The sequence below is a fragment of the Scleropages formosus genome, chromosome 3 (genome assembly GCF_900964775.1).
Source record: "Scleropages formosus chromosome 3, fSclFor1.1, whole genome shotgun sequence".
In the NCBI taxonomy this organism is placed as follows: Eukaryota; Metazoa; Chordata; class Actinopteri; order Osteoglossiformes; family Osteoglossidae; genus Scleropages; species Scleropages formosus.
The window spans coordinates 5063081-5351438 of NC_041808.1; the positions used below are offsets into that span (position 1 = coordinate 5063081).

The 288358-nt window shown below is 48.1% G+C and overlaps 4 protein-coding genes across 26 annotated transcripts in view; 1 reads left to right on the top strand and 3 right to left on the bottom strand.

Moving 5' to 3' along the window:
* Nucleotides 1-34886: 34886 nt before the first annotated feature.
* On the bottom strand, nucleotides 34887-148999 carry LOC108940442 (neurexin-1a). 20 transcript variants are annotated; one of them, XM_018762610.2, is made up of 22 exons: nucleotides 148628-148999; nucleotides 144457-145736; nucleotides 135237-135254; nucleotides 133082-133111; nucleotides 132277-132288; nucleotides 98244-98545; nucleotides 95469-95630; nucleotides 92261-92699; nucleotides 90467-90850; nucleotides 85230-85433; nucleotides 83323-83349; nucleotides 77973-78095; nucleotides 77220-77601; nucleotides 76899-77089; nucleotides 76630-76803; nucleotides 75850-75969; nucleotides 66863-67044; nucleotides 54837-55008; nucleotides 51871-51960; nucleotides 49824-50137; nucleotides 39938-40019; nucleotides 34887-36580 (listed from the first exon to the last, which is right to left on the bottom strand). In XM_018762610.2, the coding sequence occupies exons 2-22, from the start codon at nucleotides 145151-145153 to the stop codon at nucleotides 36273-36275; spliced, it is 4413 nt and encodes a 1470-aa protein (XP_018618126.1). In that variant the 5' UTR covers nucleotides 145154-145736; nucleotides 148628-148999; the 3' UTR covers nucleotides 34887-36272. The 20 variants fall into 20 exon arrangements, with proteins under 20 accessions (XP_018618126.1, XP_018618125.1, XP_018618120.1 ...); XM_018762609.2 differs by having other exon boundaries at nucleotides 39929-40019; XM_018762604.2 differs by having other exon boundaries at nucleotides 77973-78140.
* A 76090-nt stretch (nucleotides 149000-225089) lies between these two features.
* asb3 (ankyrin repeat and SOCS box containing 3) lies at nucleotides 225090-230550 on the bottom strand. 2 transcript variants are annotated; one of them, XM_018762570.2, is made up of 10 exons: nucleotides 230474-230550; nucleotides 229707-229919; nucleotides 229451-229621; nucleotides 229212-229324; nucleotides 228166-228298; nucleotides 227904-228081; nucleotides 227554-227760; nucleotides 226381-226659; nucleotides 226149-226282; nucleotides 225090-225703 (listed from the first exon to the last, which is right to left on the bottom strand). In XM_018762570.2, exons 2-10 carry the CDS (start codon nucleotides 229900-229902, stop codon nucleotides 225486-225488), a joined length of 1629 nt encoding a protein of 542 aa, XP_018618086.2. In that variant the 5' UTR covers nucleotides 229903-229919; nucleotides 230474-230550; the 3' UTR covers nucleotides 225090-225485. The 2 variants fall into 2 exon arrangements, with proteins under 2 accessions (XP_018618086.2, XP_018618085.2); XM_018762569.2 differs by having other exon boundaries at nucleotides 229707-229941; nucleotides 230474-230533.
* A 576-nt stretch (nucleotides 230551-231126) lies between these two features.
* LOC108940460 (proteasome activator complex subunit 4B-like) lies at nucleotides 231127-248020 on the bottom strand. Of its 3 annotated transcripts, none has more exons than XM_029250482.1 (47): nucleotides 247167-248020; nucleotides 245830-245970; nucleotides 245612-245728; nucleotides 244622-244666; nucleotides 244337-244486; nucleotides 244066-244129; nucleotides 243633-243707; nucleotides 243277-243399; nucleotides 242873-242965; nucleotides 241665-241930; nucleotides 241157-241343; nucleotides 240976-241065; nucleotides 240832-240896; nucleotides 240448-240598; nucleotides 240228-240326; nucleotides 240059-240128; nucleotides 239878-239945; nucleotides 239519-239734; nucleotides 239158-239315; nucleotides 238954-239049; nucleotides 238814-238869; nucleotides 238630-238686; nucleotides 238406-238461; nucleotides 238209-238307; nucleotides 237855-237917; nucleotides 237681-237776; nucleotides 237325-237456; nucleotides 237024-237233; nucleotides 236749-236885; nucleotides 236531-236584; nucleotides 236325-236454; nucleotides 236157-236238; nucleotides 235817-235970; nucleotides 235558-235624; nucleotides 235291-235416; nucleotides 234856-235008; nucleotides 234655-234759; nucleotides 234466-234557; nucleotides 234234-234365; nucleotides 233874-234082; nucleotides 233649-233734; nucleotides 233311-233439; nucleotides 233041-233196; nucleotides 232772-232934; nucleotides 232496-232629; nucleotides 232263-232408; nucleotides 231127-231810 (listed from the first exon to the last, which is right to left on the bottom strand). In XM_029250482.1, exons 1-46 carry the CDS (start codon nucleotides 247370-247372, stop codon nucleotides 232274-232276), a joined length of 5493 nt encoding a protein of 1830 aa, XP_029106315.1. In that variant the 5' UTR covers nucleotides 247373-248020; the 3' UTR covers nucleotides 231127-231810; nucleotides 232263-232273. The 3 variants fall into 3 exon arrangements, with proteins under 3 accessions (XP_029106315.1, XP_029106316.1, XP_018618183.2); XM_029250483.1 differs by lacking the exon at nucleotides 231127-231810 and adding an exon at nucleotides 231818-231932; XM_018762667.2 differs by lacking the exon at nucleotides 231127-231810 and having other exon boundaries at nucleotides 231941-232408.
* A 30191-nt stretch (nucleotides 248021-278211) lies between these two features.
* The window catches only part of thbs2b (thrombospondin 2b), a 17423-nt gene continuing 7276 nt past the window's right edge, over nucleotides 278212-288358 (top strand). The window contains exons 1-14 of the mRNA XM_018762671.2: nucleotides 278212-278633; nucleotides 279232-279303; nucleotides 279463-280019; nucleotides 280133-280217; nucleotides 282693-282931; nucleotides 283706-283843; nucleotides 283954-284047; nucleotides 284918-285094; nucleotides 285917-286093; nucleotides 286840-287013; nucleotides 287212-287339; nucleotides 287462-287614; nucleotides 287717-287935; nucleotides 288039-288146. Coding sequence (XP_018618187.1) covers nucleotides 279237-279303; nucleotides 279463-280019; nucleotides 280133-280217; nucleotides 282693-282931; nucleotides 283706-283843; nucleotides 283954-284047; nucleotides 284918-285094; nucleotides 285917-286093; nucleotides 286840-287013; nucleotides 287212-287339; nucleotides 287462-287614; nucleotides 287717-287935; nucleotides 288039-288146 — 2316 coding nt within the window. The 5' untranslated portion in view covers nucleotides 278212-278633; nucleotides 279232-279236. The remainder of the gene's footprint in view (nucleotides 278634-279231; nucleotides 279304-279462; nucleotides 280020-280132; nucleotides 280218-282692; nucleotides 282932-283705; nucleotides 283844-283953; nucleotides 284048-284917; nucleotides 285095-285916; nucleotides 286094-286839; nucleotides 287014-287211; nucleotides 287340-287461; nucleotides 287615-287716; nucleotides 287936-288038; nucleotides 288147-288358) is intronic.

Below are 288358 nucleotides of genomic sequence, written 5' to 3' on the forward strand. Positions count from 1 at the left end.
CCCCTACTCTCAAATGGAGGGGTTCTGTATGGGTGTCTACATAACCCTCCCCAAAGGCTGTCCATCCAATGCGATCACCTTCACCTGATTTCTACACGGGAGATAAGGAAAGCGATGAGTCCTTGCAAAACCAATATCCATAAAACAGCCAGCTGCCCCAGAGTCCACCATAGCTGGGGTCTGAACTGAGTATGGTCCCCAGGAGACAACCGCAGGTACGGTGAGGCGATTGCAGCTGAGTGTTCCACTCACCTGGGGGTCAGGGCGAATAGGGTATCAGGCCAGGAGATGCCCTGGTTCTCCACAATAGAGGCAAAGTCATTGTTGTAAGCGGCGCTGTCGTTCACTGGTGGTGAGACAACCCTGGTTGAGGTGAAGAGGGTGGATCCCCTTGGAAGGGGAGAGTTGTTTTCCTGGTACAGGTGGAGTGCGAGACTCCCTTTCCCTGGTAGGGTTATCCAGCGCGACAGCAGCCGCAATGTACTAATCAAGGGTCCAAGTCTCCCCTCGGAACACCAGTTCTTTGTGCAGCCTGGGGTTCAGCCTGAGCCCTAAAACGAGCGAGCCGGGAGTTCTGATCCCAGCCACCCTTCTCAGCAAGGATCCTGAATGCCATCACATAATCAGATGCAGGGTGATCACCTTGGATTAGCTCCAAGAGGTGTTCCCTGGCCATCGGGTCCGTGTAGGGGAGCCCAAACACAGCCTGAAAATGGTCTTTGAATTCTTCATATGAGAGTTGGGAGCAGCGCCCCATGCGGTGGTGGCCCAGTCCAGTGCTCGGCCTGTCAGGAGGGAAATTATGTAAATTATGCGGCTTAAATCGGAGTGGTAAACATGGGGAGTACTAGAAAAGATGAGCTCTCAATGTAACATAAAGCCAGCACAGAAAGCAAGCATACCATCAAAACAGTTCGGGGGGGAACAAGTGAACATTGTGGGGTATAGGTGACGTTGTGTTTGGCGGGCTAGGCACTGCAGGAGTGGTTGCGTGCGTCGGGGTGGGGGACGTGGATTTAACCGGTGTCTTCAGCGTGCTTACCACTACATTGTAGGCAGTGCTGAGGCTGGAAAGCGTCTGTTCCATCCCCGCCAGGCGAGCGTCTAACACCGCCAATACATGGTTCAGCTTCGCTGGGACCGAGGTACGGGCAAAACCTTCTGTCACGATGCTTCCCCAGAGCGGGTGCGTCGGAACCAAGTGCGGAGCACAGGAAACTTTTTCAAGGGGCAATCCAGAAGACGTGGTCGAGGAGACAGGCAAGGTTAACCGATGTGCGAACATAGTCCGAAGGGAGAATCCGAGAACTGTAATCCAGAAGACATACGAGGAGTCGTGACAAACCAGAAGGAGCAGTATGAGGAACAGTACGAGGAGCAGAACGAGGAGCAGAACGAGGAGCAGGACGAGGAGCGAATGCTAGGAGTGCAAGTGAGTAATGAGGCTGAAGCAAGGTTCCGCATTTTCCTATGGTCCGGGCTGTCCTTTTATGTGCCCGGACCCTGATCAGTCGCCGATGTTGCGTGTTATCGAGGCGGAGGGTGTGACACATACAAGCATCTCCAAAACATATAAAATTCTTCTAAAAGCCAATGTAAAATATTACCAAATGCTCTAAAACATAAGATAAAACTAATAATCTCAACACAAAAAACACATACATATATAATAAATAATAATCATCAATATGAAAAACCAGTTACAGGTGTGGAACGTAACAAGGTAAAACAAAGGCTACTAAAAATCTGTCAATAAAATCCCACATGCACCCAATCCTTTGCTGCCAGTTGTTCTTCTTTCATACTCATCCCCTCCTCTCTTCTGCTCTTCTTGTAACCTTTTGGAGTGATGCCTTTCCTCCTCTTCCTCTTTGTGTCCTTTGGGGTACCTTGGGCTTTGGTGAGCAAGGTCACTGGTGTAGCAAACAATTTCCGGTGTTCCTTCACTCTTGGCTTTGCATGCAGGATGCACCTGCTCCTTGACGACATTGGGTTGAAAAAACACCCCCTCCTTCCTATCGCCAGACACCCGGCTCCCTGACACCGTGTCAGCATAGGAGGGTTTCCTCTGAAAGCAGGTGCGGGCGAGATAGTCTTCTGCCCCACAGATGTTACTGCCACGCCCACACCTTCGGACCAACACGGAACACCTGTGACCCAACGCAGACCGCAGCATAAAAGGCTGCGTCGGACAAGCAGCTGATGCGGAACCTTGATCTGCCTCCTCGTTAGCGACCTTCTCCAGCCATTTCCTGTTCCTGAACGCCTTCCCCGAACCCGTCCCTTGTTCCCGCGATCTACTGCCTCCTTCGGATTATCGACCTCTTGCCTGCACACTGACCTCGCTTTTTGGATCCTCCCTGTTATGACGTTCGCACCTCGAAGACCCTTTGCCCGTCCTCTGACCTCCTCTCTTGGATTTCCCCGAAGACACCACGATTACCGCTCCGCACTTGGGTCCACCGCTTCCCTCTGACGCGACCATGACAGAAGGTTCCGCCAGTTATACGGATCCAGCGGAGCTGAACCATCTCCAAGCGGAGTTGGACTCGCGTGAAGCACGCTTGGCAGGTATGGAACAGACGCTGCACAACCTCATCGCCTCTTACAAGCAGGTGGTAAGCGTGCTGAATACGTCGCGTGCGCCCACACAACCCATTGAGAAACGCGCAGCCGGTCCTGCAGCGCCTGACTCGTCGAACGCCACTCCTTCTCCTTCACGCGGTTTCCACTTGTCTCCCCCGACCCGCTTTGACGGGACCCCAGCACAATGTGAAGGCTTCTTGCTTCTATGTGAGCTCGTTTTTTCCAGTATGCCCCCAGTTTACAGCACAGAACAAAGCCGGATCGCCTACGTTCTCTCTCTGCTCACGGGCAAAGCACTTGAGTGGGCGACAGCAGTCTGGACAAATGGCCTCCCCAGCACTTATGCGCAGTTCAAGAGCCGGTTCCTCGCCGATTTCGGACTGGTTCAACCGGAGGAACAGCTAAGTGAAAGACTCCTGAATCTACAGCAAGGTAACCAACCCGTGGCAGATGACGCCCTAGAATTTCGTGTTCTCGCAGCACGCAGCGATTGGGGAGAGAAAGCCTTGTTGGCTAGTTTTCGCCGTGGTCTAAACCCACGCATCCGTGGTGAAATGGTGTTCCGAAGGGAAAGATGGACCCTTGATCGGTTCATAGAAACCGCGATAACCTTAGATAATCAGATCAGAACCCAGGGACCAGCCTCAGAACCGGCTCCAGAAAGATGCGGTCCCAAACAGGAGGAAGCAAAGCCGATGCAGCTGGGGCTGGGGCGCCTGCCCCTCCCCGAACGACAGCGAAGACTACAAAATCGCCTCTGTCTTTACTGTGGTGACCCTAGTCACTTCTGTCTCCAGTGCCCGGTCCGCCCTGAGATCAAGGTGAGTGGCACCCTCTGTTGTAACCGCCTCGCGGTACCTGCAATGTTATCCTGGGGAGCAGGACAGGTACAGACGCAAGCACTGGTGGATTCGGGAGCAGCAGGGTGCTTCATGGACATTGGGTTTGCTCGGTCTCATAGCATTCCCTCCAAACCCATTGGGGGGCATCTTAAAGTGACCGCCCTAGATGGCCAGCCCCTCGGTAAGGGTTTTGTGGACCACCAGACAGCCCCTGTAACTGTGAGAGTAGGTGTATGTCACCAGGAAATGTTGAGTTTTTATTTGATTTCGTCTCCGGAGTTGCCCCTGATTCTCGGGTTCCCTTGGCTCTCCAAGCATGACCCAGTGTTTCAGTGGAGTACTGGGGAGTTGGTGGCTTGGGGACCCCAATGTGAGAGAACCTGCTTACAGCTACCCTGTCGAGCTACGTCTATAGAAGGCTCAGAATCGGCACTGCAGGTGCCAGTTCCTCCCGAGTATCAGGATCTAGCGGAGGTTTTTAGCAAGAAACGCGCATCCGAGCTCCCACCTCATTGCCTGTGGGACTGTGCAATTGATCTCTTGCCGGGTACCACGCCTCCGCGTAGTCGCATTTACCCGTTGTCCAGACCCGAACAATCCGCCCTCCAGACTTATATCACCGAAGCCTTAAAGACAGGAATTATTCGACCATCCACGTCCCCCACGTCTGCCGGGTTTTTTTTCATCGAGAAAAAGGATGGGGGGTTACGCCCCTGTATTGACTATCGGGGGTTGAATAATATTTGTGTGAAATATCCACATCCTCTGCCCTTGATCTCAGCCGCGCTTGAGAACATTCAGCAGGCGCAATGGTTCACAAAGCTAGACCTGAGAAGTGCGTACAATCTAGTCCGTATCCGGCAGGGTGATGAATGGAAGACTGCTTTCAGTACCACCCTGGGTCATTACGAATACCTGGTTATGCCTTTTGGTCTTGCGAACGCACCCAGTGTATTCCAGGCGTTTGTGAATCATGTGCTCGAGGACATGATCCACAAAGGCGTCCTGGTATATCTTGACGATATCCTGATTTATTCTGATACGTTGGCCAAGCATGTATTGACTGTCCGACAGGTGCTCCAGAGACTGTTGCAGAACAGATTATATGTGAAGTTGGAGAAATGTGAATTCCACAAGCAGAAGGTCTCCTTCTTGGGGTTCATACTTACCCGAGACGGCATTGCTATGGATCCGGGTAAGGTCCAGACCATCCAGCAATGGCCTCGCCCAACCACCACTAAGGCTCTCCAGCGATTTTTGGGGTTCTCCAATTTTTACCGCCGATTCATCAGGAACTTCAGCACGATCGTCGCACCATTGACAGCACTTACAGCGAGTAAAACCCCTCGTCTCCCGTAGAACCCAGAAGCCCAACGAGCCTTCGAGAACCTCAAATCCAAGTTCTCTACAGCCCCCATTCTGCATCAACCCGACCCTGAGTTTCCATTAGTGGTGGAGGTTGACGCCTCTGAGTCAGGGGTAGGCGCTGTCCTTTCTCAGAGGCAAGGTAAGCCCGTGAAATTATACCCTTGCGCATTCTTTTCCAGGAAAATGTCTGCGGCTGAACGAAACTACAACATAGGAGATAGAGAGCTCCTGGCAATTAAGTTAGCCCTAGAAGAGTGGAGGCATTGGCTAGAAGGGGCACAACACCCTTTTTTGGTATTCACGGATCATAAGAATTTACAATATCTGCAGACAGCCCGGCGCCTCAACGCGCGTCAGGCCAAGTGGGCGCTGTTCTTTTCTCGGTTCAACTTTACTGTCACTTACAGACCAGGTCCCAAGAACATCAAAGCGGACGCCCTTTCCCGGCTGCATGACGAAACGCAGGAGGTAACGGAAGCGGATTACATCCTGCCCAGGTCCTGCTTTGTAGCACCCGTTCAGTGGGACTTCACCCAGGACCTGGCCCAAGCCCAACAAGGGGACCCCGAACCACCAGGTAAACCTTCTGGAAAACAATATGTTCCACCAGGTCTGAGGACGACTCTCCTACAATGGGCCCATGACCATCCAGCGGCAGGGCACCCAGGGTTTGGGAAGACTCAGGCTAGGATCCAGCAGCTCTACTGGTGGCCGTCCCTCCGGGAGGACGTACAGGACTACATCCGGGCGTGTCCAGTCTGTGCTCAGTCCAAGGCTTCAAATCAGAGTCCAGCCGGGCTCCTGGAACCCCTGCCGGTACCCAACCGTCCCTGGACGCACCTAGCGTTAGATTTCTTAGTGGACCTCCCACTGTCAGATGGTAAGACCACCATCTTGACCGTGATCGATCGTTTTTCCAAGGGCTGTCGCTTGATTCCTTTGCCCAAGCTCCCCTCTGCCTTGGAGACAGCAGAGTTGCTGTTTCAGCATGTATTCCGGCTCTACGGTATACCCGAAGACATAGTGTCCGACAGGGGTCCTCAGTTCACATCGCGTGTGTGGAGGGCCTTTTGGAAGAAACTCGGGGTCACAGTGAGTATGACATCGGGGTACCACCCTCAAGCCAATGGGCAGGTTGAACGGCTACAGCAAGACATCGGTCGGTACCTCAGAAGCTATTGTCTTGAACATCCAACTCACTGGGTTCGATACCTTCCGTGGGTAGAGTACGCCCACAATACGCTCACCCATACCTCTACAGGTGTCTCTCCTTTTCAGTGCATCTTGGGGTACCAGCCACCATTGTTCCCATGGCAACTGGGATCCAGCGATGTGCCGGCTGTGGACTCTTGGTACCGAACCAGCGGCGAGGTATGGGCAGCTGTCAGACGACATCTCCAAGAATCACAAACCCGTATCAAACATCAAGCCGATCGACATCGGCGGCACCTCTCCCTTGCACCCGGACAGAGGGTGTGGCTGTCAACCCGGGGTCTCCAAGGACCGTATATGTCTAAGAAACTCAGCCCAAGGTACATAGGACCCTTTAAGATTATCCGCAGAGTTACCCCGGTCTCTTATCGCCTGCAACTGCCCCAACACCTACGCACACACCCGACGTTCCACGTATCCTTCCTCAAACCCTTGGCCACCTCCCTACACCAGCCCGACGCCTCCAGACCCAATTCTCCTGCCTGACGGTGGTGCACCAGCTTATGCGGTACGGGCGCTCCTGGATTCCCGCCGTCGTGGAGGGGTACTCCAGTATCTGGTGGATTGGGAAGGATACGGACCTGAGGAACGGTGCTGGGTAGCGGCACGAGACATCCTTGATCCAAGCCTCATTGCCGACTTCCACAGCAGTCATCCGGATCGGCCCACACCTCGGCCTCGAGGCCGTCCCCCTGGTCGCCCTCGAGTGTTCGGGACCGATCCTCGAGGGGGGGGGTACTGCCACGCCCACACCTTCGGACCAACACGGAACACCTGTGACCCAACGCAGACCGCAGCATAAAAGGCTGCGTCGGACAACCAGCTGATGCGGAACCTTGATCTGCCTCCTCGTTAGCGACCTTCTCCAGCCATTTCCTGTTCCTGAACGCCTTCCCCGAACCCGTCCCTTGTTCCCCCGATCTACTGCCTCCTTCGGATTATCGACCTCTTGCCTGCACACTGACCTCGCCTTTTGGATCCTCCCTGTTACGACGTTCGCACCTCTAAGACCCTTTGCCCGTCCTCTGACCTCCTCTCTTGGATTTCCCCGAAGACACCACGATTACCGCTCCGCACTTGGGTCCGCCGCTTCCCTCTGACGCGACCATGACAGTTATACCTTTGAGGACCTTTACACTCTTGGCCGTGTGTCCTCTCTCCAAACAGTTGTTGCACTGCATGTTGGTACACTCAGCCCCTGTATGCCCAAACCCCTGACACACTCCACAGAAAGGTGGTTGGTTAGAATACGGAAGATAGCCCTTGCTTGACCCCAAATTAAAAGTAGCGGGAAGGAGACAATGGGGGATGCGGTGATGCAGTGAGTTTGACCGGGTCCTGCTCTCCAGTGGGGTGTCTTGCGACAGATTGGTGTCCCGTCCTGGGTGTGTCTCCTCCCCCTCTGGCCTTGCGCCCTGTGTTGCAGGGTTTGGCTCTGGCTCCCCACGACCCCATATGGGACGAGCGGTTTCAGATGATTCTCCTGGGTAACTTCAACCTGCATGTTGATGACATTCATGCAAGAGGCCTTCTATTGCTCCAACAGTCCTTTGATCTCTCCCTGTCCCAATCCCCAGCTACTCACAAAGCGAGCAACTGTCTTGACCTTGTATTTTCCCGCAACTGTGGCTGTCCCATTCTCTCTGTCACGCTGCTGCATATCTCTGACCACTTCTTCATTTCCTTTCAACCCTCCCTAACACTAACACTTTCCTCTCTGCCTTATCTTCCTCCTTTGACTCTCTCTGTCCTCTGTCTTCTAGACCAGCACGCCCCATTGCTACCCCATGGCTGTCTGATACATTACGTTTTAACAGGACCAAATTGCGGGCTGCAGAGTGAAGATGGCATAAATCCAAAACTCCATCAGACCTGGATGCTTACCAGTCACTCTTAGCTGCTTTTCAGTCTGCTGTCTCTTCAGCTAAAATCTCCTTCTTCCACAACAAAATACAGTCTGCATCCAAAAAACCACACAGACTCTTTGCCACCTTCTCATCCCTTCTGTGTCCCCCACCACCTCCTCTTCCCTCTTCTCTCATTGCTGAAGACTTTGCTTTGTTTTTCAGAGACAAAGTCAAAGCGATCACTGATAAATTCTCTCCATCAACCTGCCTAGTTCGCGCTGGACCTCCCTGCAAAGCTATCCTCTCCAACTTCAAGCCGCTCTCTGAATCTGAAGTCGCTGACCTCCTGATATTGCACAGCGCCACCACCTGCTCGCTTTTTCCGATCCCATCATCACTCCTTCAGAACATTTCCCCGCAACTCTCCTCCTTCATCTCTTCTATCATCAACTCCTCACTCTCCTCTGGCTGTTTCCCAGCTGCCTTCAAAACTGCTCTAATTTCACCTCTGTTAAAAAAATCCTCCCTGGACCCCAATCTGGTTGAAAATTACAGACTGGTCTCTCTCCTTTCCTTCCTGTCCAAAACCCTTGAGCGAGCAGCCTGTGATCAACTGTCCGATTTCCTCACCCAAAACCATCTACTTGATGGTTATCAGTCTGATTTCAAAGTTGGTCACCCCATTGAGACCGCCCTTCTGGCGGTATCTGACGCTCTCCAAGCTGCTAGAGCTGCATCCCTTTCCTCGGTCCTCATCCTCCTTGATCTGTCTACAGCATTTGACACTGTAAATCACCGGATTCTACTCTCCTCTCTTAACCAGCTTGGGATCAAAGGTGTAGCACTAAGATGGTTTGAGCCATACCTCTCTGACAGATCCTATCAAGTGGTCTGGCAGAGCTCTCGTTCTTCTCCTCTGCTTCTCTCAACCGGTGTTCCACAGGGCTCGGTATTGGGTCCTCTTCTTTTCTCCATCTACACCTCCTCCCTCGGTCCGGTCAAAGCCTCCCATGGATTCAAATACCACTGCTATGCTGATGATACACAGCTCTTCCTCTCCTTTCCACCTGGTGCATCAGACATCTCCGCATGCATTGCTGCCTGCCTGTCGGACATCTCTTCATGTATGTATGATCACCACCTCCAACTCAACCTCTCCAAAACAGAGATTCTTTACCTCCCAGCTGGCCTGTCCTCCTGTCACGACCTCTCGATCAAACTGAACAACTCACTCATTTTCCCTGGCTCCTTTGCTAAGACTCTAGGAGTAATGATTGATGCGAGTCTGTCATTCTCTCAACATATTGAAGCCACAACCCAGTCCTGCAGATACATCCTGCATAATATTCATAGGATCTCGTCCCTACCTCATTACTGACTCCGCCCAACTACTTGTCCAGGCCATGGTGACTTCCCGTCTGGACTACTGCAACTCTCTTCTGAGTGGACTTCCTGCTAATGCCATCAAACCTCTGCAGCTTCTACAGAATGCTGCTGCATGAGTTGTGTTTGATCTGCCAAAGCGCTCCCAAGTATCTCCTCTACTCATCTCTCTGCACTGGCTTCCTATAGCTGCCCGAATCAAATTCAAAACCCTGGTTACTGTGTACAGATGCATCAATAGAACTGCTCCCAGCTATTTACAGGATTTGATTAACCAGTACACCCCAGCTAGGCCCCTTTGCTCATCTACTTCTGCTCGCTTGGTGGTCCTGTGCATGAAAGGCAAAGCTCGGAGGTTCTCGGTTCTGGGTCCGTTGTGGTGGAATGACCTTTCTCTGTCACTCAGAACTGTGGAAACTCTGTCTGTTTTCAAGAAGGGTCTGAAAACTCATCTTTTCCAGATCCACTTCGCCCAAAATCTCTCCAGCTCATCTATGGTGTAACTGTTCACGCATTGTAACTCCAGAAGCATCTCCAGATACAACCTTTATTCAGCCATTATTCTGCTATTGTACTGCTCATTTGTGTATCTTATATTATTTAATAAAAAAAAAAAATTGGTGTGGGTATCGGGATTTGTCTATCCTGTGTCTTATGCACCTACTTGAACAATGAACCTCGGTGCAGCAAGTGGTAGGGAACAAACTAGGTTTGCTTGAGACTTTCATGTCTGCAGCTATGTCTCCTTCTCTCAATGTAATACATAAATTCTACTTTTGCTGAGATGTATGTCGCTTTGGACAAAAGCATCTGGTAAACGAATAAATGTAAATGTAATGTATGTGCGTGCGTGCGTGGGAGAGAGTGGCAAAAACCCATCAAATCCCTGTGAATCAGGGTGCAAATGGATCCGGAACTGTCTTTTCCCTATTCCAGAACCCAAGTTCGTCCCTCATGTCCTCGTGACCAAGCAAAACTTCAATCTATCTTTCTAAAAAATTTCACACCGACTCAGCCACAATGAAAGGGTTAAAAACATGCACAGTCACTATGCACTGATTATTAACCCAACAGTTCTTGACATCATAGTTTCAAATCAGGATGATCAACTAATCTGTAGTTCTATAGATCTATAATTCTCAATCATCGTTTTAAAGCACAATTCTGTGGCTACAGTGACATCAAAAAACCTCTGCGGATTGTTTCATTGGTTACAAATGACATCCTCCACAGTAAGACCAAGGAGACTCAAAATTATCTTTTTCATGAATATAAGTCAGTCATGGAAGACTTTGTCTTCCTCCTGAGGTCTCAAATAAAAGCGGGCTGTGTTTTTCAGCGGTCCTCCGTCCGCTGTCCGCATTCTATTTGGCGCAAAAGTGCTGCCAGTGTCTATCGTTTTTGCCAGTTCATCTGCGTTCTTTGGTGTAGTGTCCATTGAAGCCTCCTTCCCTGCAAATGGAGTTCTTGTTGGCGAAATCTTCATGGATGTACCAATCTAAAACTAATAAAGCCTTATAAAAAATAAAATCTCCGGATCACCCCGCGACAGCATGATGCCACCTACTAGACACGCATTAGGATCCTCGGGCTATTGAAAGAAAATAAAATCCTTCCAGGGAATAGGAAATAGAAGATCACCCCGTGCCAACAGCGGGCAAGCCACCTACTGGTCACACCTTAGGATCACCTCTGTCCCTTCTAAGCTCTGCGACAGGACCTAGTGGCCAGAAAGTACAATACGATCTTAGCCAAAAGGCCGAGAAGTGACTTCTAGTGTCAGTAACACCGTTACACTGCACCGATTTACCCATATACACAGCTGGGAAATTTGTACAGCATCAGTCCAGGGTACGTACCTCGATCAAGGGTATAATGGCAAAAGTTGGGATTTAAACCTAGGCCCTTCAGTTGGAGGGAGACAGTTCTAACAGTGGTCCTCTTTCCTTTCGGCAAGCTAATCTTGTACCCATTTCCCACAGTAATGTTTCGCTACAGGGGTAAAAGTGCAGTGAAATGTGGTTTCTGTGATTTCCGCGCTGCCGCCCCATCCCTCCGTTTCTCTACAGCATTTAATGTGCATTTTAAACCCCGAGAGCCGCAGTGCAGGGAGCGTTTCCATCTCGCTTGATGTGCCTCCGCATGGACGTTTATGTTTCAAGGCCACCGTGAATGTAAATGTGTGAAATGAGGACAGGCCTCAACAGCACGGCCATGGCAAAGGATTCTGGGTAAAAATGTTTTTATCAAGGAGAAAAGTGGTTTTCTCCCATGTGGTAAACACACTGGTTGTACTTGTACTGGCAGAATCAGTGTTCAGCGTGTTGTAAAATGTGGTGTAAAACATCGAGATATTTGATTTTTTTGTCCGCTGCACATCGGAAGGGTGTTTGCTATCCTGCTGTGCTTTGGGTTACAGGGTTCAGTTATTGAGGAGTGTGGTAGATGAGCTGTAAATGCAACAGGGTGAAGATGCTGAAAAGCAGGAAGAAACAAAGTGCAGGAAAGCCAGGGACTATACAAGCCCATTGAGGAGATGTCATGAAACAGCTTTATGAAATCTCCATGTCCACCACGAGGTTGTCCCGATGACATCGGCTTAGTGGCACCAACCGCCATTGTCAATACTGTCCACAGGCCTGCTCTGGACTTCACACTTTCCAACTGTCATCTGGATGCGGTTGAATACTCACAGACTTGTTAACATGTGCGATTTGCTCTGCTGATTTTTTTCTTTCTTGCTGCTTGGACCGTCCCTCCTGGTCGGTCATCGTGGGACTGATGTGCTTTAGTGCTGCTCAACCTGGCATGAGAACAATTAGCTGTCTGCTGAAGGTCCCATAATCCTATTCTGCCACAAACAGCACAGTGGCTCCCAGGGAGCCCGAGGGGCTCTTTGTTTCTCGGTACAGGGCTTCAAGATATGGAAACCTTGGAAGGTGGGGCAAAGGGGAGTGACCACTGAGTCAAGGGGGAGAATTTATTAACCAGGGTTTTGGAGTGAGGGGTGTGGTGAATTGGCTGTTGAATCTTGGAATTGGGTGTGGCTTCTAATTTGAAGCAGTAGTTTTGGGGCAGGGGGTGTGTATCTGAGAATTAGGATGTAGTCTGCAAAAAAAGGGAGGAGTTTACTCTCTAGGGATGTGCTCTATAAATGGAAGAGTTTCCAAAATGGGTTGGTGAACCTCAGTGCAGCAAGTGCTAGGTAACGAACTAGGTTTGCTTGAGACTTTCATGTCGGCAGCTATGTCTCCTTCCCTCAATGTAATGCATAAATTGTACTTTTGCTGAGATGTACGTTGCTTTGGACAAAAGCGTCTGCTAAATGAATAAATGTAAATGTAAATGTGTATTTGGGAATGGGGTATGGTGTGTAAGCAGAGGGAGGAGTTTCCAGACTGGTGGGTGTGAATTTGGGAAAAGGGGTGTGATTTGCAAAAAGGGGGTGGGGTTTCTTCTCTGGGGGTGTGGTCTAAAAACAGAGGGAGGAGTTTCCAGACTGGGTGGGTGTATTTCGGTTTTAGGGGCGTGGTCTGTAGATGGCAATAGAAGGTTAGTTCGACAGTCTGGTGGCACATTGACTTCCTGGCAGTGACTTGATGAATGGCCGTCAGGCTAAACTGACTTTTGTGTGCTTCGGTCGATTCCATCTGAACTTATTTCATCTCACGGTTCCATAAATGTACTTTGATATACTCCAAAGTGAAAATCATTACTGTGTGTAATGTCTCTTTGTTACTCTAGCCAAGCCCATCCTTTCACCGCACTCTCATATCTGCTGTGATCAATTTGTTCCCAAAGTGCTGCTGCTCAGGAGGAGCTGCTCTTCTAATGGCTGCTGAGCTCCACTGCAATAAAAGGAGTCGCTGTAGAGCTGCGTTCAAATATTTATGTCTCCTGTACGGTTTTCAGGACCGCGGCGGCAGTCTCACCTGATGAGTCATTAAATCAGTTCTCCTGTTTACTGTAAACGGCGAGGACGTTACCAAGCCGCCCACATCTGGGTGGACACGCCGAGTCCCTACCACATTTCTACCGTGGTGCAGATCATGGGCCGTATGCGAACACAACCAGATCCAGAGAGCATTAAAAATATGGGAAAAAATAGAAGACAACATCACAAGTAAATATAGACATGCTATGTGATTTACAGTGATTTTGATTGTTTGTTAACTGTCGGAAAGGTTAGTTTGCATTTTTAATGCTATATGATGAGTGTTGAATTTGGAGTTGTGTTTGGAATGTGGATTTTTCAATTTTTCTTTCTTGGATTTATGATAGCAGAAGGTAATGTGTCTAATGTTTGTTACGTGTTAAAGGTGACAAAATTGTCAATAAATATTGCTGAATGGCTGCATTTTGAGTTTTTTTCTTTGGTTTGGGGTATAAGATTTATAGACGTAGCGGGAGGCCGTTGTCCGTACTGTTTCTACTGCTGTTTACATGAGTGATTTTGTGAATGAGATTTGTTTTAAATTTGTTTTGTGCTTTTAGAGATGAAGTATGAATAAGTAAGTGTTGTGTCAACAGAACAGAATGTGCCCTTTATAGCAGATCATTTAATTTCAAGATTGGATATGTTTAACCAATTTTGGAATGTGTCTTTCTGGCCATTTTTAATCATAGCTGGATTTTAATAATGTTATTTGATAAAGTAAAAGAAAAATAAAAATAGCCCATTTATCAAGGAGGTGTTTCAGGGCTGATTCAACTATTCCTCTGGGACAACACTCATCTTCTCCAGATGTTCCTGGAATGGTCAGTTGGGGAGGAGGTGACCCTCCTCTTTGTTTGAAGGTAACTTCATTCATGTCCGCATTACATTTACATAGCAGACACTTTTCTTCACAGCAACTTCCAATGAACTCTATGTAGTGTTATCAGCCCACACACCTTACCTTATTCACCGTGGTGACTTACAGTGCTAGAGACACTACTTACACTGGGTCGCTCATCCATACATCAGTGGAACACACACACTCTCTCTCTGTCACTCACACACTATGGGGGGAACCTGAACAGCATGTATTTGGACTGTGTGAGGAAACCAGAGCACCTGGAAGAAACCCACACAGACACAGGGAGAACATGTAAACTCAACACAGACCGGGCGGGGATCAAACCCACATCCTCTTGCACCACCCAGACACCGCAAGACAGCAGCGCTACTCGCTGTGCCACCATGTCACCCCACCATCCTACTTTTCTGAAACTAATGAACAAAGAACCAAAACTAAACAAAACAGAGCATCGAAAAAAGAATCAATGCGTCCGTATTTCATACGATACACAGACACTGGAATTTATGTGAGTCAGTGTAACTGAGCCGTACGAGTGTTTTTCCTTCATTAATGCCCCATATTAATTGATCTGGTTCAGGTTCTTGGTTACGGCGACACGGGGACCGTCCTTACCCAGTGGAGCGTTGCAGCGCAGCCTTGCATCTCACCAAACCATAATTAATTCTTTCATCATCCAGGAAGGAACACGAATTTGCACGGATCCTGACTCACACATCACATTCATTATTTGCTACCGCCAAGGTGGGACCCGGCCGTGAGCGCGTCTTATGTTCACATTTATTAATTTAACTGACTCTTCCTCTGAAGCGACATCCTATTATTTACCCATTTATACAGCTGGGCAGTTTTTCTTGCAATACACAACAAAATACGTATAAAATAAAAAAAAAAATTTAAAAAAATAATAATAATAATAAGAAGAAGAAGAATAAACAACTGAAATGAAGAACAGTATTAGACAAAATGTTTAATCAAAAAGAGTTCTGCCACCTAATGGACACCAGTGTCCAACCAACCGTTACACCCACCGGTCATTTGTCCAGTAATCTTTGTCGTCGGTAATCATGGTCACATGACTCAGTGATACGTTTGCTACTTATCTGTCTATTGTATGATTTTTGGCTGCGCTGAGGAAGGCCTACGGCTGAAGCGAAAACTTCTGTGTTTACAATTGATACACAGATATAATGGCTACGGGGGGCGCGGTGCCGCAGTGGGTTGGACCGGGTCCTGCTCTCCGGTGGATCTGGGGTTCGAGTCCAGCTTGCGGTGCCTTGCGACAGACTGGCGTCCCGTCCTCGGTGTGTCCACTCCCCCTCCGGCCTTATGCCCTGTGTTGCTGAGTTAGACTCCGGCTCCCTGTGACCCTGAATGGGACAAGCAGTTCAGAAAATGTGTGTGTGTGTGTATAATGGCTACTTTAAGTTCGGGCCTTCTTATACTTCGTTTTTCCTGGGGCAGTTTTAGGGTAAGTACCTTTCCGAGAGGAACAACCGCAGAAGGGATTCAAACCTGCAACGCTTGGGCGCAAAGGCAGCAACTCTATCCAGCATGGTATCAGTTGCCTGTGTTCCGTTGGCGTGTCCCGCATTCGTTCGCAGGTTTTGCTCGCACGAGCATAGAGCCATGTTTTGGACAGCCCTTAAGAACACGTTTTATCGACGAGCTGATGACAGACACCCTGCAGAAACACCTCTGTGTTCGTGAGTGTGTGTGTGCGTGCGTGTGACTTGACCCTCACGTCTCCATCTCCTCTGTCTCTCGAGCGCTCAGAAAGGTAATTTAGGAAAGGTGACTGCGGTCCCATGGCGGCTGTCACCGGGGGGGGTGTCGTTTACTGCCGTGAGGAGAAGGAGGACACCACGCACCTTCGCAAACACACTCCACATCATTCATGGACAAACGTGCGAGACAAAGGAGGGGCTTTCGGAGAGAAAGTGCTTTGCGATTCATCGCGGAGAAACGCTTTCCTCTCAATGGCACGGTGTGTATCCCGTGCTCTCATCTACTGTGACCTACAAACAGACCCCCTGCGGGGTTCCGGGCCATCAAACGCACAGCCTCCAAGCTCCCGGAGACGCAACAGACACGTACTTTCAATCAGGTCCTCATCCAACAGCGCGCTGCCTGTTGATGTGCAACTAGCTCACACAAATATCGTTAAAAATTAATACGCACACAGATGCGCTTGAGGACGTGCATGGACACACACGTGCGTTTGCATGCATGCAGAGATACGCACACGTGCAGAGACATGCATGTGTGCGGAAACATGTGCGTTTAGCCCGGGCGCTAACATGCGGCGAAGTGTACACACAGGTACGCAATTAGAGCCATAAGCAGCAGGGAGAACAAACACGACCGCACTTGATCGATGAGGCAACGCTCTGCAATTCCAGCCCGGCGCACAAACACACTGAAACGTTATTAATCCTTTTTACTTCATTTCCATTCTCTTCATACCTCATAGGATTTGTTAGACACAACGCAGCGTTTGGAGGGAAAACAGGCTCCGAAAGAGGAACCGTTAACAAGCACCGCTGCACTGCGCGGTGGGACCGCAGAGGAGGCTGAGGGACGGGTGACGCTCCGCGAGGGGCTTCGCTGAGCACCCCTCGTTGATGACATCATCCGAATTCTGTCAGGTCCACCTGGGGCTCGTTCTAACCCGACACCTTCATTTGTTCCATACGGAGCTGAGTGATGGTCCAGTTGAGCCATTCTCCTTCCTCCTCCTCCGTTTCTGCTCCAGTCCAGACAGTCAGCAGGCACAGATCAGTCGCCCTTTGGTTTAACACAGTTTTACAGCACAACGCGAAGGTAAAGTGTTAGTGTCGTGTGAATACAGTGTTTTCTCTCATTGCAGTACCTTGTTTCCCTCACCCTCTCATCCAGACTCGGTCCCTCACCGCATCACCAAACTCTGATCGCTCACTCCATGCCAATAACACCACCGTGCCGCTGCACCTCTGATCTCCTGGTGGGGCCACTGAAAAGAGGTCCAACATGAGAAGCCGGAAGGTTCTCCGTTTTGGTTCCAATGTGTTAGAATGAGGTCCCTTTGAGTTGCTGAATCCCTTCTGACACTCAAAATCCAACACTCAGAGGAACCATCTTCAAAAGCACGATTCGGAAAACCATCCATCGCTCTTTTAATAAAATCGGCCTTTGAGTTACGTGGAGACACCTGGTGCGCATGTGCTCTCAGTGGTGCGACTCAGTCCAGGCAACGGGGTGCTTTGAGTTCTTGAAATAGGTGACGGATGGAGATGCGTGGCTGTGGTTAGAAAACAACCCCAGATTGCCCTCGTTTGAGTTTCTGAACACGGTATCTTTTGAGATCAACCCCCCCACCCTGATACACCCAAACATGTTCACTGCTTTGCAGGTGTAACAGGAAACCTGTACTCCATCCATCGTCAACAGCTGCTTGTCCCAAGTGGGGTCGAGGCGAGCCGGAGCCTTATCTGGCAACACAAGGCAGGAGGCCAAAAGAGGAGGGGACACACCCTGGACAGGATGCCAGTCCATCGCAAAGCACCCCAAGCAGGGCTCGAACCCCAGACCCGCCACGCAGCGGGCACCAGCTGAACCTGCCACGCCACCGTTCCTCCCTGAAAAGCTGTACTGTCACTGCAGATGTGAACTCTGAACCTTGTCCATAATCTGGACACCTTTAACCACTCCAGTGACTGGGTCAAAGGGTGTCGGAAGGTCTTCACTGCTCTTGGTCCCCAGATGGAGAGGGTGATGAGCGCCAGTGTGCCGTAACGCTGCCCAAACAGCTCAGGTGTTCTATCACCTGCCACCACCAGGAGGCACAAAGAGCCTCGACGTACCTTGACAAAGTCCTTGTGAGCTCACTGCACTGCGTGTGTGTGCGTGTGTGTGCGCGTGTGTGTGCATGCGCGCACAGCGCAGAAAAGCCCCTGGGGGTGAAGGAATGCAATATTCCACTGGTAGTTATTTAGCAGACGGCTCTATTGCTCCATTACAGGACGAATCCCACGTCAGACCAATAAAACAGCATGAGCCACCGGCCCCATCTGCGGAGATGCCACAGCCTGCCATCGCCATGGAAACCGAGGACCGACAACACGGTCAAAATGGGGGGGTGATAAACGGCAGCGAGAAACCCCAGAACCACATGTTTTCTAGGCATCGCTGCCGCATTTGGGAAAATTGCGAGCGTGAGCACGTCTGCGAGAGAGCAGGGGAGCGGAAACGCCAAACACGATGGGATTGGGACCGTAACGGTCATTCAGACGGCAAATGCTTCCGAACAAGGACTCGTTTTTGCCGGGCGGCCCTCGCAGAGCTGGGAGCACGTGAGCGCACAGCCCACACGCCAAAAGCACGTCGAAGGGCAGCGTGGTCAGGGAGTCCCGCTGGGCCGATCGCCACCAATCGATGGCCAAATTAGGCAGCCAAACCTTCGCTCTCTGAGGAAACAAGCGGTTACATCGATTCCTAATTCCCCTCTTTACTCAAGACCACAGTCGATAGTGGGTGCGAGACGCCGGACCTCGGGGGGAGGGGTTCCAGGACCAGCAGTCTCAGGACATGAGCACAATTACTATTGTTCCCCTGCAGGTTTTCAGGTGAAGCACAGCGCCTTGCTGCAGGATAACACACACGCTGTGTGTGTGTGTGTGGTTGCACACACTTCGTTAAAACCATTCTAGTGTGTCACGGTGACTAATGGAGGTTCTGTGATTTGCTGGAATGAAGCAGCGAAGGAGCTCCGTGTTTCTTCTTCAGTGCTGAAACACCACAAACGTGCAGATGCAGGAGCTGAGCAGGAGAGGGAGCTGCGATTAAGGTCCCCGCCTTCCGAATGGAGGACCGCGGCCTAAAACGTCAGTTAAAAATCGGGGTTAAACGGGTTTTTAAGAAACCCGCTGAAGGGAATCTCGTGGACTGGAGCACTTCAGAAAGGCTTCTGTCCACATGCCGCACACAAGCGGCTATGTCCTCGATGGAGGATGTGGCTCGTTCCTGTGCTGACGGCTCTGCCTCCGGCAAATTCACCGCGTGTGAGTCTGGGTCTAATGGTCCTGTTGACCACAGCCAGAGTTCAGGAAGCACAACAATTAGAGATGTCGCCACCTACTGGCCTCCAGTATGAACTGTGAGACAGTGACTCCATCTCCCTCCACCTCCTCTCTCTCTTTCTCTCTCTCTCTCTCTCTCTCTCTCTCTCTCTCACATACACACACACACACACACACACACACACAAACACACACACACACACACATTACACACACTCTCTCTGGCCCCTGGTTCTCCATCCCAACTCCATCTGTCCAACACCCCCCATCTTTCTGTCATCACAGCTCCTTCCTCCTCGTCTCCTCCCCCTGTTTCTCACCTTCGTCTTCTCCCTCCTCCTCTTCTCTGCAGTCTGAGTCCCGCTGGCCCTCGGCCTCCTCCGCTCTGGGAAACAAGGGGGCCCCTGGATACCTGGGTAGATGACTCTGGGGAGGGTGGAGCACGGGGGAAATAATGAACTTTCTCCAAGTCTGCTGGGCCTGAAGGTCATGGGGACCTTCAGCCTGTCTCAGCTGTGTCGTCCTCAGTGCCCTTCCAGCACAACATTTTTCAAAATTATTTCTGCCATCTCATTTGTGCATGTCTACATACCTTGTTTTCACTTTGTTTTAGGTCTGATTCGGTAAACCGCCAGAGTTGACTCGCCAAAGGCCAAGCTCAGCTGTTCAACGAACTTTCAGAGACAGAGTAACACACGTTACCGCAGCGTTCAGAGGATGCCGTTGAGGTCGTGAAGGAGTGAGGATGGCGACTGAGCAGCCGAGTGTATGAACGTCCGACTGAATGGCTGAAATCAGGGGCTTTGTCCACCTGTGCTGTCGAAGACTGATCCCAGACCCACTGGACTGCGAGTCCAGGTATCCCATGGCAACAGCCTCCTGCATCCTCTGTATCCTCTATCCCAGCTCCTTAAGGCTTCCCCAAGAAAATGGAAGCACAAGGAAAGGCTGCACAAACCGGTGGGTGAAACATATTCCTGCTTGGTTTGGTCTCAGGACCATAGAAGACGAGGAAAAAATAATATTATTAATAATATTAATAACAAATAATACATGTCATTGCTGCAAAGAATGGGCCTCGGAAACAATAAAAGGGTTAAACTGATTCAGTTGCGATGTTCAGTCCCCAACAATCTGAACAGACCTAAATGATATCCATAAAACACAGCGATACTTTCAGAGAGAGACAAAGAGAGAGCGGAGGGGGGATTGAGCTGCAGAGAGAAGCAGTGAGCCTCCACATGCCCCCTAGAGGCAGAGCGGAGAGGTCAAGGGTCAGCGCCGGTGACCCCCGTAGGAACAGGACGCCTTCACGGGTCCATCGACCCACTGGCGAAGAGCCAGACGAGTCCACGCATTTCACTCCCCACGAGCATCAGCAGCGAGAGGTTACCATGGGAACAGTTTCACACCCATCGCAGAACCGTCTCCGTGGGAACAGAGCTGCGGTACTTGGCTTCGCTCTGCTCCGGGTACAAGTCTGGTTTGGCGTGGCAAGCCCCGCTGTGACACGTTACCGAGTGTCCAGCGCACCGGGGGGGGCTGGGGGGGGTGGGACTAGTGTGAGTTCTACTACAAAGCGTCCATTTACACCGTGCGCCGGGAGCACGGAGCACGTTTCTCACTCTGAGAAGGAGTATTTTGTCTCAGACAGCCAGTAAATGAAAGGATTTCACCCTTTTTTCAGGAAGGGAAGATAAAGATGTGATTTCACGGCGACACTAATTCATCTCCCGCCTTCCAGGTCAGGAGCAAAATCCCAAATCCAATTTTGGTACAAAAGCAAACAGGATTAGTGTAAATGAGCGGGAAGGTGAGGGATGCTCGCTCACTCGCTCGGCGCCAGGGCCGCGGGCATCAGCCGCTCCGCTCGGCGATACACATCGGCACTCCTCCTTCCGAGAGGAAACCGAGTCGGCAGATAAGCGGCAACATGATGCCGCAGATAAAGAGTCCCAGATGAGGGAGTCGCGCCCCTCACCGTTTCGTTCTGTTGTACCTCCTCCGATAAGATCGCGAGCAGCGCGGCTGTAGTAAAGCTACGGTAGAGCTATGGTAAAACGCCTCTTTCCAGCAGATTCTGCACTCAACCATCACAGCGAGCGTGAGAGATACCGAGATGCGCATATATCCTCGGTTAGTGGAGTGTTTAAGGAGCGCAGGCGCTTCGGAGCGACGTTCCCCGGGACCCGCTGGATCCCGGTACGAGAGACTGCAGTAGAGTTGCCCGCACCCTGGGCTCATCGTGAGAGAAGCGCATGAATTACCGATGGTCGCCAAGTTTGTGTGGAACCAGTCGCTTTGCATCGTTTTGGGGCCTCCGACATGACCCGCGCCCCTCTAGATCTACGAGGACAAAGGGCCGCGAGTTTGGTACGTGACAGGGCCGTGACCTCTTGGTGAATTCCATCACATCGGGGCTCAAAGGAAGCGAGCGGTTCTGCTTTTTGTGTTTGTTTTGCTTCCTGGGTGAGAAAGATGCAACTTCTCCACTCCGGTATGGGTTCGGTTCACATTCGGTCAGGACCTCACAGTTTACAGGCTTCTGCTTCCTCAGCAGCTTTAACCTCCATCTTTTCCCTCTTTATCACTCAGTTGTGCTGACTTCACCGCTCCTCGCGGAAGCGCAGTGTGTTCCCTTTCTCGACACGCCAGAGAGTGCAAAGTGCTCAGACTGCAGAGTCTCTCTCTCACACCCGCTTTCAGACAGAACAAGCACTCTTTCTTTGTGCTACGGAGACTTTGGAGCGCTTTGGAGAACTGACAGCGGGGAAGTGTCAGAGCGGCATTCCAGCAGCTTCTGCTAAGACAGGATCAATGCCACAGGTGATTGGCAGGCACGGTTTCCACGGCAACAGGCCGAAAGCTCTCCTCCGACGGGACGTGATGGATCCCTGTTTGAAACACCGATCAGCCTTGGCAGCGTGATGTCACCAAGCAGGAGTGCGTGATGCCACTGAGCCGGAGTATAAGCAGTGGTGCAGCGGAGCAGCGGTGTGCGACATTAGCGATCGGGAGTGTGTGTCCTGCTCATTTGCCTGTTCAAACTCCTTCTTGTGTGGAAAAAATCGCCATTCTGGGCACAACACAGAGCATCCATCTGTCTGACACATTGATGTCTGAGACGACGACGTCCTGCCCTCTTCCGTCCGAACCCCCCCGCTGGAACCTGTCCATCAGTCCCCAGGAGGGCCCCGGAAAGCCGCCTTCATCTCGCTGGAAAATTGCTTAATTGATCGAATTAATTGAACAGAGAAACATTTAATTAGGGCCGCTGTGCCGTTCCTTCCCCAATTAGCCGCCAGTTTGTCCTAGAGACACGTTGCGGTCCGAGCTCTTAACGAACAGAATCGGCTCGGAAACATTCCCCAGTTTCCAACGTGAGAAGGGTGTCAGCAGCAAAGTGCTGAATATTTATGGGAGCCCTGATGGAGGCGCGGGGTCTGCAGAGACGTGCGGAAGGCGCGCCGAAGGGGTCGGGAAGCGGGCGGGGGGGATCGGATCGTGATACCCGTTGAAATCCCAGGAGGAAACGGCTTCCACGTGTTCGGGATCGATACCCATTCAAAGCATCTCTGTGGATACCTGCACAGTGGGAAGAGCAGCGTGCATTTACGATGGTGCAGTGATATTAGTAAAAATCAAAGTCCCTGATCAGTCATCATTGCGTCCTAAACCAGAAAGTAGGGATAACTACTCTCCAATCGCGGTAAATCCAATAGCCATTTAATCTCGTTTTCTTTGGCCTGAGTGAGACTAATCAGTGCTGGGTAATAACAGCAAACGGCGCATTGATTCATTCAACACGTCGGGCCAAACAGATCGTCTCGTCCCCGGGGTGATGCTCAAATCCTGACAGCGGCCTCTGTAATCAATCTCATTTTACGGCATCGCTGGCGGCGCAGAATTAGTTCCGAATCGTAAAGCTTCACTCACAGGGAGGAGAAGGACGTGTAAAAAAAAAAAAAAAACGTCCTTATTTCCTCCAAGGTAAAGCGGGGGGTTTGGGGGGCGGGGGTATAGTCGATGTGGCTCGTTGCATCACCCTTTCATCTCATCGCCGATTTGCAGGAACATATTTTAAATACGCGTCTGGTGGCCTCCGACCAGGTGATCGTGTTCATGCAACAGCGCAGGGTCACGGACTGTTGTGCAAAAAGCACTAATTAGTCTCCACAACGGGGGCCGTGATTCGGGCCCGTACAGGTCCCTCCTGTTTTACATGCAACATGGATTGGATGATTTCCATGCGCGTGCGTGCGTGCCTGCAACCTCGCTTCTCCTCCGGGCCTCTGGGAGCGGATGACTCCATGCCCTCCAGGAGCCGAGGGCCTGGACCACAGCCATCGTTTCCGTGACATTTCTGTCCGGGGTCGGGGACAGATTACACGGCTGGACGGGTCTCCTCCTCAGCGGAGGATGGGCTCTGAGTCACAGGCAGCTGTCAGAAGGATGTGCAGAAGGTTTGGATGGCAGCAGCCTGGGGATGATCGCTTTATCAGCGAGAGGAGCTCTGGGCTCCAGCGCGGATCGCTGTGTCCTGCAAACTGCTGCAGTAAACCCTGCGTTACTCAGCGATGGCCCTGAGCGCCACCAAACACCAGCGACTGCCTCGGCACGTGATTTAATCCAAAGCAGCTTGCAAAGTTCACACCACTTAATGTTTACTGACTCCCTTAGAAGTACCGAACGCAAAGGTATCCAAGCTCTGCCCTGGAATTTGAACCTATAACCTCGCGGTTACATGTCCAGGAGTGCAGCTGCAGTAGGTCCCGGTAACGGAGAAGAGCTCTGCTCAGAGCTCGTTGACCTTCCTGTCTGCTCTTCTTCTTCTCCTTCATCCCTGGCAGCGCTGCGGCGGTGAAGCTCAGCCTCCATCATTTGCCGTCTCGACTCGAATCCATCGTTTCACCGGCCCCAAACGAACCCTCCGCTCTCCCACCCTGTATCGCTGCACAGTTCCTCTGCATCACGGCTCTGAAGGGACCGTCTGTCCAAATGGGGTCAGAAGTAGTACGACCCGCGATTGTTTCATCCCAGCAGCCCTTTTTATTATGCTCCGCTCGGCAGGGGGGATTCTGGGGGATGTGACCCCTGGATCCCCTAGGCATGTCGGTGCGTTGCTTCCCCTTGCGCTGGGTTAGTCCCATCCTGTTTGTCCTTGAAGGTAATCATGTCTCATCTGCCTCCCGATTCTCGTCCTCTAATTTCAGCTCAGCGACAGAAACGCGGCGTCCTCTACTTCTGTACCTTCTTCCATTTCAGTGCTCGTGTGGAGAATCACTCATGGCATTCTAATCGAATTCACAATCATATGCACGATCGCGTCGTTCACACGCACTGCATCAAGTAGCGCTGTCACCTCCCACTGCTCGGGTGGTGCGAGAGAACATGGGTTCGATCCCCGCCCGGTATCTGTGGAGTTCGCATGTTCTGCACGGGCTTTTTCTATAGTACGTGAATGGCTAAGCGAGTGTGTGTAGCTACCGTGTGATGGACTTCTTTTCAGGGTGAACCCAGCCTTGTAAACTTATTTATTTAGCTGATGCTTTTCTCCAAAATTACACTGTTAAGTTACTTACCCATTTCTACAGCTGGATAATTTTACTGATGCAATTTGGGGCAAGTACCAAGCTCAAAGGTACTAAAACCGGTGGGGGGATTTGAACCGGTAACCAATACACTAACAGCCGTTCCCATCCTCGTAGGCAATGCTTCTGATGTAGGCTCCGGTTCGCAACAACCGTGCTCAGGACAAGTGTTTTTTGAAACTGGATGGATGGTGTCATTCATGATCAGAAGTCTGAAATTAAGCTGACTGCTCTGAGATGAACCTCAGAGGTGTTTCAACTTTGAACGTGACATTGACGCTGGGCACCGCAGCCTTGACCCAGGTCAAACGGCATTACCATCAATTCCCCCATTGTCACGTTACCATAACCAGTAAGTGAAAATGACACTGAAGTTCATCCATGTGTGACCAGACCTCAGGTTGTACTGCCATGGCCAGACAATCCAGTGACTCACAATACACACACATTTTCTGAACCGCTTGTCCCATACGGGGTCGCGGGGAACCGGAGCCTACCCGGCAACACAGGGCGTAAGGCCGGAGGGGGAGGGGACACACGCAGCACGGGATGCCAGCCCATCTCAAGGCACCCCAAGCAGGACTTGAACCCCAGACCCACTGGAGAGCAGGACCCGGTCCAACCCACTGCGTCACTGCGCCACCGCACCCCCCACTGACTCACAATATTAATTTTTAAATACATTTTCCACAATTTTCAGCATAAAAGGGGAAAAAAAGTAGCAGAGTAGAATGAAAAAAAATCACAGTTTTCAGTGTTCCAATTGATTTTCCCACATAAAACTTTTAATAATGAAACTTAAAACTTTTACTATGCATACTTGGTAATGCAATGTAAACACTGCCCTATCTTCCAACATGGCATTATGATCATTTATAACTTTGCGCTTGAGTGGTCTGTTTAATCGACAAAATGAAACAAGTTTTTAAATGTAATTTAAATATTTAAAGTGATTTCCCTGCATACAGCTCTCAACATGTTAAATAAAACATGTTACGTCTAACAAGATTAGTATCATGTCAAAATAATTTTGAAAAACTGCATTTATGATATATTGGAGTGACTGGTTACTTGTGTGAATGGACCCCCCCATCCCCCTATTAGTCTCATCCCATGAAAATGAACTGTATGATGAACTGAATGGGTGCATTTCATTAGCGGTACTTGGATCTTATTATTGTTTTAATTTATGAAAGGAGTGGGGGTGCACTTAATTTTCCTCATTATGTACATTTTGAAAAAGACACCAGAAAAGGCAGAATGGTGGCGCATCTAGTAGTGCTGCTGTCTTATAGTACCTGGGTGGTGTGAGAGGATGTGGGTCTGATCCCCGCTCAGCCTGCATGGAGCATGTTCTACTCGGGTGTGTGTGCGGGTTTCCTCCAGGTACTCTGGTTTCCTCCCACAGTCCAAAGATATGCTGTTCAGGTAGATCGGTGTCTCTAAGTCACCCATAGTGTGTGAGTGACAGAGGGAATGTTTTTCACTGATTCATGAGTAACTCGTTGTAAGTAGTGTATATAGCAGCGTAAGTCACCCTGGGTAAATACAGTGTGGGCTGGTAACACCACATAAAGTTCGCTGGAAGTCGCTTTGGAGAAAAGCGTCTGCTAAATGAAGTAAATGTAGAAGTTACCCGTGCCATGCTATCGGAATTTTCCCCAAGAAGACTTGCTTGAGTTTCCAAGCAGAAAGCCCTCTAAACGGAGAGACCAGGCAAACATAGGCTGGTAGCCAAGGTTCACTCATGCCAAAAAAACATACATTTACCATGTTTTAGCCACCGAAACAAGCTGTGAGTGAGTTGCTCCCTGGAAGGCTATCGCTCGACTCTACGCTATTCCCACCCGCATGCACACCACGAGCCAATGGGAGCCGAACATCTGGTTCTTCTCCAATGATCCCTGATGCTGCATCGCGGTCACTTGGAGCTGAAGGTGTTCTCCTCTTCTTCACTGCCCTCCTTCCTTCCCCCATCGCTTGGTCTCCCGCTAACAGATGTCGCTCCGCCCAGGGGCGTCGGCTCAGCTGCGGCATCGCATTCGCTCATGAAAATTTCATATCTTGCCTCATTTGCACAGCATTTATTCATTATGCAGACACTCTCATCCAGAGGGAGACACATGGGTGCTAAGGTGAAGTGACGGTCATTGAGTAAATGGATTTGTAAGGGAATCGGCAGAGCAGAGCATTGTGTGGGCATTGTGGTGACACATTGATATGGTCCATGTCAGCAGCTCCATGGAGGCACAGCTGTGCTCTTGGTTTCCAGTTGGAGAAAATGTCAAATTGACTGATGTCTGAAAAGGAGGACTCCACTAAAGGGAGAGAGCAAGCAAATAGGGTAAACGCCAAACTGGGACAACATGGACTCTAATACTAATGGCCCAGGACTGGTTACCAAGACGTAGCAGGATCAAGTCCCACAAGGGGGCCTAGAACATGTGAGGGCAGCTCATGGATATCTTTAGCGTGTGTATGTGTATGGGTGGCATGGTGGCACAGCGGCACAGCGAGTAGCACTGCTCTCTCACAGTGCCTGGGTGGTGCAAGAGGATGTGGGTCTGATCCCCACTCGGTCTGTGCGGAGTTTGCATGTTCTCCCTGTGTCTGTGTGGGTTTCCTCTAGGTGCTCTGGTTTCCTCCCACAGTCCAAAGACATGCTATTCATGTTCACCCATAGTGTGTGTGTGTGTGTGTGTGTGTGTTTGTTTGTTTGTTCAACTGATGTATGGATGAGTGACCCAGTGTAAGTAGTGTATCTAGCAGTGTAAGTCACCAAGGGTGTACCCTGCCTTACATAATGTGCGAAGTGATCTGAGTTGGCACAACGCTACCTGACTGTATGGTCACCTTTGCTCAAAACAGTTGTGTTACTGATTGAGAATATATAAAATGGATATTTGCAGAGCATGTGTTGACCACAGATCACAACGTTCACCCTGTACTTTTGTGGAGGACTGCAGCCCTGAGCATCTTTTTTTTTCCCCTTGCAATTTTTCAAATAATTTTTCCCTGCTTTTTGTTACGACGGTTGCACTTTATTATCCCTCTGACAAATCGACTTTGGCCGGTGTTAAATCAAAGGTGACGTTTGGTTTTGCCTGTCGTTAGACAAGCGAGATTAAAAAGAGCCCGTCTGCGCGGAGCGGTTATTACCGTACACAATCGCATCGCTCTTCTTGCCGAGCGCTCGGCAGATTTGATTTGGCCCTGTTGTACACGACAGTTTCCAATAAAAGAAAGTGATTTCGGAGACGTCCCTTCCTGCTTAATATTTAACAGATCCGGATGCAATCAGTCTTTGCTCGATCAGAGTGAAAGAGACCGCGGGTACGAGTGGAGCAAAGACGATCCCTTTTATCGCATCAGGGTAAAGTGACAGTTCCGCATACCGGCATGCGCTTGGTTTTAGACGGCACGCTAATGCTAAACACGTCACGTTAAAACGGAGCTGTGATAAATACACGTCATGAATTAGAGCGATCCATTGGACGATGCTCTCAATTGACTATCAAGGTAATTAATATTAACTGGCAGTTGCTGGAAAGAGCCTGATTAACAAGGTATTTTACTGTATAAATGTGCGAAAGCGTTAGCCGTGTTTAGGCGTCCGCGGAGCTAATAAATATCGCGCTATTTCTGTCCCTCCTGGATGTTTGGCAGGAAAAGGACGTCTGCACTGTGCTGTGTAAAACGGGGCTCGTCACCGCTCGGGGGTCTGGCTCGCTGCGCATCCCATCACCACCTGGGAGCGCGAATAACAATGAGATGCGAGGAGACAGGCCTTCGTGGCGAAAGTACGCAGCCCCGACTCGCATGTCGATTCTTCCGGACCATCTGCTCGTGTTCAGAACAACTTTGCATCAGTTCCACCTCCTCTCCTCTTGCTGAGGCACGTCTCCGAAACCATGGCAACGCCCAAACTCCGAGCTGGGGGGTGCGCTGGCTACTGGAAAACCTGCCAAGGTATAGTGCAGAGACTGGGTTGGTGAGCATAGTGTGGTGGAAGAGCTCTTGGAACGTTATGAACCTGCTGCTGCCTTAAGCCAAAGTGTTTGTCTTGCAATAAGAGTCAACTTGATGGCCCTGGGAGCAGCAGGAGTCCTCCCCCAGCAAAGAGGGACCTCCGGACACCCTTCCGTCCCCGTTTGCATTCGTAACAGCTTCTCTGTTTGTCACTATGTTCCTTCAGCAAGGCTTGATGAGAACATCCTGCACGCCCCGACATAACCCGAGGCGACTCTTCCGCCTTGCACACGTTCCATCTCAGGACCGAATCGTGGGGAAATCTGAAGGTCCCAGTGCACGCATTCCGCTTGTGGAACTTCACGGGGACGTCACGGATGGGTTTTCAGTCCTAAAAAAGCAACACGGCAGGAAATGCTCGACAGGAAGTCCCCAGGAAAAACTCCGTGTGGACATCTTTCACCTCGGCTCTGTTACGGAGAAGCGATGAGAGCAGGCAGAGGCGCGCTGGCTCTACGCCCCAGCGGGTCCTACCTTCTCTGCAAGGGGGCTGAGAAGACCGAGGAACAAAGCAGTGAGGAAGGCGGGGTGCTGTCCATGTCGCTCAGCTCCATCCAGGGAGAGTGGGTGGTGCTGAATGTCAGACAGGCTGGGTCCAGGATGGGTTACCCCTGGAGTGACAGCTCTGTCTGCTCGTTTCCTCAACTGCCCTCTTATTTGTGTCTGACGAATATGTCTCCTGTTCAAATGTATGCCAGGAACCCAATTCTGAACCTTTACATGTGTGGCACCAGCTGGATTTAGAGGAACATGGTGAAAAGCTGCCTGCTCCTGCAGTTGGGACACTTACCAACTCCCTTAGACCCCAGAGGCAGCTGTCAGGGGTGGCGAGTTTTACCAAAGAGTGGGCATTTATTTCTGGGAAAAGGCCAATTGATCCAGGTGCCAGAATCAGTCAAGATCAGGAAGCGACCCATCGTCAGCATCCCAAGGATCCAAATGGTCCAAATGGAGACTTTCTGTGACGAAATATATGAACCTCACCTAATGAGGAAGTGTGAGAAAAAACACCTGATGCATAAACAGAAAATAGCAATGCACTTTGGCAAAAAAAAAAAAAAAACGAAAAGGAAGCGCAGGACGTCTTCAAAGCGCTCGAGCCGCGAAGGGACAGAGGACCGGTGGTGACATGTGAGAGAAGCGTTGGAGACGTGTTGCCGCTTCGATAAGTGCAAGGACAGCTCTTCGGACCGGGCAAAACCTACACGCAAAACCACCCTCCTTCTTCCAGGCATGTGGTGCTCCAGAGGTGCGTGTCGCTTCAGGTTGTTTCTGAGCAACATCCATCCGAAAAGCCCAGCAAGGATGACGCCGATGTATGTGCCGCGTGCTGCATACGTCAATGTGCGCGAGGGCCCATGGCGAAATGAATAAAATGTAAAGCGAAATGCAGCCGTGATGCATGTGTGCGCACGCAGTCCACAGCAGGACGTCCTCCCCCCCGCATGGGCCACGAAGCCCATCCAGCGCACTGCTGACTCATCATTTTGCTCAGGGATTATGTAAAGTGTGTATGCGTGTGTGTGTGTGTGTGTGTGTGTGTGTGTGTGTGTGTGTGTGAGTGCTTAACTTGAGTTCAGTGTCATTTGGTATGTGAAAAGGTCTGACTCACACACAGCTGTTCCTGGTCTGATGGTTACATCAGCAGGCGGTGGAGGTTGATCGCATGGCGAAGAACTGCAGTTTGTTGGTCAGAAGCAGGTTCGTGCGACTTGTGCACCTTACGCTGGTACACTCTTACTGGAACCAAGTGGACCTGCTTCTGGCATTCAGATGCCTCTGTCATGACCCTAGGTTTGAACCTGCATGTGCTGGTCACATGTTCACTCCATGCTCAGGCTACAGCCCTGAAGCAGAGGGATGCAATAGCTGGGGGCAGAGGTTGAGTTTAAGGAGATTAAAGACCATTTTGGACCAGCTGTGTGGTTGGGGTCCACAGTCACTGAGCACCTTGTCTAGAGAGGAGTTGAACTGGATTAGTCCAGCCGGGAAAGCGGAGGCATCTCCATCACTGCACGTCGGAATGACGGAACTCAAGGGCTCTCTGTTTTTAAAGAATGTGGTCCACTTTCCGCCACTGTCAACTGATAAATGATGCACAGATGATGAATCACGGCCAGAAATGGTCAATAAAAGAATAACTTAAGACGATGTCTGTTTCATGGGCGTCGTCAGAGTCAAGGAAGGACTATGACTTGAAAACATGTTTTACTGGCAGCCCCTCAGTGCTGGAGATACAAAAAACCAGAAACTTGTCATCTCATCTTAAGACAAACAAAAATAACCCCCCAAAAAATGCGGCAGAATGTTAAAGGAAGTGGAGAAGACTCTCGGGTTTTCTGGGATGAGAAGATCAACAGCACTTCTTACTGCACACTTGAAATGCAGCTCTTTCCTTGACCTAGTCGACCTCCTGAGCTACTTATCCACAAAGAGTCTTTTTTTAGGAATGTCGGCTTTTTAATATTCTTTTCACATTTTACAATTTACATTTCATTCACTCAGCAGATGCTATTACCCAGAGAGGTGCATGCGGCTAAAACATAACACATCCATGCATTGAATGAGGACATTGGACAGCAGTGAAGAAGATGTTAAGGTTAGTTCTCTTCCCAGAGCATGGATCCTGGCATGCCGAGCTTCACACGTTTCGGTGCATGAGAGATGTTTGGTTGTGGTTTTCAGGTGCTCGAGGCCTTGGAAGGGGGTCCTGTTCTGCCTTCCCCCACCACACCCACATGAGGTTGTGCAAATGCTGCAGCAGAAACAGCGCGATCCTCCACAACGCCCCTGCTGGCACCGTCTCAGCAGGGTTCAAACTGCTGCTTCGTCTTAAATCATTTATTTGCTCAGTTCATCTCATCAACTTCAACCTGCCAGCGCCTCCTAAATGATTTATTTGTGCAGATGACGGCATTTCCAAAGCAGCCCAAGATAAGCTACAGTTTTGCCGTTGCCAGTTTCTGGAGTTTTACAGAGGCAGTTCAGGTTAAAAGCGTTCCCCCAGGCAAAGAACCGCAGGTTCACCTCCTCGTGTTTGAACCAGACACTTTCTAGTCAGCAGAGTGGTTGCTCTTCTGCCATAATCTCTTGTGTTGGTGTCAATCATAGGATGGATGCCAGAATGGAGACACAGTAGACAGTAGGATAGACATCACATATGGGTTCTCCTTGATGGGTGTTGAATAGGGGTTTTGGTTAGATGGTTGTTTCTTAAAACTGTTCCATGCGCTGCTGTTGTTTCTTCACCTTCTGGTGACACCTCCAGAAAGAAGTCCTTCTGCAAAGACATTCCAAGCCTTTGGGACTGTCACCAATTGCTTGCTTTCTTAACTTGAAGTGAGAACTTGGTTCTCATTCAATGCTGTGGCTTCAGGTGTTTTCCTGTAGTTCTTTTCTGGTTTTCTCCTTCTCGTTCCCGGTCGTTTTTTTCTTTCCAGCACGACAACTTGTCATGCAAAAGAGGCGTTTCACATTTGAATGGGAATTTACATTTGAGAGGATGAACTCAGACGTGAGCTGACGTCGCAAACGAGTGGGCTGCTCCGATCTGCGCCCAGAGACTCGGCGGACTCTGCGAGGTGGCGCCTGTTCGCCTCGATAAGAGGAAAGAGAGAAAGACAAAGAGAGAGGAGCCGCTGTGGGTTTCTGGATCAGCAAACACCTGGGCTTTGACACAAGCGCTTCTCCAAACGTTTGGAAAGACACGATGTGTAATGAATGTAGTGTGGAAAGCAAAGGTCCTGAGGGCTATACTGGTCCAGTACACGTTTAATTCCCAGGCTGCAGCAGGATGAAATGTTCAACAGCAGTTTGAAGCCCCTTGAACTCTGTACACAGCGATGCTTTCATGCAAAACTATTAATTTTTTAATGTGTCTACAGCAGCTGTCATTCACTGAATTTGGGTAAAGGACTTTGTGTGTGTGTGTATATACAACCAGAGGCTCCTTCCCTTCAGAAAGTGCAAACCTTTCCAGTCCTGTTGAGTCAAGAACCAATCATTCTCACTTCCTTGTCACCTCAGCAACTCGGCTTAAACCTCGAGCAGTGCTGACGGGCTCAACGGCAGATCCAAGCTGAAGGAACTGCATCCTTGGGCTTTGGTGACAAATGGGTGTTCTGCTGTTGAAACACTCAGCAATTTTCTTAACATAGCACTACACATTGATGAGCCCAGCAGAGCCAATGAAGCAGACTGGAAAATTACTTAAAAACAAAAATTTCAGGACACTGGAAGCTTCCATCAGGGAACTCGACTTCCTGGAGGAAAATTTAAATTATTCTCTCCTTCCTTAAGAAAAACACTGGGAATGGTCATTTGATAATGAACACGTATGATGAAAAAGCAGTAAATAAATCATTCGAAACAGGGTTGCAAACTATGGGCTCATGAATAAAAACTCAAACCTTAATAACTCTGTAATGAGCTGCTGCTGCTAAGTAATTTATCGTCTGAGCAACAGGAGAATGATGTCACCGAGGCCTCGTTCTCTATCCTGATCGCCGTGCTTTCAGCAGGCGTCCTGACATCCCGGGTCAGCTCTCCGTGTTTCACACGACCTGGTGCATCTTTGATTAATAGCCTTCTTTGAGTGCAGAATAGGATGCAATGTCCGAGGACCTGAACCTACAACCTTTTGGTCAGATGCTCAGATAAAGCAGCTGCTCCACTGTTGACGTCTTAGAAGCTGGGAAGAGAGAGAACCAGCTGGTGAACTTCCAGGTCACCCTGAAGGAACAGTATCTGGTTGCCCTCCCTTTCACAAATCCTCCAGAAATTCCTGCAACCCGTTGGTGTTTGTCACCACAACAAGGGGAAGTGCAGTTAGGACATCTGGACACATCCAACATGGATACCACCAATCACGTGTTTTAGCAGTGTGAGTCTCCTGTCTGTCCATCTTTTGCAAGAGGTTCATCAAACCTTCGCTCACCTGTAAGCAGAAACGGAAGGAACAACGGCGAGGTGAAGCACCAAGGGGGTCCGTCCACATGTCATATGTGCTATATTTTCACAAAGCAGAAGCAACTCTAAAAAAAAAACGGCAAAGGACAAACTGTCATCATATGAGCTTCCAAGTCGATATTTCAGGCCTGGCGGGTTTCGAAATGCACAGCCTGATAAATATTCATGTCTTCATGACAGAGCGAGGAGAAAAGTCTAAAAATAAGTAGAAAGAGCTTCCATTCACCTCTCTCTCCCTGTCTGCTCTCCATCTTCTCTTACCCTGGTAAAGGGGGCTGGAAAACACTCCACTGTGCAGGTGGGAACATGGAGTGCAAAATGGAGGAGAAGCACAGGGAGCAGCCAAGCATCAGCCATTCAGGTGTTTTTTCAATGCCTCTCTCTGTGAATGAGGATTTGGGCATGAAAGATCTCAAATGCATTTTCTCACACACACACACACACACACACACACACAGGTGCTGGTGCCCGGTATAGTCTGCAGAGGGACACTTGGTTTAACTTCAGGTCTCAAGTGTTCTGGAGGACAGGTCATTGAACAGCTCTGACAGAACGTAGCAGGTCATGCGGTTATGATCCAGCACTCAGAGGACTGTGGACCTCAGTGCAGCTTCACACGCTACCTGTGATTGATGAGGAAGAAGTGGTCTAATATTTATAGTGTTCCACCAAAAACGTTTCTTGCTGCCTTTAGAAGTACACGCCGGCATGAAAGGAGTGTTTAAAATTTTGGGGTAGAGTTTGAGGCAGGGCTTATTCTTCTACACCCCAGTTCGTAGAATAAAGGCAGGGAATTATGGGCAAAACTAATTCCAATCTTGTAAGCGTTTAAGTGGAAGGAGCAGAGCTGGGATGGAGGAGGGGCAGGGCAAAGACACAGGGGGTGGGGCAAGAGCAAAGCCAGGTGGGGATTGTGCCGCAGTCATGTTTTGTTCCTACATCTGTTCCTGTGGGTGGAGAGAGGGGGACAGCATGGGAACAGGAGACACTCATATTCCACTGAACGTGGATTTCCACACAACTTTGTGACGTTACTGTCCAAATAATCCCAGTACCCTTATAATAATATCACCATAGACTTTAATTCACTTAGGCAATATTTTATTTCATTAAATTTCTCAAAACTATTTTCAGATAATAAATTTTTGCTTTGAAGTTGTTAAAAGTAACAATACAAATGAAAGTAAAATACAATAGAAAAAAATTAAAAAGTAAAATTAAAGTGTGTAACTGCTGTCATTTTCAACGGCCGTCCATGGTCAACGTTCCGGTTGCTGGGTCACGTGCAGCAGGGCGAGTCATACAGCACAGAGTCCAGTGATCTAAGCTTTCATTTGAACAATTTAAACAAGGGAAAGTCTAAAAGTATTTGCAATGTTTTCTTTTTTAAGAATATTATTGTGGATATTTTTATAAGGACCATGACTGAATAACTAATCTCCCCCTTCACATTGTGTGGGTGTGTGTGTGAAACAGCGCACCTTGTCCTGCATCGAGGGACAGGAGACACTCGTCCTTTACTGTGTAAATGTGACACTGATGGATTAAAAATCAGCAGCTGCATAAAAAAACAAGGTTAACAGGTACAAAATCAGGGAGGAAAGAAAAAAAAAAAAAAAGCAACTGAATATTTCACAGCAGATGGTGTCATAAAAAAGCCAGCAACATGAATGAACATTTACTTATCTTTTCTGAATAATTTTCTCCTTTTTTTTCCTCTCCATTCTTTAATAAAAATGTTTAAGAGCAGATATACTGTAATTTGCATCTATACAACAGGCTATAAAACACCACTTGAGTCACGTCCCAGGTACCACATGTACATGTGTTTCACTGGATAGAAACATGTAATAACATACTTCGCGTGCAAGGAGTTTTTCCACTGTCCCTGGCAAAGAAACAAAATAAAATAAAGTTTAAAAAACTGCCTTAAATTTCACATGGGGTGTCAAGAATTAAGGCTTCTGTATTTTTTCCCCCCAACAACAAAAACGTGTGTGCCGTTATTTTCAAACTCGGTCTCATCCGGCAACCTGGAGCCATCGATATTCCCCTCGAACGTGGGTCCGTCTCGGCCACTCGATGCTGTAAGGAACGCAAGCGCTTCAGCCCGTTCCTCCGACACACGTGGCTATTGAGTCCTTCGGTCCACCCCTGCTGGGGGTCCCCCGCCACACCCACACTACTCACTCCTCCGTGCCTTTTTGTCCAGAAAATGCCCCAGCGACACAAACACAGGAGACATTGCTGAAAACACTGATAGCTGGTCCTGCCCCACCCACCTCCCCAACCCCCCACCACACAAATAGACAGTCCCCACTCCCAGTTTGGCTTCCCTGGTTACCCGGGCAACAAGAAGGTGAAAAGGCTCTGTGAGCGCTCAGTTTGTTGGAGGCGAGATGTCCTTCGGTTTGTCCCGCTCGTTTCGTGTTGCTCTGATGTTCGTTTTGTACAGACAGATGTTCTTGTGAGTGAAGTTCTTATTGGTCCTTTTTACAGTAAAACAAAGTGTTGTCTTTACGTGTCTTTCCTGTACAGCGGAGGCCCCCCAGCCCTGAGCACAGTCTGCCCAGGTGGGAGCTCACACTTCTCACACGTAGTACTCCTTGTCCTTGTTCTTCTTGTTCTTGCTGGAGATCTTCACGCTGCCCGGCGGCTTCTCCTTCACCACGGCACCATTGGGCTGCGTTGCCGAGTTACTGATGTAGTTGCGGCTCTCGTCCACGTGGTAGGAGCCCTCGTCACGGTTGCGGTACTTGTACATGGCGTAGAGGAGGATGAGGATGCACAGGGCGGCAGCCGCCACAATGCCCACTACCATGCCCGTAGTGCTGCTGGACTCGCGGATGACTTCCATGGTCCCGGGCGGGCCCTTGGCCCCGGGCACTGTGGGGTTGGCTGTGGATGAGGAAGGACGTGGTCACACACGCACGCACACACACACACACACACGTATACACACACACACACACACACGCACACACACACACACACACGCACACACACGGATTGGCCACAGTGAACACACAGGTTCCCAGACAGCCGCAAAACTGAAGGTGTCGGAAACACTATTATTCAGCTTGGAATATGCAACCCATACACACATTTTTACACAATATTGCGATTATTAACCATTATTTAGCTGAAAGTAAACAAACACCATATTTCCTCGAACCCAAGATGCAAATTTTTTTTCAAGTTTTTAACAGCTTGAAAAATCATGCTGCATCTGACAGTCAATGGCATGTGTATCATAATGCTGATTGCTTCGGTTATGTCCATTGCTAGCATGAATGTGGTTCAACTAGTAGTGTACTGGTGAGAGCTGCTGCCTTTGGACCCAAAGGTCACAGGTTTGAATTCCACCTGTAGCTGAGCAAGGTAGGTACCCTAAAAATTGCTCCAGTAGAAAAAAAAATTACCCAGCTGTTTACATGTGTAAATAATTAGCTTAACACTAAGTCCCTTTGGAGAAAAGTGTCAGTTAATTGTAAATGTCCACTGCCAGGGAGATCATGAAGAGAAAACCAGCAAATAAATAAACTGATAAAAATTTTTCTGTTCATTTACTTTCTCTATTATAATAAAATAATAAACCATTACTTAAGTTTCATGATATGCTTTGCGTTTCCAGCTGTGTTGGTATTTCTTAATTTTCTCAAAGATATATCACAAAATCTAGGGTGTGTTTTACAATCAGCGGTGCCTTAGAATCGAGTAAATGCACTAACTCATTCATACACGTATCACACTTTTCAATGACAAAATGGACTTTTGAAATGAAATAAGCAGTCTTTGTAAAATAATACATTATATAAAGATTTCAAAGCATTCTGAATATGTACAAATTTTGAATGTGTGAATGATCTCTCACATTTTATATTTAAGAATATTGCTGTATAACACGTGTATGGGGCTGTGGTGGGTGAAAGGTTAATCATTTAATGAGCCGGTGACTGCCATCCGCAGTCAAAAGGGACACAGTTAGGGTTTCCCCACTCATTTTGGCCCTGTGTTCCTCTATGAATCAGCGGGGTTTGATCATGGGGCCCAGCATGTGACCCTGATGGGCTCTATTCTTGCCAGCCCTGGAACAAGGATCTCATCTCATCCTGGTGACTTTTTAGGAGTTGGACCCCATGACACCTTCTGATGATCCTCAAATGAAAGCACACTGCTCCGCCCACTGCCCTCACTTCCTGTCTATCCGTGTATGACCACAATGGTCATGATCTCCTCCCTGGCGGACACAGCTCTGGTGCTTGCTGGGATGCAGCACATGGGTGTTAGCTGTCTTCTGAAGCAAAGTCGCTGTCTGCTGAGTGGATCAGTGGTGCAGTGCAGGGAACCCCAGGGGGCCAGACTCGACTTGCCAGAGAACAGAGGGAGGTCATTTGACAGTAAGTTAGTGTCAGACCACAGAGGAACATGGCCTCATAATCCAGGAGGATTCCTCTACAATCTGTACATCCGGCTGCAATTATAGGTGGTTAAGAACCTCTTACTGGCCTGTGGCCTAAGTTGTCTCCATCTTACGTGTCTGAAACTGTTTTTATGTACAAATAAAACAACACAGGCTGTTTTCAGAGATGTCTCTCCTCAAAGTATAATGGCATTGAGTTTTCTTTTGGGTGGTTTGGTCCTGCTGCAGGTAGTGCTACTGCCACATAGTGGAAGGGCTGTTTGGGTGTAAGTTTATTGTATTTCTGATCCTGGAGTCAGGCAAATGAGGGTTCGCAGCCCATCTCCATAAGCAGTGGTCTGAAAACAAACATGACTAATAATTCTTAGAGGCTCTTCAGGATTAATAACTCTCTCTCTCTCTCTCTCTCTCTCTCTCTCTCTCTCTCTTTCTCTCTCTCCCCCTCGATGTGTAACTGCTGGGCCGTGAATCTGATCTGTTTTGACACTCAATGTGGAGTTAACGCATCATGAATAAATAAAGAGATGATTGAACGAAATGTGTGGCTGCTTGGTGGCCGAACCAAAAGCGTGAGGGGAGCTGGACTGAGACATTGCTCTTCCCAGGGGTAGAAAGGGGAGAAAAGAGACCAAACTGTCCAAAGATGTAAATATTTCAGTGAGTCTGTTTCAAGGCGTGAGAGCTCAGAAGACTGAATGGAGGTTTTCCTGAAATATACATAAAAGCTGAATGTAAAAATAGGGAAGTGCGTCCAAACACTGAAGGCGTTCATTTGCAAAAATGATAAAAGCCTTTATAAGTGACTGGCAGACTCCAGTGCTCAGCAGTCGGGCATTGTGGGTAATCACAATGAAGGGCGTAGGAGTGTATTCCATTCTGGGGAGATGCGTTCCCTTCCCTTCTGCCTCCAATGCCTTTGCAGATACCAGCACTGTCCTAAAACGCCGTTTCTTATGAGATACCCATTTTGAGTTCTCTGATATTAGCGTTGTTACTGCAATACGATTACGATTAATGACATCACAGCTTCAGAAAACACGATGGCTGAGCCGTAACACGAACATGAACCACACCTTCTGAGTGCTTGCAGATTGCCAGCAGCCCCAGCTCTGCAACACGAGTGGAGCTCCTGAACTCAGTGGACGCAGCAGAGGCAGAGCTCACACTGCGCTTGCTGCAGCAAAATGTGCAGGAGAGGAGACAAAGGGAGTAGAAGACCACCTTCACGTACATCAGGCCTGACAAACGAAACGGATGTCTCTGTACTGCCAGTGTGGGGGCAGAGAGATCCAGCGTCTCCTCCCAGCATCACTGTTGCCAGGCCCTTCCTACACTAGGAGCACATAACAAAACTCGCAGGCTAAACGGCTTCATTAAAGCCAATTAGAATCGGTGGCGCTCAGTAGAAAGCGCTCTGTAAATACTCTGGCACTGTGGTAATTACTGTGAACAGATAATAAGGGGTTTGGAATTGCTGCCATTGTTTGGAGGCATACAATTACACAGCGAGGCTCTGAGCGGTCACTTCCAGGGTTACCGCTGATAGTGGGAATGCGTTTGTGGGTGCTTTAAGGTGAGCTTTAAGGGTGGAGTTTGCAGCAGAGGTGAGTTCAACCAAATGGAAAACTCTCAGAAAGCTCAGGAAGGGAACGTTTTAGTAAATCACTCGCAACTCCGGGCACAGTAACTGGGACCGTGTGTGAATTGATGGCGACAGCTGCTGCGATGCTGCACAGACTCATGGGGGTAACAGAATGGACCTCCTGCTCCCACTCTAGATACCAATTGGTCCAGAGAGGACAAGAAGTAAAAAGAGAACTAACCTAACCCACCTGACCCACCCGGCTCACAAGGGTCGATGTCCTCGTCATCGCTCGGACACTCAGCTGACGCCACCAGCAGGTCGTCCGTGGGCTGCGAAAAGTAGGGAAGAAGAGAAATCAGAGTGAGCGTCATGTCATCGGGCAAAACAGCGGAGGGCGTTTTGACACGTTTAGACCGCAGTGTGTTCACATTGTTGGTTCACACTGTGCATTTTAATCTACGAGCCTCTAACATTGTTCCCTCTGAGACCCTGATGCGCTTGAACTACGCCCATACTGTTTTTCTCTGAGGCTCAGACAACTTCGGCCGATCCTTACAGCAGAGATCCGACTTATCTCATGGCAGGATGCCGAAGTGGCAGAAGAGAGGGAAGCAGAGATGGATGGCGATGCTGCTGTTCAGCAGAGGCTGCTAATTTCCATCACTCATTCCATCACTTAGTTGAGTGTAATGAAAGCTCAGTGGTACACAAAGATACACAGTGACCTGCAGGCCTTAATAAACCAACTGCCAGACATCCTAAAAGGGTTCCCTGTGGAGCAGAATCTAGAAACAATCATTGTCATATTATTGTCATTAGCCATTTTGTGAAGGCCTCATCTTGTTTCTCATCCCTGGTCCATTCTTAAGTCCTTCTTTGTGGGTAAAGGAGGAGGTTCTGCCTACCCTCATCTGACTCTTCCTTATGTTGCCACCACATCCATTTCTTTCCTCAAGACTGACACACATTAATATGCAAACAATTTGAAAAGCTTCTTGAAAGAAACTGCTCAAAGCTGCAGGCAGAAAAGATCTGCTGTGTTTGAACAGCAGTTATAAGTAAGAGTGTGTTTGTTTGCAACCCATTCGGCCTTTTGTTGCCTTTGTTAGTAAGATACGGTGCAATAGACTACGGAAGTTGCTCTCCAGTTCTCCTCATCAGTCCCAAACTGGTGAATCTTTGGTGTATCTCATGTGTCCTTTATTCTCCTCGCTGAGAACTCAGACGGCTGGCACCTCAAACATGTCCGCTGTGACTGGTGTCTGAGAGTGGTCCCGATGCTAATGAAGGAACAGTACTAATTAGCACGTATTTCGAGGTGTCAGGCTCATGGCTGACAAGAGGCCCAATCACTGCCAAACGCACAGATTTGCTTGCATGATCAGACTGCTGGTCAGCTCGCTGCTTTCGTAACCATTGTGAGAAAGAAAAGCATGGCGTTTGTGGAGATCTGTTTGTTCTCTCATTTCAGCTTGGGAAATATCCCATTTGTGGCAAGTTGGTCCTGGCATTTCTTTACCTCTTGGAGGTTAGTAAGTTGGTAGCTCAAAGGCCACGGCGATCAAATACCTATGGAAACAACACCCAGAAGGAAAACTCTGGCTTTAGCCGACCGAGAAGTTGAACCAAAAAGACCCAGGCAACATAATTAAGAGAATCCAGAAATCGACTCAACCTTCAGACCCCAAAGAATGACTCAAGCTAACGACCACGAGGAGTAACTTAACCCATAGACCACAGTGAGTACCTCAACCCATAGACTTCAAAGAGTGATTCAACCCATAAACACACACACAAAACACCAGTTCTACGATACAGTTAGAATTCACATCTTCTACCCACTTGTTATTGGACACCAAACTGAATGAGGAAAAACATGGTCATGCATATCAACAAACTCAATTATAAAACCTGCACAAGAATTTTGCTCAACTTTAAGGGTCTTGCCTTCTACTTGAAAGGAAGCCCATGGCTACAGAGTGCAAACACGGATGCTGAAGAGATGCGTACGAACAAGGTCCTTGCCTGGGTGCCGAAGGTCAGTCCTGGAAGGCGGAACGCCATAGTGCAGATTTACAGCTACTGCAGATTGTGATTCCTGTAGCTCCACACGAAAAGCAGCCAACTCCGATCAATCCTTTCCTCAGGTGTCAACGGATGTGTAAAATCACTTCCCCGCCTGCCTCGTCTTGCTGCGGCCGGATCCGAAGACGAGCGTGACTCGGGGTGTCTCTCAGCGTGCGACTATGTGCCACCAACCACGGGCGGGGGAGGCGGTGCCAGAAAGCTCCAGGCCCCACCTGCTATCCACAGACACTGCCCACACTTCTCTGTGACTCTTCTCATGTCAGGTTCACATTGTGGGAGACAGCGAGGGATTGCCAGAGAGGAGTGTGTGACAAGTAGGAGGAGGCAGGGAGAAAGAGAGGGAAGGAGACACAGAGACATAAAGGAGCTACAGGGAAGAAGAAAAAGATAGAAGTAGAAACAGAGGCAGAGCAGTCATGGAGAACAGAAACAGGATGGAGGAAGAAGAAAAATGAAGAGAAAGGGAAGAAAAGGAAGGGTGCAAGTGGGAGTGAAAAAGGGATGCGGAGAGAGAGTGGGAGAAGGAGAAGTGAGAAGAGAGAGGGAGCCTGGGAGGAACCGAGTGTGGGCCGCTCTGCGACCCGCCCTTTGAACACCTCCTCCTTCTGCCTCCTCACTTTGGCCAGCCCCCCCGTTCCCATACTGCCGTCTCTTTGGAAGAGCCACTCTGTTCTTTTGGCTGTTTTTTTTTTTTCTTTTCTTCACAACAGTATCTATAAAACCCTTGAAAAAAGGCTGACAGCTTTCCAGCATCTGATCCGACACTCGGCAAGTAGGGCACTGCGGGTGAATAATTCAGCCTTTGCGCAAAGGCTTCTCAGAGCGCTGCAGCGCCGGAGCACCTGGGACGGAATGCGGCGGAATGCGGATGCCACGGTTTCAAATCGGATCCCAAATTGCGGATTCCGAACCGGTTTGTTTGCAAGTTGTTGTGAATTTGTGGTTTAGGCGTCGCGGCGAGGCACCACGCAGGCTGCACTCCAACAGGATCCAATCCTCTTTGTTCCAGCAAGGTGTGGTTAGGGGCCAAACGGACATTGATTTCCCACAAGAAATCGAATACTCGAGAGGGAGAATCACAGTGTTTTGCGTTTTACTCTAATCCAGGTTCTTAGTGTCTTACAGTCAATGTGTGTAATGTGTGAGGAAGAGTGAGGCTGGGGCAGCAGGACAGTGTGTTTGACACCGTAGTCAGTGGTGACTGTTTGTCAGAACCAGTGAACTGACCAATGAAAAAGCTGAAAGGCCACCGTGTTCCTGGTGTCCACGTTCACACGGCTTTGTGTCTCTATGTCACATTTCCTAACACCTGGTTGAGCGAATCGGTCACTTTGTCCACTTCTGGATGCTAGACCTGTGGAGAACAGTCTCACTGTGAAGCTACCCAGATCACCACACTCGTTCCTCTGGTCTTGTCTCGGAGGCTGCTGCAGTCGCCAGATCAATTTTTTATTGAGAGGAAAGCGGTGGTAGCAGAACGGCTAATGATTTACATGTTTCTTCCCTGAATGGCAGCACGTTCCACCTGTTCCTCAGCATCATCGCCACTTGCCGCAGAGCGGTGACTGAGGGTTTAATGAGCGACAGTAATGAATCAGACCTTAGTAATCTGAGGTACTTGGGGGGGGGGGGGGGGGGGGTTTCAATCATTCTCTAGGGAACCAGGTGCCCTGGGACAGGTGCTCAGCCAATCCATATGGCGAGAGGGAGGGACTGGGGGATAGGCATTCTTGATCTTTCCAAATTTCTCACATTCCCCAGGAGATCCTTTCCTCCCACGGGACCTGTTGAGTCTGGTGGGTCGTGCTCAGACAGTCCCACCTCCTCTCAACAAGCCCCCACTGTTCAGTGCTCTTGTGAGAGCAAGTCATCACATCAGTCCCATCAGCCCATCACACAGCCCCCCTTACCTCACCCTGCACACAACAACAGTGCCGGTACCTCTGTACAGAAAGGGCAGTCATCTCACCAGTTCACTCAGAAGAAGCTGACACCTCCCCCGACTCTTCAACCAGTTCAACAGCTGAACTCTTAACCACTACTATTAGGATCCTTCACTCTCCCCATCTCCCTCATCGCCTTCATCACTTTCCTCTTCCTCAGTAGCGGCTAAAAGTTCAAACAAAGGTCCTGCTGGCTGAGACTGGGCAACATCTCCAGAGAGGGCCAGGGGCTGAGTTAAACAGCTCGAGCCAACACCCGTACCTCGTCGATCTCACTGTCATGTCTGTGATACCACACACAGTCTCAGTCTAGCTGTCACCATGGAGATGAAGATACAGGTTATTAGAAGCTGAGAGAAACACAAACTGCAGCCAAGAATAATTCTATGATCATCAGGTGACATAGCGGCACCTCGCGGTCCCCTGCCACGGACACCCATAGCAATAGAGGGTCCCCCAGCGCGACCGCATCTCTCTCAACATTAACCGTGCAAAAATGAATAATCACGAGGGAATTTTCTTCTTGACTGTAGGGAGGAGCGGTGGAGAAAGTGCCGATTTGAAACACACAATAAAAAGTGACTGATTCACTGCGGTATCTCCACAACACATGCAGAGCACACACAGCTGGGCCAGGGTGCGACTAGCTAGGGCAGGACTTGCATGACGGGCCTGCATCAGGTGGGTCTGCAGCGAAGAGAAAACGGGACTGCGTTGGTGTCGGACGAGACCAGACAACAGCCTCCGTCACAAGGTGGCACAGCGGTAGAGGAATGTGAGCTGCAGCAAGAAGACTGCAGGACAAAGAAGGTTCCAGAAGGCTCTGCTCGTGGTGTAAATAAAGTGTGTGATTTGTCGTGTGTCTTGAAATATGTCCAGAGCCTCCATCATCTTCTGTGGGACCGTGTGTCACCACAAACAGACACAGATGGTGACGAGTGGTGCCTCTGGGGGGCGACTGTGTGTTTGAAATGCAGAGAGGACGCGAGGGTAGGAGTGACGCAGCCGATGAGGAAGGCCTGTGTGCTGGAGTAGCTCCACCTGCGGAGAGGAGATGTTCCTCAACTGTTCCAAGGTCCTGTCAGCTGGAGAAGCAGGTGACCTGGAGGGAGGATCTGCACTTCAACACCCAAAGCCAGAGTGAACTGCGTACTTTGATTGCTTACCCCAGTAAACCTGCAACCTGTCGCTCCAGAGTCTCTTTCCAATTGACTGCAGCACCACAGTGGAAACATCTCAGACCATCTTACTCTACTGCCCCCAGCCCACAGAACCATGGGCACTGCCTCAATCTTACTCACAATGTGATTAAAGCCCAGAAAAGTGAGAGCAGCAACTGCGATCGTGACTCTGCGCGTTACATGTGTAGAAACACAACGAGCTTCAGAGAAGAGAATCAGGAGGAAGTACTTGAGTCAAGTCACATACCCTGGGTTCGCATCAGCAGCCTTTCGAGGCAGTTCCATTACTACCACACCACCCGCTAAACAGCTCCTGCACATGCTTGTCACACATTTATCAAGTTTACCCCAACGCCCCCCTCATACCCCAGTGGTCCCCCGAATTGGTGAGTTGAAGTCCTCCATTCACATAAAACCTGTTCACCAACTTACTGCGGGGGGGGGGGGGGGGGGACAGCAGCAACAAGCGGTGCAGGAGCTCTGAGAGAGACCTGCTCCGGGTAACAAAGCGTCGGACTGCCTCGCCCATTGTGGACCTGAAACAAAGGAGCTGGATATGTGCAGGGGATGTCAGGAAACCCCTCAGCCACCAGAACGTCTCGCTCCGCACACGGAAAACTGTGTAGGTTGGACCCTCTGCACAGAAAGACCCCAAACCCGCACGCCTCGGCCCCGTCCCACCCCGAGTACCACCTTGTTTGTCATCAGTGCTACCTGGGAGGAGAGGCAGTGCCACCTGGCATCCATGGCGGCCTGGATGCTGTGTGATCTCTTGAGTCAGGTGCTCTCGGCGGTGATGGTCACGGCGGTCCTGGCCTCAGGTCCCGGCCAACAATTCTCAGTGTAGCGTCTCTGCAGAAAGGCACTCAGCTCAGTCCATCCTGTGGAAGGGCAGCGCAGGCAGGAGAACCACCGCTCAGGCTGGGAACACGAGGAGGATAAACAGCCTGCGTATCGGCGGAGCCTATCAGCGCCTTAGTGCAGCGAAGAGGGAGAGAGAGACCGAGCGAGCAAGCGAGCGAGGGAGGGAGAGCGAGGCAAACACCGCCAGCAAGTCGTCCTGAATCACATGACCCGCACCGGCCAATCATGTGCCCCACTGAGCCTGTAGTGCGTGGGGCTCGCTGCTGCGGGCCGAGACGCTGGACTCCACGCTGCCGGGGTGAGTGTGGAGCGGGCGGGGGGGGGTGAGACGGAGGTATACTCCACACTGTACGGCTCTGACCCACTTTCTTCTCTTTCCGCCCTTCGTTTCAGTAAAAGTTCAAAAAGCGCCCAGCTTCCCAGGAGACACTGGACGCCTGTGCTTAAATCCTTCATCCAAAGGGGGGAGAAAAGGCTGAATGAAGTAGTGCCGTGGTAGCTGTGCACAGGGGGGTCCTGAGCAGGAGGACAGGGGTCTGTCTCTGGTCTCCCTCAGGACTTCATTTGAAGAGCGGCGCTGAGCTGGACTGCAGTGAGCATTGCATTATTAATGTGACGGGCATCACAGCGCACAGGGAGCCACTCTGGTAGGGTCCCCAACACCAACCAAATGGAGAAGGAGCGAAGACGTCAGCGGTACTCGGACTTGTCGCAAAATCGCCACAAAGTTTTGCAAACCTCGAGGCCTGCAGGGACGTCTCTCGAAACCAGACACTCCGTAGCCCGCCAACAAAGAGTTTCCTGATGCTGCTGACAAAGCGAAGAGGAAGCTGCTTTGAGAGATGCTGATGTGAGTCAGATTACAGCTTTTCCCGGGCCGATGGGGGCCAACGCTGTGCCACAGCTGCATCCCTCAAGCCTGATGTACCCAGTGGAGGAAACTGGCCCCTCTGACCCATCTGCAGGCCCAATACCTCCATCCCTCCAACTTTATCAAAGGAGTGCGGCATGAACGTGAACACTCAGGAGATGTGTTTCTGCAGCCTGAACACTGCCAGCTGATCCAGGTGGGCGTGGGCTCCATCAGAAAGCAGGAATACAGCTCAACCCTGACTTGTTCCAGCACAAATGCTTCACCCCACGGGCTGTAGACGGGAGCAGACTGGCTTGTTCACGCAACCAGAGCTGCAGGTTCGTCTCCTGGTCTGGGTTTGACGTATAGAAACGTATGGAGACATTTTTGGTTAATACACCAAAAAAATCCAGTATCTCTGATTCGAGATGATTGTTACTTTTGTTGTTCCTTTCAGTTTTATCATCCTTGCCTTTTCTTGTTCTTTTTATGTAATGTTGCTATATGTGCATTTGAATACGTGTGTATGGGACTCTGAAATCCACACATCACGAGTGCAGTGTATGCAGTTCTCACAACTGTCCCATCCCCCCCCCCCCCCCCCCCCCCCCCCCCCCCCCCCCCCCCCACACACACACACACACACACACGTGACTTGAGAGCGAGTCACGTAGCCTTCCTCCCATCAGCCTCCTCTCTCCTCCTCTCTGCTGTGCGTCACAGTCTCAAGTGACCGCCTCCACAGCGGGGCCTTTGGCTCCACAGCCCCAGAGACACACCGTGGGCACAGGTTCGACTGATCAACCTGAATCTTTCTAGAGCGAATTTAAACACACACATAATACCAGAATGGTAAACAAACCTAGTTCATTGTGACTGACCAACAGGTTTCCCAATGTTACTGTGTAACACTACATCATGTGATCTTTGACCCACTCTGCAAGGCCAGAGGTAGTGGGAACCACAGTGCTTGATGCCACACTGGATGTGGGGGTAACCAGGTGAGCTTCGGAAGCACATTTGCTTTTTTATGCGTGCGTGTGTCTGTGTGGGCTGGGCAGACGTGACAAAGGACGGGGTGCTGTTCTGAAGAATGGAGCACTCTGCCCACACTCGGTGTGTGACTGTGTGAGTGTGAGCCACAGGGGGCACGTCATTACACCTGTCTACACACACTGCAATTGCTTTGTTCTATTTGTGTGACGAAGACATGGCAACTATGTGCTTCCCTACAAAGAGTGATCAAGTGGGTTAACTAGATTGTTAACCTGGTTAATGGTTCTTACTGCTGCAGTTACACTCTCAGTTACCGCAGTATAATGCCAGTCTTTAATTCTCATTATACTGGGACCACTTACACTTCATTGATATGTTGATTGATACAGTTATTTGTGTTGATGCAAAAATTCATGTTTGGTACATGATAGATGCACCCAACAAGCTTGTCACACACACCACAGAAGAAACACTACAGTGTGCTATTCTTTCAGTTAGTCTTCTGAATTATATTCATTTCATTTTCAAATCATTGATGCAGATTTAAATTGTGTTTTTCCATTATTTCCTGGAATGCGGCAATATGAGCGCTGATTTCTGGGCCACGAGACTCCGGATTGGTTACTGAGATGCAGCTGAGCAGTGATTTACAATGTTTCCGTACCCCAGCAACACCCCAATATACAGAGGAGATGGACCCATTGCCATGGCAACACCGAGTTTGTTCAGGAGAATGTGTTACAGGCATGAAAAGTCATAAAGATAATTAAAGAACCCATTGGGGACTCAGATGGGAGGAGTCAATAACAGGGTGGAAGAGAATATGATACAATGAGCGAAATAAAACATGACACAATCAGTGAAAGAAAAGCTGCTGCATAGGGGAAGCCCTCTGCTGTGTGAAAGAAGGATGCAAATGGACAGACGGACGTCATCCTCCTCCTGTGTGTCTGCTTATGCAAACTGTCAACACCCTAACGACAATTTACTGCGCTGTTCAAGGGTTCAACGTCAGGGCCCTTCCATTTTCCGCAACCAATAATATTTCAGACATCGGTGGAAGCCCTTAACACCTGTTCCGGGTGTATGCCCCGCCCCCTGCTACAGCCACACCCTCAGCTCAGCAAAGTACACACCGAAGTACTCACCGAAGTACTCACCGAAGTACACACCAAAGGGCATCACTGGACAGACATTCTCCCTTCCATGAACACACCCTTTCTTCATCCTTTGGCCATACTGCCTCCTCACTGATACCACCATGGTAGACACACCCACATTATCCATAAACAGACACCCCCCTACTAATCCACGCACACACCCCAACTGGGCCACACTCACTCTGATCTGATGTGTGTGAGAAGAGTTCTCCCCACACAGGCTGTGCTTTTACTCTGTGGGTGGGGTGGGGAGGGGGGGGGATCACCTCTTCGTCTGTTTGCTCTCAGAGCAAAACAGCATAGTGACACCTGCTCTCATGTGGTGTGGATTCATTACCACAGTAAAAAATAAACCTTGGATGGCTGCAGATGCACATTTTCTATTTATAGGCTCCTGATTGATACTGATGTTCTGTTTACTGTGAATAAGGTGAAAACTGGTGTGAAAAGTATATAAAATAATATACAGTACACCACAGAAACATCACAGTGGACCAAAAAGAACAGCTGTCGTCAGAATGCACCTCCATCCATTGTCAGTAACTGCTTGTACAAAGCAGAGTCACAGTAAAGTGGGATAAACAGGGTGTGAGGGAAGGTGCACCCAGGACAGGACACAGGTAATTGACAGGGCTCTCTCACACATGCGTTCATACATGCGCGCACACACACTTTCCACAGGCAAATTAGTTTTTACCAGTTCACCTGAAACACATCTTTGGATTGTGCAAGGAAACCAGAGCCCCAGAACCAAACGCACAGCGAGAACATGCAATTTCCACACATACTGATTTGGGATCGATCTCCTATGTCCGATCACCTGCGTAGCCGTTGCGCCACCCCAACCTGAGTGTACCAAAGTGAAACCAACACATACACACCTTTGGAGCATACGAAAGTGAAAATAGTTCCAAGCATGCCCTTGGACTCTGTGCAGTCCACCTGCTTTGTGCGGCTCAGATAAAGGTTCGTATGAACTGTACCGAACCCAAGGCCCCATCAAGGTCAGCCAGCCACCGGACATCAGAAGAAAGGGAGAGGGCCTGACCTGCTGGGGGTCCCGGGGGGTGGGCTGCTGACCCCGGCGATTCGAGGCCGTCGTCGTGGTCATGCCGCCGAAGGGGGACAAGCTGTCGGAGCGGTTGCCCGTCGTGCTGGACTGCGGAGTGTTGGAGGCGGGCGAGTCCCCCACCAGACGCACGCTACCCTCCACCTTGACGTTGGGGTCACCCTCGGCCGCCATGCTGAACACCTTAAGCCCGTTGTAGTACATGCCAGAGAGCTGGCCCTGGAATGGCCTGTCGCGGTCCAAGCCCCCGATCTTTATGGTGCTCTGGCTGTTGAAGATGGTGAGCTGCCGCCCTGTGAGGAAACAACGCCACACACAGGCAGGAGGCGTGAACTGTAGCCTCGGAGCACGGACAGGAAACAAGACGCTGTCCTCCCACGAGAGGAGATGCACTACTCGCCCTGCATGTGATGGCAGCAATAAATTAGCCGTCGCTAATGGCAACGGCGATTTATTGCACTTGTGATGATGGGATGCCTATGAAATGCAGGCTAAAAAAAAATACAATGCAGTTGATGTGGCTTTGCTAAAAGGACAATCAAATATCTTGCGTAACAGAACATTTCAAGACCTAAACATTTACATTTATGAGATTTATGGACACTGTTAATTGAATGAAAGGATGTGATTTATTTTTCGCTACTTAACATTTAGGAATGGATCTTCATTTGATACTGTTAGACTGCTTAAACTTTTATAGTACTGTTTATCTGTCTACTCAGCACCATGTGCATGACAAGAAATGGCTTCATTCCGACTTTTTTGTTTAATTTTCCCATAATTATTGGCCAATACAGCGTGAGGCTCAACGACAACGTGTCCATCACGCGAAAACAAACGTGTAGCTAAAGAAATCAAATATGGTAAATAATACACAGAGTGTCGATAAAACCAGGTAAGTTTTATCACCTTGTTTCGAGTATGTGGAGTACTTTCTCATGATTAATGATGCCCTAAATGAAAGGTGCTGTCAGAGGTTGGCTTACAAATTGCCTCTGGAGCTCCAAAATGGATGAGTGACTATCTAGAAATATTGTAAGGAAGCTGCTGCAAAGTGAGAAGGGGAACTGAACCGCTGCGCTCAAAGCACAGAGCGCGCAGGGAGCGAACGCGGGTGTACTCCACGTCGCGGGATGCTTCCTCTCTGAGAGGAGCTCAGCTGTGTGACGGCGCCGGTGGCGTCTCAGGCGAAGCGCTCGCCGATGGCTGGCGCAGCTGATTGCCTCTCAGCAAGGGCATCGAGAACCAGGGAGCGGGTGACGTGAGGATGACATCGAGATGAGGCACACACAAGACGGCTCGACCGCGGCGGCAGTCGGGAACAGAAAGAAGCACATCATCATGGCACATGGCTCATTGCTGAGCTCAGGGGTCACTGAGCACACAGAGAGGAGCATGCACTAGAAATGTAAACAGTAATAATATGTGTATGTTTCCAAATAAGCCTTATTGTTCTTGATATCCTCAAGTATACTTGCGAAACGTGTTAAAGGGACTCTTCTTGTGTGGCCAATTAATATTGCACTCTATTTAAGACAAATATAAAGTTTAATCAGTGTGGTTTCCCACAGTCAACAATAAAAATAAGACACATAATCCAACACACATACATTGTGTGTTTATGTATGTGTGCCCTGTGGTATAAAGACTAACTGTTCTCTAACAGGACTTTTTAGTGGATCATTTAGATAATTTATCATTTATAAACACTAAGGATCATTTACATGTGAGTATACATACAGCACATCTACAAATATTTGGCAGTGTTTATCATTTTACGTCAGAGCTTTCAGTTAAAGAAATACTTACAGTCCCTTTAACCTGGAGTTTACATGACATTTTTTTTTTTTTTAAACCAATAAACACATTATACAGAGTGCCAATCTTTAAGGCTACATTTTGATGTTTAAATTTTGAATTATTTAGTTTTACTGGTGATTTATTTTTTGAGGTTTATTGGTGATGCAAAGTTTTACTTGGTTATGTTCAAATTATTTTTATTTGAAGTTTTAATTGGTGTTTTTACCTTTGTCGAGTAGCCATTCGTCAACTACTCGACCGAGTCGATATGGGATTCGCTGTCTAGCAATCGCCAGGCGTTCGTTATCAATGTTGCCTTTAAAGTTTAAAGAGACATTTCATTGGTTAAAATCTGTAAGGTCAAAGGTTAAACCATAATACTTAAAGCTTGAACTAAACACTGGCACAAGTTTGTTTTTCCTGTTTTTAACGTTTAAAACAAAGCTATTGAGAACATTTCAGTGATCAAACTTTTCACTCAGACATTTATTTTTTATTATTTTGTTAAGCATATTACTCCTATATTAACTGAGAATTATGCTGAAACATTATCTAAGTTAATAAGCTTTATAAACCAAAACAGAAAATCACCTTAAACATACTCAACAGAAAGGGTTGCAAAATCATTTTCAATGCAATTTTTCTTTCTTTTTCTTGCTGGTTTTTGAAAGAACAAGCTTGTTTTCTAGTTAAACACTGCTCCACAATGACATGACGTTTGTTTGTATTATATCTCAGAATACACCCAGCCTTTGCACACAGTTCGTTGTTTATAGTCGAGGGGGAAAAGGACATAAAATGACACTTAGAGCAGCTTTCAACAAACTCCATTAAAACTCTTTGTCACAGTTAACTGGCAGGAAAGGCTTTGACACTAAAAAGGCTGTGAAGCTTTTGGTAAATCGGGATAGAAGGGGAGATGGAGGTATTAGTCGGCTCAAACAGTCTTGCACACGCGCGCGCACATACACGCGCACACAGTGTCAAACGGCATGGCCTGACCTACGGGGAGAGGAGGCAGGCTTTGACAAAAGGAGTCACCCGTAGAGATTTGCTTACAGAGTGATTACGTCCCATTTCATAAAGGATATGAAAAAGGCATAAAGGGACAAGAAGAGCTTGCGTGTTTTTAGGAATGAAACTAGCGCTTCCTTCTACTCTTCCAAGGCCTCCATGTGCTTCAGTGTCGGCTCAGCGCTGCCCCCAGTGGATGTCCGCTGGTGTTGAAATTCACACAGCGGGAATGCGAGATGGAGCTCTGCCAGAAGCTTGAAAGGGGAGCGTGGCAAGGCGTGTGCCTTCAGCCCATTTCACACTGATCAAAGACAGGCGTCCCGTCTGAGGCCGGAGGAACAGCGAAACAAAGCGGCCACGCTTCAAAGCGCTCGCCTCCTGACATCTCACTTCCAGGCCACGAGCGAAGCACTTTGTGGACCTTGAAGAGAACAACTCGCCCTGCCGGCAGTGAAGGTCTGAGTGAACTGTGTCATCTCTGGTCCAAAAGAAGGCACCACACTTAAAGACCATACAGATGATGCGAGATCATCTTTCATTCTCCTGTCACTCTGCTGTCATCATCTCTGAGGTCCCCCTGGACAGGGACTGGATCTGTCCATTACACTCGTGTTTTCTATGATTGCTACAGATCCTGCTAGCATCGCTATTACTGAGTGGTAAGAAAAAAAAATATCCTCCTGAATATGAACCAAAAAAAAAAAAGTTTTGGGACATATTTTTAGCTTTTCTAGGAAGTTGTCCAAGTCCCACACGCAAACATGTGGTATTATATAAAAGCATAGAATGGACAGTTTGGGAGATGCACTCAAAAACATATGTCCTCTAGAGTGGACAAAAATCTATGGCTAGATTTCAGAAAGGTATCAAATTACGATTACATTATTGAGGCGATCAACAGACACACTGCTTGTTGGAGAGCGCTGTATTTCATCGCAGTGATTCAGAGATATTCTGGTGTATTTAAGGGAACAGCAGCAGAGCACACTGTTAGATTTGAATGTCCAAGCTCTTCATCTAAACCCCATTCACTTCTCTGCCTTTTCTGAGGCCCTGAATGTGTGAAATGAGTGCCATCCAGGCATGTGAAGCAAATGGGTTGCCTCTATAAGGACAGAGACCACAAACACAAAGAGGAAGGGTGGTCCTCAGACTGAGAGCAGTGAGAGCATCAGGCCCAGCATGCGGTCCTTATACTCTCTCTCAGACTGACCATTTCAGCCTCCAGGTGAGGCGACTCTTATGAAGCAGGCGGCTCAGTTAATTCCATCTGAGCAGGTTCGCTCTTGAGGACTGCTGGTTTCATGGGGCCACGGCACTGAATTGGATGCACCACGCTTTCAGGGGACAGGCAGCTTGCCAGATTGATGGGCACATCCAGTGCGTCTGTATGTCCGTAGGGGTGAGAAGAGAGACCGTGTGAGGGCATCTGCACCTCACAGGGATCAGCATGGCAACCAGCTGACACCTACATCATAGGTGTTTTGGCCATTTCCTGGAGTGGAGATTAGGAGTCCACTGTGTAGGACCATAGACTGGCCACATCGACCCAAAGATGCATCCCAAATCACAGGTGGGTTGGGAGAATAGCAACGTCTGAAAGGGAACTGAAGAGCACTTTCCTGTCAAATCTACTCTCCCACACACACACTCTCGTGCTCTTCTTGCCTCTTTGTCACGTTTCCAGCTTATGCAAGCAGAACAGTGGGAGTCACTGGCTGCACATGGGACTTACATTTATTCTTTCATATGTCTGTGTGTGAAAATAAAGGGTGTTAGTTTCCAGTCTCCAGAGTGCTCTTCCTCCACAGTGGAGCTCATCCGCCTCAGTGAGAACCCCACAGACACACACACACACACCCTTATCAGAAGGATGTCACTGAGCTGAAGATGAGGGAAACTCAGGGGTCATGGGGGCAGGTCTCTAACACCACCATACTGCAGTGATAACTATTTTCCTCATGTCAAAATGTCAGAGAAATATACTAACCCCACAAAAATCAACTTGTCACTTTCTCTGAACTTTTGTCAAAGCCTTTTATCAGTTCAAAAGACAGTGAATTAAATAAACATCAGAAAGCTATCACAACTTGCACAAACACTTTAAATATCAACACAACACCTCAAACAAACATACCTAAATGGTCAATATCATGAGCATCCCTACCCCCTCCTCACCTGTAGGGTAGCGCTCAATGACTGGCAAGTCATCCAGCTGCAGTGTTGCATTCCCACCGCTCCTGGTGAACCGGACGATGTGGTACTTCCCGTCGTTTACGAACTTGGTCGTCTCGTCGATGGAGATGTCGTCCGTGCCGACGTTGAAAATGACACCAACGTTGCCTTTCTCCTGTAGGACAGGGCGTGAGGGGCAACCATTAAGACCTCTGAGACTCAGTGAACAGAAGGCATGGGTGCTGTGGAGTTCTAACTGTAATAATAACAAGGTCATTAGGGTTTCTCAAGGGACTATTAAATCTGGGTTAAAATAGGGAACTGCAGCTGTACCAAAGAACTATTTAACTTTAACACTCAAACCTTAACAACACTGTCATTTCTTACATTTCATATTTTTGTGTACAATCTTTAGATACTAAATATCTTTAAGTACACACACAGTCTGAAACCACTTGCCCCAAGTAGGGTTGCGGCGAACCGGAGCCTAACCCAGCAGCACAGGGTGCAAGGCTGGAGGGGGAGGGGACACACCCAGGACGGGATGCCAGTCCGTTGCAAGGCACCCCAAGCAGGAATTGAACCCATCAGAGAACAGGCCCTGGCCAAGACTGCTGCGCCACCATACCTCCTCCCCAGATCTTTAAGTACACAAGACTAACAAGATATCCTCTAGACGGTGGGCCTTTAGCTACAGAGCACCAAAACTCTGGAACAATCTACCAGGTAGTATCAGGAATGCCACTTCACTCTGAGCCTTTAAATTCAGGCTTAAGACATTCATGTTTTGTGTACTCACTGCAGAGTTATTGCTGATCTATACATTCTGCACTTTTGCATGTTAGTTAACAGCATAATTACCTTCTATCTGTTATGGAGTTGGTAATAGCTACCCCTTTCTCTTCATGGTCTCTTATCTGTACCCTGTGGTGAAAATATGTTGTCGGGAGCCAACAACTTCATACCACAACCGACGGGACCAGTAACCTTGAGCCTGAACACAATTAGCTTTCATAAACTATTGTTCAGTCTTGATAGTTGGTCTTTTTGTATTTTTTGCATTTTGTTGTATTCTCTGCAGTTGCCAGCTGGCTTGCTTTACTGTTAGCTGTAACTCTTGCTGATCACACCCCTGTAAGATCATTCCTGGTTTCACTGAATATTATTTATGCAAAAATAATTGTGCAATTATGACCCTATACCGACATACCAGAAATCATTAATACACACAGCAGTTCTGGTGTGTTTGCTATGGGTTCTTAAACCAGTTTCCCTGTATTTACAGTTTACTCAGCAGGCAGTGATGAGAGAAACAAACAGTGTACAGTGTCAGCCACAGAAAACATATTTGGTAGCTTAATGATGGGAAAAAACAATGGAAAGGAAGACGTGATAGCAGGAGCATCTCTCTGCTTTCTGGTATCCAGTCCATGCTCTTGAGGAATGTTGTCACGGAAACCCCCTGAAGACTAAATACATTCCGAGTCAGAACCGCCAACCCTGCTGCGACTGTCAGCGGTAAATGTGATGATGCTGGTCATAAACGGAAAAAAGGCCCATAAGTCGAACGCTCCGTCTCTCGATTAACCCCATGGGGCCTGCAAACATGCTGTGTGACGCTGATCAGATTGCTAGCGAATGGCCTCCAACAGGGCAGCGAAATACGGGAGACTGCGCCCGGAGCTCGATCCTTGCTCATTTGAAACTGAGAGCCACACAAATATCAGTGACGAGACACTAAATATGTGAGTATGATCGTTCCGTTACTCCCTCGCTAGCCACAATCTCAAACTGTTCATCGTTCACAATTCAACTTCCACAACAAATCTGAAAAATGTACTGTGTTCCGCTGGAGTATGTTTCGATGTCTCCTGTACTGTAATGCAGTGACCAGAAGTCGTCAACAGTCAAGCGCCTGCCTTCCGTGTTTCCTAAGCGGATAACAAGCAGCTGTCCAATATCATGGAAAGCTGACATTTTTGCTCTTTTCACAAGCTGTCACATTACAGCCAGAAAAGGTTGAAAAATTTTCCTGTTTCAAAGGAAAGGATGTGAAAACAGACTTATGATGCACCAAAACATCTTACATAATTCAACTAAAAACACACTAATTCCTTGTTAATACCAACCAACATGGAAGTAAGCAATACCCTTCAATTTGTGGACATGCACTGGCTTTTTGTGTTCTTCAGGTTATGAATTTCCAAAGAAATGCACACTTTACACAGGAAAGAACACAGATTATTTTATTTTATGCATTTGTTTGGTTTTCTAACATTTCTGTCTGCAGTAGTGTAAACATGGCCTATGTTCACCCTCCATGCCAAAAGATGGCAGTAAAGAACACCTGAAGAACACGAGTGTGGGGGGAAAAAAATTCTGTTACATCAGACCTGTTACTCCAACATTTGACGACACAGGTAGCCCTTTGTAGCTGTCAGCTCAGAAATACAAATGGCCATTCTCTCTTGTCGTTCACAGCTTCCCATCTTTTTGTTTCATCTCCACTTTTTCCCCTCTGTGTTGAATGTTGAGGAACCAACCAACATCTGCATGTGCGATCCAACTTCTCAGCTACACTGTTACTGGAAATGACACATCATTAGAAACAAAATGGGCCTATTAGCTCTCGTCGTTTATTTTTTCCCCCCTGCTGTGGACTGGTTAAGCATGCCAGCTGACTACTGATGCTAACGCTGCACACACACAAACTTCCAAGCCACAAAATTGCAATAATATCCTGGACCAAGACCGCCCCCCCCATCCAAAACTCAGTTACTGTTACTTTAAATCAATAGACAGCTGCAGACAGATTTTGTGGTTTTTCATAAGCTAAATTGCATACTTGGAAATAATCAAAAATTCTGCATACTTCAAACAGACTATTGTCAGAGAAACATTATCTTAAAAAAAATGTGAACAAGAATATAACAATGCCATTTTATAATGGAGAAATTACAAATCCAGTAATGCGACAGAGGGACAGTGATTAGGAAGCGCTCTTTGTGTAGCAAGCCTTTATGTAAGCGATATCATCCACAGCTCTGTAATCCATATCCCGTTTTTGGTGACCACAGGCCCACCTCATTCGATATGCCCAGGTTAATAAATGATTCCCTCCCCTTCTTCAGCAATAGGCAGGTAACCTCAGTGCAGGTGGGATATAGAAAACAGCTGAACCGTTTACAAGACAGGTAAGTTTCAGGCACCTGTAGAACAGGGAAGCAGTAATAAGAGTAGGACAGATGGAAACAAATAAAGCAGAGGAAAACGTTCTCTCCCCCTCCATCCCACATTCCCACGGCTGTGGTCTGCAGATTAGCACCCAGGCCTACGACAGTTCACACACCTGTACTTCACCACCATTGCAGCCACAGGTGATGCAGCTGCACTGTCCTCCTTCCTGCGTTCCACTGCACCATGGCTGACGGCAGCGGATAATTAGAGAGAGAGCTGCGATGTGAGGCAGGCTGGGACCGGAGGGCTAAGCGCTGGAGTGGAACTGATGCGGAGCAGAATTAACACTGAGAAGGAGAACGAGCGGCAACGGGGCGCTCAGATGCTAATTAGGGACGATGCCTGGGCTGGTGTCCCTCCTCTTGGGGCTGCTGCCTCCCCCACACTCGTCTCTTCTGCCTGTCTGCTGTCTCTTCCAGTGATGAGGGAACGGCTCTGCTGGCTTGTGTCATCTGACATTCCTGTCACCCCTGCACAGTGGTCTTGCCCCCAAGGAGGTCGGGCGTGGGAGGGAAGCTGGGCTACACACTCAAGATACACACGTAGAAAATTGGTGCAGATGTCCTGTGGTGGGGCCTTTCTGCAGCACCGAAACGGGCAAATGTGCAGCAGCAGAGCACCGTGTGTCGGACTGCACTATACAAGATAGATGAATAAACCCCCTTTTGTAAGGGAGGTGCTGTGCCAACAACAAGGAATCCTGGGGAAACGGGCAGCAACATTCATAAACATGCAAGTGAACAAAGTGCCGGGAACTGCCCCGCCAGCACTTTCACTTCTTCACACTCGACTTGTGTAGGAGCTCCAAGGAGCGATGGCCAAAAATCGCCAGCACGGCTGGAGTGCCTCGACTGTCTGGGGAAATAACATGGCTCTCTAACAACATCCTTCAGGCGCTAACAATTTCCCAAACTCCACCCAAGGAGAACAACGCAGGACACGGGCACTTTCATTCAGGCTGCATGCCTTTTGGACCACCCGAAGCCCCAGCCACTACACTTCCAGCAAAAAGTACAGTCGGAACAACCTGTACTCCTCCACTTGTGTGTCTGAGAACCATAAAGCACCTACAGCCGGCGGCTTTAACTCAGTTTGTTAGTTACCCACCGCGACCTCTGCAGCTCATGAATAGATATAGTATGTGAATTACGCGATTAACATCCGACTCAATATTTGCACACATTTTCCCATGAAATGCAATATTTTAATTACTTTAGGCCAGTACTGACACTGGTATAAGTTTGATTTTCTTTGTTATGCTGTTCCCTCTTTCTGCCATTTCACTTTTTAAATGTGCCGATATGGTAAAAAGAACCCGTTTGCCATCATTATACCCTGCAGCTCAGTGTTAAGGAACATTAACTCAGCTGTTGTCATGTGCAGTGAACAACCTCATAGCTGAGCCCAAGTTGCAGAAATTGTGATAGAGGATTTGACACTTTTTCCTGCTTTCCGTGGCTGGAAAGGTATTATGAAATTTATTACAGTAATTAGCACCTGTTTTGCACCGATGGATAATTTGCATACTGTAACTGTGCAGCTTTATAATAACTGCTATTTTTCTATTTGGGTCAACAGGTAGCATAGTGGATATGGACACAGATTTGCAGCTTGAATGTCTGAATTCTAAACCTCAACGCAGGTGGGCTACCCTTGAACATGATACTGACCCTGAAATACACAGTTTTAGAAATGAGTAAAAAATTTGCAGTTGATTTGATTAGAAGCATCTGCGAAGTGACTAAGTGGTTGCTTGTAAAATGCCGAGATGGCCCGTGCTGTGCAGATGTACTACATACGGCGCGTCCTCAGTCACCATGGTAGAGCCAGTCCTACTTGTACACCAACACACACACACACACACACACACACACACACATTTGAACACGCAGGCACTGAAACTAAGAATGTATTGATGTAGAACAGAGTGTGTAGGCTATGGCCCTGCGGTCCTTATCCTTGAAAATACATCAGGATGGTGAAGTACTCATTAGATGTGGAGTGCACCTTCAGACAAATTCGGAGATTCTGAGCGAGAGCTCTGCTTTCGCACACAGGTCGACCACTTGGTACGGAAATGCTATTCATTCACCCTGTCTTCTCAGACTTGGGGTGATGTGGATGTGACGCTACAGGTGAGACAGAGATTGAGCCCACAAAGGCAGCGCCTCGAACCTGCTTCACCTCCTTGCCTCATATTGGATCTACAGGAGCTGTCATGCTGGCTCCTCCCCTGCAGCCCTGGGGAGGAGATACATGAACAAAATAAATAAAAAGGTGCAGTCAGAGAGTGTATTGATTTTCTGCTTCCAACACCACAGCAATCCCAGCTGCCATTGTGGGAATAAACGGCCTCAGTGAACCATGGGAGTTTTCGTAATGAAAAGCGAACAGCGGCAAGAATTTCAGCTGCCACATCCATCTTAAGTCGGGGGGGGTTCAGGGTGGGGAAGAGGGCTACCTGCACTGGTGGCTCCACCAGGTGTGATCCTTGCCTGATCCCAGAGCCCAGACACAATTCAAACCAGTGGACTGAGACTGCAGTTGGTATGGCAACCACATGCAACAATCAGCCTGTGGGGAGAGGTGCACAACAGGGGGTGCTCCCGAGTACCTAAATCAGCAGGAGAGCACAGACACTTAGACGTGCCATGAGCAGACTTGATCGTACACACACTCACAGTCCAGCGTATTTCACATTCAAATTCAAAAAGCTGCTCTGGCACAAGAAAAGATTTGCATTGTTGCATTGCCACAGCACTTGAACAAAGGAAAAACAAATGTCACCTTTAACCAAAATAAATCTCTCTTGACCACTCACTCACTCAGATACACACATTTAAACACATTTGCCTTAGCACAGCTGACAACAGCAGTACCCTGGGTATGCACTCTCCTGATGGGCCAGTTGCCCCATTGTACTCTGGGTGAGCCATGATAATCTGGAGCCAAAAAACAGAACAAGTGGTGGCGTTGGATGTGACTGCTCTATACACTGTCATGGCTAAAAACACACTGAGTTACAATAATTAGTACAGCAAAACAAAGTCTTGAACATGGTAAAGAACACATGAAGGATACAGATATTACCTACAATAAGACACCTCCACCTAACTAAAATTAATCTCTCAGCAGTTTAAGACAAGGCACAAGTTAACCAAGAACAGCCAAACCCTAATTCTGAATATTCATAACCCAACTGTGGTAGAGTTGGATGTAAACAAACTTACCATCAAGAATCCCTCATAAAAGGTACTAATTAGCAGTGGAGATGACAGAAAATATATGTACTAGAAATATATCAAGACACCGTGCTAACACTGATACTACCTTAGAACAAATATTCAATTATTTTTATTACTAGGCGTCTTTACCTTAAAGAACCTTATGCAGGTTCCCAGCTGAATGTTTCACCGTGGCAAATATAGTGTCTTGCTCAAGGGTACGACGACTGTTTCGAAGATGTGCACCAGCACACATGAAACAGTCTGAGATCACAAAGGCTTCGTTGTGGCGCGGCAAAGTTGTCGGGCAGTAAAATCTAAAGGTAGTGTGCTGTTCCTGTCTGTGCTTCCGTGACCCAGTCTTGCTAATATTAAAAAAGAAATCTAAATCTGAGCACACAAGAGCTCGGGGATGGGAGTTTCAATTAAGGATTCGAACCCCGCAGTAAATGAATCGCAGTGCCAAGGTGAGAGAAAATGGTACGGACAGCAGCCTCGTGGGAGTCTCCGATTCCATTCTCTCGCCGTTTTCCCACAGCGCAGGACAAAACTGTCGATCGTGCCCCCGAGGTTGGACTCGAGGCTGGTTCCATGAACACTAAGATTGAGTTCATCGCCTTCAACGACCACCATGCGTAACCATCTCTATGGGTAGATTTCCAACGCGTTCATCCCTCAGAGTCTCCCCGTACGCACAACTCAGGACACGTACGAGAGCACACCAAGGAGGATTGAAACGGTTATGGCTCTGCTGCTGTTGCCCATTAAGAACTCGGTGTTCCCATTTTGTTCAGCGCTTACACTACTTCGTCCACCCGCCGCGTGTGTGTATCCCAAGAATGTGACCCAAACCCCAAGTATTTCATCCTGGAAAATAATATCAAAACAAACTGTTGACCGAGCACTGCTGCTTAAAGTTCATACATCACAGCAGGATTAATAATTATGGAATTCTTTCTGACTGTTAGGGAAAGACGGATATTTTGAGAATTTACTCTAACTGAAAATTTACTCCTGATGACAATTAGCAGTTTTTCCTCAGAGCTCTGTGATGCAGAAGTTAGGAGTACACCTTGGCGCACATACTCGTGGAACCAGGTGAAGGGATGTGTACCTGACAGCGTGGGATGCTGCACAGGTCTGTTTATGTTATATTAAATGTGCATGTAGAATTATTGAACTGAGATCCACTGATGCCGGAGGAATCGACAGAAACTCTGCTTTGTTGAGAGAAGATCCGTTCTCTGCCGGCTACTGCAGATGGTCTCGTGGCTCTGAAGGACCGTGGAACAATTAGACGGTCGATGTCCACGGTCGTCTTAACTAACGCAATAATTCACAGCTGGGCGAACATGAAAACCACCAGGTTTGTCCAGTGCTATTATTTTTTGCACACAGACCCGGTCAATCCAGACAGGTTGGTGGTGTCCATGTTTTTGTGCCAAGGTCGTGAGGTGTGTCTGACCGCAGCGGGGAGAAATATGAGCTGAATGAATAACAGGCAAGAGGGTCCCTATAACGTGTTCCTAAAGAGCAGGCAGTGAATGGAAGCATCTGGGTGAGAAGGACAAGGGAGACGACTGCTGCATATGGGACAGTTGGGTTCAGAAGTTCTGGACTTCCATCCTGAGGCCCCCAGCATCCTTCTGTTCCAACAGACAGACTGAAGATGAGAAGCTCTTTATCAGGAGTTTTGTGTGCCAGTGTCTTTGTGTGTTTTATCACATCTGAAAATCTGCCTTTGGCAATGTCATCTCATGCTTTCGAAAAACATGTTTCTAGTTCCTCCCCCCCATTTCCCTACTTGAAAAAAAAACGGCCACGGACATCTCCACTGTGTTCAACAATACACACCACCACACTGTGACAAACACATGAACCACCACCTTGACAACAATCTCAACACACACACACACGCACGCACGCACGCACATTGTCTGAACCGCTTGTCCCATACGGGGTCGCGGGGAGCTGGAGCCTAACCCAGCAACACAAGGCGTAAGGCTGGAGGGGCAGGGGACACACCCAGGATGGGACGCCAGTCAGGCACCCTAAGCAGGACTCGAACCCCAGACCCACCGGAGAGCAGGACCCGGTCCAACCCACTGCGCCCCCCCAATCTCAACACATGTGAAACGCAAATATAATCATTGTCTTGGTCAAATTTTGATCCCCCCCCCCAGTTACAAGTGTTTTCCAGTTCAATTACATTTAAAGTTCAATATATACAATAAAGCTATTCTCAACGTATAACGCAACCTGTATTTACCTTACGAGGCAACAGATCTCAGTAAAGAGCAGCCCAACTGAAAAGGAATGTGGGACCAAGTTAATTCAACTCACTTCCAAGTTCTTAGAGCTCTTTTCAGGTGTTCCTGACTGTCGGTGATGAAAAACAAGATGAGAAAAATTGCGCATATTTATGAGATGAACCTTTCAGCTAGGATTTCTGGAGATCATATACAGATGCTCCTCGACTTACGATGGTTCCCTTTACAATTCTTTTGACTTTACGATGGTGAGCTGGCTATAGACATTCAGTAGAAACTATACTTCAAATTGTGAATTTTTCCCGGGCAAGCAATATGCGATGCGATACTCTCTCGCGATGCTGGGAAGCGGCAGTGATCCACATCCTCCAGTCTGCCACGCGGATGCTATACAGATACCCCCTGTATCTACGTTGTGTTTTGTCCATCCATAATGCCACAGAAACACACAACTGTCTCCTGCTACTGGTGGGAAGAAAAAGAAGAGGACAATTAATCTTGAGGAGGAACTCAGAATAATTGCCCAGCAGGAAGGCGGAAAGCCCATAATGGCCATCGCGCATATGCTAGGCTATGATGTTCGGTAGGTTAGGTGTATTAAATGCATTTGAGTTATGATGTTTTCGACTTACCATTGGTTTCGTGGAGCGTAACCCCATTTGAAGTCGGGAACCACCTGTATTTTTATTTTCACTGAAAATTAGCTTTCATTTTAAAGTAGTCTGAAATAAATATTAGAATCAAATACTAAGTCAATTATTCTTTACAGTTATACCAGATTTTTGTCTGAAAACACAGATTCACTAAGGAATAACTGTATTTTTAAGTTAAGACTTTCACTTGTGGGGGGTAAAGTAACTTCAGAGACATAAACGAGATACAAACAGATAGGTCTATAAGCTGAGGAACAGTGTAGGACTGCAAAAATCATCATAACAACCACCCTGATGAACACCTACTGGCTGCATTCCACCATCATGCACTTCTGCTCTGAAATCCCAGCAAATACATTAATAAATACTGAAGTTTTACTCTCCATTCTTTCCCCCTTTCCCTAAAGGGTGAAATGTCCCCCAGTCCTGGCTAATGATAAACACTCCATCATTGAAAGAGGAAGTGTGCACCCAGAGATGTCACACACATCGAACAGCAGACTCACAAAAAGCCCAGGAAAGAAGCAGCAGAGAACCAAGTATAACAGGACATGAAAGAGCGTTTCAACGTCTCTTAAAAAGAAGAAACGTCTTTTTTTTCCTCAAAGCATGGCAGCGCAGGAAAGAGGCTCTGCAAAAACTGAAGCTAATTATGTGTCTTCAAGGACAAACACTTGAGACGGGGGGTGGAAGAAAGCAATGTTTCCCAGAGAAGCTCGGCTCGCCGCTGTCTCGTCTTCCCCCTCCGCCTTGCTGCCGGGGCGCCTTCGGCAGTCGGCATGGGGCTTCCGACGCAGCCTCTTCCAGCTGGAGATGGTTCAGCTTGCCTGAACCCAGGTTCCAATTAGCCTCCCAGTGAACATGCATGCCATCCCCACAGATCGTCGCCTCTGCCGCAGTCCACAAACACTGCGGTGCTGCTGCAGCGTTCCGGCAACGTCTGACACGTGGCGTGAAACCGCTTGTGTTGAGCGCAAACAAATGGACGTGAGCGTACGCAGCTCTGAGTCCGGGCTGCGCTCTTTAACAGGAAGCTGTTACACATTCACTGTTTAGAAAAATAATAAGGACGGTACTAAGCAAAATCATACGGCTAGCAGCCCTTCGGCAACATCTGAGCAGGTGTGATGTAAACGAGTGGGCTAGGTGGTATGCAAATGAGCTTGTGTTGCGCACCTGAAGCGGAACGAGACGCATGCGGGTGGAGACAGCGAAAATCCGATGTGCGTTACCGTCGTCACGCCTGAGCGCAAACACGGGCTTCGTCCCAAGACTGTAATTACGGCTACGAGTGGAAAACATCCTTATCGCGAGCGCATGGCGACGTTTGTTACGGACGAGCCCTGAGCGCGAGCCACCGGTACATTCGCATGAGATGCCACCCCAGAAACGGTGCTCGCTGTCCCTTACGGGACGTTTGAAGCAGCGTTTGAAGCAAATGAATCCACAGTAAGGCTCAGAGAGCAGCGAGCATCGCCTGTGGGTGCAGGCTCAGCCTGCTAGCGCAGATGCTAATACTTCGGCTTTGCCTGCACTCCTGATTTTTCCATCAGCGTCTGACGATCCGTTTTCCTCCTCGCAGACCGCCTGTCTTACGATCCCTACGTTTACACTGGTTGGGGATGTGGAACTGAAATGTTAGACCGTGGTGTTTGTGTGTATGCGTGTCCATGATCCGGCTTTGATCATCAGCTAATGTGACACGGTCACAGCAACCGCGAATGAAACTGAGTCCTGGAATGTATCAGCATGCATGCCACTGCTTGGTGTGTGTGTCTGTGTGCCTGTGTCTGTGGTGCTTCCACGTTGCCACAGGATGTCATGCCCATCTCATAGCTCCTCAGAGCAAGCAATTCTTTCTAATGAGACCCAAGCCGTTTGCCTCCACCGTTCCCGCGCCCTCGCTGGGCAGGAGACGACCGCGCCCCGCAATCCCACTTACTGTGACTCTTCCCCGGTTCCGCTGAGCCTGTCTGCGCCGGCAGGGCCGAGTGACTGCACCATGCCACGCGCTCGTAAGCGGAGCACTGCGGATGCCATGAAGGAGTGAGGACACCGTGAAGAAACGCGTGTCCTCGGTGTGTAATGAAAAGACCCCAAAGGCTGCGCCATAAAGGGCTTTCAGTGCAAAGCACCTCGACACACAAACCAATCAGTATTTTTTATTTACTTAATTAGCGGATCCTTTTTGAAGTTGCTGATGCAGCGCCGCTATTTATCCCTCAGTGCAGCAGTGCTTTAATGAAGCAGTTCAGGTTAACTGTCTCTCTCAACGGTACAACAGTAATTCCCCTCTTAGGAGCCAAACCTGTGACATTCCTCCTTCCTCATGACCGCCTTCAGCGTGTTCGTTACTTTCATCTTTTTCGTTTTGTTACTCTGTCCAAATGTAGCTGGAGCCAGTATTCCAGTTCTTATGTCTTTCTCCGGATGTACAACACCCACGCCAACTCGGGAAGGCGGAACACACACACCCTCACGCACACACCTCCTCCAATCTACGTACAACCTATACTTCTCGCTACGATCTGCAAGCTTCACCAAGCTATATACTGTGCTTGAAGGAGAGGATAGGTGCCGTGTTTATCATTGCCATCGTCACGGAAACCACAGCATCATGACCACCACGAGGCAGCAGGACTCACAATGTGCAGCTGTAGGTAGTCCCCGAGGCCCGAGGAGCTCTCCACTCGCACCAGGATGGCCTCCTTCAGCTGTGTGCTGAATCCGATGGCGAGGCGATCGGACCGAGTGCTCGGCCGGTCGTTCGGAGGCCACGTGTATACGATCAAACCGCCGTCTCGCCCAAAGATGTACGTGGTTCCCGCTGCGCACACACAAGGAGAAAGAGACAGGTAAAGAGGGGTTAGAAGCGAGTCAGTAAACGTGCCTAGGCCTCTGTGTGTGTGTGTGTGCATGAGTCAGTGTGTTTGAGAGCTAAACACTATAGACAGCGTGTGCTGCCATGACGTGGATACGGAGTGACGATCCGCTTGCCGCCCACCTGCTTACTTAGCACCATGTCAGCAGTGTGTGTGACAAGCAGCGTGAGCACTGAGTGCCACTGCCATTCAACCCCTGCATGTAAACACGGTTTACTATGGTCACAAAGCAAAGGACAGTTGCTCATTGAGAAGGGACCTGCAGTTGTACCTCAGTGAAGGGACTCGACCCGAATCCCCCCAGTGTAACATCTCCTAAGGAGAGGAGGTGTTCCCCGCCATCCTGAAGGCCCAATCCAGGTGTCACTTCTTGCTGTTTGCTTCTGGATGGACCCCACAATCACGCAGGGATTTGAGATGGAGTTCTGGTCTCACCTTTTCAGGAGGGATTCCTTCGTTCATCACTGAATCGACCCTCCTACCCAGAGCCTCATCTTACCTCTACTTCATTTACATTTATTCATTTAGGAGATGCTTTTCTCCAAAGCGACATACATCTCAACCAAAATACAATTCGTGCATTACATTAAGAGAAAGGGACATAGCTGCAGACGTGTGATTAAGTAAACCTAGTTTGCTACTTTCCACTTGATGTACCGATGTTCATCGCTTCAGTAGGTGCATAAAATACAGGACAGATGAATTCCTACAATTTTTTTTTTTTTTTTTTTAAATAAGGTAAACAAACATTTACATATAATGCTGGAGTAGCGGCTGTGCAAACGCTTATCTGGGGATGACCATGAAGTTACGGTGCACGAACATTCACACCATACATGAGCATTCGCATGTCAAACCACGCCCTGAGCGAGCGGGACATGATCATCAGCCCCTCCCCCCCCACTGGTGTGGTCACGAATGCTTGTAGACACCCTGGTGGGTATGCTTCAGTCAGTGTCTACTGCACAGGAGGGTCTGGATAGGGCACTCATTTGACAGCATCTTTAGCGGTCCTCTTCTCATCAGGAATAGAATGCAAACCCACTTTGATTGACAGTGAGGGTTGTGACCTGCCCCTCTATCTCTCTCCCCCAAAGGGACACATGGCAACCGACAGCCTGCGGTGCAGCTGCTGCACATCTTCATGAGAGTCGACAGCAGCCGTATCGAGGTCCTTCTGGTCCCGCTCGCTCGCGGGAACGGTTGGTCTCCGTCTGCCTCGCAGGCGGGACGGTCCGTGCCATGTGAGTACGCTCTCGCTCTAAATCACGCTCAGTAACAAAGAAACGGGTCAGAAGGAAAACTAAATGCAAAACCCTCTTTATTCCAGACTGCGCTTGGCTCCTGAGTTAAAAGGAAGACCTACTTGTGGTGAATAATAGGTGCCGTGGCCCACTTCCTCATGTCCCTGGGGACGAAAGCATGTTAAAAGCAAGAAGGAACCCGCCTGTGAGACCAGGGCAGCTCTGGGATGTGATGTTACATTCGGACACCGTTCCCACAGCCTTCCTGCACCCGAGTTTACATTTTGCACCAGAGCGAACAACCAAAATCGGAGAAAAAAAACGCCAATGAGGTTTTAATAATGTGACGGGGTCCTCCTCCTCATTCCATTTCGTGCGTCATTAAACCCGTTTCGCACCTGGGGGCTGTGGGGGTACCTCCCGTCCGCGAGGAGACAGGAGCAACGCACACAGCAGAGTTAATTGCAGTTTTACGTCAAAAATGTGCTCTACGCTCGCGTCGCTGCTCATGATGAATGGAGGTCAAGCCTGGGAATACGTTGTTCGAACAAACAGAGGGCGCCGGGAAGTGTTTTGCTGTTAGAACATCTGGACCGCAGTACGATGCTGTATTGAGAGGTGCAACTTGTCATCCGGCCCTCGCCGGTGAGACGAGCGTGACCTGCTGGTTAACAGATGAGCTTCATTAAGCGGTGACGTTGACAAGCCAGACCCCCCGTCCGCTGGGCACCGAGCTGACCTCTGTCCTGAGAGCCTCTCCAGCCCTTAATCTGCTTTCATGCCTCAGCGTCTCCTCAACTCCTCACATGTAATCGCACCTCCAGTAATGACTTTTTACCTGGTTTCCAAAGGTACAGCGAACAGCCTGAGCCTGTTAACCTCTTAATCTGCAACATTCATTAGAATGTCCATCAGTGAAATATCGGCGTGCTGCACGTGACCTTTATTTACCCACCTGGCTCACAGGTGGCAGTAAAGAGCACCCACAACGGAATACATATCGTGATCAATGGGTACTAAGGTGGGTCAGTGAGGCTGCCATCATTACAACAGAACTACTACAACATTACATATTATACACAGAACCCTGTAATCACAACAGTGTCACACACCTACTAGTCTCAGATCTTATTGATTGCCATGTAGAATCGGTCAAAAGTCAGAGCAGGAAATTCAGTACGAGAAGAAGTTTGAGATGACATGCTTTTATTCTGTCACTTTAGATTTAATGTAATTCAAGATTAACGAAAATATTACAAGAAAATCAAAGTGCTGTGCTTATAGCTACATCTGAGACTTTTAGAGGACCTAACCAGGGAGCAAATTGATACACACCTATATTATTAACTTATTATTAATTGTGCCCTTGGGGTAAAAGTGACTTTGAAGTTGTCAACAGTCTCCAGGTTGTGTTTGTAAACTGAGGATCGCGTGCACTGGGATCTGAACTTTCAAACTGCTGGGCTCCATTCCAGTCCTTTAGCCGCCACAGACAGAAATATACTGTGACCTTGGACCGTAATGCTGGTGCTCCTGCAAAACGCACAAACACGGCACACTGCGTGTTCTCGTTATGCACCTGTAATGCAGCGCCAGGTATGCATTTAGTGCGCGTCCGCAGGGTGTCGTTCTGCTGCGGATACGACAATGAGTAGCCGCGCTTGTAATTACTGAGCTGACAGCGGGGGGCTCTGGAAGTGAGTGCGGTAATTACGGAGAGTGGCTGGAGCAGAACGGCAGAGCTCGCTTGTTTGCGGAAAGCTTTGTTTCTCCACTCATCTCCTAGAAAACACACACACACTTTGCAAAGAGCTGACATTCGCAACACTGAAAGAGCAGATATAGCAATTCTCTCCAAGCGGGTTCCCCAGCGCTCGCTCTCGCAGGGCAGCACCTCCAGCTGGGTTCTCCAGGTCCTCCTTGGGACCTTCAACATTTACACACATTTATCTACCACGTCTCACCCCCAGCATCCATCACTCAGCTCACTCCAAGGAAGGTCTGGGGTCCCCAAGGACATGCATGGGACTCGGGGGTCCAACGCGAAGCACTGCGGGGACAGATTGTAGCCATTCCATCAGTGGTCAGTGTGCGAGTTGGCCAGGTCAAGCCAGATCCATGTGCGTGGTGCGGGGTGTTGCGGGCACGCAGGAGCCGCAAGACCAAGAAACCTCCGAATGGCTAGGCGAGACACCCGCAGAGCTCCGCCCACAATCTCGGTGACCGGAGAACAGCTCGGCTCCCAGCCTCAACACTTGGCGACTGCGGAGGACGCTGTGTCTAAAGTGTTTGTCTGACGAACCGGTGGAGGAAACGGTCCACCTACTCACTTCACACCAGGCAACTGCGTAGGAAGCTCCTCCCACCGTCTCGCTGCGGACGTTTAGGAAAGCAAGTCCTCGTCGACTTGCTGCGAGGTGACACGCGATCGTGACTGCTCCAGAACAACGGAAGGCTGCAGCCACGCGGACTTCTCCATCATGCCCGTTCTGAAGATCGTTTACCTCCCATTTCCAATGTTTCTCAGGGCGCCCCCTGCTGGTGGACGGGGCGGACAGTCAAGAAAGCAACACGGACCTCGGCCTGCTTTCGGACAACCGTGGGGGTGGTGATGAGACCCCCTGATGGGGTGTGATGGTAAACGACCAACTGTGGTCAGCAGACACTGAGCAAACAGGGCATCACACTGCTAGCTGGGGGGGGGGGGCGCGCTGCGTACCTGCGCCGGCTCATCCTCGCCTCGTGCTGAGCTTTGGCTAAGACTGCACTTTGAGAAAAAGTAAAATAAGTAACTAAATCAAAGTGTTGGAAGTTCTCGCAGTCACAAGCTGTAGGCTCCCGCCTGCGAGCTGACAGAACTGCGAACGCTTCGCCTCCTCTTCAAAGTCCTGCTTCCGCCCCCAGCGTCGCCCTTCCAAAGGCTCCCACCGCAACAATAACCTCCCCTGGAACGGCGTAAAAATAGAGCCCAGAAAGCAGGGTGAGAAACAAGCGAGAGACAGAAAAAGAATGACGGCGAGAAGGGAACTATAAAAACACGGTGTGTCACCGCATGAGGCCTACAAAGGTGCACTGAGAGGCACTTGAGAAAGACGAGGGTGTCCAGAGTCCCGTTTCTGAGCCTTGGCCACTCGGTCACCTGTGGAGGCAGACAGTGAGGCGCAGTTATGCGTGTAAGACAGGAGGTGACACAGCGGTTAATGAGCTGAAGATAGGAATAAGACAATATTTACAATAGTTATATACCTGTGGCATAAAGTCACTAAGATGCACTGATTTATCCATTTATAAAGCAGGATAATTTCACTGTATCAACTCAGGGTAAGTACTTTGTTCAAGTGTACAATACAAGGTGACAGGTGTAACCACTGCACCACCTGCGGCCCCATATAGACTTTACTTTCACGTCTGCGCTGTGTGTTCTATGTGTTAACTGACACAACAGTGAGATGCCGCAGGGTGACCAACACAGCGACCGCAACCACTTTGCCCAACATCCATGGACCACCTCCCCCTCATCCAGCCACCCACACATGGTAGAAAACATAGAAAAGCATGTCAATGCAGGACCCGACCTGTGGGTCCGCACCCCCAGTACACCGCAGTACGGTCGAACTGCCTCCTCCCCGCCCTCCGTGTGAACACACACCCTCTGCTGACACCACCACATGTGTATTTCAGGTATGAGGTCAAATACGTAATTAGCATAATTATGCCGGCGGGAGTTGGGAGCAGACGACCGAAGTCCCCCCCGAGGTTTCAGATGCGATCGCAGAATGACCTTGATTGGGCGGCCAGCAGGGGTTGGCAATGAGGGCAGGGTGGTAAACGTATTCCTGCCATCTCAGCAGGAATGGTAAACCCCCCCCAGATGGCTCAGCACAGGTAGGATCAGGACCGCTCCATCCCGAGTAATCCGCACAGGCCACACCCCTACTCTCACTCCTGAACGTGCACCCGGTGGTGACATCACCGTAGCCCCACCCCCCACCCTAGAGCACAGCATTCAGTCACGGTCCTGTCTTTGATGGCTTGATGTGGTCCTCAGGGCTGGAGTACCCTGAGGTGGAGGGGACCACAGGTGAACCCCAATGGCTGACAGCACCGAGACGCAGGCCTGTCATTCCTCACGGGTCTGCACCCTTGCTTAACTACAAACACACACACACACAGCGCCTAATACCTGCAGGCTTGTTGCACATCAACAGCGCTTCTGTTGAACCAACTCGTGCGTGTCCCAAAAGGACAGACCGTGACCGTGCGCTTGCTGTGGTTGGACTGTGGGAGCACGGCAACCCCACGCAGAACACAGGGGTGTTACTGATCTCCCACCTGGCACGCACACACACACACACACACACACACACACACGAGTGAAATACAAGACACAGCAGCCAAACTGGAGGTCGGCATAGGGACACAAAACAAGACAGACCAGAAAGTGCCAGAAAAAGGGGCAGAGATTAACAGGAAGCGGGGAGCGAGGTACAGGTAAACAGGAAGTGAGAAAAGTGCAGGTAAACAGGAAGTGGGAAGGGTACCCACCATGCCCGGCCCTCATCTGAGCAGGCGATGTGCCGTGGCTCACGTTGCGGGGTCCCCCAGACGCCGCCCTCGCCCAAGAGCTAAGGGTCAAGGGGAGGAGCCACAGAACGAGCCGGGCCACCCCGGTCCGGCCTGGGGGCATCGTCTCTGCGCGCCTGGAGGCGAGCAAGGGGTCAGCTTGAGGGCTACGCCCCCATTTTCCAGCACGGAGGGCCCTAACACTGGCGGAATGTTCCCACAATCCACTGGGCTGCAGAAGGGCGAAGACACGAGGTAAATCCAGGAGGAGCGGAGATAGCACGAGAGAGACGCTCCCCGGCGGTGTCACCTGATGTTCCAGTCCAGCGGGGGTAATGACGGCGCTCCCCACAGACCCCTGAAGTCACGTGAACTGCAGGACCCCCTGCCCGCCCAACCCCTCACAGAAAAGAGCGCAGGATGTCCGTGGGCAGTGTGGCGCTGCTCCCGTCCGCGTCGCCAGATGGCCGTCGGCCTGCAGGAGCTCTGGTGCCCTGATCCAGCCAGCGAGTGAATGAAAGTGAGCGGCGCGCGAGTACGAGGCAGGGTTCCCTCTCTGCACTGCCTCCCTCCCTCCCTCTTTCCTCTCTCCCTCCTCCCTCCCCTCCCTCTCGCTCCCGCTCGCCAGCTCCGCAGCTCCCTGAGTGGACTCTCTCTCCCCTCCCGCGCTCTGCTGGCCAGCCCACGCCAATCCACTCAGATCCAGCCTCCTGCAGCCCCACCAGCTTCCACCGGGAAGCGCCGTTCAGATAGAAAACGCCTGCCGAGCCATAAAGGAGCCACCAGGTGCTCCAGATGAGGACATGTGTCCCACTGAGCAGCCACAAAGGGGCGTGGCCCACAGGATCCAGCTCCACTCACCACCCAGGGCAACATCTCAAGGGTTCAACTCTTGGAGCCCAAACTGAGCATCAAAAAGTGGTGCCGTACTGTTTTTTGGGGCTTTGACCTCCAGCTGTAGATAGCAGACCAGTTCACCGGATTAGTCACTAATTACCCACCACTAAGGATCTTGGCAGATCCTCTTTACTGTGGTATTATCACAGTAATCTGGTGATTACGAGATGAGGAAAGGAAGGCCTCCTCCTGGAGAAGACGCCATGCCGACGCACTGTTGAGAGTCCAGATGCGACACAGCAGTTAGAGAGCTTGTCACTCCGTTCGTTCGCTCTAGGCTATTTCCACAATGATGGGAAGCGTTTCCATATGGGCGCAATGTGGGCGCCCCCTGGTGATCTCCAGCAGTTAGCGCACACACTACCTTGTGAGATGCTACTCAACTGTATTTATTATGTTATTCTGTAGTCCCGACATCTCTCTGCAAGACGGAGTGGGGCAGCTTCCCAAACCAACGCTACTCAAAGGATGTTTAAGGCATTTGCTGGAGCCACGTCCATGTGCACCGCGAACGAGACCATCACCACCTGAGGTCTAGATGTTTCATGCTGCTGTTCTCCATCCTTCAGTGGCTGGGAAGCTCAGAATCCATTTGAGTCCAGCAGGAGGCAGTGCAGCCCGGCCCTAACAGACAGTAACTCACCACGTTTACCCCGAGTGCATGGTGCGCTTCATGAGTTACTACCCTTCTGTTTCAAAGACGCCCCCCCGCAGGCCCCACGGCTCCTTGGCAGGGCACTCGCAGAGCACTGATAACGTGGAGCACTAATTAAAGGATGCGCATCGCTTTGCGGAAATTATCTTTTGTCATAATAATAAAGAGGCGAAAAAAGGAAAGAGGTCCGGATGGCTGGGGGGCGTCTTCAGAACGCACTATCAGATTTCATTTCTTATTTGTCCTGGAGGAACTCTTATCTGGAAATGCTTATCTGACGTCTGCGGACAACTTGCCATCATCAAACGGCGGCTCCCTTTTACAGTGCTCTCTCTCTCTTGTACACACACTCGCACTCAGACACACTTTCAGGGTACGGGACAACCATGTTTCTCCGGCCGATGACTTTGTGCGGTGTAGCGAGGCGAAATGTGTGTGTTCACTTCAGCATACGTCGAGGCGTCTGCCGAGTGCATGTAAAAAAAAAAAAAAAAAGTCACCAAGCACCGCAGTCCTGTCACCACTGACCCCGCAGGTACCTTTCCCGCTGCATCAATGGACGAGTGCTTAACAACGGGGTCTGGGCACCGTGAGGAAAACGCGCTCTGCGTGATGTATGTCCAAGTCTGAACTGCAGTGCCGATGAAATTTTGCAGACGCATATGATCTCTGTACATCCCGACAGTAAGCAGCACTCTCAGGTGCGGCTGTCACAAAGGCTAAGGTGTTCCTGAAAAGAGGCGCTCTGCTGCCCCCGTGTGGCCCACATGTGGAAGAGCATAGAGAGTCTCAGGTTCCGGTGCAGGCTTTAGAGAAAAGCAGCTTTTTGGTGTGTAGATGAATTACATGTACATTTATTCATTTAGCTGATACTTTTCTCCAAAGTGACTTACAATGCTAAGCTATTTGGGCAGGGAGGTGTGTGATGGGTGGAAAGAAGCCGTTCCTCAGTCTATTGTTGCGGGATCTTATTGTCCTGAACCGTTTGCTGGACGGCAGTAGTTCAAATAGGGAGTGGCCGGGGTGTGTAGTGTCGATATTGCTAGCCTTCTTCTTCAGTCGATTACCCATTTATACAGCTGGGTAATTTTACTCGAACAATTTAGAGTAAGTACCTTGCTCAAGGGTACTAAAGCTAGAGGTGAGGCTCGAACCAGCGACCTTTGGGTCCGAGGGCAGTGGCTCTAACCACTACAAGCTGCCCCCATTGTTATTCATGTCCTCCTTGGGAGAGTAAAGAGTGAGATGTGAAACACCCCTCAGTGGTGCAAAATGTTCACACGTAAACATCCGTTTCTCGTCTTTACGTTTCAGGAACCGGGGAAGCGAGAACTAGGAAACGGAGGAACAGCAAGCAACGAAGAGGAAGTGGAAGCTGGGGAGTGGCTTACCGTCATTGCAGAGAGGTCCTCCGAATGATGTCATGCTGCAGTCACAGCTGAAGCCCTCCCACTGCTGCAGGCACACGCCCTGGTTGGAGCAAGAGTCCTCCTGGCAGGTGGTGCTGGGGCCTGCAGGACATATGGACGGAGAGAGGGACACTCACTCAGGAGGGAGCCCTGCCATTGGTCCCCTTCACTCTGAAACCACCCCTACTCAGGCCTTGGCCACACCCCACTTTATAAAGCCTGTTAAACTGAGCAGCAGCCCTGCCCACATTCAGTAACTACCTCCGCCCCTACAACAGCGTTGCTTCCATCTGTTAAAGCGTTCACGGCTCCCGTTAACGATACTGTGATGTCGGTTCTGCCACGTATCACTACCGCAGCAACTCACCGCTTGATTCATTGGTTCCTAAAACTGAGTTATGAACATGAGAAGATGTTCAAAGTGGAGAGGATAGACCCCCTCCTTAACATGCCCCTTCTTTCTGTTTCTCACACTCTTTGCACTCGGGGGAGTTGGTCCCCTGTGTGTCCTTCCATAGCTGACTGAGCTCTTGCTCTGCAAGCCCCACCCCCATCATGAGTCTTCAGTTGAGGAGATCATGCGGGCAGCAGTCACACACGAGATCACGTGGTTCACAGGATACAGGTGGGGGTGGGCAAAAATAAAACGGGGGGAACCTGGGACCACAGAGCCCAGGCGTCAGGATACGAGATGCTCCTAATGCACCTTTTACTGTTACCGTAGTATGATACTCTGTCTGCCTCGGGAGGCGGAGCTCTCACCTTCGCAGCCCCGCTCCACCTGCCCCGTGCTGCTCAGTGCGTCCGATAGCAGGTCCGGCAGGCGCCCATTCAGGTCCAGGGATGCCAGGCAGCCCTGGAAGCCCTCCTTGGCGTGTACCAGCTTGGGCAGCTCCTTGTACATGTCCTTGGCCACACCCCCCACGTACAGATCACCTGTGGGGAGCGGACAGGGTTACGCTCGCATCACAGCCGACGGTGCACACGCACTTGCAGTTCTGTCTCCTGCTGGCTCTGGGTAGTGTACCTACCCTTCAGGTCCAAGTTCTTGGCACCTATTGTGGTCTGGGTGGTGACTTTGGTGTCGATCTTGACCGTGTGCAGGTTGTTGCTGTCGCGGGAGATCATGACGTTGTGCCAGTGGTTGTCGTTGAGTGGCTTGTTGGAATTGCCCTTGATGAGGTGGGCCCCGTTACCAAGATCCCACACGTAGTGGAGGTAGCTGGGAGCGAAACGACAGTTGGTGTGCTTCATCGAGGGGCAGTCACTGCTGTGATTCACGAACAAAACTGCAACACACACTGGCGTTCCCTGCAAACCCACCCCCCGGAATACCCCTGCTGCAGACATACCCCTTGACGAGCTCCACGACGATAAAGTCATTGCCGTCGCCACTGTTGTAGAGGATGAGGCCATCAGGGGATGTGGTCTTGAACTGGAAGAAGAGGTGCATGGTGTAGTAGGCCTGCAGTGTGCTGAGTGTGACGAAGCTGGAGCGCGAGCGGAACGTCACCGGATCGGCCACGATATTCTTGAAGCCAATCATGGCGTTGAGCTCGCAGTAGTCTATGTCGCCATTCTTGCAGAGATCGATGTAGGTCATGCCGTTGAAGGACAGGCTCTGCAGGTGGCCGATGAAGTTGGATGGCACGGCAGGAACGAAGCGCCTTTCGGTCACAATGCCCGTCTCCACGTTGTGGAACTCCAGCTGCGTGTGGTCACCGGCCATTTGGCCTTGGGGAGAGGAAGGGAAAGGGGCCGTTTAGCATACTGATGTGTGGCTGGGGAGGGAGGGGGGGTTTAGTGGAACAAAGGGCAACATTTCCCATCCGACCAGCAGATGATAGTTGGAGTGTGACAAAGGAATAATTTTATTAAACTGGCCAGACTAAAAATGCTATTAAAATGTCTAAGCAAGAACGCTTAAATGTCTAAAACATTAAAGATACATTTTTAATGTACACAAATGCCTGATTTAAAAGGATAATATCCTGCAAATAAGTGACAAGGGAGCGATACATTCAAAGGAAGAAAAACGTCTGAAGTGATCGCGTTCATTATTTATTCATGAGGGCCACGCCTCCGGCCTCTCGGTGGTGCGATACCTTCAGCGGGAGGAGCCTCATCCACTGAGAGCCTCAAGCTCCGCCCTCTCCGCATCACACGCACTGTGTGCCACTCATCATCATTAAGGTTGGAGCCAGCGAAGATGGTCTCTGGGCCCTTGCCTGCAGAAGAGCCCAGACCTCCGTTAGCATGTGGGGGTTTGCTTGCTTAGTCGCCGTAGCAATGGGATGGGGGAGGGAGAGAAAAAGAGAGAGAGAGCATAAGAGACAAGGAGACACAGCTGGAAAGGCAAGACAGAAAAATCACAGATGAGGAAGAGGAGCAGCACGGACAGAGAGACAAGAACTTCAGTACCAATGGTCAGATTTGGAGGGAAATACACGGTACTGCAAAAAGACAAGAAAGATTCAGACTGAGGAGGGGAAGAAAACACCCTCTCCGAGAGTAAACTCTCTGTCTCTCACTCGAACCCATCACCTTACAAGCTGCTAATGCGAGCTCCTCATTTACACTCGTTTTTAAAACCCTTTCCATACAGAAATCTAGGAAGGCTTCTGAGAAGGATCAGACACACCCTTCTGAAGAGAGGCTCCAACAGTCTCTGCAAACAGACTTGGGCTGCAGTTTAAATATAATTACACTTGCTAGTTGACTCAAGACTTGCCATGTTTTTCCCGTACAATTTTTCCCATAATCCCGGCTGTGAATTATTAACAACTGTCGAGTGGTTTATATTTTCGGAAAACATGGAAAAATATCTACGGTGTCAATGAGAGCCTCACCTTCACTTGTGTTATTACGCGTCACTAATTCCCACCCTGACCACACTTACCTGTACTTCACCACTAGATGGCAACAGTCAGCCATGGTGGTTTCCACGGAAACTGACAGGAACTGGGAGCGTCCCATTAATGGCGCTGGTAGCTCATTACAGGACACCTTAAAAGCTTCACAGAGCGAGTTTAGCGCCTGCGGGCGGAACACGACGATGACGGAACGCACCTGTCCGAGTGACAAAAGCGATGCCCCACCCTCGGAGTTCCGCTGTGATCAGACAGGAAACAGGGACTGAGATTTTTTTCAGGTGACTCTTGGCCGCCGTCTACCCATTTTTATCTGCCTGTAAGTCAGGGTGTAGCCTCTATTCCAACCCCCCCACCCTCTGAACGAGACAGTAACCCTGAACGATACAGCTGTATAAATGGGTAAATCAAGTAGATGAACACTGTGGGTCGCTATGAAAAGGTTCATATCAGTAATTAAGCGCATGAACCCAGAATGAAACGGTATAAACTGCACATATTGTGCACCATGAGGTATGACCTTGTTGACCGTGACAGTGTCAAGTGGAGACGAGCCGAAGCACTGATGAGGCGATGCGCAGGAGGAAGAGCGAAGAGGGGCTGCTGGGAACCTCAGCTGTGCCACTTCTGTGTCTGCAGCAACTCTGGCCACAGAAAAATGGGACTGCGGGGTGATTACGGTCGACCGTCGACTATATCTGACCTCTCATCCCACCTACACAACCCCCAGGTGGCCCTCGTGCATGAGCGTCACACATCCCGCAAACACCGCTGCATTCTGCTGCCGGTGTGCTCCGGGCAACTCGGGTTCGGTCCAGCGCCGCTTTACAGGATCCAATCTCGCTCCCTTGCGAGAACCTTCAAAGCGACAGCGCGGTGCTTCCTGATCTCCTCCAGACAAGAGGGAGGAAGTGCATCTCGTCCTGGCAAACAACAGCCGGTTCAGACGGGAGCAATGCAGTAAGGGATTGAGAGGCAAGGGACCCCCGAACAATAGAGGAGCGCGAAGAAAAGCGGCACCTCGTCATTAACTAGCTACACTAGTTCGCTCCGCAGACCCTCAGCTCTCCGGCAAACAGCAGCGTGTCTCGCTGTAAAGGTCTGCGAGGAGCGATTTGGGTGCCGTCATTAGAATGCAGGTCGGCGGCTAGCAAATCGAGCGATGCGCCGTCGCCGGGTCGAAGAAAAGAGAGGCAAACGTCTGGAAAGTGAAGCAGCGCCTCCACCTTCCACTTCTCACGCCAAGCTGGTACCCCGCCCCCCTGCTCTTCTCACCACCTGCTGCTTCTCGCCTATCGTAATTCACGCTCTCTTGATTCTTATTCTTTTTGCCAGTCCTATGTGGTTAACTCCTGTGAAGGGACTGATGGTGGCCTCTGGCCGCACCAGCACGGGGTTTATTAAACCACGTGGACATATTTTCCCTCAAGTATGATCTGGTGCATCGTGTGTGTCAGTTTATTCATGTACTACAATTTCATGTATCTGCTCTGATCAAACAAAAAAACAGCCTGGAATCTACTGTTCTGTCTTCATACAGGATACTGTGGTATGGTGGAAAACAAATCCACACAATTTTAAAATGAGAAAAGCAGTTAAGAAACCACTGTTCGATTCAATCTGGCTTCTTTATACCCAGGGCTGGGTACCGGATCCTTCGGCAGTGAGGAAAGCCAAAGCATCGGGTCAGAAACCCAGTCCTGGCAGACCCAACACATCTTCGTTAAGAAATCCAGATTTTACCGGAAAAATTGTTTTTTAAAAATCAGAAATGAAACCAGTGGCATGAACTCGTGACATAAAAATTGCAAACAAAGATGCGGGAGGGGTGAGCGAGACTAAGATGAGGTGCAGTCACCAGAGAATTCATTCATCACACACCGGCTGACATTTCTGTATTAGTGGCTCTTTTGAATTCAGACACCTTCCCTACGGCTTCTGAAGCGCACCGGCAACACACTCAATCCATTAATGAGGCGGCGGAGATCATCTCAGTAATTATTTCCCGGAGTTCCCTAGTGGGCATGTAATTCCCTCCACCCACCACCCCTGGATTTGTAGGGATGCCCAGAAGCCAAAGGCCGCTCCACAGTAGTGCCGTATTCTTTCAGCAGATGGGCCGGGAGAACTCGTACAGGATCCATCGGAAAGAGCTGGAAGACAGGGGCTTCCTGATGAACTGGAAAGAACATATATTGTAGATTTCTGAGCTCTCTGCAGACACCTCCGTTAGAAAGGGCGAAGTGTGTCCAAGCGGAGGTGAAAACCATATCACGTGATTGGGTGAGCACGCTGAGTGTGCACAGCACTCCAGCAGAACCCTGAGAAGAAGGTGGGCGCTGGAGCTCCACTGAAAGTCGACCATACTTACATTTACCTACCAATGGCCTTGAGTCAAGTCAGGGCTGAAAAATCACGTTGGAGATTTCCCCCATACCCCTTTGGATGGGAGACCCTACTTCACAGACCTGAACCGCAGCAGCTAGGCAGTGAAGCCCACGAGGCCTCAGTCCGCAGTCCTTGGATCCCATGGCGAGCGTGCACGGCCTTGTTTTCTCTCTGCACCTGGGGCCCGGATTAGCCGTCACCTGCACCTGCGCAGCGCATCCTGTCGTCAATCCCACAGAAGCCTGTCCCGAGACTGAGCCGTGCCCTGGGATGGACGGCCACAGCGCTCCGCGCCGGGCTTTTGGCCAAAGCAGCCCTGACACAGCTGCACCTCGTACTGGCAGCTTGGCTCAGATATACACAGAGAACGCGGGCTCGCAGGGCTCATGCATACAGAGCCTGTTCTGTACCACAGGGTTCTGAGGTTGACTCCCAAACCCTCGCAAAGGGTTCAAATCAAAGAGCCCAATTGTGCCTGAGGGGCTGCATCTGTAGGATGAGTTCCCGGACAATGGGATGAGACTCGACAATGTGGGCCACAGGAGCTCAGAGACAAGGCTTCCTTTATTCTTCCACGCAGCGCAGGTGGGGCGTTCCAAAAATACGAATCAGCACACGTTCTCGGACACACGCGTTTTCGCAAACCAACACGCAACCACGGTCAGGCTCAGAAGCAGATTTACAGATGCTCTCACACCCACTGGCGCTGACTACATGTGCAAACATGCATAATGACAAAGTCACCCCCCACACACACACGCACACTCACTCACATGAACACAAAGCCCCCTCTCTCCACTCCCTCTCAGTCCTGAGTCCTGGCACTCTCCCCTTCCTCCATGTCTGTCCACCCCCCTATTTGCATTACAAATTAAACACGAGTATCACCCGTGAATACTTATTGCCGAGGCGGCGCCGATGAATACAACTGCTGTTGCATATTCATAGAAGGTAGCTCCCTGAAATGAGCTTTTTCAAATTCACATGAATGTTGCGATTCAGAACCGATGTCCCAATTGCAGTTAAATGCCTCCCACTTCATATTCAGAACGTGTCCCCCTCCAAGGAGGTGCCTGACTTGTTATTAAACTGTCAAACCGCTGCTTTGTTTGTTAAAAAATGCAAGTTTGTGCGCATTTGTCAATGAGTAAGTGTGTGGGCACAGTCTGTGTATGTGTGTCTCATCCGTTTTGTCCTTCTGGGTTCAGGTTACTAGTTTGAAGGAGTGGGCATGATGGAGAGAGAGTGCAGGAAGGAGCCATTTATATTAAAGTGGTGCGGTGTGTGTGCTGGGCATTCGGCTGCTTTGCGTTGCACGCGCAGCAGCCACATTCATCTCGGTTACATGACAAAACGGTCACGTCTCTTACGTGTAACGAAAGCACATATTACGCTAGCGGCAGCCGGCATGGTGGCACAACGTTTATAGCACAAGTGCCTCACAGCATCTCAACTGTGTGACTGGGCGAGGCTTCAATCATTGTCCAGTCAGTGTGGAGCTGGCATGTTCTCACCATGTTTGCATGGGTCTCCTCCCACAGTCTAGAGATGTCTGTGTCAGGCGGATTGGTGTCTCCAGCTGCCCAAGGTGCATAACCGTGTGACAGTGCATGTTTGCCCTTCTCTGATATTTAAATATGGGGTCTCTCAGTTAGCTGCCAAAACACTCAGTGGTTGCCCACCCTGTACTCATTTCCTCCCACCTGTCACCTGGGAAAGACAAAAATCACAGTCCTTGTTATCCTTCTGATGTTGAAATACCTCAATATAACACCTCGTCCGCTTTGGAAGCACTAAGACATCTAACACGCTTCCCTTGGGGTGTAACTTTACACAGGCTCCTCCCTTACCGAGTGTTTCAAGATTTGTTTGGAAGAAACAAATACGATGCAGTGAGTCATCTGTGACGTTACATGCATGCTAATTGGCCCCCCGACACACGCCTTGCTGTAAATAGCGTGCGTGTACTCTGCGTAATTGCACTGGCCACGCCGGTGTTCTTGAAAACACCTTCTCATGCTCGCGGGATTGTTTGTGGCTGAACACAATGGAAAGTACCAACACGCCATCTGCCAAACGCCTCGATGACTCAAAGGCGCATCACAACGCTGGCAGGGCTGTTGTAGGAGGCGAGAGAGATCAGAGAGCAGTTCGACAGAGATCACAGCACACAGAGGAAACGGGAAGAGTCACTTACTGGAGGTACAGTTAATCCTGACACAGTCTAGATGGGGAAGAACAGACGAGATGTAAATTCATCCTTCAAGGCTGCAGCTGCAGACATCCGTTAAGACACAGTATCCACCCACTGGGGACGGACACGCGAGCAACAGGCCCAGGACCTTACTTGTCCCAAGCAAGATGGCACCCGTCCACTTCCTGTTCCTGCTGCAGAGTTCCGGTTGAGATCGCCTCTCTCTGCCTTTGTGAATATTCATGAGCCATCAAGCCCGCAGGAAAAAAAAAAAAGTTGATTCTGAAACACTGGCAGGCACAAATAGCGATTTCATACACACCCAGGCTGATGAATGTCAGAGAGGCACGGGAAGCTCTCTCCAGCTCATGAATATTCACAGGCACCTGGAACTCCTCAAACTTTGCAGTGATAGGGTGAGAGTGATACTGGGCCAGCCAATGAAGCGCCTCTCACCGCAGCCATCTTGACCCTCTGATTTGCCAGCGGTGATCAGAAACAAACTCATAATTGAGTAGAGTTGTGGGTGAACTATTGCAATCTTTGGATGGAAGGTCCAGGTTCAGAGAGGCGGGCAGTCACAGAACATGGGACCCTGGCCATGGTTTGAGGTGAGACGCCTCAGGGCAGTGAGATCGTTTTTACTTTTGGCTGTCGATTCCACGCTCCCAGCACTCAGAAACAGCAATGCCCACCCCGGGGGTCCTTCTCTTAGGGGAGTCATGAAGGTCATCTCTTTGACAACCTGGTACATGTAATGGAGCATCTTAATGAAACCAGCAAAGGCTGCACCAGATCAGTGAGATCTATGAGTGATGGACCAGGCCAATGGGGTCAGTGAGTATTAGACCTAGTCAATGGAATCAGCGAGCTGCGGACCAGATTGGTGTGGTCAGTGAGCGAAGGACCAAGTTAATAAGGTCAGTGCATGGTAGATAAGGTCAATATGGTGAGTGAACATTGCAACAGGTCAATGAGGGGTGAATGAGCTATGGAACTGGTCAGTGGGATCAAAGAGTTGCGGTCCAGTTGTGGGTGGTTAGAGGTTTTAGTGGCCATTCTGTGCGTGGAGTGACAGAGTGCTGAGAGTCGTGTAGTCAGACACACAACATAACCCTCTCCATTCCCTTAATCCTCAGGTCTCAGCTGCTCGCGTGTCGTCAACCACAGTAGAAAAGTGGTCGCAAACCGCCAGAGACCAACACAAGTGTGCGCCCGCAAGGAATGCCGTCCTTTCCAGAGGTGTGTGTGTGTGTGTGTGTGTGTGTGTGTGTGTGTGTGTGTGTGTGAGAGAGAGAGAGAGGAGTAAAAGACAGAAGGTCTGCTTGAAAGACAGCCTTTATTATTCCTTGAGTCTTGTGTATGTTCAGCTTCTGTGCGTGTCTCAGTACATGCCTGTAGTGTGTGTGAATTTGTCTGTGTCTGCAAGACTGTGTGTACGGACAGGACTGGGCATTCCTTGCAAAGGCCACACAATGATCATCTGACAGTGAGCGATGGGCCGCAGGCTCTGCCCATTGAAGGGTTCTACACCGTTCCCTTCTCCTCATTACATAGCATGACACCAGCACAACAGAAATCATATGGGTGTGTCTTTGCGTGTGTGTGTGCTTGTATGTGTATGAATGTAAATGACTGAAGCATGTGGAGCAGAGAGGCACGCTTGCTAGTGGAGGAGCAGATAAGAAGGCGGAGCTCTGTCTGTTCAGCACCACCCGGCCCTTGGCCCCTTCAGCACCATGGACAGCAGCTCTGAACGCCGGAACCCACAGTCAGGGCCTCTCCAGACACCACGGACAGTGCAAACACGTGGAATAAAAATTATAATATAAACAACAACAATAAACTGGGAGTAGTGAGGCGTCAGTAAGAGTGTGTGTAGGATGGAAAAGCGTGCCCAGGTGCGGTACCTAGGTTGACAGTGAGGCGCACGCGGCCCGCGTCCAACTCCAGGCGCAGTGTGTCGGCAGAGTTGCGGGACGTGGTGGCCACTAGGAGACCGTAGGCCCTCTGCGAACGGAAGCGCAGAGACACGTCCTCCGCCTCTGTGTGCATGGCCACCGGCAGCTGAATCTTCATGAATTTGCTGCCGTCATAGCTCAAGATGGTGGCTTCTGTGGAGAGGAGGGGGGAAGGGAAGTGTTAGCCCTGCCCACAGGAGGGGACAGGGCAGTGGACAGAAATGATACTATTGAAGGTATAGAGTTTATCCAAACACATACAAACGTCCATGTTAATACTGCCTGTAGGTGGCACAGCGGTCCAAAAACGGCTAGAACGTAACATTGAACAGAAAGTGCTTCAAGCTGTGCGACACACCAAGGTGTAAAACCCGCCTCTCTGGGCAGGAGTGTCTGTTCAGCAGACAAAGAACGGTGTAATGAGCGAGAGGAATAAAAACACGGTCGTTTAATTGCCAGTTCAAACGAGCCGTGCTGATGTTCGGTTTCATGCTGCTTCCCGCCTGTAATGACCCATTGCTTTGTTTACATGACCATTTGCGCAGGGAGCCCCACCGCACTAATGTGGTACCCTCAGGCATGCAGGGTGGGCTCCGGACGTGTGTGACACACAGTGTTCTGCACTTGAGAGCCCAGCTTCTCCTGACTCAGCACACGGAGGCTCAGAGCCACACAGCCTCCTGCAGCGGGAGGGGAGAACAGGCTCTCCTGTCAGCACGATGCTGTGCGTCTGAGACACTCAACGAGAGACAGTGAGCCATCACACACACACAGACAGTGCTGGAGACAGTCAGACGGACAGGCTGACTGCGAGCGGAGCACACGCAGGAGATGAAGATGAGGCGCAGTGTGCAGACGAGGGCTGACTGCACGACGCTGCTCCCGCCCACACCCTGCTCCTCCGCCGCGTGTTTCTGTCATTCCCGTCTGCGGAGGGAGCCACGGCGAGCAGAGGCTGGAGAAGCGGAGGCACAGGGACGGCCTCATGAATACAAAGCAGCAGAACGATAGATAAAAATTCTTGGCGGGGTTTGCCGAGGAGTAGATATTTTTTGGGGGGAGGGCTTTTATTTCGGCCGTTGACAATAAACAATGTCTCCCCCAGAAGCGGCGCTCATCATATTTCCAAGAGCTTCCAGAAAAAAAAGCCAGCATGTGCAAGGAAGAGGGAGGAGGGGGAGCTCACCTCGCAGCACCGTGGTCGCCCGCTCTCTCCGATACCCTTCTCAAACTGGCGAGTGTTACACAGCCCCTAATCTCACCCTGCACCTGCTCCTGATAACAGCAAGCCTGCCATCCAAAAACGCTTGCTACCCACGGTGCACTAGGACAAGGGGAGGGGAGTTTCCATGGTGACGATTAATTAACGAGATTCAGTTTGCTGGAGGAGGGCAGAGTGTGTATGTGTATGTACGTGTGTATGTGTGCGCGCAATGGCTGGAGGAACAGTGACCACAAGACGCAATTGTCTTGTTTTTTCTTTTTAAAATAAATTTGTATACAGTTGCTCCTCAATGTACGAACACAGGCAGAACCATAAGTCTGTTCATAACTTTAGCGTGTGCAGTCTTTGTAACTTGTTTTGCTCTTTGCAATAACTAAGTCACATTCAAGAAAAGTTTAATAGCACAGATACAACCTCAATTCATTCACCGTTTAGTGTTAGAAAAAACTTCACATGTAGCTGTAAGCATAAATACTTTCTAAGACTGCCTTGAATGAAATAAAATTATGAACAATCTAGAATAAAAATTAAAGCCACAGTAAAATTAAAACTAATTAAACTCATGACTCAGTGGAGACTGTGGACCTTGTTCTTGTTACTGATCCCTGTCACTCAGGAACACCAGACATGAGGTATAAACACTGTGAAAGGGAGTTCAGTTTAAGAGGTTACAAACGCCTATTCTGTTTGGGTAGTTTTTACTGCCACCTACCTGCCTGAAAGGTAACCCAGGTCATGTTCAGTCTGCTACAGACAGAAAACAGATGAGTGAAGTAAACGGTAGTAAAATATTTTTGTAAATGTGGAGGTATAAGTAAAATTAAATGTGCTCGATTTGAAAATGCGTTACCTTGTAACGGTTCATAATACAAGAAACCAGCTTATCAAAGAAGGTGGAAGTTAAGCTAATGGCTTTTGAACCCTCGTGGCCAGAGACTTTCAGATGGAGTTTTCTGATCTAAGGTGGATGCAGAGTGGGTGAAAGGTTTTAAGAATTTCTCAGTGAATTCACTGTTCAGAGAGGAGTTCCTCATTGACATTCCCTTGACAACTGAGCAGGAGATGGACGTGAGAGAGTCAGAACTGTGACCAACTGCCTGACGTTGTCACTCCGTTGGCTTCAGTAACATGCACACGTGGCTCCTCCTTGGCCCACCTGGAGGAAGGACGCACAGTACCGGGGGGAAAAGACAAGTGTCACATCTCAGCAGCTTTATGCAGCTACTCGTGTCATGTACATTGGTGCATATGGTGCAAAGTAAATTAACTGTACTTTAGAACCACATGTCTGCATCCAAGTCTCTTTCTGCTAATGTAATGTACACATGGTATTTTCTATGAGATGTACGCTACTTTGGAGAAAAGCGTCAGCTTAATGAATAAATGTACATGTATCTCGACTGGCTGAGAGCCAAGGAGTTGGTCACACCCAGTCAGCAGCCTTGCACGTAAAGATAGCCCTGTGCTTGAGCAGCATGGTGGCACAGCGAGTACTGCTGCTGTTTCACAGCGCCTGGGTGGTGTGAAAGGATGTGGGTTTAATCCCCGCTCAGTCTGTGTAGAGTTTGCATCTTCTCCCCGTGTCTGCGTGGGTTTCCTCCCACAGTCCAACGACATGCTGTTCAGGTTCCCCCATAGTGTGTGAGTGAGAGAGAGAGAGTGTGTGTTCCACTGATGTATGGATGAGTGACCCAGTGTAAGTAGTGTATCTAGCAGTGTAAGTCACCGCTGATAACACTACATAGAGTTCATTGGAAGTCGCTTTGGAGAAAAGCATCTGCTAAATAACTAAATGCAAACGCTACACATACTGCGTGTACTTATCCGCCATGTCTGTGTTCTGTTTTCTTGTTTTTGTTTTACCTACTTCCCATCGCAAGTGACCATGTGTAAGTGCTTGAGATAAATAAGCCGCTAAAAACAGAACTAAAGTTTTCACGTTGCGCATTTTTCCTGTAAGATGTATTTTTTCCTCTATGAATGATGCATGTGCTCGGAGCCACACAGGTGAGGTAGCAGCAGCACCAGATGCCATCTGAAAGATGAGAGCAAGCATCAGGGTGAACGTATCCCCAAAGTAATCCAAGCACCCACTGGGAATGGAGGTCTCAACAGCTGGAAGGACACTGACCCAGCAGGGGATGAGCTTGCAGCCCATCCACCTTGCAGCTCTCCTGCCAGGTGCTCCTGGTTGTCACAGCACCCTCCCTCTCCTCCACCTTGATTAGCTCTACACAAAGGCACTTGGGTCATGTTCCTTTTGGTTCGCATTCACAGCTCTTGAATAGCACCTCTCAACAGAATTGCAAAGAGAGAGCAAGACAGAGAGAGATGGAGAGGGGGAGAGGCATGGTGGCGTGGTGGAGAGGTCGGGGGGGAAGTGAGAGACAAAGAGAGGCAGACAGACCCCCTCCAGAACTGCAGGTAAACACACAATGCGAATCATCCATCTCCACCTGGCCTATTTACTGATCTTGAGCGTCAATGAGCTCAACACACTCTGAAAGTCAAACATGCGGCTGGCGTTGACGTTTAACCATGGTGTCAGAGCTTCAGAAAGAGAGAAGGACAACCGCGTGAGGCCTGCATGCGAAAAGAAGCAGTCTGCAGTAGGAATGTGTTGGAGAGCAGGTCAACAGGGTGATCAAGACTCTGCTGATGAGATGACGACTTAAATCCAGCATCAAGATCATGGGCCGTGAGGAGAGCAGGCATTCTCACATCAGAGTGGTCAACAGGAGTGGTCATTCCTACCGCATCCATGGCAACTGCACCCTCAGAGTAGTGTTATAGCACATTATATTATGGTAATGACAGCTGTAGCTTCCGTTCTTAAAGAAACTCCTTCAGAGGAAGAGCAAACCTGTTTATTAGCAGCGTGGCAATAACATTAACATTCCGAGATGCTGTAACTGGTGTTTATGGCTGGAGTCGCACGCTCCGTAACGGCTCCCTCCACTCAGCACGAGCCGTCAATACAGCACGGAGTAGCGGTCGCCCGGGGACACGCGTGTTCGACATGTGCTGTGTGATTTACAGGAGAAGCCGCCTGCGAGGCATCATACATTATTCAGCTCCGCTCTTAGTTTTCCCGCAAAATACTTGACTCCCTGTTTTTACACCATGTTGCCTTTTCCACGCATAAAAACAAGCTTGAGAAGGAAACGGTATGGAGCACAATATTGAATATATAGTGACTGTGAGAAAGGAAAAATGCTTTTGGACAGCATATAAATTAACTGGGTACTGTTCACGTACAGAGTTAGAGACGCGGGGTTCTGTTCTCAGAAACAGAAAGTGTCATGGACACCGGATAGGGCGGTGATTAAAAATTTCAATCTTGCAGACAAAAAGGAACCAGGGATGAATCCCACCCTTGAGAAAGATGCTTCGATGCTTCTTTCTTTACAGTAAAAATTACCATGCAATATAAATGTTAATTTGGAAAAAACATTCATTTAAATCAGTAAAGGTACCCCACCTCCAGCTGTTTGGTGGTGCCACACAGAATACATACCCCATCAACAGGCTTCTGTCACAGGTTCTTGGTTTTGGTCCCAGTGTGGAGGAACAAAACCCCTCCCTCCCTCGTAACTGCTGAATCCCCCAGCATTCAAGAAGAGTCTCAGAACACATCTCTTTCAGACCCATTTCTCCCCCGACAGCTACACAGATGAGTACACCACCATCTGCTGCGATTATCTATGTATTTGCTTTCTGAATACCACATCTATAGGCTGTTACTTGAGTGATATGAACCAGCAACATGGAGGTATCAGACAGACAAGCTGCGATAATCCTGTGATAATCCAAGATAATCCTGTGTCTGTGACTAAAGCTCTTCATCTGTTGATGCACATTTGTTTACTTTGTATGTCACTTTGGAGAAAAGCCTCTGGAAATTGCATAAATTTAAATGTGCGGTTAAAAGTCTTTGCAATTTCACCCCAGAGGAACCCACCTCTCTCACAGGAGCGGCCCAGATAGCCGGTGCCGGAGCAGTCACACACGTAGCGGTTCCAGCCCTCACGACACAAGCCGCTGTTCTGGCAGGGGTTACTCAGGCACTGTTTGGGCGGCTCCTTGGTGCAGGACGGCTTGACCCCAGCGGCCCGCTGCAACTCTGCCAGGCGCCGCACATCCTTGCTCTGCCCGTCCACGAAGAGGTCGCGGACGCAGCCCACGTAGCCATAGTTGAGCAGTGCTGTCCATACCTCAGTGGGGAAGACCAGACCCTGGCGGTTCTCCGGAAGCCCACCCAGATACAAGTGATCATCGAGGTCCAGAACTTCGCTGTCTCCTGGCGCTGTGTAACTGGTGCGCAGGGTGTTAACAGAGATGGTACCTGAGCAGGATAAAGAAGAGTGGGGCAGAGAGGGAAGGTTTAAACACTGATGAGACTCTTCACACACGTGATTGTGACATCAAACCCATTCGGATGTTTCCTGCTTTCAAGACACTGTTTGAGTGACAAAATATCAGATGTCTGCAAAGAGAACGGGCAGCAGAGGAAAAGTGAGGTCCGGTGCTGCACCGGCCGCTCTCCACCGGCAGTGCGGGTCAGTGGCTAGCGATGCTAGGGGGGATGACTCAGCATTCTGATGCTGGGCCCCGCTCAGTAAGCAACCATCTGTCTGTGGGAACGGAGCCCTCTTGGACTTCCGTACACCACCAGCACAGGCAGACTTCATCCTCCCTCCAGTTCGCCCTACGCAGCAGTCCGATGTCACTTTTCCTGGGAAAGACGGCCTTAGATTCTCGCTCGTCCATTTATCCAAACTGTACTAGATAACACTAACATTTTGCCTGCTTATCCAGCTAGACATTTACATCCTGCCTTTAGCTGATCATATCAAGCGAAAGAACCAATCAGCACAAGGAAATCTCTGCATGAGAGGTGCAGTTCTTTAAAGAATGCACCCTCTGATGACCAATAGAACAGCAGGCAGTGCACACGTGGAAGCGCCACGCTGCGCTTCTCCTGAAGGACCACGCTGCCATTCTGAGATTAGCGTGGAACCCCAGACCCGGGTTCCGTAGGTGTACCGTGCACATAGACACCGCCTTTCTCCCACTGTCAATTCAGAGACTGTGCAGCCAGGCGCCCTTTGTCTCTCTCCGGCAGCATCAGAGAGGGAGAGAAAAAGAGACGTGCAGAGAAAGGGAGAGAGAAAAGGAAAGGAGGGAAATCTAAACCAAAGCCACGAAGCAAATCAATATAATTTTACATCATTTCATCATTTTGATATCATTTCCATAATTTTTTTCTACAGCAAAATTTAACAGGGATTGCTGTTGAGGTGGGGAGTTAGAGGGGCTGTGGAGCTGCTGCCCACGTGTTGGACCTTGGGGTCGGGGTATGCAAGGGGGGGAGAAATGTCATTACTGCACAGCTCTGCAGTGCTCCCTGCAATATCCACCACGTCCTGTGGGAGCGGTCCGCTCTGGTTTCTATGACAACGCCACGGCAGAGCTCAGAGAAGGATGGAGCCCGAGAGCGAGGTGTGTGCGGCAGAGAGAGATATACTCATTACTCTGTTGTAGTAGATGTTCGTATACAGGTGATACTGGGTCGCTCATTCATTTCAGACACTTAGACGTCTGAAGGAGGGACGTGAAGGTCTGTGTCAAGCCTGAGAGATTACACACACATCCCAGGATCCTGCATAAACCACATTCTCCTCAATTCCAGTAGAGCTGGGAATTCTGGGTAAAACCAAGCAACTCACGGAAGGCAAGAAGGGGCAGGACCTACCTGACCTCCCGTCCCGCTGGAAGTCCACGTGGTACCACTCGCCGTCGTTGACCTTCTTGTTGACGGCCCGGGTCTTGGTGGTCCCTGAGCCCATGTCCAGCAGCAGGTAGAGGTGGCCGTCCAGCATCTCGATGGCAAAGAAGTCCACTTTGAGGGTCTGGGGTCCCCGGGCGTCTTTCTGCGGCTTGGGCCGCCCGTGGCTGAAAAGCAGCAGGCCATTGGGCTCGGTGGTACGGAAGTCAAAGGAGACGGATCCCGTCCTGCGGGCGGTCCAGGTGCTCAGCACCACGTATGACTCTGGGGTCTCGAAGGTCACGGGGTCCAGCGTGGCCACACTCTCGCACTTGAAGGCCACCGTCCCGTGGACCTTCATCTTGGGGTCTCCCTGCCGCGCCAGGCGGGATAGCTCCAGTCTCACGTCATTGTTCTTGTAGACAACCTGTTCCGAGGGGTAGGGCAAGTAGTAAAGTAACATTAAAAAGCACAATAAAGTTCTAATTCAAAGATCTTAAAATCACTCAAACTGCCTGAACAAAGCGTACATGGTGTGATCTAAAAGCAATTTTTTTTTTTGCAGAACGAGAGCGTTTCTCCTCCTGGTTCGTTATAGCCGCACCTCTGGGCTCAGCTTGATTCCGAAGAGGGAACACGGAGATCAGGTTTGAACGCCACAAACTCTAATTGTACCCTTTTGAAACGTGCTAAAACCACGCTGCTTCACCGAACATCCAGCTGTATAAACTGCACATTGTGAAAGGGTTTTTTTTTTTTTTTTTCTTTTTTTTTGGAATGTAATTCAATTTTTTACAATGTGCCAGCTAACTAAAAACAAATATAAAATGCAATAGCATGTTCCCATGGCAACAAGTCAAGCACAATTCAAAACAACCTGGGACCGGTTTCCTATTCCGTTACGTTAGTCTTGCTGGCGTCGGACTTCACCGTGGTGCGTGAGCTGTTGTGCAAAACTTGTATTACAATTTGGATTTCAATGAAACACTGGGCTGGATGGCGATGAGGGGAGAGCGTGCAATAAAAGGGTATCGATGATCGCTCAATCCTGCCAAACGATCTCCGGCTCAGCTCTGTGATTAATGAGTTGCGGCCCTTTTAACTGAGAGAATTTATTTTGGTCGACAAAATAAAAAGGGAAAAATTAAGCAGTAGCTGTGTATCTCGCACCGACGACGACGCAGCCAGCCAGCCTTCCTGCACCCACCGAAATGCCATTAAACGTTCAACGGGGGAGAAAACGCGAACAATCGGATCCTGAGCGCCTCCATCTCCCGCTGCCCCCGGTGTGTTCCCACCAGTTGTCACCAGTGTTGCTTGCAGATCAAACCTCCCTCATGCTGGGCAACAACTGCCCTATGCTCATCATTATATACTCCTCATATTCCTGTAGTATGTTCCTAATTTCTACTTTATTTGTATTGCCTTATTTATCTGTACTATGGACAGTCAGAAAAGCATCCCCACTACGGATCGTGTTAAGTTTGGAGCGCGGAGGCGTCCGTGGCATCAACTCATGACCCATGCAGTCAGCGTAATGCGCAGAAAGTGCATCAAAGACCCTTCCTGGGTGCAGTTTATGAATTCTCCAGTGTCTTGAGGAACCGAGTCCTGATGAAATACACTGTTTGTTCAAGCATTACTGCCATATTTCCAGTGGCTGAGAAAACTCATCTATTTATGCTGCTATACAACCGATTCAAGGTTATACACAAGATATAAGACTATGTTTAAGAGTGTGACAGCAGGACAACGGGTCCTCCAGCTCCACACCACCTGCAGCAGCTCCTTGGATGTGGATTAAATGGTGAAAGGAAGGCAGCACGTGGCTGGCAAGAAGAGGGAGCAGGAGCAGATGAGGTTCAGGGTAATTGCTTGGATATTGCATTATTAATCACTGTAGGCCCAATTTGCTAATGAATTAATCTATACAAGTTTCACTTGATGGAGCTCTGCTGAGGGAGACTTTTTTTTTTATCATCGAGTTTCAATTAGCACTGTTTTCCCACTCCGTTCTGCGGGAAGCCGGCGCTGCCCGAGCTAGCAGCCGCGTCGCGGAATCCAGGCAGGCGTGAAAGAGCCAGAATAAAGCTGTGTGTGGGAGAATTTACTGACAAGTATGAGAAAAAGTGAAAATTGCTTTTTTCCCAGCGATCCCGCTTTGTTACTCAAAGCAGAGATACTGCGCACACTTGGTCTCAAAACAAAATGAGGGGGAAAAAAAGGGAAGGAGACATGGGACACGTAGCGGAGCGGATGAGCTATCAGCGATACATTTGAGCTTCAACTCCTCTTCAGGCTAAAAGAAAATACAGAGAAGCCCTCTTCGGCTCTTGTGTTCGGCGGACTGAAACCCCGTCCACCGACAGCACGATGACGGAGAGTTGAGGTTGCCAGTAGGGGGAGCTGCTGTATCACCGGGTATTTCCATGCATTAGCATGAAACTGAAAGCACAAGGGATTTATCTCCACTGCCTCGTGACCCACAGTGCAATGCTGCAGCCACACTTCCGTTGTTGCCTCAGCATTTAACACACTGTTTATCATCTGAGGAGCCACTTCAGGATTCAGCGCTGCTCCTGCATCGTTGAGGGTGTTCCCGACCAATCAAGCTGTTACACTGATTCATTTATTAGTACCAACGCGACTTACAATGTTCAGGTACTTACAATTATTTACCCATTTATACAGCTGGGTGATTTTACAGGAGCAATTTGGGGTAAGTACCTTTGCTCAAGGGTACTAGAGCTGGAGGTAGGATTCGAACCTGCAACCTTTGAGCTCTAACCACCATGCTGCCAGTTGTCCCTACAGAACACAAATGTATATAATATATAGTATTATACAAATATAATTTAAATATATAAATGGAGATGCTCCTTTCATTTGCAGAGCTGAGCTCTGAGCACTACATCTATGCAGCAAAAAGCTGGAAAAAAAAGGCAGCGAGCGTCTTTGTCACTAAAAACATGACTTCCTGTCAAAGTGAGCAGGAAAATGGACGCAGCATCTCCGCGAACGTATAACTAGCAATGGCCAGCAGAAGGATGACCGGCATCTAACGGGCAAGTTTCGCTATCAAGCGATACGGACAGAGGTCTGCAAAGAGAGTTGACAGTCAATCTCGGATCAGGGACAGCCAATGAGGAGAGCCCTCTGTCTGAAAAGGAAGTGCGTACGCGGCGGACGTGATTACCTCCTTCAGGCAACCCATAAAGTTGTTGCTCACTGGCGATCCAGGCAGGTCCGCTGTGCTAGGACTGCCTCCGACATAGAAAAAGTCGTCAGAGCCTAGCATGGTGTAGTCTTCTTGTGTGTAGCCCGTGGTGGTGAGAATCCCATCCACGGATATTGTTACCTAGACAACAAAGCACAGGGAAAGGACACGCTATACTGAAAAGGCCACAAGCTGCAGTCGCCTGCTTTAGTCGCCTGTTTTAACCCCTCATAAGGCCAGCACATTGGTTCTTTTTCCAATTTTGTTTGTTTTTCGTTTGTTTTTATAACCCCTTAAGGCCACCGCATTGGTTCTTTTTCCAATTTTGTTTTTTTTTGTACATAAGAATTTTGTTAAACCCATTTTCATGTCTGTTTTCGTTTAGTTTTTCTATTTAGGTCTTATTTTATCCGGAATCGAGCCCACCGGCCACGGTGGACCAGGTACGCTAACTGAGGAGTCCACGGATTGCCCCCCATTACTGTGTTAGTATAGCCCCTGCTGCAACTTAAAAGCAATTCGGCAGACACAAAAATGGTGTTAGTAGAATGTGTTAGGGGTTAGTTTTGCCAGGGCGTGTATCAGTTTGTTGAGCACTTCTTGGCTGTCACATGGGAAATGAAACGAGGAAACACAGTGAGAGACAGCGTGTCGAGCGCAGAGGCACAGCCACGGTGCACGTTAGTGTGGGCAAATGGAAGGAAGCCGCAGTACAGCACGGGCATGCTTTGGGCATCACCTTTCTTACCGCATGCACACATGCAAAACAAAACAAAAAAACGACAACAGGTTGAACCGAACGAGGTAAAAAGAAAAGAGGGGAACAAAGGAATCAGAAGGGTACTGGAGCGAGCAAGAGCACAAACTGCGAGAGACTGGAAGAAAAACGAGGGACACGTCTCGTGTGAGGGTCACGTGAACAGAGGGAGTCGGGTGATGGGTAGAGGTCTGAAGAACACATGCCATGCCGTATGGATGGCCACACAACTGGCTGGGCCAATGAGCATCGAGCCAGCCTGGTCATAGGACTGCCTCAGCCAATGGGCTTCGAGTCAGCCTGGTCATGGAACTGCCTCAGCCAATGGGCTTCGAGCCAGCCTGATCAAAGGACTGCCTCTGCCAATGGGCTTTGAGGGAGCCAGCCAGGAGAGTCCTTCCTGTTCTCCATTGCTGGATGCAACAGGCTCGAAAAGATGCTCCCTAAAAGGTGGATGAAACACAAAAGGACAGGAACAGGTAAAATGAGAGAGGTTGTCCAACAAATGAAAAGAAACCAAAAGGAAGGGGGGTTCGGGAGAGGGAAGTAAGCAGAAGAGGGTACCAACCGCAGTTCCCTTTTTGTTAATGACGTCTACGGTAAAAGAAAGATAGGAAACAAACGGCAAAGCCAAACTAAGAAACAATTAGAATGATATCTACCGAACAATGTAGTTTGTTTACCATAGCGTGTCCAATGCCTGAGTGCTTTGTGGAAAAGGGGGGAGAAGGGAAATTAAAAACTGTGAACAGAAGAACGGTCCGTACTGAAAAAAGATATGATGGTCACTATCAGGTTAGTACATTATTCTGGAACGCCCAGAGGTTACGGTTAGTAGAATGACACATTCCATGAATGACAGGTTAGTTGTTTTTGTTTCAAAGCAGGTTAGTAATGCAGAAAGAGGAGGAAAAAAAAGCTGGACCAGCGGGAAGGCACCGTAGAACTCGTAGAGCACAGCGGCATGGAGTCCTGCCCCTCGCTACGCTAGAGCCGCCCCCGTCCCGACCTCATGCCCAGTGCGACACCGTGTGCGTCACATGACCCCGTAACTGGCTCACGTGGAGCATCCCAAAAAAGGGAGGGGCCACAGTGAAATAGCCAAAAATCATTCAAACGACACGTCTCCTGAAGTTCTACAGATCTTTTAAAACATTTACTGATAATCAGTGGATTTATTGTCCAATTAGGAGCCCCCTTCTCCGTCAGCTGTACAGGTTTCCATCTGGACCCCTTTGTGGCCCTGGCATGAAGCAGCAAGGGGTGGTAGGGAACGGATTAGACCCTCCACTGACCATCAGGAGGCTTACAGTGAAAATCCTCCAGCGTCCCTGTGGACATCTAGGCTCCTGGTACCCCTGTACCCTGTTTTCTATACACTCCGGCTTTGTATTCAAGGAGAACCTTTAAAATTGATTTCTCAAAACAAGATAAATAACCACAATTAGCAGAGTTGGTTCATTTTTTTCCCCTAACATTGATCTTTCAACTCTGCTGAAAAGCAGCTAGGATTCAGAATCCTGCGTTACAGAACAAATACTGAGAGGGAAATGAGCTTCTGAGAATGAGCCGTTGACCCACAGAGAAAGTAACTGCTGCGCATCGGCCATATTACAAGTCTCTCTTTCTGTGAGTTTCTAATTAGGTTTTATTTGCTTTTTCCCCCAGCGTGGATCTAGAGATCCGCTTTGGATTGACGAGTTCTTCAACTGGAAGAGCGTAGCATCCTGGATTAGCGTCCCTCAAAGAAGTTGACCAAACCCTCAGCACCGCCTCACGGGGCGCTCAGCAGTCTTACAGACGACAGGTGACGTCTCATCTGCGTTGAGACCCGAGAGTTTAAACAACCCGACGACCAAAAAAACCCCGATTTTAATTACAGACATACATTTAAATGTAGATGTATATATGGACTGCCACAGATGGTCAGTGTGGGTTGTATTTTTGCCATTATTTTTGTTTAAGTTCTCCTGCTGTCGCCCCTCTGTAGCCGTTACCTGACGTAAATTCCTCGTTACTTTGACATCGTGCCACTCATTGTCATTAAATTTGCCGTTGACAGGCTCCACGAGCGCCTCGAAGGCGCCCGAGCCCAGGTTGATGACGAGGGAGACGGCGCCATTCTTCAGCGCCAGGTTCACGTAGTCGGCCGACTTGCCCGTGTGCAGCATAAGGCCGTTTCGCTGCAGCGTGCGGAACGAGAGCGTGATCTCATCGCTGCTGCTCTGGATGGGGTTCAGCGACAGGTCGTAGCAGAAGTACTCGGACCCTTTGAAGGTCGCCACATATTCCTCTTTTCCTAGAGAGAGGGACAGAGACAGGCAGAATTCTGAGTGAAAAGTGCCACAAACAGTGGGTCAGTGACGATGTCAGTGGCTCCTTCATTCCCCTCCTAGTCCAAACAAAAAGATTCCTGCCCAAAGTCCCACATATGGATCTTCAACCCACCCAAAAGGCCATTCTTTCCTCTGGTCTCCTGTGAACCCTGTGAATTTGGGTGAAGCCTCTGTGACCTTCTTACTTGGGTTACCTTGCCTTGCTGAGTCAGACCGAACAGCCCACTGGGAACCTATCACCGACCCGATAGCAGCAAATCATTTCTTTACCCACCATTCGATGAACACCTGACAACGGCACTGAGATAAGTGTCACCATGGATGGGACATGCGTTTACCGTTTCACCTTTACATCCCTGTTAAACACAACACACTAACTTTGGCTAAAGCTGCCATTCGGCACATGACAGTTTCGGTACTTACAAACACAACTGGTTCAGAAGTTAGTTCATAACTCGCTTATTTTATTGGTTGCGATGTATTGACAATAGAGACTTTCCTCAGTGTATTCACTGGTTAAATTCTGTAAAACTTCCAGATGCATCTACAACAAAAAAATACAAGACAATATTTTTTTAAATTTTGAGTTACATTAAAATGAAAACTAATTCAAAATTTCTTAAAATACACATACGCACATCTCCACAAGCCTATTCAGTGCCAGCTATTGAGAGATTCATGCCAAAGACACATGGAACATTGCTCATCCTGATACTGATCACTGACACACAGGAACACCAGACATAAGCTGTGGAAGTGAGTTTTTTTGGTGCTTTTCACTGCCATCTATTGGCTCGGAGGCTAGACACAGGTCGCATTCTCTCCACTACAGACAGAAATGTTGGAAAAAGGATAAGTGAAGAGAATACAATAAAAAACATTTACTTTTTACTTTAAACTAGTAATGAGCACAAAGACAGGATGCAGGGCTGTATTTGAGTCAGATATCTGGCTGCTGAGATATGGAGAAAGTCACAAGACTCCCGAGACCGTTGTTGGTTTCTCTCACAGCTATTGTGTTGTGATCTCAAGGTTCGAACAAGCTGCTGTCGAATAGTCCTCTAAAGGAAAAGCTCAGCTCAACGGGCTCTCAGAACAGGGCTGACAGATGATTTATGGGTACGAGAGCTGCAATCCTGATCAAAGGCCTGTGGGTTGAAATCCTAGGAGGAACTGCTATTACACCCTTGAGCAATTACCACCCTTCTATTGGCCTGAATTACTCCAGTAAAATATCCAGATTTACGGATACAATTCTGAATTTCTTTGGAGAAGCATCTGATTAAATAATTACAAATCGTTCACGTTTGCTTCCTTTCAATTTACTAATTTTATAATGAAATGCAACTCCATGTCGCACTAATTTACAACATGAGCACAGGCTGTTCTCACAGGGTATCCAGTGCTAAGGCAATAATTTTGTTTCTATGCTTTCATAAACACCATATGTAATCGACTTCCAAAGAGCTGTGTGACAACATGATTCCTCATTTGGTTTACAAAACAAAAACATCTCAGGTGCATCTCAAGGGGTTAAAGGTAACTTTTCTACTAAGTTTACAGTTTTTCCTGCTGTCTGCCCATCCAAGCAGCGGGACGGTTGACAGTTCAAGTTCAGTCTGTTCCTCAAGGGTGCGGCAGAGCTTCCTTCACTGGGATGTGAACCAGAAACCTTTTCCTCTCAACTCTTTAATCATGGCACCGGCGCGTTCCTTCTGACGAGGCTAGGAACACATAAGACCTCCTGGGATGCGTCTAAGGCTGACACTCCCTCATGCAAAATACACACTTTTCTCACTCTTTTATTTCAATTTATGCACGATCAAAAACATGTAACTGAGGCACTTAGGAACTCTTACCCTCAGCCGCTCACACATCCTGCAGTTTGACACGTCAGCCGTTTGACATCAGCAGTACTGCTGTATGTTTCGCTGAAGTTCGAGTCAGAACATCGCTCAAGGGTATGGAAGCAGGATGCTTCCTAGTGTTGAATACAGTGAGCTCTGAGTCAGAACTGCAGTTCCTTCATCACTGCACCACCTGCTGCCCACACATCGAAGTGCCCAACGACACAACCTTTGTGGTTTACGGCTGGGAGTTTTCGCAAAATCTCAAAGCTTTACCAAGTGCGTTTCCTCTTTACTGGTGTGTCACAACTTGGACATCAGACGGTGTTTTGGAAATGTAACCATTCAACAGTTATAAAACAACAGAACAGCTGCTCTGGCAAACCGCCATCCGTTTCCCCGCCACCATTTTCACAACCGATATGCTAATGAGCAGTCTCCTCTCGGTGTCGCGGGTTTGTACCTCACATGGAAAGGTAGTCCTAATTAACTGTCATTCGTTTAACAAATGGGACATTTTCTGTTTGTCACAACAATGGCTGTGTGATGTTGAGCGTGGTACGCAGTCCCACCCCCCCCAATGCCATTATCATCCACACCAAGAGCATCCGTTTCCATTGTCACAACGCTTGTTAGCGCAGTCATTAACCTTCGACCTTCTGCTTCAATGCGGCTGAGCAGTCCCCCTCGGGTGCGAAGCGAGGAAGGTCTCGTTTGCTCGGCAGACCTTTTTTCACAATGTTCGCTGCGCACAAAGGTACAGTTACAGCGCTTCACAATAGATATATTTGGGCACAATATATTCGGACAGATGACACATTTGCTTTTATATAAATTAAGGTACTGCGAGTACCTAAAGCGAGAGGCATGTTCTGCAGCAAATCTGTTCAGAAGTGCAGAGCATTAAAAGACAATCTGAAAATGAGACATTTGAAAAACGGAGATAAGAAGTTACTATATAAAAAAGGCAAAGCCAAGCCAACTGGGTTCATGCTGAAATGAATAAGGGATGTATTGAAACTGTCAAAGACATAACAAAGAGCATGTTTGTGCTCATCTTGGGTGGAGGTTTCTATCGGAATTGACCGTTCTTGAACTTAGGGCAACCTCGAACCCGCTTCTCCAGAACATTTAAGAGGAAAGAGAATTTGCAGTTCTCTGTTGACATGAGCAAAACCTACGGGTCAGAACCACATCCCAGATAATTCGGGCAGCTTGGACGTGTCGACAGCTGCATGGTCCTGAACATGGTAACGTGACAACCTAGGATGTTTGGTGGGAAAAGTAGGGACAAAGAATCCAACAGAAGGATCACACACAGCTCTTTCGATGAAGCTGTTGACCACTGCAATGACCAGCTGCTGAGGACCCGAGGTCAATCAGTATGGACATATAAGGCAGCCGGTCTGAGTAATAAAGGGAGTCCGTAGAGGACCGACTGATCCTTGGCATTTTGGTTGCTCTAACTTCTCAGCAGCCTTTTCTGTTGTTGGCTGTCAACAGTCCAGAGCCTTCTGGGTTTTTCTTTGTTTTGCTTTCTCAACACAAGTCTCAGTTTGTGTGGAAAACCTGCTGTCCTTGTCCTCTGGCCCACCCATGTAGCCCCCTCTGGCCCACAACCGGGCACATCACATTACTACATCACAAACACTCAGGAGAAGCGGAAGCGAGATGGAGGAGGATGCCACAAATACAACCTTGTTCTCACATATAAAGCGTGTTTATTTTGGTGCAGTAATTCTCCAAAAAAAAAAAAACCCTCCTGCATGCTTCAAGTGGAATTAGAGAAAGTTCAGGGACACTGAGGATTCCCAGAATTGAGAGGCGGTTTTACCTCAAATGCTGAAAGACACACATAAACAAATTTCCAAGGCACAGGCTGTGTGGTTGAGACTCGCCTCGGGGCACAATTGCGTCAGGGTCTCTAACGAATGGCGAGACGGAGAGCTGTGAGACAGGTTAGGAAAACATGCTTCTCTAAAAGGAGAGAAAATGCTAATATGGCTCCGTGTGACTAAGAGAGACCATCGTCCCACCTCCTCGACTTCTGGATGCTCACGCCGGCTGCTCCCTCCAGTACAATCTCCCGACGGCACTCTCCCTCCCTCAAATCAATTCCATACTTTTCACCATTTGTTTACCAAAAACTTGCCTCTTCGTCCACGGACATTTTGTCCTGCTGACTTATTACTCCCATATTTGTTAAGAAATTTAAAAAGAGAAACAAATGTGAGAAATAAAAAGGGCCATATATTTTCTGCTCTTTCAGCAAAATCTGATGTGAAGCATCTAGTTCGAAAAAATTTTGACCACAGTGAAAACTGAGATTAGTACAGAGCGTTTGTAGCCCACGATGCACTTGGCAAAGAGAAGCGGCATATGTTTTCAGTGTGCCGGACATGGGCTCTGTGAGGCTGTCGGTTTATAATCTCTGTTTGGTTATTTCCTCAGCAAATTTCAAACCTGGCTAAAGAGGGCCAGCACAACCTGCCGTTTGTGCTCAAGTGAGGCATTCTACTGCACTCAGGGAAATATTAAGGACTGGACCTCATAACCAAAGGCAATCCTAGCATCCCCAAACTGGTCAGGAGGTCTCATACCTAGGCAGCAGAGACAATGCTAAAGAGCACACCGACACACAGTATACACACTCTCACACAAAGCGTGTGGTGAGTCACCTAAAAGTACACACCAAAACAGCCCAACCACTCCTGTATCCAACACATCCATGTCATCTCATCCCACTCATTTCCACTCCCTCCTTTTCAATCTCCCCTTGCCCCCCCACCCTCCCTCCCTCTTCAAATAAGCCCACTCAACCAAGCCAGTCGGCACCACTACTTCACTGCAGGACCGGGGGAACAATCACACAGAATGTGGAATGTCCAAAGACATGCTGTTCAGATTCACCCATAGTATGTGTGAGTGACAGAGAGAGCGTGTGTGTTCCACTGATGTATGGATGAGTGACGCAGTGTAAGTAGTGTATCTAGCAGTGTAAGTCACCGCGGTGAATAAGGTGTGTCGGCTCATAACACTACATAGTTCATTAGAAGTCGCTTTGGAGAAAAAACATGCTAAATATATAAATCTCCACACTACCCTCTGTAGCCCATACACAGCTGTACCTGTATTACCCCAGTCGTCACATATTTGAAGAACTGAATCAGCATTTGTTATTTTAAATGTTCATGCCCATTAAATGTTGTAAGTAGAAAATAATCCATCACAGGCTGCTATAGACACACAAGTGACTTCAATATGTACACCTTCCGTTACATGTTTACTGTAAGTACTATGCTGAAACAGCTAACAGCTGAATGGTGCTAAATACAAAGAATCAACCACAAATAATTACTAACTTTAAAGCAAACAGTGATGAGAAGCTGAGGGATCAAGCAAGATGTTTCCTGCAGAAACAATATCACAGTGGATCGTGGTCTTGGCCTTGCGAGTGGCGCTAAATATAGACCTGGATTCATATTCTCAGAAGAGGATGAGAAGGCAACATCCCAATCTCCCCAGGGGAAGCGGACACACACCCACGCAAACCCACTGATGTACACACATGCACAGACACGCCCATGTACAAATGCATGGAAGAACACACACTCACACGGAAAAACACGCTTGAGAGCGCAACATTTCTAATTGATACAGTCTTTCCAGAGCGGGTGGTTATCTGTTGGGTTTCCTGTGAGAAGGAGCTCTTGGTCTTGCTATGAGGGGCAATGCGGAATCTGAAACTGTTCCACGTGTTAACAGTCACACAAAGATGCGCGCGCGCGCACACACACACACACACACACGCACACACACACACGCACACACACACACGCACACGCACACACACACACAAAACAACCACACCTCTTGCCCTGTTGTCCTTTCAAACCTGGAACACAGAAATCCTAAAGACAAAGGGCACATTATGACTATAGAAATGATATAAATTAACAAGTGAAGTAATAATGACTTGAATCCTTTGAGCAATTGGCGCAAGACAGAAGTCCTGGTCTAAAAATGGCTTTGGTCCCACAAGGCTGATCTGTAGGCAATCTGATTAAATCGGGGAGCCCTGTCTCATGTTTGCCGAGGGGAAGAAAGGTGTAGGGCCAGTATTCAAATGCAAATCAGCGATTCAAACAAAAGCTCATTACTAAATGTATCAGATAGCTTCTATTTGGCGGTCACCTCTGTGGAGCGCGGTCACTGCTGCCAACCCCTTCAGCAAGCGATCAGGTACATTCGCACCTCCTGTGTGGCATTTCAAATTTGCTCCTGCCCCCTCCGTCTGAAGCAAATAAATTGGACCGAGGCAATTTGGGTGAATTCTATGAAGTGCGCCACGACACAGGCGAACCCATTACGAGCTAACTACAAAAGGGGAGTTTTTATCCTTTGTTTATATTCGTTGGTGGAAGCAGTGGGGGAAACTGTGCAATGAAATGGAACATTGTTAAATTAAAAAACGGCCAGAGCCATTTGTGAACAGCAACGCCATTTGGAGCTCACGGAACAGTCCGACACAGCTGGCGCATTAATAAAGCCGAACGGAATGACTGCAGACTCATTATCGCCGAGGCCGCCCACTCCCAGCATCAAAGTTCCTCCCAGCTGCTGTTAAGGGCCCAGTATGTCTATACACAGCAACTGGGGTCTCAGCCATGATGGCAGCGAGTCCCAGCGCAGGGCCTGCCTGCATCTGAAGCAAATCCTCAAAATTCATTCTCCAAAACACATCCACAAATGATACCGGCTGTCTGAGTCCAGTGGGACTGACACTGCCACATTTGGCCAGTGGAGGGTAGATTTGCCCTGCAAATATCACACAGAGCCACAAAAACATTCACCGATATCCTACGTATGATGTATGTGTGAGGGGGAGCCCTATTAATATAGATGAAACGTGCAGACACAGTTTGGTCCTGTGCCAGCGGTTTGTTTATCTGGCAAAGTCACCTAGTAGCAGGGTGTGGGAACTTTACTCCAGCAAGGTGAGCAGCTCCCATGCCGCAGGGGAACACATGAATGAGACAAGCACTCTGGTCAATTAGAGATGGCCGTACGGTGTATCAGAGTGTACTGGATCTCTGCTGGAGAGTACTGCAGGGAGAGGGAGCACCGGAGAAAGAAAAGGAAATGGGCACGCTCCCCACGCCCTGCAGTCGTGAAAGCTGCTGACCCGGGAAGGAAGAAATGCTCCACTCACATTACTGCATCTGCCCTCACTTCAAGGTCACTGTACTTGCACAACGAAACTGCTGAGCGAGAAGGGGAAGGTGCAGATTTGGGTGCTCGGAATGGAAACCAAGGTGGATAAAGGTGGGAGTCCGGGTGAACGTGTACCTTGACATCGTCTGGAGGTTTTCCCTCGGAGTAAAGTTTCTGGTAACGTAACAGACGCGGCTGAGCGGCGCTTCTGTAGTTGAAAACCAGATCACCCGTAACTATCCATTAAATGTCTTTAAAAGACCACTCGTGTTGATGGGTGTTCTTGGTTTTTTGGGGTAAAGATTGTTAGAAAGCTGAGATGCATGCAAACAAAACCAGGAATAAGAACCTGTGGTAACCGAGTAAATGATAACAGTAAGGTGTGTGAGCAGTGGGGAGAGCATGTGAGCACATCCTTCAAGAGAGATCCTTCCCTGTCTTTTCAGAGTGAGCTGCTAGATAAAGGAACAGAGACACACAAAGCGGTGTGTGGTGGGCAAGAAGCGAGGGCTGTGAATTGGGAGGGGGCGCAGCGTTGCTGTAGTGACGCACTGCGATGGGGAGATGGTCTCAGAACAGCATGGAAGCTTTTCTCATCCCGTCTGCTGAAATGCGCATATCTGAGCACTCGCGTACCCACGCACGCACACAGTTATTTGTGGGGACAGTGCAAATTAGTTTCGACTTATTTTCCAGCGGATTGGCTTCACCACAATGACAAGCTTAACTTGCAGCTTAAAGAGCTTGACGCTGCTGTATCTATACTTCATCATTCGAGGTGTGTAACAAGCCTTTGGGGGCAACAGCAGTGTCCCTGGTGACATTAAATTTCAAAACCAGGCTGAAATTCCTAAACCTTCTGGATAGACACAGTCCGTCAGACTTTGACTCACCTACAAAAAAGGCTAACTCCAATATGAAAAAATGGACATTGTGGTACACCTAGGATTATGCCATCAGGTCAGTTCCAAAACACTGTGCATGTTCAAGATGAAACTCTTGCTCCCCTGACTCCAGCAAGCTCCCTCCTTAGCCAGTCAACCCTCAGCATCCCACCGTCTACACCTTGGAGTCATGTGACCTCCGAACTAGCGCCCTGTTCAACCACTGTTCACAATGACGGGAGCGATCCATGTGCAGTGATCAAAACATCGAGGATGTGGAAGGCTGTCAGTGTGTCAGTATCACACTCCACACATTTTGTTACAGGTAACTCTACAGGGGGGTTGTCACAAATCATTTTTGTACACATGCATTTCAACAAGAACTGCTACATGTCTGCTAACAGTTGGAGGAACTATGCACATTAAACTAGGGGCTGTTTTCACCTCCAAGCAAAAGCCTGGTGTCACCAGGACTGTTAACCATGAATGACAGGACACACGTGAGTCACTGAGATAAGAGGCACAGCAACACACTCAGCACAGATCCATTACTGCACCTTTTTTATAAGAAACTTAACCTATAGGCATGTTATGCCGAATGCAAAGTACTATATACTGAATGTCACAGAAAACACTGAGGTACAAGAAAAAACGCTAAAGTAATATACAGTGAAGAGCCTGGAGTTTTCCATTTCTGCTTAGACGTGTGAAAAACAGCAGGGCTGTTCAGGCACGGAGCCCAAGCTCACTGCGGTTTGAGGGCAGGTGAGTAAATAGACTTTCTGATTCCTTCTGACAGAATTCTGCTGCAGCAGCTCTAGGAGGGAAGACCACAATGACTCAACCTCAGCTCATCGTCACTCCTCTCAGTCACCTTCCCCAGCAGACAGACCAGCCAAAAAGCCATTCGCCGTCACCGTGGCACCAGAGGTCAGCAGCCTGCTCTCTGTGCCTGCATGGACATGACTCGACTCCACACCATCATGTTCGATGAATACGAAGTCTGTGGGGCAATCACGCTAGGGTGATACACCTTCATACAGAGCGACTTGTGTTCCAGCCACAAAGGTGTGAGAACTGCATGCAAGACGAGAACACTGCAAGTCTGGGATGCCAGGGACTTAGCTGCTGAGGGTGCCACCGTGGGTCTGCTGAGGGAGACTTATGGTTAACAGCCAAACTCTTCTAACAGGCACTGTGAAAATATTAACCAGTTTCTGTTACTCTTGCTAATGGTCTCCTTAAAACAAACCATTTTTAACAGCAGTGATAATAAGACCGCCCAGCAAGAGCTCAGGCTCATTGCTCTCTGACACGCCGGATCATGCACACAGTCGTGTTTGTGTGCGGGCACACAGTGGCCACGAGTCTCCCTACGGCTCTGCAATGGACTCTTGTTCCCATAGCAACACCACCCAACAGCTTTGTCAATCAAGACTTGGGAACCAGGGGAGAAATTACTTTTTAGGTTCTTTTCATCACGAAAAGCTACAACTATTACTTTGTTTCTGCTCAGGAGGAGAGCTTTAAGAATGTATTAACACAGACGCCAAAGGATCGACAGATTCTTATATGCAATGAGTCTGCATCAGTGGAGCTGCAAAATAAAATAAAACTAAACTACAGCACAAGCTATAGAGGAAAAACAACAGCACCAAACACGTATGAACTTACGTACGAGGTATCCGGGCTGGCATACACTAGGGGGCGAGACATTTGGAGCCCACCTGCACTCATGCCACCTCCTCTGAATACCCCAAAGTCTCCCACACATGAACAACTGCCCAAGGACACCAGGAAGTGAACACAGTTCACTGGGTTTTTCTAGCTGCTGGAACATTTGCTTTTAAGCTTGAGAATTTGTTTGGGTCACCAGGTGTACAGCTGTACAGTCAGACAATTATCCGCTTAATAGCCAGAAATCTGTGCCGAGTATTTTTTTAATCCATGAGCGGGGGGATTGGGGTACGAGGGTGGTGAAAGAAGATCTCTTGGAAATCTGATTTGGGAGGGTGGCATATCTAGAATAATAAGCATTATAAAATGAACTTTTTTTTTTCTTCCAAAGTTTACACTTTTGGACAGATGGCTCCTAACTTCAGCCTGCAGCACATAAATATATACATGAGTCATGAGTGCAGCTCTGAGGGAATAATGTGTAAAAACTCTGCAAGGGGGTGAATAGTGTTACATGGCAATTTCTGTACACTGTATGCACACTGGTTCATTGTGTGACAGCCGAGTGGCACGTTTTTGAAGATGGGGCCTTTTCTAGTTTGTTTTTTTGTAATTGTACTTTCTTCAACCTGTTTGTTGCTACAGAGCAAAGGTGTCACAAAGCTGACAGATAGCAGTTAAGAGCACCCAACAAGAAGCGTGGGAGCACTTTAATTTTACTCATTTCCACACTGTTTACAGCTCGTGTCTAACATTCCTAAGTGTTGTCCAAAGACATGTCGTTCAGGTTCACCCACAGTGTGTGAGTGACAGAGAGTGTGTTTGTTCCACTGATGTATGGATGAGTGACCCAGTCTAAGTAGTGTATCCAACACTGTAAGTCACCTTGGTGAATAAGGTGTGTGGGCCGGTAACACTACAAAGAGTTCACTGAAAGTTACTTTGGAGAAAATCACTTGCTACATAAATAAATGTAAATATTGGTGATCAGTAGTAAGAGGAGACATGCTGCAGTTTTATGGGATGAATATGCCTACAATTTCCGTAGATGTTCCTCTTTGGAGAGGACAGGTGCCACTCACTCACTACATAGTGTGTGGCAGGTGTATGTTCTGCTGTCTAATTGGTGGAAGAGCCAGGTACATCTACAGAACATCTTAATGCCATCTGCACATAGCAAGAATGCCTTTCCCCTCTCAGTGACCACACGATGACAACGTGTGCATGACACATCAACCAGCTAGCATCTGCAATACACCTGTACCTGCTGTGTGCCTCAGCTAGAGACTGTCCAGTAGACGTTTAGGTTCCTTCACGTTCCCATCTGGAGGCTGCAGAGTCACTCAACACATTGATCACTTAACATAAGAAATACACACACACACACACACACACACACATTTCTCCGTCTTACTGTGACAGTGTGACTAACATTTAACTAACGCCTTTAATGCTGTTTGGATCCCCCCCCCCCCCAAAAATAACTTTGGGAGACGCTTCTATAATAAGAAAACAATAAAGAACTAATATTTTTAAATACACAGAAGCCGAATATTGCCCCAGAAAATAAATGATATCAAGGAAACCAATTCGGTGCAAACTACAATAGCTCATTTCCTCATCTGTAATGTAATCCAGTCCGCTCACAGCACGTCCAGGAAAAAGCCCACTGTAAATATTTGTGTATTTTAATGGAAAAATTATTATTGTGGAACATTTCCTGGGGCGTCTCTCTCTGGCGGCGGGAGCGGAAAGCGCCGCTGTAATGGAATCTGTGGCAAGCACACGCAGTATGGGAGTCCTGACAGCTGTCGTACTCCACGTCCTGAAGGCACAGCAGAAGCATGGGAACCAATGCAAACGTGCACCCTACACTCGGGGGAGGAGGGGCTCGGCAAGAAGCCCGGGCTGTCAATCAAACCCGGAGACCGGGTGACAGCGCGGGGGAAGTTTGATGTATATACTGTAGGATATATATTAGCAAATCCATCACCATCTCCAAGGTGGGTGGATGAGACATCAGGAAGGCTAATATCCTGTGGAAGAAGAGCAGAGGCTCCTGGGAAACTCGATGAGAGAGAGAGGAAAAAAAAGAGAGAGAGAGAATGCACTCTTTGTGGCACATTATCTCCTGGGCTCCTTATCTCTATCTGCCATTCAAGTCAACTTGGCGGCACAAATTCAGCACTTCGAAGTGAAATTCACACAGCGCTTTAGGGTGCCGTTACCGCGGTGAAACAGGAAAACGAGCTAATGAGAGGCGCGATGTCGTGATGTTGGAGCCTCCGTGAAACAGGCTCATTTATGACGGATTGCGAACCCCACTTCAAACCATCCTCACAAGAAATGTGGTTACAGCCGATATGACCACTCGCTGCTTTCCGGCTGGTGGGTTCGGTCGACTTTGCTGGGTTCACGTGTGGACTGTGGTAGGAGCCAGAGTAAAGCGGGGTGCAGCCGGGGAGGAGCAGCTGGAGAACACGACACACCCCTTCAGAATGAGTCACCGACGCAGATGCCAATGCGGACCGCTCTCTAGTAAAGAGCACCAGCAGGAGAGCAGCACCTCCATTAATCACTGGGAGGCAGAGGGAAGAAGCAGGAACAGCCACTGTATACCACAGTATACAATACTGTTACACAGTTCACTTTTTTTGCACACAGTAATGTAAAATACTACACTGCATCTCAGTACACCACTGTGCGCCATACTGCACGGTGGTACACTGACCCCAACACTGTACCACAGCACAGTAACACTGTGAGGGGCTGCAGCAGACTGTGCCCTTCCATGGAGAACCACCATATCGCACAGCCTGCATGCACAGCAATTCCATACATCAGGCTCTCATCATGAGGCTGAAAACCCGGCGGGTGAGAAACTCCCATCAGCCCCTGGGGCTGGCTGGACTCAAGGGCAGCACGACTGGAAGGACAGTTGCACGCAAGCGCCTTTACACGGGGCAGACCCCACTGGACATACCGCTCACAAAGGATGGTAATGCACTGGTTTTTACTGGTTTTTACCTCTGAGCAATGGATTAACCTCAGAGGTACTGCAGGAGGAGGTGGAATTTGAACATAAGACCTCTAGTTGGAAGGTGACTACTAACTGCTGCAACACTGTGTCGTACATTGTTTACATGGACATCTCCAATTGAGCGTTGCAATTCAACTATTTCTCTCAAGGGTACAATGGCAGGGACATCCCTTTCTGTTCTGCCCCGGCCGCCCCCGTATTTGAGGCAGCGAGTGTGCCAGACCCCCAGGAGATGGATGGAAGTGCTGAAACCAAGTGGCTGCTGGAAAAGAAACAAGCGGAGCGAGTAGAGGGCTAAATAAACTAATTAGACAACATGGCCGCGAGCTCATTGTGCTCGAGAGCGGCAGCGAGCCTTTAATGAGAGAGCTGGCATCGCCGTGCAGAGCAGGAGGTCACCAAGAAGGACCTGCTGAGTGCCTGCTGCGTGCGTGTGCGCGTGCACATACACGTGTGTGCGTGCCAGAGAAATGCAGAACTAGGCAGTATAACAGTGACAGAGCAAAGAAAATCAAAAACATTAGAGGGGAGGGTGGAAGGATAAAGGGAAGGAAGAAGATGGAAGGGGTAGAGGGAAGGATGAGGAAGAAGAGGGGAAGGAGGAAAGGAAGGACTGGAAGAGGATGGGAAGAAAGAGTAAAAAGTAGAGGTGGAGTGAATGAAGGAAGGGAAAAAAAGATAGGAAGAATGAGAGAAAGAGGGAGCAGAGTCAGGGTTCAACATGGTCACAGGGGCACATGAAGTTCTGCCAAGGTTCACCGAAGGCCCAGCGCCCCCACTGGACTGAGCCAAAGGTCAGTACTTCCTATCAAGGCCTATGATGCCTGTATAGAAGTGGGCTGTTAAGTGGGTGCTGCTGCGATGCGGGTGGCTGCACACGTTATTCTCACACACACACACACACACACACACACACACACACACACACACACACACACACACACACACACTTTCAGAACCGCTTATCCCAGATGGGGTCGCGGGGAACCGGAGCCTACCCGGCAACACAGGGCGTAAGGCCGGAGGGGGAGGGGACACACCCAGGACGGGACGCCAGTCCGTCGCAAGGCACCCCAAGCGGGACTCGAACCCCAGACCCACTGGAGAGCAGGACCCGGTCCAACCCACTGCGCCACCGCACCCCCCCTATAAAGTAAATTCATTTCCATACAAATACTGATTGAATTGTTTCACATCCCACACTAGACTCATCACGTTATTTACATGGAAATTAAAACCTCCTACCTCCTTACCAGCGTCAAAACACGGGACGGCAACCCAACCTCCTGCTGGGCGGAGCAAACGCAGACCATAAGGACATCACGTGATCCCCACAGTTTAACTGGACATCTGCTTTGTGTGGGCAGTAAACAAGCAAGGAGGATTTTAAACCTCATAAGCATTAAAAACCTTCAGACTTTAGAGGGGTCCGTGCTTCAGCTGCAATTGATGGCACCGTTATGATATTTTGTATGTATTATTCTGTGTCGTCGTGCCTCAGAAAATAGGGATCCAACATGAGCAGTTATTTGAGAAGAGCAACCAGCTGGAGAAAAGCACATCACATGTCCAGTCAGATTATCGTGCATCTCTGACACCCTTTCACAATGCCTATCAATCAATCGGAAAAGCTCGCTCTGCAGAGACAGCAGCAGCACCCCCCCCCCCCAAACCCCCGGGTTCGAGGAGCCGCACCGGAAGGTGCTCTGGTGAGTGACAGGCGATAAGATGACTGAATTATCCCTGATGCACACTACTCTTAAGTGTGGTCAAGACAGGTGATCTTGGCATCTTCTCAAAATTCAGTTACTTAAAAACACTTGCATTGAACCATCAAGGAGCAAATTATGGAGGAAAAAAGCACAAGCTTATTAAATGTTACTTATCACACACACACTTCTTAGAATGAGAGATTTGTAAACAAAGATATTTACTTTGATTAGCTATTTATTTACAGCAGGGTAATTTTTACTGTTCAGTTCAGTCTAAGTACTTTGCTAAAGGGTACTACTGCAGAAGCGGGATTCAAACCTGGACCCTCTGAGTACAAGGAGACACCTCTTACTGCTACAGCAGGACCGAGAAGTAACAGTACCACAGTAATGTACCACTTTTTTCACTAGAAAGCTGTAAACAGAGTCTTCTATGGTTTGATATTAAGTGTTTTGCTTTCCTGACAGGGACCTGCTGCCAACACTGCCGTTGCGTGACGCCCATTTTCTGGGCCTGTCACTCTTCCCGCTGTGTGATCAAAGGGTCTGGGTTTGGCCCGACGGTGACACCCCTCCATGGGCCGCATCTGCGCTCTGTCATTCCGACACGCCTCCGTATGCAGGGAACAGCAGGGCTCGTCTCATCGCCAGCCCGTAACAACTCCGCCATCTGAGAGCGCCGCTCAAATCCCCCCGTTGATGTCGTCATGGTCACAGGCTCCGGGATGCCCCGCCCCCCTCGCCAAATTGCTGTGTCTCAGTCTCTGTCAAAACATCCTCTTCCTCCTCCCTGTCGCTACACTCCAATCCTCTTGCGTCTTCTCGCTTTCCCAACAATTCTCCCCACAACAGGTAGAACATGTGCCATGCCGCTGACAATTGAGATCATGTTTTGCAGCATTAGCAGTTGCTATGGCAATGGGAACACAAAATGCCACCGTACTGAGGTGAAGTGTGTCTTCTTTTACTCTCTCCTTCCCGTCTCCAGACTGCCTTCCTCCATTACCTCCACAGGCCCAAGATCCTGGGAAGTGTGTGCTTTTGGTCTGTCGTCACCACTCCATTACGTGTTGCTAATAAAACATCGAGCTGACCTCCGGCGCGAGGAACTGTGAGGCTCAGCAGGAATGAACAAAAGCACAGAGATGCTTCACGGGCTGCTGGAGGCCTTTGACACCTGAGTGTATGAGATGTCCTTGGGCTGGAGAGATGACCCAGCTGTTGCCTGGAGGCTCAGAAATACTTCCACCACTTCCTGTAGGATTAAAGAATTGCTTATGCCACAAAGTACAGAGGAACTACTCCCCTTGTGTATCCTCTGACCCCTATCAATGGCCCCATGTCAATGACCAAATTATTATTTAACAACAGGTTTATACATTGATAGTTACAGTGATTTACACATTTATACAGTGGGGTCATTTTTACTGCATCAATTCAGGGTAAGTATCTTGATCAAGAGTCTTGCAGCAGGAGGGGAGATTCAAACCTGGGAACTTTCTCTGCAAAGTGATGCTCTAGTCACTGTTCCACCTGCTGCCCCATTAGTGACATTAGAGATGGTTGTTCCTTCTCCGTTTTGCTAGTAAAGGGTAAGATATCGCCAACACACACACACACACACACACACACACACACACACACACGTGTTACATTAAGGACTAGCTTCATAGCACCACTTTGGCAGCTTGTCCTTGCCTGTAGGACAAGTGACTTAGTCAATCAATCCGTCACCTTTCATTTGCTTCATCTGCATATAACAAAATAATCACAGGGCTCTTCACAGCAGTTGTTCAGAAATTAAAAATGGAAAAAAAAAAAAAAAAAAAATGGAATCAACCAATTCCCAAATGAAAATGACACTAAAAGCCTTTCACGAAGGCACTGGAGTCTGACTGCAGGTTAAGAGCAACACACCAGTTCAAGGCACACAAAATGCTCACACTGGTTGAGATGTAAACGAATGGGGGAGAAGACGCAGCACCGGGCGTGTTGTAGTGCGAATGACTGGCGGCATCTAGCATGAGGAAGGAATTCTGCTTTCGGTAAAGTTAACATACATGTGACTCCTTTCCAGTTGCCGAGTCCAGAAGTCTCCGTCTGTCCAATTACACAGCCGAAGACGGAGACCCGGCAGGAGCCCAAACCCAAAGAGAGAGACAACACGCGGGTAGTGTAATTGGTACAAAACGCACACCAATTTAATCATCTGTTTTCAGACACAGCAAATAAGGAAACAAGAAGAAAACAGGAGAACATCATGAGTCAACGATGAGAGTAGGAGCGATGTGGTCAGGAATCCTTCTCCATCCCAGTAGGGCCAACTCTTTCCAGCTCCAGCCGATTACAGCCTAAACATTTTAATTGTTTCTCAAAAACACCATCCGGAAACCTCAGTTATCTTAAATACCACGTTCGGTGTCAGGCAACATTCGAAAAGCATTTCATCCCTCAAACAGCCGACTTCCAAGGTTTGCAAAGCTCAAAATTGCTCATGTTTTTGTTAATCACACTAAGATTCGGACCTGAAACCTCCTGGCAATGAAGCTTAACCACTGGAAAAAAGAGCTTGTTGATGCAGGCGACCTACTGGGCCAGTGTCAGGGCTTCGAAAGGGAAGTACAAGGCCAGGTGAGGGAAGCATCACCTGCTAGTTTTGGTCACGGGTGGACACAGTCCCCATGTCCTCCCTGGAGAACCGGGAAGTGAGGGGGACACCTTAAAGAAACCACAGTCACCTGGCTGACTTTTCACCCGCCCCCACGACGACGAGACTCACGCACATCACTGTGGTTCAGCTCTCTTAAAGATGATGGACTGGTGCAAAACAGGTTTGAAACCCACCTCCCACTGTAGCATCCTTGATCAAGGTAATTACCCTGAACTGATACAGTATACTTAGCTGTATAAACTGACAAAGCACTACAGAGCTTAACACCAAGTCGCTTTGGAGAAAAGCATCAGATTAATAAATGAACGTAAAGCGGCGAAAATGATGATCAGGGCGCGTCCCTCTTCATAAAAACATAGCTGCACTTTGGTCTTAATTAAAAGCCATGGCCACTCTATTACTTAAAATTAATTACAGAACTAAAAGTCACAGCCATCCACTCCACATGGCCTTCGGTAAGCGGAACGTGCTGAGGACCGCGAAGACCCCAGGCGTTGCTCCTCCTCCGGCTCTTTTCCTCTGCTCACTCCCTTTCGTGTGTCTGAGACCGATTTCTGTTAACGTCCAGCTGAGCGGTAAAAACACCCAGTCCCTCGAAAAGCACACCGAGAGCATCATTGCCGTGGTTGTGCAGCTCTCCCTCAAGCTTCCAGAGCATCTCCCTCTTCCACCCAAGAAAGCCCTGGTGCTCGCAGAACGACACAAGTAACATAAACAAACGTGGCCTCCGAGGGCAGCCAAATGCATTTTTAATGATGCCCTCCCCACGCTATTAGGTCATGTGGAGGTCACAACTGCTCTCCCCACCTTCAGCGTATCACTCGAACACTTGTACAGCAGACACAAGGTCTCCACGTCACCTGCAAAAACACACCATGGTGACATTTGCGGTGGAGCACCCAGGTGGCTGAGCAGTGACTCCACATGCGAACCCGGCTGAGGACACAGATATTCCCCGGAGGTGATCAGGAGTGAAAATGCTTTTTAAATGCACCACGGAAGGTAATAATATTGCATAATTAGCATTACATAAATACTACACAACAGTATTTCATGAATATAAAATACTCCCAGAGGGATGTTAGCTGTGTTGCCTGAGGTGCTCTTCATACCTGCGCTGCTGCGATGTTCAGCTATGTGGCCAATCAAGGACTTTTGGCGATTGCTTCCTGATTTGTCAACACCACCTGCGAGGTCAAAGGTGACTCGCAGTCCTTGGCCACCCTGGACACCCCAGTCCAGTTTACGAGCTCCATTTCTCTGCGTTTCTATGTTTGGTTGAGAATTTATAGACTCTTGGAGAATTAGGCGTATAACGGGACCTCCCGTTAAAGGTCTTCTGTGGTAAATCCGCGCCAAAGAGGGGATCGGGACGCGACCCCCGGCACCGGCCGAGGAGATGTCTGCTCAGCTGGGTGTCTCAAAACAAGTCAGCCAAACTTAAAAATGGAGGCAGGTGGGATTAAGCTCCGGTTAAGATCCACAACATTGCCGTTATGTTATTTTTACCACTCTAATTGATGAGTGAACCGAACTCGCTGTTCATCCAACAACTAATTAACCTCCCATTTGAGAGAACGAGCTGAAGCCCAGTCAGGTGTCTCCAGCGCTGTGTGAAACCTTTCTTGCACATAGCGCGTGTTTATCATGCAGCCAGGCGCTGCCGTGCATTATTTATGCGCCTGGCAACGCTGACTTCCTGGGCACATCCTGAAGACGTTCGCCGAGCGAAGGCTCGAATGCAGCCGTGCTGCTAATCTTACATTATTCATTTTGTGTTTATCTGTGAAGCAAAGGCCCTTATCTAGGCCAACAAACACAGCTCGCAGCTCTGCCACCCTTTCATACAGCCCACTGTTTACTGGAGAAGCATAACTGAAATATGAAATATGAAACCAGCTTATCTAGTTCTCAGAGCTACCTCAGTCTCCGATGGGACAAGAACCCAAAGACGTAAAGAGATGGGAAACACCGTTCCTGAATGAGGAGATCTAGTCTGTGGCAATCGAGTCCGAGACCAGGCCTTCGGTCTCAGGTTCTGTTCACTTGGCTTTGCAATTCTGTCTGACACGAACAGGTCATCGCGCCAAACTGCAGATCTTGATTACAGTTCATGGATCGCTAGGTGGTGCAGCATTTAGCCCCCTCCAGCCTTACGCCCTGTGTTACCGGGTTGGCTCCAGTTCCCTGCAACCCCGTATGGGACAAAGGGTTCTAAAAATGTGTGTGTGTGTGTTGCAAGTGAAGGACCCAGGTTTGAATTTCCACTCGCTCTGTAGTGTCCATCATCAAGGTAAGGTAGAATAAGTGCCACCGAGTTGAATTGGTCTCCTAGCCGGTGGTTAACCATGGCCTTCTTCCACACGCACCACACACACACACACACACACACACACATTTTCTGAACCGCTTGTCCCATACGGGGTCACGGGGAGCCGGAGCCTACCCGGCAACACAGGGCGTAAGGCTGGAGGGGGGAGGGGACACACCCAGGACGGGACGCCAGTCCGCCGCAAGGCACCCCAAGCGGGACACGAACCCCAGACCCACTGGAGAGCAGGACCCGGTCCAACCCACTGCGCCACCCTCCATACGCACCATAGGGTTGCAAACACCAGCAGAACATGCAAACTTCACACACCCTGAGCAGGATTCGAAACTACACCCAAACACAAGTGGGTAAACGGTTCTTCGCATAAAGATCAAGGTACTTGGCCAGAATTGAGACAGTATAAATTACCATACTGTATAAATGAGAAAGTCACTGTAAGAACATGAGTATAAAAACAGTGTAAAATGTGCTATGATCGTCAACAAAGTCATAACTATCATTTTAAAAACAACATTTTAGGAACCATTTATGCAGAAACCCAGATAATTCCACAGGGTTCACAAAGTTTCTTCCACAACTATTAATCTTTTGGAGAAAAATATCAGATAAATGAATAACAGCGAAAGCTTTGAACAAAAAGATGCTCTTACTAATTTAACCCAGTTTTCACTTAAGTGGTACACTTGTGATGGATTTGTCATCACACAAGTGACAACACTTCAGTCAACACACACACACACACACACACACACACACACACACACACACACACACACACACACACGTAGACAAGGTCCATCATTCTCTAAAGTATATGCTGATTTACCTATAAACTCAAGGGCTTTTTCTGCCATCCTCTACTAGCACAGTCTTTTTTCACAGCACAGCGCAGCCCTGAGGAGTTCACCGTTATTTACACCCACAGTGTGCCTTCAGGAGCACTGCATGCATACACGCTCTGCCCCCGTACCTCTTTAATCACATTTGACATGTTACATATTACAGGCACAGATATATGCTTTCATTTTCCTGCCTCATCCTTCATCAAACCTTTTGATTTAGTGTTTATTACTCGGGATGAATTTCATTTCACTAGAGAAGTCATTTAGCAAAGAAAAAAAAAATGCAGGAGTGGTAAAATAATCAAACAAGCCCAGTGTCAATTCATTTAGGAACCAAAGCAAAGAATAAAACACAGGCTTCAGTCTGATTTTCAGCTGGTTTTCAGAAAACCTACAAATTGGTTGGTTGTGTTATTTAAATAAATCTAAAAAACTCAACATGTTTTCCCTGATTATAGTTCACAGTCTGTGTTAGGGGAAATATGAAAGGATTTATAAATGTAGATGCGAAGGGATGTCAAGGGCCGGGAGCGCTGGGTTGGAGGGACTTGGCAGCCAGACTCCTCCCCTCGCCATCCCTGACATAAACAGTCAGCCACCTGCAGCTGAGATTTCGTGGTTGCCAGGCGACAGGAGTGTTCTGGAACCCCCAACAGAGACGCAGTGGGCGGTTACCCATCTCACAGTGACACGAGGCAAGGCAGGAACGAGATTCCGGGTCTCTCTCAGAACCACAGATTCCTCCCTTCCCATTCACACCCCCCCACCCCCAGCAGCAGTCAGATGACCCAGTGTTGTCAAACATGCAAATATATGCAAATGTGTTCGTGTACCAGATTAGAACCCTGAGTGAATGAACCCAAGTTCACAGATTACTGTCATTTAACAATTTAAGTAATTTTTTTTCCCCCTTTCATTCAAATTTATAGGAGACGCAACTCTTTCAAATATAGATTCATTTTAATTCCGCACTTAATGCATTTTTAGAGCCATTTCCAAACTAGGACACTGTTCTGCTCTGAAAACCTGCAGTGAATGAGCAGTCTGTCTTACTGCTTCTCTCTGCAAAATATACAAACATTATGTCTGTGATCCTGTGCATCCAGCCACTAACTGCCATTGAAGTGGAACAGCTGCTCGGAGGAGGGAGTTGGACTGCCACCAATCGGCTGCAGGTGTGTGAATCACCTGTTGTTTCTGCTGTAAATCAAGTGCTAATTGAAAAGGCAATTTCCTGTCCTGAAGGGCTACGAAGTGCATTGAGAACTCTAGCTGTGCAGGCTGGCGAAGCGGCTTCTTGAACCTTGGAAACCTCAGGGAGCAAATGGGCCCCTTTTGAGGCGTGGCGGTCCAGTCGGAAGCCGATGGCTGAAACATAACACCTAGAAACAGGTCTAAGGGTCTCCTGAGGGTGTGGGAGAGGCTGGTAGAAGGGCAACATCTCCGGGATTTGGGGCTATTAATCACAGTACATCTGCCCAGGCCATAAATCCGACAGGCACGTCTACTGTTACAAAAATGAGTGATCTTTTAAATTTAATTTAAAATCCTGCTGTTCGGGAGCTGATGTAATTGCCTGCCTTTTTGCTTTCTTGCTGTTAGCATGCGGTGGGTGTGACCCATGGATTTTACCTTGAAAAAATTTCAGTAATTTAGAAAATGTTTTACTGCAGATTTACTACAGGATTATTGTCTTTGCCTGATGATTCTGCATTTTCAGTTTAACATTTTATATTCTATGTATTAAGCAGATAATTTGGTGACTTAAAGATCCTTTAGGGGATCAGAGGATGTCATGAGGAAGACACTGGGTGTGGACAGCCCTGATGGTTCTCTTAGATCCGTGTGGGTCTTGTTCTAACTAATAGCTAACAACCTCTTCATCAATGTTGGACCAACAGCAGCTGTGGTGTTAAGGGGCCTTGAGCTTAAATCATGTCACTGCTTGTGGTGTCTGCCCACCTCCCAGGAGGCCTGTACTGGCCTTGCCACATGCCTATTAGCCGCCCCCGCCGACAAATTCTGGAACACAATTGGAAAACGTGAGAACTCCACTGCCCCAGCCCCCTATTGACCTTATCTGTGTGAACAAGGACGTGCTGCTTCGGTGTACCACTTTATGTAACTCTGCTTTAATGTGTCAACACCTCCATGGTGTTTCTGAGGGCTCCCTGTCTAACAGGCAGAAAACATGTCCAGTCCTGGGGGTTGATGGGTGGTGGGGTGGAGCAGAGGCGGGAGCAGACACCCGCAAGAGACCCAAATGGCAGCATTAAGAACTCGTAGAGTCCATGGCAGGCTTTCACGTTCCACTGCCCATATGCCGTTTCAACCTGCAGTCATGTGTAAAGGACACGAAAATGCCAGTCGATTTCATTTTATAATAAGAGGTTAAAAGGAATGACAGAAACATCTCTATTCTTTTACCAATAGGGAAAATGACAATTACATTTCAAACATTTTTACAGATAATTACATTTTTCTGAAACAATTCATGTTAAGTACTTGTTTAGCCTGCTCAACAAAACTAACAGAGCGAAACACCTCAATTAAGGGTACAACTAAAACAGCCACTTTAAATTTTCTGGATACACGTCCAGCTCATTAATGACTCCACTGCTACCAGTCTAAAATCCAGTGACAAGGCTACTGAATTCTCCAGGAAACCTGACTGCGACAATCGCTAGAAGTTTGGGCTGGGGAGGATTAATTAATTTTAGCACATCATCTATACAGTGCTAATTTGTTACCCCATATTTTCCTCTGATAGGGGCATTAAAAAAGGTCCCACTTTCTGAGGAGATCACAGCCATGTCCTTGAACAAATGTTAATTCCTGTTGTGGTCATTTGTTACCCCCATGACAGCTGGCTCCGGTCAGCTCCGCGGTTATGCCGGAGTCCATCCACCATGGATTTGAGGCTGGAGGCGGAGCCAGTAATACATCAATCATCAACTTCCAACGGGCAGCACTGCAGGTCTGGGGGGACAGGCTTTGCTTCTCCCATTGATCTGGAACCGATGAGGGTTGCAGATAACCAAAAAGGAAGCATCACAGATCATATGGAAAAGGAGATGGGCATCTAGCATGACAGCCCAGCTGGTGCACCACTGCCGAGTTGCTTTCTGCCTCAACAGAGGGGTAACAATGGCCTTTCCTCTGGACTGTGCCTCCATCTCACCGAGACTAACTGCCACCCCTCAGCTTTCAAAGACCTTTTGCTGACTGACGACAGTCCTTGGAGTTCAACAGCCCAGCCCCTTAATAATGACCCCCGAGCCACCATACGTTGCTTCAGATGTGAATCCCTGTCACCTCGCTACAAATTAATCCCACTTATTTATCTCCCCTTGTCAAGGTCACACTGGCCTGGAACAACAGTTTGCAGAGTGAAAATGAACGAGGAATTATAGTCCACACGGCTGGAATGACAGGGCCATTCATTTGTACCACATGGCGAGATAAAATTCATAACAATCCTCTGGTAACAGCTATGAAAGACACTTCAGAAACTAAGACTTTCATGCCTTTCTCCCTCCATATTTGTCACCATCAACAAAACAACAGATGTGGGCCCAACTGACAGGTGCAATACATTAGTGGGCAATTAAGACTTGAGTCTAAATAGGACTTGAGTACAAACAGACTGCTGAATGGAAGAAGTGGGAGGAGAGTCAAGGATACAGGAGTTGCATCGTGAATAGAGACAAAGGTCATCTATTACACCAAGTTCATCAGGGCCAAACAGTCTCACATACATACTCTGAACATTTCTGCATTATTTTAGAGTGTCTATTAAAATCACTGGCAATCATGTTACTGCTGTACTGTGTGATGTTATCCTGGAATCTCCTAGGAGTGTCTGTTGCTGCCTTTGGGTCCCCCAGACACATATTTGGTTTTTGTTGCTGTCCACACAAATACATAATCACGCCTTTTCAGGGCAGAAGTTGAAGACCTCATCAATATTTATTTATATTTTTGTTCATATGCTGTTAGTCACAGTGCATACTTGGAATTTATACCTATGCAATAAATACAAGAGCTCTCCAGAGCACACTGTCCAGCTACTTCTCACTGGAAATTGCAGAGGCTAAAAATATAAAGGTAACATTGCAACAATTTCTATGAAGGCAGAAAGACATGTAAGTTCTGGATTATTACAGAGACAGAATGAAAAAGATTATGAAGGTTGTATATAAGTCAATGTTTTTGCTCAATAAAAACTCTGTGAGATGAAGCATTTGGCCTTAATTCATTTGCCATTTTCATTTAACTGAATTTGTCCATTGTAAAATATACAATTCAAATCTTGAGAAATGCAGAATTCCCAGAGAGCATAACAACCTTTCCTTGATGTTAAATTACGCTGCCATATATGATTTATGACACATACGATTCTGTATCTCGTAAAGCGGTTCATGCAAATGTAAAGCTTTTACACAGCTCATGAAAACAATGATTCTTAGGTTTCTGTTCTCTATTAGTTTACTTCTCTATGTTTTTTCCAAATAATATCATATCAATATTCAAATTTATTTACTCGGTGATGGACCAACGAGATGTCCAGCATGCATCCTGCTTCATGCCCTATGCTTCCAAAATAGACTTCAGACCCTGCATTAGACAAGAGGTTAGTGATAAATGGAATAAATTTTCCATTTATCGAATAATAAATGAAAATAGTTTTTCCACTGCTTTTACTGTAAAATTTTAACTTTTACCATGCCATTTTAGGTTGGTGTCCTACAGCTTGTTACTGGAGGTTTCATACCTTTTGAAAGGCAGAAACAGCTGTCCATGGCTGTTTGAACACGAATGTCTCACTATACTGCTGCAACCACGAGAACCACAACACTCACACCCTCTTCCCCACCTCCCCCATGGAGCATCACAGAGTTGAAAGCGAAAGCCCAGGAAACACACATGGAAGGCAGCTGCAGACTCTTAAGCTGAGTGCCTGGCTTCAACAGCTTCCCTAAATACCCAGCTGTTTAAATGGGCAACTGTACAGCATCACGCTTTTACAAACCAATTCCAAAATGGTCACCCACAAATTACAGCATCTGTACAATATTTAACAGAGTACACACACATTGGCTGAAACCGCTTGGTCCAAGTCGGGGTCACGGCAAGCAGGACCCTAACCCACCAATACAAGGCATAACAGAGTGTGTGTGTGTGTGTGTGTGTGTATATATATATATATATATATATATACACACACACACATACACACACACACACACACACACACACACACACACACACACACCATCTGAACCACTTGTCCCATTTGGAGTCGCGGGGAGCCGGAGCCTAACCCGGTTACACAGGGCATAACAGAGTATTGTGTCTAAAATACATAAGCCACTAAATATCAGCAGAAAAGCATTAACAACATTACACTTTATCTGTACATCATCACAGACCACTATGGTGGAAACACTGCTACTAGTTGCCCTGTAGATCTGAGTGTAACACCAGTTCCTCTCCTGGGCAGGTTGAGATGGGTGCAACAACTCATAGGCCTCCAATTGCCCAGTGATGGGTGGTATTTCAGAGCTTGACATGTACAGCTGAAAGCTCCTCCCAGAGTTTATAAACACACACACACACACACACACACACACACACACTTTCAGAACCGCTTGTCCCATACGGGGTCACGGGGAACCGGAGCCTACCCGGCAACACAGGGTGTAAGGCCAGAGGGGAAGGGGACACACCCAGGACGGGACGCCAGTCCGTCGCAAGGCACCCCAAGCGGGACTTGAACCCCAGACCCACCGGAGAGCAGGACTGCAGTCCTACCCACTGCACCACTGCACCCCTAGTTTATAAACACTGTTCGAGTAAATATAAGAAAGTTTCAGGATGTGTTTTGTGGCTTAAGGAACCTAAATGAATCATCTGAGTGAACGTAAGTGCTGTTTGGGGGAAAAAGCGACCAGGCAGTAATCGGCTGTTGATGAGGATACCAACATTGTGGTCCAAAGTGGAGAAGGCTGGAGCAGTCAGCAGAAGTTGCTGGACATCACTCCACCGGATCTGGGCTAAATGAGGCGTGTAAAAACCTTTACTGTTTTCGGGAAGTAGTTTCACACACCAAAATTAGGTCTACATTCATCTGTTGTCCCGCCAAGGAACTGAATGGAGTCATTGTTGAAGGAGATCTGAACCGCTTAATTAAAGCCTGATCAGAACTCACTGGACCGCCTGAAACACAACCATTCAATTTTCAACTTATCAACAATGGGATAGCAATCGTTGGCCTGTAATTCCATTACCGATATGAGGCAAAAAATAAAGAAATAAATTCCAGTGCTAGGAAAAATAGATTAGAAACATTTTCGCAATGATAACGCAGTGGAATGGATCGCCTCTCCCGAGGTCTGGAGTGACATTTCACTTTCTCATGAATAATAGATGAGAGTAATTGCCTCTTTTGTGTTTATTCCCCTCAGTGTTTTAACCCATTACTCTTTCTGTTTTTACTTCTCTCCCATCTCCTCTTCCAAATCTTTATTTTTTATTATTTTTTTTAAAGTAACTGCACTGAAACAATTAGGCCATTGCAGCAGGGGCTGCTGGGTGTTTCTGTTGGGCTGAGAGCTCACCGCAGAGTGGCTGACAGCGGTCGAGTACGAAGGATTGTCAGAATAAAATTGGAAGTGGACCTTCATTACTACTTTCCGCGTTGCTAGGGAGACAGGAGGTATCAGAACAGGACTGTGTTGTCCTCTGTGGAATTCCCAGTCACAGACGACTAATGACGTGGCCCATACTCAAATGGCAGGCGGGGCCACAAAATCCAACCTGTGATTGAAATGGGTATTTTTTTTTTTTTTTTTTGCTTAAACCCCTCAGGAGCTCTTCCTTCTCAAGTGTTGTGATGGAGTTTCTGAGCAGTTCTCATTCTCTACACCTGCATTCTCAAGTGTTCCTAACATTTGAATTTGTAGACCATAACAGTGCTCTGCACACAGGCAGCACACAACTGAATTGATACTATTAATTAAAAAACCAAAACAAATGCATTTCTCAAATTCTTATTTAGCAAGCAGTGCAATGCAGTCTCAAACTGCATGCTTTCACCTTTATCACTCTCCAGCATTGCCAGTCACAGGTAGGCAACCTTTCCCAGCTGTCAAAACTGATTGAGGCATTTGGACATTCCAGTGAAAGGCCTTCCTGTTGCCAAGGCAACCAGACACAGAAAGCGATCAAGGGCCAGAAGGAAGTATAGCCTTTTGATGAGAGTGGTGCAACAAACACTCAAAGTCAGCCCTCGGTGTAGCACAGCAGGTCAAAACCTTCCTTTTCTCTTCTACTGAGGCTGCAAACAATCGGCGGCAAGAGCAGAGAAGGATCAGCATCCGACAGGCAAAGAGTCGTACACACAGGGGCCGTGTGGATGAAAACAAAGAGTAGGGATTGCTCATAGCCCCGAGGCGCCACACACATTAGCATACAAAGAGCCTGTTGAAGCAGTCTGCACACTGTTTTTATCCCACATTACTTGAGCACCCTACTTTGTTTTTCTCCAAACATAGATATTCATTGAACCAATTAGTATTAATTATCATACTGTATGGTAAAGTGTGGGATGACAGTCTCCAACCCTCTTGATATGCCTGTTCATTTTCAGAACGACAAGCCAACAAATTGAGCATCCACAAGGTGTATGTTTTTGAAGGAATCACAGGGCCAAACCAATGTGCTGCTTTCACACTTATCCATAACATTTGTCAGAAAGTCATTGCGTGTAATTTATAAGCTGCCACTTTCCTCCATGTGTCACCCTCCACCAATGTACACCGTCTGTCCTAGCATAAATGCCTTCTCAGAACAGTTTGAGGCAGGGGCCTTAGAGAATCCAACGTCAGTTTTCCACTCCATCCTAATCGGTCAGCATGTTTTAAAAAAAAAAAAAAAAAAAAAAAAAGCACCCCTGGCCACAATGCATGTTTCTTCTCCATTTCAGGTACATCTGTGTGATAAGAGTGCGTGTGATGTGATGTAAAAACTTCACAGTTGGTATATTTAGTTAAACTGCCACAGCGGACCAGTGTGGCCTCGAATCGTCTTTGGTTGCCTTTTTCCGCTGGCAAGGTCTGAAGGAGAGCCATAATTAAACCCATTTCGGCAGAGGCGCTGTGTGCTCAGGCCGGCTTCGCCTGTCAACGGGACGGCTAATGAGAACAGCTCACAGGCCTCGAGGTTGCTCTGGCAGACCTGTGAAATTCTCCTTGGGCCCGATGTGAAGCGCAACTGCTGCAGGACTAAACCGCTCCTTCTTTTACTAGCTTCCTCCTTCACCTACGAGCAAGTGGGGGGGAGGTCAGTGTTTGTTCGTTTCACAAACACAGTGAAATGCACCGAGTTGCAGAATCAGTCTTTCAGCGGCGACTCCGCTCCCGCTTTTCTTAATGGAGAGTGGATTTCTTCACCGTGCCACAGTCCCTAAGGGAAGACATGGTGCTGACCTCTGATTTTCCAGGTAACATTTACTTGAAAACAGGACTGTTCAGCTACCCAAACTAATTTCTGTAGCATTCAAAATGCCTTTGGTAAATCAGAGCAGGAAAGCACAAAAACTACCAGTCACCCACCATGCCCATATCCATAATTCTAACTTAATCTACCTTCTTTCAATCCATCACCCATGTCATATGTATGCTTGGGGAGCTACAAGGCAAAGAAGAGCTGCTTAACATGGGTTATTTTTTCCCCCACTATTTACTGATTGAAGAATTGGACCAAAGAAGCTCTTTTCATTATCCTTAGCCGCGAAATTGGAATCATCTTCCAACAGAGGTCCCACTTCTATGATCGAGATATGAACAAGGTCAAGTTGTAAACAAGGATAAGTCTCTGAAATGTTCATGAGCCTGAATGCTGTTTCCACCATTCAGTTCACTTAAATCTACATTTTATTTATTTAGCAGATGCTTTGGAGAAAAGCAACTTCCAATGAACTCTATGTACTGTTATCAGCCCACACACCTTATTCACCAAGGTGACTTACACTGCTAGATACACTACTTACAATGGGTCCCTCATTCATGCATCAGTGGAAGACTCTCTCTCTGTGTCACTCACACACTATGGGTGAACCTGAACAGCATGCCTTTGGACTGAGGGAGGAAACCTGAGCACCCAGAGAAAACCCACGCAGACATGGGGAGAACATGGAAACTGCACACCGACTGAGCGGGGATCGAACCCATGTCCTCTCGCACCACCCAGGCACTGTGAGACAGCAGCACTACTACTTGCTGTGCCACCGTGCAGCCACACTTATATCACGTGTCATTACATACACACAGCACCATGGTCTGTGAATTCTAATAGCTCTGCACCACTAGAAGCGGCTTCCTAGTCATGCAGACTTCACATTCATCGCTAGGATATCCAGTGTGCGGTCAAGATCACGGACGAGCTTCACGTCTAACTTTAATTGTGTTGAGCAGAGCTGGCATAGTACAAGTGTAAATAGCTCCTCTCATGTTAATATTCTTTGGAATACTTCCACACAATTATGAGAAACAGATGAGCATAAAGAAAACCTTTCAGGGGAAAAAAAAAACACCCATCTAGACAGATGTTGGCAGGAGATTCCTATAGAGCAGACCTCAGTGGTCAGACAGTGACATCTCGCCTTGGGATCAAGAGAGGAAATGCGCAGCATTAGACTCAAACACCAGTGAAATCTGTTGTAATTGCTTAACGCTATTACTGGGGCCTAAAGTGTGAGTAATGCTGTTAGCAGAAGGAAATCAGTTTGAGGACTGGCAGGGGCATGAGGGGATCTGGTGGCTTATCAGGAGGTCCCACAGAAGAGTTGGGTGGAGTCCGGCAGTATTGATAACCAACCTCCGTTCATCTATCCAACCCCCTGCTCTGAAAGTCATTTCCTTTCTCTGTGGAAAAATACCCATTGGTCTTCTCTTGCATATAGCTAAGTCTCAACAACCCCTTAATACTGGAAACACCGTTTAGGTCCACCCAAAACTTACACCAACCCAGTAGCGCATCAGTGCTCTTAAGGTATAACAACCGCTGCTCTGTCATTCATGCGCCTCCAGCACAAGCCCTGCCTCCTGACATGATAATCCGTAGTTCAGTTTTGCCGTTTCACTTTTTTCTCTAAATCTTGGCCACCAGTCAGGGCCCCAAATCAAGCACAGTGGGCCAGCCATGGCTACCCACACAAACAGAAACTGAACCCTCGGGGACTGGTGAGCACTGAGGGGAGGAACGGTTAACAAACTGCACTTGTTACCAATAACAGCTGCAGGCTGAGATTCCAGGAGGTTTCCTGCTGTGTAACTTTGAACAAAAGCATTTTTCATGAACTGCTATAGTAACATATCCCTCAGTGCCAGTGGATGAACTGTAAAAAGAAAAATGTGGTTGTTAATATTAAAAAAAAAAAAAAAAAAAAAAAAAAAAAAAAAAATTGCCAAGCACCTAAATATAGCCAACTTAACAGTCATGAAAATATGGAGTATGTTAAAACCTGACACCCAAAGTACAATATCAGCAGATAAAGACCTTACACCAACAGATGGAGAAAGGCGCTCTCAGAGTGCCTCTGGTCACTGTTGATGATGCAGGTACAGCCAATGACAAAGTGAGCTTTCACCTCCCCAAACCGCCTTTCTCTCTCCTGGTTTTTAACTCTTTTCAATTCAAGGCTTCAGTCTAAAGCAACCCTTGGCCCTACTGGCAGATGCTGGAGAGCAGCAAAATAGAGAATGACTTTGTACAAGCAATCAGATTAAAGCAGGAAAAAAACATACCTAATGAGACCAAGGAGTTAAAATAAGAAAGCAGTTAAACAAAAAGAACAAGGTCAGTACTGCTCAAGATAATCTTGAGCAGTACTGACATCACAGTTGGATCTGAAACACTTCCGGTCCATTGTTCAAGCATTCAACCTGGCACTCATGTCAGTTTCGTGTTCTGAGATCCATCAGTCATCAGATCCACGAGCCAGCAAAGCCAGCGTGACTCTCATGACTGTAAGGCTTTCACCCAGAAAGCCCAGATGTCACACTTCCCTGCAGTAGACCTATAATTACATATTTAAACTACTTAATTAAGTGATGAAAATAAGTTGCATTAGTTTAACTGAGGTGACTTATTAGAGTCACCAGATGACCATTATTCCAGATGGATTTCTGATTGGATGAAAGCATCTCTGCAGTGCCAGAGAATGATGCTGCATACCTGCAGCCCTCCTTAGCCCTAGAATTTTACTGGGTACTGCAAGTGACAGTACTAAAAAGCCTCATTGTTGCAGACTCCGCAAATTTGGTGCTGTGTTCACATGCTTCTGTGTGCGGGCACACACGTTTACGCATGAGTGCCAGATGCAGGTTGGATATAGCAGTATGAAAAATTAAGGACACAGCACAAGTCTCACTGCAGATGCTGCCACCTGGAGAAGCACAGGTTGCTGACTACTTCTCCTGAGAATGCAGAGGAACCTTGGCAACATCTCCCAGATGTCTGATGATAGCAAAGAGAACTAGGGGGCCCTGCTAACCATAGGCCAAGGAGAAACTGAGAAAATTATGGATCAAAGAACAAGCCTGAGGGACCCTGTGGAATCTTGGGTGCTGGCGAGTCAAGCTGGGTAAAAATGGTTACTCTTCCACAAACTGGTCTCCTATTCAGTCTGCCTCCCCTTCCCAGGTGAGGTAAACACAAAAGCTTCAGTTTCACTGGCTCAAAGACCTGTACATGAAGTTCTAACTACTCATCTCTTTCATGCACCAACCCTCTGCGACATAACGCAATACTTACACTTTCCACCACATACCTCCCTAAACAAAGAGTGACAACTTATGGACAGAATTTGAAACATCAGTGACAAGGGAGCTGTCAAAGCAGTCCACCTGTTAGCTATCCACCCCTTCCCTTTTGCAGCCCAGGCAAGGAGAAAACAGCTTCAGCCATCACAAAACAGGAACCTGGTGTGCAACCCCAGCTCCTTCTCCGACCTTTGAATTTCCACAGAAACAGCCATTCCTTCAAAAACAAGTAAACAGCACCTACCTGAGACACTTAGGGTCCATTCCGCTACAGCCATTATGATGCCATGATACATGTCACTTGAGTGTGAAGTAGTAAGAACAAGTCTAAAGGTAATCAGTGTGATGTCAAAAGCTCTAGTGAAATAAATTACAGGCCTCCAAGTATAACTGTCAATTGTGATTCATTATACTGTATATATTTCTAATCTGTGGTCACCTGTGGCATGTTTCCTTACCTGAGTGGAGCAGACAATCAGGGTGCAGGTGAGGAGCATCAAATTGACATGAAGCAGAGAGCATTTTGACCATGCTAGGCTTTCATTCCAACCCTGTCTCCTAGCCTATTTATCTTATAAAGATGTAATATTGTTGCTCACACCCATCCAAAATTACAAGAAGCTCATGGTTAAACTAAATCACTGGAGCACTTAAGTAATTAAGAAAAAGATGAGGTTGGAGTAAAAACCTGCAAACAGGACCCTTCGAGTAGCTCAAGCCCTTGCCGAAAGTATTACTTTAAGCATGTGCGTGTTTAAAAAAAGTATATGTTTAAATATGCGTAATGGCAGCATTGTGTGATCCAGCAGTGATGTCATGAGGATCCTTACCTGACTGCTTGAAGAAAGCTGGCATAAACAACAACCACAATCAAAGTTCGTCAATCAACAATTTTTGACAGTAATTCTCAGTCCTTTGGGATTTAATTCATTGTCAGCAAATTTGGAGCAACTTTGGTTATTTTGTAGTTATCTGTAGTTTTATGAGTTGTAGTTTAACATTCACAAATTTCAAGTGATTAAGTTTCCATGAAACAAATTAAACATCACTGTCATCAGCCCAGTTCCATTTTTCTATTAAGTTATGTATAGAGACTTATGTTTAATAGATAACGATACCTGTTTGACTCTATATCCAGGTGAGGGCTAATTGTTACTAGAAAAGTTTGCTTAGTCACTCTCTAAGTTTACAGCACCATGAAAAAGCTAAACATTGATTTACAAACAGGCACCTATACAGCCACTTCTCTCCAGTCACCAGGGATGAAAGTCAAATAACCAAGTCTGAAAAACACTTACCCCATGTCATCAAGCAATCAGGATGAAAAAAAAATTAAGAAATAATGCTTTTTTAAAAATCAATGTGAATGCTTTTAAAAAACTGCTAAAAAAATCCATTACCAGTTCATAACGCTGTGTGGTTCAGCAGAAAGATGCTCCTCACCTTGAGTATAATTCATGACGTCATGCATCAAGCCAAAGGATTCCTGCTACATCAGCCAGTAAAACAATACAGCACCTACCTTCAGCAGCATGAGCGCACCTCACTTTACTGTGTGCATTCAGATGTAGCTAAGCCAATGCCCAATATTGAGCCGGTGTATTTTAGTCAGGTGTGCTTATTGTTAGAAGTAAAACCAAACAGGAGTACCTTTGCTTTTACCTATGACATTCATTACATGGATCCATGAAGAAGGTTCCCAGACAGAGAGGGGAAAATAAAGCAGAGAGAAGCACCTTTAAGAATCACGGCCACGATTTAAACTCGGTGTTGAAGGACACGGAGGTGAGAGCACGGACAGACGCAAGCAGTGCAAACATCAAAGGAGGGAGGGGGAAGGGAAAGGGAAGGGGGCATTCCTGTCCAGCTGCATGCTGCGATGCCAGGCCCAGATGCCATGAGAACAAGGAGAGGACTGCAGCAGCATTCCACCTGTCAGAATGCAACAACCACTCAGCACTTTTTCCTTCCACAAAACCTGGGAAATGAGATTTCACCACAAGACAATGATCCTGCTCAACACACTTTACACACCTACTACAGGGTGTATGCTTATGGAGATCTTTATAGTGCCATGTAAATGGGGGAGGGACCGTTAAAGTGATTAACAAGAGCAACAAACAAGAAAAAAAATGGGCCAAGAAGGCAGAAATGTGGTGAAACAAAACAGAAACATACAGAAACCAAGCCATCCATGTACCCACCCAAGGCCAAAAAAAACCCCAGCCCAATGGCACACAGACACACGTGGAGAGACACATTTATCAACACATATCAACATGTCAGCACGCTGAAAGCATCAGGCCTGAGTCATACCAGCAATGGCAGAACGTGGAAAATGTGGACCAGTTTTATAAGCAGTGTGAAGGTGGGGTGAGGAAAGTCAAAAAGGCAGATGGGGGGGGGGGGGGGGGATGGTGAGAAGCAAGTAGAAGAAAAAGGAAGGAGTTCATACCTTGGTCGCCCATCATCAGGTGTGCCAGACCTTAAAGGAAAACAAGAGTAGAGTCAGCAGAGAACAGGGGGATAATGGGAAGGTTCTGTCACACTGACACACAGGCATCCCATTGACTAGGGATGACCGCAGCACCAGGGTGGACGCAGGAGGTGCTGGCAGACAGGGGAAAATGGGGTAAACTTGGGCAGGGGTGGTTTTAAAAAAAGGAAAAGAAAAAAAAAAAAGCATATTATACAACCAAATGGTTGCAATGCTTTATCTGTTGTATTGAAAAACAGTAATACTGACCCTTTAATGCCAATCCAAGAGAGGCTGACGGAAGCAAGGGGAGTCCCCTAACCAAATCCCACACCCAAGTACCCCCGCAGAGCTCACCCGACTAATGCAGCACCACTTTGACTTAACCATGAAAACAAAGGCAGTAAGCAAAATGTCTGCTGCGTTTTTTCCCAACCGACATCTCAAATCACAATTTGTGAATTTGTTGGATGATTTGAAATATTCCTCACAAGTTTAACAGCCAGAAACAACTTGTTTTGGCACTAAATTAATATTTTCATTACTGGATAATTTGGGAGAAAAATTTACACAAGTTGTTTAACAACTAGTCTAATCAAGTGACTACAGGTGGTTCCCAATTTACAATGGTTCGACTTGCAATTTTTTTCAACTTTATGATGGTGAGCTGGCAATAGACATTCAGTAGAAACCGTATTTAGAATTTGATTTTTTTTTTTTTTTTCCTGGCAAGTGATACCAAGAGCAATAATCTTGTTGTGTTGGGCAGCGACAGCGATCCGCATCTCCTAGTCTGTCATGCAGAGGTGTGCATTAAATGCATTTTCGACTTACAATATTTTTGACTTATGACAGGTTTTAGGGAACGTAGCCCCATTGTAAATTGGGGACCACCTGTAGTAACAACTGGCTGTAGTGCAGTTCATACAGAAAAACATAACCTCTTGGAGCCTGCAGAATAGAGCAGATGGTAGAATTTCTTTCCATTTCATGTATTTCACTGTGTTTCGAAGCCTGCCCTTTAACAAGCTGATGTGACATCCAGGACCAATTCAGTCCACCAGGGTGTTTTGTCCACAGTTCATGTCCACATCCCCGATGTTTTCTGAGATCAGAGGAGAGTGGGAAGCACGCTGAGCTGACAGCACTCACCTGGTCTCCGAATGCACACCGCAATTTCTGAAAATTACTATAATTTTCCCATTGTGGGAACTTGAGGCCCAGGTTTTAATTTGCATATGCTAAATAGGAGGCAGGGCTGCGGGAGGAGGTGCCACTTCAGGTGGGGGGGGTGACTCTGAAGAGGCACGCTGTGGTAGAATGAGAGGATGGAAACAATTGGAGGCCCCCCTGAACAAGTCCTGTTTGAGACAGTCAAGACCTCGGCTGGGCTTTCTGACAGAGATAAGGGGACCAATCACATCCTTGGTAATCTGGAACAAGGAGGTCCAGCCCTGGGGATCCCTGAAGAAAACCGGTTCTATTTCTCACTTCAAATCACTCATCAGTGGAGGAGTTCATTAATACTACCTGCTAGCATTCTTAAGACGAGAAAGGTGACATACCTGAACATTTGAGCAGAAAAGATTTGGGGTGATAAGACTTATGCACACCAGACATCTTCCAAGGCCTTGTCTGTGCAGTTGTGATTTTTTTCATAAATTCATACATAGAACAAACCTGTGAGTCCGTTTCCAAACAACCCTCATTGTTTTACATTTAAGGTGGAGAACTTCAGTCCACTCGAGTCACAGGCTCTGGTCATCTTCATTCTACCGCAACTCTTCCTTAATTAAAAGTCCTCCTTAGCATATAAAATCACCTCCTCTTGTTCCACATGTCAGCCAGCCACTAACTAAAAAGTGACTTTAAACTCCACAGATGGCCTTCAGAACTGTAGTTTATTGCCCAATATTTAAAATAAATGACAAAATTAAATCTCTACCATTTATACATTTGTTGCCGGTTTGTTCCTAGAAATGGCAGAAGATACACTCACCTTATCCAGGGCCCCAGGCAGCGACAACACAGGTTACACCCATCGATGCATGGTGAATTTAAGCCATCGCTTTAACACATAAAAACAACGAGCGAGAGAGCGCAAAAGGGAGTACAAAAGAGGAAGGGTACCCACCTCCAACGTAGACGTCTTCTGCAGGTACGGCCGGGCAGGAAGAGAGAGAGGGAGACATTCATTAAGCCGCATGCAGACTGGAACTGCCCGCTGCGTGTGTTTGTCCATGCATGGCGTCAAACACCGCATGCAAATGTGTCCTGAGATGCACTGTTGATGTCCTACCCAATGCGGCCTCAAGGTTCCCTCAATGACGTAAAAGAAGTCGCTCAACAGTATCTCAAGGATCTCTCTAGCATGCCTCAAGGGTTTATCAACATTGCTCAAGGTTCCTTCACTGCTGACCCAAAGATTGCTCAACACTAATCCAAGGTTTCTTCAGCCATGGCAAAGGTCCCATAACACTGCCCCATCATAGAATGGGAGAAGCATGTGTTACATAGACGGCTGGAGATGCAAGTTGAATGTTTGTTTCAGTTTCTTCAGCTTTATTCACTGTTTTATTCCTTTGTGTCATATTTTCACATTAATTTTCTCAGTTTTCACTACTGACATGAGACAATTATATGCACAACTAGGAGGTCCAAAGGTGGCCTCCGTGTGGAGAATAACAATAGCCCCTTGTTGTTGCATAATATGCATTAACAACTGAACCTGAGAAAATTAAGTCAATTTACTAGGCTGGCCTAACAGTAATATGAAAAACTGAACAGAATAGAGAACAAATTCAACAGGAAAATACAGAAAGGAGAACTGCAACTGCAATTCACCATGGATTTTCCTGGCTTGTGGACTAACTTGTGATTTAATGTGTTTTACAGCATGTAACTCAACTGTCAGCAGCAACTTTAAAGAACTTTTACAATTAATGAAATGTGGGTTAACCCTGTCAGAACCCTGCGGTTAGAGCCCTTTCAAAGTGCTGATTGCACTAATGCCTGTACATAATGCCTTCAGAGTATCATTAAGAAGATTTTAAAAAAAAAAAAAAAAAAAAAAAAAAAAAAAAAAACATACTCTACACACGAAGATAAACAGGCTGGGGCAGTGTTAAACTGATTTCACGCTCATCCTGAAACATCAAAGTGGAATAAGTGGGAAAACAAAGCTGCAAGGAGGAGGCCTTGACTTCGTAGTTGTGTGAGACTTTGTATTGGGGTAGAGCTAAGACTGGCAGACTGTAGGCGGGACTGGATGGGTGCTCAGCGAATCAGCCTAATATGTTGTAACCGCAACACCCGAGACCTGGCGCTACAAGGCTGTCAAATAACCCACTCACTGGAGACCCCCTGAAAAGCGCACCTCAGCGCCGACCTTTGACACGGTGCTAACATTTCATGCGTCCAGTTTATAAAAAAAAAAAAAAAAAAAAAAAAAAAAAGGATGCGTGTCTCATGCAATTATGTTTTTCCTTTTTGTCATCCAGAAAAGAAAATTGTTTTGTAACGGCCTATTTTTTTTAAAAAAAAAAAAAAAAAAAAAAAAACAGCATGTGTGAGTCAGCAGTGGCAATCAGCACATTTCAGACAGGTATCAAAGCTACTGCTATGGTTCTTTCTTCTCTCTCAAACCCACCATCCCACAGAACTGGCCCATGTGACTGTGCATCTGTCACTCATCAAGGAGCTGTGTTTGTTCTGGATCCGCATGAATGCACTCAACAATGATGTACATGTCATCCCGTTACATGATGGCACCACTGTACATGTAACCTGGCAACTTGGTTGGCTGTCCCTGCCAGTTTGTTCCACTCAGTCTCGTTAGCAAGATGGGAGGAATTTTGTTTATTCTGAAGCTTATTACTGTCCAGACCATGTGTTGGCATTTCCCACTGAGACAATATACACCACCAACTCATTCATTTCTATCATTAGAATCTAGTCCTAGTTTGCTCAAATAATTTAACATAGATTTACAGACTTTTGTTGCATAAACCTAAAGCTTACACTAGCCAATTGTCAGTCAACCATTCTGACACTGTACCTATGTTCTTCTCACAAGTGACTGTCCTTACTTGTACCCATCACGCAGAGGACCATCCTACCCCAACAGCAGCAATTCTGTCAAAAAAGCAAGGTCCTACCTCGTTTGGTTTGGTTCTGGCCCCATTCATGTGGTGAAATGCCCCAGGAACTTACCAGTAGCGCAGTTTGAGTTGCCACACAGATAGCATGCAGCGTGACCCGGTGCCCCGGCAACATTGTGCAAATGATGGAAAGTAAATAAAGGAAAATGTCATGAGGTACAGCATTGCCAAAGGATGGATTACTCACGCTACAGGAGAATGAGCTTCTACTGCAGAGCTCAGTGGATTCGAGCAAGGGAATGGTAGCATGGGTAAAGTACTCAGATGTCGAACACTTGGTCAACTTGCTGTTGCGAGAACTCAAAAACTTAAAAAATATATAGTCTTGAATTCTGCTAATGGTATAATATCACCTAACAGCATCAACCTATACACAAATGTCTCCCATTTTAATGAGTAATGGTTGTAGAACAATGTGATATCCATAATATACTGAGTATGCTCCAGAAATTTGTCCAAATATTGCCCACAGACTTTATTAATATGTACACTAGTATCTGTCACTTTTAACCTTTTTTTGGCTTCTACATATTCATTACATATTGAAGGACAGTTAATAAATTCACCACTATTATGTTTTCATATTTTAGCAGTATTACCATTTTAGCTATAATACAGTACTCTTTACTGCCACTGAAGTTTACAGTATACACATCCTTTATAATTATGAAAAACTCGGGTTTAAACTGAAGACTGAACTCCTCATTACAGAAGGAATATGACAAGGAGACTGAAAATGCAGACAGTTTCAGAAATAAATGGCCAGATCCACTGTGAAGAACATGTGCCACAGGCATCCTGGCATTCTCCTTCTCTATGATGCTCATAGTCCCTGTCAAAGTGCACAGGTGCCAGGATGTTGGAAATGATACCAGCTCAGGATCTGAAGTCCACGTTTCTGTTCTAGGTCTAAACAACCAACCGCAGGAGTAGTCCAGACCTCGCAAAGCAGCTGGAGATCAGCTATAGCTCACAGAGCTCTGAGAGCCAGGGCAGAGAAATGAGTGCCTATTCTAGCTCATCTTACTACCAGCACCTCCAGTTCAGCTTTTTAGAGCACCAACCTAAGTTTTACACAGGCATGACCAACAACACGGTCACCCATGTTCAAACATGGCACAGAAGGAGAAAGGACCAGCTGGAAGACTGATGGAGAATCACTGACACCTTCATTCACTCTTGCAAAGTGAAAGTCCACCAGTGAGAGCACACATCACATCCCTAAAAACTCTAGCACACACGCTTTACTGCCATCATTCACAAGGAGGAGCAATGGAAATTGTGCAAATCATGCTGGGATGTTATTCTACAGGACCTCTGTACTCCAGCTGATTGAAAAATAAGCACAGTGTCAAGCCCATCCATTGGAAATGTGTGTGCATGTGTCATTAACTTTGAACAGAGCCAATTGCCCACAGGGTGACTCTAAGCAACAATCAATGCATTGCAACAAATGCAATTTTCACTAATAATTTTGTAGCACAGGCTCACTTTTCTGTGTTTGTTTCTGTGTTACTGCATCTCCATGCAAGCCTCTGCATTTTTAATTTAGCCAGTTAGAAATAATGAAGATACTGAAGAGTATAATAGTGAAAACACATTTGATAATTTAACACCAAAACAGCCATTTCCTAAAAATCTGCATTATAGGCAGTAGCCTAAAGACACAGGTGAAAAATGTTTTTTAATATTTTAAATGCCTACATTAAACATGGTCCAACAAAGACCGTTAGTGAAACTTTGTCCTGTTAGACCACATTTAAATCAAGATCTGCTGGCAGTGCCCAGCAGTGTGAAGATGGCACTTTCCTTGGGGGCTTGTATATCAGCAGAGGATATTCGATCTTTCTTAGCCAGCACAGAGGACAGGGCATCAGAATGAGGCACTCTGTCTTCAGACAGGCTACTGAGGCAGAACAGAGTGAGTGCAAGGGAGAGGGACGGCGATGTAAAGGGCACAGCTGTAAATCTGTCATGGCCGGCACGCTGGGCGATCACAATACTCTATGACTAGAGGATCGCTGGAATACAAGGTGGAGGATAACAGCCTACGTAGCTGTAGTGTGACAAAAAAGTGCTAAGTGTGAGGACAGAGCTTTTTGTGACCGCAGTATGATAGAAATGAGAGCCTGCAATCCTTGCAGCATGATGGAGGGGAGCGTATGGCATCAGAGTTACAAAGGGAGGTGCCTCTGCATCTGAGGGGGCCAGGGAGTGGCACAGTGACCGTGGGAGACAAAATACCTCCAAACTGTCTCCACAGGCCAACATCGTGCACTGCAGTCACAGGCCCCAGGGGGTAAGAGCTCATCTCACATAGCTCCAGTAGCCTGATTCCCTGTGCTGGCAGTATCTGGGACAGTGCTGTCCGCTTGGAAACTTGTTCTGGCAAAAACCAGCTTGGCGTGCTTCACAGCTGGGGCACCCCCCCAGCTTCAGGCTGCTGGAACGGACAAGTGCACTGAAAAGGGCCGAGAGCTCACCATCCCTCCTACCAGTAACATCTGGCCCAGCATCAGGGAGTAACTGGGCTCCTGTAATTCAAATTCATATGATCCAATTAGCATATCATTTGCCTGTGGGGCTGCGGCTTTGATAGGCAAGCAACATTAACTTCCCAAAATAGACTGAGTGTCACAATTTTTACACAGAATGAACAGCAGGTCCTACAGTAGAGCGTAACAATGCAGCACAAATTAAACCCAAAATGTCCACATTTCCTCTTTAGTAGGTGAAATGGTACCCAGTCATTGTTCCTGGCAACGCTGAACTACTGAATATAGGAATAACCATTTACACCAGAATGCTGCAGTTTTTTTTCCATTGTTTACATATGATTTGCTAGTAGAATGATTTCATTGAACAACTAAATGAAGAGCACCACCCCAAACACACATCATTAAATTAGCCAGAAAGTAACAGAATCAGAATTGAAACAATCCAAAGAAAAGACTGATTTCCTAGACTAATCTCTGGGGGAGGGCAGTCGGACTCATTCAGGTGAGGAAGCATGATCCTGGTCAGCTTCCACAAGCACCCAGAGATAAACCCCTCTAAAGCTTGGTTGTTTCTCCTCTGATGAATTTTATAGACTGTTATTGAAAAGCATGCACAAAATTTTGTAACTGACTTCTTACATTTTGTTTATTATAAGACATGCATACAAACACCAACAGTTTCAAGTATTTAATTGTAAATGCCATCATTAATATTTCATGCACAATTATTCCCCAAATTAGTCTCAGGATGAAGCATCTCTTCCGGTTTCTTTTTTAAAAAAAAAAAAAAAAAAAAAAAAAAAAAAAAAAAAAAGATATTTCAATGGGAAGTCAGGAATTTCCAAGGTGCTCCTACTTCTGGTGTCTGCAAACCTACCAGATACCCTCTCTCTACATCTTCCCCTTCCCCAAACAGGATGGTTCAGTCATTCAGTGCTGATAGTAAGGAGGAGCACAACATGTACTGGAAGAAGCTTGCAGGTTCAAGCCTCAGCATAATGTAAGCTTTTGCCCTTTGCGTCTCTCTGATGAGATTCTAATGGGGGGTTTATGTACATTTATTGGAGCAGACATGCTATTTGCCAACAGCTCCCCATTCCAGGGTCTTCCTTTTTAAAGGGCAAAGCTCCTCAAGCTTCTGACTCAACGACTGTCAATCAGTGACACAAACAGCTGTGTCTGACCAGCCATTTTAAAAACCCCCTAGCCTTCCATCCTACACAGACTCATTTTCACCCACTTTGCCACCATTGTCATGCAAAGAGATGCACGCTCATTCCGGAACGCAGACCCACACACTTAAACCACTGATAATTTCCAGCATCCAAAAATGGCAATCATAAAAATCATCTCTTTCTCTCTATGCTCTCAGTGCCAGTGGGAAAAAATGGCTCACGGTTTCTTTGTGCTTCCGTTTCTCCTGTCGCACACAATGGTGCAACTGTAAAACTAATTAAGCAAGAAAAGGACAAGGGAAAGAAACAGGAGGAGTGCTCTGTTGCAAGGTGATAAACTAGGAATGGACACAATTACCTGCACACAGAAACAGCACTGATAACCATATGAAACACAATTACATCAAGATTATCTGATTGTTAAGAAATAAAGGAAGCAGCAGAATGTCAGTCTCGCCTAATGTCACTGTTTAATTTCAATTCAAAGAGGTCTTTGTGCAGGTGATGGACAGGAGGAGCTCATTAATTGACGGTATACCTGACTGGCTGTCTAAAGGACTCATTTTCTGGATGGCCAAGTGATTGGCTGATTTTCTGATTAATAGACGGTGACCAGCTGACTGGATGTTTTAATGACTGATTGACTGGCTGCTGATTGGATAGCTGAAAGTGACTGAGTGGCTGGCTGATTGGCCAGTTGACTGACAGATTAATTGGCTGGCTGACAGACCTTCGATGGCAAATGGCAAAATGACTTACTGATTAATTGAGAATTCATATGCAGTTAATTGCAAATTACAACAGTGCTACCAATTAACAAGCACATTGACACACTGACATGTTTCGGATCTAAACTCAACCAATATTGTACATGTTTCGGTGGTAGAGTCATGACACTACACTGAGCCCTGTGAACCATATTCCAAACCTCACTGTAAGGCTTAATCTGAATCTCACTCAATTTCAGTACGAACATCATTCTGAATGCCACAATGAAGTTGCAGACCTGCTATCTGCCAAAGCAGCTGTTGAAATTCTCCCAGTGCTTTCCCTGCTCCCACCTAAGACACCATCTAGAGAGTAACTTAACCAATATTTTGGGGTTTCTGAGGATGCCAAGGCAACAAGACCCTGAACAGAAGAAACTGAGATGCAAAAGTACGTAAAATATGAATGCTTATGTTTGAAAACTGAAATCCAACAATTTAAGTTACAGTTCAAATATACAGGTAAAGAAATGGCCGGAAAAATGTCTTTTACTGAAGGAAGAACACATACAGTTGCCATGTTATTAAATATAGGTAAACTGGGCGGGGCTTTGAATGCACAACTCTTCACATCCCTGGTGCAGAAGGTGGACTAAAAACATCAAGTTCATCCTTGCCATTACTCATGCTACTGTAGGCATGCTACAGGCCCAGCCAGCTCGCAGCTGGACGTTCTGGCTTTTTAACGCCTCCCTGCAGAGATGTCAAGACTGCAAGCCCTGCTGAGAGCCGGCTACATTAGACACGCCACTTCTAGAGGACAAAGCGCATTGGGGTCATGGCGGCCTAAAGCAAACACACCATCTGGGACTTGCTCTAGTAAATGTGGAACTTTTGCAGACCCTGTGAGTCCTGCTTCACGTATGGAAATCCCGTTAAAGGTCGAAAGCATAACTTGACAACCTGCTTATTGCTGTCTCTGAATTCTATTAAGCTCTGTTAAGTCACTACACATCTATTTATGAATGGCTATTCACACACTAATGTTATATGGTCACCTCTGTACAGAGCTGCTACAGTCAAGAGCAATTCCATTTCTGGAAGGTTTCTCTGGTTGTTCATTAGAACCCAGCTAAGCAGTAGATGCAGGACTGAAGAAGTTACCTACAGAGATACTGAACATAGTGAGAACACCGAGGCCTGAAGCAACGCAGGGATTTTCATTTACATTGATGAGTCCATTGTGCTCAATGAGCTGAGTATATAATTTCCTTTCCCCTCGGACTACGATCTGAGAGTCTCAGTTGTCCAGGTTTGTATATCTCCCTTACCCTGTGCACTGCCCAACTGAAAGCTTTGATGGTAGTATAGAATGGGATAGCAGTGCCAAACACAGCTGTGAGCAATCCCAATACACATCCGACAACAAGTGCACCAAGTTGCCCGGGGGGGGGGGGGCAATCTGCAGTCAGCTCAACCAAAGTCAAAGCTAATGTCTAAGTTTTGGAGGAAACCTCTTTAGATCTCCAATCATTCTTCATCCTCAGAACACCTTCTGTGTACCCATGAAAAACCAAGTTTGTCATCTAAAACATCACCTATCTAAATAACCTGACAGGTTTACAAAAAAGTAAACAAATTTTTATAACTATTTTTCCTTATTTTTGTTGGTTTCCGGAAAATATGTAGTAGTCAATTTGGATGAAATTAAATCAAGACAAAGGCATTTTAAATGTGTGGTGATTCACTGGCATATTATATCCATGTGCTGTTGAATTACCTTATTTAAACTAAATGGGTAGAACAGTATTATGGTATCACATACAGTTCTTCTTGAGGGAGAATATTTGAGGACTACTGCCTTTGGCCAAAGGTCTGTCGACAAAAAATTTTTAAAATACTCTGTATCTTTATTTGAAATAATTCAACTATTGCCCTCAAGAAAGAAGAAAGGAATCAGCTTAAGAAAAAAAAACTAATGAATTACCAAATGAACAATATTTCCGAGTCTGAAAATGAATGAGATAAATTATTGATCTTAAGGCTCCACAGGACTTCCTCTATAGTCGGCCTGTAACCAGCACAGGCGGAAGGTTGCTGTCCGCACATTAGGCTGTTAGGGGGGGAAAAAAAATCATATCACAGCAGCAAAAGCAAATCAGTGTAAACACAACTGGCACTACTCTGACGTCTGAGAAGAATTAGTTTGATTTTAAAAACCATTTAAATCGATCTCAATATTCTATCGTCTCTGCTTGAAAATCCAACAACTTCTAACTGCCCTGAATTAATTAAATTTTGAGAAAATAAATAATTACAATTAGTCAAGTAGATAATAGGCACTCAATTACCAGTTCAATTGACTCCTGATGCACTTTGTAGCACTTCTAAAAATAAGCCATGAGAGTAAGAGAGATCACGAGTCGCATGTAAAATGTTCTCTGGGGATGTGAAAATGCAGCTTCTGTCCTGGAGACCCTGGAGAACAGTTACCACCCTCAACGCACACCCCTTATTGTAGGCTGACAACAACCTGGCACAAGCAAAAACCTAAGAGTTTCACAAGGAACTTTAATGTCTTCTGCTGGGCTTACTCTACCAAGTATTTTTAAGATGGGTTTTTGAATAATTCAGACTTTTTAAAATAAATTAGAAATAAGACACCCAAAGACATGCATAATTTTCAAAGATGATGTTTTTCAGAAAGCCCACCCCAAATTATAGAAAAGAAACAGCTAAAGCTGCAGATGGCATGATGTCAGAGAGATGGACATCGTCCAGAAAACAGGTAGTAGGTGAGTCCAAGAGCCTTACCTTCACTGCAGTCCTTCCCCTGGTAGCCCGTCTGCGAGCAGTCGCACATCGGCTGGTCATCCACGAGGCTGCACACTCCTCCATTCAAGCACACGTCCACGCCGCACAGGTCGTTTCTGACCCCCTCACTGCTGATCATCGTGGGTTCCGAGCCGTTCACCTTTAGCTCATTTATCCATCCTTTATAGGGCACCTGGTCCCTGACGGCCGCGGAGGTGAGTCGCAACGCCACTGAGCGCAGCTCGGGTGGAATCCCACCCAGAAATAAATGACTAAAGACAGTCATATCTCTCCGTTTGGACTTCACCTCCACCCACTTGATCTCTTTGTCCACAATTAGCGTTGTGTTTTTGAAGTTCCTCCGGATGGTGACAGAGTGCCAGAGGCTGTCGTTGACAGCAGTGTCTGACAGCACCGTGGCTGGTTCTGCGCAGAAGATGGAGAAGCGCAGGCTGAGCCTGCCATTGTGTATGAGCAGCTCCAGGAAATCACAGAAGCCCTCGTCATCGAAGTAGACGAGCAGCCCGTGGGAGCTCTTGGTCTTCATGTTGAAGTTCATTTCACTCTCGCAGCATGCGTTCCACACCGGGAACCGGGCCCACTGACCTTCCGCCCCAGTGAACTCAAGACTTGCACCTACATCCACCAAACAGCACAGGACCAGGCCGGCCCACATCAGATGGACGCCGTTCTTCATTGTGAGGCCTATACCACAAAAACGTGCAGAAAGCTGCAGTATGGGGGTCAATATGTCCTAATTAGTGTGCCTTACACCTGTGTTGAGCTCAAACACCTGAAGGGGACCGGAACACTAGCTATACTGGATTACTGCCAGTGCCCTACCATTTGATATGTGGGTAAGAGCCTTCCTTTGCATTTCTGTGCAGTCAACTAGTCTACAGGTTGCCCACGGACAGAAACGGCTGCTCCTTGAGAACATCTCACCTCATTTGGTCACTGTCAGAACCTCTCTGGTTTCTTCAGTGTCTTTCCCTTTATACACAGGTGGTGCAAAAACAGTACCTGCACATACACACATCCATTACTTACTGCCTTCCTTTCCTTATAAACATGTTAGGATTTGGGTTCAGAACATGGTGCAGTTTGGGGCAAGTCCCCGTGTTCGGGGAGCTGAGCTGTGGCCGGGGGGGAACACATTGCAAGGAGCCGTCCCACGCTCTCAGATGGTTCTCCAGTGGTGTTCTCGCTCTGTACCACGGAGCTGCTCTCTGTCCACAGTCTGGCCTTGGGTCCAAACAGTCACAGGAGCTCCATAAAATCTGCAGGGGATCAAAAGAGTCGTGACACTACCTCTGCCGTAACTGTTCACTGAATGTCAGACACATACATCTTTCTACGACATGGACATGCACTGTGGGGGTCACGCATAGGTCTTACATCAAGCTACATCAGATTATACACATGATGCCTGGGCCAGAGCGTGTTTGGGACAGTGTCATTCACCAGAGCTCACATCACACTACTTGCTGACACTGCAGCGTGTCACTCACTATCCTGCCAGTACTCTGTGGGAGAACATGCAGGGAGCCACTCCCTCCTCAATGTGACAAAGGTTTCCCTCATACAAGGAAGGTTCAAGAACACTCCATCATATGTACAAATGTAATTTACACCTTAAAATTTTAATAATAAGCCATAAATTCTAACTTATCAAAAATACCTTATGAGAACATACAATAAAATTCAAACTATGTTCCTTGGTGACAGTGCAGCTGACAACAGACAAGAGTTTGGCTTCTCCTGAGAATGTCACAGGGGACAGAAGTGTATTGGACCCACTTCTCTTATGATCTAACTGCTCCATAAACTTGGGTCTCATCTGTCACAATCACCTTTGAATTTTCCATAAATTCCATATGTAGCTACCTGTGTAATGTGGCAACAACGGTAATATTGCACAAACAAAGTGTTGTCTCATGTCAGCATCCATCCATCAACTATCGCTGCTATGAAATCCACTTTTGTTTACACAGATGTATGTTACTTTGGAGAAAAGCATCTGCTAAATGAATAAAATGTAAATTTTAGCTGCAATAAAACCTTACCCATTTTAAAAAAACAAAAAAACTGAAGTGATAAAACAGAATTGCTTTGAAAGAGAATATAAATAAAAGTATGTGATTTGATTTAAAATTTACATTCATTCATTCAACAGATGCTTTTCTCCAAATGGATGTACAATGATTAACTAGTATTTAGCTGACATCTTTATCCAAGGTGACTAATAGTTTTACACTGCACTAAACTCCCTACAGTTATTCACTCATTTAAACAACAGATCAATGTAACACGCTGATTATACACGCACACACACAACAGATAATTTAGATTCCCCAGGTTACCTAAAACACATCTTTGGAGCATCAGTGTAAACCATAGGACCTGATGGAAACCCATGCAAACAAATGGAGAGCATACAAACTGTGCACAGACCGCTGTGCCACAGAAGAACAACAGAATAAAGAACAAATTAAAAAAAGAAAATAATTGATAAATTATGAGAGAAAGGGGATTGTGACACATTGGGTCCTTTCAGTCAATTTTACGGAGTACAAGGCTACAGGTTAAGCTGTCTCTTGGTGTTTCCAGCAGCCAAGTGCATGCAAGCAAAAGATATATAGAAAAGTTTACAACATGTGGGTCTTAAGCCTGGATTTAAAGGTTTCCAGAACAGTTCTGATATTCGAGACTCAGTTTTGAATTACATTTCCTCAGTGTTTTATTGGCATGCAATGGCCTTTTATTAGTGTCATAAACTACATGACCCACACACCTATGCTTCCTCATACCACCTGTCAGCAGCTGTAGTACAGCTTCCAATTAGTTAGGTGCATGCTGTGCCTCAAAAATACATTTAAATTACTAGACATCAAGAGTGCTTTTTATGAATGTTCATTTTATGAGAAAATCTTCAGAAATTACACTCTTTAAACAAGAAAAGCCAGCATTACAGTTTATTAAACAACTAAAAGTCTCAAGTGAAGTATTCATCTGTTGTGGAGCAACAGCCTCATCTATGAAAACACTCCTCCCTGATTAAAACCGCAATAAAGCCAATATACAGTAAAACGAGTGAATTCATAAAGGCTCCTTAACACATTTTCTGGGGTTATTAATAATCCAACAAACTGCACAACACATCAATTATTCACATTGCCGATAAATCAATGAGAAATGGGAAGGAAATAAGCAGAACGATGTGCCAATGGTCACACTCTGTCACCTGGGGATCTGAGGACGTGTGCCAGCGAGACCTTTGGCTGCCACACACACCTCACCCCATCCTCAATCTTCAGTCAGCACCCTTCACTCTCCACTCACCTCTCCCCATCCTTTAACCCTCACTCCTCCCACACATCACACAGCCAGGTGCTCATCATCATGTATGACAACAGACTCCTGGTCAAATGATCAGAGTTGATGAACAACAACAAAAATATGACTCAGACCAGAGCAGATCCCTCAAACATCTTATTTACATCTATACATTAAGGTCACACTTTTCCCCAAAGTCCCTTACAGTGTTAAGTTGCTAACAATAACTTAGGCTTTATAGAGCTGGGTATTTTTTTTCTTGAGTAATGTAAGTATCTTGATCAGTGGCATAACAGCAGGTGGGAGTGGGACCCGGGTCCTTCAAGTCTATGTGCATCTAACCACTATGCTGACTGCTGCCCCCATTTGAAATTACAATGAGAATAACTGATTATTATTGATAATATTGTCATTATTACTATTAATAATTATAATGACAAGTCAAGTGGCTCTATAACTGCATGATGTGTCATCTGCTCAATTAAAAAGGAACGCGGAGCCCCCCCAACACGTACGCTCGCCCCGCGGCGTCACACACACGGCACGCGCCATCGAAACGGAGAGGAAAGGAGCGCGCGAGGGGGGTGATGGGGTCAGTCATAAGGACTGAAATACGAAATTAATAAACAAAAACAGCGAAATACCAAGGGGGAAGGTGTCAAGCGGGTGGGGAATAAAACCGAGAGTGAGAGGCATCCTCTCTCTCATCACCTGCCAGCCCCAGCAGCGCGTCGCGCACACACCGCACCGCACGCAAATTTATTTAACCACAGAGACAAAAACACACCGCAAAACACAGAGGCGAGACGTTCGAGGAGGGATGAAGGTATTTTACCTCAGGTGCAGGCGTTCCTCTCCTCCACCTCATCGGGATGAGCGCTGAAGGAGAGAGTGGTGCGCGCTCGCCGCAGCGCTCAGGTGTGCCGCTGGCTCTCTAACGCGGGCTCGAGCTCGTGCTCACCGCGTCACACCTCTTCCTCTTCATCTTTATCTTCATCTTCCTCGCGGTGCCCCTCATCCTCCGCACCCCCGCAGTGCCCAGCAGTTCTCGCCTTAGCAATCACTTACAGTCTCGCTAAATCCGCGAGATCGCGCGTTTCTGGAACCGCATTCTCTCCGTTAGCGCGTGCTTGTGCGCGCCCGTGTGGATCCGTGAGCGGAGATGTGCGATGAATGCCTCAGCCGCGCGGCGCCGGAGATTGTGGGAGCGCGAGAGGGGGAGAAGACGCGCGCGCGCGCGCATCACGTGGTTTCTCTCTCCGCGCGCGAGGGCGGCGATGGGGAGGCGGGAGGGGCCACTGCAGCACCGTGGACAGAGAGAAAAACTGAGAGTCACAGTGGCCGCGTATGAATATAAATATGAATATAATTTTGTGAATGTATCATCACTGGGAGCTAAAGGTCATTCCTTAAATGTTAGGGAGTGAGTGAGTGAGTGAGTGAGTGACTGATGGATTGATTAGTGAATGAGTGAGGAGGCTCAGCAGGGGGCCGACGACAGACCGAGACAGAAAGAAACTGCCGACTGCACAGGAAGCAGCTCCTCGTGACGCTGACTGACGTGAAAACGAATAACTAATAAATAATGGCTATTATTAACTGCTCTGTTGTGAACAACTTGACAAGACGCCACGTTCTATTAGCTGTGCGTTGGCTGTGTGTTCGCTGTCACCTCGTGACGCGGCACGAGACGTGCGAGTGTGACGACCGCGCGGGTCACTCGAGGGCCGCTCCGAGCACGAGCCGAAGCAGGGAGCAGTCGCGCGCCCCGCAATAATAGAACCTGCCGCTTAAGAACAGGACAATCGGAAACACCCCCCACGTTTCGTTACTGTAGTGTCGCTTTCTTTCATTTGTGTTGTTATGGGCCGAAAAAAATATAATAGGTGCTATTTTTGTTTTTAAGGTAATTGCAATTATTTCTTCAAAGCTGTGACGTCACCCAAACCTTAAGCGACACAAAATTGAGCCACAACGCTCGTTTTGCCCTTTACGGTATACTTTTAGTTTTTATCTCTTACATTTCGAGATATTAATGATTACAATAGTGCCGTTTACGACTGACCGCATATACGACGGTGGTCCCATAGATACAATGGAGATGAAACATTTTTATCGACTAGTGACGTCGTAGCGCTACGTGTTACTCACGTGTTCGTGGTGCTGCTGCTATAAACAAACCTACTGCGCTGCCACGCATTACACACACACACACACACACATTTTCAGAACCACTTGTCCCATACGGGGTCACGGGGAACCGGAGCCTACCCGGCAACACAGGGCGTAAGGCCGGAGGGGGAGGGGGACACACCCAGGACGGGACGCCAGTCCGCCGCAAGGCACCCCAAGCGGGACTCGAACCCCAGACCCACCGGAGAGCAGGACTGCGGCCCAACCCACTGCGCCCGCCACTCATTACATTTTACTTTTATTTAGCAGACACTTTTCTTCAGAGTGACTTCCAATGAACTCTATGTAGTGTTACCAGCCCACACACCTTATTCACCGCAGTGACTTACACTGCTAGATACACTACTTACACTGGGTCACTCATCCATAAACCAGTGGAACACACATTCTCTCTTGGTCACTCACACACTATGGGTAAACCTGAACAGTATCTCTTTGTACTGTGGGAGGAAACCAGAGCAAACCCACACAGACACGGGGAGAACATGCGAACTCCACACAGACTGAGCGGGGATGGATCCCACAACCTCTCACACCACCCAGGTGCTGTGAGACATCAGCACTATTCGTTGTGCCACTGTGCCACCAAGTCATGTAAAAGTATAGCACATACAGTTATGTACAATACATAATACTTGATAATGACAATAAACCCCTATGTTAGTAGTTTATGTACTTACTATACTGTATTTTTTCTCGTTATTTTAGTGTACTCTTTCTACTTATAAAAAAGTTGGCTGTAAAACAGCATGCTGTGTTATGCCATCAGCAGCATCATAAATAACGTGTTCACCATGTCTCTTGACTGCATCGAGGCTATACCATCTAGATTTGTATAAGTACACTCTATGATCAAGACTACACACTGATGTCTGCACGATGACGAAATCGCCTAACAACGCATTTCTCCGAACGTATCCGTGTCGTTAAGCGACGCACGTCTGTATTAACAGCATTTTCTCAGACCATGGCCTGCGTTCCAGGCTATGTAGCGACCTCTCCGGAACAACACTGGGACACATGAAGCTGGAAATGTGTGCATGTCTAAACGCGTCCGAACAAGTTGGGACGTGTCTGAATTGTGTCCGAACGTGTAGAAGCGCATTTCATTGTTCTCGAACGTGTTCTGACGTGCGCTTCCGTAGATTCCGGGTCGTCATTGAGACCCGCTTCGGTTCCAGTCAGAATTTACTCGTGTGTAGCCGCAACGTTGTCACAACGTCCCGCAGTCATGATTTTTTCACGTCTGATTTCAGATGGCAGAGAAACATGGACAATGGATGTCACCCTGGGCCAGAAATTAGCAGACCTGGCTGAGAGAGCCGAGACCACGGCCAAAGTCAACATCTCCTCAATGACACGACGCCCCGAGCCGCAGCAGCACTTCCACCCGGGCTAGGACCTTCTGACTTCCTGCCTCAGCAGTGGACATTCAGAATTCAGTGAAAGAACCCAAAGGCTGGAAGCTCTGAATTGACCCTCAGGGCAGCTTGGTGGCTCATTGGGTAGCACTGGTCCCTCGTGGTTCCTGAAGTGTCAGCTCGAATGGCTCAGTCTGCGTGGAGATTGCATTTTCTTGCCATATTCTCGTAGGTGGTCTTTTGGGTGCTCTGGTTTCCTCCCACAACCCAGAAACATCTTTCAGGTGAACTGGTGACTCTAAATTGCCCGTTGTGTGTATGTTTGAGTGAATAAGTGTGTGTGATTCCGCTGTGATTGACTGTCTCATACCTCGTGCTTCCAGGATAGGTTTTGGACCACGCCAACCTTGTTTTGCACAAGAAATTGTTGATAATGGATGGATGTCCCCAAATACACCTCTTACTCACATATTTGGGTTAATTCACTCCATGAAATCACCCTGTTAGGCGAATTCATGCTGTGAGGGGATCAAATTACCATTATTTCATATGGAAAAAACATAAACAGTTCCCAGGCCAAAAATTCTTTCTGTCTTTTAATGGTGTATTTGTTCTTTTTATCTTTCCCTGCCTCTACCTCCTTTTCCAATGGCCTTTTCACTTTCTCTTCAAGCTTTTTAAGAGATGTTTTGATCAATCGGCTCACAGATGTTTATATTATGAAGAAGGATAATATACAAGGTCACTGCCTATGTCTTTCACTCTGCAAAGCACATGGACACACTGCTATTAGAAGTACTCTGTGGTGTTAGCAACTGATGTCTGGTGCTAGGTTATCTTCATTTGACTGCAAGACCAAGGCTTTATTTCTTCTAGCGGTCATTGTTTCTAGGATAATTCTATGAGATGTATAGTTCTGTGCAAAAGTCTTCGGCACTTAGACGTTTCACAAAAATATTTGTTTATTTAATGTCTTCTGCATTAGTGTCAATGAGAAAGACCATATTGTAATGGTGCTGAGGGGAGTAATAATAGCTCCGTGTTAATAGCTGATATTAGTGTTCTTATATGTACATAGTTGCGCGTGTGTTTTTCTGATTGGTTGTCGTTCTGCTTATGCTCAGTGGTCAAGAGGGGAATTCTGGGGGTGGCCCCTTAATCCAAACTTCCACATGTCCCTTCTCAAACCATACAGTACCTCCCTTCTCCAGACCGTTAGTCACGACCCGCCACCTCCTCAGAGTGCAGTGCAGGTTGACAGGGGGCCTGCTTACAAGGTGAAGGCCCTTCTCGACTCCTGCTGGCGGCGTGGGGAGCTCCAGTACCTGGTGGATTGGGAGGGCTATGGTCCGGAGGGATTGTGTTGGGCTCCAGCACATCTCCCTTGGCTCCCTGACTCATTGCTTTTGTTTCTTCGGTTCTGATTCTTCTGACACCCCCTTCAGAAAGTGTGATTGACCTGCTTCCTGTACCTTGGACCATTCTCCTGTCTCCCCCCTAATAAACGACACCTGCACTTGAGTCCGGTCTCCTGTCCCGTGCTTCGGAGCCATGACTAGGAAGGTGATCAGGAATCGTGGATATTCTGATAAAGTTTTATGCAGCTACTCGTGTGATGAACATTAGTTCTTATGGTGGAAAGAAACAAACTAACTGCACTTAATCACGCATCTGAATCTATGCCTGTATGAACACATTGTATTTTCTATGAGCTGTATGTCGCTTTGGAGAAAAGTGTCTGCTAAATGAAGTGGCGCAGTGGGTTGGACCGGGTCGTGCTGTCTGGGGTTCGAGTCCTGCTTGGGGTGCCTTGCAACGGACTGGCGTCCTGTCCTGGGTGTGTCCCCTTCCCCTCTGGCCTTACGCCCTGTGTTGCCGGGTAGGCTCCGGTTCCCCGCGACCCCGTATGGGACAAGCGTTCCGAAAACATGTGTGTGTCTGCTGAATGAATAAATATAAAACTTTATGTAATGGAGTTAGTGTAACTCTTTTTTACCCACCGCTAACGAACAGAAATAATAATACTGGATGGAGCCTCACAAACAGAATTTGCTCAGATATTGAGTATACCCACTCCTTATATAACCAGGTTCCTGCAAAACAAAACAAAAAAACACTACAATGGCTTCCTAAAATATATACTCTTTTCATAAAATCAGCTTATTATTCAGTAGAGCAGCTTTTTTGCCCCTTTTGTGGTTGTTTCCCTTCCCCAGCTGGTATTTTACTCTACAGCAACATCGCGGCTTGTATCAGCCTTTTTGGGACATAGATGCACAGTTGGTGTCTCAAAACCAAAATATTTCAGTTTTGGGTTTTTTGCCTCTCAGTGGTATCAATGTGAGTATTTCCTGGCTAAATATTGTGTATTAATGCCTAGATTACATTTACATTTATTCATTTAGCAGACGCTTTTCTTCAAAGCGACATACAGTACTGTGCAAAAGTTTTAGGCACTTGGTTGGGAAAAAAAGCTGTAAAGTGAGAATGCTTCCAGAAATAATGCTCTTAATTAATAAACTTCCTGCAAAGCTTAGTAACCATCCATCGTCAACAACCGCTTGTCCCGACCGGGGTCACGGTGGGCTTGGCCGGGTCCTATTCTCTCGTGGGTCTGGGGATCGAGTCCTGCTTGAGGTGCCTTGCAATGGACTGGCGTCCCGTCCTGGGTGTGTCCCCTCCCCTTCCAGCTCAGGACAAGTGGTCTCAGACTGTGTGCGTGTGTGTGTGTGTGTGTGTGTGTGTGTGTGTACTTTCTTCCTATAACGACATACAAAACCCTTACTTTGTATCCTTAGAACTAGTTTTTACTTTTAGTCTGAAATATTAGGGACACCGCTTAATTTTTCGCTGACTTATTCCCTGGATTCCGTTAGCATTTTTTATTTCTTGACTGATCTGATTTTATTGCTGTTTTGTCCCGCCTTGACTGACAACATAGTTTGTTCACAGGAGAAATACTGGTAGAACTGAGGAAAAAAACATGTTAAAATAAGGTTTTATAAGTTAAAAATTGTTTTTCCCCCCAGACTGTGAAAGCTGAATTTTTGTTTATTCTTGAATTGAGTTATCGACCAAGTCTCTCCTATTTTGTAATTTTAAGGCAATGGATTGTGGTAATAGAAATAGGATTTTACGTTTTACTAACATAGCGAGGGTTTGAAATAATCTGTAAAGACTTGACCAGGTTAAAACTGTGTAACCGGTATTACTTACATATTATACTTTGTATTGTATACGAATGCAATTTGTTAATATTTACTGATATTAATTAATATATCAATTAATAGGGCAGTTCATGATGCATCGTAAACAATCGAGTACTATCAATAGCAGCAGTGCACAGAGACCTTACTTTTGGAGGCTGAGTTTATTTCATTTCAGCCAAGTATCTGTTTCCATTTGCTGAAAAACGCTGCACCCAGGGTTGTGTTATGTCAAAGGTTCACCTGTGATAATTTTAATGTAACAAATGTTTGAGTATGAATTCTGTGAACTCATTTTTCATTAAATTTAATTCTGAATTCTGGCTTTTTAATACTATGAACACATTTTCCTTGTAAAGCTCCGTGGTTTTTCCACTTTAGTCCTGTTCTTCTTTATGAGGCGGGTTGTCAACCTCATAGTATACTAATTACACGTCCAACCTGACCTGAAAATGTATATTAGCTCTACATCCATCCTGATTATAGAGTGTGCTGGGTACATTCACTTACACTTCGCGGGCGTGTTGTCACCTTTGTCCACCAAACAACGTCAACTTTTGAGTGGTTTGAGAACATTTAGATACCAGCCCCAGTACATAGAAATGTACTGAATCAAATTCTTGCAAGTATGTAATTTTGATTTCTTAAATGAAACATTGCATAACTATCAAATCCGCTAGACTGACTGAGTTAAGCTACCCACAGAGATTTTCTTATAGGGTTTTCCGATTCTTTGGATTCTGAGCATCTGAATTGACTGGCCTTTTTAATTCTTATTATTGTTCAGTTGTTATAAAAATAACTATTAGTTATTCGGATAGTTTTACTTTGTGTCTGAGTTTCTTATTACGGGATAACTGGTATTATGGAGGGTAGGGATAATGACTTGTAACCTAAAGTTTGTCAATTTGACTCCTGCTGCTGCCACTGCTGTATTGCCTTTGAACAATACATTTATGCTGAACTGCTCTAGTATAAATACCCTGGAGATAGATGTGTCAACATTTGCAAATCATTCTGGATAAATCCACCAGCTAAGTGGCAAATGAATGATATGACTTTTTATTTGGTCTAGCATAGAGGGTTAGAGTCTTTGCCTTGTAGTTGGAGGCCATGAGTTCAAATGTTTCCTGCAGTAGTACCCTTGATCAAGGGGTACACTCAATTTCTCCAGTAAAAACTCTCTAGCTATATCAATAGATAAAATAATGTAAGTAGCTTAGTATGTAAACCTAATAATAACACCTAGCAGACTGTGGAGTTTTATGTGTTTTGTGTTATTTTGATTACTGTGATTGACAATATCTACTTCCAAAGCAGATTTAATGTATTGAGAAGGTACACAGATATATTTTTCTCTTAATTACATCTGTATTGAAGCTCATAATATTGCTAGTGGTTTCTAAAATAAAAAAGTCTAATCTGAATCAAAGCAACATCATGCTTGAGTAGCGCTTTTGACCTGCTACTTTTTGCTTTCACTCGAGGAGATTTTTGCATAAGTACTTCTGTTTGACGAATCATTTTTGATGTATCAAATGCAAACAAGATGAAGCAATTTTGTTTGGCATCGAGCTACATCAACAGGGTGTGTGTCTCGAGAATCTCTGGTGAAAAAAACACGCAACAACAAAACGCTCGGTTGTAGGCAGAGTTTATCTTACTTCCATTATCTTCTCAAGAAACTGTAAAATCTTTTCGAAAAGGGTTTATATACCAAAGGGCTCCAGGTGGATCAGAGCCTGGTCGGATCGATACCTGGACTGGACGAGGACTTGAGCTGGATTGGGACCTGGTCTGGATTGCCATCTAGGTTGTATCAGGACCTGAAACGGACCCGGAATTGAGCTGGACAGGTTCCTGGTCTGGATTGGGAACTCGGCTGGATCAGCGTCTGGGCTCGGACACGTCCCTGGTGTTGGCTGTCTCAATTTGTCAAAAGGAGGAAATAACAAGAAGCGATGAGCTGAGGCTCCTAGCATCTGTACTGTTAAAACAAGGTGGCAGATCAGTTGCAAATGGTGTTTTTCACACCAGATGCCATTAATTAAAAAAAGCACAAAACAGTCACGATACAATGACTCAGCTACAGTTTTGAAACAGAGTTTTTAAATAGAGATCAGGCTTTATTTCCATTGTCTTTGTGATATAATGGAAAATACTTTGAAAATATATTTTATGTGCTGCACAGATTTTTTTCATCTGTGTTTTTTCCAAACATTAATTGGTCCTTCTGCAGCTTAGCTGCCACTGATATTCAGGGCGCTGTCTTTGAACAGGTGTGGCTTCACAGCCGGGTTGTCAGTGTTGTTGTCGCTGTTGTTGTATTGACTTTTGTTGACCACATATATGGAGTCATTCTAGAACGTTCTGTCCTCCACTTGTTCCCTCAGGGTTGAGAGGGCTGTGTCCGTGGTCTCCGCGATTAAGCGCATCTGTCTAGTTGCTGCTCGTCCTCTTTTTATTTTTCTCCACATTTTCCAAACGTTGCCGCTTTTTCGAGAGAATCCAATCCGTTTCATCACGTGTCCAAAGTGCGATAACCCCGGTCTCACTGTTTGTGCTTCCAGTGAAGAGTTCTGGTTTGGGATGATCCAGCATCCATCTGTCTGTTTTCCTGGTCGTCTTTATCCAGCACGAGAGTCCAAATCGTAAAGGACTATAATCCATTGGCCTTAGGATATGCTAACAGGAACTGTCTTCTATAAATAACCTTCATTGAACATGTCATGATGTTGTACCAGTTTAAGGGTCTGTCTGCAACAGAATGATGAAGGTGGCGTAGTGATTAGAGCTGCTGCCTTGCAGTCAGGGACCAAGGTTCAAATCCTTGATCAAGTTGCTTACCCTGAATGCGCACGCACTGGCCGAAACCGATTGTCCCAAGAAGGGTCGCGGCAAACCGGAGTCTAACCCGGCAACACGGGGCGCAAGGCTGGAGGGGACACACCTGGGGAGGGGTGCCAGTCCTTCGCAAGGCATCCCAGGAAGGACTTGAACCCCAGACCCACCAGAGAGCAGGACCTGGCCAAACCCACTGTTCCACCACGCCCCCCCCCCAACCCTGAATACATGCAGTAAAACTTACCCAGCTGTATAAACAGGTAAATCATAAGGATCTTAACATCGTACGCTGCTTTGGAGAAAAGGATAATCTGAGCAAGTAAACGTATGCCATCATGCCAGTGATGCTTCAGCCGAAATATCAAATGACATGTTCAATCCAGACATCTCCACCTTCGCAAGGAATGGCTGAAATATTGTCTTGGGTGGAGCCTGGGAACTGTGTGATGGTCCAGAATGTTCTAGAAGGACTCCGTCTCGGACCTACAGCGAAAAATAATAACATTTTCATTCATTATTAGCAGCAGAGACGTGATCTCGAGTGCTCTCCGGCGCGTGTTTGTGTCAGCGTGCACCCGTGCGTGCGTTTCACTTCCAAGTGTTTATAAACTGAGTCGGCGCGACCATCTGACAGCTGTGTGCGGAGCATCTGAATATGAATCGGCTCTTCGTCGGACAGTCGCGGCGCGCTCCCGATCGTCTTTGGGGGGAACGCGGCTGGAACTTTCACTTGCGCGACTGAACGAAAAACCGATTTACAAATCGGTACAAAAGGACGGAACCGGAGGGTTTTCCGCTGAAAGCGGGAGCGTTTCTCGCCAGTCAATCAGACTTAATTACTGTTGTAGAGCTGCACGCGCGTTTCCCAGACAATGCGCAGAAGTGTCCTCTTTAATTGGGCCTCCGTCAAAGGAGCGGGGTGCCGCTCCGGCTTCCGAGCAGCGGGTTCCCATCATTTGCGCTTACGAGATATCGAGGCAGCTTTAAATCATCATGAAAGGAAATTGGTGGAGAACAAAACGAGCGGAAGGAAGGACCGTGGGCCGCCGCGGCGAAGAATATTAGACTCGCTGTATTAAATGTAAACTCCGTCTAAGGCTGTTTATCTGATCTCTGAGGCCGGGGAAGACGATTCGTTTGCCGAGGAAGCCCTCGCTCCTCTGGTTATGTTTCAAAAGCCTGTTTCTCGTGGAGGGGGGGCATTAACCTATCGAGTGAGAAAGCCTGTTAGACACTCCAGCGGAGCACTTTGCCGTAATGACGGTGTAGGGCTCCGGCTAGCTGCACGCTGTCCATTTCCACCTCCTTTCGCCACGAAATGTAATTACAATTTTCCCGCACTTTCACGATAGGACTTTCATTTACAAATCAAGTCCCCGTCGGAGGGGAAAAAAAAAATACTGGAACCCCTGAAATTACTAATAATTAACTAAATGAAAAAAAATACATTGAAATTACATTACCGCTGTACAGTTCTCACACTGCTGACCTCTGGGGAAAAATAAGCACTTTGCTGCCATTCTCCGGCTCGGTAGCCGCTGGCGCGGAATGAAAATGTCGGCGGGAGCGTCTCGCTGCGGGAACGAGGCAGAACCCTCAGCAAGGATTTTTGAAAAAATCGTACTCCAACCCTTTGCCTGATGTACAGATGGGACATCCTCAAACCGCTGTCTCCGGGAAAGGGAGAACCCAGTCGGGATCTACGGAAAGGCCGTGTGCGACAGTCGGCTTGTTTCAAATCTCTACCAGGCCCGTATGTGTGAATTCAGAAGAAACCAGGGAAGTGGGATGAAGATCTAGTGGAGTTGGTTTTGTATCACGACCCCTTTGCGGACCAAACCTGCCTCCTGTATCCCCCCCACATGCCCCCATATCCCCCTATCCCTCTATATTGTTCACATGAAGTGACATGGATGCAGATTGAGCCCCAAACCTTGCTATTCACAACTGCTGTTATGAAGGAAGGGTTAGTCCTGACCGCTCCCGGAGACAGCTGGTAGGTTAATGGCCTGAGTTCCTTCCTTTAGACCCAAAGGTTGCAGGTTTGAATCCCCTCTCCAGCTATAGTACCCTTGAACAAGATACTTAAAACTCAAGATTTAGGATACCCAAAAAACTGCTCCAGTAAAATTACCCAGATGTCTAAATGGGTAAATAATGGTAAGTAGCTTAACATTTTAAGTCGCTTTGGAGGAAATTGTCAGTTACGTGCGTAAACGTAGCAGACCGATGTGCTTCTTTTAGTTGCTTGGCCAAGCAACACTTTGCTATAATTAATGAAGAGCGGTTAGTGGTGGTGGCTCCTTTCGGTGCCAGTCCAAAGGTACACCTGGGGCTTTTCAGCTTCCTCCGTGTGCTCCTTCCTCTGCCCTTGACAGGGGCAAAAAGATAACCAAAACTGACACCGGAGCCTGGGATTGACTCACTGCTGCCCCCTCTGGTTGGGCACTATAACGAGATGTTGCAATGCTTCTCAATTACAGCACACTTTCAGATTACAGATATTGTGAGAAGCAGCTTGATCGAAAAATGTGGGGGTTTTGTTGTCAGGTAGGTGGGAGGGAATGGCTTTAAACCCCTGACAAATGACTCTCTCACCCTGCTTTCTTGCCGTTAAGAAACAGCAAATTTCTGGCACTTTCCTTTTCACAGTTTGTTTATTCATATTATGCACCAACTGCAAACATGGTGAGAATGATGATGGAGGAGAACAGAACTGGCTGTCTTGAGATTAACTTGCTGCTATCCACCTAATGTGTGAAGATGTGTGAACACACACGCCCACACGCAAATGGTATAGTTTTTTTTTTTCCACCTCATTTATTGGTACCTTAATTCAAAGCCTAACATTGAGCAGTTGCATCACAATTTTTAGTCTGAGTGAATAACACCTGAGCAAACATGCTGTCAGACTTTACTTCTTATTTATTGTCTTACCTTTGACATATGAAATACTGTCTGTTGCATAAATTAGTTAGACAAGCATGGCTCCCACTGAGTACTCCTTAGTCACCAGCGAATACCCCGCAGTCCCAGCAGAGTACTCCGTATCCACCGCTCGGTTCTCTCTGGCCATATGAGAAAGTGATAATAATGAGATCAATAGAGTGAACACAGTTGTTGCTGCTTTTTTCCCAAGCGTGAGAAACCCAACGTGTGAATAGAAGAGAACAAATGAAGACAACACTCTTTTGTGTTGGTCTGTAGCTGGGCAGGAAACATCACACGTACACACGTACTGTAATTGTGACATGCATGAGTGTCTCACACACACACACACACACACACATTCAGATAATCTCAGTTTGGAGAGGTCACCCACACACGTTGTCACGAGTCGGACGGGTCTCTCACACACACAGATTTGTCACGGACGCACAAATACTGACAGTTTGAATGGGTGACGCACACATGTAGTCACACTTTGGATGGGTCACGCGCACGCAGATGGAGCAAACCTTCCGGCGCACTCAAATAGCCCATTCCCATGGCGCCGGAGTCATCCTCACAGGCTGAGCTGCTCCGCAAACCAGGAGCTGCAGGTGGTCCGTGGAAACGGAGCTTCTGCCGGGATAAGCATTGATCCGGAGAACTGTTCGCATTCTGCTGGAGAAACTCTTTAAATCCTGTTAGAAAAGTGAATGTCCTGTATCGGAGCCAGTGACATAGACTAGGAGCTTGTGTGTGTGTGTGTGTGTGTTTGGGGAGGAGGGTTATAGATTTGAGATGCACTAAATGTCAAATTTTTTAATATTTCATCTAGGCATGTATCACCTTTTCATGAAAACATACAGGTATTTCACAAAACCCCCATGAATATTCTACAGAACCTGTATCGGTGTTTGGTATTTTAAATCCCGTCGCTGTAGAAATTTTCCGTATTGCTTCTTAGCAGATACCAGCATCCAGTGATAAGAAAGGAACTAGAGCTTTGTGTCCGTTATCACACCTTTACCACTATATTCTCAGCATAGTATGTAGTATATCATTTTTTCTAAATAAGCCAGCATGAACTCCCTCTGCTCCTCAGAGCTGCTGAATCCCTCCCAGCATTCAAGGAGGGTGTCAAACCCATCTTTTTCATAGCCACTTCTTTCCTGATTTCCTGACAGCTACATAAATGAGTGCAACACAATCTGCTATTATTATCTATGTATTTGCTATTTGAATGTCACTTCCGCAGGCAGCTACTTGTGTCATGTGAACCGACAAAAGGGTGGCATCAGACAAACTGAGCCTGTATCTAAAGCTCATTGTCTGTTGTCGAATGCCCTTTTTTACTCTTTTGTATTCCGATTTGTACGTCACTTTGGAGAAGAGCATCGAATAAACGAAACAGTCACTGTAAATGTGTACCCTTGCCTACCACTTTTGTTCTGGCACATTCACATGGCTGTAGGGGGACTCGTCCCTGAGTTCCAATGAATGGAGACACATAAGCAGATGTTCTTGAAGTCAGCACGTCCATATCCACTCCAGCAGCCCGAATAAAATGAATACGTTCGTCTTACGTTGACAGACAGCTCACAGCTCAGGAACACTTTTTTCCTCCTTATGAATAAGTTAATCTGCTATTTATGTATTTATGCACATTGCGGCTTTTGTTAATCTACTTACGGCTGTGTTATTTTTTCGGCATGTCAGTCTGGGCGATGCGACCGCATCCCCGCGTGGCAGTAATCTCACGGCAGCGCTGGGCTGACTGAGGCTCCTCCATGGTGTGGTTCCGCTGACTCTGCGAAAGCGCGAACCCGCCTCTCGCTTCCGAACGCCCCCACCTCCCGACCTCCAGACCGAGAGCAGCAGAGAAGTACGGGGTGGATGATGGTTGGGTGGACAACGGCTGCCCGGCCCAATTACGCAGGCAGGGGAGGCCGGCGTGTATGTCCAGGATTTATAGTTCGAATTGGCTGCTATCAGCGCTGGCCTCTTTGTGCAGGATTAATGAAGAAATGACTTTTTCACGCCTCGCTGACAAGAACCATTAAAAACTTTGCCCCAAAATGTGACAAAGAGTTTTTATATTAAGTTGGGTGGACACACCTGATGTACAGATGTGCAGGAAGGAAAGATGGGGCTTTTTTGTTCTCCGAACGCAGTAAACCTGCAGTTGCAGAGACCGTGCCCGGAGTGTGTGAAGGAACATGTCACCGAGGACTGACGCAAGCGTCAGGTCCCCACTAATGGACCCGCACAGGGGGAGACAGATGACTGGAGGGAAAGTTCTGCTTCTGCTGCTTTTGCATAGAAAAGGGGTGGCTGGGTTTCTACCGAGATTCCCCTCACACACACCACACTCCTCTGCCCTCAACGAACAGTAGGCAGCACGGTTCACCATGATGCCTGTGAGCTCTGCTGTGGTCACCGGAACTAAGGCAGTGTGGCGAAGGCTTCCACGGAGGCCTGCTCCTGGTACCAGCTCGGCAGTGAGCACACGGTGCGGTCATCGCTGTCACCGCCAACCTCAGAAGTCACAAGGGCAGACATCTCGAGGAGTTTCCAGGTGCAGAATCACACAAAGCCAAACCATACCTGAGGAATCAGCTGGGAGAGACAGAACCGCCCCAGAAGATCCACTGCCTCCTTCTTGAAAACGAGGGCAGAAGTTCACTGTCAGCTTAACTCAGCAGGCAAATGATAACAAAGCTCTTTGATCGCTTAATGAAAACAGGCAAATAAAGACAAAAATACACAATCTAATGCATCAACTTTGGCCAGCAACTGCTGTGATATCTTCTCTTCCTCGCAGGATGGGATGACAAGGTTATTACAACACTTCTCCCTCCGTTTTGATAAGTGTGGAATTCCGCACTGGATAATTAAGTTTGCTCCAGTCTGGCAGGCGAGCAGAGCGGAAGCACGAGCGCCTTATTGCCTCCCCCTGATGAAACGTCCTCCCCGATTTCCCAAAACACCGCGCCTTCTTCATCCCACTAAGCGGCCTGTCAAGGCGCCGGCGTCGGAGCATGAAAGCCGGGAGACGCCCCTCCCGGAGTTCCACCCGCCTGTCAAACGGGAGTACCGCGTGGAGACATTTGCTTAATTGCACTGCCGCTTGTAAGGGCAAGCAAAGGAAGTGGTACGGCAGAGCAGGTGGGGCGACGGTTTAAGCTGGAGACAGCTGGTAGTGTAGTGTTTGGAGCTGCTGCCTTTGGACCCAAAAGTCACAGCATCCATCCTCACCTCCAGCTGTAGTACCCTTGAGCAAGGTTCTTACTACTAAATTGCTCCAGTAGAATTACCCAGCTGCGTAAATAGTTGTAAATACCTTAACACTGTAAGTTGCTTTGGAGAAAGCGTCAGATAAACGTAAATGCTGTTGTACCTTATGCCACGCCCACAGCACCGGAGCAACGAAGCGCACCTGGGGCTCGGCGCGGACGGAGGCATAAAAGGCTGAGGCAGAACGACGGCGGACGCGGAACCTCGCTCGCCTAACGCTCGCTCACCTTGCGAGTGAGCCGTCTTGTTCACCTGTCCTTGTCCCAGTCCCGTGTTCCTTCCCCATCCTGACCTACTCTCCTGACTTCCTGTGTTCTGAACTTTCGCCTGTCCCACGACCACGCCTTTTGGATTGCCCTTACAACGACGTTCGCCCCACGAAGACCCATGCCTGTCCGCGACTACGTTTCTCGGAGCATTCCCAAAATAAAAGCCTGTTTGACCTGCACTTGGGTCCGTCAGATCATTTCCGGAACGGAACATGGCACCTTAAGAGCGCTACCTAGCGTCTGTTGTATTTTAAGTTTAAAACGGTGGAATCCATAAGCTGCTTCCAATAAAAGCTTACAATGGTAGTGCTAACGGAGGCTAGGCCACCTCACTGAAAAGAAATTTGACAAAGGACCAACTCAAGCAAGAAAATACTCTGAATAATCATTGAATTAGAGAAATGGATCCATCCTTCTTCTTCATCCGCTCGATTGGGACTGTCTCCTGGGAATCCTGGCACGCGAGGCTGGTATGTCCCGGACTGGATGACACTCCATCAATTGGAACTTGCCGAATTTGATTCCCCCAAAGGTCAGCTACGAGCCGCCGGGTTACGCGAACGGCACGTCCTCAGAACGTGCAAGGAAGAACCAGAAACGAACGTGCAGAAAGCACACAAACCGGAGGCAAGATTCAAACCCACAATCCAGATTAGTGAGTCAAAGGCCGGCAGAGGATCTATTTTGGGAAGAGCCACCAGCTCTAATGGATCAGAGCCCACGTTCGCCTCTTTTTCTCCAACAAAGCAACATTTTGCCATCCAGAAGAGGAGACCAGCTCAGGCGCTGCCTCCAGTCAACCAGCACAACCTGAGATGCTGCTAATTAACATTCTCCTCTGTTTGTTTTTTCCTCACTTTTCTTACAAGATGGTCTGATTAGGTTTCCGGAAGCGGGGAGGCAAGACAAGGGGAGGAGAACCTTCGATGAACGGAATGCTAATCTGCTCTCGCCCGCTCCGGTACGCGGCGGGATCGTGCCGAGTGTGCAGGAGATCGATCGGCCCTCGAAAGGCGCCGGTTCGCCTCTCAGCGTGAACGATTTCGCATCCCATTATCATAATCAAGATTAACAGTTTGTGTTAACGAGGAGCTGTCTGAGGCCCAGGGAGGGAGATAAAACACCCCCAGAAAGCGGTGGAGACCTTGCGCACAGGCAAATCCGCTGGTAGCTAGACCTCAGGGAAGAAAGATTTATAACCGCAAGCATGGATGGCTGAACAAGAAATTACACAATGCAGCATATCAGCTCGTTTGGCTAATTTTCAACGGGTTGTAGCTTTAGCGTCGGCGGAAAGCTTGTTCAGCTTCGCGGCTCAAATTTACAAGCGTAAACAGGAACGCGTTCGCGTGCAACAGCGGCCATGTTCGTGCGCCTGCTTACAGAGGTCAGGGGCCGAGGGAGCCTGCGGCGAGCAGCCGCTTGGGCCGTTGTGGAAAAGGCCGATCGTTGTCTTTCTCGTCTCCCCGCTACGTCTGAAAGGCGTCCATCAGCTCAATTGGCTCACAGACTCTAGCCTTTCATGTGCAGACATGGGAAGCCGTTCCTAGACGGGGGAGAAGGGTTTATTCATCGATTGCTGACCTCTCTTTTTAATGTTAGTAATGAAATGGACTCGGGGAGGCATAAGAGACCCCAAGTTTAATCTCTCCCCTCAGTTCAATTAAGTGACGTACAGGTATATTCTGCCAGTCTACATCCTGTTTTTTACAGGATGGATGGTTTGAAAAGCGTGCAACATACATATGTTCCAGTAGGCCAAGTAGGAACAGCTGGTAGTGTAGTGGTTTGAGGTACTGCCTTTTCACCCACCGCTCGCAGGTTTGATCCCCACCTCCAGCTATAGTACCCTTGAGCAAGGTACTTACCGTAAAGCTACCATCCGTCCGTTGTCGACACCCGCTTCTCCTGAGCAGCGTTACAGCAAGCCGGTGCCTTACCCAGCAACACAAAGCGCAGGGTAGAAAGGGGAGGGGGCACAGCCAGAAGAGGAGGCCAGTCTGTCGCAAGGCACCCCAAGCAGGGCTTGAATGCAAGACCTGCCGCATAGTGACTACTGGCTGAACCTACTGTACCACCACACCCCCCTCTGTAAAATTACATAGCTGTATAAAAAGGTAACTAATTGTAACCTTAACACTGTAAGTTGCTTTAGAGAAAAGCATAAGCCAAATATATAAATGTAAATTGAGCTTGCTCCCAAACTTGTGCTTACAATGTTACCATCCCGAAAAGGAAAATCATAATGGATAAACAATCTCTAGATGTGACACTTGGCTCTCTGAACACTTCCATGTTTAACGCTTTCAACTCTGAAAAGGGGGGAAAGAGAAGACAATACGTAACAGAAATAAACAGATATCAAAAAAACATTTTGCCTTTCTTCGGATTCAGGTGTATTCTTATCTTTTCGAACAAGACGTGGCAAGAGCTCCAGGGACCATTTTAATCAGCACGTGTCGGTACGTATCGGGATGCATTCGGCTGCTTCGGATCTGTAGGTTCCTGCACAGCACACGGCAGATGGGGAAGCACCAGACATGCATCGAACAGTGTATTCTCTCAACACCTGTGCGGCATGTCTACCTGGTGTCTGTGCGTGCGCGCGTGTGTGTGCGTGCGTGCGTGCACGATCTTATGTGCTTGTCTGTGTTTGGCATCCGGAAAGGAAACTGCTTCTCTGAATGCAACAAAACACGGCCAACTTCTCCAGCTGACCAGAGAAAAATACGTGAAAATGAATGACTCTAATAAAAAAAAAGCTCAATTTCTTTGCGGCGAATTAATCTGCGTCCGCGAGGAGCTGTAGCCGATCTTTCAGGAGACGGATGTGCATTCATTATGCTAAGGGGATGGCCGCCGTTATCGGCAGGACGACGTGATTCATCGACTGGGAGAGGCGTGTACACGGAGACGGGGCCCGGTCGGTCTCGCCGGTCCGCGCTGTCGAGCCTCGCTCGGACACTACATCTCCGGCTCGCCCGTGAAATCAAAGCCCCGCAGTCGGCTTGTGAGCCGCAGGCATCGATTAGTCGACAAAGAAGGCGAAAATCTTCCCTCTACGATTTATTACAGCTCGGGCCTCGTGTGCCTTGGGTGCGTTCCAACGCAGAAGAAACCAGCCTCTGTGAATCGTGCCGTATGCAGTCGTCCCCATAAATGGCACGTTTCAGGCGAGAGCGCAGATGTGACTCTGCAGGGCAGTCTCTCGCAGGGGGATGAGAGACTGTAAGCACCGGGAGCTCACGCTCCGAGCCACTCAGCCAGCTGATATCCTGTCTGACAGGGTCTTTGTGGCATCCGCTGCTTTGCTCAGAATCATGAAGTCTTCTCCACCCGCTGTCCTGATGTTGGTTAACACTTAGTAAATAGCAGGATTAAACAGTAAGAGATCCAAGCTTCGGTTCTAATACCACAGCCATCCCAAATACCGTTAGTCAGTAGAGAGGCTGTGTGACTTCAAAACATGACATAAGGGCATCCTGGGGCACCTGCAGTGACTGAATGAGCTGTATGATTCTTTAGCCAGTCAGATAACTCTGGTGAAGCTCGCGCGGTCTGACTGGAGAACTGACATTGCTCGTCCTCACAGGATGAGATGTACGCAAGATAATCTCAGCAGGAGACATGTAATCCATCTCTAAAGTGAAGACGCAAACCTTGCACTTTGATCTCTGGACCAAAATGGAATGATCTGGCCATTTCTGGTCTGAAGATCTTGAGGGATCAGTCCTGAGATGTTTCCTGGAGAGGTTTTTCCTGAAGATCACCTGGAATGTCCTTCTGGGATAAAAAGGAAGACACTCGAAACATCTCCTGAAGAACTTAGAAACATCCTTGTTCATTTCTTGTAGACGTTCACAAGTCCCAGCCGATGAATGAAATATAGTTTGTCTAGAACTCTGCATGTTCAGCTAAAGTAAACGACAGCGGAGCTTCTGAACATTTGCAGCATGACAGGATGTTCTTGAACTTGCACCTGTGGCAGCCTACACTGAAGGTTAAGTCCTCTTGACATGTTCCATTTGAAAACTCAAGAGATCCTATGAGGACCCAAGCTGTCTTTTACAGAAGTGTGATATGGTTACGGTTCTGCTCTGATTCATATCTCCATATCTCTGCAGAATCACTGCAGCGGTCAGCAGGACACACAACTGAAATTTGATCCATGCTTGACTCCTCATAAATATGCATAAGGTACACGGACGCTGAGCATCTCCACCGAGGCTCTGACTTTCGGAGGAGAACCTCAGCAGCTCAAAGGACAGTCAAGTCACAATTTTGTTCCCTCAAGTGGGAATGCTCTGCAGTGAGTGATATTAACCGTATGCCACCTCATCCCAACTGAAGAGAAAACAAACACACTCCAATTAACATGGAGTGAAGAACACCGCATGCATCCAATTAGTCTTCTGCAAAGAGTGGGTAATAGTTTCAAATGGATGATCTCATTATTGGTGGGGAAGTCATTATTGTGTTTATCAACGACATATTTGATGTTGCTATTAAGACGGTGAGATCTGGCATTTAAAAATCTCACCCTTGTGTAGAATTTTTGTTGCACTCAACGTGTTTTTTTTGTACCTCATGATGTTTTCAATGTCTCTAGAGTAGCTTCCCCATTTTGAGAACCACAAGTGTTCCCTTAAATGTACAAAAACCTTCAGTTAACCACTGACTTGGTCAACAAATACAAAATGGATGATAGTGAAGTTCATTTGAAGTATGAGCAAGACGCACAGCCTTCGAGGGCTGCACGTGCCCACTTCTGCGGTAATCACCGACTGACTGTTCTCAAGAGACGGAGCTCGGGAAAGGTCAGGCCCGGCAGAGCTCACATCGTAAACACACCTTATAAACCCCGTCCTTGAAAATGGAGCTGTAAGTGGCTTAATTTTGAAGGATTTGGCCTTTTAACCTGAAGGTTGCAGGTTGAAGTCCTGGAAGGGGAATTGCTGTTGTATCCTTGAACAAGGCACTTAGCCTGAATTGCTTAAGTATGCATTTACACCGTTAGACGTTAACATAAAAACTGTGTATGACACTATTGAGGGAAAAAAAAAAAACCTGCTACGCAAATAAATAATTTAATATGCATTAGCAAAGTGATAACAAGCTTAAATGATTTAATCTTGCATGCTTCCCCTAGCCTTTGTTCAACCGCTGAGTCATTCACATTCGCACCGGGGGCAAAACTGGCAGCGCTGGATTTCTCTGGGTTTCCCTGGGATTGGGCTGCGTTCCAGAAAGGACCTGCCTTTACGGGCTGCTTGGGAGCCCAGGGTGACAAGACGGACCAGCCCGAAACCGTCCGGTCAGCAGGAACCAAGAGGTCAGCTTAGCAGCGGGCGGAGTCCAGCAGATGAAAAATATGACAGGAGAAAAACTGATAAAGACACGGTTTTAAAAATCACAGAAGGGTCATGTGACGGGACAAAGGAGTGATTTCGTCACATTGCTGCTAAAACAGGAGAACGTTCAGCACAACTGTGTAAAACACAGAGTCACGTGTCTCCTTTCTGCAGGGCAAAATCCAAGAGGATCCAAGTTCAGGTTATGAGTGAGTGAGTGTCTGTCTCTGTCTCACTCTGTCTCACTCTGTCTGTCTTTGTCTCACTGTGTCTGTGTCTCTCTCTGTGTGTGTGTGTGTGTGTGTGTGTGTGTGTGTGTGTGTGTGTGTGTGTGTGTGTCTGTGTCTGTGTCTGTGTCTGTCTCTGTCTCTCTCTCTCTCTCTCTCTCTCTCTCTCTCTCTCTCTCTCTCTCTCTCTCTCAAGGTCTGGGCTTCCTCAGAGAGCCCCTCCCCGTCTATGTTACCAACGGTCATTTTGGGTACAAACAGCTGCAGCCCGGACCACTACACCAAGCACTGACTGACGACATTATGGGAAGAGCTCATGAAGCCAAAAGAAACCCAGATGCCGCTAACCAGGCGGGCCAAGCTCCCAGAATGCACCAGGAAATGAGGACTGATTGTTCTGTGAGTGTTAGTCTGGACTTACAGACTCTCGGAGCGTTGGCTGAAGGTGAGATAGTGGGGTCTTGTTCCAAGATGGAGCCATGAGAAGGTCAGCATGTGTAGGAGTTACACAGGCCTGTGGTACCGCACTGCAGTCTCCTCTTAGTTATTATGTTCTTTCGGACCTCGCTGGCAGCTTGTTAACACCCCTCCCCAGGGGACGCAGCCTGACCATTATTCGGGGCAGTCCTCCCCAGCTGTTCGTGGCCAGGAGGCAGCCCCAGGTAGGAGGCAATGAGTTGAGTCAGAGAAATCGGCTGTCCCCCTCTAGACAGAGCTGTTCATGTGCCGCTAAGGAGATGCTATGCAAGGCTGCTGAAGACAATTAGAGCAACAAAAGAGAGAGAAAAACAAGAACGGCAGTAGGAAGTGGAACAACAAATAAGAACCCATTTGAAGAAGCATATGTTTCTGTATATTTTATTTATCCGCCAGACGCTCATATCTGGGGCGACCTACAAGGGCTTCGGCAGGAGCGGTCTATGTCGTTCAGAATGTGTGTGTGTGTGTGTGCCTTCTGCGAGAAAGCAAATGTGTCTACCTTGAGGATGTCTCTAGGAAGGTCACCCAGGACACACCCCGCTAAAATCTCGACAGGCAGCGGGAGCAGGAAAGAGGCCGGCGGCTCGTGGATCCACCTGGTTCTTCGCCTTTGCGCACTGTATAGGTAAGTGAGCGAAGGATGTTAAATTTGCCCACGATTGCTACCAAGCTGAGTTGACCAGGCGGCTGGAGGAATAGCAGCAGAGGTCGCGGGGGTGGGCCGTGCCAAGGGCCATCACGTAGCACACCGTGGGAGAGGAGCTTGAGGGGAAGAGGAGCCCATCGCACAGATTAATATAGCACCCATCTCCGGGTCTGACACACTTGATGAAAGCTCATTTCTCTAAGGGATGCTATTTGCATAACAAGGTTTTCTTTTTTTATTCGCGGTTGTCATGGCCACCGGTTAGATTTTGCCCCCCCCAAGCCAGAATCCACTCGCTGCTGGTCCTTGTGGTTTGGCTGAGTGAAGAAATGTGAGGTGAGACCTCCAGGATGTGAACACGGCTGGAACCACAGGGGGTCCGCACACAATCGGACAGTTTCCGCAGCACCCTGAATGGCCACAACAGGCGGATCAAACCAATCGCGTTGAACGGCGGAACAAAGACCCGACGTTGACTGCTGCACGACTGTAGCACTGACCTGACACGTCACATCTGCACATTCTTATATGCTTGAGTTCATCTACCAGCGGCACCTTTTCATAACGACCGCGTAAATCATTCTGGAAGTAAGAACATCTGCTGAATAAATAAAGCGGATTTAATTATAGCGCTGCGAGGACCGAAGTCAGATGCTCGGAAATTAAGGCTGATGGGCCGAGAGACACACGGTACTTTTACGTGTGATTTTGTCAATAGACAAAACAGCAATTTGCCAATGAAGGGAATATTTGAAACGAATCCCCATTCCCCACGTTCGGAAGGTGATCGAGAACGACTCCTGGAAGATGTGACGGGCAAAAATGGTCGAGCAAGCAGATATTATCATATCGGCGCAGCGCCACAACAAAATGGAGAAGGTCGGAGAACGGCTTAGATTAGAAATTAAATATAAAGCCATCTCTGCGGAAAGTTAAATTGGACTGAGAAGGCAGTGGTGGCTGCCAAGAGCATCCAAGGCGGAGGATGAACAGCCTTCAATCCTGGGACTTGTTTCAAGTCGGCTCGCTCTAGATGTCACAGGGGTCACTTTGGCCGTGACTCGTTCCTCTGGTGTCATTTGCAGTCAGCACCACCTACTGGTGTCTCCTGCCATCGTTCCAAGCCTCTTCCGCACCAGAACCCACAGCGAGCTCTTGATTTGGTTCACAAGCAGAATCATTCAACAGAATCATTCATTCATGCGGGGCAGAATCAGGAGAAGAAAATATGCCAGGTTACAGCTTTCAGAGTGCCACCGGTGTGTCGAATCGACTTGGCTCTCGGCGCCGATTCTCACACACCGAAGACAGAACGAGTTTGTTCCTCCAGAGCAGTTCCTCCAGCAGCCAGTAGCAGGTACTGTCGACAATATACCGTGGTACTTTTACCAGTTAAGGCCGTTATAAAATCGTCATAAGTGTCATTCCATTCCAATAAATACTCAACTTTTTACATCGGCCTCAACGGACCGATACAACAGGTCAAACACCGTGAAGTCCTTCATTAGAGCGATGGGGAAAACACGTCGAGAAGTTCTGCACGAATATGAGCATGTTATTCCCGGCTTGCGACATTAAGGCGTCGTCCTCCACACAAGGTGATGCTCGGCAGTGGTACGCTTTCTCATTAGAGTTTGCAGAGGACATGATTTCCCATAATTTTAGCACCTGCGTAACCCCACGTGGACCTTAACCGCTGAACCCAGTCCTGGAAGCCCAATCCCAAACCCCAGCATGGCCCATTTATTCAATAACACGGCTGTAATTACAGGACCATCCTGCAGTATCGCAGGCCTCGTGGTATTTCCTTATTACCAGCCTGGTCGTCCAAGTTGTAAATCGCAGATAAACACGGTGCATCACTGCAATGTAAAACAGAGGAATTTCTGTGCTACGGGATAAGAGCTCTCTTTCAAATTGAGGCCAGATAGGAGAGCTAAAACCGTAATTTCTCTTTAATGAGCTCTTTTGTGGCCCACATATTTCATAATTCCAGATGCCGATACTACAAGCAATCTACGGTGCAGTCCATCGGAGACCGTGATTCACTTTTAACGACGTGTTCCATCACTTAGAAACGTTGTCCTATAGGGCTTTCATTAGTTTGTTAGAATTTAAAGAACTCGAAATGTGCCGTTTGGACACAATCCAACCCTTGGAGTTAGAGGGATTAAAACACACATGGACATACGTCTATTAGGAGCACACTTGGGGAACTGGAAGCTTGAGCAACTTGGTCATTCTTCTACAACGCAGTATACAGCGTCACTGAAGGAGGGCTTTCTTCGTCCTTCCAGACCATCAATAGTCTGTCCGAGCCTTCAGTGGACATTGGTCCAATTTTTCTCCCCGCTAATTAGTCGTTATAATAAAGGTCACCCTTACTCACCCTCACTAGCTGCAGTAATCATCACTGAGCAGTTGGAACCTGAACTACTTCTTCCACCAACACCGCACTGGACCCACACACTGCGAACATGGTCTGCTGTTTCAATGGTCATATGTCATCCTTTCCTCCTCCATTTGTCACCATTATCATGGAGTGCTGGAGTAAAGTCTGCGGTAATGCATTTCTGCTGTTTCTTGTCCCAGTGAAGCAGCAGTGGGAGCTGCGTGAAGGAGTGTGTGTGCGCGCGCGTGTGTTTCGGAGGGGTGGCCGCAGGGGTGCTCGGTGTGGAATGCTAGTGTTTATTTGAGCGATGTTCAATATCTCCCGAACGAGGCGGGTGGGAAGGGTGGGATTCGCTCTGTGGTTCCCTGACACCTCCTCTCCTTCTCACTCCATTGCCCTGTCCATAGTGCAGTGCAGCATTAGGGCAGAAGGATTGAGTGTGTGTGTGTGTGTGTGTGTGTGTGTGTGTGTGTGTGTGTGTGTGTGTGTGTGTGTGTGTGCGCGCGCGTGCTTCTGCTGGGAGGGAGGAAGTGCAGGTGAAGGCCCTCTTTCCTTAATGTGCAAACCGAGCAGATGCGGACCACAGTAGCAAAGACATACGGATGGAAATATTCGCACTGACAGATCAAGTCTCATACAGTTACAGTTCTGGTGTCAAAAAACCAAACAAACAAATAAATAAATAAATAAATAAATAAACACCAGCAAAAGAAAAAAAAAAAAAAAACGAGTCAAGCTGAACTAAGTGCTCTGGCAGGACAGCTGCTTCAGGAGAGAAGGAGATGCAGGAACGACGGGCGATCTCAGGTGGCCTGCGGTCCCTGGAGTGACAGATGGAGGCGGAGAGACAAGGGAACGGTGGGCAGGACTAATTCTCCAGCAGGAAACGAGGTCGCCCTTCCCGTTGCCCGTGTTGTCCCAATTCGCTCTACGAGCCTCGCGCAAGGCAGCCGCGGCGTAGCAATTAAGTCGTGCTTAGCAATTAGCATCAGCGTACGAAATTACAACGGGAGGTACGCGGGAAATGAAGAAATTAGGTTTCAACGTCGGCCGGAGCGCGGCGGCCTTCGTTCGCAACACGGTAATGACCGAGTTCGGAAAATAATGGGCCCCGTACACTCATCTCTAATTACGCTGGAGCAAGGAACGCTGCCGCAGATTTGGGTCAGGATAGGGTGACGTGTCACGCGACACAATTAGGGGACAGAAAAATAGAAACCCCCAAGTCGAGTCCCGCACGCACCGCAGCAGAGACTCTAGAAGTGTCATTAAAGGCCTTTTATCATCTGGGGAAAAACAAAGCCGGGAGCACACGTATGGTCCTTATCAAGGAAAGCAATTGACGTCAACCTCGAAGAGCGCCGCGGCTCACCCGGATCGCGCTCTATCGGAAAGGATCCGCAAGGCGCTGAGGGGAAGATATTCCAGAACGTCGCCGAGGCTTTTTCATCTTGAAGCTCGTGGCTCTCCAAGAAATTCAACTTTGATAAGCAAGACAACATTCGACGCAAGTAAACAGACTGGAAGCATGAAAAATAGAGTCCGTCGAACAGAAGCCGGAGTCGCGGCTGCATCTCTGAACGCATAAACACAGCTGCTGCGCTGCTATAATGCATGAACTGCTTGCTGTTATCGAGAGCTGCCACATGACATCAGACGCTGAGGGCCGCCCGAGCGAGATGGTCCCCCGATCCTGCATCTTGACAACAAGAAATGTTTCTGTCTTATTCATGACCAAGGGACGGGCAAATTCCAGGGTGCGCGTCTGTCTCGTTGGCTTAACCCGCTGCAGCAGGAAAGTTTCCTCCATTCATCTTGCGGATTTCGCCACCCTCGAGCAAGGCCGCACGGTGGGGAGGGGCGTCGAGGATCTCCACTTGGATGCCTGAAATGGAGCGGTCCAATTATAAATGTGAGTTCAAACATGGTGGGTAAATACCGAGACCCTCCCATGAGGGCGGCACGGTGCTACAGCGAGTAGCGCTGCCCTCTCACAGCGCCTGGGTGGTGCGAGAGGACCCGAGTTCGATCCCCGCTCAGTCGGTGTGGAGTTTGCATGTTTTCCCTGTGTCTGTCTGGGTGTGCTCTGGTTTCCTCCCACACTCCAAAGACATGCTCTTCAGGTTCTCCCATAGTGTGTGAGCAACAGTGGGAGTGTGTGTATTCCACTGATGTATGGATGAGTGACCCAGTGTAAGTAGTGTATCTAGCAGTGTAAGTCACTATGGTGAATAAGGTGCGGGCTGATAACACTACATAGAGTTCATTAGAAGTTGCTCTGGACAAAAGCATCTGCTAAATAAATAAATTTAAACGATGCAGACTCAACGCAAACCAACGCTCCTGTGAAAACCACCGTGTTCAAGAGCGATGTCCACTGTGGGTAGTCGTCCTAACCAATGACCGTGGCATGAAAACCGGGTGGTCCTTGCTGTCCGAACCTTGTTACCCGAGACCCATGTTACATGACAGCGAAACAAGCCGAGGACCATTTCCAAAAGAGCGCCCCGGTCAGGAGGCGAGAGCATCGCGATGCAGACAAAACAAAACATCACAGCAGCTGGCGCCCGCAAGGCGTCCTTCTTCTCTTTGTGTTTTGCTCCTGCGGTATTTTTGCGCGGCACTTTGTTTACTAACTGCGCCGAGGTATCCGAACAGCGGGAAAGCTGCTCCTTCTCTGCTCTCATTTGATCCGGCCCTTTCGGAAGCGTCTCGGTGCGCCAAAGCCGACCGGCCCCTGACAAAACGTACGTCTCCTTCATCTCTCTCCCCGGGGTCGGCTTCTCCGCCTTCGTCCTCCTCTTCGGCGACTCGCTGCGGCCTCCCCTCCGCACAGCAAGACCGGCTGCTCAAGCAGCCGCGCCGACGACCGCGAGCGCTTTGATGTCTCTTGATCTCGCGGTCTTTCATCTATATTTAGACCGAGGGAAGAGGCTCCGTTACACGTTCGCGGGCAGCTGTCCGCACCTCATTTAAATCACAATGCCCGCGTTGGCGCCGAAGGGCCGACCACACCCACCCGCAAACCACGCCAAGAGAATCCGCTGACAGATGTGGCAGGAAACCACTAAAAATCCTTTAAATGTTTAATCTCCTGTGGCAGTGGCTTCGAAACAACCTATTCCCCTGTAATAGACTTCATTACACGCCGCGCAGCGAAGTATCGATTCGGCATAACGGACGTGCGGAGTAGCCGCACGCTCCTGCGATTTTGGACACTCCAGACGTATCGATGCAAATTTAACGTTAAAATTAATGACACCATAATGTAATTATAAACTATTTCCATTTTGTTCCACTGTTATGGCGTTGTCTTCTTGCGGTTTGTATTGAAGATGACAATCGGTAATGAATTTCGGAGTAGATATGTGAGATTAGGGGATCGGCGCCCAGGTTCGAGACTCTCTCTGGCGTCTGCAGTACCTGGTTAGGATGCGTGAGGTCCTGGGGACCCGCGGCATTAGAGGGATCACCGAACGCCTCTCCCTTCCGCTCGCACGCCTGGCGTCTTTAATCGGCGTGCCGGATTTTATGCCTTTTCCATATTAAAGAATGCGTAATTAATGATGCTAATTACTGTCAGCTCATGAGTCTGTCTTTTATACTGCGAGTGGGGGGAAAAAAAGATACAGGCCCCATAACAGGGTGGAGTGAAATGGATTATTTTCTTGTCCCTTTAGCACGCTTTCATTTCTGTCGCCGGGAAAATAAAAGCTAACACAAAAAGGAGCAAAATCGTCCAGCGTTGTCTGTTCTGGTACACATGCTTTCTCTTTTTTTGTTTTTTTAATTTTTTCATTTTCTTTTCTTTAGAAGATTGCTGCAGTCAGTTAGTTTCAGCCTAACGTGAAATTCCAAGAGTCGAAACCCTTGAAAACTAAGCGTGATTCCACGTCCGGCTGCTTGCTGTGGTCTGGAACACAGCGCCACCCGGTTTTCCTACCGTCACACGTGGAACCATTTGCGTCTTTCTTTCCCAGAATTCTTTTCAGGTCGGCGTCAGTCGGCGGTTCTGAAATTGTGATGCGTGCACGTAGCCACAAACACACAAACACGCGCACGCAAACGGACACGTTGACGTATCCACGGGCCTCTTTGGGAACTCTCTAAACCTCGAAGCTTTATTGGATCACTGGATTATCCTGTATCAGCCCCCTCCATTTTGCAGTCAAGGGGGTGTGCAGTATAATTGATTTTTAGCCTCACAGTTGTGCTCTTTGAATTATCGACACGGGAAAATGTTCTGTATTTCATGCCTCCTTCACAGTGAATTGGAGGGCACATTTCCCACGCGCCCCTCCTCTCCACTCGGCCATCGTTACTTGCCCCCCTTGCCGCACGGCCCCTCCGCTGGCAGTATTTAAAACACCTCGGTCCCAGTAAATCACAGCGGCTCACTAGCAAGCCGTTGGATGGGGAGGGCAGTGCCTTGATGGGGATATTTACTGCAAGCGAAGGTGAAGTGCCTTCTGCTCTCTGAGAACAGATGTGCGCTGCGGCTGGGGGGTGGGGGTGTGGGGGCTGGATGTGTGAGGAGAATGCATACTGACGATCCCGGTGAAACACGTGTAGGTAGACAGTATCCTGCTGCAAGGGGGGATATGTCACCATGGCGATAGCTGGAGACTGCTTCTCAAAGAACAGTGGGTGATCCAAGTGGGTGATTACGCAACAAAATGTATATGAGTAAAAGTCTGGTATCTGTCCATATTTACTCAGCCTCGAGTTGTGGAAGCGAACACGTTTCAAAAGGGACTTTGAATAAAGATAAATAAGTGAACGGAACCAAGGCACGCAGGAGTGTGAATTTGAAAGAGGGTCAGCAAACATCTCTCCTGCTACCGAAATTTCCACTTTCCTTTGCTGCCAATTAACCAGAAAAACAGGCACCTCAAGGTTTCCTTGCATTTGTTTTTATTTATTTATTTTTTTAAATACAGTTTTGTTATATCAAAGGGAAGTGGTGAGCTATGTCATTTGAACACCTCTTCCCCGACGGGCGGGTGTGAGATGATAGTCGATTGTCTTCCACTCTTCCACTCTGCTGCTCCGTAACCCTGTCAACCGGTCCTTTCAAACATCTCAGTAATTCATTCCAGGGCTGCTGAAACATCATGGTGCCCCTGTCAGTCCGAAGGGGAGCGCTTGGAAAATGAAAATACAGTAGCCTACCCAGCACGAGATATGATGATGCCCTCTGTTCAGATATCACATTTGCGTCTTCAACTGGACTGGGGCCATCAAATGTCGAACTGTCCTCAGCTCAGCCATAGTATGCTCTCCAATGCATCGTGGCAGTTCAGCTTTGAAATACACACACACACACACACACACACACACACACACCATCTGAAACTGCTTGTCCCAAACAGGGCCGCGGTGAGCCGGAGCCTAACCCAGCAACACTGGGCATAAGGCTGGAGAAGGAGAGGACATACCCAGGATGGGATGCCAGTCCATCGCAAGGCACCCCAAGCAGGGCTTGAACCCTCGATCCACTGGAGAGCAGGACCCAGTCCAACCCATCGGACCACCACACCACCGTGCCCCTGCTCTGATATACAGTAATATGTATATAAATTTGTCAATTATATAATTGTGCCTAATTCAGTTGCAGTAAGATTACGGAACTATTATTCATTTCATGACTTATAGCAAAAACTTGTGAAGGTTAAGCTTATTTTAGACTTCAGAACTGAAGCATATTCCTACTTATGTATGAAATAACCTCTCCACCTCTTTTCACACGGTCTCCCACATTGATCTTGTCTTCAGAAAATACGCAGACCGACATGTAGACTCACTCTCTTCACCTAAATGTGAATTTAATTTGTCGTTATTGACGGATGGGGGAAAATGTCCAAAAAATGTCCCCATGACTTGTGCAAAACAATGCATCATGACAGGCTGTCATAATGTTTGCCATAGAGTGTGAATTTCCCAACCAGCACTCCTTAGATATTTGTGTTACCGACAGCACAGTATAGTGGCACTGTTGGTGTAAACTGTGTCATTTAGACTCATAATGATAGGAAAGCAGTTGTTTATTAGGGTATGTCTGCACAATCATCAAAAATAAAAAAGCTCATTTGGGATTTACATGCTGCAGGAAAAACGCGCCAAAGCGCTTGCTTGATGAGGGAAACCTCGGAAATATGGGTACACATAAATTGTTCATACGTGAATGTTTTTGTTTTCCTTGGGCCTCAGCAAAATATCCATCCCATCATTGCCGTCGACATGTCGATGATTGATGCGAAATAACACTGGTGAATGACCGGTGGGTGAAAGGGGCACAGTGTGAGGCGGAACTGGTTAGGAAAGATGACTGGAAGATAAGGTTATTATTACAACACATATCACTGGCAGCTTTGACAGTTCCATAATTTTGTATTGCAACTCATGTTTGGATAAAATGAATCTTGATAACTTGACAGGATGATATTGATTGCTTTAAAAAATCTATATCTGCCTACATAATTTGTCATTTTTTTGTTGTGCAGCATGCAGAATCATCTTTCGGCGAAGGAATTCTTGAGAAGAGAAGAACGAGTTCCCGTGCTAGGGTGAGGACCCTTAAGGCATCTTCCAAACCTCCTTGCATCACCGGTTATGCAACATGAGGAATAACAAATTGGCTCAAAGGGACAGAATATTCCATGAGCCCCTGTTCTTCGCTCTGCCTCACCCCTCCCTGGAACCCTTAGCCACAGAGACAAAAGAAAGAACTAAAAACATGACACATCCTTACAAGACAACAGTGGCAAACTGTGCAATGGCATGGAAATGAGTGGCGTGATCAGAGCAATGGCCCAGTCCACTCTACCGTCGAGAGATTCCGGCCTTCCCCCGGAGGTGATGGCTGACAGTGGTCAGCTGCATCTAGCAAATCACAGGACTGAGACCGGTCACTCGCTCTTGGGCCCTGACATTTGCTCCCAGGTACAGTCAGCGGTGCGTCACAGATCTGACGCCAAGCCAGATCCTTCCCCATAGCATAGTCAGCTGATGTCTCACTATCAATCGGGAGTCTTCGCCGTGCTGGCCAGACAGAGGTGAGCTCCTGTCCGTTGCCCATGTCCTGCTGGCACGTCAGTTACCAGTGTTTGGTTCTCGAGTGACATCAACACTGGGGTTAGGAATGAAAGACAGGCGAGAATTCATTACGAGGTCCAGATTCTTCCATTGGAGCATGGCGTGATTGGAGTGGCGTTAGCCTGCGACAAGCCTCGTCCCACAGCCCCCAGACCTCTGACGCAGGGCTTTGGCTCCGCCCACAGCACCTCTTCACTGTTTCAGCGTTCGTTCAAAGCGCCCTGGAACCATCCGGATGAATAGTGGTTCAAAACCCAGTAAGAGCATTGCTTTTGCACCCGGGGAACCAGAACATAACCTTTAATTGTTTTAGTAAATATCTAGAGGCACAAATTATTCTCAGGATGAGCCCATTTGAATAAGGCCTAAATTATTTTTTAATTGCTGAGCCAATGAATAACGGTAATTAAAGATAAACTGTAATTAAGACCAAGGGTGGACAATTATGACAAGATGACTCCCAAATGACCTGGGGCCTTATGTACGCTCGAGTCTTCGACAAATTCCTTTGTTTGACTGCAGGCACGAATAACATTTAGTCCGCCGGTCCCCGGACCGAACTGTATGAGAGCCCCTGCCCATCGTCTCCCTTTCGTGGGAAGGGTAAGTAATCATTGCTCTATTGCCAGACTGGGCTCTCTGGGTTTTGATTCCATCAGAATAATCACCAATCTAAGGCTTCATGAATACTTGACTGAGAAAATGTGCCCTATTAAGTAATTATCCTAGTTTTCCATTATATTGGTTGGTCATTCACAGTTTCTGTCCATTTTCATGAATGTTGAATTAATACATCAACTTTAAGTACTGGGAGAACACAAGGTTTCTTTTTGAATGTTGTTAAGCGTGCAGCACATAATAGCTATGGAAGAGCTGAGCGACTGCAGGTAGAAAACCCCACAATATTATAGGGTAATTAATTAAGGGAAATTACCTTGTTCCATAGTGTTATAATAACTGAAGTTAACTGCTGAAGTAACTGTGTCCATTTTAATGGGATCTGGTGATATATTAACATAAGTAGATGTCGGATTTGGATCTCAGGAACACGTCGCCATCGGTAAATATTTTTACCATTGAAACAAATGACTATATCTTTGATTTATGAGAATTACTAGGGTATTTCGGGAATGCATTACCTTCGTAAGGCGGGGGAAAACTGTAGCTCGCAAGTAAGGAACCAGTGAACTAGCCCACAATTAGAAATGGAGGGAACTGATGGTTTTGTCCGGCGTCAGTAGTTGTTGAGGCAACAGTTAAATGAACGTAAAGAGGTAAGCGGTAAATTATAGCTGTAGCTGCATTGTGCTTCTCTGATGGTGTGTTACGTATTGACGGCGAGCAAGACATCCAGGGACTGTGTGTCTGAAACCGGCCCCCATGCGATGGGCGGACAAAGTGAGCGCTGTCTGCCGCTCGCTAGCGCCAGATGCCTTCGCTCCACACTGACTGCCTCCGACTTGTGTTTACCGCTAACGGTTGCGCAGCAGAACGACAAACCACATCTGGCTGTGGATTTTTCCCTGACGGCGAGCACTGCGGGAGCCGTGTGAGACGCCGCGTGACGGGACAGAGCCGTTCTCGACACCGCTACCCCACCGAACGTTCACGCATCGCTGCTCGCAATCGCAGGGCATGAATTGGATGCTCGGTCTGAAGCCAAGTTAATCTTCATTGTCTATTTGGTGAGGGATGGCTGTGTTCAAATGCCAGTGTTCATCGCTCATAGAAAATACGGACCTGAAATCTTCTTTCGGTGCTGTGCGAAGCCCTCCCTGACAAAAACAATTACGTACGGCACCAAGAGGGAATGCGCCAATTCCCGCTACGCAGGTAGCTAATGGACTGCGCTAAATGTATAATAAAGGCAGATTAATATTCGGCATTCTTGGAAACAGCGAAGAACCCCATAGTGAATTTTCCTGCTCAATAGGCAGCCAGCAGTTCAGTAAAGGGATGTTAATGGACACTGAACCTACCAGGAAATGAGCGACTTAAGGAGACGAGGCTGCCTAGCTCCGCTTTGCCACGATGCGCCCGGTTCCTGGTGCTCATTAAACAGGCGTTTTTCTACAGTAAGGTCTGACGGTGCCCACTTACAGCGAAGGCTTAATTAACAATGGCGTCCTGCTGCAAATGTCACAATGTTTGCGTCTGGGACTTGTTCAAAGGCCACCGAAATGGCACGGGACCTCGCCGGATCCGTGCCCCTCCCCAGGCTAGAGTTTTCCGCGGCTGCCTTCGCCTCGGCTCAGCGCGAAGAAACGGGAAGCCCGTAAAATGCGGGCAGGCAGTGGAGACGAAGAACCGAGCGGACGCGGTCGCTGCGAAGGGCTCACTGTCTCCTCCGAGAACCTGTGGAGTCAGATAAATAGACAGGACACAAAGGAACACAAAGACAAAACCCAGCAGGCCATCACAGTGAGGAGAAATGTTGGAGGCAGCCATCCAGGGAAAAGGTGATGGTGGAACTCAAGGGGGGGTCTTCTCGGATACACCGCGGGTCTGGGTTGAAGGATCTAGCCCAGGTCTTGGGGGAGGACCACTCAGCAGTGACCTCTGGACCCTCCGAGCCGGTAAAGACCGTCGGTAAAAGCAGGAGTCATGGGGAGCACCTCAACTGTGACGAATGGTTGTGTTTACTGCACGGGGGCTGCCTTTATAGACACATTTCTGAAGGAAAAAGTATTTACTGGACTCGATCCAGGTTTATGGGAGAAAGGGTCTGTTTACAGGACCGTGCGACATTTACGCTGGAGCTCATTACCTGCTAAAGCACCGGATAACCCCCATACAAATGCGAGCGCGGTCCATCTTTCTAGCAAACGATCACCTCTCTGCCAGATCGGCGAATGTAGAGTGAGTTTGGAATTTAAAACGTCCATTTGCGTAAATAAGTACACAACATTTATAGTAAATACGGCTGTAATTAAAATGCATTAGGAAGCGCCAGCGCGCATCTTACATCTGAATATGCAACATCAAACGGCGCTCGCACACAGGAGCGTCGCCACCATGGCATCACACAGGTAATTTCCAGCTGGCTGGTTGTTTTCGTGGCTGTAGCTATAAGAATGCTCTCATTTGGTGTTATTTTGAAAAGCTGATGAAAGGAGAAATAGAGAAGCAAATGAGAGAAAATCAGGTGTTAGGTCGTCTCTGGGGATCGATGTCCATATGGCATCGTGCACAAACGCACAGGATTGCACTCTATTTCTTACTCACACACACACACGCGTGTAAAACATGATTAAACATCTCTGTAGGCCTTGCTGGAAGAAATGTATAAATCTTCTCAGCCGTAGTCCATCTCATGTCACCTTCTGTCTCTCTACCTGTGAAGGTCCAGTAGATAATCAGAAGGTTACTTAGCTTCGTCATGGCATATGAAGGTTCTGTTTGATGACGGTCGAGCAGAAACTTTCCAGAGAGAGGCTGCTGAATGATTGGACGTAATGAGCCCACAATGACATTATGATGCAAATTAAGGAGATGGACGGACAGCATCTCCCTCAGGAGTCTCCTGGACCGATGGCTAAGTGTGATGGCTTCTGGACTGGGAGATTTGAGGAATTCAGCGAGTCCTGTCACTTTCAATTCGGCATTCGCCGTGGCAACAAGAGTCAGACGGGCGCTCGCCATGGCAACACGAGTCAGAGAGGTGCTCGCCATGGGTGGGCTTTCCGTGTAACTGCTCCGTCTGTCTCCCAGGGCAACAGCAGCAGGCCACCAGTGGGACACGTTAACAAAGACGGATCTGCAGGAGGAACAGGATAAATAAGTCCGGGAGGGAAGCGGATTTGAGGGGCGACGCAGAAGAGGGAGCGGCAAGAGACAACATGCATCGGGGCGATGGAACTCAATACTGGCAGTATCTCCCCAGTGCAGATGAAAAGAAACTCTGGCAATATTTCCTCCATGTATTTTCTGCCAATAAGGCACTTTGAAATTTAGTCTGAAAATGCAACAAAGTAACACGGAGACTCTTATGTGTTGCTATTAACCATTATGTTTTTCCTGCTAATAGATAGTTTTGAGTTTGCGTTTTTTGCGGGAATTGGAAGGGAAGAAGGGGGGTGACGGAGGCGGTGTGGTGGAGAAATGACTCTTTCAAAGGTTTTGGCTTTTGGGGGTGAAAACGATCAGTTTAATTTAGATGGATGGTTCCCCTCATGTCTCAGACAAGTTTTTTGTAGCCAGTATGTTTGCTAACAAAACGCCGTGTGCCGACGTGAGCCGAGATTTTTTTTCGGATACCTGAGAACATTGCTGTCACCTCCGACGGCTCTTTTACATGTTTCTGGGCTGTGCTTGGCTCTCTGTGTGTACAAGACCCGTTCCCGACGTGTCTGCTTTACTAAGGTTCCCTGCTCACCCAACAAAGCATGTCAAAATGTGGGCTGCCTCGCTCCAGGAAGAGCCTGGTTATTAATTCATCAGTTAATACAAGCAGACAGAACGCCCAGTGACCGCCGTTCCCACCTCGTCTCCCCGGAGGAGCGCACGCTTTCAAAAGTTGCATGAAAGCAAAGCGATCGGAGCCATGGAGGACAGCAAAAGGATCAGTGTGGCGCATCTCCAAGAGAGCAGCTCTCTTCATGAGCAGAAGATGTGATTAAATCTCCAGCAAGGGTTTAATAAGGGCTTCCCATTTAAGATTATCCATTTAGTTGACCCCTTTCTCCAAAAAGGCTTACAGTTAAGCTACCTACAATTATTTATCCATATATACCACTGAGTACTTTTACCAGAGCAATTTAGGGCAAGGTTCTTGCTCAAGGGTACTATTGCTGGAGGTGGGACTCAAACCTGCGACTAGTGGGTCCATAGGGAGCAGCTCTAGCTACTATGGTATCAGGTGCTGAAGAGCTTCTCTCTTTACATTTATTCATTTAGTTGAAGCTTTTCTCCAAAGTGACTTACAGTGTTAAGGTTACAATCCTACAATCATTTACTCATTTATACAGCTGGGTAATTTTACTGGAGCAATTTAGGGTAATTACCTTGCTCAACCCAATCAATAGCTGTCACGTTGTTGTGATGGTTGGGCTTGTGCACTGCCGTGACCCAAAGGGCTGTACTAACTGGAGCAACACTCCTTCGGGTTCAACCTTGTCAGGAAGACCAACAGTTAGCAGTTAGACAAGGATCAGTGAACCTCATACTGGGCAGCAGCAGTATGGGTCGGTGTTTCAGTGACAATGGCAACAACACCAACATTAATTGCATAGACGGAAGGCCTGGCAATCTACTTCCATATCCTACCACGAAAATTCTGTGGATTGTAACAGTTCTTAGTTGGTTAGCAGAAGACCAGATGCTTTTCAGGGCAACTATCTATAGAGAGTCACCATCCACTTGACAGCACCAACAACCTTTCTTAAGGGTACTACAGCCAGAGGTGGGATCAAACCTACAACTTTGGGATCCAAAGGCAGGAGCTCTAACCACTACACTACCAGCTGTAATAGACCACTTACGTCTTTAACAAGCGAGTCCATTACTGGAGCGGCAGTCAAGGTGCAGGTGCAGTGATGGAGGTGGCTCCCATTGAGAGCTCTGAGAAGGACCGTTTCAGGGTGATCAGTTCTGTCCCTGGAGCGGGGAGCATGTGTGGACATTGGACATGTTGGAGGCCGAGTGGAGGCCAGATGCAGAGATGGTGGCCAACATCATGGCTGCTCTTTGAAGAAGCATGCTTCATGTCGGCTTTCTCACCTCATCAGTGATGAGTGTCAAGAGGAGCCTTGGTGTTGTATTGCGGATAAAGCTGCTGGCAATGGATTCTTCAACCATTTTCAGGTCTATATATGGGCATGGTGTTAAATTATAAGCTGCCTTTGTATGTATGTGAATTACCCTCGGATAAATACGTCTCGTCGGTGATAATAACAGTAATACTGGTAATAACAGCCCTCTGGGGTGGGGAACCACAGGTCTCTTGTCCTGTAGGAGTGATGTGTCATGAAGAAAATCAGGATGTCGGGTCAACACCTCTCTGTTAGGGCTTAGAGGTGGAGGTACCTGCCGCAAGAAGCAGGACATGAGATCAGGGAGAGGAACTTTGCAGGTCCAAGCTCCTGTCACTGACAGAGGCAGGTCATCCCAGTGGTCGAACGCAGGGGTGCAGCGGTATAATCTGAAAAGTTATGGGTTCCATTCCCAGAAGTTCCCCCAGCTCGGTGAACAAAGCACAGCTGTGTTTCCTCTCGGAAACACATTCACACACACAGCTGCTGGGTTCAGCCAAAGTCTGGACAGACTCGCAGTTTGCCTCTGTCTTGTACAACACTGGTTTCCCAGTAAATCCGTTCAAAGACACGTACACAGCACATTTCTCATCGGGTCAATGCGCGGCCACGGCAAGCGGGAAAACGGTGCCAGTGGTTCCAACAAAGTCTGCGTTCTTTGGACGGACTGGTGTTTTTCTCATTCCTGGTGTTCGCAGAAACACAGCGAAGCTGAAAACAACGACCCCCTTTTGTCGTTGTCTACAAAAAGGGTCTCAGAAGAAAATCCTAACCAGTTTCTACTCCTTTACATGAATCTCTGGCACATATAGCTGCTTCTAGCTGTGCTTTCAGCAATGACGGTACCAAGAATATCGACATACTGAAATCTTGTTTGCCCAAAAAAAAATTTAATAACAACAACAACAAAACCAGTCACAATAACTCAAGGTTTTGTAAAAGGTTTCCCCTCTCTCCTGGTGCCTCTGAGCACTCCCCGTGTAGCCACAATGACAGTGTCACATTCACGCCCACAACCCAATCGACATTACCTGAGTCCAGGTCCTGACTAACTGCTCACCCTTTAAAAGACCCTCCTCAGCGCCCGTACCTTTGCGGAATCTCGTCAGGGACAACCGCCTTTCCTCATGACGTCTCGCTCACATGCATCTCTAGTTCACAGTTCACGTTCTCCAGTTTTCGACCCTTCGCTTTGTTTCCCGACCACGTCCACGGATTCTCGTTCCAATGCCGATCACCGCCCCATCGACCCTTCGCTTCGTCCCCTGACAACGCCCATGGATCTTCGCCTTGACCCCGACAGCCGATCGACTGACCCTTCGCATGTCCCCGACACCAGAGAACTTGCCTCTCCCCCCAACTCCAGACAAACCATCCTGCGCTTGGATCCAGTCATCCCGGCTCCCTCGGTTCCACGTGACAGATAGATGTGGACGCCCTGGATGAGGGGATGTCTCAGTGGCGATTTCCGGAAGGCCCTACATACCACCACTTCCACTGTAATAGCTCACACCACTGGAAAAATTGCAAAAAAAATTTTTTTTTGCAGTTTGTAAGTAAGACTGGCAGTAGTCCCCAAGTCCAGGGTTGCCAGATTACCCCATGAATCCCCTCTCTGTGGCAGAATATGACTGGTAGATACCTCAGGGTCCCCAGCAACTCCAAACCCTGCCTTGTCGGTCTTTTCAATACTCTCCTTTTCACAGCGTGGACTTTATTCACCTTAATTTAAAGTATAAAGACAGACAGGAGCGCCAGGGATGATGATCATATCGCAAGTCCTCCATTCCAAAAGGGGGAAGCGAAGCGGCAATGAAGAACTGGAGCAGCGAAACTGGCAGCGAGCGGCAGAAACACGGCGCCAAACGACTCCGAGGACGTTAATTAACAGCTGGGGAATTAACAATGCAGCCCGAAGAATAGCGGTAAATAAGCACAGGGTGGGGCCGCAGGAATGAGGTAAAAATCACACAGAAGAAGAATCATCCAACTCGACCTTCATGCCGATAAGGAATGAGAACAGTAAACGGATTAATCGTAACTCATTATCATTTGTGTTTTACGGATGATGGTCGTTTCCGTCTTCTGCTTCTTTTTGGGAGAGGCGTCACATGGAAGCCGAGCGACGAGATGCTTGGAACGCGATAAGCTGTCTCATCCTTCGGGGAGGGGGGTCTTCATCTGCACTGGGCACGGTGACTCACGCACGCGCAGCCGAAGTGGCAGCAAATCAATCGAAGGCGCGAGACGAAAGAAACGCGGGCACGCAGGAGCGCGGCCGGACACGTTGCGTGGAGCCATCGAGTTGGAGGACGAGCTGCGTTCGGGCCGAGAAGGGATGGGGTGGGGGTTGGAGAGGGGGAGTACAGGCAATCGAAAGCTCGGTTGCAGTTTCGCAAGGGAAAGAAAGATGGTCTGAACAGCATCAGGCTGGACTGATTTGATTAATGAAGGACGAGCAGACGGCAGAAGCCATCTGCATTCGCACACGCATGTGTGTGTGTGGGTGTGTGTGTGTCTGACAGAGAGAGAGAAAGCATGACGCCCACCGTGAGTGACGAATGCCTGACTGGCGCTACGTTTCACCAAGAAGGTGCGATGGACTCGCCTGGCACTCGGGGCATCAGAATATTGTCTATAGGAGACGAACGGCTAGAAATGCATTCCCAGGCAGCGTGACCGCCTGCCATCGCGACGTTCATCCTTCCGTCCTTCCTTCGTCTCGTCGTTCGTCAAGGCCCTTCATTTCCACTGGGGACGAGAGCACCTGGGAATCGTACGAGTCCAGAGTTAACTCCACAGGTCAGCTTTTGACTTGTAGCGCTCGAGGGAGGAGCTCCTCTCCAGCCAGTGAGGAGAAAGGCCACCTGTCCAGGACAGACACACTTTGCTGCTCCCCCCGCTCTCCCGGGCGGGAAAATGGTGTCGGCGGTTCCAGGAAAATCTACGTTCTGTGGACGGACTGATGTTTTTCTCATTCTTGCTGTTCGCACAAACACCAAGAAAGCAGGAACAGATGGTCCGTGGGGTCAAAGTTCTCTCTCTCCATAGGGTTAGGATTAGGGTGAAAAGTTCGAGTCGGTGCGAAACTATAATCGATCCCATCAGACATTCCTTTCATCTGTGTTGGCATTAATTTTGCATGCAAATTTATCTGGTCTTCCAGCCCAACATATGTAGGGTTTTTGGACTTAGTCTGACTTTGTGCTGGTAGCGTAGTGGTTGGAGCTCCTTCCTTTGGCTGGAAAAGGTGCAGGTTTGATCCCCACCTCTAGCTGTAGTACCCTGGAGCAAGGTACTTACCCTAAATTGCTCCAGTAAAATTACATGGCTGTAAAAACCTTAATGCTGTAAGTTGCTTTGGAGAAAAGCATCAGCTGCACGAATAAATGTTTCCAGGTCCATTTCCGAATCGATAGCGCACCCGGACCCCAGTTCACCGCTTCTCCTTTCTGCTCTGCACAAAACAGTTTAGTAACTTCTAAATCCTTCATTCCCTTAATTTTTCACCAAAATCTATCTTTCGCAGCCCAGTAGTCCCAGTTGAAGCGGTTCCTCTCTCCCGCTCATCCATCTTGATTTTTGAGCACATGTAAAAATTCAATTAAGCGCCCTAATTAATTTTCCTTTTGTCTCGGCAAGATGAATCGCTTGACGTGCCGCCGATAAGACGTCCTCGTTATCGACGGCGAACGAGCGCGTTTTTTTTTTTTTTTCCAGCTGTCGCTGCAGTTTCCTTTGTGCGCCGAAGCGTCACGTTGGAAATTTACAGCAGCGGTCCTGGCAGAAATCTTTCCAAGACGGAACGCGTTGGCGCGCGGTGAAAAGCACGAGTCAATGTCACCGCGGCCTCAGGGAAGGGATCGGAGGCGTTGCGCGGCCAGCCTGCACCGTGGAGGCCTTGGAAGGACGGCGGAAATTGTGTAAACGAAGCGGACCGCGTGTGACAAAGCGTACCGTGGTACCGAGCCACTGAAATGCCATTTACGATTCCAAAGGGTTTGTACGGAAGGGACTAGAAACATTTCAAACAATTCGGTTTCAAGGTTCTCATGTAGGACAACAAAAGCGTTAAAGGGTGATGATGCAGTTCAGTCATACCTGCTGCCTTTAGATTCATTATGAATGTGTAAAAGCGCACTGATTGGCTGTTAGGGTGGCAGGGGATTGTGGGAGATCGGATGCTGACAGTTCTGTCTGTATGCTAGGACACGGGCCTACGTACCGCGTTCACCTCGGCAAGCCTGGGTGTAATATCGAACATCATATTTTATTCATAGTCGTACATCTGAAAATTATATTAGTGGGCGACTGGCTTATATAACGCTTTTGTCCAGATATTTATTAATTTTTTCTGAGGATGTAAATGAAACACGGGCAGAACACGGACATGTGAGCTACATTTGCACGGCGTCACCATCGGACCGCACATGCGACCCCGTAGCTGCAGGTTCGAGTTCAGAGGAACCATGTTGGGGAAGGAGGGGGTGGGTCTGCTAAGCTGTTTCTTCGCTGCCTTCGGTCGTGCAGCTCAGCCATCACACCTGGCAGTTTCTTTCCAACACCTGTAAATTCGAAAATTATTATTATTTTTGCTGCTGATGTGTTTCAGCTTCATAAATGCAGCTATATGCGAAATGATTCTTATTTACTAGCTTGCAGTTATTAATTATTATCATAATGGCAAAACAAGACATGTGATGAGTCAGGTACAAGTGGAAGTTATCTGCACTAACTTTAATACAGATTTTTTTTTAAGTTCATATTAACAAGCTGAATATGAGCCCGGGAATGAGTTCGTATCGCAGACGTCATTAAATGTGGCTCAGTGAGTCTCTCGGTGTCCCTCGACACACCTCGGCGTTCTGAATTTCCATGGCCTGGGTTCCCGTGGCCTTGGGAGAGCGATAGTCCTCGGTCCCTTTGCTGCTGTAGCTGCTTATGTCCGTCTCAGTTTTTACAGGACTGAGGAAGCTCGTGTGACTCTACGGCCCTACAAAGCACCAGTTCACGTTCCTCTGCCTTCTGTTCAGCTTTTCTTTCATTTCAACAGACATTTCTGTTCAAATGGGACGGTGTCACAGTGAGCAGTGCTGCTGTCTCACAGGGTCCGGGTGGTGCGAGAGGACGTGGGTTCGATTCCCCGCTCGGTCTGTGGGGAGTTTGCATGCTCTCCCCTTGTCTGTGTGGGTTTCCTTGGGGTGCTCTGGTTTCCTCCCACAGTCCAAAGACATGCTGTTCAGGTTCACCCATAGTGTGTGAGTGACAGAGAGAGAGTGTGTGTGTTCCACTGATGTATGGATGAGTGACCCATGGTAAGTAGTGTATCTAGCAGTGTAAGTCACCATGGTGAGTAAGGTGTGTGGGCTGGTAACACTACATAGAGTTCATTGGAAGTTGCTGTGGAGAGAAGACTCTGCTAAATATGTAAATGCATGTTTCATTTCAAATTTTCATCCATTTATTCAGCTGGACACTCCAACGGAAGATCTTTTCAGCCACTGCACCAGCTGGCACGAATGAACTAACGGTCTGTTTTCCGTCCTTTGGCACATTCACTCGAAACAAGTTCCAGTCGTTTTTTTTGCCGCCGCTTCAGCAGAAGGGACAGTCGTACACGGAAAGGCCGTGTAGTAGCATGTACAGTATTCTGCCGAAATATCCCTCTGTCAAGTCGGAGCAAGAACATCCCTACAGACACGACAAAAGCTCTACCACCTTGTAACTGGCACGCATGAGAGGATGTGGCCCCCCTCGTGGATTTCTGCTGTCACGACGCATTCCACGCGTCTGGCTTCTCGGAGATCTGCGAAGACATTAAGTATCCTCCACGACGATGACGGCAACGTTTTTTACGTCGGACGGCTGCGCGCGGGCGTAACGTGGACTCACCCCCCCCGCAAGCTGGGATCCTCCAATCAGGCAGCTCATTAAATCTGACTGGACCATTTAGAGCCGAGGATGAAAAGAACCGGGCGTTTCTCCAGTGAGATGCTCTTGAACTTAGTATCTATGCGCATGCAGATATGGTGTTTGTCTTGGTCACACAGGGTGTTCTTGTTTTTTTACACTTTTCTTACTCTGATCAAACCCCCGGTCCACAGTTCCACTGCCATGCTTCTCTTGGGTGCAGGGACAACGTCACCATGATGGAGAAGAAAACCCGTCTCCGATCACTTCCCGTTTTATTCTCCTTGACGCTCACAGAAAAACGCTTTTAATCAAAACGCTCGCCTTAGAACAGCCGGTGCTCTCGACGGCATCTTTTTAAAAACGTTCCCCGGAACGCGCGGAATACGCTCGGGGGTTCCGTCAGCCGTCTTCTCCGCTAGAGGACATTTTTGTGATGCAATTGGTTTAGACTTCAACGGTAATCGCTTCCAACGCTCGCCGCCGCACACCTGAGAGGTGCGAGGCGGCGCAGGTGAGAGCGAGCTTCTGGGAGATCACGGATGACAGGGAGACTTTCTTTCTGTCGACGGCGTCACGGACGGGGCGCTCGGTGTCGCCAAAGCAGGACAGGCGCAGTCCCCCGTGCCTTGGCCCACATCATCTCCTCGAGCGTTCCGGGCCCGGTGCAGGAGCTTTGGCGGCAGGTCGGCTGAACGGGTGCGAGGGGCTGCAGGAGGCGGGAGAGGATGCTGCGCAGGGGAGCGGCAGGGGGCGGAGGGGTGGGTCCCAGCTCGGGCATTTACACTAAGCTCCTGAGAGGAGATCAGAACTGGTCTCTCTCTTTCCTTTAGCCCCTGCTTTTTTATTGATGGCCCACCTGTTTCTTATCCCATCCCATTTCTTATTCATGGCCCACCCGCTGCACAAAGGGAACATTAGCCTGGGCAAAGTGTGCGTCACGTCCCAGAAGCCTCGCGGCTCCCGACCCCCGGCTCTTCATGTGGCAGAGACAAATGACGGGGCCGTGGCTGTGGAATCAGCTCTGGGCTTCGAAGACAGATATAAAATACGGGCCTGTTTCAGGCAATAGCCGGTTGCGGGTTCGAAAGATGGATGTGCGAGAAGAGTTAGGGAAGGAGGAGGTATTTGCTGCGGGTTTGATAGCACGACGGCGTCGTACGTGGTTTCGAGAGGTCCGCCGATGGCTTCCTTGGAATGACAATATCCTCAGCTCCCTCCCAGGAACCCTCTTAAAGCGTTGGAGGTGATGGGCGATCAAAGAGCCAACCTCGTGTCACCGTCGGACTGTGGGTGTTTTATTGGATCAAGGAAACAGAATGACGCGTTTTCATTCTGTTTCAGAACACTGGATTCAGAGGACAATTTCCTCTCTTTGTGGTGTGTGTACGTGCGCATGCGCAAGCGGATGTGTGCGTTTAACTCTCCATTGCTTATGACCGCCTGCCCACCCCGCCGCCCTGCCCCGTACGGCCGAGGGTCGTGGTACAAATTCCCAGTTTAATCGGCTGCGACAGCAAGAGCCCGTCTCTCAAATTCCAGTACGGGAACAAGGGATTTTTTTTTCTCTTTGGGAAGGTGACCGGCAGGGTGACACCGCAGCTCCCGCTTCTGCCGGGGTCACGGTTGTCGGGGGATATTTTCCACAGAGCGTGACTGACAGCTGAGTCTTTTGGCCTGGAGTTCTTTTCATCGGAATTTAGTCCGCCGGACGCTTAATGTGATCATTTAGTTTATGAAACCTTGCTGTCACGTGGAACCGAGGGAGCCCGGACGACTGGACCCAAGTGCAGAGTCGTTCGTCTGGAGTCGGGGGAAGAGGCAAGTTCTCGGTGTCGGGGAGAGGCGAAAGGTCGATCGATCGGCTGGCGGGGTCAGGGCGAAGATTCGTGGGCGTGGTCGGGGTACGAAGCGAAGGGTCGGTCGAGCGGCGGTCGGCATTGGAACGAGGATCCGTGGACGTGGGCGGGAAACAAAGCGAAGGGTCGAAAACCAGAGACCGTGAACTGTGAACCGTGAACTAGAAATGCGTGCGAGCGAGACGTCACGAGGAAGGGCGGTTGTCCCTGACGAGATTCCGCAAAGGTACGGGGGCTGAGGAGGGTCTTTCAAAAGCTGAGCGGTTAGCCAGGAACTGGAGTCGGGTGCTGATCGGGTTGCGGGCGTGAACGTGACACTTGCAGTGCTCCGCTTTTCAAAGTTGTCCATTAAGCCATCAACACGAATACAAGTGTGTCCACCTCCTGGGGGAGTCCTTAATATTCTACACCTGTTCCCTCCGACAGCAGCTACCCTCAAATTACACCATGTTTCTGCTGCAACATGCGGACAGTTAGCTGCTCGCCAATGTGACGATAGCGCTATGAATTTTAAAATCTGTCTTAAATACTCATATCTGAGTCTTTTTTGTCTAGCTTCATGGGAGTTTTTTTTTTTTTTTTACCTGCATGTATAATAAAATCATGAAAGGCCCCAGTGCAGCCGTGGCTCTCTCGCTGGGCTCCGCCGTGAGAATGTACAATGTGGAGATGTTTTGTTTTGTCTACCGGAGCACTCGGAGACGTGTTTCTGCAAGAGGTTCGCTTCACATATTCATGATTACATCTGCACAGCGAAGCCACTCTCTTCTTACATAATGCATAACGAGACCGTTCCTCATCCGAATGTCGATCGGAGTCCTGATGGTGCAGCCTGGCTCCGTGGCGTCTTGTTTTTACGGCCGCCTCCGTGTCCCCCCTGCGGCGAGGCATGGCCTTATTCTGTTTTATTAAGGCTCTTGAACTTTCTTCTCATGTGGGGAGGAAACGCGGGATTCACCCTCTCTTTGTGAAAAGGTTTGCCAAAGGCGGGCGGATGTAACCGAAGGTATTTAGGAAATCTACAGATATACTGTAAGGGTGTGTGTGTGTGTGTGTGTGTGTGTGTGTGTGGGCTAAGGAGACTTGCTCAAGGTATTAGTGGATGTGATTCATAAGAGGAAAGGGAGAAAAACTAATTATGTACATCAGTTCATTTCCCCAGTTCGCTCGCACACCGATGCCGCCCGTGTACCGAGACGTTGTAACACGCACATACGCGCACGTTAATATGCGCAGGTATACATGGGTACATGCAGGTACAAGCAAACATAAATACACACATGCACACAGACTCACAGGCACATATACGTGTCATGTTTATGCACATTTACATGTGGGGGTCTCATTGTTGAACACTTCCATAGAGATATGAACATACATACATGCGTAGTGTTACTGACACCTGTGAGGGAAACCTCATGGCAATGTGATGGTTATCATAAACACTGAGTTATTGGTACATACAGGAAAATGGGCAGCATAGTGGCACAGCGAGTAGCGCTGCTGTCTCAGAGCGCTTAGGAGGTGCGAGAGGACATGGGTTTGATCCCCGCTCAGTCTGTGTGGAGTTTGCATGTTCTGGCTGGGTTTTCCCTGGGTACTCTGGTTTCCTCCCACAGTCCAAAGACATGCTGTTCAGGTTCACCCATAGTGTGCGTGACAGAGAGTGTGTGTGTGTGTGTGTTCCACTGATGTATGGATGAGTGACCCATGGTAAGTAGTGTATCTAGCAGTGTAAGTCACCGCGGTGAATAAGGGGTGTGGGCTCATAACACTACATAGAGTTCATTGGAAGTCGGTTTGGAGAGAAGACTCTGCTAAATATGTAAATGCCTGTTTCATTTCACATTTTCATCCATTTATTCAGCTGGACACTCCAACGGAAGATCTTTCTAGCCATCGCACCAGCTGGCACGAGTGAACTAACGGTATTTCACACTTTCAAGTGAAATTCAGTGAGAAACCATAACTAAAATTCATTTGAACCCTGGTATCATTTATGGCTCCAGGAAGGTTTCCATGGTGCAAATGTGTTCTTAGCATACCATTCGGAACGAAGAGTGGGTATAAGTGGGTAAGGGGGTGACTAATAGCGCGGGCTGCTGAAAACACAAGAGTCAGCAAATCAGAAGTGAACCGATGTGCCACGGGACTAGGAGAGCATCCTCCAACTCCGACACCCACACGAACACTCATCCCGGAGCCCACGTGTCAAAAACACGGGGATGCACTCTGCTGCGTACGTCCACCTGGCCGCAGGCCGCTGAAGTCAAAAAGCGAGACTTTAACGTGAGCTACCCTCACAGCCTCACCTGTCCACGATTTTCATCCCGGGACGCGATAAATATGCAACAAGTAGACCGAAGGCTTGCGGAAGAAACCAGACTGCAGGAGGATGAGTCACTCCTCGGTTTGCAACGACAGCGCAGATCAGACCAGATCAGATAGAAGCAAGAGGGGGTCTTTTTCCTTCTGGTTTTGGGTTTCACTGATGTACACATACTAAGGTAGAAGCTGTGTTAAAACCAGCACTAAATAAACAGTAAAGCAGCTTGTGGAAGAGCATGGGGGTAATTATTGAGGCCTGAACACCTGACCTCAGCTATTATCGTTCACACAGGGACAACCAAGGCGTGTTAATGTGATGAGAAGAAATGAGATTCCATTATGTGCATAATTATGCCGCAATTGTGGAACTCCCTTCCCCACCCAGCAAGCAAAGGCAATGCAGCGGAGAGACTCGTATCCATCTCCGCTGCAGTAAGAGAATAAGAGAAGTCCTGCAGTTCATGAGCGACAAGCAGAGAAGTTGAGCGCCGCTCAGGCACGAGAGCTTCGTGCCTAAGCTACGACAAAGCAACATTTGTGCCTTCCATGACCACGCAGATTCGCAATGAAATCCTTTAAGAGGACACCACAAATAGATGTGCCATTCAGCGCCACAATAAGCCCTCTGAAGGGCTCAGACCCCCTCGTCTTCTCTAGAAGCATTTCCATCTTGTTTGCCGCTTGGTCTCTGATGTGGCGTGACACGGAAATTAACCGTATTACTCGATTACACCTCCTTACCACGGGGAGGAAGCTACTAGTACTAGACCATCTGATGTACCATAGTGTACCATTTACCATGGCTGAGCCTCCAACTCATCAGTTACATTTATAGACTCCATTGTTTCAGGGTTACAGTTTGCCCAGTATTACATTACATTTTACATTTTTATTTATTTAGCAGATACTTTTCTCCAGAGTAACTTCCAATGAACTCTATGTAGTGTTATGAGCCCACACCTTATTCACCGCGGTGTCTTACACTGCTAGATACACTACTTACACTGGGTCACTCATCCATACATCAGTGGAACACACACACACTCTTTCTGTCACTCACACACTATGGGGGAACCTGAACAGCATGTCTTTGGACTGTGGGAGGAAACCAGAGCACCCAGAGGAAACTCACGCAGACATGGGGAGAACATGCAAACTCCACACAGACTGAGCGGGGATCGAACCCACGTCCTCTCGCACCACCTAGGTGCCACTGTGCCACCCTACATATAGCATAGGAACAATTCTCAGAGACCAAACCTTGGCCAGCCTAGGGTGACCGCATAAATTTTTGGTTCCTCCACTCCATCACCTTTGCACCTCTTTGCGGTGCTCTGTGCCTATAGGGCAGGAGAGCAATGAGGGGAACACAGAAGTTGGCTCACAAATTTCCACATCTCTTTTGTGCAAACTGCCCTGTCCCAGGAGTGACCACTGAGCAGCCACTCGTGGGAACCGATCCCAAAAAAGGCCCTTCTCATAGCAGCGGTCGCCTCTCCGAACCGAGCAGCTGTCAACTCGCCCGGCTCCCCTCGTTGACCGACGGAGTTAACTAGATGTGTTTAGAACATTTTGTTCATTATTTTTTGTGCTGTGATCTTGCGATGTGGCCTCTTCATCCTAATTTGCATTTAAATGATTAGATTGTTATCTGGTCCGGGTCAATGGGCAAAGGCATTGAGTTGGTAAGTGGTTGTGCTCCTTGAAAAACGTGCGGCATGCATTTAAGGCTCTAATTATTCCCAGGTCTGCGCGGTGATCTGCTCAGATTTTTTGTTTTGCTTTGTTTTGTTTCTTATCGACGAGGTGTCAAGGACGGGCGGGGGGGTTGAGTGACGGCGCCGGACCGCCTCGCCGCTTCTGCATCGCGGTGCCTCTCTGCTTGGTCCTGCTGTGAAGGAGACTTGTTTTGTGCAGGAAGCTACCGGGGCCCATCTCTTTCCTCTTGGCTGAAGTTATCCATAAATTCCTTGCCTGTCTCACTTGGCATTTCTTTGACTGCATTTAGGGGTGAATTATACTTGAACGAAATGCTAAATACTACATGATAGCTCACTAAAAGCGAATCCGCGTGGCGTAAAAAAGCACCCATCAAAGGTTGCAGTAGGAGTTTCTCGTTTAATTATAAATGCTTCTGCGGAGGGAAGCACCCAAACCGCCGTCGAGAGGAGCAGCGAAGAAAAAAACTAGCAAAGAGAGAAGAGAAATGACCTCCTGAAAGAGAGCACCAGTGGGAGACAAGTGCACAATGTACTGCGACCCAAATGGAGAAATCACTTTACGCGGGATGAAAAAAAGCGGGCTGCAACAGAGAATTACGGGCTTAAAAAGGAGCTATTTCCGATTCTTTCTGCATCCCTGTCATCTTTCCCAAAGGCAGGACGTGAAAACAACCAGCGCTGAAGGTCAGGGGCATCCCCAGTGATGTGAATACATTATGCCCACAGTCATTGACCCTGGAACCGGTAGATAAATTAGCCCGTTACAGTTTTGACTAGGACTGGGCGCAGGGTCAGCCGCTCTCAAAGTGGCCACCGGCGGCGGCTGAACGCCAGCGGGAGACGGAAGCGGGATGCGGCCGAGGCGGGGTTCCGGAGCTCGGCGTCCGGGAGGAAGCGCGCCCTGTCGAGGGAATCGCTGGGGAGGAGAAGGCGAGAGCGCCGAGCGCACGCGGAATACAGATCGCGGCCAGCCGCAGACTCCGCCACGGGCAGGACGATCCCATTTCTCCTGGAACGCGGCGCCCGAGTAGCGTCTGCAATGCAAGTCAATGTATGCAGATTTAGCAGAAAGGGACCTCTGCAAGTACGAAAGTGGAAATAATGGATGAGTGGTAATTTTTTTATGTAGACTGCTTATTTTCCGCATATTACGAGCCCTTTTCTTCCGACTTCGGTATCTCGACATTTAGTCTTTGCTCAAAGGAGTTAAGCTGGGAACATTGCGCAGCTCCCAAGCCGGTCCCCCCCCCCCCCCCCCGTAACTTTCCATTAGGGTTTACCGATTCTGCCGAAGCTCGGGGAAGATGAGCAGGGGACGCTGGATGGCCGGCCCTGCTGTAAACACTCTCATCCCTTCGTGCCGCACGCACCTCCTCTCCTCCTCTCCTCCTCTCACGCTGCAGGCCCTCCACTCCTCATGTCCTCCTCTCCAGAGCATCCCCTGCATAATGTGCCCGCTTTCTCCCGGCACGGGGAGCTGTGTCACGCCGACTCCACGCGGCTGCTGAAACATTACGGCGTGAAGGGCCCTTCATCCGACTGCCCACGGCGCACGGGTTTGGGCGGCTCTCGCACAGGAGGATGGGGGCAGGGCAGCTGGGTGCCGGTCCGTTTGTAGCAGCTGCACACGGGGTGACCGCTCTGTGCCCGTACCTGCCCGTTCTCCGTCCACCGTGTACCCACTCTGCGCCCGCTACGTGCCCACTCCGTCTAATGGGTCGGGACGTCTGCAAGGGATCTGGTCCCGAGCCTCCGGAGCTCTCGGTTCCGCTCCTCCACATCTACGGCCGGTGTCCCAACTTGAAGGGACAGCCTGCTGTTGCTTCCCAAAATGCAGAACGGCAACGCAAAGAGGGCGTTAGAGTACGCGGACGTCCTCGCACCTCTTGAGTCTCCTTAAGCGCGAGCGTGGGGTCTCGTCGGCGACACGGCTCGTCACCAAATTGTACAACTTTGTACTTCGGCAGGAATTTATCACAAGCCCTAATCAAAGTGGTATTAAAGAGAATACCCGATACGATTTGCATAATCGTGTATCATTTTCGTTCTGTTTGTAATCACTCTTGAGAAATAAGCTTTAATCCTGAGAAATAACTGTTGTTACCCCCACTGTGTTTTCATTAATCATGCAGGTCCCACGAGGCGAACGTGGGAGGATGAAACAGAATTAACGAAAGCGATGCGATTATGACATCTGTCTCTGACTCACTGGGATGGCCGGCGCAGTAAAGGTCACCACTTAATGACAAACAGTCACATGGTCACAACTCTCGCTAATTATAACTCATCGTTCGCTTTTTTTTACACGAAGCTGACCGGGAAATAATGTGTTAAGTAACCATCCTGGTCAAGTCGTCAAATGAAATAATTACAGTGTGCGGTAACAGATGTGATGAATATGTATCCCTACGCTGACGCCCGTGTGCGATCACAAGTTGCTTGAGATCCGACACGAGAGGAAGGCTCATGTGGTCACTTCAATGCTCTTTCCGTGTTCCTACGTGTTCTGTAGGAGCACAGTGTTACAGGTTATATTTTGCCACCCATAACGCTCAGTTTCTCTGGTCCTGGTCATCGATCCTCCAGAAAGTTCTGTTCCCCGCTTGCGTCCCTAGTATTGAAAGGAATGTATCCATCGTTGCTGTGATTGACTCCATCCATCTGATTGCTGCTCGTTCTCTCATTTTCCTCCAATTTTTCCGACCGTCACCATCGTTTCGAGACAATCCAGTCTTCTCATGACTCGTCCAAAGAACGACAACCACAGCCTCGTCATTAGCGCTTCCGGTGAGAGCTGCGGTTTGATTCGATCCAGCATTCGTCTGTTTGTATTCCCGGCCATCCGTGGTACCCAGAAAACTCTCCTCCAGCATCACGGCTCAAAGGAGTCAATTTCTCCTATCCTGCTTCTCCGATGTCCGGCTTTCACATCCATATATCGTTATACCATTGCTTCTTTGTTATTTCTTGGGGATGCATCAGCACATTTGAGAATCTTTTCCAGATCTTTCTCTGGAGTTCTGCCAAGTGCTGGTCTTCAGTGTATCTGCAGACTGTTATATCCCTCACTGCTGATCACTCATCCCAGTTTCCATTATAAGCAAATCTTATTTTATCACACTGGGATAACATCGGGCCTACAGGGCCTTATAGCCCAATCCTCTGCATTATGGCACCATAGGTATCGCAAATGAAGAAGAGGCTCGTGCAGGAATGCACATCTGCAGTCTGTGGGAACCAGGGTCAGAAGCAGGAGTTCTGATGATCGTAAGAAAGGGACGGGGCAGATGAGGGTGGCACCTTTGGAGGAAAATCCTTGAGGCCTACATCTGACCCGAGATGTTCATCCTTCCCCAGTCAAACTGTAGCTTCAGGAATAAGACAAGCGAAGCTTCCAGCCCCAGCAGAATGGCGGAAACTTCACCGCAGATGAAATCACTGCAACGACGAACTTCACCAGAAAGAAAAACGCAGCTCGCGTTGAGCCTAATGAGGAACGTCAGTTGCCTGGCGACACCTTATTAGTTACGTAAACAATCTGGTCTATTCGAGGTCCCAGCCAGCTATCAATGCACCCAACTCATTCAGCTGCTGCTCACAGTTGCACCGAGGCGGTAGGAACCTCCATTCAGCACCCAAATCTCAGCATAAATATAAAACCATTTCACATCTTTCATATTTTACAGGGGATTCTGGGCAAAATCACTGCTCTTCATTTTGTGTAATGTCATATTAATGTGGCCATTTAAAACAAAATGTAGCCATTCACATTAATTGTGTTATTTATTAGGATTTTTCCTTTATATTTTGCAGCAGAGACTCTTGTGCAGAACAAGCATAAAACCAACAGGGCGCATTAGAGGTTCTTATATATATTGCAGACTGCAGGGGCAGAGCATGGATATTTAGCCCTCATTTAGGCAATTTGTCAACCTCTCACCGTCTATACAGAGCTGTCACAGACACAGAAACACTGCAGGCCTTTTTCACACAAATGCAGGAAAATCAGGTTTTGAGACGAGCAGAAAATCTGTCTTTAGCATCATTCCTTTTTGGACTTATTCTCCATGTCATGGGTTTGATCTTTTTCCCATATCTATGACTCTTTTACCCCGTTTCACTTTTTCCCACATGTCAGAGGTGGAGATGTGACCCAAGTGCCCTTCGCAGTGCCAAATGCCACTTGCTGTCTCTTAGAAGAAGGCATCCCGCTAGTCCATTGGAGTGCAGCACCTTGTCCGACTCGTCTGCTCATCTGGCACGAAGTAGCGCACAAGATGGGGTCGACGATGAGAAGAATGCACGTTTATTAGTCACGACCCAGTAACTGGGCGCAACACGCGTGGTGGATCTCGACGACAAAATGGGGAGAGGCAGTGACTTGCGTGTCAGCGAGCTCTGCGGAGAGCTACCGGTCTTCACCACCAACGCTGCATCAGGTCACATCAAGCTCACAGTGGTGGGTGAATCACTGCATTATATGGGGGTAGGTGATACCTCCACCACTCATACACACACGCAGTCTGAAACCTCTTATCCCGAGCGGGGTCGCGGCAAACCGGAGCCTAACCCGGCAACAAGGGACGCAAGGCTGGAGGGGGAGGGGACACACCCAGGATGGGACGCCAGTCTGTCGCAAGGCAGCCCAAGTGGGACTCGAACCCCAGAGCCACCAGAGAGCGGGATTTGGCCAAGCTCACCGCACCACCGCACTCCCCCCATACCTCCATCAGTAGTAGGTTTAAATTTCCTTTGTTCTCTTCTGCCTTGTAAGCGTCTTTTTCTAGAAATCTCATGGACCAGTCTGTGGACCATTGATGAGGCACGATTCCTCCCTCAGAACCACTCATTCCAGCCCTGTTCATCCCACCTATTAGTTATGAAGAACCCCTGGTTAAACAGAGTACTGACTGCATCCCAGCAGACTTGAGTCTATGCACAAAAGGCTCATTTTCAGCTCAGAATGGGTTTCTGACTCAAGGGGTACCCTGATCTCAGGAGACCTTCTGCAGCTTCCTGCATTCTCAGTGAAGACCAGTTTTATAGCAATTCACTACTTCAATGTTACAACAGCAAAGCTGCTGGTGGGTAAAGAAACCATCAGCTGAGACGATAAACTATCACATGTAGTTATTTTAGCCACTAGGGGATGTAGTGGTGAGGGTTTGTAAAAGGATCCTCTCAAAGAACCAGCGGTGGAATAACATCACGGGGTCATTTTCTCTTTTGTACCCGCAACCTCAGTTTCTTCAGCTGTATAAAAGGGAAGAAATGGAATGGCACTCTGGACAAACCATATGCTAAGCAGCTAAATACGAGGAAACAGACTGTGACAGTGACACTGGCAAGTGGCAGCTCAGGCGGACTGTTCAGCTGCTCGAGATTGGCCAATTCGCTTTGGCAGAAATGCATCGGCGGCGAAGCGCAGACAGGCTCGTGACCTGCATCGAGATCCGTTTGTTAAAGACCGGGTCATTAAAGACTAGCGTCACTTAGGCAAACTGGAGCTCTTTTCTGGAGAGCCGGTGGGGGAAAATCACATTTAATGCATAAGCAATGTGGAAACAAGTGGCCTTATTGATGAAAAAGGTCTCCTGCCCAAGCCCTCCCCCCCCCACCATGTTTCCACTACCCTCAGTCCCCAATACTTAAAGACTAATCTGTGCCTTTCACAGTGTATGTATGTGCCTGTGTGTTTACAGGTGTAAATACAGTCATGCTCTGCTTAACGATGTTTTGTTTAACGACTGACCGCATATGCGACGGTGGTCCCATAACATTATGATAGAGATGAAAACTTCTTATCAACCAGTGACGTAGTAGCACAACGTGTTACTCACGTGTTTGTGGTGCTGCTGCTGTAAACAAACTTACTGGACTTCCAGCCGTATAAAAGTATAGCACATACATTTATGTACGGTACATAATACTCGATAATAAACACCTGTGTTACTGCTTGATGTATTTACTATACTGTACTTTTTATCATTATTTTAAACTGTAATCTTTCTACTTATAAAAAAAGTTTACTGCAAAACAGTATGCTGTGTTACGCCGGCAGCAGCGTCATAAATCTCGTGTTTCTCACGTCTCTTGACTGCATCGAGGCTATACCATCTAGGTGTGTATAAGTACACTCTATGATCGAGGCTATACCATCTAGGTGTGTATAAGTACGCTCTGTGATCGAGGCTATACCATCTAGGGGTGTATAAGTACACTCTGTGATGTTTGCACAATGATGAAATCACCTAATGATGCATTTCTCAGAATGTATCCCCGTCGTCAGGTGACGCACGTCTGAATGTGTGCCTTGTTTCTGAGGGTCTGTTATCTCACCCATAGCTGAGAAAGAATTTCATGCCTATATGGTGCTGTAAGAAAGTATTTGTGCCCGTTCCAATTTTCTGTATTTTGGCATCTTCGTGACATTGAATTTGACCAGATCTTTTCGTTGGTTCTACTAAGTATACCAGTGGAGCCTGACAGAGAAAAAAATTATATCAACATTGTTTTATGTCATTTTCTTTGTGTGGAAAATTATAAAATCTGCAATCATAAGTTTAAAAAGTATTTGCCCCTGAACTTTAATCACACTAATTGGGGGTACTTAGAGTCAACTGTTTGAACACAATCAGGCCCGATTTAAGCAGCCTTGTCCAATATAATTTTCAAGTCCCTCAACCCTTATGGGCAAAAGTCAAGCTGGCAAAACAGAGATTCATAAGAAGCACTCTATACCATGCTCAAAGGAAATATCTGAAGACCTCCAAAGAAAGTCTGCCAAAGCCTATCAGTTTAGACAGGGTCACACAGCTGCTTCTAAGCCCCTGAAACTCAACACCAGTCAGGACCAAGCTCATCACATGGAGAAAGTTTAGAACAATGATTAATCTACCTAGGAGTGGCCGAATGAGCCGAAAAAGGACCACAGTTATTGTGAGAATTCAGGGAATCACAGACCTCTCTTGTCTCAGCTCAAGACAATGTTCATAACTCCACAGTAAGAAAGACACTGCCCAAAAATGGGTTACACGGGCGAGTGGCAAGGTGGAAACCACTGCTCCCTAAAAAAAACATGAAAGTTGGTCTATAACACATGAAAAAGCACCTGTCTCTCAAGAACTCTGGAAGAATGTTCTTTGGACTGATGAATCAAGAAAAGAATGTTTTAGATGACATGACCCCTGTCACATTTACAATAAACCAAATACAGTATCTCTGAGTAAGAACCTTGTACCAGCAGTCAAGCATGGTGGTGGCAGTGCGATGGACTGGGGATACTTTGGGGCCACAGCATTTGGGTGCTTTTCTATCATTGGTAATCATGAATTGCATACTATTTGTATCAGAAAATTCTAAAGGAGAATGTCAGGTCCTGGAAGGATGGTCAATGAGCTGAGGCCCAGCTGGAATACGCAGCAAGACAGTGATCCTAAAGACACAAGAAAATCATCATCAGAATGCTTGGAAAAACCAAATTAAAGTAATGGAATGACCTAGTCTTGATCTGAACCTGACAGAGATTTTGTGACAAGACCTGAAAACAGTTTTTCGTGCTCAAAAACCTGCAAATGTTGCAGAACTGAAGCAGCTCTACATGAAGAACTGCACTAAAATTTCTCCCCAATTATGTGAGACCCTGGTGAACAGCTACAAGAAGCAGTTAGTTGCAGTCACAGCAGCTAAAGGTAACACAACCACTTATTTATTGTGAAGGGGTAGTTAAATTTCACCACTATGATTGCACATCTGAATACTTTTAAATGATAATAAAATAAGAAATAAATAAAAATAATACTGGTGTCACTTTTGAGTAAAAATAATACTGGTGTCACTTTTTATCTCAGGCTCAACTAGAACTGATAAATATCTGATGAAAAAGGTGCAAAAATACCACAAACTGGAGGCAAATACTTTTTCACAGCAATCCTGCTGGTAAATATAGCGACTAACTCCAATGTGACTCAGCCGTCATGTTCCTGGTGGGAAAATGCTGTTGTGAGAATTGTCATTAGGAATAGGAAGTACGACCATATAACAGCAGTACTGAAATTACTGCAGAGGGGGAGTGCAGTAGCGTGGCGTTATGTTGGGCTTGGCCAGGTCCCCCTCTCTGGCGGGTCTGGGGTTCAAGTCCTGCTTGGGGTGCCTTGCGACAGACTGGCGTCCCGTCCTGGGTGTGTCCCCTCCCCCTCCAGCCTTGCGCCCTGTGTTGCCAGGCTAGGCTCCGGTTTGCAGTGACCCACACTAAGGACAAGCAGTTTCAGATAGTGTGTGTGTTTGAAATTACTGCATTGGCTCCTGATTACATTTCCACTTAGAGTTGGTCATAAAATCCCACTTCTGACTTATAAGACGGTACATGGCATTGCTCCGGCTTACCTTTGTGAAATCATTAATTCTTATATCCCAGGACGATATCTCCGTTCATTAGATGCAGGTTACCTTAAAGTACCCGTGGTCAATAAGACCTCAGTAGGAGGTTGCGCCTTTAGTTATAAAGCACCTAAACTGTGGAACAGTCTACCAGTTACTGTCAGAAATGCCCCTCCTTTATCAGTCTTCAAATCCAGACTAAATACTTACATGTTCACTCGGGCATTTCACCACGAAATTTAATTCACCTAGCTGTGTTTCTGTTTTTCCCACCTCTGTACCAAACATATTAAGATGTACTGAAAATGATGACTAACCACCGTGATGGATGAGACGTGCCTTGCTGAACTGGGAAATCAAGCGACCATACAGCAACAATGCCATTATTACCTGTAAACTGGCTTAAAAGTCTTATTTAATCTAAAATTCCCAGGAGGGGTGGGCAACCACTGGCAACTGGACCCCCAGAAGTTTTTTTTTCTCCCTAGACTCTCAATTGGGAGTTTTTTGCTCCTTTCCTCCATGGCCAATAGACATAGCTCTATAAAAGCATTTATATTGCACTAGTCTGTAGTCAACTGTATTCTTTGTTTCCTTGTTCGATGCCTGTGTTCAAGCGCTCTATGTCACTGCGTGAGACGAGCGCTCCATAAAAATGAATTGAACTCAGTTGAACGGGGGTGGGGTGGTGCAGCGGGTTTGGCTGAGTCCTGCTTGGGGTGCCTTGTGATGGACTGGCGTCCCGTCCTGGGTGTGTCCCCTCCCCCTCCAGCCTTGTGCCCCGTGTTGTCGGGTTAGGCTCCGGTTTTCCGCGGCCCCGCTTGGGACAAGCAGCTTCAGCCAGTGTGTGTGTGAACTGAATTTAAAGAGTCTGATGGAAGTCCAATCGAAGAGTTGTGCTAAAGGTTTAGGTAATGTTATGCTAGACAGCGTATCGTTGGCTCAAACCCTGCGCCCCTGTGCTTTTCACCGAGTTCAAGAGATAATGGGTTACCATAACAACAGCATCCTTGAAAAGTCAGGGTAACGGACATCTTCCTGTGCTTCAGAATGGCTGAAGCAGCAATATGTTAGTGTTTCTCCACACTTCTGGGACCCCTTGCCTTCAGATGTACACACTCCTGCTCGGATTTTATCCGGAAGGTTCCTTTTCGCGGAGAATGCGGGCAAAGTAATAATAAAGGGCATGAACGGCCGTCTCCCGTTAGACCTTCAAGTCAGGGTGGGGGTTGCAGGAACTGAGCTAAAATATGTGAAGAGTTCAACCGGTAATCAAGTCGCAATATAAAAGCTGGTATGTTAATTCTAAATCCTTTAACAACACACACGTACATATTGTATCGACATTCTTCTGCGATCACGTCTTTTCAAAACCATGGACTCCGCGTTCTGTTCAGTCACATATAGGGAATTTGCATTAGTCCAGAAGCAAGTCCTTACCCGGATCAGGGAATCTTAGGGCTCAGAAATGCACCCAGTGTGTGTGTGTGTCTGGTTTCCCGCTGAGGCCTGTTGAGTTATATATGGTTTTGACACACACCACCTTCCCAGTGCCACTGATGCAGGGAGCCACAGACAGAATATGCCAAGCTGGGCTTTGGATTTATGAGCTGAAAGATGCTCCTGGAACGAACCACTTGGATCACCGTGTGTCTCCTTCTATTTGTAGTTGCGTGTAAGTGTGTTATTTTTTGTCAGCAAACAGTTTACATTCATTTATTTAGCGGACACTTTTCTCCAAAGCGACTTCCAATGAACTCTACGTAGTGCTGATCTTCGTCAGGGAGTTTCTCTGTTTGATGGTGCACGACGTTTTCAGCTCGAGCCACAAGTTACCGCGGTACACTCAGGAGGTTTCCTCTACGTGCAGCAATGAGAAAACAAGTGACTGAAGACACTGATTTCCATTCAGAAAAAAAAACTGGAAAGCCTGAATGATGAAGCCAATCTACATATATTAAATTTGCAATTGAAGCTAGTGTCTCTTTGAGGTAAAATCAAGGGATGTATAAAAATAGGAACGTTGACTTTATTCTTTCTTGATGCTTCCTAATTGGTCGTCTGGTTTGTGCCCCAGTGGCTCCTAATTGGTTGTTAATGCTCCACCTCAATGGCTCCCAACCGGTTGCCTTGATGAGCTTCCGCTGGTCATTTTTCCATCTGCATTGACATTTCACAATCGCTTATCGATGTTGGACTTGATCGGCAGTAATTGCTCACCTCTGCCGTGTTTTGATTGGTTGCAACTGGTCGCGGTTTTGGCCGCATCCCCTGGATTTTGTAGTGGAGTCACGGGTTAGACGGAGGTGGGTTAGGCGTTGACGTTGACGTTGAGCTCACGCGTCCTCCGAGAGAGTAAGGCACTTCTCTCGCTGACGTCCTCCGTATCTCAGCTCCTGTCCGTGTGCACACGGACCTCAGAAATGGACACAATGCCCGCTGCCATGGAAACTACAAAGTGCCCTTCAAAGGCTTGTTTAAGCAACAATGACAGCAGCTCCTTCAAGCCCCTTAAGTGAGCTTCCTCTTTCTTTCCGAAGCCACGCAAAGGGGAACGCAGTTGGAGTACTCGCTGAGTCACGGGGGGAGGGCAGAGTCCCCGCGCTCGCTGAGTCACGACAAGGGCAAGAGAGTTCCAGAGTCTCAGCATGTGCTGAAAGTGCCATCTGTGGTCAGAAGCCCTGCCGCAGAAATGATGAACGCTGCCAGTGGTCAGCGGCAGTGATCAAGGAGGTTGCATTTTACCACTGAGCTGAAACATGATCTCCATCCTGAAGATCTGCCTGTAAAAGTGGCTAAATCTGCATAGCGATGCTCGTTTTCAATTGTTTTCGGTGAATCACGGAATTCGAAGCGGCAGGATGCCGCCTTACACCATTTATTCATGTATTATTATTATTAACGCTGCTGTGACTGTTCCGTTACGTGTATCAAGAACTGCCTTTAAATACATCTAGGACCGAGTACTTTATTTAAAGAGTGAATATTTCATTGCCGTCTGACATTTATTGGATGCTCAGCATCTTTTCATAAGGACTAAATATGTAAATGTGACACAGAGCAGCGTGACCTATTAAATCAAAGTGTGTCAAGGCTAATCTGTTTAGAGGCGGTACACGGAGGTGTTGCAGGGTTGTGCGTGCCCCCGACACTCTGGCCACGCAGCGCTTTCAGTAACATGTGTTTTGCTGTACGGATTTCACGCTTTCTCATAATGACGCTTTATTTTTAAGTGCCTTTTTTTTTCTTTTTTTTAAAGGGGCGGCGGTTAGACCGACGGGTAAGAGGCAGCACTTAGAGAAACCGGGAGACCTCTGAGAAGGGATCCCCTAATTGCTGCAGAGTCCAGCTGCAGAAATGCATGATGTGCATGTTGCTCTGGATAGAAAGTGCCTTCCAAGCAGTTTATAATGTCTGGAGGCAAAGGGGTCACTTTCCATGAAAGCAAAGCTGACTTAACAAACAAGAGCAGATGTTCCTGTGGTTCTGGTTGTGAAGACGGGCTGTGCAGGTAGAATCAGGCCCCCAAGGTCGTGTGTTTCCTTGTGTACACATCACGGTCTGGGTGGTGCATTAACCTCTGTACATATCGCTCCTTCAAACAGCGGACAGCTCATAAAGAGGAGGCGGACCAACCCTGAAGAGGTAGAATCACTTCACTTACTGCACTTGTGTAGTCCTCACGCAGGAAGTGATACATCCACCTTCTCAGATCTGTTCCCGAGGACTCATATGGTCGTGAAATCACGGCCATTGGTGGACGCGGTGTCAGTATAATGGGTTCAATGCCGGCGATGCATCCCGAGTCCTCATCTAGATTTCAGGCTGTTTTTGTTTTGTGTCGTAGGGCGTCCCGTGACCGCGTTCTGCCCATTGAAGGCGCTGGGTGGTGAGGTGGTGGGTGTAGGCAGCAGGCGAAGGACGTGAGCATCGGAAATCACGGTCTCACTCCTGAAGAAGGCCAAAGGAAATAAAGAAAAAAAAGGACCACAGTTGTTTCCAGAGCCAATTATTCAACAGTTGCCCTGTGGGTCCAGAAAACAGTACGAATGGTTAAGAGAAAGTGCAAGGCGGAGGTCGGCAATGAGCCAGTTTGCGAGCTTTGTCAGTAACATCAGCTGTTCTGCAAGAGCTAAGAAGGATTTTAAAGAGAACGTTTAAAAGACAGCATTTCGGACTGTGTTCACGAATTTCACTCGAATGGGATTTATCAGACAGGCCGCGGAAAGTTTGCGTATTATTAATTCCTGCGGATCCGAGGACGCGAACAAGTCATAAATTACAGCGGGAGCCAGATTTTTAATGCTTAGCGTCACTTTTTGCGGTCTGCGGTTGCGCAACACCTCACATCTTCACACACGGATGTGTCTTGCAGAACATCCGCGCCGCAGGAGTCTTTCGCATGAAAAACATTGCTAATAATGTCGAGATTTTCCCAAGCCTGGTCTCGCAAGAGGCTCAACCACCTTGCGAGAGCTGGGAAGAGTAACTGGGACCTGGCCGAACCTTACAGCCGCACCGCAGATGGCAGCTCTGGGAAGAACTTGGCTCGCACACTTCAGAGAACAACAGAAAATAGAAGGAATAGGCAGCCAGCGAATCTGGATGGCATTTTTAGTCTGAGAATAGTCATTAGGACAAAAAAGAATGCTAACGAGACCATCGGGGTGGATACCGTCTCCACGGTGACTACATTTATGTAGCTCTACCCGATTGGCCAGGACGCACGTCGTTCGCGTGGACAGCTCCCGGTGCTGAAATACAGCGACTCGTGAGATGCTGAAGGGTCTCACAGCACGTGGTAAAGAGCAGGACAGGATGATGGAGACAGATTCTTCTGAGCCCAAGCTGGGGCTCAAACGAGTAACTTCACGTGATGTTTCATGAGAGAGAATCTTAAATAAATCTCACGCCAAAGGGTGTTTTTAAGAAGCGCCGTTACGTTTCCGTTCACACATATTCATTGAGCAGACACTTGTCTCCAGAACGACATACGACTCAGATCAAGATTTCACCAACAGACGAAGAGCCATAGATACGGATCGGCGAGTGTCAGACGCAGTCGGTTTGTCCGGCGCCACAGTTTTTTTGCAGATTTACATGAGCAGCTGCATTTAGAACCGAGCGGAAATACAAAGGCTGTCGGGACAGATATTTTTGTGCAGGTTCATGGAGCTCTCGGGAGATCCGGAGCGAACTGGGTCTCGTAGACATGTGTTTGAAACCCTTCTTGGACGTTGAGAGGGATTCAGCAGCTCCGAGGGGGTGAAATGGACCCGGAAAGTGACCCGAGGTATGAAATGTAAAATGGGAAGCATGATCTCTGGCTTCGACAGTCGTGACCGTGGAGGACCTGCGCTGGCCCTGGCGTACTAGAGGAGCTATGCTAAATGCTAATGCCAAATGAAAGACCACGCCGTCCTTGAAGAAAAGGAACACGTTCCAGTGCAGAGGTTCTTGCGATGGCTGGCATCCCGTTCCAGCCCCCAGCCCCGAGCTTTTACACAGATTACAGGGCAGATGAGCGAACGTGGGAGGACGGCTAGAGGGATACTCATCGCCGCTGAGGGCAGGAGAGCGACATGGACAGCCGCCACGGCCAATCCGGAGCGAGCGCCGGTGAATCTGAAAACATCTCCCTGTCGGTGTGTTCCTGCCAAGATTTCTCAGCCCTCCCTTCCGTGTCTGCGAGCGTCTGGGTTCAGTTCCCAAATAAGGCTCCGCTTTGTCCCTCTTTGCTGCGAAGACCCACATTGCTCATCCGCCCGGCGCACCGCGATGAGTCAGCTTCAAACGCGCACCAAGGTCTTGTGCTAAATCCCAGAGGTGAAGAAGACAGTTTCCCAGACTTCCAGAGGCTGAAAGGAGAGGTATTTTTAGTGAGCAAACCCTCGTGGCGCCAGCGGGAGGAGAGACGCTTTGGGTTGTTTAACGGAACACATCTCCATCGGTTCTTGTTGCAGAGACGGTTCAGGTGGGATTGCTCAAGGGTACGGTGCCTTGGGCCACAGGTCCGCAGAGGGTTCTTGGGCCAAATCCCAGCGGTCAGCGGGAAGCGCGCGGACGTTGAGTTTCGCTCGTATGACCGAGTGACATCACGTTACCGTAGCATCACAAATGAGGTCATTATATATATTTCCTTGGATCAAAGGGAAGCTTAAGTTCTCCTCTCCGTAAAGTGACGGAATGGTTCGCAGCCTCTCCTCAGGGAGACTTCTGGTGATGATCCCGCTCGTTCCCGAACGGCGAGGTGACTCCAGGGGCTAATCAGCTCCGGAAGCTTCCTCGGCGGAGGCATCACTGGTGACGAGCGCAACCAATTAGAGGAGGCGAGGGCCCTCGCCGTCGCCACTTACTTCTTCGCTTTGTTTCTCCTTTGAGCGAGCAGGGGGCGAAATGCGGTGTGTAACAGGTAGAGGGCGACCTCGTGGCCGACCGGGGGGTAGGAGAGACGCGTTCCACGGGGATCATTATCCTCCTCTCGCTCCACGGCTCTCAAAAGCGTGTCGGCTCCCGGAGGGACTTTCTTCAGAAGACATTTCGTTTTAATCTCACAGGCTTGACAGGGAAAGTCACAGAGAGATTGAGAGGGAGACTGATCTCCATTTCAAGCGTCTGGCAGATTTCTGTCACGGCCGTCACCAGAGCCCTCTCGTCGCGGCTCTTTCGTCAAATTTTCGTACGCGGTGGCCCCGCCCTCGCCCTCGCCCTCGCCCTCGCCCTCGCCCTCGCCCTCGCCCTGCATCGGTTCGAGTCTTGCCTGAGACCGAAAGATTGCGTGGCGTCGACACGTCGCCTTTCTCAACATCGAGCGTCGGGTGGATCCGACTCGTCACTGGAGGGGGGACGGTCAGCCACCAGGAAAACGATCTTTCGTACCCAACTGCTTCTCATTAGTGCTGCGCTATTGGTGGATCCAATCGCTCACCAGGGAAATGATGGTCAAACCCCACCTACTTCGGATTAGCGCCAGGTGATTGTTGCCTCCGATCAGTCACCGGGGAAACAACGGTTCACGGCCACCTGCTTTTCGTAAGCGTCAGGTGATGGGTGGGTCCAACCCATCATTGGGGAACAGTAGCTCACGCCCACCTGGTTCTCATTAGTACCAGGTGATTGGTGGATCCAATTAGCCACCAGGGAAAGAGTGCTTCAAAGCCACCTGCTTTTCATAAGTGCCAGATGATTGGTGGGTCCAGCCAGTCAGTGGAGAAATGATGGTTCGCGCCCTCTTGCTTCTCATTAGTGTCAGGCCACTGGTGGATCCAGTCAGTCGCCAGGGCAAAGAATGGTCCGTGCCCACCTGTCTCCATTGACTTCCGTTACCTGTATTGACTACAGACGCTCGGGTTGTAGCTGCATTCCGAAGGTGCGCCATGTGTTCTGGAACCTGAAACTCTGCCGGTTCCGATCCCAAGGGTGGATGCAGCAGTTGAACCTTTAAGAAAGATGCTGCTGGCCTCAGCACACAGCTGCATAAATCACTTTGCTCAGAAGTGGTCAGTAAGCAAATGCTCGCAGACGGACCGACGGCATCGGCAGGCAGCGGTCGACATGACAACCGAGAGCTACCTGACTGCGGCCGCGTCCGAGAGCCCCTGCGCTCTTACTCCGCCCCCTACGGAGCGCCCATCACCCTGACGGGGTCCGCCTCCTCCCGGCACTTTGACCAATAGGCCGAGAGGATCCCCCAGGTGGCGGCGGCGAGGCGCCGGAAGTGGCGCCCATCTAATTGTCTTCCTTCTTGATCTTTCAGGGAATTAATCAGACTTCCTGCCCTGTGCTTCTTATAAAGGTTATCCCTCGAACAACAACGGCTTAATTAGCGAAGGGGAGGCAACGCGCAGCAGCAGGCGGCCGACGTCCTGCTCCTCTGCCTCTGGTCCTAATTAGGAATGGAAATCAAATCAACGGCAGCGAAACAGCTGCAGCCGACTGCACGTCGTGTTTCTGTGTGCGTGTGCGCGCGTGTGTGCGAGAGATGGTCCACCTATGTGTCTGACGGTCAGACGGACGGTGCAGGAGAGGGTGTGCGCTGTGTCCTACGAGAGTGATGGTTTGACGAGAGGGACGCTCGTTGGCGACCGCGCTCCGTTATCACCACGGCAACGCTCTGCGGAGGCGGCTCCCTCTCCCAGAGGCCCACGGGAGGTGTGGACCGGAGCGAGCCCCCACACCCCCCCTCGCTCAGCATCCCGTGAGCTCACGGAAAAGGAAGCGGCGAGCATCCTGCGGAGGAAGGTTGTTCGAACCCCGGCTCTCAAACCGTGCACTCTTCTCGCCTCGAAAGGACGTGGCCCTTAATTGCCAGAGAGCGCATGGAGCCGGAACCCCGGAAGCAGTGACACCTCAAGGGAGGGAACGAACAGAAGAGACCTCCTCCTTCGCCAGCGGTGACGGGGGGAAAATCACCCGCAGCTCCGCCCACAAGCTAGCGCACCGAGCAAAGTAAATCTGGCGTTTGTGCGATAGCACTTGGCCGACCCAGGATATGAGTTCCACCTGGTAACGATCGAGGCTAAATATGAAAAATGATCTCCATCTCGATGCATTTCCTACGAGTTGCTCCCAAGACCTCGTGACCAGGTGAGGGAACCCAGCGCCGCAGCGACCGCGGTGCAAACGAGTCGCTCTCAGATGACATTGTACCGAAATCGCTGCCGACTCGAACGCCGCACGAGCGCGTGGCGCGGTCCCCCGCGCCTCTGCCTCGACAGCGACACCTGGAGGGCAGAGCTGGAACTGCTCAGGAAGAGCCGGAGGGACCGTGGTCCCACGGAACGGTCCTCGCAGCAGCGCGAGGTCACCGCATTCGCGCGTCCGGCTGATTGCGGGTTCCGATGGAGTCCCGGCGACGGCGCGCTATTACAGGCCTAATGATGTGTGCCTCCAACATGTAGCGCTTCATTACGAGCTTCGTTATGATCGCTGTTACGCTCTTTCTGCGGTTAACGCTCCAGGGCAGAGCGCATGTCCGTCTTCACAAGGGGTTGGGGGGGGGTCCGGGGTGCCGAGGCCCTCTGTCTGGGTGCACATGAAACCCTAAGGGAGAAATGACAATTACATGAAATTCATTGTCACCCCCACCCAAAAAAAATGACTCAATGAAAAACAGAATTATTATAAATTGAAAATAATTATTTTTAATTAGAAACTAACAACTTCCCATCACTAATGATTCAAAAAGTAAGAAATATATGTTTTTTTTTTTTTACAATTTCTACAAATGTCGGTCTCTCCTGCTGAACAGGCTGCTGCGTGCGTGGGGGGGGGGTGGGGGGCACTAATTGCATTTTTCTCCATATTCGGTATTGCTTTTTTTGCAGTCTGAGAAATTAATTTACTGTTCAACCTACAATAAGTTTGTATCAATCAGGCAGGAAACCATGAAACGAGATCAGCATCAGCTGTTAGTGAGTTGTCATTATTGTAGCACATTCATTACTTTTATATTTATTACATTTTCTCAGCAAATCCGAATGAATTAATTAAAACCGAAGCGCCGGAAAACACGTGCGACACCGGCGTGGATCTTTCCGGAATGGTTTCCTTCCTCGGAGAAACCGCACTGCCATCCATATAGGGGGCGACACACATCACTAGTGTGTTGGTGAGGGGCCCACGGGGGTGTCCGGAAGGATGCCGGTTCAAGTCCCAGGATGGTCCTGCTGTGGGGCTTTTGAGGAGGGGATTGAGGAGTGCGCACACACACTTAACTCTGGGTCTCTTTCCCACGCGTGTTGAGCTCTTTTTAGTCATTACTGCTCTCTTTTCATGGTAAAAAATAAAAAGGACTGTACGTTGCAGGGTACAATTTGGTCTTTTGCTCCTGACAGCAGCAAACCATCATACCAGGGCAGCGTCTTCACTTCATCACAAAGTGCCTCCAAATCAGCGCGGCGCTTCAAAGGGCCCGTCGCCGCTGGGCTCGGGGTGCGGTAAATGCGCGGTAAAGCGTAACGAAGAGCGCTATTAGGCGGACCGCGATTGGGCCAAGCGAAGGGATGTCATTACCCCGAGCGCCCTCCGCAGGGCGCTGTAGGGGTAGGGACCCAGCCACGTGGAAATAATTGCAGCTCCTCTGTTCCTTGAGGGAACCGCAGTAACATGGTAACGGTTACCATGTTTGTCTTCGGGGACCTTTTCCTTCCATCGTGAGCTGATTTTGAAGAACAACTTTCAAAATGACCGTGAAAATTTGTTGTGCTCATTTACGCGCAGAAAATATTCCCGAGAGACGCAGTGGGACTGATCACGGATCCAACACCCACCGACGTGGCGATGGTCAAAATGCACCACGAGCGTTACAGGTCAGACGCCCTCCAGGTTTTAACTTCCTTCGCAGCGTCTTTGAGAAGTCATTAAATTTAAGAATTCATAATTAATACAAATACAGGGGGCAGTTGATAGTGAAGTGGTTACAGATGTTGACTACAGATGTTGACTACAGATCTGAAGGTCACAGGTTCAAATCCCATTTCTTGGCATTTTGCTCTTGATCAAGGTGCTCACCCTGAACTGCCCCAGCAGAAATTACCTTGCTGTATGACTGGGTAAATCAGTGTAAGTCAATCTGGTGAAAAGCATCAGATTAATGATTTAAGGTGAATGAATATGCAAATTCTTGGCAGAGTAAATTTTGTGGGCGGAGCAAAGAGCCGTATTCGTCACTCTGGCCCAGGCTGTGACCATGGGCTCTGGTCAATGTGAACTGGGACTCCCACGCATCCGGCAAGTAGCGTCGCTCTCTGGCCCAAATGGGTGTTGGTTCTCATTCCACAGAGGGCACAGCGGTGGGTTTTTATTAAAGGGGGGAACCGGGTGGACGTGGGGTCAAACCCTGTCCTCCACAGAGCTGAGAGGTCTGCGACTGTGGCTCGTGGCAGGGGGGCGGGTGGTCTGTCCACGAACGGACAAGAGGATTATTAAAACCACAGGAGGCACCGTTTTCTTCTGCTGTACAAACCGGCTTCATTAACACTCGTCCCGATTTCCTGTCCTCCTCGCCGCAGCATTTGGAGACGCGTCTCTGTCTTATGAATCATAATCATAAACCGCAAAGCCGTTCACTGATGGGAAGGGTCACCACAGGCCAAACACACGGGGGTCCGTACTCTCACCATAGCAGAGTAACAGTAAACCTCCGGAGGCTGAGAACAGCTGCACGGCTGCAGATTAAACATTTTCTTCCCATAATGCACTTCATCTGCACCCTGCGTTCATAAACATCTCAGATTTGAAGATTCGTTAAAAGAGCTGCATCCACTCCAGTGAATAACCTGCTGTGTAAAGGGCATTTGTTATGTTTGCAGTTAATAATAAGAAAAATTAATAATATGTAAAAATAAATCAAATAATATTTAAAGAAAAATTGTGGGAATTATTATTCTTATCTGTACATTCACTATTATTAACAGCTTGTGCACTGCAGCCAACTGGAACCTACCCAGGAAGCACAAGGTGTGAGACACACACACACACACACACACACACACACACACACACACACACACACACATTATGGACAGTTTAGAGAAACTTTTTGCTTTGGAGCGTGGGAGGAAACCAGAGCACCCGGAAGAAACCCACGCAAACTCCCCCAGCGCTCAAACCCATATTCGAACCCACGGCCCTCGAGCCGTGAGGCGCCAGTGCAACCCGCTGTGCCGCCCACTGTTATTATTATTGTTTCGGGCAGCAGAGTCACATCCCAGGACGTTCAGAGAGGCTGAAATAAATGACCGCAGAACATCTCCAGGTGTCCGAACAGATAAAATCCGAACGCGGTAAACACTGCAGAGGCGATCGGGCAATAAGTAAATAAACAATAATGAGAACTATAAACAGTGACGATAAGGGGGGGTAATGAAGGCATGTGGCTTTCGCTCTTCTCTTATCTCTCCGTGAGCGAGAGGGCCGCCGGTTCGAGCCCTGCTGAGATTTTAATTTCCGCTCGTGGCAGGAAGAGAGACGGGAGGAGACCCGATCGGTCCGCGGTCGCAATCACGACCGCCATCTCCGCAGCCCCCGCCCTCGGTGTCCTTGAGAATCCTCAGGCGCCAGGTGCCAGGAAGGGGCCCCAGCCGAACACCTCCTCCGTCCCCGCAGGTGGCCTACAGTTACGAACGCTGAATGGCACCATCATCTCGTGTTTTACCATCCAGCGAAACGTTTATATTAACGCTCCGAAGAGAAAGTGTCGCGCCGAAACCGTCCATCATCGAGGACACCGAGCTGTGGCTCCTCCTGGGATTTGACCCAATGACCTTTGAGGCGCAAGCCCAGCACTCCTCAGTCGGGGCTGGAGCCCATCTGCTGCTCTGGTGATAAGGGTGTGAAGGCTCCCTGGCCAAGGTCACGCCCCCTGGAGGAGGGGGGTGGACTCCAGTGCCTGAATGCTAACGGTTAACGCTCACTCAGGTTCCAGGAATGAATTCAAGGGTAGCTGGTGTCCTGGAGATGCTGAAAGAAAGAGACCGAAGGTGAGCAACGAAATCTATCCTTCTGTCCTCCATCCATCCATCCATCCATCCATCCATCTAGCCTCCTTCTGTCCTCCATCCATCCATCCATCCATCCATCCATCTAGGATCCATCCATCCATCCATCCATCTAGGATCCATCCATCCATCCATCCATCCAGCCTCCTTATGTCCTCCATCCATCCATCTAGCCTCCTTCCATCCTCCATCCATCCATCCATCCATCCATCCATCCATCCATCTAGCCTCCTTATGTCCTCCTTCCATCCATCTAGCCTCCTTATGTCATCCATCCATCCATCCATCCATCCAGCCTCCTTCTGTCCTCCATGCATCCATCCTGAACATCTGGAGGTCCAAGCTTCTGTGAAACTCAACATCCGTACGGCGCACGAGTTACAGGGAATCACAACTCGTGTTTCTCGTGTAAAGGTTCGACTGTCCTGTACAATCACAGCCAACTGCATGAGGCCACGTTATGTCCGGCTTGCCCAACGCTCTACTGATAGAATTCGAGTTCCTCTCATTTCCACCTGGATGTTTGAAGACAAATAGAGACCAGGAACAACACACATGCGTGAATGAAATGAAAAACCCACCAAGTTTCCAGCCATGAGACCAAACCTCACGTCATCCGAGGTCTTCATCTCCAGGGTTCGAAAGAACCAACCCCGCAAAGGGGAGCACACGCCACGTCCCCCCCTTCCCATTCTGCAGCTCTGTCCACTGGGACTTTACTCCCCATCCAGGACGCTGTTCACAGCCGGTTTGCCCCGTGCCACAGCGGCACAGCACACGCGGAACCCGAGGAAACGGAGCGCGGCTCAGTCACGCCGTCCTCGCACACCGGTGAGCAAAAAGCACCGACAGTCAACAGGTGTGAAAACACATCAGGAGAGGCGTCCGGGTGGCGCTTGTGTCACATCCCAACAATCACGGATCTGTGATTCTGATTAATAATAAAAGGGAGGTAAAAAAAAGCCTTTTATTCACCGTGTTTTTGGTGAGATGTTACATTGGTCACGGGATGTCAGCGTGAACGCGCTTGGGGTCACATGACCGCGTCACTCGGATCGTTCCGCTCAAGTGTGATTGTGGGAAGGTTCAAGTGCTTGCTCGCGCACACACACACACACACACACACACACACACACACACACACTGTACTCGATGCACAGGGGAACATCCCTGTCTGTCCACAATGAAGGGAGAAATTTTATATGTAAATATATAATTTATTTATGTCTAAATACACTTATTACATATACATTTAGCAATTTTTAAATTTAGAAATCCATATATTTACACTGAAATATTTTTTATGCATTCATATGATATATTTTAACATATCTACTATACATATTTTGTAATTCATGTGTCTGTTCTGGGGGAGCGGCGGTGCAGCGGGTTTGGCCAGGGCCCTGCTCTGTTGTGGGTCTGGGGTTCGAGTCCCGCTTGGGTCGTCTTACGACAGACTGGCATCGTGTCTTGGGTGCGTTCCCTCCCCCTTCAGCTTTGTGCCCTGGGTTAAGCTCCGGCTCGCCGCAACCTTGCTTGGGACAAGCAGTTGTAGATATGGTGTGTGTGTGTGTGTGTGTGTTATTAATATATGCTATTTAAAGTGCTTTCAGTGTGAGTGACAGTAGACAGCGGAGCTGAAGACTGACACTAGTGTCAGTGCGGACACCGTCTCTGTCGCTCACAGGTGCACGGTATCCAACACCGGTGAGGTATGAGGTTGAGACCCTCGCTCGCCGAGAGATGGGCAGGTACGACGTCCGAGCCCCAGTCCGGGGTCAGCAAGCGGCGTTACGCACCACCTGGGCAAACACCTCCTCTAACAACGTTAAAACCGGGGTAAAAGCAGCAGAGGAAGAGCCAGGGTGACATCTGACCCCAGCAGGGGACACACCTTGTGGACACTGCAGTCTGTTCTGTACAAAAGGAGTGTGTGTGTGTCGCTGGGGGTCCATCAGGGTGCGATGCTTTCACCGCTGTGCTCCTGTCACACAAACGTGCGCACGCACTCACATGCACGTGGGCAGGAACACACACACACACACAGAGCCAGGAGTACTATTTTGGTTTGTTTATTTCCTATTTGGCACATCTCCTCCTTCCTCCCACCTCACCTGCAGCTCTGCACAGACCGCCCCCCCCCCCGCCCGTCTGCTCCTCCCACTCCCCGTCTCACTCGCTGCCCGTCTCTCCGCGTTTTCCTTCCGGAGGTTTCTTTGTTTTTCCGTCTCTCCCGAAACTCGCGCTCTCTGGTCGGATCATTACCGCGACACCCGGGGTGAGATTTAAAGAGGGACCAGGGGCCCTTCCTACTCGGACCCTCCGCACCTGCGGCCGCGTGCTCTTGGGGCGGATGGTGTAAAAAAATCGCGGCGGAACCCGTCTCCCCCGGTCGAAGTCGTGACGTCTCGAGGGCCGCCGCTGGCCGAGCCGCTCCGGTGCCCCCAAAAACAAAATTCCGTTATATTAATTACACCCGTGGGTGAGCTGTCGATGTGATAATTACACCTTCAAAGTATAAATTAATTTTTGAGAATAGTCATTTTCACTTTACCAAATTATACATCATCATTAAAATATTAAATCTGAGTATTATATCCATTGGTGGGAAGAACAGATTTTCTTCGCAATTTCGCAACTCCAGTTATTTCTCTATGAACCAGCTGGGTAATAAAAGGAGTCCTTTGGTGAAACATATAAATAATAAAATATTAAATTAAATATATAATTCATCTAGTGACTTATGATGTTTTGTGAGAACTGGAGGTTCGCATCCGTCTCTGAGATTTATGGGCTCACGATGGCAGCAGCACAGTGCATGATGGATGCTGGTGTTTGCGACCACCTGATACCATTTCTTCAGACTAACGAGAGCAGGAGACTGGAACCAACACCACTGTGCACGTTTTCACACCGGATCTGGACCCAACATTGATATCTGCTTCTTCACAGCAGGTCTGGATCCAACAGCACTGTCTGCTTCCTCACACCGGATCTGGATTCGACAGCCCTGCCAGCATCTCCACGGCAAGTCTGGATCCAACGGCGCTGTCAGCGCCTTCGCAGCGAGTCTGGATCCAACAACACTGTCAGCAGTTTGACAGTGAGTCTGGATCCAGCACCGCAGGATGTGCCAGGTGGCTGAAAGTCCCACCACTGCTCAAACTGCTCCATGTCCTCTTCGCACTGACCCTCAGTGTGGTAAAATGAGGTTCTTCAGTGCCATCTGAGGGTTGGACCCAAATGTCTGAGTGTGGTTGAGACCCTCACCACGTGTGTCAACGCCGTGGTAATCACCTGGAGGGCCCTGCGGTGCGGGGCCACCGCTGACCTCTAACCTGCAAACCTCTTGCTTCCACGTGCCGTGAGCATCGATCGTCAGCCAATGGGGTGGAGACAGAGGGGGGCGGAGACTGGGCGCTGAGCTTTATTGGCTGGAGATCCTGGAGGATGATAAGACAAAGCAAAGCTCTGGTGTCCATCTGTCTCTGTCCTCTAAGATGTACCTTTAGGACATTTCCACCAAAACCTGATACATTTGCTGTTCTTGTCCAAAAAAAAAAAAAAAAAAAAAAAAAAAGAAAAATCTGCAACTCTATGTCCTTAAAAGAAAACGAGCCCTCATTTGCATATCCATAAATTATCTCCGGTCTACAGGTGGAAGGAAAAGGTAACCATAGGAATACCACCACTTTACTCTGGTGAAGAGATGCAGTCTAACAGGCTGGAAGGCTAGTGGTTAAAGGCATTTAGCATCACTCGAACCCCAGCATTGGTGGAACGTGTTGAAAGTCCACAAGTGAAACATTTTTTGAAGGAACATCAGCTTCTCACTGGTTGTTCGTCCAGCTGCTGCCTCGGGAAGAAGATTCCAGAACAGCTATTTGGTAGGAGGCCAGAATTTGACCACAAACAAAACTGCTAGGTCTGACGGAGGGGACACAGAGACAGGCAGTGCGCACAGGGAAGACGTGCGTGACCTTTGACCTCAGCTCCCGGTCCTTACGATGACGGTGGACGTGTGAAGTCGTGTTTCACCCCGTTTAATTTGCATGTTTAAGGATTCCCGATGCTACATCTCTCAAGTGTGCCGAATCGGGCGTTTTCCTCAAAGATTCCACTCTCTGTCCACGATACACAAGAGAAAAAAACGAAAAAAGGGATTAAAAACTTAAATAATCCACTTAATTTGCATTTTACCTGACGCAGCTGAAAACCTGCACACTCCTGCTTTTTCGGGCTCCGCGTCATACGGCGCGAACGATAACAGCGGAACTGAGGCCAGCTGGACGACGGAGTGTGACGAGCAGAGCTGCACGGACACACACGGAGTCGACACACACACACACACACCAAACAGGACAGCGCTGCTCTCAGCAGAATCTCTCATTCTTTCATAGAGAGAAACACAGCAAACAAAAGCGGGGACGAGGCCCCTTTAAGCGCAAACTAACTCGAACGAAACTCAGGGTGAGGAGCCTTCAAGGGCAAACGGAAACGAAAAGGGCACTGACCCCACAACACAAACACCCATAATTGAACCCACAAACAATATCAGCCACCACAAGGAGTCTTTCCACTCCCTCTCTGTTCCCAAACCTCAGACCAGCTGCTTCTTCCTTTTGATCGGGGGTTCAGGGCAGTGCTTTGCCCCACCACCAGCCACCAACTGACATTTAGAAGTGCTGTTGTTGGTACTCTTCCATGTACAAGTAGCGATTCCTAAGCAAGGACACCAGGTTTACTCCAGTGGGATGAGAGAATTTGGGAATTTTCTCAATTTTTTCCCTCCCGATATTGAGAATAATTTGTCAGCTTCGTTTCCTCATTATGAATTTCATCAATAAGGCCTTAAAAATCAAAGTTTTTAACTCTGTCTAGTATTTTTCGGGTGTTGCTCTACTGTGTTCACATTCGAACCAGGCAGCAGGTGGCGTAGTGATTAAGGAACTGGATTAATGGCCTCTTACTGAGACTCATGGTAAGACCTGACTGTAGAGGCTCAACCTGAAAGAAACTGAATCCTCTCGAGCATCCAGGGGGGTGGGTCTACTGTGATTGGTCAGTGGGTTCCTGCATTAGCATGGACCTGTTCAGGAATTCTGGCCCCCTGCTGTGTCGTTGCCCCAGGAGATAGATTAATGGGGCCGTCTCCAGCTCCCCCCCCCAACTCTCCCCGCCCGAGCACGGCGACAAGTCCAAATACAGGGTTGATTTTAATGCAAACGCACCGAACAGATCGTGAGTTGCCTGCGTACGTGGAATACTGATGCACTCCCGGTCGGCACACGCGTCCCGTACAGGAAGAGCGCAGCACAGTGGTCGATACCACACCCCACCTCATCTCATCTCAATTTTCCTCGTCTCAAGACCTGCCGGGTCCATGAGGTGTGCTGGTTTAAGGAAGCGGAAGCACTAGGGAATCCACGTGGGGGGTCCCAAGGAACATCCAGGGTACCAAACCATCCCCCCATCCAAAGAGAAGCGAAGAAATGGCCGTGATCTGAATCGCGTTTTGCTGCTCGTCATGAAAATGTAGCATCGGCAACCGCGCACAGCAGAGGTCAACAGCCTCAGCATTGCAGCCTAGCGTCTAACCCATGATGCACTGCTCTTAAGGAGAAAGCCTGGGCCTGGTAGATCAAAAACAGCCCTGACTCCAACCCACACAGGAGGTGTGTCACATCACGGGTGGGTTCCTGCTGACTCATCCAAAGCCTCCATTTAGAGAAGAATGAAGGAAGTGCTTACTGGTTCCTGGCGGCAGTAGCCCCGCCCCCGGCCCCCAGCGCACTGCATTAGGGGACTGCACTGCACCGCACCTAGCGACCTTCGCCCCATTGCAGCAGGGTTAAACACACACACACAGTTCAGCGCTGCCGTGCAGCATGTACGTTTGTATGATCCCCGGAGGCCTCTGATTCGAGCCGCTATGACGGAGGACGGGAGTGATGACTTGTTGATGCACCACCTCTCACTGGAGAAGATGATCAGACCACAGTTCATCTGGCTCCTCCCACCTCCGATAGGCTGTTTTTCTCCAGCCGTAAGGTAAAAGCAGCATGTGGCGGAAGGAGGGACAGAAAGACAAACGTGCACCTTTCCACATACGTGCTGTTCCTCCACGAGCGCTGCAGGGTGCGGAGTTTCTTTCCCGTTCTCTGTGGTCACTGCAGTGTCTGCTGTGTGTTCCATACAGCTGTGGTTACCATGGACACACGACCTCGACTGGGCAGCCGCTCCCCATCACTCTCACACGGTCTCCATGGTTACAGGACCACACCAGCCTTTCGTCTGACCATCACCCCTCTACTAGCAGTACATCACATACACACAGACACGATGTGACGGTGTTTTGGCTGTGATGCACAGCACCGCTACCAGAAAAACTGCACCCCGGGGCTCGACACACGTGCCAAAAGAAACCCTGCACTCAGTCCTCCTTTGGACACGGACATCTGTCACACTTTCTGTCCTGGGGAAGCTCATCCCCATTGTCACAGGACTCCTAGGAATGTGTTTTAGTTTTCCCAGAATGCCTGAGGGGTCTGAGGTAAGAGTGTCTCCCCTAACTCTCTGAGAGGAAACTCCTGCTGGTTCTCAGCTTTCAGATGGACAGACTGCATCTGACTAACAGCTAGGGGCCAAAGGACAGATGGTGCTTGTTAGTCACTGACAAATTGTCTCCCAGTAAGAATGTCTCCGTTAACTGGTTCCCCCATTAGCAAAAAGGCAATACACAAATATTTACAAATACATATTTCATTTTGCAATGATGAGACACTTTTGACGGTTTTTAAATAATCAAAAAACTAAAGGACTACTTTGATACAAAAGAAAGATCACATGAAAGAAAGAAAGTGTCCCGACAGCCCCCTCGTCTGGCGGGAGCAGGAACTGCACACAGGTGACAGGCCCAAGGCTGCTGAAACAGAGCAGTTCACGGGGACGCTAGTGCAGCTAGGGGGGGCCGATACTCTCCCCGAGACTGTCGCTCGCCTCCGGTAGCTGCTGGCAGGGCAAGACGTGGGCCTCCAGGACGTCAGTGAAGCGCAGGAAGTCCTGGAGGAGGGTGGGCACTGGCAGCTGGCGCACAAAGGCCTCCCCGGCCAGCAACTGGCTGCCCACCGTGTCCATCACAGCAAGTCGACACAAGTGGCTCAGGGGGGGCAGCAAACCTGCAACAGAGAGCAGTATCACTGACTGAGATAGGCAGAGACAGGCGCTGCGACGGCGAAACAGCAAACTGGAGAGAGACGCAAATGCGGGAGGGAGACGGTCTTTCCGCTGCGTTTTTCGCCACGCGCGAGAAAAACCGTGGCGCTCACACAGCAAAATGACAACGGCGTGAACGTAGAACAGATTCGCTGCACAAATAGCATCCTGTCCTGGGTAAAAACGTGATCAGATTGAGTGCAACTGCAACACAGGAAGCAAAGGAGTGCCAAACGGAAATAAATATTTAATGGCGGGGGGGGGGAAAAAAACCAGGCTGTGCCTTTTAACAGCCATCGGGAGGCGCTGTATCAGTGTAATCGGAGCCCTCAGACTCCTGTCTACACGCTCATTAACATTCTACTGATTTCACTCCAGCAGGTGCTCCTTAATAACGATGTTACTCACAGAGGTGTGGGCGGGGCTCCCAGGTAGACTCCGCCTGCCGCTTTGACAGACAGGCCAGAACGGACAGGGGCAGCCTCTTCCAATTAGTGAACTCCAGAAGGAAGTTAACGACATCACCCTTGGCCTCCTCAAACCTGGGAGACAGAGATGGTGAAGGGGGTGCGACGACGCCGACATTTGAGGTATAGCGCGCGAGGCGTTTCCTGAAGGGCGGGGGCTGATGGGTACTTACAGGGCAGGGTGCAGGAAGTGCGAGGGGTTAAGACCGGCCCGGAGCAGCAGGGGGAGCCAGCGCGCGGCGCTGGAGACGCGTTTCAGCCCAGCTGCCACTAAACCTTGCAGGTGCTCTCCAGCGGGAAGACCGGCATTCGCCAGCAGCAGCTGCAGGACGGAGGGCAGGTCCAGCTCGAGACACGTCCCGAACATCTCCCCCTCGACCCGGGCCCCCGCAGCCAGGAGGAGTCGCACCATTGCCGGCACCCGGTGCAGCCTGGCTTGCCGGGGGGCGGAGCTAAATGAGCAACGAAAGCCAGTGAAGAAACCAGCGCCAAAAGCAGGAAGAGCAACAATCTGATCTGTTCCGGATGGGTATGAGGTCGATCCCGGCTAGCGGAGACAAAGAGAGCGAGAAAACGATGGCGGCGCCAATAACGTCTAGTAGGAGAAGCGCCTTTAATAACGTTCGGTCATGGAGAAATTATGTGATGTCATATTCCTCCCATCCGGGGGGGGGGGGTCGTCCTACAGGAAGCAAAGCCAGGGAACATGTCAATGTGGGGTTAACCAGAAAGAGGGGTATCATGGGAAAGCAAACAAAAAAAACTAACCGAAAATGGACTGCTCTCATTAATCAGCAGAACACGGTTGTCAACAGCGGCCTTAACGACCGCGTGTGTGCGTTTGTGTGTGCGCGTGTGTGTACGTGTCTGTCCGTTTGCATAAAGATGGATGGAAAGCGAGAGAAAATTAATCAGTCTTTTTCCTTTCGTTTCCTCTCCTAACGCCCCCCCACCACCACCACTCCAGCCATTTCTGCTCTCCTCCCTTCACTCCTCCTCCTCCGCTGCAGCCACGGCCACAGCTCCCTCTAGCGGCCAGCGGTGCTTTGCTCGCCGAACGAGACAAAGGGCCGTTCGCACAAAATGGAGCCCAGCAGAACATCGGCTGCACGCGGACTGCAGTGCCTTCTGGGAAATCACCGGCTTCCTCTAATTAACAGTAATTAAGAAGGGCAGCGCTCACAGTTTATAATCTACACAAATTAATGTGCTCACCTGACTCGGGGAAGGGGGTCAAATTATTCCATAACAATGCTATTCATGTGACCCCTTCCTGATTAAAGATACCATATGAAAAATATGCAGCCAATCATGGAGTTCCTTCCGGAAGCTGCTTTCTCGTTTACCTTTCGTAGTGGGGGAAGAGGCAGGCGGCCAGCGGGGAGGAGAAGCCGAAAGCTCCGCAGTCCTGGGCGTCGGGGCTGTAGCCCTCCTTTAGCAGGAGCTGCAGGCTCTCCACCTGCGTTCCAAGAACGGCTGAGTAGACCGGGCTCACCTTCCCCGGAGAGCGATCGCAAGATCGGCCCGTCACGGGCAACAACCGCTCCAGGATGCTGTTGGGGAGGGGGCAGCGATGCAGGCGGGTGGGCATAGAGAGGGGGTGGATGGGAGGAATCACAGCAGAGCAATTACACAGGACCTTAGATCACTGGAAACTAAGCAGCGCACATCTCAAGGAAGCGGGACGCCGCAGTACCCGATGTGGCCGAACTCTGCCGCAGCGTGGATGGGCAGCTGCCACTTATCCTCGTTGCAGTAGAGGTTTGGGTTGGCGCCGCGCTCCAGCAACGTGGTCACGCAGCTCAGGTGTCCCTCCTGCGATGCGATCAGCAGGGGCGTGGCCAAGTCTTGCGACTGGTGGTTGATGTTGGCACCTGGGGGCGGGGCACGGGGAACAAGACTCAGGCCAACGTGTGAAAAGCGCAGGAGCACCACGGGCGACGCGACCGCGTCCTCACCGGCGTCCGCCAGGATGTCCAGACACTCCCTCTGACCGTACTGCGCTGCCACAAACAGGGGCGTGATCTCAAAGTCATCAGTGGGGTCGATGCGGGCCACGGTCACCAGGAACCTCACCATTTCTGGGTGCCCCTACACGGATAGATCAACAGAGTGAGCGGAAGACCGGAAACGGATCAGTGTAACGATGACCTCAGACCCGTAGCAATATTCCTGCACGGAAAGCTGCTGTATGAGCAAACCGTGAATTGAGCTGAGCTCCGCACCGTCCTGCGTGGGATTCAACCCAACAACCTCCGCGTCACCCCCAATTTAACATCAGCGAAATCCGTAACTCGAGCGTATGCAACACAGACGGTCCTCGATTTACAACGGGGGTTCCGTTCCGACGTCTGAAGTTGAAAATTCCCTTGTATTATATTACATAAACCGTTAGGACATATAAACGATTAACATGCAGATGCTACATTATATCGTAGATATTTTATTTTTTTCTCTAACTTTTTAAAAAATTTAAAAAGAAACATTTTTTATGTTGACATAACACTGAAAAACGCAAACAGAACAAACACAGCACAGCATTACAATTACATTTTCGCACTATTACTTTCACTTTCATTTGTAAGGCTACCGTCTTAAACTTCATTTCGAGCACCATCAGAACAGCCTCTTTCGTTTGCCACACGTCGTACATAGAAAAATTTGCAGACGATCAAACAAAATGCAATCACCGCTGGAAACCAAAGCGCCGACTGCGCCCAAAGCGGTAAGAAATACGTGGCCAGTCGATGTTTTTCGAACAGTCGGCGGAGAGTTCCGCGATGGATGTTAGAACCAAACGAAACATACCGGGACGGTCGGATGCTCACGAGTCACATTTTGTAACTCGACGACAACTTGCACGAGCAGCCAACGTACGTTGGTTTCCTTCCCTCCCCCACACTGTCACTCACGACACCATGTTCCCTGGGCGTTGTACCAGTACGGTACAGGGTGCACCAGCAGAGAAAGCAGTGGTCACTGCTATCGTTGCCGTGGGCGATACCCGAAACACAGCCTGGTGCAAGCAGCTCCAGCCGGACACGGAGTGGGCGTGGTTGACCTCTGACCCCCATCGCACCAGCAGCTCCGCCACCTTCCTGTGTCCACCGTCCACCGCTGCAGTCCAAAAAAAAAATCACAAAAGAATTTGCGGATACCAGCAGAGCAGGTATTTCCAGACCATCCGCGAGCACGAGCACGCGTTTGTGTCGATCCTATCGGAGACCGGATGAGGATGCCCACCCGCAAAGAGGGGGCTGGCGCCATCGCCGGTGGTCCGGTTCACGTCAGCTCCGGCCCGGAGGAGGTGCCGCGCCACACGGAAGCGTCCCTGCCTGGCGGCCAGGTAGAGGGGCGTGGCCGAGTCGTGCGTCCGGGAGTTCACGTAGTCGCCGTCCCCGCACCTAGAGCGTACTGCGACACGGGTTCAAAACGCGCTCGCTTCCCCCCTCCTCATCCGGCGTTTCCATCACGGAACCCAAAAGGGGCCGTCACTCACCGGCCCCGAGGAGAAGCCGCGCCACCTTGTGGGCGCCGCAGGAGGCCGCCTCGTGCAGCGGGTTCCAGCCCCGGTTGTCTCGGACGTCCACGCCGTATCCCTCCTCGATCAGCTTCCTCACCAGCGCGTGGTCCGCCTGCCGCGTCGCCAAGGCGACGACCGAGCACGTGTGCTGGTGACACTCCGTGAAGTCCATGCAGCGCCCCCTGCAGGCTGGAGGTTAACGAGGTTTGAGCTATGAAACACCGAAAGAGGGAGCAAAGGAGTGGGAAGAGCTCATAAAACACACACCCTGTGGGAGAATGAGCTTTTTTTAAACACTTCCTAAACGCACTTAAAGCGCTGTTTTGCCCCAGTGTGCAAATTAAACAGCCACGATGATCGATTAGAGCAAAATTTAAATTTAGCAGCTCCCGTGTGTCACGGTGTCTGTGCTGCTGCTGCTCAAGTACGGATTATAATATATAATTTGTACATTCATGATTATCATTGTGGATTAAAGTGACCAGTAAGAAAACCGGTAATAAAAAAGAACTCCATACAAAAAATGCATTTATCCCATGTTGCATGATGATGATGATCATGTTGATCATGACCAGCGTTGCGTCGTTCGTTGTTGTTGCGGCTAAACGCACACTGAGTTTTTCGTTGCGTTACACATAAGCAAACACAGAACAAGTCCATACAAAAGTGTAAAACAGTATGAATTTAAAAACAAAACATTTAACATAATACATTTAAAACATATATATATATATATATAGTACCTTAAATCACCCGCTTTCTTCCGTTTCAAAGCTGTTTACACTTCCGCTGCCATGATGTCACACGCAGTCGTATTTTGATTGGCTTTTCTTATTGCCAATCAAAATCGCAACCTCTGTTCATTGGCTATAATTATGAATATGGTTACGTCATAGGTGAATCGCATCACGTGCTGAATGTCCCTTTTATTTTTTTAAGTTTTTTAAAAAAAATTTACAGTAGGCAGCGGGCAGACAGTAGGTCTCAAGTTTTGCATTTTATACATTAATATTTAAATTGCTCCAAGGACGAACTTTCCCAATGTTATATTAGTTCCCTGATGCTCACAACGTACATGTCATTTGGAACACCTGGATGTTTGCAATGTGCTGAACTAAACAGGTGTCCTTCACACACTCCTGCTTCCCTGCTGCCCACAGTGGGCAGAAATAAGATCTGAAGGGTAAAAGGCTCTTGTCAAGACCACTGACGGCACCGAGTGCTCCATATTGACCTGCTGACAGAAAAAAATCTTACACCGTCTCCGAGGGCACTCAGGACAGAGAGCAACAGACACGAATCTACAGAATCCTGAATCTCAGACATCACAGAAACACACAAGACACAAGTTTGATACAAACAAACCATTTATTTGTCTTTTTAAAATAAGCAAAACTGTATATCTAAAAAAATCCCTGCAGTTTTGGCACTACACTGTGCAGCCCTGCGGTAGAAAGCAGCTGCCAGTGCCTGGCTGGCCTCACTCTGCTTCTGTGCGGTTCGTTTAGAACCTCGATGTTCGAGGATCAACCAGAACCACAACAATGGGAAGGAAATGAACCATTGCTGACGGTAGGTCTACGTTTGGCTGGTCTTATTGCTGCCTCATCCACAAATGTGATAATGAATGAGGCCACATGACAAGTGATCGTGGATGATACTGTACGACGTGATGTTTTACTTAAACAGATGTTCACACATGCTCATACTGACAGGCACAGCAGACAACGTGAACATACACACTTACTTTGTGACAAAAATGCACCAAGTTAATGATAACCTTTAAAGTTTTACAATGACAAAACAGGTATGGGTTGGTGATGCAGGCCATTGACTCCAGCCTGTGACAGCACTGTGCAGAGATCACATGGACATCAAGATGTTTCCTGGGCACTGAGGAAATGACATCACTTCCCGGCTCCAGGCATCGATTCATTATCAAGTCTTCTTGACAAAAGTTTGAGTGAAATTTCGGAATTCCAAGTACACTTCCAGAAAATACTGCACGTATTAGAAAACTCCTCAGCTGAATCTTGAGACTTCCAGGTCGGTATCTCGTTCACACACCACCCAGCAGAAACTGAGAAATCGGAGGAGAATGTCCACCTTCCTTCACTGAATTTTAGCTTGTTTTACACATAATTATATGTATAGGTATAGAACAATCTAAGAACTGCCTCCAACACAGTGTCACATTTTATCCTGTGAAAGATAATAAGAGATAGTTTCATAATGAAACTGGAACATCCTTACACTGACATGCATATTTTTTCTATACTTATAATCCACTGATTAATAATCACACCATGTCACCTTTTCACTCCCCCAAATCCTGGCTCAGATTGTCCTATTTCTGAACATTACGACGTTCTCCTCAGTTGTACTCGTGACGACAGGATGTCGAATTGGTTCTCAGCGGCTCAGTTATTATTATAAGCCTCCGAGAAAAGCTCATTTTGAGGATGACTAATGGGCTGCCTGATGGATACTTAGAAGAACAAGGCGATGCTCGGCAAAGGAGCGCTCCTGTACCTCTTCCGGCACTAGGCGTAGTAGCAGGGTGACACCAGCAGGTCCGTGAGCACCAGCAGCTGGTCGTCCGTGAACTGCTGCCTATGCTCCTGCCAGTTGTCATGATGGGTCCGCCGAAAGTTTGTCAGGGTCTTCTTCACAGTCATCTGCTCCAACATGAGCACGTCAGACACAGCACTCCCTGGTCATAGCCCCACCCACTGCTATCAGCTGTAGCTCCACCCCTCACCTACCTCTATGGGTTGTGTGTCGTTCAGATGGGAGCTGAGGTCCATGAGCAGCTGTGGCATCCAGGTAGGGACATCATATGGGCTGGACAGGATGCAGGCACTGAGGCCGAGCACTCCAGCATGGCGCCGCACCAGGTCTGAGTTCACACGCACCACACACACAAGAAAAAAGACTGCTGAGCTGAGGACACCACACAGAGGGATTGACCTCCAGCCATAGTACATCCAGTGTTCTACCAGTGCCTGCAAAAGGAAGGTTACATGTAGCCAAGTACACACCTGCCGGGGGGATAGTGTCCACCGCGGATCCCAGCTCTCGCTTCCTCTTCTTGGGTAAGCGGGTCTTACACTGAGTCTCAAAGTGCTCCTGCATGGCGGCGTCCATGCAAAGGAAGTGACACTGCAGGAAGCCGCTCAGCGTGGTGGCTGCCATCTCACGCACCTGATGCAAAGAAAGGTGTGAAGTGGAAAGAAAAGGTGAGGAAGTGCGACGGACACTACACTGCTGTATTTTTGAAGGAAAGTGAAGGCCAGGAAATGTTACAAACCTCCAGCTGCTCATCCTCCAGCAGCCTGATGACCAGCGTTCGAACATTTTTCACAGCCTCCTCGCTGCTCAAGAATGTAAACAGATTACAGAAGACCATCACCTGCAGGTAGGTGAGCACCAAGTAGCGGGCATTCCAGGAGCTGCTGCCTGCAATCTGCAACCAAGAGCACCCCCAAGACTGTTCAGCGTAAACTTCAACACAGCATCTCAAACAGAGAATAGAGTCCCGAGCACAAGCCATCTCAGCAGAATGCCCCTGTGGCCTCACCTCCTGCAGGGTGCGCAGCACCTGTGGGATCTGCTCAGGGTACAGCAGCCCCTGGGACATGAGCGTCAGGCAGGATTTGGCATCTCGCTTTAGCTCGTCGAAACTGTTGTCATTCTCCACACGGGCAATCTGGAGCCCCAGACAGAGGGAGACAAAGGGGGAAAGACTGAGCTGAGAGAGACACTCAGTGGAACTGTAAACATGGCCAGGAGAACAGCAGGGGAAAAAAGACAATCAGACAAGGACAGAAGACACAAGTTGATGAAGTGGAAAGAACAAAGAGTGGGAGAAAGATAAACCTTGAAGGATGAACACTGACAGGAGGGGAGGAGACTCACTTTGAAGAGCAGAGGCAGTAGCTTCACTTGCCGTGACGCGGAGCTGGAGAACGAGCGTCCTGCACTGGATATGAGCCACTTCAACACTTAAAAGCACATTATAAAAAATGTTACATACACATTACACAATACAGTCACTGGACATGAGCAACTTCAGTACCGAAAACAAACATTATGCAACGGACACATTACGCAATCATCAGGCAGAGGTGCAGCCCATCTCACCAGTCTTGAGTAGCTTGACGGCCTGCGTTCGCTCATCCTGTGCCTCCTCCCCGTTCTCATCTGCCACGTGGTTCTGGATCTCCCCGTCGGCCTCCAGAAGGGGCTTGAGACAGGTCAGCACGCGATCTGTGAAGTCCGAAATTCGGGGAGACAGAGTGGGGCACGTGCGGGGAAGGTCCACATCCATCATGAAGATGTAGGTGAGCACACTGCAGGTGGACGGAGGGAGAGACACAGCGAGATGGTAGTGTAATAATGCAACCATCGCGCCGTTGTTACGACCACAATTCAGTGCAAAGTTATCAAGTCACCATTATTACTATGACAGTCAGTGAAGTGTTAGACTGCACTGGGGCCTACCTGCCAATACGCTCACGAACGTTCTTGTAAACCTGAGTGAGTTTTGGCTCCAGGTACTCCAACAAACGGTGGAGGAGTTCTGAGACCCTCCATTCCTGCTGGGCCAGGCCCCCTTGGAGCACGTAGAGGCGGCTGGGCAGGGGGCAGAGGGGAAGGTCATCATCACGGGTGAAAGCTTCCAACAGCAGGGTGGCGCTACTACACACACAGACTAGGACTGTTAACAGCTTACCAGGCATCCACGAAAGACCCCCCTTCCCCGGACACCGGTGACTCCATCAGCATCTCAAAGAGCCAGTGCAGCTTGCGGGGGTCTCTGCTCTCCTGTAGGAGAGTCAGAGGTAAAAGATAACTGAAAAACTCAAAGGCAAGTACGGGCACTAGAGATGAACACACACACCAATCGGCGAACTGTACGTACGCATGCAGTAGCGATGCAGGTGCCCCAGTCTGCGTAGGTTTCCACAGTGATGTTGGACAACGCTGTGCGGATAAGGGGGCACAGCACCTCCCACAAGCTTTCCACCTACCAGGGTCAGAGGTCAAATATCACAGACATGTCCACTTTGTTATGGCAGTCTTCACTGTGAGTCTAGACCGTATTAAGTGTTATCATTCACACCTTACTGTAGCTCCAGTGCTTGGAGCCCCGGATCAGCCCCGCAATGATCTCGGCCACGCAGCGTTGTGGGCTCTCGTGAGTGTCGGCCACCAGCCGCTCCATGTGAGGCCGCAGCAAGGGCAGAAAGTCATCGCCAAAGTTTCGGAACAGCCCCTGTGAGGCAGCATGAGGAGCGTGATGGATCCCATCAGAAATGCGTTAAAAATCAGGCAACAGCTGACACCTCAAAGGTAAAACTAAAGGTTTTGGTTTATAATTCAACACATCACCAAGGCACAAGAAGGGACAGTTAATGGTCTGTATGGCAAGTGGGCTCTGGTAAAACGGATATAATTTCAGGTCCCAGAAGAGCCCTGCTGTTATATTTGCCTCCTGAAGTGCATGTGAACATCTAGCTGTGTAACTTGGTCCCTCTTCCTCAGCAGGTAGCCACACCTTGAAGAGGCAGAAGCGCCGGGGGTTGAACTTGTCCTTCCCCTTGCGGTCTTCCAGGGACAAGAACCTGATAAGCTGGTCGATGAACACAGAATCTGAAAAATGGTCATAGATGATCTGCTCCCTCTGAAACAAACAAAACAGAAAACCCAGAAGGAGCCTTTGAAGTTCAGGAGCATGCATGTATGTATGTCAGTGTGTGCTCTGTAAACTGTGTGTTTAGGTGTGTGTGTGTGTATATGTATATGCATTCCTGTAAGTGTGTACCTCACACATTTCTTTTCGAGTGATGCACTGCATGGTCTTCTCAGAGGGACAGTACATCATCAACTTCCTGGAGAGAGACAGGGACAAAGGAGGAGAGAAAGGGAGAGAGAAGGAGGCAGGAAAAGAGAGTTGAGGGGCATGTAGATGAACACAGTGAACTCAAGGCAAGGTGATGAAGACGAAGGGAAGGTGACAGAAAGATGAAGGGAAGATGCCGGGAGAGATGGAGGGAACGTGGAGGACGGAGAGAGGCCTATACCGCGGCCAGCCATAGTAGCCCCAGTGCGTCTTCTCCACAAAGCGGCAGCGCTCCCAGTCCTGCTGACTGCGAGGCAGGTGACTGCTGTCGTACTGGAGCCAGCGGTTATCAGGCCTGTCTCCTGCCACCAACTCGTCTGGCTCACTCACGCCACCTGGTGTTGGGAGGATCATTATCATTTGTATTACTGTAGCAGATGGTGCAGCCAAAAGAAAACCACTTGACTAGAGGACAGGAATGACGTCATAAGAGCTGACGGGACAAGACAAAGTATGTAGAAGGGATCGGCCGGAGGGGAGTAATGGAGTCATGGCTACCAACTGGCTCAACCCGTACTCACTAATTTCACAGGGATGCACAGGAACTTTTTTGTGAGGCCTCTTCAGCTGCTTCAAGATTCCGGCCACAGCCGAGATCGCCACCTGGTGGAATGGGTGGGAAGGACTGCTGTGAGCCTGCCGTGAGAATCCGCTCTGATGACGCGACTGTGCTGAGCATGGACACACACCTTGCGCACAGCAAGCGAGTCATGGTTAAGGCTCTGGACAAAGAAGTGAATGGCAGAAGAGGGCAGGGGGTGGTCGTCCCTCAGCAGCAGCGACAGGAAGCCAACAGCAATCTGCTCAAACTTCCAGGGCCTGGGAAACGGAGCAAGGTACTGAAATGTCCATGCATGCGAAAACAAAACACATACAGACACAAATACACACTTACAAATCTCTTTCTTGGAGGCATTCCAGAAGATTATTGATCAGCTTTTCATATTTCCTACAGAGAAGGCAGCAGAGAGAGAGCACAGCATGTACTGATAAAGCAGAGTACAGTATGTCTTTACAATTGTGAAAATGTAAGCAGTGACACTGCGTAACCATCACAGTCAATGTGCCTGTATGCATGTCTTAGTGGTGTTACAGGTGGTTAGGCTGACTCACTGCTCAGAGTCCAGGTTCTTTTCCTGCTGATGCTGTTGGCCTTCCTCCAGTTCCTGGGCTGTAGGCATGGCCAGAGTAGAGGCAGGGCTTCCAGACCTCATAAGTGCATCTGCCAAGATAACAGCAGCCTCTGGCACCTGGCAAGAAACAAACACTGAGCACAACCTGTCACCTAGCTCAGTAAAAGCTTACATATTCTTAATTTAGCACTCAGCTGAGAACATGCTAGGTCCACTGACCCAGCACTGGTTTATTAAGCAATTGGCCAACCTTACCCCAAAGTCAAGGCCAATGGTCTCATACTGTCGGTGGACCTTGTCAGCGAGGTCATCGAAGAGACGCACAACGGAAGGCTTCTCTAAGGACATGGCCTTGCTGAGGCCAGACTGGACCAGTGCTGGCCAAGTGAGTCCGATGCAGTCCCAGTCATGTAAGTTGGCCATGCATACACTGCTGTTGCTCCCCAGCAGACAGTAAAGGGCACCCTGATGGTGGAGGTGGAGCAGGAGGAGCTCAAAGACAACGAATAAGCGTCAGAATGTTTAAGAGGTACGTATGTGACAGGGGCTGCTTCACCTTGAACTGCTGCTGCGTGACATCATCCCGGTTTGGCTTGAGATACTCCAGGACTTGGGGGATCAGGTCCCGGCAGCAGAAGTTGTAGGTACCCAGCGCTGTGAACAACATGGTTTGAGCTTTGCTCCGCACCTGGAGCACAACAGGGGTACACATACTGTATGTTACGTCATACTTACGTTGTGGAGATGCAGTATGTAGCAATATTCAGAAAAAAGCCCCCAACGATCACATGTAGATAAGAACACAGAGTTTTTAAAATAATAAAATACAAAATATGGTTGCCAAATTAGAGGACTGAGATGCGACATCTGGAGGTCCAGGAGGAGAGTGGGAGCATCCTGGGAGAAGCTTACCTGACTATAAGTGCTAGTGGACAGTCTCAGTAGGTCTCGCAGCAGCTCCTGGTGAACTGTCTTATACTGACAGCCCTCTACTGTCAGCTTTCTCATCTGATGGACACACACAGAAATTCCTGCAGATGCCAGTGTGTAAACTTCACATATTTCATAGAATGCACAAGTCCCTACCTCATGCTGTAGCATCACTCTGTCAATCAGCAGAGCTCGTATGTGTCGCTTCCTTCCATGGAGCTGAGGGGAAGAATCAGTGACGGAAAGTAAATGGAACCAGTGAGGTAATGGGGCAGCAAGCAATCGGAGCAGTCCAGAAGTTGATTAGGTGATGAGTGCAGAGGGAAGGGAGTAGAGGAGGTATATCAGTACTTTGCAAACCACTTTCAGATGAGATTCAATGAGTGCTTAGTGCATGTTATACAACCAAATGTAGTTCAATGTACTGTAGCAAAGTACTGCTGCCAGCGATCATTGGACATTATCATACATGGACACAAGATGGGTGCCTAGAACTGAATGGACACCTACCCGGTCTTCCATAGACTTCTTCACCAGGCTGAAGCTCTTCCACCGAGAATCAAATTCACTCTTCTGGGAGCCTTTGTAGAGTAGCAGGTCACCAATGATCTGGGGAGCAGGGGGTGCAAACATGTCGGTGAGGCCCTAAAGATATTGTCTGTAGCTTTAAAAAAAGTCTGCATTGCACCACAGTGATAGGTACCCACCTTGATGATAAGGAAGAGAGACTTGGTGTCGTCCTCAGAGTGTGCAAGAATGTGACCTGAAAAAAGAACCAATAGGTGGTGTGAGCTGCAGTCAGGGCACAGGTTGGTGTTTGTACTATTGAACACATCAGCAGGTGTTTGTGTTGCGCTCAGTGTATTAGTTGGTGTCTGAAGCAACAGTGAGTGTGTAGGTGGGCTGTGGCACTGAACAGGGACCCACTCACGCAGGAGTTGTCTCAGCATACTGTAGATCATCTCCCTATAGTTCTCCCTGGAGAGATCTGTAGTCGAAGAAAAGAGATCAGCTCAGTCAGATGATGCTGAACCTGCTAGTGATGTGGTTATTTTATTTATAACACCTCACATGCATTTTGACACCATAGTGTCCAGGGAAGGAGAGGCACTCACCGTACTCTACCCCAGTCCAGATCTCAATGTCCTTTAGACTCACCATGCTGGACACCCTGTAAGACAGAGAGGGAGAGGTCACATGCCCCGCTGAGATAGGACAGGTTTTGTGTTGCGTTTATGTTACACAACTCACTCACAGGCCTGACACCACTGGTCCATCAAGGGGGGGCAGTAAGCCCCCAGCTCCCAGGAGACAGTGCTGCACGATAGTCAGACTATGCAGGACGTCTTCCCTGTGAATGACTAAGAGTGAGGGAGTGACCTAACCAAGCCCACAATCAGGGGCTGCAATCATAAATTTAAACCTCTCACCTGCCTATAACCCCACCCCCAGCTCAGACCTGCTCATAGTCTCCTCGCCCTTGACATGTCTCTGAAGACGCAGGAGCTCTGGCCGCAGCAGCAAGTCCAACAGGTAGAAGATGAAGGTTGTCTCCTCTGTGCTGGGCACATGCCACTGGATCTGCAAGTTGTGCAGGTCGCCAGGGCGGCCCCAGTCCTGTAGAGGGAAGAGTGTGTCAGATGACAAACCAGAACAGCCCATTTGTTTCACAAGAAGCCCTTTTTTAAAGATTTTTTTTTAAAGTTTGTCTCATGTTTCAGCAAAATGCTAAAATCCCACAACCGACTGCAGCATGACCATAAAGTACAGTACAATCTGGGAAGGTCAAGATGAGCAGGTACAAAGTCTTAGCCCCTTACATGGATGGGCAGATAGGTGTCAAAGGGGCGCTCAAAGCCTCCTGGAACGCTGCAGTAGTCTGTGGGGTAGATGAGGGCGGTGGAACGCAGAATGTGGTGCAGCAGGCTGCAGGCCAGGGTGTAGCCCTGCTTGCTCTTCAGCTGCAACGTCACCTGTAGAACCTTCAGCAGCTCAGTGCTGTAAGCCAGGAGCTCGGCTCCATCCACTCGGGTCACCTGGAAGGAGAAAGGGAGGCGAGTATGGTGGAAACACCAGCGCTAACCAGACAGTCTGGATCCTCACGACCTTCATGGTAAGACAGATGTCAGTTTGTTAGTGGTCTTCTTTAATCTCTAAATATTTGATGTCGGACCCATACCTCTGAAAGCAGTTGCAGGTTCCACAGCAGCTCCTTGTCCAGCTCCTCTTCACTGAGGATGTCCTCGTCTGTGGGAACACAGAAACTGGAATTGTGAGCACACACTCATACACACACACAGTATGCAATCACCGGGTTGTGATGAGTTGCTGCGACCCAGCTGCGTTTATGGGACACTCACTAGCCGTGATCTGGGAAATGACATGGCAGCAGTGTGGCACAAAAAGCTTGAGAGACTCTGTAGGGCGGCACTGCAAGACAGAGACACATTGTTATTATTTTCCTCCTTATTTTCCTGTGTGGGAACCTGTGTGCGGAGATCTGCCGTTCCACACAGGTGCGGGACTCACCTTGGCTGCAGCTCGGCACAGGTCAGCCACCATGCGGCCTGCTACTCGCATCTCGAAGATGTTGCTGGTGGCATAACTGAAGACCTTCTGCAGAGCGACCTGTGAAAACAACATATAGCACATAGCATGAGAGACGCGCTTTTACACAACCTATAGCGTAAAAAACCCACAGCGGCAGGGAGTGAGATGCTGTGTTTACACGATATTATTTATCTCTGACCTTGAAGATGTCCAAGGAGCACTGTGTGAGGATCGTGCTGAAAGTGGATGACAGGCCTAGCTCCACCAGGCTCTCCAGATGTGTCATCTTCTCCGTCTCAAACTCTCCGCGGGTCTGCTCCAGTGTGCTGCTGTCAATGAGTGCAAAGCACCTGCGCAGAAAGATAATCCATGCGGCACATCTGTGCGACTGCATTCACACACAAATCTAAACAACATAAGCTTGTCAATAAACAAGGTGAACAACACAGTAATTCTGGTAAAACCCTCTCTCCACACACAAAACAAATATGCCTAAACACTAGACATATATAGACAAAACAAGCATCAAAATACACAACAAATAACACTATCAGGTCTCAGGGGGACAGTGATGCCAGCATACTTGTCCATAAACTGCAGAACGAAGTCCTCAAACTCTGCGGAGGCGGAACAGAGCTCACGCTCTACCTAAAGAGAAACAGAAACCGGTGAGCTCAGGACGCTACGGGGATGGATTCACGCGAGCAGAGAGTGAGGGACCACACACCTCGGTCAGGTCACTGCGCTCCTGCAGGGCTGACGAGCAGTCAACCAAAGGCACCAGGGTTGAGAACGTTGCAATGAATTGGAAAGTTATCTGCAGCAAAGACGGAGCCATCAGCCAGAACTGTTGCTGGTGTGTGCATTAAGTACAATACTGTGCAAAGTGAGACACGGGCACTACCCACCATACACTTGCTGAAGTCGTTGGGGTCAACGCCTGGCAGTGCTCTCATTAAAAGGGGCAGCACATGTATAGGGCCCTCAAGGTAATAAGGGCCCCCAGATACCAGGCTGCGCGCCACAGCAATCATGCAGCTGAGGGTTGCTGTCAGCTGGTGTGGCTCTGTTAGTGTCTCCATAGCAGGGTATGTCCTGCAGGGGGGTGATGGCCAGATAACAACTGATGTGAGACTTGCTTGCAGTGATTTCAGAAGTGACAGGGCTCTAGGAAAGCTGATGAATTTTTGCTGTGATGTGCCCCTCCTCCTTTCCCTCAGGACAGACTCAGTTCCCCCTGCCTACTTCAGAATGACCATACCCTCTCTCCTGGTACAGCATGAGCACACGCAGATGCCCCCTCCCACTGACTCACATCAAGCCCTCTCACTCCAACATAACTCCCATTCCAATGTGACCATGCCCACTGTTCTCTCCCAATTCAACATACCACACCCATCCACCCCTTCCACTCACTTTTCCAGCACAGGTGGGATGACTAACTCGGGCCTCATCAGCGCCAGATTCTGTAGGGCCTGGGCAGCATCCAGGCTGCCGGTCTTGCTGAACATGGCCAGCAGCACCGGCTGCTTCATGCACTCCACAAAGTCTGTGATGTCTTTCTCCGTAAGCTTGTGACTTTCCAGCACCGGGGTCATCCAGCTCGGTTTCTTATAGCGCTCGCGGTGCAGCCGCCGAACCACACTGGCTGGGAGGCGCTGAAGGAGCTTCATTAGCTTCACCTAGATGGGCCAACAGGTGATATGCGCAGGTGGACACACAAATAAAACCATAAGCTAGTTTATAGTATAGTACACAGATACACACTAATGTGAACTATCTGACATACTGAATAAACGGCATGGACGCCAAGCCTGGTATATAAGGGTACACAAGAAGGATTCTTTTTTCAAAAAATTTACATTTATTCATACAGCTGATGCTTTTTCCAAGGTGATGTACATCTCAGAAAAACAATACAACAGCGCATTACACCAACAGACAGAGAGATCTAAATGCAGAAATGATTATTTTGGGTCCTTCAGTCACTCATGCAGTAACCAAAGGCAAAGGTTCATCCGAGAATAAATGCTGCCTAGAGCTTCCCACTGGCTTTCAAACCTGCAACTTTTTGGTCACAATCCAAGAAAGGATTATAGCACCTGCTTCTCAAGAAGCAGCACTACACAGTGCTCTGTGGGATCAGAAAGCATCAAACGGAAGACTGTCCCATTGCCAGACTTTGGGGAAGAACTGGAGGTCAAACAACACCTAAAAATGGACTCAGAGCAGAGAGTCAGATACAGAACCACTCTCTGGATTGAGTCTGTCATTCCTATTACTGTCCCACTGGGTCAGCAATGGTCTGCGTGACCTTCACTGCCTGTGTTCATCACAGTGGTGTTCTTTAAACCACACACACTCACAGACAGCTGGCAGTAAGCCTACACACCCAAATAACCTAATCTTTATGGAGTGTTTTGGAATGGTGAGCTGCAACCTACATTTACAATCTAGAATCTCAAAAGAAGTTAGTGGGTTGTCCACACTTTATTCTGACAAGAAGAAACATTAATAAATACATCCAGTATTTCAGTTCCTATCAGGGTGCCAATGTACACTGATGGCCACTGCGTGACAGCAGTTTCCTGTAGGTATGGGCCAAGCACAGTCGATGGACTCACCAGCCAGCGGCCATTATTGGAAGGGTGGAAGAACGAGGCAATGCTGTCAAAAAGGGCGTTCAGATGCTTCTGTGCCTTCTTACTGGGTCCACCCTGTCAGACACAGGTAGAGGTCATAGGTCACAGAAAGGCACAGAGATTGATGGGAAGCAGAAAGAAATCTAGGATAAAACATCTGTTATAATGTGTGTAACATGAGTATGACGGGTTGGGCAAATTCATTCTCAGATTAGTGAAAAAGACAATCCGTTGTGGTTATATTGTCCAGACAGCCATTTTCAAACATTTCCTCTTAAATAGACAATTACTTCTGAGCCATGCAACCATGCCAATTTCAATTTAGTAAATGCTTTAATAATGTGAATATATGCGCGAGTGTAAGGAACAGGATACGTAATGCTGACCAGCATGGAGGACACCCAGAGCACCACGTGGCCAATGTCGTAGGCACTGCTCAAGGACCTGGAGGTCATCACCTGGCCACTCCCCACTGGCAGGTTCAAACTCCGGAGGATTCTGGTGAAGATCTGAAAACGTGTTTTTTTTTTTTTTTTTTTTTAATTTTTTAAGGAATATTTAATGGCACAAAGAGCATTTAATAATATCATAATACTGTACACATATTATAATTTATTATAACCTAAACATGAATTCAATAAAACTTCCACTACAGAGTAAGTGCCTGTCATTCAGGCATTGGTCTCCAGCACACACTTCAACTTTGGACCACAGGTGAAGACACTTGCAATTTGTCACCCACCGTGGGAATATATGGGTCCCAGTCAATGTAGCCGATGTTGTCACTGGCCAGTCGAGCGAATAGATTCACTAGATTCTGAGAGAACAAAGGTAATTTGTGGCACATTCTCTCCGTTGTCTGTGTGTTCATATTACAATACTCTGGATTAAAATTCAGCATTACCAATAACAAAGTTCAAAGTCAGTGAATAGTACATGTCGAAATAATTAGGAGCGTAGGAGTGGTTAAATGGTAAAGAGACAGTCTTGTTCAGTCCTAACAAGACTTTTAAAATCCAGACAGTAGAGGGTGAACGAGGAAGTGTTTGCACTGAAAGATACAGAACTATTTTAACAGGAAGGCAGATGTGGGGACATGTGTTAATGACACAGCAGGTCGCAATGAGCGGAAGGATGACAATGGACAAAGCAGACTGTTTGGATTTAGAACTGACCCCCTCCCACCCAGGCAGGTTCTGAACGGACATCCACAGGTCCATCAACTCATTGAACCAGAGCCTACAAAAGCAACAAACAAAGAGGTGTGAAAGGGGTCTGCAGCACTTCCACAACATCCGCACCATATTAAACACTTCATCACTTATCTTACACACGTAAGTATGCTCTGGAAGTTTCTTTCCTTATTTGTGCTTATTGATACAGTGTTTTATGAGACAAGGAGGTGCACACATGAAAGCTGTTGGAAATTTGGGGCGAGGGACTCACTTGAAACCCTTGTGGTGGCTCTCCGGGGGCAGGAGGGTGGGCAGAAACAGTTCGAGGTAGCCAATGGCCTTCTGCATGGTGACATCAAAGGGGCAAAGCAGCGGTCGCCACTCCTCCAGCATCTCTTGAGTGGAGGATTCTCTGAAATACCTGCCAACACAGATGATCCACTCCAATAGCAAATAGACCTGAAATTATTCCTTAAAAAAACTGGTTTCTCTCTGCCGATTTTTTTTTTTTTTTTTTTTTGCTATGGCTGCAAAGGAGCCTATCAAAAACACTTACGGTCTGCAGCTCTTCACCAGCATCTTGAGCACGCTCTCAATTGAGCTGAAGGGAGAGACAGAAAGCAGGAGACAAGGACTTAATGACTCATGCAATACAAAAGAGAGGTTGTTCAAGTGCCTGACAATGATGTCAACCTAGCAGTGTCCACTGCAGGTTTTCACACAGAGAATCACGCTGAGATTCGGTTCTGTTTCGGTCTAACCCAGCGTATCCAAAGATATGAGCCCAGATACAGACAACCTGAGATACACTCCAGCAATATGGTCAGGGATATTCAAACTGAAGCTGAACAGCACACACATACAGTTATAAGGACTGTGCATGTGGCATTTAGGCACAGGAAAGGGAGCACAAGTCTGCCCAACACTTGTCTATATCACCCCATATCATTCTTTTTAAAAATACTCACTAACACAAAGGCATGCACACATACACTGATAATGTACAGCTGCTGTTGCATACAAAAATACCCCTAAAATCTACACATGTGCAAACAGAATTTGCATTTACATGCGAATTACAAAACATATTACATGCATATACACAAGATATTCTGCCTGCAGAACTCTACAGAAAGTGTGGTAGTATATAATAACGTGCAAACTCTACACGCTCTGTAGTAACACTGTGAAACACACGTAAAGGTGAGCGCACTGCACAGCGAAGTGTAGAGCAAATACACACATCCACACCCAGGGTGGCTTCAGCATGCCAGAGAAGATTAAAATAACATCGTGGTGGACATCGGATACCCCGGGGCGTTTGGTTGACGCAGACACAAAAATCACGAAGTGCAACGGGGAGGTGTGTGGTCATCACGAACTCATTCCAACACTCCCATCTCAGCACTCTGAGGTGGAGGGAGAACGTTGACTCTCGAGATCCCTCTATGTGGGAGCAGGGTAGCGAGGCAGAGCAAAAGGCAATGTGTGCACGAGGTGCCAGGAACATGATATTAAGAACCAGCCAGAATAAAGACAAACCTACTTTGGGAACCAGTTGAGGCCCAGATGCTCCGTTTTGGAGTAGAGGATCCTTTCATACAGATTGTATAGCGGTCTCCACGGCAGCTCTAGGTCATCCCGTGACAACAGCTCCTTCTTCCTGCAAGGATGCGATGGGTTCAAGTGAGGGCGACAGGGATGCGAACACACCGAAACAGCGATGCGCGTCTGGAGAAAAGAAAACGGCCGTGCGTGTCTTACTTGAGAAGGTTGATGAGGAGGCGAGCAAACCCCTGCATCATACTGATCTCTAGTCTGGGAATGGTCACCAGCTCATAGACCAGCTTAATGAACAGCACATGGTCATCTTTGCTGAACTTCCTTCCGTAGAGCCGCAGGTAGCTGTGAGAAGACATGGTCATCAGGAAGGAAGCGAGAAAAGCGAAAAGACATTAATGTCCACGTTTGGACCCTTTTTTCCCAGTTTAACATTTATATTTATTTATTTAGCAGAGGTTGTGCTGCAGTTAGTTAGTTAACTACCAGGGTTGAGTTGGGTCTGTAAACCCATTAGGCGATTTTAAAAGCCAAGCAGTCGTTTCCGTTAGTAAAACGAGATGTACGTCTCTTTGGAGAAAAGCGTCTGCTAAATGAATACGTAAATGTAAAATATCCATCTTTATCGTTGGCTTTACTCCATCTTCCAGGCAAACAGCGGAATTTACTACATTCACACACATAAATACCATGCCTCATATATTATCACGATACTTTATTTGTATTATCAGTTAGTTTGTTTTTGTGGCAGTTATTGATACATGACATGTTTTTGTTAGTTCATATGCTGAACACTGATAGTTATGGCTATAAAACAATTTTTGTTGTGGGAGTTATTGATATATTACACACTTTGGGGGGTTGATACATTAAGATAATGTTTTTATTGTAAATATAAATTGTTTTACTCTTTATTAATGCATTATTAATAATTTTTGAGTAAGTTCACTGTCGTGTTCCTGCTTCCTATGGCAGTTATTGCACTTCATGCTGCCGTGTTCTAAATTAGCTTTTGAAGAAATATTCTGAGGTAGTTTTGGAAGTAGCGCCCATTTTTCGTGGTATTACTCGGTATGTGACACACTTGTGGGGGCGATTATGGACATAGTGCACATTTCTTGAGGTAATTATTCGTATATACAAATATATATTTGTGGCGTTTCCCGTTTCTCGCTGAATGAACTCACTCCGGGTCCGGCTGCTAACCGGTTAGCTCACACTCGCCAACGAGCTGGGAATTAACCGTAAAACCACTCGGAATGATGATGATTTTAAAACACAGGGCGGCGCGGCTATTATAATATGCACTGCGGTCACACACCGGCGTACATAGTGTGTTTTTGCACATTTCTGTACATTTCTCTTTGTACAGCTTGACTCGGCGAGCGTGCTGGGCTTCGCTTCCCGTCAGCTGGCTCGCGAAGGGCGGTCTGTCCGGTCCTCCGGTATCGGTGCTCCACTCCAGATCCTCCTTTCCGTTGATTCGTCGTTATTAACCGGCGTTTTTTTAATGATTTATGGGTTATTAGGGCCGTACTCACGTGGAGAGCCGCCGGGTCCAGAACAGCGCGCCGGGCCACAGCTCGCGCAGCACCACCGCGCGGCCCAGGCCGCAGCGGATGGCGGACAGAAGGCGCGCGGACTCGGGCTCGAGGCGGGCGGCGTACGGCAGCAGCGCGTTGTACAGGAGCTCCTTCTGGGGCGCGAGAGCCGCCGGCTCGCGCCCCGCCGCGCAGCAACCGCTCATGGCCGCCGCGCCGTCCGTCGCTCTTCGCCGCTGCGCTACAGCCGTTATTTCGTCGCACGCCACTCTCCGTTTCGCTGTGCGCCGCACACGTACTGTTTGTTTTTACTTTTACCTTCCTTCCGCGTCCGTCAGAACTCATTACACACAACCATACCAGCGATTAAAGGGCAGACATGTGACATGAACCTAAGAGAGAGAGTCAGTTAGTGAGTGAGTGAGCGAGCGGACTTGGGCCCTGTGTCCCACACACACACCGCCCTTCCTCCCCTGACAGTAATGCTTCTGCCTTTGGTTCTTTCCCCACTTTTCATGCTACAGGACACACTCCTGTACCTTCATGGACCTTCTCGCTAGAGGGAAAATCTTGTCCCCTCAGCAGGTCAGCATGTATGAAACTGGCTAACTGATGATCATTTTGAATAAATGTACGTGAACGATGGCGATGGTCACACAGTGGATCAGGAAGACCCCAGGACACTCCTTGGACAAAGAGCTTTAGGTCCACACCATGCGCACCAGTCCTTAGCAGGTTTCCACCAGTACACTTGGGCTGCTGTAGAGGGTCCCAACTGAGCGAGCTGATCCAGCCCAAGGCTGTTCTACAAGCGGCTCATAGTAGCCTGTTTCTCCACTGCAGGTCATCCGGAAGTCACCAAGGAACAGAGAGGGAGATGGTTCTTCCGCTCCATCACCACCGGACCTCTATGAACGTAATATGGTTGATGATCTACAAATCTGTGGTTCTTCAACTCCAACACCACTGGACCTCTATCGACGTTACTATTGATTGATTGATTGATTGATACAAACATGCTATGGCGGATCCTCTACAAATCTACAGTTTTTCAGCTCCAACGTCACTGGACCTCTGTGAATCTACTGTTGTTGATCCTCTACAAATCTACTATGGTTCTTCAGCTGCAACACCACTGGACCTCTATGAATGTATTGGTTGATCCAGTATGAATGTCCTATGTTTGATCCTCTACAAATCTACTACGGTTCTTCAGCTCAAACATCGCTGGATTTCTACGGCCTTTTTCTACCATCAGCTGTTCAAGCGTCCTCATTTGGGTTTTACCAAAGTATTTTGCATCCCATGAATTCTCCTGCTGCTGTCAAATGCAGTGGAGTCCATGTCCGCTCTTGCTGACCACATTTTCAGTGTCCCTCCAAAATTAGTAGGGAATATGTTAACGAAAGCAGATGATTTCTTCTTTGAGGGGACTCCGGACTGGAGTCCTTCATAGCAGAGACATGCTTACACTGAAGGTCCCTCCCATGGAGGACAGACCGGTGAACCACCTCTCCATCATCTCCTGAACAGCATGACAGCTGTAGGGCTGTGGCAGAGATGCCTTCAAGACATCCCCACTCTTAGCATCATCTGAAGGTTGCACCAGAGTGCCCTCTAACCTGCTTTTCTCTAAAGCAATGATTAACCCCTTCATACAGTGGGGAAATTTTTACTCTATCGATTCAGGGTAAGTACCTTGCTCAAGAGTGCCACAGCAGGAGGTGGGATTCAAACCTGCAAACTCCAAAGGCAACAGCTGTAACCACTGTATCACCCCTGCCCCTCAATATAGTTTTTACAATATACTTGTAAACAAGATCCTTTACAACATACAGTATTTGCTGCTGATGGGTTTGTCATTATGTAACATGGGTTAATGTCCAGAGGGTTTCCCTCCAGATCCCAGGCCAGACGATTACAGTACGTTATGGCTCCTGTGGCGTACTAAATTTAGATTGAGACAAACACTCCCCTGGCTTAATCCCTTAATTCAAAGAGTCACAGGAAGCTCCCCGGTGACCTCGAAACCCGCTGACTGTCTCAGCTGTGCTGCATTATGCCTTTAGCTTGTAGTTTGTGGTCACTGTGTGACTGATAAAGCTCTCTGACCTCAGGAATGTGTTTCCACTTTGCTTCTACTCCACCTTGTGACCTATAGGGCAACTCAAGTGCGCCCTCTGGTGGAGAGGGCAGTTTTAAGTGTGCCGTCTGGTGGACAGGGCTGTAATCATAAATGCTATGGAACCATCCAACGTCAACAACCGCTTGTCCTGAGCGGGATCGCGGCGACCCAGAGCCTACCCGGCAACACAGGGCGTAAGGCCGAAGGGGGAGGGGACACACCCAGGACAGGACGCCAGTCTAGTGCAAGGCACCCCAGACCCACCACAGAGCAGGCACTGGTCAAACCCACCACATCACCATGCTCCCCATGCTATGGAACCCATAAGGTTAACTCTGTCAAAGCTACAGTCACTGTTTATCTTTGTGTTTGGGGTAAAGCTATTTTCTGACTAAATGATAATTTTCTTTAAAATGAAGACTGAGTAGCTGTGAAGTGCTGAAGATCACTTCCCCTCCAGGTGCAGAAGAAATTAGTTCGCTTTTCAGATCAGTGACTGGCAACTCTGAAGTGCCAGACAAGAATCCAAGCTTACGTTTATTTATTTAGCTGATACTTTCTTCCAAAGCAACTTGCAACATTAAGCTACCTACATTTATTTACCCATTTATACAGAAGGGTGATTTTCCTAGGGCAATTTAGGGTAAGTACCTTGGTCAGGGGTGTACTCCTTGAGCACAGAGCACCTTCTGCCCTCACTCAAACTAAACAGGGGAGCATGAAACCGTAGAAGATTGAAGGCCATCTGATGAAACTGCAAATAATAAGAATGCAACCGAGGTCCACTGAGGAATCTATATGTGGCAGCATAATTATGATAGAAATTCCTGCTTTTGTTCGTTTGTTTAATCACATACTTTGGCTTCTGTGGCCTGACGTGCATAAGAAGTGTGAAGAAAACCTACTTATGACCTTTCTCCGAGTTTCAGTTCCACTTTTACCTCTAGGCAGTTCCACACGAGGGAGCCACAGCACCAGGGCACCAGGAGGGGTTCGAAGAAAGCCCGTCTACACATGGGAGCCCGTTAACTGTGCGAGGTAGGAGGTGGGGCTTAATGTCTATAGGCGGAGTCGGGGGTAAGCTACACACAGAGGGGCAGTGATATGTGGAACACGGCTCTACAGCACATCGGTGTCTCCCATCAGCCCCTGGAATCCACTGCTGGATCCCCTTGAAAGTGCGAAATGCCATAAATCACTCATCTCTGTGGAGATTCTGCTTTTAAAGGTTCTTTCAGCTGGGTGACCTCTCTTTCCAGGAAAAAAAACAGGTTCCTCAGGGCTTTTCATCTTCAAGCATTTCTCACCGACTTGCGGTGACCGTGTCACCTATCTGGGGTCTCGTACCCATCAAGTGCAGCACAGCCAGCTCAGCTGGGGTTACTATGCACTGTACCCTTATAATTGTATAAGGGCTGTGGATACATGTATTTGTATTTGTGTGTTTTTCTTCTTCTTCTTCTTCTTCTTCTTTTTTTTTTTTTTTTTTAAACAACTGTGGAAATTGTGTTCCGTTTTGGGATTTGTAAGGGATTTTGTTTTTTCGTTGTTTTACATGGCAAGTCCCTTTTTGGTGAATTCGGTTTTAGCATTGTGCTTGTTTTTAATTATTGTTTGTGGTTTAATAAATTAATAAAGTGTAATCTCCGCTTAATGGAGCTTATGCTGTGTCCTCTATTCCCATGACTTCTGTCCATGTCGTTAGAGAAGTAAAACCAAATTTTATTTTAGTGAAAGGATGGGAAGGAGCAAGGGCTTTCATGTCGTACTCTTGTCGTGATGCTAAAACGTTATAGGGATATAAAAAGTTCAGTCTCGGGGTGTCAGAAATATTGTGAGGTCGTTGCTCTCTTCACACAACTGCAGGATTTGTGATTTATGCTCAAACACTTGATTAGTACCCTTAGTGTTCGTGTGCGTGTTTTAAGTGAATCACCATATGGCTATGCTGCCTGTATGAGGTTTATAAAGCTACTGGTGTGTTTGACATCAACAAGAAAAAATGTGTCGGGGAGCCAGCAGGGCAGGAACCGGGAGAACGTGCCAATACAAAAGCCGTCGCGTCATGAGACGCGTGGACGGGCTCGATTTGTGCAGAGCTTTGCGAAGGCATCCGCACTTCTACACATCTTTCTTTCGTTAGCGAACGAGAAATAAACCACCTAGGAGCAGAAGGAGACTACATATTTTCCAGATGAATGTGTTTCCACGTGTGCGCTCGTGTGTGTGTGTGTGCTTCCACATTCTGTGCGAGTGTGCTGTGGAGCGTTGATCCAAAGAGCTGTCCAACAGTCTTAATGCAGGGTTCTACCTCCTGTGTCATCCATCAAAGCAACAGCACAGAAACACACCCAGAGGCTTTGGGTGACAGAAACACGATGTGCAAAATTTGTCATTTAATCAAAGCTTTTCGGTTTATTCCGTTTGCTCCAGGGCTCCTGGTCATTGATGTGCAAGCCGGCATCCAGTAGGGGGCGACGCCGGTGCAGTTTGGTGAAGGGCTTCCCGACCCGGGCTAAGCAGTGGGCCTTCTGGGCCAAACGGCCATCCAGGATGACGGTTTCATTTCAATGGGCCGAGTTCTCTATGTTCCTTCCTGTTTACAAGGTGGGGGGTGGGCTGCTCTGTTTTGCTCCACTCATGAATATTCATGAGCTGATTTCTCTAGGACCTGTGTCAATAAAAATGCTCAGACACATAGTTGATTCCTTGCTCACAGTCTGACCCTTGATCCTTGACACTGAGATTTATCATACTGGTTGACTGTAACACAGTCTGAAAATATGAAACAAAAAAATTTTATTTTGTCAAAATGCTGGATGTTGGATGGTCGCGCATCTCGAACTTTAGGAGCATTAACGCAATGCGTCAGGTCTGTCCACAGTTCCTCTGCACCCCGCTGTGTTTCTGCATCGACAAAATCTTTCCTCACTGGGCCGCAAGCCGCAGCATAGAGTCCAGGTCACGGACCGACGTGCCGCCGCTTGCGTTCCTGTTAATCGCATTAATAACACATCCTGCCAGTAACAACAACAAACATGTGGCAGGAGAGCGTCATGGAAAAGGAGACGATGTCTGTGTGGAGCGGGAGGAAGAGAATGCGACCACTGTAATCTCACATCAACGGCCGCGTGGACTTAGAAACCTACTGGATAGTTGGCGGGTTGGGCCACATTTATTTCCCATGATGCCCTGGGGCACCCACTGTACTCAGGAGGATGTATTGTAGAATCTGGAATCCACCATGGAGCTATAATGGAATGCATTTCTAAACATCTTAATTTTGCGTTCAATTACCTATTTTTTTTTTTTTTACTGTTGCTCTTTGTCCTGGAGGGCTGTGGTGCCACCAGGTTCTGGTTCTGCAACTCAGAAGAGCAGTCAGGAGATTCAGTCCAAGCAGCGCGATGACAGAGTGAACCTGCAGGCCTCCACAGTCATGCTGTCTTGGTCTTTCCTGGGGTTAGACACGAGGTCACAACAGGATCATCTTTTCCCATAAGCTCGTTCGGTGGTTTCAACCATTCAAAGAGGAGCTGCTCGATTCCTCAAGGCCACTTGAAGGTTTGGACTGTGGTCAGCTCTTTAAATCTCCATGAGCCATGCCTACAGAGTACTGTGATAGAGGTGTGATGGACTCACACCCCTCTTCCCTCTGTTCCGCCTGTTTCTTATTTCTCTAGAGGAAGAGTCAAATGAGGTTGATTGGTGTAAGAAGGTGGGCAGAAGGTCAGTATGGAGGTCAAGATTTAGATCTACATGTGTTGTAGTGGAGTTGTGGTCCAAAGGTTGCTTGCTCAGGTCCCAGAAGTAGTCAAGGTGTCAGTAGTAAGGTCAAATAAGGTAATCTCCGGCTGAGCAGGATGACCAAGCTGGACGGCCCAGGAGGGGAAGCCGCTTCACCAAGTGGACAGAGCGGTGGAACCAAAGTTCGCAGCCAGAGAGGGAAAATGTTACCGAAACCTGATACTGGTTTTTCCAGCACCTCTGCTGCCAAGTTCGACGCCTGGAATTACCTCACGGGAGCAGAGCGGAGCCATGCAGAGCTGTAATCGGGCCAAAGGAACAGTCGCAGATGTACGGCCAGATGCTTTCATTGTATACATTTAACCACGGAGTCTGGAGACGGTCCTTTTAATGGAGCCCCTTACGGTCCAATGGAGAGATCTTCTGAGCACAAGGGAGATGTTTGGTAGAGAAACAACTTGTGTTTTAGATGTATGTGCAAAGACGAACACCAAGTGCCAGGTCTTACATACTACGCCACCATTGGCCTTTGTAATAGGAAGACTCAGGGTTCGAATTCCAAGAGAACTGTAGCCACTGTTTTACCCTTGAGAAGGTGTTTAACCTGGAACACCAATCTTGTTCAGATGTTTGGAATGTGAGGTGCGCCAGGAGTTTCTTTGACCTCTGTTGGTGAAAGGTGCCTGTTTGTGGCCTGGAATATCAGAATTCAGTTCTAGATATTTACCTTCTGACTGGGCTCATAATTCAACGCCAGCTGAAGAACTTCACGAGAAGCGTGGCGATCTTCAGGACAAAGGCTAACAAAGACATTTCTCTTTTCGGGAATTCACATGCTTTCACCTCCCTCCAGAACAAACTTTCCATCATTTCATCTGAAGAAAAAAAAGCCCCCCCCAGCATTCCCTAAACTGTGTTGCAGGGAAACGTTAACGCCCCCAGCACACATGTACCTTCTTTTCCATTTGTGCGGGAACTTTAAATCAAAGCCACTGTGGGGTGCTCCATCTTGTGTGGGGGCGGAGAAGAGGTTGTGAAGGAGGACAGGGCAGTGTTGGTATGGAAGCAGGTGGGAAATGGAGCTAGATGCAACCTCCACTGCCAGGTCATTCATGCAGACATCCCCAGAACCCCCACAGTTCCATCTCTTAATCTGCCTTGAATCTGGTACCAATAAGGAACCTACTGGCCCTGGTATTGTGTGAGTTACAGTTTTTTAGATAAATACATTTACAATTATTCTTTTAACATTCACTGCTCTCCAATGTGATCTAAACCTCAGAATGAGCAAAAGTGCATCAACAAAAGTTTAGTCACTGGCACCAGACTATTAACGCAACTTGTTTTTTTAAAGCCACTACATTGGTCGAGTAGCTGCCTGTAGAAGTGTAATTCAAATAGCAAATACATAAATAGTTGTAGCAGATGATGCTGAACTCATTTATGTGGCTGCCAGGAGATGAGGAGAGAAGTGACTTTGGAAAAGATGGGTTTGACACTATTCTTGAATGCTAGAAGGGATTCAGCATCTCTGAGGAACAGAGGGAGTTTGTTCTACCACATAAGGGCCAAAACTGGGAACTGGCAGGCTTTTGATTTTTGACTCCTTTTGAGTTGAACCACCAGATCTTCAAAAGTGGAGAAGCACATGCTGGCATGTTTAATGGAGGTTGACAAATAACTTGTGGTCACATTTTAGCCATCAAATGTACTGCTACTGAACACCAAGCCCAGTCACACCAGATCAGAGCAGCCTACTCCAGCTCATTTCCTTACACAGATGAGCCCCAACCAGGGCACGGTTCTGGGTTTCCGACCACAGGGTTGTGAGATCCAGTCCAACAGTTGGTCAAGCATTTAAGGAACTGGGCTTTCTTTGTTAAGGAACTGGGCTTTCTTTGTTAACGACCAATGGGGGTTCGAAGATGTTCTGGCTTTGGGGAAATGTGAATGCATTAGAATCGCGCTCCGAATGTCAAGCTGACAAACACATGTAATTTTTTTCCCTTTTCTCAGCCACCACTGCAGGCATCCTCAATCAACACCTGAAAGAGATCGAGTGTCTGGGACCGGCTGATGGATTTAATTTTTCCCCTGCTTTGTTATAAAGGTGACATCATCCTCAACTAGACACAACCTGAATGGGCAGAACAGAGATTTAAAATGATCCAGTATAAACCAGCCCTTCCTAATGGCTCAATGCTTAATTGAAATTGCCCCATACAAATGGCTCCATGCCCAATACAAACTGCCGCAAATCATTGGCCCCATTCCCAACAGAAACTGCCGCAACCCAGTGGCTCCTTGCCCAACAGTAACAGTCCCAAATCAATTGCCCTATGCCCAAGAGAAACTGCGCCAAACAAATGGCCCCATGCCCAGTAGAAACTGGCTCAAATCAATGAATCCATGCCCAAACCAAATGGACAGGCATTTGTGACATGATCTGTTTCTAAGTGCCCGTATGTGTGATTTATTGCCTTCGTGAACAAGTTCTGTATGAGGGTGAGTGAGATATAAAACGTAAGGCAATACGTTCATTCTCACTGCGTGGCCACATTAACGGAGCTCTGCTCTTGAGAGCGGGATGTCTTTGGTTTATAATGGGTCAAGAAGCAGAACCGATACTCCCTGTGTGGATTTCAGACTTTTCCCTTAATACCCACATTCACTCCAGGAAAAAAGCTCCGCACAGCAAGGGCCTCCTGGGCTGGATCTGTATGACTGAAAAGCGCTGCTTCTGCTTTCATTCACTTTTGAGTGCCCTTGTCAGTGTTCTTGCTGGACTGTTAATATCGAGTCCCCGTGGGTCTCTTTCTCGCTATTTTGTGGTGCTGTGGAAGGCCTCTTTAAAGTGTATTAGAAGTATGGCACAATTGGAAGTGCGACGGTAAACCTGCCTTGCACATGTGTAACATTTCTGCAACATCTAAAAATCAGCATTATTATTAATTATTATTACCACACACACACACGCACAATGTCTGAAACCGTTTGTCCCAAGCGGGGTTACGGTGAGCCAGAGCCTAACCCGGAAACACAGGGCGCAAGGCTGGAGGGGGAGGGGACACACCCAGGATGGGATGCCAGTCCATCACAAGGCACCCCAAGCGGGATTCAAACCTCAGACCCACCAGAGAGCAAGCACAAGCCAAACCCACTTCGCCACCACACCCCCTCACTATTACAACATCATAACACTATAACAATTCCATTGCAATACTATTACAAGACAAATACAATGTAATAACAATTTTCTCCCAGCCTTTTCCTGCACAGTGTTACTGGACAGTGATTTGGACCTCACCTCCTACTGGATCTGTTTACACACAGTAATCCAAGGTTTACCCTGGTACTGCAGGACCCAACCACACGCAGAACAACGTAATTAAGTGTCTCGGCTGTATTTGGCTGCCTGTCTGTGACTCTGTAACTCTACCCCGGAAAACTGGAAAAAAATCTGTGCAGGAATTTGAACGTCAAGCATTAAATCCCTGTCGCTACCCCCAACGTTGACCCAGCTCTCTGTTATGGAGCGATTTATTTATCTAGTGTCTATCATGGGGCCCCAAAAACAGGGATCATCCTGCATTTACTTTGGGTTCGGTTTCTGGAAGGGCGCATGTGCAGCGCTGCGGCTCATTCTGCAGGTCTCCGCACCCAGTCCCCTCCGATATCTTCTCTTTTGTTTATAACTTTGCCCAGAGCAATGGCTGTGTGGACCAGTGTTTTTCCTGGTGTGTCCACTCTCCAAACAAGGTGGAAAACCTCTTGCTAGGGAATCAAGGAGGAATTAGATCCATGTTCCTTTCCCCTATGCCAGGGGCAGAGTCTCACTCAGAGCGAAAAGGGGCGCTTTAATGACTTTTCCAGGGCTTAGGCAAGCTCCAGGTCTGCTCCCCCCAAGCCCGCCGTGGCCGGGTGCAGCGTTTCTCTGCAGGCGGCGGCGTGATATACGATCGCTGATAGCCGTCGTTAATGGAAACCCGCGGATGAGCTCCTTCCAGGCTTTTCTGGGAAGCCCGGAGAGCGGCAGAGTGGGAGACGCTTTGCTCTTATTTGTTGTCGTCCTGAGACCCTGCTGGCCAGTGGGTTTTCTTTTTTTACACTTGCTTCCATATTTCAGCAGACAAAGCATGAAAGATAAAACACATGGTGTCTGATTAAGCAAGCCGAGAAGAGCACCTATAACACAGATAACATGACATGCAGCACACGTGATGTGGCAGCTAACGGTGCCTCGGTAACGCAAAAATTAATTAAATTTTTTCTGTAGAACTACCAACAGAGTTGAATCCCTGAGGAGATTCACTTGGGGGCTTGTGGTAGCCAAATGGGAGTAGCAGCAACTTACACAAACCTTAGAGCTGGATGGAGCTGGAGAAAGGGGGTAGCCCATGTTGAGGGGCAACCTGGGGCATGAGGTGAGCTTGAGTTTGCTCTGAGGGGCAAAGATATGGCGGATGGGGCATATCTGAGAAAGGACTCGGAGGGATACAGCTCAAGTCGAACACTTTACAACGTGGACACATTGCAGGTGTGACACAATGCAAGCGTTACTCACTTATCAATATTGTCTAGTATTTTATTTACCTGCCAGACTGGGCAGTCTTTCCCCAACAGTGTGACAGCAGCGTTACAACATTTCAGCAGCGTTGCAGGAACGTTGCACATCGGATGTCTAATGAGAAGCACATGCTGGAATCTCTGGTTTGTTTCGGAGTTTTAGGCGCATACTAGTCCATTCTTAGTCATCTCCCTCCTTATCCTTGCTTTTGTCTCCTCTTCATTTTTATTTGAAAACCATTGGAAAATTATCCTGTTTTCCCCATTCAGAGAGAACACCTCTTGTCTATGGTTTGCAGGGATGCACGCAAGGAGGCGGCGATGGATGCCGACACAGCCGTTTTCATCATGGACGTTGGAGAAAACAGACTCTCATAAATCTGGACTCGTCAGCTGGTGCCCAGGAGAGATTCGGCAGGTCCAGCAGAGCTTTTATGGAGGTAACAACGGAACGGCAGCGGGTTCGAGGGCCAACGTCTCAGCACGATCCAAGTCAAACAGCTGACGCAAGTGCAACTCGTATTTAACACCCAGTTTCCATGATGCCTCGTTCTGAGCATTTTTATAACTGTTTCAGGAGCACAGCAGTAATCTTTCTGGTATTTGAACCTGTGGCATACTGGTCAAGTCTCTTATCTTTTTCAGAAGTTCTTCTGCCTCCTAATGTAATACGTAGAAGCATTAACACAAACTAACACATATTAACACGTGTTATTGCGAGGGAATACTAACATGTGTGAGATATCCAGTGGGATCTCTTTTGCTTCATATGCCTTTATGTAAATATTGCTTCATGACAAGTGCTGATGGACAAGAAGGCACTGCTGACAACAGGCCCGATCATCTCCTTATTGGCTTTTTGCCTGTCAAATAGCCAGCACTTTTCCATGTTCCTTTTTAAACTTGTGCCTGATGGAGGAGGAGTCCCATGGCTTTTGTGGCTAAGGATCTCCTTCTATCTTTGATGGACAGGATTTATTTTGGGTCACTTCCCTAGAAAACCTGGGCCTTGGACCTCGGAGACAGACCTCGGAAACTTTCAGCCCCCAGAGGGGATTTCTTGATCCAATTTGAGTGAGTGCACATCAAGTGGTGCTTCCCAAGGGTGGTTTCATAGCACATCTCATGCACAAAGCCCCCATCTGGCACCAGAAACTGCTTCTGGACTGTGATGTTTCCGCACAATGAATCCGAGGGGCTGGCAGCAGATGTGATGCTGCTGCAATAGCATCACACATCCAGATGAGGAGTTCTCACAATAGGGCAGCTGCAGAAAGACCATGATAAAGCCATCTCATGTTTTCTGCTGGCTTCTGTTATAGGACTATTCACTATAGTTTTTTACATCGTACAAAACAGTAATTCTGGTTTACAAAGTTTCTGGAAAGTTCTGTAAGTACAGTGCGGCTTTGTCTTCTGTGCTTTGAGGAATCGGTAGAGGGAAGACCCAAGCATCCAAGTGCCTTGAAAGACTTTCTGCAAGACATGAATTGTTTAAAGGCTCTTGCTCAAATTCGCAACTCCTGCAAACAGGGGAGCCTGGGTGGGATCTATTTAACAATAGGAAACATTTTTAAAACTCGTGGCAAAGCATTCAGCCAAGCGGGTGTTTGTAAATTTCTTGCTAATGTGCTTGTCAGCAAAGTGCGACTCAAGCGAATGAGGTGTGTGATTAATGGGAACCCTTTGCATGTTTTCTGTTATCACTCAGTCTGGCCTGGAAATAATTACTCCTTCTGCTTCTCATAATTTAGGGAGTTTGCAGAACTGTGCGTGGAAAGGTCTTGAAAGGTCTATATGTGTGTGTGGGGGGGGGGTTCAAATCACCGCTGCTCTCCCAGGGCTGCTATTGATGACTGACTTGTCATTTGGATGAACATCACAGGTTTAGTCCCAACAAAGTCCGGTCCCGTTACGTTTCTCCCCACTGGAATTTGGAGTCGACCTCTTATGGTCCGGCCTGTGAGAGGCAAGCAAGCCATCACACTTCACCACCAATGGTACAAATGACTAGTTCAGTGTCTTAAAACCATTTAACCGTTCTAAAAGATTCAAGTCCTGAGACCCAACAGAAGCATCCATCAACAAGAGCAAACAGACTGTGGGATGATGCACAGAGTGGACATCATACTCATGCTGTACATTCTGACCCCAAAATACATTAGTTATTGTATTCATTCACATTCCACTGTTTGGCCATCTCCAGCATCAGAGGATATTTTGGGCTTTCGGAATGTGCTGTAATGAATTCAGAGCGATATCGTTCTTGCAGATGTGAAACGGAGACTTGGCAGAAGGTGGGACGAGGAGTGAGCGGCGAAACACTCCTGGAAGAGACAGCACGTTGTCATGGGACATCAGGCCGAGTTGCTCATTATTGAAGCTGTCTGCAGAACAGATTGTCCTCACCTCCGTTCATCGTATGAGAATGGGATGGAATCCAACAGGCAGACACGACCTACTAGGGCCCATCTGCTCTGGAGTCAGATGTTGCATAAAGACTTCGATTAGCAATGTTTCAGCTCCTAAATCAGCCTAATCTGCTCTCGTCTGAGCATTCCAAATATGTTAGGCTTTCTTGTTATCTTTCATTGTGTTCTTTTTCTTAGAATCTTGCATTAATGACAGATTCTGAAGGTTCTGGAACTAAATGCATGGGTTACAGAAGGTCACTGAAAGATAAAACTGAACTGGAACAATATTGTAATGCATCACTAATCCCCAGATGATGTGATTACCACAGTAGCAGCTCAACTGACAGTGGAAATAAGGAGGTCTCTTTAGGGGGGGGGGGTTCTTTCCTTTTCTTCTGGATGAAAACATGGAACAGACCAGAGCCAACAGTCAGAGCCTGGGGCAATTGTTGGGGACTTGAACCTGGTTTAAACCCCAAGCCTCACAGCACTGCTTCATCAAGGTCTTCGGTGGAGGCCATGAGCTGAATTGTAAATTTACATGATGGACAGGGGACTCCTGCGTCAAACAGCCAGGTTTTGGACACGAATGAAAACAAATAAATTGGGGCGAAAACCAGATTCCTAAAAAAAATTCTTAGGGTGATTCGGTCCTTGAAGGAACTACTGCCATGTGAGACAGCTTTTAAGACAAACAGGGTTCCTGGCCTGTGGTTGCTGTCTTGTGGAATCAAAACAGCATGTAACTGTAATTCTATTTCCAAACCACAGATGGAAGGAGTGGAAGAGTGAGAGGTGAGAAGGCTGTGTCGGTCGGACTTCTGACGGATCTTCTCGTCTGGCTCCTGCAGCTGTTAGCATGTGACTCTCTGTGTCTCCAAGGTGATGTCATCAGCTGATCTGTATACCCAGCTGGGGGTCCAGGTTTCCTCAGGTGGAATGCCTCTTCTCCCTCACACCAGGCATACCCTGAGCACTCTAGACACACCCACGTGGCAGGAACACTGAGATCTCAAGCATGCTGTAAGAATCTTTGCACGCACCAGGAGATAAGCCCCGTAGAAAGACTCTGCAAAGTCTCAGATGACATCAATACATCATACACTTCCTGTGAACTACAGGGCAGTTCATGAAGAATCATCTATGTCTGACCTAGGAGCTTCTCAGGAAACATCAGACATGCAGGATCTGTTATTCATGCCCTCTTTTTCTTTGAAGTGACGGCATGGCCAACAGTGGTTTCTATCCATATATATGTGTGTGAGCGTCTTTTGCAGCCCATTAGGATAGTGAATAGAACACATGACTATAGGACAGTGAGTCCTGAAATCATGAACCCGGGAAGAATGGATGTCCAATGCAAGAAGGTAAAGAAAAGGACAACAAAAACAAACAATAGAAACGGATCAGAGCTCAACTATGGGTTCAGAAACGTCTGGAACAATGCTGCTGCACCACCTTGAGCATTTTATGAAATGACAGTTTCCTAGAGGTCAACGTTTGTCTTCAGAAGATGATCAGGTTTAAAGCAGTTTTAATACATTCCTCATTCTATTAACCACAGAGACACCTGCTTCCTTCATAGTCACAGAGACCAGATGCCTACAGAAACTGCCAATGTGACGTCACCAAAAGTCATAAAGACGTCAACTTCTGATAGGTCCTGGTCATTAAGAACTTTTTGATACTAACTAGAAAATTCAGTTGGAAACCCTTGTTCAGTTGAGTCCACTGTGCTCTATATGTTTGGCAGTTTCTTAGCATGAGTGATGTTGGCTGACAACATTGAGGTTTATGGTTTAATATTTTATGGTCTGGAGCAGCTGGTGGCATAGTGGTTAAAGCCATGGCTTTACAGTCTGAAGGTCCTAGAATTGAATCCCACTCTCAGTTGCGAATGGTTGATCAGGGTTCTTACCCTTAACTGAAAAATTAAAAATTTCTCATCTGACTAAATGGGTAAAATATATTTGTTATGCGGGGACGCGGTGGTGCAGTGGGTTGGACCGGGTCCTGCTCTCCAGTGGGTCTGGGGTTCAAGTCCCACTTGGGGTGCCTTGCGACAGACTGGCGTCCCGTCCGTCCCCTCCCCCTCCGGCCTTACGCCCTGTGTTGCCGGGTAGGCTCCAGTTCCCCGCGACCCCGTATGGGACAAGCGGTTCAGAAAATGTGTGTGTGTGTGTGTGTGTGTGTGTGTGTGTGTGTGTGTGTGTGTATTTTTTATGCAATTTTTCTATACTCTGGTTTAGAGCTTTGAGGTAGAGGGGTGGACAAAATTCACAAATTCTCCATAATAGTCGAAATAACTAAAGTCAAAAGAACCACGGTGGTGAACAGAGTGTTAATGGTTTATCCTGTCAGAGTGGTGGCCCTGCTTTGTGTTCCACAGGGCAACGGCAGGTGAATCCAGCTCCCCCACTGTCTGGTTCACCTCCACACCTAACAGCTACCACCTGGAGCTCCTGACACTTCTGGGCCAGGATGTTCTTCCATTATGGAGGGGTTAGGGCTGAGAGGATGAAGAAAACAAGTTCCACTTTGTGGTGCCAAAGGAAAATGTCAGAGCAGAAAGAGCATTACTTCTCTGTCTTGAAAAGTCATCACACAGAAAGTTAAGTGAAATACCAGCAGCAGGGTTGGGCGGAGCCTGAAGAATGGGCGTGTTTTACAGGCCTGGGACTGCTTGCAAAATCGGGATCATTCCCCCAGAAAAAACCTGTTTTTGCAAAGGGAGCAAAGGCAATGAGATACCTTCTGACATGATCATGTTCTTTGCACCTTAATGCCACTGGAAGCTGAAGGACATTTAAAAAAAAAAACAATGTTATTGGTACAGTGCCGATGAAAACACTAGAAGGAAGCCATGGTCAGAGATTCTGGAGACTTGTTGAATTTGTTCAATTTGCCTGCCAAATTTCCCATTGATAAAAAGTTTCTTGACTCCCCCATGCCACAATTCAGAGTTCCAAAGAGAAAATTATTACCGGGACACAGCTATTACCTCTGATCTCCAAGACCTGGAAGGACAGGACATGTGGTGGGGGAGATGTTGGGGACAAACCGACAGCAGAAAATTACAACGTGAGAAATGACAACAAGTTCAGCCCTCCAGCCTACAGCCGTATCCCTGGCTGGGGAGCGAGAGCAAACGACCATGGTAAAGATTTATTCCAGCCTGGGGAAGGAGCAGGCCTGATTTGCAGCACTGGGAGAAATCTGACCAACTGGGTGGATGCCATCTTGGCCATCAATAGTTTCCTGATGATTTTTATTTTTTTCTTATTATAGTCTTAAGAGTGTAGATGATGAATATTATAACACTGAGAAGGAGGGTTGTAATTAGTCACAGAACTCTCAAGACACCACACCTAGAGGCAGCCATGGCCAGATGCTTACATTTAATCATGTACAAATACAGCAGCCAGTATCGAGACACTCCCTCATGCAAGGTTATAGGTTCGAGTGCTGGGTGGGCAGATGAGCTGCAGTTGCGATGTCCTCTGTAAACCAAATCCCTTGAGAGCAAACAAATGTGCGTGCATGTGTTCATCTGTATATCTACATTTCAGCCACGAATTCGGGGTCTGAAAATCGCATCTGCTGCGCTTTTCCTTGGAAGACATGATGGACCGTATCGGTCATGCGGACAGGGCAAAGTCATTTCCGTTGGTGGGAGTTCAGGACAGAGTTTTGCTATGCGATCTGCATGCCGGGGTGTCATTCTCAGACTCCACAGGCCTCCTGATCGGCCCACTTCTGAGACCTCCCTTTGGTATTTGGCTCGGGTGTCCATTCCAGTAGAAACAAAAAGCTGGGAGTGGCAAAGACAGTTCTCAGCTTACTGCTGTCGTTTTTAGTTCCTTGCAGACATTTTAACCCAAAGTTTTTATTGATGTTATTATATAATAATAACAGCACACTGCCGTTTAGATACGGAGGCAGTTGAGGAATATATCTGCAAGTTCAGGTAAAACTGGCTAAGAAGCTCAGAGAAACTGTGAAGTCTAGGAGTTGGGTTTTTTTTTTTCCACATAGGGGTGTAATTAATGTTTTCTTTGTAAGCCTTTGTACTGCTCCGCCGCACCTCCGATTTTCTTACGTAATACTGCTTTGTTCTGACTGGTTTCAGAAACGCCACGGAGGAACTCGTAAAAATGTTTCTGACATGAAAAAAAGGATTCCGTAAGCTGATTCCTAAAGTGCAGCCGCGGAAAGGTTTCGGTAATAAACCCGGGCTCCCCAGGCGACGCAGGATGTTCAGGTTGAGGAAGGTTTCACACAATGCTCTTGGTGGACATGTATGTGAAGGTGTCTGTGAATGATCTCTGCTACATTGCTTCCTGTATGCTTCCCAGGATGAAGGATGTTGCGGCTGAGAGACTGCAAAGCCCCTGATCGGTGACTCCAAACAAGGATGAACCTCAGACTCAGATCCAGTGTGAAGTCCCTGTGGAGCTCACATGCTAACCAAAAAGGCCTTTGGCCATTTCGCAGTGGCTAAATGGCCACTAGGATTCTCTCTGGAGCATCTCCACCACCGTCTATCAGCCCAGCTGTCTGAAGAACCTCAGGCATATGGTCCAAAACACCAGCCTGGATCTAGCTCAAAAATGCTGGGCATGTGGGAGGGGACAAGATGAGGGGGTGGAGCTTTCAAAGCAACATTCATTCATCAAGCAAATGCACATAAACCAATGCGGATGGCCATTCATTTCATAAAAAGTTGACATCGTGCCCTCGGCTCTACCTCTCTTGGATGACAGTGATTAAAAAGCTACGAATGGCCACCTTTAGCACATCGGTGGCCCCAGGTGTGGTCCCTCAACAGGAGTGGAAGCTGGCTGTCAAGAAGGGTGAGGTAATGTTTTCCCATCTGCCCTGATTGGTTGTCAGTGGCGATGAGGTCATGATTGGCAGCGATGGAGGACGGGAACTGTGGAAAGAGTGTAAACAAACGTACCATAGAAGGTCGTAATCATTTCCAGTTCTTTCGAGGGGAACTGCTGTTGTATATTTGAGTGGATACTTGCCGAGAATACCCAAAAATTACAGGAAAACATCCAGCTGTATAAAGACTCGGGCGTAAGCTCTCCGCACGTACTCTGCCTTGACTATAAGAGCACAAGTAACAAAGTGAATGCATTTTTTTCACCTTGCTTTCCTTTTTCAGGGCGTGATGCAACGGGACGGCTCATTAATGTGCCGAGGTCCTCTGTAATTCCCACGCTGAGTTTGTGGCTCATTCGCATAATGAGCTCCGAAAAAAGAAGCGGTCGTGTGAAAGGCTGAGTCGATGAGGCCTGCTGCGCACTTGCGGAGGAAACCCTTCGAGCGTCAAGCTGCGAATTCTCTTCTCAATAAACAAGATCCATAGTACTCACTGTTCCAGGGAATTAAGCCACTGTAAGACGGCTAGATGAAAAGTTTATTGATCCCGAAGGGAACCGCGTGAGGCTACGGCAGCATAAATATGACAAAGCAGCAACAGGGCTGGACTGCTGATCCACTCCCCATCCATGTTATGTCCAGAGTTGCACCACCTACCATTACCACTCCATCACAAAAGTGCAGGCAACATCCTCGGGACCAGCGGCCGATCTGCCGTACACATAAGACCCCCACAGCTGTCACAGCCGCAGCCTCCGGTGGGATGAAGCATCAGCGGAAGTGACAACGCTGCCGACCCACATGCATTGCGAAGGGACCATCGAAAATCCATCGGCGTAGCTGCATGGGAAAGACGTAAAAAAAACGTTGCCCTAGCTGCATATTCTATAGAAACATTAAATATATGTGCACGACATTTTTCTTTAATATGTTTCTGCAGCAGCAGAGTGCAGTGAGGAATGTATGGTTCACTGAAAGGTTACAGAGTGATTCCCAGAGGCTACTCAGCAACACCAGCCAGTGGACCGTATAGAGAGGCGGCGCCCCATGAGTTCATGTAGGGCCCCTCTGCAACATAGCATTAAACAAGATCATATAGTCATTTGTGGTCACCAGATTTTTATTTGTATAAGAGTTGTCATGGCAACATGTAAAAACAAAAAAAAATGCAGCCGCAGGTGTGGACTCCCATTTTCACCGCAGTTATTTGTGCCATAAGATTCGCCATCACCGTTCCCTGAAGCTCCGTAACATGAAGTTTTACCAATCTGTCCATTTCAACCAACGCGTTTTTCCGGAACTTTCTGAGCCTGTTTTCTCCTGCCTGAAAAAAGTGCCCTCCAGGTATCCTGTTCAGTTCTTTCCTATTCTGGGATCGGAGTGATGGACGGTGTGTTCGTCCGTGTTTCCGTTTTGACTCAGAGATCTTCCTGGACCTTTCTGGATCGCTCCCTCCATGTGCTGTGTGCCCCCTGCCGCTTTATTTTCCATTCTATCAGTTTGTCCATCAGGTGACTTATCAACACACCTGGGTATCCATCAGCCTTCCTCCCTATCCCCCCGCATGCAGTGAGCACTTTTGGTTTGTTTTCTCATCGTCTCGGAACGCGGACTCCATCTAGTTATTTTGGGCCTTTTTTTTGGAATCAGAAGTGCTGACGAAGGAGAGCAAAGACACTCTCGGTAAGTCATAAACAGGGTAGGAGGTGAGAGATGGATCCTTCCTGGCTGCGCACATGGGACAGGAAACGATGCCTTTCTCCCTGGAGGCAGGGGCCGCTCTCGTTCCCGACGCCAGGTCATCACCAACTTGGACAGGGAGAAGCCACACATCGTGCTCAAGCCCACGGTGGAAATTTTTACATTTACATTTACATTTATTCATTTAGCTGACGCTTTTCTCCAAAGTGACGTACATCTCAGAAATTCTGGACTCTGAGCAAAGCGGAGGGTACCACACAAGTGGAGACCTGTGTCTCCTGCTCTTGCAATTTGTCTGTTCTAATTCTTTGTGAATTGCTATATCCTGCTCTCCAGTGGGTCTGGGGTTCGAGTCCCGCTTGGGGTGCCCTGCGACAGACTGGCGTCCCGTCCTGGGTGTGTCCCCTCCCCCTCCGGCCTTATGCCCTGTAGGCTCCGGTTCCCCCGCGACCCCATATGGGACAAGCGGTTCGGAAAACGTGTGTGTGTGTGTATATCAATAAACGAAGAGGGGGTACGGTGGCGCAGCGGGTTTGGCTGAGTCCCAGTCTCTGGTGGGCCTGAAGTTCAAGTCCCGCTTGGGGTGCCTTGTGATGGACTGGCATCCCATCCTGGGTGTGTCCCCTCCCCCTCCAGCCTTGCACCCTGTATTGCCAGGTTAGGCTCTGGTTTGCCACCACCCCCTCTCAGAACAATCGGTTTCACACACACACATTTTCAGAACCGCTCGTCCCTTACGGGGTCACGGGGAACCGGAGCCTACCCGGCAACACAGGGCGTAAGGCCAGAGGGGGAAGGGGACACACCCAGGACAGGACGCCAGTCCGCCGCAAGGCACCCCAAGTGGGACTCGAACCCCAGACCCACCGGAGAGCAGGATTGCGGTCCAACCCACTGCGCCACCGCACCCCCACCAATCGGTTTCAGACAGAGTATATTGGCAAAAGAGCGTTAGCTGTCAAATACGATTTGTTAAAACGATATCTTTGCAACTGAAGAAACGAGTCCTCAAGCTACGGTTATTCCGTTTATACTTAAATATATAAATTAGTGTTTCGTACTGTAAAATTGTAATTACTGCATAAAGTTTACTGGACCTTTCCGAAGCAGTAAAAACACCAAAGTCTTGAAGAGTGAAGAGTGGTTTCACTCCAGTCCTCAAGGCAGGTATTATAATTAGGCGAACCTCAGGATTCACCTGTGGGCACCGAAATTTGGTAGAGGCAAATTTTGCTTTGAAAAATAAATTCAGCTCTTGGGGAAAAAAATAAATAAATAATTAAAAACCCTCCTTAGCAATAAATGGTTTAATTCAAGTTTAATTTTCCTTCCCCATGATCTGTATGTATCTATACCTAAAATGTTTTTTGTGCCCTTTTTTGCACCACAGACTCTTAGCACCAGCCCTGCCGGTTCTCATAACTCTGATTATCAGTTTGTTGTTTTATAACCTGCATGTAGACACGAAATGGGTCCCCTCTGGGCTCGAACTTTCCTCTCCGAACTTTAAAAAAATTCCATATCGGATGTAAACACTTCTCGGGACCTCGTCCCAGTTGGCCGTGCCTGGTATACCTCCAAAGGGAGGCGCCCAGGGGGCATCCTTATCAGATGCCCGAACCACCTCAACTGGCTCCTCTCAATGCGGAGGAGTAGCGGCTCTACTGCGAGTTCCTCCCGGATGGCCGAACTCCTCACCCTGTCGTGGAGAGTGAGTCCCACCACCCCGGGGAGAAAACTCATTTCAGCCGCTTTTATCCGCGATCTTATTCTTTAGGTCATTACCCAAAGTTCATGACCATAGGTAAGGGTGAGGACGTAGTTCGACCGGTAAATGGAGAGCTTTGCCTTATGGCACAGCTCCCCCTTCGCCACTACAGTCTGGTACAGAGACCACATTACTGGTGCCGCTGCTCCCAGTCTGTGGCCGATCTCACGCTCCCTTCTTCCCTCACTCGTGAACAAGACCCCAAGATACTTGAACTCCTCCACCTGGGGCAAAAACCCGAGGTTGGCCCAGGACCCGCCGGAGGGATTACATCTCACAGTTGGCCTGGGAACGGCTGGGGATCCCCCAGGTTGAGCTGGAGGAGGTTGCGGGGGACAGGGGCGGCCGGGCCTCTCTGCTTTCCCTGCCGCCACCGCGACCCTTTTTGGACAAGCGGGTCAGAAGATGGATGGATGGATGGATGTAAACACTTCTGTGATTTTAAGGTTGACTTCATGGCTGTCCGTGCACTCATTTGTCGGGCTTCTTCTTCGCCTTCCCTTCCATATGCTTCCCTGCACCTTGACAGGAGTTTAGGTGGAAAAATATCACCTGGAGCAGATCTATGAGCAGCGTGAGATGCTATAACTGAGCAAAACCCTCCTTCCTGCGGTACAGCTCAAATTTCTGCTCGTACTCACCGGAAGAGGGATTGGAGACCGTATCACGACCACGGGAAGAGCGTCTAGTTGTGGCTGCTCCGCACAGCAGCGCCGATGATGAACGCATTTTCAGACAAAATACTTAATTGTAACTTCTGTTGAACATTATTTTCCTTTGTATCCTCACTGGAAATAGGAAAAGCGGACACTTTGCCCATTCATTTCTCTAATCCTTCCACAGTCCTGACTCCAAAGAAAACTTCAGAATGTCACGATTGTGCAGAATGTGCTTTGCGCAGAGTCCAGATCCCCAGCCAGTTGGAGAGTCCATCTGCCCGTTTGCTGGCTGCTGACACTTGCTTGGCACTCGCTGGAGTCCTTAATCCACATCTCATCTTTTTTTCTCACAAATACTCAAGTCAGGAGCTGTGTCCTGCGCTCATGTGCGCCAGTTGCATTGACTCAAGAGACACTTTCCTGAATCATTTGTTGCAAAACAGAGTAAACTCAACAAATCCTCAGTTTCTATGTCCATAATGTCAACGGATATTTGAAACGCTACCTAGAGGACATGGGTAGACTCTGGACCACCATAACCCTGACAAGCAGTTAACAATAGTGAGTGACTGACAGTACCAGGCAGCATTATACATTTATTTATTTAGCAGACACTTTTCTCCAAAGTAACTTCCAATGGACTCCATGTAGTGTTACCAGCCCACACACCTTATTCACCGTGGCGACTTACACTGCTAGATACACTCCTTACACTGGGTCACTCATCCATACATCAATGGAACACACACACTCTCTCTCTGTCACTCACACACTATGGGAGAACCTGAAGAGCTTGTCTTTGGACTGTGGGAGGAAACCAGAGCACCCAGAAGAAACCCACACAGACACAAGGTGAACATACAAACTCCACACAGACTGAGCGGGGATCGAGCCCACGTCCTCTCGTACTACCCAGGCACTGTGAGAGAGCGGAGCTACTTGCTGTGCTACCATACCACCTATGTTCATATATGGTGGAAAGAAATAAACTGCACTTAAGAATCACGTGTGTGTGTGTGTGTGTGTGTGTGTGTGTGTGTGTGTGTGTGTGTGTGTGTGTGTGTGTGTGTGTGGGGAATAGCTGGGAGTGTTGCAGACAACCCCAGCATGGCTGTTACTGCGGTGTGCCTTTACGGTCCATTTCCTCGGCCTCCTGGAACTCAACCCCACTCTGCCTAGACTGCTCCAGGAATGTGTGCGGTGATAAGTCACGTCGTCACCCAGGGCCATCTCACCTCACGGTCAGACAACAGCTAGTTCGCATCTGTCAGCTCAACGGCAGAACTGAGACGTGGCAAAGCCAGACCGAACACAACATCCAGGGCCTCGGTTTGTTCGAACATCGCATCCCGCACCGTTTCTTCGGTCTTGACTGGAAGACAGCACCTTCGGACAGGAGAGAGCTGAGGATGGATGGAGTTGAGATGGTTTTTCACCCCAGTGCTGGCAGGCCCACCAGAGAGTGACGGGGAGGAACACGGTCCATCTTTTCAGGGGAAAGCTGATGAACACAAAACAAGAGGTTTTGAGTTATGGTTGGAGTGTTTGAGTTCCCAGTGCCTGTTGTGTGGCGGGTCAGGGGTTCGCGCCCTGCTTGGGGTGCCTTGCAACAGACTGGCATCCCGTCCTGGGTGTGTCCCCTCCCCCTTTGGCCTTACGCCCTGTGTTGCTGTGTTAGGCTCCGGCTCGCCGCGACCCCACTCGAGCCAAGCGGTTGTTGACATTGGTTGGTTGGTTGGTGTTTGAGCACACTGGTGTGTGTGTGTGTGTGTGTGTGTGTGTGTGTGTTACCCTGTTTTTATCCTCAAAACGCAGAGAGACTGCGAAGAGAGCTGTGCAGTTGTGCAGAACGACAGCAGGTGGCGTAGTGGTTAGAGCTGCAGCCTTGCAGTTAAAGGCATTGGGTTCAAAACCCCACTGCTGCTGTAGCAGTAATGAGTGAGGTTTTTAACTTGCACCTCAATTAACACAGTAAAAATGACCCACTTGTAAATCACTAAATCAGTGTACATATCTCCGTGTCCAGATGTCACACACGAAGCCACCTTGGAGAAGAGGGTCATGCTGTGGAGCTGTAACAAAAAGCAGTACCTGCTGGGGTCAGGACCCAAGGCCGGATCTGAGCTGCCCCCGCTCCCATATCTTTTTTTCCCCCATCAGATTAATTAATAGGTAAATGAGTAAAACTGAGGCCCAAAGGCCAGGATATTTCATCCGGCTACATCATGAAAAACAGAGTTGTAATGAGAGAGCTCCTCACTGCGATAAATTAATTCAGTAATTTGTGAAGTTTTATTTGCTGCTAAAAGCCGTCTAGTTCCATTTCATACAGGCTGAAATAACAATTTTCTTCCACATTGCAGCAGGCACATAGTTGAATCATGAAGGCTTTCATTTTGATTTTTTTTTTTATGTGTGGAAACTTTTTCTTTAAATAACAAATGCAGGGGAAAGGAACATAAAACATAATTGGTAACAACTTACAAGAAGAAAATGGACAGATGAAAGAAGAAGCTTTATTCCAAAATTATACCAGTGCGGTATAAAACGGCTGAGTAATGCCATGAATGTGCACCCCTTGCATTTCTGGGGCATTTAGGAGGGAACTGTGTTCTGGATCCCATTACGGAGCGATTACCGTCTAATGACCACGGTATTGAGGAGAGGGAATCTGACGGCACACTCGTTACATAATATTACACCAGAGATGCAATTCAGCAATTTACATATACATTTACTCGTTTAGTGGACACTTTCCTCCAAAGTGACGTACATCTCAGAGTAAACGAGAGTAAGCTATAGCGCGGCAATGACGGATGATGAGCTTTGGACAAAGACGTAGGATTGCCGAAGTGCAGTTACTGTCTTAGACCACCATGTTGCTGGTTCACATCCCTCGAGTAGTTGCCTAAAGAAGTGACATTCAAATAGCAAATGCATAGATAGTCCTAGCAGATGATGTTGGACTCATTTATGTAGCTGTCAGGAGATCAGATGAGAAGTAGCTTTGAAGGAGATGGGTTTGAGACCCTTTTTGAATTCTAAGAGGGATTCAGCAGCTCTGAGGGACACAGGAAGCTCATTCCACCACATAGGGGCCAAAACTGAGAACTGGCAGGTTTTCAATTTTCAGACCCTTTATAAGAAGGATGACCGACCAAGCAGCAGGGGTAGAGGGGTGCAACACTCTTGCTAGGGTGTTGGGATGGTATTTAATCTGAAGGTCCAACTCGGACATGCAAGACTGCTCAGAACATAGCTGATTGACATATGTGTATCCACATGCTAAAAACACACACACACACACAGTCTGAACAACTTGTCCCATACAGGGTTACAGGAAGTCAGAGCCTAACCCAGCAACACAGGGCAAAGGGTTGGAGGGGGAGGGGACACACCCTGGATGGGATACCAGTCCATCACAAGGCACCCCAAGCAAGACTTGAACCCCAGACCCACCAGGGAGCAAGACCCAGTCCAACCCACTGCACCACCATGCCCCCCATGCTAAAACACAGAAATTTAACACATGCACACACACACACACAGAGGCACAGGCAAATTTTGCAATGCACACACAGACAAAAAATTCTTTACATCTTTAAATGTACGAAAAAAATGCTCTTTGCATAGTTTATCGAAGGTCGATATTTCACGTAAAAAAAGGAAGTAAGGTTTCTGACAAATGGTGAGCTAAGGCTGGAGTTCGAAACGTTCATTATTAACATCTACGCATTTGGTGGACGAGCAACCGGCAAACATCATGCGTGCACACATTTGAGACACCTGGTTGACGCACACATTGAGCCAGCATGTGACTTGCTCCCATATGTCTACCTTTTACCCACACACACACCCGTGCTTCACCTGGCATAACATCTCCTCTGCTGAACCGGTAGCCAAGCATCACTCAAGCAATTTAAACTCATTTTAAGCGACTAGCTCAGGTAACCAAGATCAAACACCAGAGAACGCTGAAGTCCAGTTCTCCACCAACTCGAACCGCTTCCCTTTTATTAAGGCCATCAGAGAACAACTGGTGCAGTTTAGAGGATGACGGCGCTGTTTGGCTCCGAGCTAGCTGCAGTCTTTGATCACCTGATCTGGGAGACCCCCTTCCCACCCCCGTCCTGAGCAGAATGGCGTGTGGACCGCAGTGACCGCAACCCTCAGAGCATTCCTGGGATTAATGACTCAACTGCTCCACACTTTCTCTGTTATTAACAGGAATCCTGCCATGCTTATTTATAGGCTCTCTCACACACAAACACACACTCCCACACACGTCGCTCACATGCAGACGAACGTGCCCAGAAACGAATTTGGATGCAAACTTGCGTACATCCAGTTTTGTAGGTTTCTTTAATCTGAACACACCTTAACATGTGGACTAAATCATTTTGGAGGTTTATCCCACTGAACACTGGACTTGGACCAGCCAGCTGGAAAGAGCTGAACCTTCATATGTAGAGCAGAGGTCTTCCATCATGACTCCAGTGGATGCTTTTCCAGTAGGCATTTTCATACTGCTTGAGTCAAACTGCTCAGTTTCACAGCCGTTTTCGCAGAGTTACTCTTATGCATTAGCAAGAAAAGAGGACCTCCATCCATCTGCTGCACATGTATCTTGCATCTTGACAAGGGGCTTAGGCAGAAGTCGCCTGGCAACAGAAAACTGTGACCAAGACTGGAGACCAGTGCCAGAGGTCATCTTGGTTTTGACTCACATCTGATATGATCTGAAGACATTTCATACAAACATCACTCCATGTTCTTGATCATCCTCCAAACACAACCCTAGAACCATCAGAAGTAGAACTGCTCATCTGTTCTCATACCTGTGACCATTTCAAGGCAGCCCTGATAACTTTGGTCCTATAGTCCAAAATGTCCCAGTTTTTCTTTTTTTTTTTTTCTTTTAAACACAACCACAGTCTTCCTCACTGGATTGTTTAACTGTTGCAAATCCAGGGAGGCAACGGAGGGGATAGGAAAAAGTACTAGATCGAGGTCTTCCACGAACAAGGTAGCCTCACCTTGATGTAAATTCACTAAAGGAATGACACCCTATAGCAATCCTGTCTCCAATCAGTCCTGCTCCTGGCTGCAATATCCAAACCCCAGGCACTTGGCCCAAAACCTTATGGGTGCTGTGACTGCAGTCATTTCAAGTATCAGCCATGCTGATCAACTTGAGTTCATTGTGCTGAAAATAACTCTTATGTGTTTGATGTCTGCTCTGAGTGCTGTTTAGTGCTATTTTTGTGTTTGTTGGGTCTGTCTTTGCCCTGGAAACAGAGAGAACCAATAGAAACTGGTCTCTGAGGTCCAGTACATTTTTATTTTTACTCAGATTCAGCTGCGCTACATTCACGGACTTCTTGAGAGAAGCTCTTTAATCTTCGTAGAGTGAGGCTGGAATCGGGCAGCTGGAGAAAAGGTGCCAATGGACGGTGAGGGGAAAGCAAACCAAGTTTGGGTGGGACACAGTCACCATGAAGTCAACAGAGGCTGAGTGAGACAGTGAGGTTGAGCCAAGTCAAATTCACTGCTGTTAACTGCTTAGCTGATGCTTTTTAAGTCCAAAGTAACTTAGTACTTGACCCATTTAAACAGGTGGCAATTTTACTGCAGAAGTTGAGGACGTGGGCCTTTCTCCAGTGGAATGAGGTGAGGGAGAACGAAGAAGGGTAAGGCAGAGTGGGTCAGAGTGAAAAGAGCGAGACACAAATCATTCAAATTAGACCGAGTCCACAGCATTCCATAGTGCTTGAGGTCCTGCCCATGGACCTGGTTTTGCTCATGGAGAGATGATGGAGATGTTGGTGTCTCTGGTGCTTTAGGTGGTTGTGATGGAGATCAAGGTGCCCACGATAAGGGTGATGCTCTGTTCCAATAGCTTTTCACCAGAGGATTCTCAGGGGGGCGATTCCCGGTTCCTGACTCATACAGGAAATGGTTCAGACCAGCGCCACTGGCTCTGCCCAGCGTTCACACATTCTCCTCAGCTCATTTTACTCCTTTATGACAGGACATAAATAATATTGTGGGATTTGGTCCAGCGTGAGCTGCGTGTGCCACAGGGATCAACCCTCGGATCCATTCCCACTCTCCCCGGGACGTCTGTTAAATATGCTCCCAGTGCTCTGCCAGTGACCTCCCAGGGGCACAGAGCAGCAGTCTAGCCTGGTCCTTTGGTCTCGAACTTTGGCACAGAGAGGGTAGTGAAGTGGTTAAGCAGCTGCGCTTGCAAATGTAAGGTTGGAGGATTGATTCCCAGTTGGTGAAAACTCCTCTAGCGCCCCAGAGCAAAGGAGTGAACCTGGATTGCTTCACTGAAATCACCCAGCTGTAAAAATAAATAAAAGTTTCAGATTTTAAGGTAGCATGCAATTTAGGTGCTGGCAGATGTGTGCTAATCTGATTTTTAATTTGTTATTATTCCTTCGCTGCCAATAAAGAGGTCTTCCTTGCGCACAGCAATCTTTGGGGCGATTTTCTATAGACGTGTTCCATCACCCTTCGGCCTTGCGCCCTGTGTTGCCAGGTAAGGCTCCGCCTTGCTGCGACCCCACTCTGGACAAGCGGTTGTGGACGATGCATGGATGAATGGATTTTCTATAGATTCTGGCCAAGACCCTTGTGCACTCGATCTAGGATGACTCGCAATGGGAAAAATGTATCTACAGCAGATGCCTACAGGATCCAAATGCTGATTGTAAACAGGACTGGGATCAACAGGTGACCAGACAGTTCCAGAAAGGTTGTTCTTGATTCCTGGAACTGTTCGGCATAAAGGGAATTCAGTCTTGATGAAGTGTTACTTGAAGTCTGGGAGCACGGAATCCAAGGAATGTACAGGTCTCATACGAAATACCTACACTTTCTATGCCATTGGTCTGTAGGAACAAGGATTGCAGGTATAGACCTTTCCCAGTTCCCATAGGTGGGTGAAATTATTTTGCAGAAAATGTAACTGTTATAAATCTTGCATTGGGGAACTGAAGAGACAATAACGTCCCTGAAGACCAACAAGGCAGAAAAAGTGTGTGCAGCAGTCTGCCCAGTGCTCAGATCCCCTTGGCCAGGCTGACTTTTCCACTCTCTGGGAAACTGGATGTCATCTGAGCCACAGGCTGGTGGAAACATTCCGCCACAAAATCAACCTCAAGCTCTCAGTCTCCATCTCCCATTGCATCATAAAGACCTTGGCCATATTAAAATGCTTTAAGGTAATTTTAGGAATATAAATAAAATAATGGCTACACTTAGTTTAACTTGCTCACTTTTCATCTTTCATCTAAAGGGGTCAGCTTACTTACTTTTTGATAACACCACATAGAGTACGATTTTAACTTTCTCCCCCAGTTCTGCTGAAAGGCGGTGTCAGTATCATGAGCAGGTCCTTATCTCCCAGAGACTGTTGAAGTTACTTTTGCTAATACATAGGAATGTGAGATGTTATCGCTCTGTTTCACAAACATCTCAACTCTGTGTCCATTACGTTTCTGTCTTACAAGACTAATTATTTCCATGCTGCATGCCAGCGCCTTCCAGCAAAGTGCACATCCAGCAGAATACAAAGGGCTTCCCTTTAACATGGAATAACACAGACCACCTCCCCTCCCATGCTCCAATGTCAAGACCACCAGTTAAAGGGATTCTGGGCCACAGAGGATTTTTCTTGCTTTGCTGGAAGGCAAATCACCTCCACAGGTGTGTGGAAAATGGGCTAGGACCCGGGTTAGTATAGGGGAAATGGCTTAAAATACCAGTTTCAGTGTCATTACACTCAACACCATGACCGTTGGCAATCCCTGCGGGTGGGAATAAAGATGACCTGTATGGTGACCTGTCATCTTTAAACATAATCAATGTATTTCTGTTTTGGTGTTAATAAATTCCAGAAGTCTTGCAAAAGATTCCACATTTCTGATTTATTCAAATTCGCTAAAGAGTGTGACCTCATGCAGATGAATCAGGGGTCACAGTGGTCATTGTGAGTGCCCAGTTAAAGCTAAGTGATGGATAGTACGGGCACTAGGAGAACAGAGTGAATCCCAGTGATACGGTGTGCGTTTCATACATTGCTGGATGATGTCATGTGTGTTTGTCACATTGTTACTTTTGACATGTGTTTGTTAAATTGCGACATGTTTTGATGTTTGTTACACTGGTACGTGCTGTAATGTCTGTTACATTGTTAAATGTTTTTGTGTGCTAAGCTGTTTCAGGTTTTTATTTGTATTTGGTGCAGTGTTTCATGTTTTCAATCAATGCGCTCTACATTGTTAAATGCTTTTGTATGTTGTTTCCAGTTTTGATTTGTATTTGGTACACTGTTACATAATTTCATGTGATGTGTGCTACATTCTTAAATGTTCAGATGCCTGTTTGCTACTTTGTTACACATTCTGATGTGCGTTTATTTCACTGTTACAAGTTGTAATGTGTTTTTTACTTTGTCACATGTTCAGAGGTCTGTTTGCTACATTGTTACATTTTCCTGTGATGTGTGCTACGTGGTTACAGATTTTGATATGTTATTGTTACACTGTTACATGTTGTGATGATAGTTACATTCTCACATTTTCAGATGTCTGTTTGCTACATTGTTACATGTTTTGATGTGACGTGCACTACATTGTTACATATTTTGGTTTGATTGTTACACTGCAACATGTTTTTATGTTTTTGTTACATTGGCACACATTCAGATGTCTGACTGTAACATTGTTACATGTTTTGATGCAATGCGTGCTACATTGTTACATATTTTGATACACAATTGTTACACTGTTACATGTTGTGATTTGTTACATTTTCACATATTCTGATGCCTGTTTGCAACATTGTCACAGATTTTGATGCGTGTTTAATTATTGCACTGTTACATGCTGTGTTATATAATTCACATGTCCAGATGTCTGTTTGCTACATTGTTATGTTTCTATGAGATGTGTGCTGCATTGTTACATATTTTGGTTTGTGATTGTTATACTGTAACGTGTTTTAATGTTTTTGTTACATTGCCACGTGTTCTGATGTCTGCTACATTGTTACATCTTTTTGGTGTGTATTTGTCACACATTACGTGACATGATGTGCGTTTAAATTGTTGCCTCGTCTGTGCGCATGCTTGTTACCCTTTTAATCGCTGTCTCTGACCTGCTGAAACAGATGTTCGCGGTAGTTTACCATCCTTCCAGAAATACCTCTTTGTCGTCTCGGTTCGGTGTGAGAACTGCGGGGGTTAAACCCGTATTCATATAAATGTAACCGCAGGCTGCGCAGTCAGAAGGAGCGCGCGGCTTAGGACCCACTTCCACAGGACTTCGAGAAGACTTGATGCCGACTTGGAGAAGAAGACTCCATGAGAACTTCAAGTGCGAGGGACCCCCCGGCCGAGGCTATATAAGGAGGAGAAGAAGTGTCGGGCGCTTCACTGCGGTTCTTTGAGCTCTTTCTTCAGCCACCACAGAGTGAACATCGGCGGAGCACTAGTGAAGTCCATCATCATACTGAGCTCCATCACCGTGTTCTCTATGAAGCGCTTCTAAGAGTTCTTTAAACACCCGAAGATCGGACCTGCTAATCCAGGTGAGTTGGATACACGTGCGATTTATCTGAGAGGCTCTTTACTGATTTTATTAATCAAATGATCTTGATCAAATAAATGATCTTCGCTGATTTGTGGAAAAGAATTCACCCAATTTATTTAAACTGTGGGAATCGGAATGATGTTTGATGATTTGTAAAATGAGCTTCCCTGGCTGGTTTGATGAATGGTCTTTTATTGATTTTACAGTTTTGAGGATTTGAGGTATATATCAATATCTTTATTGATTTAATTAAATTTATCTTTGTCTCCTGATTTGAGGAAAATGTGCTTATCGATTCAATGATCTTTACTGATCTTATAAAAATTACTTTTACTGATGCCGATTCTGTTTGTTCACTTCTGGTTCGGACATGGCCAACGTTGAAGTAATCCCTGCGTGTCACTAACATTGTGTGTGCAATGGTGTATGTGTGTTTATGTGTGTTGGATTATGTGGTGTCAGTGTACAGCATGAGTCATTTACTCTGTTTACTCTTGGTACTCAAGCCAGGATGCAACTTTGTGTATCTTTGGCATTCGTATGGCCACAGGAAAGTCTCTATTTTCATTAAACATTGACACTGTTTCTCTCCGAAGGAGTCATGATTCTCAGGGGAAGTTCATTCTGGCTGCCACTGCTACTTCTATCTGTCTCCGCTCTTGCTCAAGGTAATTCGCCAGAGGCATATGTTCTCCATTTCAAAATAAACAATTCAGTTTTGGCTTTGATTAATTTGGAATCCGGGGGTCTTCAGGGAATTATTGACTGACCGCATGACCTCTCCCCCCATGTCTTGATGATCTGATCAACCTGATTCTGCCCTCAAGATGACGAAGAATTGGAAGATGGCACCGTCATCGACTTGCTGCATTCCAGCCAAATCACAGATATGACCCCCGGTGTCAAGATCTTCCGGGGGCTGGAGCCAGACACCCCAGCCTACCGCTTCATCAGTGCGGAATCGCTGCCTCCGGTGAGCGGAGGAGCTCTGCGACAGCTTGTGAGGCAAATCCAGAACAATGAGGGCTTTGTGCTCTCAGCAACCTTTCGGCAGGACCGAGGCTCCCGCAGCACTCTGCTGTCCATGGTGGGCCCTGGGGATCGCCTTCAATTCCAGGTGGTGTCCAATGGCCGCGCCAACACCCTGGACATTTTATACTGGGCTGATGGCTCCAATAAGATGGTTTCCTTCGAGGATGTTGACTTGGCTGATTCGCAGTGGAAGAACCTGACTATGGAGGTACATGGCGAGGTGGCCAATTTATTAGTGGGCTGCTCTCTGGTTGACGGCTTCATTCTGGACGAGCCCTTCTATGAAAACCTGCATTTTGAGGGCAGCCAGATGTTTGTGGCCAAGGGATCCATGCGACAAAACCACTTTCGTGTAAGATTCATTTTTATTGCCCCTTAGTGAGAGAGTGCTGATTGGTTTTTGACTTGTGGTTTCCATAGCAACATGAGTGCCTGACAATTGTCTTCCTACCTGTTGTCTTCCAGGGGTTGCTGCAAGACATACAATTCATCTTTGACACCCCGGCAGAGGAGGTCCTGGCCAGCAGGGGCTGTGAGATCTCCAAGCATGGTAAGAAGGCCACTTGGCAGGCTTCTGAAATCAAACACAGATGACTCTTATTTGGTTGCCCTCACAAGACAAGGGTTGTGTGTCTGAAAGTGTGTTCCTAAAGCCTTGGTAAGTTCCTGGCTACACTGTCACTTTCAAGCTAACTCCACCCAGAGTACTGGGTGGCCCTCCAGGATGCCCCGAAAGCTTTGTGTGTATGTTTTCCTAACTAAATGCTGAGATAACGGACAGGCAGGATGCAGTGAATGCAGATTGAGACTATCTTCGCTAAAGTAACGTTGCGTAAAACAAAAGGGATCTCGGAAGTCTTGATTTATTCTGGTATCTTATTTTTTTGGGAATTGTACTTGACAGCCGTTACATTGAGTGGAAATGTGCATGTATTTTTGTACAATGTCATCCATTCTGAGAACTGCTCTGTCAGCATTGTGTAAGGTCTGGGCTCTGGACAACTGGTCCACTTGCAGACAGCTTGAATTGTCGAACACTTTGGTTATGTTGGCCTTGGGTTCTAATGAAAACCAGCCAGTATAAATATCCCTTCCTCAGAGAGTACACAGCAGCTGGCCAGTAAAATGACAGAGAAGGAGCAGTGGTAGCAGCTTCTGGTTTCTTGGATGATGGGGGAAATAAGTCCTCATGGAAGGCGTTGTGTACCAACTACCATTTCTGAACTTGAACAGTGTCCATCTTCTATTGTGAATTACTGTGGGTCCCATGGTGCAATGTGGTAATTTAGTCATGAGTCCTGTTGCAAAGCCAGACCTTTACCCAAATTTCACCATTTTGAAATCCAGAACTCTCAGTATATTGGGAAGTGCCTGTGTGCCATGGCAGTGCATCTGCACGGGCATAGTATGAGGACCATTTGGAGGAACTGAATCTGTAGTGTGTACACTGTCTGTGTGGTAGCTCAAGATGATGCACTCAGAGCAGGATTACTCATTCACAATGGATGCTGTTTGTTATTAAATCGCTGGAAACAGCTGCAGCACTTAATGTGCTGATCTTTGGATCCTCTCTATGGAATCGCCTAATTCCCTTTGCTGGTTGTAGAGTCATCCAGGATGCTTGAAGATCAGTGGGTTTGCTCGAATGCCGTGGAACGCCTTCTGTTTTCCTGGACCTCCCACTGGGTTCGGGCAGTGATGTGGAACTGCGGAGACGGTGGCTCGCTAGTTCCCAGGACCAGATTTTGGCCCTCACAGACTCCACTCAATACATACAAATCGTGCCACGTAAGATATGATTTATCCAGACTTTAATGCAAAGCAGTTGGTAGAGAGGATATCTGTAATTTTCTCTTCCTCGCACTCCCTCTTCCAACCGAACTCATGCAGGCGCTCTTTGGGGGGGGGTTCAATGGATCTAGCAGATACTTCTAAAAAACAGGAAAAGCTCCTTCCAGGGATCCCAACTAGGCCAAAGTATTTACAGGACCTAAATGCACCAGTGCTCTCCCTCCAATCTGTGATACACTAAATTACTGGCGGACCCTAGAACCTGCAGGCTGTTTTGTGTTACGTGTGCTCATTGTTCGTTCCCTGCCCCCATCAACTCCGGCATCAGCTTGGGGATATGGTGTCATGGCTTTGGCCATGACATACCTTCATTAGGGAGATTTGTGAACCATTTGGTCTGACTCTGTTATTACCGGTACAAACCCAGCCTCCAGTGTCCAAAAGGATTATGGAGACATTCTCCGTAGCACTTTGAGTCATTTCAGCTTTTGTTGCTCTTTCTCATACATGCTGATCTAGCTCATGTCTGGACCATGCCATGCTAATCTTCACTAGTCCAGAAGATGGAGTAGCGCAGGACTACTCAATGCATTGAGTGCAGAACATTTACAGCGCGCTATAAACCATTCAGACAATGGAAAAGAGCCTTAAACGTGTTTGGTAAGTGGAATCAGGTGTTTCGCTGCTTGTGTGGAACAAAAAAACCTCCTGGATTTGGCCTTCTAGGGTCGGAGTTGAACGGCTGGTGTGAAACAGGATTTTACATGAATTTACTCAATACTATGTTTGGAAGGTGCTGGACCAGGACAGGACCTGAGTGGTTTAATATCCTCCTTCAGAGTAGAAATTGAGGAAGAATGGAGTAGTGAGTCATGTAGGCAGCTTTAGATCAGAACATTTGCAAATCCCATAACCTTGCTATAATTGTCCAGGAAGGACACAGTATGTCTCCTGACCACAGTGGACTCTTCCCTACTTACTGGGTTCACAGACGGTCTAATTCCAATCAGAGCATTTGCACCTTGAGAGCTTCACCTTTCACTACCTTCAATATGTGACCTTCAGCATGAAACACTCTTGAGTGCAACTGTGCTGAAGGAACTTGGGTGGAAATAGATTCACATTTCTATGCTGAACTGCAGCACAGCTACTTTTAAAAACAGGTTCAGGAAGATGTTTTTCACTCACATCCACCTTAACTGCCCTCCTTTGTTTTGAATGCTACATCATGCAGATGAGGCCAACGCCGTGAGCGAGAGTGCCGAGGTGACGGAGACACCTGAGGACCTGCCTGTGGACCCCAGCGCTCCCACCAACTCCATCGGGCCCAAGCTGGAGACCCCGGCCCCGGCGGCAGCGCCAGGTTCACAGCTCATGTGCGAGCGCTCGTGCGAGGAGCTGGCCAACCTGTTCCAAGAGCTGCAGGGTTTGCGTGTCGTCGTGAGCAACCTCATCGATGGCCTGCAGAAAGTGGTGAGTGCATGCGGCTGATCCGCTGAGCGTTGTCTCCTCCTACCCACTTCTGTAAACAGGCAGTTTTTTCAAATGGTAATGACTGTACTATTTGAAAATAAGCATGTTTAAATTAATTTAAATGAGAAGCAATTAATTAATTAGGGGGACGCGGTGGCGCAGTGGGTTGGACCGGGTCCTGCTCTCCGGTAGGTCTGGGGTTCGAGTCCCACTTGGGGTGCCTTGCGACGGACTGGCGTCATGTCCTGGGTGTGTCCCCTCCCCCTGCGGCCTTCCGCCCTGTGTTACTGGGTAGGCTCCGGTTCCCCGCGACCCCATATGGGATGAGCAGTTTAAAAATGTGAGAAGCAATTAACTACACCTGGATCTGGAGTTACGGTGATACTATTCTGCTCACCCTGGTAAATCAGGAGAGCATGAATCAGCGGCGACACTGGGGCAGGTTACTGGTCCTCCAAGGTATTTGCTTTAATTCCCTTTATTGCCGAGCCAACAGCATGTTTGAGTTTCCCCATTTGGTTCAGAGTTTAAAGGGTCACACTGCATGAATTCAAATGGCAAGAGCGGTGATGATGTGCGAATCCAACAAGGTCGAGGGGTCAAGCTTCACTTCGGGGTGGCTGGTAAAGAACAGAAGGGGTCTTTTCCTTTCTGTCCAAAGCTCAACCCGGAGAGTCGGCCAGATGTGCTCACAAATGCCCTGATCCTTAAAATTTATGATTTAGATGAAACTCAGATTACCATGCATGTGCGCATGCGCCTGCTTTCCCCCAGACGGATGAGAACACCGCCATGAAGGAGACACTGGCAAAGATGAAGATGAGTGAGCAGCAGGTGTGCTGGCACGATGGAAGACTGTTTGAGGACAAGGAGGACTGGGTGGTGGACACCTGCACCATGTGCACCTGCAAGGTCAGGTTGGGAGCCAATGAGGTCCTTTAGTCTTATTGGTTTGAGCACCATTACATCATGTTGTCTGGATGTGAGTTAAGTGCTAACCACCCCCCCCCACCCATGAACAGGAAGGGAGAGCGGTCTGCCGGGAGATCTTATGTCCTCTGGTGTCCTGCGCCAATCCAACCTTCCCTGATGGGGAATGTTGTCCTGTTTGCCTGTGTAAGTTTTTCATCCAGCACCATGTTTAATCTTAGTCCTCATCTCTGGATTACTTTAGTCTTATCCTCTGAACTTTAGTCTTTTTCTGTATCTCCTCTTCACACAGTCCACTCGGCTAAATTGGCACCTTCCACTAGTTATTTCTAGTTCCATTTTATTCCTGAACTCTGAATCCATGTGGTTCTCCTCATTAGGTAAAATTAGCTGCTGAGACTAATAATCTTTGTTAACTAACAGTCCCTAGGTCCTAGTCAATTTGCTCTTCAGGGCTAATTCAGTCCCCCGCTCAGTCACCTGGTTTCAATCCGTTCAGCCCCTTTCACACAGTTTGCTTTCGAGTTTTGCCCAAAGAATAGAACATTTTCCATCTTATATGATATATTTTGAGACAGGAGGAGCGCTACAGCCGAGAGGGAAGGATACGCCCTGCTGTTTCAAGCCATCTCTCCCCGCTATGATGAATTGCACACATTGGCTCTGACTGGAGCTTCTGAAGTGGTCAAGATGGGCGGGGAGGGGATGATGTCGCTCTCAAAAATCGGCCTTTTCTCCTTTATTCAAAAACTGCAACTTTATTGAGATAAAGGCAGATAGACAGAGGAGTTGGACATCTGTCTCGTCACAGATGAGATGATCAGCAATGGAATTAACCTTTGCTCTCCTCTTAGTCTGCCCTTAACCACTGCGGTTTAGAAATTCAGCTAAAAACATCAGCCAAATGAATAAATATATATAATATAGAAAGTGATTCCTCAGGATAGAGGACTGGTTCGACTCCAAAGCGCACACAAGTGAGGTCACGGTGGGTGCAGATGTAAATGGTAAACTGGTGTGAACGAGCTCTTCCTGTTGGTGTCCCTGTTCGTCAAGCTACCGACAGCAACGAGTTTACGGCTTGGTCGCCCTGGTCGGAGTGGACGACTTGCACGGTCACCTGTGGCACAGGAACGCAGCAGAGGGGTCGTTCCTGCGACGATTCCAGCAGCTCGTGCCCTGGTCCATCCATCCAGACACGCAGGTGCAGCATGGGAAAGTGCAGCAACCACAGTGAGTACGCCAAGAGAGGTGGGGCACAAACAAGGTAGTGGCACACATACAGGGAGGAGTTGGATGCTGAGCCCCTGGGGTCGGCAGGGTGGGGGATATTTCTTCCATCCCCTGGCAGAACCAGCCGGTGAGCAAAAGCCAAGCTGCAAAACTGCTCCACCCATTGGAATTGAACCCATAATCCATGTCTGTCTTCAGGGTTCCTCCCACTGTGCTTCTGTAAGAGTCCAGCAAAGTGTCCTCTTGTATTTCCTGAAGCAAACAAGGACTGTGCTAGTAATGTTAGAGTTTACAGTGAGAAGTCCTGCTTTTAAAAGCACGATATCACTCTGACCGCGTGAGATCTCACTCATGTCTCCCGGTACCCTGCAAGCCCTCCCATTTTCAAAACCATCCATGAGCAGTGGGGCAAAAAAAATTGCAAGCAAGATGCTTTTTTTTTCCCTCTCCAGATTTTCACAAAATTTGTCTACCGTCTCACCTTCAACCTCAAAAATCAGCTCACAACAAGCAAGCATCCCATTTTGTATGGTTTTCAATCCAACCTGTTTCCTGTAGCCATATTGGTTAGTTTCTTCTAATAATTTCACAAATGCAGTGACCCAATAATATATCACAGGGTTTACTGAGGGTTGGGGTTATTTATTGTAGAGTGAATCTGTGGAAGCGCATGGAATAAGGCAGGGATTCACACTGCACTGTGGACCAGTTCATCCCAGGGAAAAAACATGGTAATTTCAGCAATATGCAAATGCTGGCACTATGTGTAAGTCAGAGAAAGTCGGTGCAAAGCCATGTAATCTCCCACCCTCTCTGTGTCAGTCCGAAGGGATGGTGGGTGGAGCCTATGGTCACCGTGGTCCTCCTGCTCGGTGACGTGTGGCGATGGCCAGATCACCCGCATCCGGCACTGCAACGCTCCTGTTCCACAGCGCGGGGGCAAGGACTGCGAGGGCACTGGGCGTGAAACCCAGACCTGCCATGCAAACCCATGTCCCAGTGAGTATGGTGGCCCGAAGGGCACAAATTGGAAATAAAGGTAGCTGATGGTCTGGTAGTTGCTTTGGAAACACTGTGGTGTTCATAGAGCAAGGCATTTGACTTTAACTGCTGACTATCCTGCTGAATACGGTAAAATGAAGCTCCGAAATAGCATGCTATATAAGACATTTAGGATTAACGCACCAGTTTCGTGGTTAAATAATATAACGTAATTTGATACAAATCATGACGGTATGCGAAAGCTATGCCCCTCCAGATGTGACCAAGAGTCTACACGTGTTTCTGTGAGCTCATTTGTTCCAGAATTCCCATCATTGGGAGGAGAAGGCAAATTCCTTCTCTCGTTGTGGTCTGTGTTGAGTCCCATCAGAGTAGGGTTCCACAATGAGTCCGAACAGAATACTGGTCCACTTTGAGTCCCATCAGAGTGGGAGTCCACAGTGAGTCTCATCACACAAATGATTCACTTTGAGTTTCATCAAAGTGATGGTCCACGTTGAGGCCCATCACATTGGTTGTCCATGTTGAGTCCTCTCAGGCTGGTGGTCCACAGCTGAGTCCCATCACACTTGCATATCAGCAGTTAGTGTGGTCTGAAGGTACAACAGCAATGGCTTCCTGAGGACAAAAGCTTGTCGAACTTTTGTTTCTCTGAACAGTGATACCTGTCCTCAAATTCATCCAACCACAACTCCCTACTCCCCCTTTCATGTCCCTTACCCGTTATTCTTCCTGCCTGGCAGTCGATGGTGGATGGGGCCCCTGGTCCCCGTGGGCGGCCTGCTCGGCAACCTGTGGCGGGGGACTGAAGAGCCGAATGCGGGAATGTAACAGCCCCCACCCTGAACATGAGGGCAGGCCGTGTCTGGGGGAGACTGTTGACAACGAGGTCTGCAACAAGCAAGACTGCCCTATTGGTGAGCATTACAGAACCATCCCACATCGCATCAGTGGACACCCCCACCTGACCTAAACACCATCAGTGAGCATCCCTACTCCATCTAAATCCCATCAGTAAAACCAACCAAGAGTGGAGACATTAAGTTGCTTTTATGGTATTCAATGTTTATTGACACTTTTAATGACCATGTTGATCATGGTCTCACCTTTGACAGATGGCTGTCTCTCAAACCCGTGTTTTGCTGGGGTGGAGTGCAGCACTGGAGCCGATGGATCCTGGGAATGTGGCCCCTGTCCCCTGGGTTTCCGTGGCAATGGCACCCACTGCGAGGATGTGAATGAGGTGTTTCTCCAGATCCACACCTATTTGCTTGTGGCCTCAGCTGTCAGGTGAAATTTGTACCTCACTGACACATGTCTAATATGTTCTTTAACACACATCTCTTGCTCCGCTTCTTCTCACAGTGTGACATGGTCTCGGACCTGTGCTACAACGTGCCGGGCACTGAGCGGTGTATCAACACAGAGCCTGGCTTCCACTGTCTCCCCTGTCCCCCACGGTACAAGGGCACTCAGCCTTATGGCTTGGGAGTGGAGGTGGCCAAGAACAACAAGCAGGTCTGCGACACCCTTACCTTTAACCTCTATTTTTAACCTTTACATTGGTGAGCTGTTGGGATCCCACATGTGTCACCCCACACTTTCTTTCTTTACCTGTAGGTCTGTGAGCCATATAACCCTTGCAAGGACAATACCCACAGCTGCCACAAGTTTGCATTGTGCATCTTCTTGAGCCACTTCAGTGACCCCATGTACAAGTGTGAGTGCCGGACCGGCTATGCCGGAGATGGCATCATCTGTGGTGAGGACTTTGACCTGGATGGCTGGCCAAACCAGAACCTAGCTTGTGGAGAAAATGCTACCTACCACTGCAAGAAGGTAGTACCCAGGTGGATGGTGAAATATGTTTGCTTTGGTCTAAAGAGCTAAGAGAAACAAGGGTTCGCTACCACTCAATCATGATTTTCCTTCACTTTTTCAGGACAATTGCCCTCATCTGCCCAACTCAGGGCAGGAAGACTTTGACAACGATGGCCAAGGAGATGCCTGCGACAGTGACGACGACAACGACGACATCGTGGACGAAAGGGTGAGACCCAGTGGACATGAGTCACTTCCTGCGTTCAGTCATAATGGTCTGTAAAGGATCCCCTGTGGTCACGTCAACGAACCGTTAAAACGGTTCCTCCCCCAGATATGAACTTGGCTACAGTCGATATATGCGGACTTCTTTGTGATGACAGAGCTGTCTGAGTTCCCAAATCCAAATCAAAATCATGTGTTTTGTTTAGTCCTGCCTTC

Excerpts from the sequence above, each read along its gene's own strand:
- asb3 (XM_018762570.2), bottom strand. The coding sequence starts at position 229,902 with ATGGACTTCACGGAGTGTCACCAGCACACGTGCTCGGTCGTCGCCTTG. Across the intron at positions 229,622-229,706 it reads GCGGCTTCTCCTCGGGGCCG|TACGCTCTAGGTGCGGGGAC; the intron begins GTGAGTGACGGC and ends CCCGTGTCGCAG. Across the intron at positions 228,082-228,165 it reads GGACATCCTGGCGGACGCCG|GTGCCAACATCAACCACCAG; the intron begins GTGAGGACGCGG and ends CCCCGCCCCCAG.
- LOC108940442 (XM_018762603.2), bottom strand. The coding sequence starts at position 145,153 with ATGAAGAACGGCGTCCATCTGATGTGGGCCGGCCTGGTCCTGTGCTGT. Across the intron at positions 77,602-77,972 it reads TGAGGCTCCTCCCGCTGAAG|GCCAAATGGCCGGTGACCAC; the intron begins GTATCGCACCAC and ends CCTCTCCCCAAG. Across the intron at positions 75,970-76,629 it reads GGTGGAGCGGGGCTGCGAAG|GCCCCAGCACCACCTGCCAG; the intron begins GTGAGAGCTCCG and ends TATGTCCTGCAG.
- LOC108940460 (XM_029250482.1), bottom strand. The coding sequence starts at position 247,372 with ATGAGCGGTTGCTGCGCGGCGGGGCGCGAGCCGGCGGCTCTCGCGCCC. Across the intron at positions 235,625-235,816 it reads GGCTACTATGGCTGGCCGCG|GAAGTTGATGATGTACTGTC; the intron begins GTATAGGCCTCT and ends GTCTCTCTCCAG. Across the intron at positions 233,197-233,310 it reads TGCTGCGCACCCTGCAGGAG|ATTGCAGGCAGCAGCTCCTG; the intron begins GTGAGGCCACAG and ends TCTTGGTTGCAG.